The sequence below is a fragment of the Scyliorhinus torazame genome, chromosome 8 (assembly GCF_047496885.1).
Source record: "Scyliorhinus torazame isolate Kashiwa2021f chromosome 8, sScyTor2.1, whole genome shotgun sequence".
Lineage (NCBI taxonomy): Eukaryota > Metazoa > Chordata > Chondrichthyes > Carcharhiniformes > Scyliorhinidae > Scyliorhinus > Scyliorhinus torazame.
The window spans coordinates 108,582,967-108,826,759 of record NC_092714.1 but is presented as its reverse complement, the minus strand read 5'-3'; the positions used below and the strand labels follow the sequence as shown (position 1 = coordinate 108,826,759).

At 48.2% G+C, this 243,793-nt stretch overlaps 1 protein-coding gene and 1 pseudogene across 1 annotated transcript; both read left to right on the top strand.

Annotated features, from left to right (window-relative positions):
• The first annotated feature begins 572 nt into the window (after positions 1–572).
• LOC140428030 (superoxide dismutase [Cu-Zn]-like) lies at positions 573–218,712 on the top strand. Its single transcript, XM_072514001.1, has 5 exons — positions 573–697; positions 3,468–3,564; positions 112,350–112,419; positions 165,929–166,046; positions 217,908–218,712. The coding sequence occupies exons 1-5, from the start codon at positions 623–625 to the stop codon at positions 218,022–218,024; spliced, it is 477 nt and encodes a 158-aa protein (XP_072370102.1). The 5' UTR covers positions 573–622; the 3' UTR covers positions 218,025–218,712.
• Positions 218,713–226,731: 8,019 nt separating this feature from the next.
• On the top strand, positions 226,732–231,876 carry LOC140428870 (small ribosomal subunit protein eS12 pseudogene; annotated as a pseudogene).
• The last annotated feature ends 11,917 nt before the right edge of the window (positions 231,877–243,793 follow it).

Genomic DNA, 243,793 nt, shown 5'->3' with positions numbered 1-243,793 from the left:
TATGAGGAGATTTGACAAATGTTCAAAATCATGACAAGTCTGGACAGAGTAGTTAGGGAGAAATGCATCTGTTATGTTGGCAAAAGGATCGAGAACCTATTTAAGGTGATTGGCAAAAATGCAACAGCAGCAAGAGAAATAGCGTAGGATTTGGAATGTCCTGCCTGAATCTGGTGGAGGCAGATTCAACTGTGGCTTTTAAAAGAAAATTGACCATTATCTGGAGAAATCCTTTGTACGGCTGTAGAAAAAAAACGGGACGTGGGACTTGGGGGAGTTGGCGTTGCAGACAGTCGGCACAGATGGATCGAAAGGGCTCCTGCACGGTTTTACAATAGTTTCTTTTTATTATTTCCCATTTTCATTGCCTTTGCTTTGACTTGTGCTCTTTTTAACAGTTGTCCACGCCGGACTATCTTCGCTCAACAATATATGATTCCAGTTGCCTACAGAGCGCTACACTTTAACAACTTAATGGGATCTCAGCAATTGGAACTGAAATAGAAACTTCGGTCAGGCATTAAACTGCGCGTGCGTGCCGACAGGAGCGCTGCAATGCGGCTGCGCAGCAAGTTCACTGGCATCTCCTGACCGTTATACGCAGAGACGAAATCGACACATTATGGAGGTTACGAAGGCCATTAGCGTCCTGAAGGGCCCTGGTTCCGCAACTGGAACAATTAGTTTGAAAGCAGGAGTGAGTGATATTTATTTCAAACCTGATCCAATAATAACTTTGGTTTTCGAGGCCAGGTGACGGTTGGATGAAGCAAGCACGTGCTCTGTTTTTGAATGAAGCGCCTGTTGATGGCGCAACAAATGTCAATTTTTCATCAATAAATCCGCGTGTCCGGCTGTCAATAAAAATACTGATTTTCCTCCTGGGTCCGCTCCTTGAGTAAATGGCGCCGAATGTTGACCGCGAACAAACAGCAAATCATTGCACCACATGCTGCCCCAATGTGTGCGGGAGCGGAGCGCTGACTGAATGCGGTGGCACCAAATTCCCCCCCCCCCCCCCCCCGGTCTGGAATAGGGCACTTTCCATCGAGACAGAAAAGTGGGGCGCTGGGGTGAGTGAAGGAAACCATTCAAAAGTTTTGAAGTGCCTGGTATCGGGGATGGTGGCAGCGTTGTGTGTGTACTTTATTCATTCATGGGAGGTGGGTGTTGCTGACTGGGACAGCATTTATTCTCCATCCCTAATTGCCTTTCAACTGAGTGACTTGCTAGGCCATAAAGAGTGCGCTGCCATGCTTGTGTGCATGTGTTTGGAGTGTGTGTGGGTCTGGTGTGTATGTGGGTCGGTTTGGCATGAGTGGGTCTGCTTTTTTTTTGGGGGGGGGGGGGGGGGGGTTGGTGTATATGTGTACTTGCCTGAGTGTCCTTTTGGACTGTGTTTACATGCCCACGTGTCCGTTTGGAGTGTGTGTGATGCAACTTTTTAAAATGCTGTTAAGCCACTGCTGGAGTACTGTGCAGTTCTGGTTGTCACACTATAGGAAGTGATTGCATTAAAAAGAGTGCGTGCAGAGGACATTCACCAGGATGTTGCCTGGGCTAGAGAGTTTCAACTCTCCAGAGAGATGGGTTGTTTTCCTTGGAGCAGAGAAGGCTAAGGGGGACTTAAGTGAGGTGTATAATATTGTGAGGGGCACAGATAGCCTGGATAGGAAGGAACTTTTAGCCTTAACAGAGGGGAAATAACTAGAGGGGCATAGATTTAAGGTAAGGGGCAGGAGGGTTATAGCGGATGTGAGGAATAGCATTTTCACCCTGAGGGTGGTTGGAATCTGGAATTCATTGCATGAAAGGGTGGTAGAGGTGTGAACCCTCAACATTTAAGAAGTATTTAGATGAGCATTTGAAATGACATCGCATGCAAGGTCATGGGTCAACACGGACATGATGGCTAGCGTGGACACGATGGCATCCTCTCTTTCCATACTGTAACAATTCTATGACTGTGTTCATTTGGAGCGTGTGTATCTGTGCAGAGTGGGTGTGAGCCTGCCTGTTTTAGAAGTTTCTAAGTAAGGTCGGCACAGTAGTTAGCACTGCTGCCTCACGGTGCCGAGGATCTGGGTTCGGTTCTGGCTCCCGGTCACTGACCGTGTGGAGTTTGTACATTCTCCCCATGTCTGCGTGGATCTCATCCCCACAACCCAAAGACCTGCAGGGTATGTGGATTGGCCACTCTAAATTGCCCCTTAATTGGTGATGGGATAATTGGGTACTCTAAATTTATTTTTAAAATTCTAAGTTTGTAAATTTTATTTTCGTTTTGCCAGCATGTCTGTAGTCATTTTGATGGGATTGTTACAATTATCTTTGCTGAAATAGAACATAGAACATGCAGTGTTCAGCCCATGGAGTCTGCACCGACCCACTTAAGCCCTCACTTCCACCCTATCTCCAACACCCCATCTAACCTTTTTGGTCATTAAGGGCAATTTATAATGGCCAATCCACCTAACCTGCACGTCTTTGGACTGGGAGGAAACCGGAGCACCTGGAGGAAACCCACGCAGACACTGGGAGAACGTGCAGACTCTGCACAGACAGTGACCCAGCGGGGAATCGAACCTGGGACCCTGGCACTGTGAAGCCACTGTGCTATCTTGTGCTACCGTACTGCCCATAATTTTGAACCCAGGTACCCAGAGCATTACCCTGGGTTTCTGGTTTACCAGTCCACTGACAATACCACTACCCCACAGTCTCTCTATTCCAGGCTGGGGGGAGGGGGGTAGATTTGGTGCCACCACACTCAGTTTGATGCCTCTCACTCTCAGGGTCTAATTATGGAAATTTTTTGTAAAATGTTTTACTTTTTTTAATACATAGAGCAGTTTCTTGGAATAGATCAGCCAGTACAAAAAAATGTCAGTTCATGGCATCCAGTAACACCACCCTTGTCAATATTTTTTCTAACCCGAGCCCTGGTCACCATGGCAAGCAGCTTTGATGATGTGGATGAAGCCGCTGAGTAATGTGTTTTGGGTGTAATAATATCTTTATTGTCACAAGTAGGCTTACATTAACACTGCAATTAAGTTACTGTGAAAATCCTTCACAGTACATCCATCATCAGAACTAATGTGCTGATTAGAAAATCACATCTCAAATGTCTTCATTTGCTTCACCTCCCTGTGAATACTGCTGTGCAAAGTGTTCTAAATGTTTGGGGGCCAGTTTAGCTCACTTGGCTAGACACAGGTTTGTGATGCAGAGTGAGGCCAGCAACGTGGGTTCAATTCCTGTACTGGCTGAGGTTATTCATGAAGCCCCTGCCTTATCAACCTAAATCACCACCGGTCAGCTCTCCCTGTCAATTTGGTCATGTGGTCACCTGAGACTATGGTGACTTTACCGTTTAATTTTCATTTCAGTCTTTTATTAATATTTGTTAATCCTGGAGCTGGAGGAAATATACTTAACAATTTATGTATGTACTTATCTTGTAGGAAGGTGGACATACAACTTCTGTAACAGGAGAAATTTCTGGATTGACTCCTGGAAAACATGGGTTTCATGTTCATACATTTGGAGACATTTCTAAAGGTATGGATACTTGTCTTGTTGATATTTTTTCCCATGTTCCTTTAAATATTGGGCCAGAAGTTGCAGGGAAAGCATTTGTAAAATATCCAGCGGTGCAGAATGAAAATGTCATCCGATCCTCTGCAGATTGTGCCATTTCTCCATTAGCCTTATCAAAGTTGTTAAAAGTGTGTTTTCATGTGAGGTTCCCCAGTGACCTTAATGGTGATCTTGAAATTGGTGGGTTTACAACATCATGAATTTTTCCTGCAGCAGTCATTTAGAATTCATAATGTTGTAAATTAATTGAGCGGACATGATACTCAATATTTGGAGGCCAATACAGAGTTGGATGAAGCTATGTAGTCTTATTTCAGCAGGTAGTGAATTGTATCTAAAGGTTTTCTATTCTATTGTTGCTCTTTTTAACCTTAGTCTATTTGCTCTGTTTACGTCACCTTTGCTCATGAGTCGCCAGGTATCTTTATGATACCGCCACGTGGTTCAAGTTCAGGTTATGATTAATAATACAGCACACCGCTTAGTAAGGATTAAAACAACGGTCATTTATTATATACAACAAGCAATATTAATACCCTAATATTACTATTTATATAATAAACCTATCACTACTGGCCAATACTTAACTTGGGAAGAGCCCACCAGGTCAGGGAAACGAATGGCTTGTCCAATCAAATCTGGCCCGCGGGATTCAAAAGGCTGCTACGGGTCAGTGGCTAGGTGTCTCTACTGGGTAGCGATCGCTGGATTCAAACTTACTATTGCCGGTGGCTGGTCTTGCGAAGGTCTCAAGCAGGCGAAGAGGAGAGAGAGAGAGAGAGAGATCTGAACTTGGACCTTCACTTTTATAGGGCCCAGGGGCTTCCCGCCTCCCGGGGCGGCCCTTGACCCTGAGTCCCAAGTGATTGGATTCTGTCCCCAATCTCTGGGGTCGATGTGTCCAATGGTGAGGCGATTCCTCGATCGGGGGGGGGGGGTCGCTCACCTGTCTTTGTTTCGGCCACTGCAGGCGCCGACAGGTCTGGCCCGGTATTCAATTGCTAATATGTTGCAATTGTTCCTGGGGATAGCCGATTTAACTGTGGATGTCTGAATAGATTGGCTGCAAACAGTCCTGAATGCAACTGCGAATACCTGGGTTGATGGGCTGTTGATAGCCCTGAGTATCGATCTGGGCTACCTTCCCAGAGCCGAATGTGCAAAACTGTCTGCAGCTGCCTGCTTGTGTCTTCTTGGCTGCTTTTCCCAGCAGTCTTTCGGGTTAGCCGTTTTAAACTGGGTTTTGGCCAGATTAATCGGAACGCAGCCATTTTACATGGCTACACTCTTTATCTGTCTCAGCCTTTTTGTGCCAGTTGCAATTCCTGTTTCTAAGGCAGTAATGTTCAGGATGGGAAAGCTCCATGATTTTCTGAAGATGGTCTTACAATCAAATGTAAATTAAATAGATTTATGGCAGAAAATAACAACTGATCAATCATTATACAACTCCAAGCCCAATTTTCTTTGTTGAACATGCCTGGTAGACATCTTGGTTTAAATAGAGTTCTTATATTTTATTCTTGTCCATTACACTTAACAATATGCTTTTCTCAAAGCCTTCATACAAGATGATTTAGTATTGGTTTCTTTAGGATTTCCACCATGCTATCCTATTCCTTTATTGTAAATACAGACACGAAGTAATTAATCAATGTCTCCCACCATTTCTTTAATTTCATTAATTATATTACTATTAATTTTCACAGTACCCCCAATACTCCTGATCAGCCTCTTTTTCCAAACATAATTGTAAAACATTTTGGGTTGATTTTGATATTCCTGAATGTTTCTTCTCATATTCCCTTTCTGTAGCCCTTACTATTTATTTTGTCTTTTTTTTTAATGTTCTATGTCTCCCCCATTTGTCAGCAATGTTTTGCATTTTGTTTTCCCTTTAGTTTGATTTTGTCTCGTCCATCCATAGCTGTTTATTGCTGAGTAGGGCTATTGTCTAAATCAATTTTATGACTTCCTTCTTGTTAGGACATTATTGCAAAGAATATCCTGAAGCCACTCAGGAAATTTGGTACCTTTCTGACATGAGCTAGTCTGCTTATCCAAACCTAGATGAAAAATTGAATCCCCCATTAAGACCACTCTGCCTTTACTAAATGCATGTTTGATATCTGCATTTATGTATTTTGCCATTTCACAGGTGCTACCAGGTCATTCATAGCTGAAAATGACCTGCAATGACTCTCAACCACTCTGCCCACCATTCCCCCACATTACCTCAGGCGTTCACAGTAATCTCTCACTTGCCCCATCATTTTTCTTACCTGCTTGTAGCTCCTAGGCAATATCATCTGCCAAACAATCACTGCAGTCCATGAGGTTAAGGTACACTCATGTCCTAACATTCACCAAGTCACCCACCATCTGTTCTTGCTGACCTACAATTTTTTTCATCTGCGGGACATGAGCAATGTCAGTATTTATTGCGCACCCTTAATTGCCGTTGAACAGTTGGTGAATTGTCTTCTTGAATCACTGCAGTCCATGTGATTAAGGTACACTCACAGTGCTGTGTGGGAGTTCCAGGATTTTAACCTAGCAACAGTAAAGGAACGACAATAGAATTCTAAGTCTGGATAGAATGCCATTTAGAGGGAAACCTGTAAGTGGTGGTGTTCCTGTGCATTTGATGCCCTTGTTCTTGTAGGTAGTAGAGATCATGGCTTTAACAGGTGCTGTTGAAGGAGGCTTGGTTAATCATTGTCTCTGGTACATGCTGCTATCACAATGTGCTGCTGGTAGAGGGAGGAATGTTTAATATGTTGGATGGGGTGATAATCAAGCAGGATATTTGGTCCTGGATGGTGTTGAGCTTCTTGAATTTTGTTGGAGCTGCACTCAGCTAGGTAAGAGAGGAATCTTCTATCACACTCCTTACTTGGTGTAGAATTCCCAGTCTCTGGCCTGCTCTTATAAGAACATAGGAACAGGGAGGAGGAGTAGGCCATCTGGACCTTGGAGCCTGCTCCGCCATTCAATAAGATCATAGCTGATCTTTTTGTGGTCTCCACTCCACTTATCGCCAGCTCATCATAGCCCTTAATTCCATTACTGTTCAAAAATCTATCTATATTTGCATTAAAAACATTCAACTAGGTAGCCTCATCTACTTCACTGGGCAGGAACTTCGACAGATTTACAACCCTTTGGGTGAAGAAGTTCCTCCTCGACTCAGTCCTAAATCTGCTCCTCCTTATTTTGAGGCTATGTCCCCTTCTAGTTTCACCCACAAATGGAAACACCTCCCTGCTTCTATCTTAACTATTCCCTTCATAATTTTATATGTTTCTATAAGATCCCCCCTCATTCTTCTAAATTCCAATGAGCATAGACCCACTCTACTCGGTCTCTTTTCATAAACCAATCCTCTCAATTCTGGAATCAACCTAGTGAATCTCCTCTGCACCCCACCCCCTCCAGTGCCAGTACATCCTTTCTCAAGTAAGGAGACCAAAACTGTACTCCGTATTCCAGGTGTGGCCTCACCAGCACCCTATAAAGCTGCAACATAACCTCCCTGTTTTTAAACTCCTTCCCATCAGCAATGAAGGACAAAATTCCATTTGCTTTCCTAATTACCTGCTGCACCTGCAAACCAACTTTTTGCGATTCATGCACAAGGACACTGTTATGGGCCAGGGTTAGAGAACCCCAAAGTGTATCATGGAGTTCACCTGACCCATAACTTTTACTAGATTGTGGTATGGAGAGCACACGGCCCACTCTACAGGGTGGTCCAGCAGAAATGGAAAAGTTTTTTTTTAAAGCAAAACAATGTTTATTCTATGAACTCAAGTTAACCTTTTTAAAACATAACATCTTAGCAACCATTAATTCAAATACAACCCCCAAAGAATACAACACTAAGTAATCCTTAAGCTGTCCTTTTAACATCCATAAGACCGAAAACAAAATCTTTCAACAGAAGCACATTAGGTTAAAGTCACTACTGAGAGCAGTTATTAGTTTTAAATCACCAAAGGATCGATTTACATTATCTAGATTATAGAGACTCTAATAATTTCTGATAATTGCACTTCAACTTCATCTTCACTCTTTGATTTCTCCTCTTGACTTAACCTGTGACTTTGCGACCTTGTTACTACACAATCCGGAAAAATCCCAGGATATTCATCCTTCAACACTTCAGTTGTCTGATTTTCCACTGGCTTATCAATCACAGTAGGCATCACTCCCACCTGCGATCCAGCTATATCATTACCCAAGATAACCTGTATTCCTGGACAATAGATAGTTTCTCTATTATTCCTACTACCACTTCACCACTCTTCACTGGACTTTCCAACCTTGCCTTATATAATGGAACACTACTCCTCTCACCCTGAATTCCACATATTACTACCTTTTCTGGCAATATTCTTCCCAAACAACATAACTCCTCATCTCTTACCATTAAAGATTTACTAGCTCCCGTATCTCTTAAAATTGTGACTTCTGGAGTGGGTGGAGCGACAGAGTCGAGCGGTGAGTATTTAAACTAGCTACTTCGCGGATTTGAGTCTTTTTGGTGGGAATTCAGCTGTTGGAGTGGGTGGAGCTACAGAGTCGAGCGGTGAGTATTTAAACTAGCTGGCTGCTTCGCTGCTTAAACAGCGGCCACAGGGTCTTTGGGGATAAATTTGAAGAGTGACTTCACAGCAAAGCAGTGACCTGATTTGCTGGTGAGGAAAGTGCTCCAATTAGCAGTAGCTGGGAGAAATTTAACTCTTCGTGTGGTGGTAAGTATTGTGATTTGTAAGTAAAATCTTTATTCCTTTCACTTATTCATTATTTGATATTATATTTGTAATCAGTTAAGGTAAAGTGTAAAAGTGACAGGAGACCCAGACCCGTGTTATGCTCCTCGTGCTCAATGTGGGAGTTCAGGTACGCGGCCGATGCCCCTGACTCCTTCATGTGCGGGAAGTGTGTCCAGCTGCAGCTCCTGCTAGACCGCACGACGGCTCTGGAGCTGCGGATGGACTCATTTTGGAGCATCCGCGATGCTGAGGAGGTCGTGGATAGCACACTCAGTGAGTTGGTCACACCGCAGATTAGGATTGGTGAGGGAGACCGGGAATAGATGACCAAAAGGCAGAGAAAGAGCAGGAAGGCAGTGCAGGTGGCCCCTGCGGTCATCTCCCTCCAAAACTGGTATACCGTTTTGGATACTTTTGTGGGAGATGACTCACCAGGGGAAGGCAGTAGTAGCCAGGTTCATTGCACCGTGGCTGGCTCTGCACAGAAGGGTGGGAAAAAGACTGGCAGGGCCATAGTCATAGGGGATTCAATCGTAAGGGGAGTAGACAGGCGTTTCTGTGGTCGGAAACGAGACTCCCGAATGGTATGTTGCCTCCCGGGTGCACGGGTCAGGGATGTTTCAGATCGACTGCAGGACATGCTGAAGGGGGAGGGTGACCAGCCAGTTGTCGTGGTGCATATAGCAACGATATAGGTAAAAAACAGGATGAGGGCCTACAATCAAAATTTAGGGAGTTAGGAGATAAGTTTAAAAAGTAGGACCTCAAAGGTAGCAATCTCAGAATTGCTACCAGTGCCACGAGACAGTCAGAGTAGAAATTCAAGAATAGTCAGAATGAATAAGTGGCTTGAGAGATGGTGCAGGAGGGAGGGGTTCAGATTTTTGGGACATTGGAACCGGTTCTGGGGGCGGTGGGACCATTACAAATCGGATGGTCTACACCTGGGCAGGAGTGGAACCAATGCCCTTTTGCTAACACTGTTGGGGAGGTTTTAAACTAATGTGGCAGGGGGATGGGAACCAGATGAGGAAGTTAGAGGTCAGTAAAGAGGCAGCAACTAAAGTCAGTACGGTACTAGATAATAAACTCATTGTGACTAAGGGGAAGAGTAGACAGGGAAGCGATGATGAACGCAAAGGGACAGGTGGTCTGAGGTACATTTGTTTTAATGCGAGAAGTGTAGCAGGTAAGGCAGATGAACTTAGGGCTTGGATTAGTACCTGGGAATATGATGTTATTGGTATTACGGAGACTTGGTTGAGGGAAGGGCAAGATTTGCAAGTAAATATCCCAGGGTATATATGCTTCAGGAGGGAGTTGCATTACTGGTCAGAGATGATATCGCAGCTGTGATTAAGGAGGGAACTATGGAGGATACGAGCACTGAAGCAATATGGGTAGAGCTAAGAAATAGGAAGGGTGCAGTAACATTGTTGGGACTTTACTACAGGCCTCCCAAAAGCAAGCGTGAAGTAGAGGTACAAATATGTAGACAGATTATAGAAAAATGTAGGAGCAATAGGGTGGTCGTGATGGGAGATTTTAACTTCCCCACCATTGAATGGGACTCGTGTAGTGTTGGAGGTGTAGATGGAGTAGAATTTGTAAAGAGCATCCAGGAGAGTTTTTTTAGAGCAGTATGTAAATAGTCCAACTCGGGAAGGGGCCATACTGAACCTGGTATTGGGGAATGATCCCGGCCAGGTGGTTGAAGTTTCAGTCGGTGATTACTTTGGGAATAGCGATCACAATTCAGTAAATTTTAGAATACTCATGGACAAAGACGAGAGTGGTCCGAAAGGAAGAGTGCTAAATTGGGGAAAGGCCAAGTATAACAAAATTCGGCAGGAGCTAGGGAATGTGGATTGGGAGCAGCTGTTTCAAGGTAAATCCACATTTTAAAATGTGGGAGTCTTTTCAGGAAAGGTTGATTAGAGTGCAGGACAGACATGTCCCTGAGAAAATGAGGGATAGAAATGGCAAGCTTAGGGAACCATGGATGATGGGTGGAATTGTGAGACTAGCTAAGCTGAAAAAGGAAGCATACATAAGATCTAAGCAACTTAAAACTGATGAAGCTTTGGAGGAATATCGGGGAAGTAGGACAAATCTCAAACGCGCAATAAAGAGGGCTAAAAGGGGTCATGAAATATCTTTGGCTAACAGGGTTAAGGAAAATCCCAAAGCCTTTTATTCGTATATAAGGAGCAAGAGGGTAACTAGAGAAAGGATTGGTCCACTCAAAGACAAAAGAGGGAATTTATGCGTGGAGTCCGAGGAAATGGGTGAGATTCTTAATAAGTACTTTGCATCGTATTCACCAAGGAGAGGGACATGACGGATGTTGAGGCTAGGGATGGATGTTTAAATACTCTAGCTCAAGTCGGCATAAGGAAGGGGGAAGTTTTGGGTATTCTAAAAGGCATTAAGGTGGACAAGTCCCCAGGTCCGGATGGGATCTATCCCACGTTACTGAAGGAAACGAGGGACGAAATAGCTGGGGCCTTAACAAATATCTTTGCAGCATCCTTGAGCACGTGTGAGGTCCCGGAGGACTGGAGAATTGCTAATGTTGTCCCTTTGTTTAAGAAGGGTAGCAGGGATAATCCAGGGAATTATAGCCCTGGAGCTTGACGTCAGTGGGCAAACTGTTGGAGAAGATACTGAGGGATAGGATCTATTCACATTTGGAAGAAAATAGACTTATCAGTGATAGGCAGCATGGTTTTGTGCAGGGAAGGTTATGTCTTTAATTGATGAGGGAAGGGCTGTAGATGTCATATACATGGACTTCAGTAAAGCATTTGATAAAGTTTCCCATGGCAGGTTGATGGAAGAAGTGAAGTTGCATGGGGTTCAGGGTGTACTAGCTAGATGGATAAAGAACTGGCTGGGCAACAGGAGACAGAGAGTAGTGGTGGAAGGGAGTGTCTCAAAATGGTGAAAGGTGACTAGTGGTGTTCCACAGGGATCCGTGCTCGGATCACTGTTGTTTGTGATATACATAAATAATCTGGACAACGGTATAAGTGGTCTGATTAGCAAGTTTGCAGATGATACTAAGATTTGTGGAGTTGTAGATAGCGAGGGGGACTGTAAGAATACAGCAAAATATAGGTAGATTGGAGAGTTGGGCAGAGAAATGGCAGATGGAGTTCAATCCAGGCAAATGCGAGGTGATGCATTTTGGAAGATCCAATTCAAGAGTGGACTATATGGTCAATGGATGAGTCCTGGGGAAAATTGATGTACAGAGAGATCTGGGAGTTCCGGTCCATTGTACCATGAAGGTGGCAATGCAGGTCAATAGAGTGGTCAAGAAGGCATACAGCATGCTTGCCTTCATCGGACGGGGTATTGTGTACAAGAGTCGGCAGTTCATGTTACAGTTGTATAGGACTTTGATTCGGCCACATTTGGAATACTGCGTGCAGTTCTGGTCGCCACATTACCAGAAGGATGTTGGAGCTTTAGAGAGGGTGCAGAGGAGGTTCACGAGGTTGTTGCCTGGTATGGAGGGTGCTAGCTATGAAGAAAGGTTGAGTAGTTTAGGATTGTTTTCATTGGAAAGACTGAGGTTGAGGGGGGACCTGATTGAGGTCTACAAAATTATGAGGTATGGACAGGGTGGATAGCAACAAGCTTTTTCCAAGAGTGGGGTGTCAATTACAAGGGGTCACGATTTCAAGGTGAGAGGGGGAAAGTTTAAGGGAGATGTGTGTGGAAAGATTTTTACGCAGAGGGTGGTGGGTGCCTGGAACTCTTTGCCAGCGGAGGTGGTAGAGGCGGGCATGATAGCATCATTTAAGATTCATCTAGACAGATATATGAACGGGCGGGGAACAGAGGGAAGTAGATCCTTGGAAAATAGGCGACAGGTTTAGATAAAGGATCTGGATCGGCGCAGGCTGTGAGGGCCTAAGGGCCTGTTCCTGTGCTGTAATTTTCTTTGTTCTTTGTTCTTTACCTGCTCCTCCTGATACACATGAGTAAACTTTACCCACACAAGTAAATTCTGTGAAGAGATCTGGCACCTTCTTATCAATCACCTCTTGATCAGGCTGTACAATCTTTTGCATCTCCTTCGCTTCACTTGGGCTTTCCTTTATCACTTTAACAAACCCCACTGTCTTATCCTGTTTTACCACATCAGCCTTCCCAGTGCTTTTCGTCAACCACCAACACTGACTTTACATGGCCTAGTTTATTACAGTGAAAACATTTTAAATGTTTCATTTCTTTTCCATCGTCCTGGATTTCTTTTTTAGCCTGAGGTACACTCTCCTCATTATCTCCCATCAGATCACCTTTACCTCTACCACTTGAGTATTTCTCATGTCCCCAATTTCTATCCCTCACAGGCTGAAACTGATGTCAGAAACCAAACTTTGATTTATGAACTGATTCATCATCGTCTGCCATTTCTGCTGCTAACCTCGCAGTTTTAACCCTCTGCTCTTCCATGTGAGTTCTCACTACATCAGGAATTGAACTTTTAAACTCATCCAAAAGTATAATTTCACTGAGAGCTTCATACGTTTGGTCTATTTTCAAAGCCCTTCTCCACCTATCAAAATTATTCTGTTAGATCCTTTCAAACTCAATATATGTTTGACCAAATTCTTTCCTTAAATTTCCAAACCTTTGTCTGTAGGCTTCAGGCACTAGTTCATATGCACCCAAGATGGATTTTCTCACCTCCTCATACGTCCCAGATACCTCCTCCAGTAGTGATGCAAACACTTCACTAGCCCTACCTACCAGCTTTGTTTGAATCAGTAATACCCACATGTCCTGTGGCCATTTCATTTGTTTAACCACCTTCTCAAATGAAATGAAAAAGGCTTCTACCCCCTTCTCATCAAATTTTGGCAATGCTTTAACATAATTAAATAGATCGCCACCAAGCCTTTGACTTTGACGCTCTTTCTCACTATCCTCATCACTATCAACCAACTGTACGTTTCCCTTTACGTCTGCCAATTTTAACTGACTCATGGCTATTTTCTGAAGTTCAAACTCTCTCTTTATTTTTCCCCCTGATCTGTATCTCCCTTTCTCTTTCTTTTTGTTCTGCTAGGGCTATTCTTTCTGTTTTCCTTTCTTCTCTCTCTTTATCCTCTCTCTCTCGTTCTCTCTCTCTTTCTTTTTCCTCTCTCTCTCTTTCGTATTCGATCTGCTTTAATTCTTTCTCATGTGCCATTTGTTTCATTTGTAACTGAAGTTTTGCCATTTCCAATGAGTCAAACTGTATCTCAGGCAACTTTAAATGCTTAGCCACCGCCATGATTACCTCACCTTTTCGCATTTTGTCAGGCATTGTTAACTGCAATGTTTTTGCCAAATCTAACAGTCTGCTTTTAGTCTCTGTCCGTAAGGTACTGCCTGTAACCGTCTCCACCCCCAAAAACTTCAGAGCCTCTGAAAGAGCCATTGTCCACAACACATTCCCTACTTAAACTGAAATACCACACCTGAAAAGCACCCACAATATGCTCACCCCGCACAGTCTTTAAGTTCACTAAGCCAATCCAATAGATAGACTTTTATCCCCCTCGAACCCCCAATTTGTTATGGGCCAGGGTTTAGAGAACCCCAAAGTGTATCATGGAGTTCACCTGACCCACAATTTTTACCAGATTGTGTTATGGGGAGCACACAGCCCATTGTGGTACAGCAGAAATGGAAAAGTGATTTTTTATATTAAAGCAAAACAATGTTTATTCTACGAACTCAAGTTAACCTTTTTAAAACCTAACATCTTAGCAACCATTAATTCAAATACAACCCCCAAAGAATACAACACTAAGTAATCCTTATGCTGTCCTTTTAACATCCATAAGACTTACAACAAAACCTTTCAACAGAAGCACATCAGGTTAAAGTCGCTACTGAGAGCAGTTATTAGTTTTAAATCACCAAAGGATCGATTTATATTCTTTAGATTACAGAGAGAGACTCTAATACACCTTCTGGCTGTGACTGCAGCTATCCAGCTCTGAAAACAAAACTAAAACACACCCTGCAGCAAACATCCTAAAACGAAATTAAAAAGCTGACAGACAGCCCAGCTCCACCCACTGTCTCACATCACTGCAGTAATAAACACCCATTTCTTAAAGGTACTCTCACTACAGATACTTATTTTCACACCCATTTATAAACACCCATTTCTTAAAGGTACTCTCACATGGCAACACCCAGGCTCCTCTCCACAGCAAGATGCTGCAATTTGTAACCATTTAAATAATAATCCATTTTGCTGTTATTACTACCAAAATTGATGACCGCGCATTCACCAACATTGTACTCTATCTGCTAGACCATTCACTTAAACTATCTATATCCCTCTGCAAACTTTCAGGACGCATTCTCTGACCTTGTTACGCTCTCGCTCAAGCGAACCGAGGCCATTGAATAGCGGGAGGGGCCAAAAATGAAAACCATGTCAGGTGCCAAGCAGTTCGCAATGCAACCAGCCTGCTCTCTTAGGTGAAATCGAGATCTTGCCGTCGCGTGGCAAGAAACCAATTATTACCACTTAAGCCCCACTTCCATACAATTAATGAGAACCAGCCCATATCTAACGGCCTCCTGTCATTCAGTGACCTCCCCAGCAAGTGGTCACGCTGGTGCCAATTAGTACTCCTTTTGAAAAACATGGAACATGGTGGAAGGCTTTCTATGGGGAACTGAGGAGGTGAGTAACTATCTTGCTCACAGGCAATGAGCTCGGGTGTGTTGGGTTTGCCATCCTTGTGCTAGGTGGGGGGTGGAGAACTTCAGCTGGGGCTGAGGGACCCTTTGCTGGGGTGGGCCACCATGGGAGGGTGGGGTTACACTGGGGGGGCAACCATGCCAACCCCTGCATCGTGTTTACCATTCTAGGGGTAACTCTTGTCCATGCCCGTCTGCCCTATTGACCACCCAAAACCCCCATCAACTGCCGAGGCCTCTGGCTGCGTGGCTGAAGGCTACTGCTAATAGGGAAGTGGCAATCGTGGTTAAGTGAGCACTTCGCATAGCCCAAGTGGATTCCCGTGGGTGGATGGGCCATGTAGCATGTGGGAGTCATTGCCTGTTTATTGTGTTTAACAATTCCCCACTCTCCCGATGGTGCTGCCCCCTCCCTCCCCTCCTACCTACCACCCCCTCTCCCACGGTATCCTCAGTAATCCTCGATGTGCTTTGCACTCCTAGCTCCACCACTACGTCTAGGTGTGTCCCCAGGATGCACATCAGAGATGGAGGCAACCAGCTGCTTACCTTCGATGCCCCTGGCGGGCGTCCTCTGGGAGCCCTGAGGCCGGAGGGCACCCGGCCCCAGGTACTGGTGTGAGATGCATCCTTATCAAAGGGGTGGAACTCTAGCAGCTGGTGGTCACCATTGCCACTCCATGGGATGAGTCCGGGTTGGCACTCAACGCCCCATCTTCCCACTCGGTGCACATAGGGCCCTGGGTTCACCTTGGGTCGGATGGGCAGCTGGTTCAAGCCCCAGCTGCCCCTACATCATTTGGCTCTGTCAGCCCTGGTGGTTCCCCATGGTCTGCACCATTGTGTCGACATGCTCGGCAATGTTCCTCAGTGATTGGAACATGCTCTGCAGTACCTTGGCAATGCCCACCTGTGACTGGGACGTCTCCGCAACTCCTCGGCCATGCCCATCTGAGTGCGTGACATGTCCCGCAGAGCCTCAAGGACAGCCTGGTACTGGGTCACATCCCCCAGCGAGTCAGACATTCTGTCGAGACCCTCAGCCATGGCCATCACCGACTGCGTGACGCCTTGGACACCTTCACTAATGGTGCCGATGTCGTGCACCAGGCTCTCCATTGTGGCCACCACTCTACCAGTGTTGGCCTCGATGCCACGCATTGTTGCCGACATCTCCGGTGCCCACAGCCTCTGGGACTCCTCCAAGTGGCTACGAACCTGCTGGAGTGTTGTTAACATGTCCCGGGTGCTCCCTAAAGTCTCCATCAACTCTAGGTAACCCTATTCCACAGGCTCAGTATCAGGTTGGGACCCAGATGGGTCCTGGGATCCAGCAGACCTCCGATTGCTGTATTGCCTGGGGGTTCCTGCCTCCGCCCGTTTTACACCAGCAGCAGTGTGGCCCTCACCAGATTGTGCCCCAGAAGCCTGACATTTCCCACTGAGGTGTGTGTATCTGCGCTGGTGGAGGGTGGGGATGACAGCTGTGCCACGTCTATTACGGTGGCCTCCTCGGAGCTCTTCTCCGAGGTGCTGTACTGGGACGCTAGAGAGGGTGCTGACACAGATGGGCTGCCGCCGTCGGCTGGAGTACCTGCCGGAGCATGGACATGTCGTCAGTGGGAGGGATGGGTCAGTCATTAAGGCATTAACAATTCACATTTGACAGGTCCTCCAGGTGGAGCCCGGTGTTTCCTCACCTCTGCGATGTCCGACAGCCTCGGCGTTGGTGACCGTTCTGTCCTCTGCTATATTGGTCACCTCCAGGGCTTGCTCCTCGAAGGTGGTAAGGATTCTTGTGTCCAGCACGTCACTACCAGCCTGGGCCCTTTTCCCGACAGTTCTGGGAGACTTTTTCCTGAGGAAATACGGAGCATAATTTGCCACACGCATGGTTCACAGTGGTGGGAGCGGTTTGGGGGGTTGAAGGAGGAAGGGGTGGAGGAAAGATTGGGGGAGATTGAAGGGGAGGGATAGACACTCCCGTTGGGAGTTGGGGAGATGGAAAAGAGGTATCGGGTGGGGGATCTATGATGTCTACTCACTTGTGCTGCCCGGCTTAGGTCATTGACCTTCTTCCTGCACTGGAGGCCAGTCCTCCTGGTCACACTGCTGGTGCTCAGCCGATGCCACCTCATCCCAGGCAGCACTGCCTGCTCTATGGCCATCCCTCCTGGACCCTCAGGGGAACGGGACATTAATCCTGGCCTCCACTGCGTCTGGCTGTCTCCCCAGGTCAGCGTCCCCGAATCTTGGGGCTGGTCTCCTTGGCACCATTGTTGTGAGCTGGCTGAGGTTGACTAAGTGCTGCTCGACCTGGTTTGCAGGGGGCTGACGAATGCGGTCCCAACAAATCAGCTGCCAAGCCTTTATTTGCGGCAAGAGGCCCTTGGGACCTCATTACGTGGACCAATTAACGTTGAATAGCGCTGCTGGCCGCGCTCGGAAGCTCGTGGCAATTCCCGCTCGCTACCATATTTAGAAATCTTTCTGGAGAATCGCGCTCTCAGTGTCCTCTGCACACTTTACTCTGCCACTCAACTTAGTGCCATCTGCGAACTTTGACACATTGAATTTGGTGCCCAACTCCAGATCATCTATGTAGATTTTAAACGATTATGGTCCCAAAACTGATCCCTGAGACACACCACTAGCCACTCATAGCCAACCAGAAAAACACCCATTTATCCCCACTGTTTGCTTTCTGTTAGTTAACCAATCCTCTATCCATGCTAATACATTACCCATAATGTCATGCACCCTTATCTTGTGCAACAACGTTTCGTGCGGCACCTTGTCGAATGCCTTCTAGAAATCCAGGTACACCACATCCACTGGTTTTCCATTATTCACCGCGCTCGTAATGTCCTCCAAAGAATTGCAATAAATTAGTTAAACATGACCTACCTTTCATGAACCCATGCTGCATCTGCCCATTGGGACAATTTCATCCAGATGTCTCCGTATTTCTTCCTTGATGATAGATTCAAGCATTTCCCCACTACAGAAGTGAAGCTAACTGGCCTCTAGTTACCCGCCTTTTGTCTACCTCCTTTTTTAAACAGTGGCATCACATTTGCTGTTTCCAATCTGCTAGAATTGCCCCAGAGCCCAGTGAATTTTGGTAAATTACCACAAGGGCATTTGCTATTTCCCCACCATCTCTTTTATACTTGGGATGCATTCCATCAAAGTCAGGAGAGTTGTCTCCCTTTCGTCCCATTAGCTTGCCCAACACTACCTCTTGAGTGATAATAGTTTTTAGATCCTCACCTGCCATAGCCCCCTTGTCATCAATTATTGGCAGCTTATTTGTGTCTTCCAATGTGAAGACCGACACACAATACCTGTTCAATGCCTCGGCCATTTCCTGTTAGTAAATCCCCCTTCTCATCCTCTAGACCAATGTTTACCTCAGCCACTCTTTCATTTTATATATTTGTAGAAACCTTTGTTATCAGTTTTTAGACTCTGAGCTAGTTTACTCTCATAATCTTTAGATTCTGAGATAGTTTACTCTCATAATCTACTTATTTTCTTCCGAGCTTTTTTCGTGGCTTTCTTTTGACCTTTAAAGATTTTTCAATCCTCTAGTTTCCCATTAATCTTTGCCACTTTGAATGCCTTTTCACAGTAACTTCATTGTGGTGTTAATGTAAGCCTACTTGTGACACTAAAAAAGATGATAATATTTATTTTCTTTCAACTTGATACCCTCCTTTATTTCCTTCGATATCCATGGCTGATTAGCTGTTTTCCTACAGTCCTTTTCGCTGGTATAATTTTGCTGAGCACTGTTCTTCAATTGCCCCACCATAAGGTCTTTGCTCCCAGTCTACCTAAGCTAATTCCTCCCTCATCCCATTGTAGTCTCCTTTGTTTAAGCTCAAGACACTAGTATTGGGTTTTACCGTCTCATACTCCATCTGTATTTTAAATTCAACCATACGGTGATCGCTCCTTCCGAGAGGATCCCTAACTATGAGATCATTAATTATTCCTGTCTCATTATACAGGGCCAGATCTAGGATAGCTTTCTCCCTCGTAGGTTCCATTACATACTGTTCGAGGAAACTCGTGGATACATTCTATGAACACCTTCTCATGGCTGCCTTGACCCGACCTGGTTTGACCAATCGACATGTAGATTAAAATTCCCATGAGAACTGCTTTTAAATTTTTACATACATCAGTTATTTCTTTGTTTATTGCCCGTCCGACCGTGATATTATCTGATGGCCTATAGAATACGCCTGTCAGCGACGTTTTCGCATTATTTCTAATTTCCACCCAAATGGATTCAACCTTTTTCTCCATGGATCCTATATCATCTCTCACTACTGCCCTAATGTCATCTTTACATATCAGAGCCACACCACCTCCCATACCTTCCCGCCTGTCCTTCCGAATAGTCTGATACCCTTGGATATTTAACTCCCAGTCGTGACCACCCTGCAACCATGTCTCTATTGGCCACTAAATCATACTCAGTCGTGATGATTTGTGCCGTCAACTCATTTATCTTGTTGCGAAAGCTATGTGCATTCAAGTTAAGTGGCCTTATGCTATTTTGTTTTACCTTTCTGAATCCTAATGTCTCAGTTCTTCCCTTTAACTTTTTTCTTCATTTTCTCTGTAGTTGAACCCTCCTCACATGCTCACCTAATGCTTTGCTTCTCATTAACCGTTATTGTTCCCGCAGTTTAAAGTCCTTATGACATCCTATTTATACTTTCTGCTAGAAGACTGGTCCCAGATCGGTTTGGGTGAAGACCGTCCCAACCATACAGATCCCTCCTGTTCAACTACTGTTGCCAATACCCCATGAAAAGGAACCCCTCTTTCGTGCAACATTCCTTTAGACATGTGTTTGCTGGCCTAATTTTCTCATCCCTATGCCAATTCGCACGTGGCTCGGATAGTAATCCTGAGATTATAACCATTCAGGCCCTGTTCTTTAATTTAGATTCCAGAACATAGAACAGCACAGTACAGGCCCTTCAGCCCACGATGTTGTGCCGACCATTTATCCTAATCTAAGATCAACCTACCTACACCCCTTCAATTTACTGCTGTCCATGTGCCTGTCCAAGAGTCGCTTAAATGTCCCTAATGACTCTGACGTCACCACCTCGGCTGGAAGTGCATTCCACGCACCCACCAAAAGAACCTACCTCTGACATCTCCCCTGTACCTTCCTCCAATCACCTTAAAATTATGTCTCCTCGTGACAGTCATTTCCACCCTGGGGAAAAGTCTCTGGCCATCCACTCTATCCATGCCTCTCATCGCCTTGTACATCTCTATCAAGTCACCTCTCTGCCTTCTTCGCTCCAGTAAGAAAAGCCCCTAGCTCCCTCAACCTTTCTTCATAAGATAGGCCCTCCAGTCCAGGCAGCATTCTGGTAAATCTCCTCTATACCCTCTCCAAAGCATCTACATCCTTCCATCCACGACCAGAACTAGACACAATATTCCAAGTGTGGTCTAACTAGGGCTTTATAAAGCTGCAGCAAAACCTCGCGGCTCTTAAACTCAATCCCCCTGTCAATGAAAGCCAACACACCATACACCTTCTTAACAACCCTATCAACCTGGGTGGCAACTTTGAGGGATCTATGTACATGGACCCCAAGATCCCTCTGTTCCTCCACACTTCCAAGAATCCTGCCTTTAACCCTGTATTCAGCATTCAAATTCAACCTTCCAAAATGACTCGCTTCACATTTATCACGGTTGAACTCCATCTGCCACTTCTCAGCCCAGCTCTGCATCCTGTCAATGTCCTGCTGCAACCTGCAACAACCCTCAACACTATCTACAACTCCTCCAACCTGGATGTCATCTGCAAACTTACTAACCCACCCTTCCACTTACTCATCCAAGTCATTTATAAAAACCACAAAGAGCAGAGGTCCCAGAACAGATCCTTGCGGGACACCACTGGTCACCGACCTCCAGGCGGAATACTTTCCATCCACTACCACTCGCTGTCTTCTTTCGGCCAGCCAATTCTGTATCCAGACCGCCAAATTTCCCTGTATCCCATGCCCCCTAACTTTCTGAATGAGCCTACCATGGGGAACCTTATCAAATGCCTTACTGAAATCCATATACACCACATCTACTGCCCGACCTTCATTAATGTGTCTCGTCACATCCTCAAAGAATTCAATGAGGCTTGTGAGGCATGACCTGCCCCTCAGAAAGCCATGCTGACTATCTTTAATCAAACTATGTTTTTCTAAATAATCATAAATCCTTTCTCTCAGAATCCTTTCCAATATTTTGCTCACCACAGATGTAAGACTGACTGGTCTGTAATTCCCAGGGATTTCCCTATTCCCTTTCTTGAACAGGGGAACAACATTCGCCTCCCTCCAATCATCCGGTACTACTCCAATGGAGAGTGAAGATGCAAAGATCATCGCCAACGGCGCAGCAATCTCCTCCCTCGCTTCCTGTATATCCCATCAGGCCCAGGGACTTATCTATCCTGATGCTTTTCAAAATTTCAAGCACATCCTCCTCCTTAATATCAACCTGTTCGAGTCTATTAACCTGGTTCACACAGTTCTCATGAGCAACAAGGTCCCTCTCTCTAGTGAATACTGAAGCAAAGTATTCATTTAGGGCCTCCCCCATCTCCTCAGACTCTAGGCACAAGTTCCCTCCACTATCCCTGATTGGCCCTACTCTCACTCTGATCATCTTATTTCTCACATAAGTGTAGAACTAGAACGCCTTGGGGTTTTCCGAATCCTTCCTCCCAGGGCTTTTTCATGCCCCTTCTAGCTCTCCTCAGTCCATTTTTGAGTTCCTTCCTGGCAACCTTGTAACCCTCTAGAGCCGAGTCAGATCCTTGCTTCCTCAACCTTACATAAGCTTCCTCCTCCTTCTTGACTAGAAGCTCCATTTCTCTTGTCATCCAAGGCTCCATCACCTGACCATTCCTTCCTCGTCTCAGTGGGACAAAACTATCCAGCACTCGCAGCAAGTGCTCCTTAAACAATCCCCACATTACTGTTGTGCATTTCCCCAAGAACAATTGTTACCACTTTATGCTCCTCAGCTCCTATCTAATAGCAGTATAATTTCCCCTCCCTCAATTAAATACCTTCCCACACTGTGTTCCCATCCCTCTCCAAGACTATGGTAAAGGTCAAGGAGTTGTGGTCACTGTCACCGAAATGCTCTCATCGAGACATCTGACACCTGGCCTGGTTCGTTGCCGAGCACCAAGCCCAATATGGCCTCTCCCCTAGTTGGCCTATCTACATATTGAGTCAGGAATCCTTCCTGTACACAGCTGACAAAATCTGCTCCCATCCAAACCATTTGCAGTAAGGAGGTTCCAGTCAATATTAGGGAAGTTGAAGTCACCCATGACAACAACTTTGTTAATTCTGCACTTTTTCAAGATCTGCCGCCCAATCTGTTCCTCTATCTCTCTGCTGCTATTGGGGAGTCTTTAGAAAACTCCCAATAAAGTGACTGCTCCTTTCTTGTTTCTGATTTCCACCCATACTGACTCCGAAGACAAACCCTCCTCAACTTCCTCCTTTTCTGCAGCTGTGGTGCACTCCCTAATTAACAGTGCCGCTCCCCCTCCTCTTTTACCTCCCTCCCTATTCTTCTGAAAACATCTAAACCCCTGAAATTCTAACAACCATTCCAGCCCCTGTGAAATCCATGTCTCCGTAATGGCCACAACATCGTAGTTCCAAGTACTGATCCATGATCTAAGTTCATCTCCCTTATTCCTGACACTCCTTGCATTGAAACAGACACACTTTAACCCATTCCACTGAGTGCAACTTTGCCCTATCAACTGTCTATCCTTCCTCACAGACTTGCTGCATACTATTTCTGCCTGTTCAACAGCTACCATATCCTCTGATCCATAGCTCTGGTTCCCATTCCCCTGCCAAATTAGTTTAAACCCTCCCGAAGAGCTCTAGCAAACCTCCCACCCAGGATATTGGTGCCCCTCCAGTTTAGGTGCAATCCGACCTTCACATACAGGTCCCCAGAAGATATCCCAATGATCCACATATCTGAAGCCTACCCTCCTGCACCAGCCCTGTAGCCACGTGTTCAGCTACAGTCACCCTCTGTTCCTTGCCTCACTTGCACGTGGCACCGGTAGCAATCCTGAGATCACTACTCTGCTTGTTTTAGTGCCTGATAATCCCCAACAGGTCCATTTTCCTAGTATTGCCTATGTTGTTTGTCCCAACGTGGACCACAACAACTGGATCCTTCCCCACCCTCTCCAATAGCCTTTCAAGGTGGTCAGAGATGTCCTCACCCTGGCACCGGGCAGGCAACATACCATGTGGGACTCTCGATTGTGCTTACAAAGGATGCTATCAATCCCCCTAATTATAGAATCCCCTACAACTACCATTTGTCTTTTTGCAGCCCCCTGCTTGAATAGCCTCCTGTACCACGGTGCAGTGGTTGGCTAGCTCATCCTCCTGACAGCCCTTTTCCTCATCCACGTAGGGAGCAAGTATCTCATACTGGTTGGACATGGTCAAGAGCTGAGGCTCCTCCATTCCTGAATTCAGGATCCTTCTACCTGCTTCACTTGCAGTCATCACACCCTGCTGGTATGTTTTCTAAAATTTAGAATAGCCAATTTTTTTTTCCAATTGAGGGGCAAGTTGCATGGCCAATCCACCTAACCTGCACATCTTTGGGTCGTGGGGGTGAAACCCACGCAGACACGGGGAGAATATGCGAACTCCACACACAGTGATCCGAGGCCGGGATCGAACCAGAGTCCGCAGTGACGTAGGCAGCAGTGCTAAACTCCACCACCGTGCCTCCCACCCTGCTGGGACATTTCAGTTTCTAGTCAATAGTAACCCCCCCCCCCCCCCCGCCACTTCCCAGGATGGTGACAATGGGGGATTAGGTGATGGCAGCGCTGTTGAACATCTAGGCGAGTTGGTTAGATTCTGTTGTGTTGGATATGTCCATTGCTTGGCACCTGTGTGATGTGAATATTATTTCCCAGTTAACTGCCCAAGCTTGAATGTTGTCCATGGCTTCCTGGACACTGGCTACTTCAATATCTGTGTAGTTGCAAATGTTACTGAATACTCTTCCATCATACACTTCTGACCTTCTGTTGGATGCAAGATCATTGATGTAGCAATTGTAGATGTTTGGGCTTAGTGCACTGCCCTGAGGAACTTCTGCAAATGTCCTTCGGGGGAGATGATTGAGCTCCAACAACCAAGATTGTTTGTCCAGATTTCCACTGACTTCAATTTTGCTGAGGTTTATTTGTGCCACACGTGATCAAATGTTACCTACCATATTGTCAAAGACAGTCACTTGTGTTTAGCTTCTTGAATTCAACTTTTTGATCCATATTTGGTTGGAACTGAGTGCTCGTGGTGGTACCCAAACTTAGTATTGATGAGCAGGTTATTGCTGAGTAAGTGTTGCTGGATAGTGAGGATGTCAATGAAACCTTGTATTGTTTTGCTGATGAGGGAGGTCTGATGGGATGGTAATTTGTCCTGTCCTTAGTGAGCAGCATACATCTGTGAAATTTTTCAGTGTTGGGTAGATGCCAGTGTTGTAACTGCACTGGAAAAACTTTCCAGGGGTATGGCTAGTTCTGGAGCATAAGTCCTCTGTACCACAGCCAGGATGTTATTGGGGCCCCGTAACCGGTTCATTCTCTTCAGCTGTTTATTCATGTCAAGTGATGTGAATTGAACAGACTAAAGATTAGTATCTATTATGTTGGGGACTTCAGCAGGAAGCCAAACTGAACCATCCACTTAACACTGACTGAAGGTGGTTGCCAACGTTTCAGCCTTTGCACTGACATGTCTAGTCCCAAACAAGGACCTTAAACTTAAACAAATTGATTACATAAGTTTGGAGAGCTAAGGCTGATTTAGATAAATAGACTAAAAGTTTGTGATAAATGAACAGTAGGCAATATTTTTTTAATATAAATTTAAGTACCCAATTCATTTTTTCCAATTAAGGGGCAATTTAGCATGGCCAATCCACCTAGCTTGCACATTTTTGGGTTGTGGAGGCAAAACCACGCAAACACGGGGAGAATGTGCAAACTCCACACGGACAGTGACCCAGAGCCGGGATCGAACCTGGGACCTCGGTGCTGTGAGGCCGCAGTGCTAACCCACTGCGCCACCGTGCTGCCCCAGTATTTTAAAGAAACAATTCCAAATGTTCAACAAAAATACACAGTTTTTAAAAAATACTCAAGAAAAAATGTTCCACCCCAGTTTACTTGGAAAGTTAAGGATAGTTTTGGACTAAAAGAAGCAGATTTAAAATGTTGCCAAAAACAGTGGTAAGTAGGTGTTTTCAAAATCAGCAAAGGCCACCAAAATTGTTCCAGAACTAGCCATGACAATTAAAATGTTGATATCAACGACAAAGGAGGAGAGCAGCTAATGTAAATGTTGGTTCCTTAGAGGTAGAGAAAGGAGAAATTATCATGGGCATCGAGAAAATGGCAGAATCACTAAACAAATATTTTGTATCTGTCTTCATAGTGTGATACAGAAAATACATATACCAGAAATAGAGGTAACCATGGGGCTAATAAGAATGAGTAAACTGACTTCCGGGTGCGGCGATGACCAGCTAAGTCGCACATTTCGGCACCTCCCGTTTTAACGGACTTTTGGGCTCATATCGGGAGCCTCAACGGCAATTTTCGAAGGATAAACCCACTGTGAGGCGACATAGAAGGGAGTCCCCCCCGGATGTGAATGGACAGAAGAGATAATAGTGGCCAGATTGCGGAGGATCCTCTAGAGCAGCGGCAAAGAAGGGAAGTGAGAAGCAAGATGACGGTGGAGGGAGGCCAGTTGGTATGGGGCCTGGAACAGCAGGAGTTCCTCCGGCGATGTGTGGAGGAGCTCAAGAAGGAGGCGCTGGTGCTGCAGGCGATTGAGGGGTTAAAGGAGGCGCAGAAGACCCAAGAGATGGAGCTCCGTGGAGTGAAGGCAAAAGCTGCCGAGAATGAGGACGAGATACAGGGCTTGGTGGTGAAGACGGAGACGCACGAGGCACTACATAAGAGGTGTATGGAGAGACTGGAAGCCCTGGAAAATAGCTCGAGGAGGAAGAACTTAAGAATCTTGGGTCTTCCCGAAGGGGCAGAGGGAGCCGACGTTGGGGCGTATGTGAGCACAATGCTTCATACCTTAATGGGAGCTGAGGCCCCGACGGGCCCCCTGGAAGTGGAGGGAGCGTATCGAGTCCTCGTGAGAAGACCAAAGGCAGGAGAAATACCTCGAGCAATAGTGGTGAGGTTCCACCGCTACAAGGACAGGGAGATGGTCCTGAGATGGGCGAAAAAGACACTGAGCAGCAGGTGGGAGAACGCGGTGATCCGCGTGTATCAGGATTGGAGTGCGGAGGTGGCGAGAAGGAGGGCGAGTTTCAATCGGGCCAAGGCGGTGCTCCACAAGAGGAAAGTGATGTTCGGAATGTTGCAGCCGGCAAGACTGTGGGTTACGTACCAGGGTAAACACCACTACTTCGAGACGGCAGAAGAGACGTGGACATTTATTGAAGAGGAGAAGTTGGACTAGATTGGAGAAAGAGTGTTTGAAATGAAGTAGTGAGGTAGTAAGGGACTGTGAATCAGATGGGGGAAAATTTTCTTTCCCCTCGAAGGGGGACACACACGAAGAAATGTGGGCGCCGGTGGGGAAGGGGAGGGGGAAGGAGAGAGGGAGCTGCGCCATCGGGGCGGGGCCGATAGGGAAGCGCGGGCTTTGTTCCCGCGCTATGGAAATTGTGGTGGGAAAGGGGGGCGCAGGAAGGAGGGGGCCTCACATAATGGGAGGCTAAGGATAAACGGGGGGAAGCCGAGGTCAGTCAGAGTTTGCTGACTTCCGGAAGCAATATAGGGGGAACAACTAAGCTAGAGAGGGATCTAGCAGGGGGTGGGGGGTTAACTGGGTTGCTGCTGCTAAGGGGAAGGGGGAGCTGTTACGGGATGGGATGGGAGGGCGCCGTCGGGGAGATAAGCAGGTGCGTGGGAACCAGGTGAGGAGCTGGTCTAAAAAAGGGGGTGGCTAGTCGACGAGGGGGGGGAGGGTAAACAGCCCCCCAACCCGGTTGATCACGTGGAACGTGAGAGGGTTGAATGGGCCGATTAAGAGGGCAAGGGTACTTGCGCACCTAAAGAAGCTAAAGGCAGACGTGGTATGCTTCAGGAGACGCACCTGAAACTGGCGGATAAGGTCAGATTAAGAAAAGGATGGGTGGGACAGGTATTCCACTCTGGCTTGGACGCGAAAAATAGAGGGGTGGCAATACTGGTGGGGAAACGGGTATTGTTTGAGGCGAAGACCATAGTGGCGGACAGTGGGGGTAGATACGTGATGGTGAGTGGCAGATTGCAAGGTGAGGCGGTGGTGCTGGTGAATGTATATGCCCCGAACTGGGATGACGTGAACTTTATGAAGCGTATTTTGGGGCGCATCCCAGACCAGGAGATGGGAAAGTTGGTAATGGAGGGGGACTTCAACACGGTGCTGGACCCAGGGCTGGACCGGTCCAGATCTAGGACCGGGAGGAGGCTGGCAGCGGCCAAGGTGCTTAAGGGCTTTATGGAGCAGATGGGAGGAGTGGATCCCTGGAGATTTACTAGGCCAAGGAGTAAAGAGTTTTCCTTCTTCTCCCATGTCCACAAAGTGTACTCCCGGATAGACTTCTTTGTCCTGGGAAGGGCGCTGATCCCGAAGGTGGCAGGAACGGAGTATTCGGCTATAGCCATTTCAGATCATGCCCCACATTGTGTAGATCTGGAAGTAGGAGAGGAAAAGGAACAGCGTCCACTCTGGAGATTAGATGTGGGACTGTTGGCGGACGAGGGGGTATGTGCAAGGGTGAGGGGATGTATTGAAAGGTACCGAGAGATTAATGATGACGGAGAGGTCCAGGTGGGAGTGGTCTGGGAGGCGCTGAAGGCGGTGGTTAGAGGGGAGCTGATCTCCAGAAGGGCCCATAAGGGGAAACAAGAGGGTAAAGAAAGGGAGAGATTGTTGAGGGAGATTTTGAGGGTGGATAGGCAATATGCGGAGGCTCCAGATGAAGGGCTATACAGGGAAAGACTGAGATTGCACAAGGACTTTGACTGGTTGACCACGGGTAAGGCGGAGGCACAATGGAGGAAGGCACAGGGAGTGCAGTATGAATATGGAGAGAAGGCGAGCCGGCTGCTGGCCCAACAACTTAGGAAGAGGGGGCGGCGAGAGAGATCGGAGGGTTTAGAGACGAGGAGGGAAAGATGGAACGGGGAGCGGAGAGGGTGAACGGGGTGTTTAAGGTATTTTACGAGAGGCTATACAAGGCTCAACCCCCGGAAGGGAAAGAGGGAATGATGCGTTTCCTAGACCAGCTGGAGTTCCCGAAGGTTGAGGAACAGGAGATGACAGGACTGGGAGCGCATATTGAGGTGGAGGAGGTGGTAAAAGGAATTGGGAACATGCAGGCAGGGAAGGCCCCGGGACCGGATGGGTTCCCGGTGGAGTACTATAGGAAATACGTGGACCTGCTGGCCCCACTTCTGACGAGAACCTTTAATGAGGCTAGGGAAAGGGGGACACTACGCCCGACGATGTCGGAGGCGACGATATCGCTGATCCTGAAAAGAGACAAGGACCCGCTGCAGTGCGGGTCATAAAGGCCTATTTCCCTCTTGAACGTAGATGCCAAGCTTTTGGCCAAGGTGATGGCGACGAGGATAGAGGACTGTGTCCCTGGGGTGGTGCATGATGATCAAACGGGGTTTGTTAAAGGGAGGCAATTGAATGCTAACATACGGAGGCTGTTGGGGGTGATGATGATGCCCCCACCGGAGGGGGAGGCGGAGATACTGGTGGCGATGGATGCAGAGAAAGCATTTGATAGAGTGGAGTGGGACTACCTGTGGGAAGTACTGAGGAGATTTGGATTTGGAGAGGGGTTCATTAGATGGGTTCAGCTCCTGTACAGGGCCCCGGTGGCAAGTGTGATTACAAATAGGCAACGATCTGACCACTTCCGACTATATAGGGGTACAAGACAGGGATGTCCCCTGTCCCCTTTACTGTTTGCGTTGGCAATTGAACCACTGGCCATAGCGCTGAGGTGCTCTAGGAAGTGGAGGGAGGTACTTAGAGGAGGAGAAGAGCATCGGGTGTCATTATACGCGGATGATTTGTTGTTGTATGTCGCGGACCCAGTGGAGGGGATGCCTGAGATAATGCAGACACTCAGGGAGTTTGGAGAATTTTCAGGATATAAATTGAATATGGGGAAGAGTACACTGTTTGTGATGCACCCTGGGGAACAGGGCAGGGGAATAGACGATTTACCGTTGAGGAGGGTAACAAGGGATTTCCGGTATTTAGGGATCCAGGTGGCCAGGAACTGGGGAACCTTGCATAAGCTTAACTTGGCACGACTGGTAGAGCAGATGGAAGAGGACTTTAGGAGGTGGGACATGGCGCCCCTGTCTTGGCGGGCAGGGTGCAGGCGGTTAAAATGGTGGTCCTTCCGAGGTTTCTTTTTGTGTTCCAGTGCCTCCCCATACTGATTACAAAGGCCTTTTTTAAGAAGGTGGACAAGAGTATTATGAGCTTTGTGTGGGCTGGAAAGACCCCAAGATTAAAGAGGGGGTTCCTGCAGCGCAGTAGGGATAGAGGGGGACTGGCACTGCCAAGTCTAAGTGATTATTATTGGGCCGCCAACGTGTCAATGATATGTCAGTGGATGAGGGAAGGGGAAGGAGCGGCGTGGAAAAGATTGGAGATGGCGTCCTGTAGGGGAACTAGTCTGAAAGCACTGGCGACGGCGCCGTTACCGTTCTCCCTGAAATAATACACCACAAACCCAGTGGTGGTGGCAACTCTGAAAATTTGGGGGCAGTGGAGATGACATAAGGGAGTGACGGGTGCCTCAGTGTGGTCCCCGATAAGGAACAACCATAGGTTCGTCCCGGGAAGGATAGATGGGGGATTTAACTCTTGGCAGCGAGTAGGAATTGCAAAATTGAAGGACTTGTTCTTAGATGGGACGTTCGCGAGTCTGGGAGCACTGACAGAAAAATATGGGTTGCCACCTGGGAATGCATTTCGCTATATGCAAGTGAGGGCATTTGTGAGGCAACAGGTGAGGGAATTTCCGCAGCTCCCGGCGCAAGAGATCCAGGACAGAGTGATTTCGGGGGCATGGGTGGGTGATGGTAGGGTGTCAGATATATATAGGGGAATGAGAGACAAGGGGGAGACGATGGTAGAGGAGCTGAAGGGAAAATGGGAGGAGGAGCTGGGGGAAGAGATTGAGGAGGGGCTGTGGGCAGATGCCCTAAGTAGGGTAAACTCTTTGTCCTCGTGTGCCAGGCTCAGCCTGATACAATTCAAGGTTCTACACAGGGCGCATATGACTGGAGCAAGGCTGAGTAGATTTTATGGAGTGGAAGATAGGTGCGGGAGATGCGCGGGAAGCCCGGCGAACCACACCCACATGTTTTGGTCATGTCCGGTATTGCATGGGTTCTGGGTGGGTGTGGCAAAAGTGATTTCGAAGGTGGTGGGGGTCCGGGTCGAACCAGGCTGGGGGTTGGCTATATTTGGGGTTGCAGATGAGCCGGGAGTGCAGGAGGCGAGAGAGGCCGATGTTTTGGCCTTTGCGTCCCTAGTAGCCCGGCGAAGGATTCTACTTATGTGGAAAGAAGCTAAGCCCCCGGGTGTGGAGGCCTGGATCAATGACATGGCAGGGTTCATAAAATTGGAGCGGATAAAGTACGCACTCAGAGGTTCGGCTCTAGGGTTCACCAGGCGGTGGCAACCGTTCCTCGACTATCTCGCAGAGCGATAAGGGAAAATAGGAAAGGTAGCAGCAGCAACCCAGGGGGGGGGGGGGGGGGAGGGCTCATTTGGGTCCTCAGGGGTTTTATGTGTGTGTTTATATATTAGTTATTTATATTAGATGTTACAAAGTTACTATTTTAGTTACTATTTCTGTTGTTTCTTATTTCGTTGTTGGCAGTTGCCGTTAGTTAGCATATTATTTATTTTTTAAAGCTATCAATGTATATATTATTACAAAGTTGTAAAATGGGAAATTTTTGTTTGATCGAAAAACTTTAATAGAATATATATATTTAAAAAAAAAAAAAAGAATGAGTAAACTAAGATAATTAATAACAGCACGGTAAAAGTATTGGATAAACTGCAGGGACTAAAATCAGACAAAATCTCCTGGGCCTGGTGGCGTTCATCCTAGAGTTTTGAAAGAGATAGCTGCAGAGAAAGTGAATGTGCTGATTTATGATTTTACAACATTCCTAGATTGGAATTTAGCAAGTTTAACACCAGTGTTCAGGAATGGAGGGAGAGAACAGATCAGGAATTACAGACCAGTTAACCAGACAGAAGTCATTGAAAACATATTGCATTCTATTATTTTTTAATAAACATTTTATTGAGGTATTTTTTTGGTTTTACAACAATAACAAAATAAACAATGTACATGAATCTATAAACATAGTGCAAAAGCCGTCTTTCTCCCTAACAGGTTCCACCTTTATTAACCACCTAGTGACAACGGGAGCGCGTCCCACCTCCGAAAATCGTCCTTCATGGTCTACTAGTCGGACCAGATTTAGCTTGTGCAGCCGTTCCCATTCTCGTGCCACTTGGATGCCTAGGTACAAAGCTTCCCCCTACCACTCTAAACGGCAGCTCCCTCCGTTGCCTCGCCTGTCCCCTCGCCTGGACCGCAAACATCTCACTTTTTCCCATATTTAGTTTATACCCCGAAAACCGGCCAAATTCCCCCAGAATCCTCATGATTTCTTCCATCCCCTCTGCTGGGTCCGATACATACAGGAGCAGGTCGTATCCGTAAAGCGAGACTCTGTGCTCCGCTCCACCCCCGTCAGCCCTTGAGGCTCTCCGTGCAATTGCCAGTGCCTCTATGGCTAATGCAAACAACAGCGGGGAAGGGGGCACCCCTGTCTCGTCCCCCGATGCAGCCTAAAATAGTCCGATTCATAGAATTTATAGAATTTACAGTGCAGAAGGAGGCCATTCGGCCCATCGAGTCTGCACCGGCTCTTGGAAAGAGCACCCTTCCCAAGGTCAACACCTCCACCCCATCACCATAACCCAGTAACCCCACCCAACACTAAGGGCAATTTTGGACACTAAGGGCAATTTAGCATGGCCAATCCACCTAACCTGCACATCTTTGGACTGTGGGAGGAAACCGGAGCACCCGGAGGAAACCCACGCACACACGGGGAGGATGTGCAGACTCTGCACAGACAGTGACCCAAGCCAGAATCGAACCTGGGACCCTGGAGCTGTGAAGCAATTGTGCTATCCACAATGCTACCGTGCTGCCCTTGTCGTCCTATTTGTCCGTACGCTCGCCACAGGATCCTGATACAGCAACCTGACCCAGTCAATAAAGCCCTGCCCAAATCTGAACCTCCAGTACCTCCTACAGATATTCCCATTCTACTCGATCAAAGGCCTTCTCTGCGTCCATTGCGACCACTACCTCCAACTCCCTACCTTCCGGGGGCATCGTGATCATGTTTAACAGCTTTCTTACATTGGCCACCAACTGCCTTCCCTTAACAAACCCCGTCTGGTCCTCCCCAATAACGTCCGGAACACAATCCTCAATCCTATAGGACAAACTTTTGGCCAGCAGTTTGGCGTCCACATTCAATAGGGATATCGGCCTGTAGGACCCACACAGCCCCCTTCAGGATCAGCAAAATCGTGGCCTGTAACATCGATGGGGGACGTACCCCTCTCTCCCTTGCCTCATTGAATGTCCTCATCAACAACGGCCCCAATATCCCTGAGAACGTTTTATAGAACAGTGGGTACCCGTCCTGCCACCGGGCTTTACCCGACTGCATGGCCTTCAGCCCCTCTGCTATCTCTTCGATCCCGATCGGGGCCCCCAGCCCTTCTACCAGCACCCCGTCCACCTTCTGGAAATTCAGCTCTCCTAGGAAGCGCCTCATCCCCTTCAGCCCCATTGGGGGTTCCGACCCACACAGCCCACTGTAAAACTCCTTAAATTCCTTATTCACCCCTGCTGAGTCTCCAACCAGGTTCCCATCTCCATCTTTAACTTTCCCTATCTCCCTGGCTGCCTCCCTCTTTCTAAACTGCTGTGCTAGCATTCTGCTGGCCTTCTCTCCATACTCGTATATCGCCCTGCTCGCCTTTCTCAGCTGCTCCACCGCCCTCCCTGTGGTTAACAAGCCAAACTCCGCCTACAGCCTCCGCCGTTCCCTTAAAGTTCTGCCTCTGGGGTCTCCGCATACCTCCTGTCGACCTGTGGTATCTCCTATACCGGTCAGTCCGTCTCTGCCCTGTCTACCTTCTCCCTATGAGCCCGTATCGAGATCAGCTCCCCTCAGACCACTGCCTTCAGTGCTTCCCAGACCACCGTTGCCGAAATTACCCCAGTGTTATTGACTTCCAGGTAGTTCTGAATACATTTCTTTAGCCGCCCGCACATGTTCGTCAGTTAGAAGACCCAAGTCTAACCTCTAGTGCGGACGCTGGTTACTGTCTTTACTAATCTGTAGGTTAACCCAGTGCGGGGCATGGTCTGAGATTGTGGTCGCCGAGTACCCCGTGTCCACCACCCCAGCCAGCAAGGCCCTGCTCAAAATAAAGATATCAACCCGGGAGTACACTTTATGCACGTGTGAGTAGAAGGAGAACTCCTTCACCCTCGGCTGCCCAAATCTCCATGGCGCCACCCCCACATCTGCTCCATGAACCCTTTTAGTTCCTTTGCCATTGGTGGCACCCTGCCTGTTTTTGAGCTTGACCGTTCTAAACCAGGGTCAATAACTGTGTTGAAGTCCCCTCCCATGACCAACTTTTGCGAATCCAGGTCTGGTATCTTCCCCAGCATCCTCTTTATAAACTCCACTTTGTCCCAATTTGGCGCATACATATTTACTAGTGCCACCTGCACCCCCTCCAATTTCCCACTGACCATAATGTACCAGCCTCCCATATCCAAAACTATTCTTCTTGTCTCAAATACCACCCACTTGTTGATCAGGATCGCGACTCCTCTAGTCTTCGTGTCCAGTCCCGAGTGAAAAACCTGTCCGACCCAACCTTTCCTTAATCTAATCTGGTCAGCTACTCTCCGGTGCGTCTCCTGCAGCATTACCATGTCCGCCTTCAGTCCTCTCAAATGCATGAACACGTGTGCACTCTTGACCGGCCCATTTAGCCCTCGTACATTCCAGGTGACCAGCCTAGTTGGGGGGCTCATCGCCGCCCCTCATCGATCAGCCATCACCTTTCTTGCGCCAGTCTCAAGCCGGCGCCCAGCGCCTCCACCGGCCCGCCCCCAGGCAGCCTCCGCCCTCGACCTCCTCTCTGTCCCTCAGCAACAGTCCCTTCCTCGTCAGCAGAACATCCCTCCTTCGTAACAGCGCAATGTAAATCGACCCCTTTGATAAGCCAAACATCTGCTCACTACACTTCCGTGAGCTAGCCCACCCAGCTGGCTTGGTGGCCCCCACCCCTGGCTTCAGACATTCTCCCACCCATTGTTCCCCCCCCCCACCCACTCATACACACATATTCAAATGACAAACAATCCCAACACAATTGCCGACAGAAAAAAAAACACTAAACAAAGAAAAGATCAAGCAGAGATCCAGCATCTGAACAAACACACCTCCATCCCCCAACAGTGCAAAGTAAACTTTAACTCATTCAGCTCTGCAAATGGCCCGAAATCAATACAGAAGGCATTACAAATAGCGTCCACAAAACGAGAAATTTTTTTGAACCTGAACGTTGCAGCAAAGTTCAAAAGTTCTCAGTCCCGCCACCAGTCCTTTCCTTTTTGCGAAGTCCAGCGCTTCCTCAGGTGACTCAAAATAAAAATGTGACCCAGAGACGGGCCAAATACAGCAGTCCGAACTTGACCTTTTTCTTCAAAAGGATCGACCTAATCTGGTTAAACCCCACTCTTCTCCTGGCCACCTCCACACTGAGATCCTGATAGATCCGCAGGATACTGTTCTCCCATTTGCAGCTCCATGTCTGCTTGGCCCACTGTAAAATACGCTCCTTATCTAAATACCTGTGGAATCTCACCACCATTGCCCTCGGGGGGGGGGGGGGGGGGGGGGGTGGTATGTCTCCCATTTGCGGCTTCCCCACGAGTGCTCTGTGAGCCCTATCTACCTCCAAGGGTCGGGAGAATGCCCATCCCCCAGCAGCTTCTCGAACATGTCCGCGATGTATGCCCTAGCGTCCGCTCCTGCGGACCCCTCCGGGAGCCCAACGATTCTCAAGTTCTGCCGGCGAGACCTATTCTCTAGGTCTTCCACTGATATAACTTCAATTCACCGCGAGGCAGAGAGAGCGAGTGAACATTAGGCTTTATTAATCATGAACTTGTCTAGCCAGAGTCGGTTGTACAGATGAATCCCGCCCACAGGCGGCCGGTCTAAATATGGCCCCGGTGAGGGCGGAGCCAGAGGCAGAGCCCACTGGGGTTACAGAACAGGACCTGGAAGCAGCTCTTACCACCACTTCCAGGTCATAGGTCAAAGGTTACAGTATCATACATGCATTAGGTGAATACATTCACCACATTCACCCCCTGTTAAAAAAAAATCAAGTCCAGCGGGGGTGACGTGGGGTCATTACATATTCAGTCTATCTGCAGGCCGGATCGTTCTCTTCAACCTCCTCAGCTCTGGCGGTGCGGCGGGCACGGTTGTTGCAGGTGGTGACTCCAGGGGCGTTGTGTCTGGAGCTTGAGCCCCAGTCCGGCGTGTTGGAGATGGTTGGGGTGTGGGGGTAGGCAGGGGGGTGATGGGTGGCGGCAGTGTCGGCGCGGGACAATACAGAACACCCAGGGGAGCGTACGGGGCACTGGGGGTGGCAGCGGGGAGGGGGGCGTGTTGGCAGGGGAACCAGCTGACGCCAGGTCCCGTAGGGAGACCGTATCTTGCTGTCCGTCCTGGTGCGCGATGTAGGCGTACTGGGGGTTGGCGTCGAGCAGCTGGACCCTCTCGACCAGGGGGTTGGTCTTGAGGCGCCTCATGTGCCTCCGGAGAAGGACTGGTCCCGGAGTTGTCAGCCAAGACGGAAGCGAGACCCTGGGGATGGACTTCCTGGTGAAGATAAACAAATGATCGTGAGGGGTCTCGTTTGTGGCTGTGCAGAGGAGAGATCTGATGGAGTGGAGGGCGTCGGGAAGGACCTCCTGCCAGCGGAGGATCGGGAGACTTCTAGACCTGAGGGCCAGAAGAACGGCCTTCCATACCGTCGCGTTCTCCCCCTCCACCTGCCTGTTTCCCTGCGGGTTATAGCTCGTAGTCCTGCTCGAGACGATGCCTTTGCTGAGCAAGTACTGACGTAGCTCATCGCTCATGAACGATGTGCCCCGGTCACTGAGGACTTAGGCAGGGAAACCGAACAGTGTGAAGATGATGTGCAGTGCCTTTATTACAGTGGCCGAAGTCCTGTCGGGGCAGGGGTCAGCGAAGGGGAAGCGGGAGTAGTTATCGATGATGGTGAGAAAGTATATATTACGGTTGGTGAAGGGGAGGGGCCCTTTGAATTAAATGCTTCGGCGCTCAAAGGGCCGGGAGGCCTTTACCAGACGGGCCTTGTCTGGCCGGTGGAAGTGCGGTTTGCATTCCCTGCAGACTTGGCAGTCCCTGGTCATTGCCTTGACCTCCTCGGTGGAGAAGGGCAGATTGCGGGCCTTAATGAAGTGGGTAAGCCGGGTGACAGAGGTCATTGTGGATCGCCCAAAGTCGGTCATCTTGCCCGCCGGCACATGTGCCGCGAGACAGGGCATCTGGGGGCTCGTTGAGCTTCCAGGACGATACTTGATATCGTAATTGTAGGTGGAGAGTTCGATCCTCCACCTCAAGATTTTGTCATCTTTTATTTTGCCCCGTTGTGCGTTGTCGCACATGAAGGCGACCGACCGCTGGTCGGTGAAGAGGGTGAACCTCCTACCGGCTAGGTAGTGCCTCCAGTGCCGCATGGCTTCCACTATGACTTGTGCTTCTGTGGTAAACCACTGTTGTACTTATATTAGAGGATGTACGGCAGAATCTGCACTACAGGTTCGCCTGTGGCCCCTGCCAGCTGGCTCCGCCCAGGAGGCGGGGTATAAATATGCGTGTCCTCCAGCTCGCAGCCATTTCGCCAGCTGCTGCGGAAGGCCACACATCTGATACCAATAAAGCCTCAGTTTGGATTCAACTTTCGTCTTTAGTGAAATTGACCGTGCCTCAATTTATTGGTATCAGTTTCGAAGGATGGACCTCCGTATTAAACCAGATCGCCTGCAGCTTGATCCGCACTCGAACGACTCCAGAAAGGACTTCCAGCGCTGGGTAGCTTGCTTTGAAGCGTATATCAACGTGGTGCTGACCCCTGTTCCGGAGGCTCAGAAGATCCAGATTTTATATTCCAGGCTGAGCTCCAAAGTCTTCCCGCTGATCCAGGATGCACCAAACTACGCCAAAGCCATGACTCGACTCGAGGACAATTACGAGCAAAAGACAAACACGCTCTTCGCCAGGCACGCGCTGGCAACTTGTTCTCAACTACCGGGTGAGTCCATAGAAGATTTCTGGAGGGCCCTAATCCCACTAGTCCGGGACTGTGACTGCCAGGACGTTACAGCTAAGGAACACTCAGACCTCCTTATGAGGGACGCCTTTGTGACTGGAATTGGGTCAGATATCATACGTCAGCAGCTCCTAGAAGGGGCCACGCGTGACCTCACAGATACTAAGACGCTAGCGCTCTCCATGACGGTCGCCCTGCGCAACGTCCAGTCTTACGCCCCCAACCGCGTAGCCCACCCCTCCTACGCTTCATGGACTTCACAGGCAGCCGCCCCAGCGTGGGCACTGCCCACCCGATACGCCTGCACTATACGCCAGCCAGCAAACCCCGGGGGGCCCCGATGCTACTTTTGCGGCCAGCAAAAGCACCCCCGCCAATGCTGCCCGGCCCGTGCTGCCCTTTGTAAAGCCTGCGGGAAGAAGGGCCACTTTGCCGCGGTGTGCCAGGCCCACTCAGTGGCCGCGACTGCCCCCAACACCCCCCCAGTCACGGACAATGGGCGCCGCCATCTTCCCCTCTTTCCCCCCCCCCCCCCCCAAGACCATGTGCGATCAGTGGGCGCCGCCATCTTCCCCTCCGCGCAACACGTGCGTTTCATGGGCGCCGCCATCTTGCTCCACCCCCGCAATGTGCGTTCCATGGGCGCTGCCATTTTGTAACCCCCCAAGATCTCCGGGCGCCGCCATCTTCTCTACCCCTCAGCACATGGACACCACCAGCGTTCCAAGATCTGAACTCAACGGCCACCCCATTACCCGACGACCAACCAAGGCTCGCCTCCATGTCACTCGACCAGTCTCGCCCGCATAACCTGACCAATGCATCCACCAGTGTGAAAGTCGACGGCCATGTGACCTCTTGCTTGCTGGTCTCCAGGAGCACCAAGAGCTTTATACACCCGGATACGGTAAGGCGCTGCTCCCTCACGATACACCCCGTCAATCAAAAAATCTCCCTGGCCTCCGGATCCCTTTGCGTAGCGATCCGGGGGTACTGTACGGTCACGCTCACGGTCCAGGGCGTAGAATTCCACGGCTTCCGCCTCTACGTTCTCCCTAACCTCTGCGCTGCACTTATCCTCGGCCTGGATTTCCAGTGCAACCTCCAGAGCCTCACCCTAAATTCGGCGGACCCTTACCACCCCTTACTGTGTGCGGTCTTGCGACCCTAAAGGACGACCCACCTTCCCTCTTTGCTAATCTAACTCCAGATTGCAAATCCGTTGCCACCAGGAGTAGACGGTAAAGCGGCCAGGATAAGACCTTCATCAGGTCCGAAGTCCAGCGGTTGCTTCGGGAAGGCATCATCGAGGCCAGCAACGGCCCCTGGAGAGCTCAAGTGGTAGTGGTTAAATCTGGGGAGAAACACCGAATGGTCGTGGAGCCAGACCATCAACAGGCCCACGCATATCTGACATGGTTAACCAGATTGCACAGTACCGGGTCTTCTCAACGGTGGACCTGAAATCTGCCTACCACCAGCTCCCCATCTGTAAATTGGACCGTCCATACACTGCCTTCGAGGCAGACGGCCGTCTATATCACTTCCTTTGGGTCCCCTTCGGCGTCACTAACAGGGTCTCGGTCTTCCAAAGGGAGATGGACCGAATGGTCGACCGGTACGGTTTGCGGGCCACGTTTCCGTACCTAGACAATGTCACCATCTGCGGCCATGATCAGCAGGACCACGACGCCAACTGTGCTAAATTTCTCCGCCCTAAACATACGTGTCCTCCAGCTCGCTGCCATTTCGCCAGCTGCTGTGGATGGCCACACATTTGATACCAATAAAGCCTCAGTTTGGATTCAATTTTTGTCTTTAGTCAAATTCATCGTGCCTCAGCTTCCTTCTCGACCGAGGGGTGTCAAATTTCAGAAGCGTGGAGGATCCTAGAGAAGAATGATACTGGCCTGCTCGCCTGTTTGAGTGTGGCGGCCAGTGCGACGTCTGACGCATCGCTCTCTACCTGAAAGGGGATGGACTCGTCCACCGCGTGCATTGCGGCCTTGGTGATGTCGGCCTTGATGCGGCTGAAGGTCGAGCGGGCGTCATCCGTCGGGAAAACTGGTGGTTTGAATAAGTGGGCGGGCTTTGTCTGCATAGTTGGGGACCCACTGGGCGTAGTATGAGAACAGCCTAGGAATAGTTTTAGGGCCTTCAGGCTGTGGGGAGGGGGGAGTTCTGTGAGAGGGCGCATACAGTCGGGGTTGGGCCCGAGGACTCTGTTCTCCACGACGTAGCCGATGATGGTTAGTCGGGTAGTACGGAAGACGCACTTTTCTTTGTTGTATGTGAGGTTGAGGGATTGGGCGGCCTGGAGGAACCTCTGAAGGTTGGCGTCATGGTCCTGCTGGTCATGGCCGCAGATGGTCACATTATCCAAGTACGGATATGTAGCCCGCAAACCATACTGGTCCACCGTTCGGTCCATTGTTCTCTGAAAGACCGAGACCCCGTTAGTGACGCCGAAGGGGACTCTGAGGAAGTGGAAGAGTCGGCCGGCTGCTTCAAAGGCAGTGTAGTGGCGCTCTTCCGGGCGGATTGGGAGCTGGTGGTAGGCCGACTTCAGATCGACCGCTGAGAACACACGGTATTGCGCGATCTGATTGACCATCTCCGCTATGCGGGGGAGGGGGTACGCATCCAGTTGCGTGAACCGGTTAATTGTCTGGCTGCAGTTCACAACCATCCGATTCTTTTCCCCGGTCCGGACGACCACCACTTGCGCTCTCCAGGGGCTGTAGCTGGCTTCGATGATCCCTTCACTCAACAGCCGCTGGACCTCCGACTTGATAAACGTCATGTCTAGCGAACTATACCGCCTGCTCCTGGTGGCGATGGGCTTACAGTCAGGAGTGAGGTTCACAAAGAGTGAAGGGGGGGGAGACCGCGAAGCTGCACACCGTGAGGGGGGGGGGCAAGGGTCCGCCAAACTGTAAGGTTTGGCTTCGGTGGTTACATTGAAAGTCCAATCCGAGCAGTAGGGGGGGCGGGCGCAAGAGGTGGGGGAGGACGTAGAGCTTAACATGAGCATACTCTGCATCCTGCATCGCGAGATTGATGATACAGTACCCCCGGATCTGAACCGAATGGGACCCGGAGGCAAGGGAGATTGTTTGGGAGGCTGGGTAGGTGTGGAGGGAGCTGCGCTTTAACGTGTCGGGGTGGACAAAGCTCACCGTGCTCTCGGAGTCGAAAAGACAGGGGGTCTCATGCCTGTTGACCCGGACGACCATCATGGAGTTCTTCAGCTGTTTCGGCTGCGACTGGCCGAGAGTGACTGCGTCCAGCTGTGGGTAGCCTGTGTGGTCGGTGGAATCACAAGATGGCGGCCCCCATGAGTCGCACGTGTCGGGCTGGGGCGAAGATGGCGACCAAGATGGCCGTCCCCATCGGTCGCACGTGTAGGTTGGTGCCGGAGCCAGTGGCCAAGATGGCTGCCCCCATGAGTCGCACGTGTCGGTCGGTGTTGGGGCCGGTGGCCAAGATGGCGGCCCCCACGAGTCGCTCAATGCTGATGACAATTCTGACGGGGGCGTTCTGGGCAGGCACGCAGCCACATTGCGGGTCTGTGGGGCTGCAAGTCCATGGGTTGGGCCTGGTGCGTTTTCGATTTCTGAGCCTTTGGTCGGCCCAGACAGACTCTAGCGAAGTGCCCCTTTTTCCCACAGTCTCTGTGCGGGCTGGGCAACGCTGCCGGGGAAGTAGCACTGTGGTTCCCCGGGCTGGGCTGGCAGACACCCGGTGCAGGCCTGCGACGTAGTCCGGTCCGACGGGGGCCGCGACGAGGGTGTCCACGAGGGGTTCGCCATGCCCGCGGGGTATGCGCTGAGGTTCTGGTAGGCCACCTCTAGTGAGGTAGCTAGCTTTAGCGTGTCCCGCAGGTCGGAGGTCCCGTTTTCCAGCAGGCGCTGCCTGATGTAGTTCGAGTGGACCCCTGCCACGTAGGTGTCCCGGATCTGTGAGTTCATGTGTTCCTCCGCCGTCACATCTCGATAGCTGCAGTTCCTCGCGAGTAGAGTCAGGGTTTCCAGATACTCATCCAGCGATTCTCCGGCGTGTTCATGGCGAGTAGTGAGGAGGTGTCTAGCGAACACCTCGTTTACGGGCTTCACGAAGTATGCCTGGAGGGTTGCGACCACCGCCTCGTACGTGGCCGCTTTCTCGATCATTACTGAGATTCAATGGCTCACCCGAGCATGGAGGAGTTGCAGCTTGAGGGTCTACATGGGAGGCGTTGTGGAGGAGTCGAGGTAGGCCTTGAAGCCAATGTTCGAATATCTCCTTGGCTTCGGACGTGCGGGTGTCGAGTTCGAGCCTGTCTGGCTTTAGAGCGGCTTCCATAGTGCTGTCTATGATTAATAAATTGATATACCTTCAGTTCACCGAGAGGCAGAGAGAGCGAGTGAACACTAGGCTTTATTAATCATGAACTTGCCTTGCCAGAGTCGGTTGTACAGATGAATGCAGCCCAGAGGCGGCCGGTCTATATATGGCCCCGTTGAGGGCGGAGCCAGAGCCCACCGGGGTTACAGTACAGTACCTGGAAGCAGCTCGTATCACCACTTCCAGGTCATAGGTTACAGTATCATACATGCATTGGGTGAATACATTCACCACATCCACCTTCTCCAGGAGCCTTTTCTGCTGGTCTCTCAGCATTCCCACCCCCAGCTCCACCGCAGTTTGCTGTTCCTCCTGGTCAGCCAGCGCCTTCTCTACTTTCTGGATCGCCCGATCTTGGGCATCCAATCTAAGCTCCAGCCGCACAATTGACTCTTTAATCGGGTCCAAGCAGTCCCGCTTCTGCTTGACGAAGCCCTCCTGGTTAAATTGCATCAGCTGCTCCGTTGACCGCTGGGTCGACAAGCCAGAGGTCCGGTCATCTGCCATGCTTTCTCCCCCTGCAGCTTCAGCCCAAGCCTTCTCTGTCTGTCTGTTTCTGCCTTTGCGAGCACTTCTAGTCCTCCTCTCCATGCACCGATGTGGTAATCCAGTACCCAATTGCCTCATTGAGTTTTCGAATCAAGTCTGGTAAAAAAATCGGGGGAAAAGGTCCAAAAGCCTGACCCGAGTGGGAGCCACCAACTGTGCGACCTACTCCTTCATAGCCACCACCGGAAGTCATTGCATTCTATTATTAAGGGAGTCCTAAAATTGCACTGAGAAAATCATAGTATTGGTTCGACGTCCAGCACAGTCAGGACTGAAACCCTGATAGATATCGGGCTTTCCCGAATTTTGGATCATGTAATCTATAAAATCAGGCAAGACACCATTTTTACCGGCAAAGACTGTTCCACAAATTTTACACGTCCAAACTGATGGATTCCGACTTCTCCTGGAAGTCAGGCGTAGTTGCTTCAGTCACCATTGGACACCCCTCAGTCTGCTATGCCTAAAAGTAGGACAGAACAGGTTGGTCGTGGAATTGTAAGCCAAAAGTCAGTTTCCAGTTTTCAGACCTCTCTCAGCTGGACCAGGGGCTAGCTGGTGGACACTATTATTGTCCTCCACAGCTTCCTGAGTGCTTTCAATCCCATTGAATGCAAGCTCATCTAATCTGTCTCGGAATATCAACCAGATGACCGAGTGGTGTCCAGGGCTACATGTTCAGGGTGTGGTTTCACAAATGTCTCCTGTTTGTTTGGGGTTATTACGCTAATACAGTACACCGGAGTCCCAGCTCTTTTGAATGCGTCATCTTCGGCCTGAATCGGATGCATAACACTGGTGCAAGAGACATCTGACTGCAGGCCCATCATTGTATTGTTGAGAGGCAATGTAAAATCGTAATCTTACCCACAGAGTCCAGCACTTACTTCCATTTTCTAAAATGTCACGTTTTCGGACAATTCTGTTTTTCAGATAGCCAGACTTTCGGCATTGTGCCTATATGATTAGACAAAATCAAAATTGTTTTACGAAAGGGAAATAGTAGTTGAAAATTGTTTGGAAGTAGGGTAGACAAAGGGGAGACAGTATATGTGGTATACTTTAAAAAAGCTTTTGTTAAATTAATATACAATGCAAATGAATGTACAATGTAAGGGCTTATTAAATTGGGATTAGTATATTAGTATATTAGCATTGATGGGAAATGTTTTATGGACCGGATGTAAAGAATAGGGATAGGGCGATCTTTTCAAGTTGGCATGCTGTTATTAGTGGGGTGTCACAAGAATCACTGCTAGAGCCTCTGCTAGAGGCCAAAAGTAATGTATCTAAGTTTGCTGACAATGCAAAGTTCATTGAGAATGTTAAGTTGTGAGGAAGATGCAAAGAGATTGCAAAGATATTTAGACTGGTTAAGTGAATGGGCAACAAGCTGTCAGATGGACTACAATGTCAGAAAGAATGAGGTTATCCACTTTACTAGTAAGAATAGAAAATCAGAATATTTTTAAAAGGTGAATTTGTAAATATTGACGTTCAGAAGGACTTTAATATAATTATACAAGGAACACACAAAGTTAGCATGCATGTACAACAAGTAACTGGATCGGCAAGTGACATTTCAGGCTTAATTGCAAAGATACTGGAGAACAAGAAAAGGAAGTGTTCCTATTGTAATGGGCTCTCCATATCTAAGGAAGGATGTATTTATGTTGGAGGCGGTATTGCAAAGGTTCACTAGATTGGTTCCTGGGGTAAAAGGATTGTTCTGAGATAGGCTGGGTAAATTACCCTGTGGCTTTAGAAGAATTAAGTGATTTAATTGAAACTTGCAAGATTCTGGAAAGATTTGCCAAGGTAGAGCCCAAGTGGTTGTTTGCTCTGGTTGGGGAATCTCTAAAGGGGGCACAATTTCAGGATAAGGTGTCAGTAATTTAGGACTGAGATGAGGAAACATTTCTGCATTCAAAGGGTTGTGAATCTTAGGAATTTGGAGGTTTGTGGATGCCCCATTGTTGAACATATTTAAGACTGAGATAGACAGCTGTTTGATCTGCCAGGGAATCAAAGCAGGTAGGAAAGTTGCAGTTGAGACAATAGGCCATGATATTGAATAATAAGAGGGGTCATATGGTTGATTCCTCCTCTTATTTATGTGTTGGATTCATTGAGAATGTGGATAATTGTGGCGCTTCCTCCACCAGCATTCATTTTTTTTTATTAAATATTTTATTGAAAATTTTTGGTCAACCAACACAGTACATTGTGCATCCTTTACACAATATTATAACAACACAAATAACAATGACCTATTTTATAAACAAAAAATGAATAAATAATAAATAACAAAAATGAAAACTAGCCCTAATTGGCAACTGCCTTGTCACAAGTAACACTCTCCAAAAATATAATTTAACAGTCCAATATATAATTATCTGTAGCAACGACCTATACATACTATACAGTATATATTAACAAGCCTGAGAGTCCTTCTGGTTCCTCCCCCCCGATCCTGGGCTGCTGCTGCTGCCTTCTTTTTCCCATTCCGTCTATCTTTCTGCGAGGTATTCGACGAACGGTTGCCACCGCCTGGTGAACCCTTGAGCCGACCCCCTCAGGACGAACTTAATCCGCTCTAGCTTTATAAACCCCCGCCATGTCATTTATCCAGGTCTCCACCCCCGGGGGCTTGGCTTCTTTCCACATTAGCAATATCCTGCGCCGGGCTACTAGGGACGCAAAGGCCAAAACATCGGCCTCTCTCGCCTCCTGCACTCCCGGCTCTTGTGCAACCCCAAATATAGCCAACCCCCAGCTTGGTTCGACCCGGGCTCCTACTACTTTTGAAAGCACCTTGGTCACCCCCATCCAAAACCCCTGTAGTGCCGGGCATGACCAAAACATATGGGTATGATTCGCTGGGCTTCTCGAGCACCTCGCACACCTATCCTCCACCCCAAAAAATTTACTGAGCCGTGCTCCAGTCATATGTGCCCTGTGTAATACCTTAAACTGAATCAGGCTTAGCCTGGCACACGAGGACGACGAGTTTACCCTGCTTAGGGCATCTGCCCACAGCCCCTCCTCGATCTCCTCCCCCAGCTCTTCTTCCCATTTCCCTTTTAGTTCATCTACCATAGTCTCCCCTTCGTCCCTCATTTCCCTATATATATCTGACACCTTACCATCCCCCACCCATGTCTTTGAGATCACTCTGTCCTGCACCTCTTGTGTCGGGAGCTGCGGGAATTCCCTCACCTGTTGCCTCGCAAAAGCCCTCAGTTGCATATACCTGAATGCATTCCCTTGGGGCAACCCATATTTCTCGGTCAGCGCTCCCAGACTCGCGAACTTCCCATCCACAAACAGATCTTTCAGTTGCGTTATTCCTGCTCTTTGCCACATTCCATATCCCCCATCCATTCCCCCCGGGGCAAACCTATGGTTGTTTCTTATCGGGGACCCCCCCAAGGCTCCAGTCTTTCCCCTATGCCGTCTCCACTGTCCCCAAATCTTCAGTGTAGCCACCACCACCGGGCTTGTGGTGTAGTTCCTCGGTGAGAACGGCAATGGGGCTGTCACCATAGCCTGTAGGCTAGTCCCCCTACAGGACGCCCTCTCTAATCTCTTCCACGCCGCTCCCTCCTCCTCTCCCATCCACTTACTCACCATTGAAATATTAGCGGCCCAATAATACTCACTTCGGCTCGGTAGTGCCAGCCCCCCCCTATCCCTGCTACGCTGTAAGAATCCCTTCCTCACTCTCGGGGTCTTCCCGGCCCACACAAAACCCATGATGCTCTTTTCAATCCTTTTAAAAAAAGCCTTCGTGATCACCACCAGGAGGCACTGAAACACAAAGAGGAATCTCGGGAGGACCACCATCTTAAGCGCCTGCACCCTCCCTGCCATTGACAGGGATACCATATCCCATCTCTTGAAATCCTCCTCCATCTGTTCCACCAACCGCGTTAAATTTAACCTATGCAATGTGCCCCAATTCTTAGCTATCTGGATCCCCACGTAACGAAAGTCCCTTGTTACCTTCCTCAACGGTAGGTCCTCTATTTCTCTACTCTGCTCCCCTGGATGCACCACAAACAACTCACTTTTCCCCATGTTCAATTTATACCCTGAAAAATCCCCAAACTCCCCAAGTATCCGCATTATTTCTGGCATCCCCTCCGCCGGGTCCGCCACGTATAGTAGCAAATCGTCCGCATACAAAGATACCCGGTGCTCTTCTCCTCCCCTAAGTACTCCCCTCCACTTCTTGGAACCCCTCAACGCTATCGCCAGGGGCTCAATCGCCAGTGCAAACAATAATGGGGACAGAGGGCATCCCTGCCTTGTCCCTCCTATGGAGCCGTAAATATGCAGATCCCCGTCCATTCGTGACCACGCTCGCCACTGGGGCCCTATACAACAGCTGCACCCATCTAACATACCCCTCTCCAAAACCAAATCTCCTCAACACCTCCCACAAATAATCCCACTCCACTCTATCAAATGCTTTCTCGGCATCCATCGCCACTACTATCTCCGTTTCTCCCTCTGGTGGGGCCATCATTGTGGTAGTATGTATTGGGGGTCATGTGGGACTGGAAGCCCTAATGTCATTGGCTGACAGATCCCGGGTCCTGGTTGGCCGTTGACCTCATACTCCGCCCTGAAGGCGAAGTATAAGAAGCCGGTGCCTTCCCCCGCATGCCAGTTTACTATCGGGCTGCTGGGGAACACACACGCTTAATAAAGCCTCATCGACTTCACTCTGTTTGTCTCACGGAGTCTTTGTGCGCCACAATTTATTAAGCGTGCCTAAAAAGGACTATGGAGCTCAGGATCATTCCAGAATGCCTGAGGATCAGCCCCCACGCAGTGAATGCAGCAGCAGCCTTCAAACACTGGCAGACTTGCTTTGAGGCCTACATCACATCGACCACAGGCCGAGTCTCAGATGAACAAAAACTGCAGGTCCTGCACTCGAGGGTGAGCACGGAGATTTTCACCCTCATTGAAGACACCCGCGATTTCCAGACGGCGTTCGCAGCACTGAGAAGTCTCTACGTTCGCCCAGTTAACCAAATCTACGCTCGCTACCAGCTCGCGACGAGACGGCAAGCTCCCGGAGAATCGATGGACGAGTTCTACGCCGCGCTGCTGATTTTGGGACGAGCCTGCAGCTGCCCGTCGGTGAATGCAAACGAACATACGGACATGTTAATGCGCGATGCTTTTGTTGCAGGTATACAATCCTCCCAAATCCGCCAAAGACTTCTAGAAAAAGAGTCACTAGGACTCTCAGAGGCACGGGCCCTGGCAGCCTTGCTGGACGTAGCCGCGCGTAATACCCGCGCCTACGGCCCCGACCGCGCGGCAGGCCATTGGGCCCCGTACGTACCCGCCGCGGCAAACCCCCTACCCCCCCCCCCCGGACACCCCACAGGCTTGCGCAGTCCAAACGCCGAGTCGCACCGGGGGCGCCCGCTGTTATTTCTGCGGCCAGGCGAAGCACGCCCGACAACGCTGTCCGGCCCGCGCAGCCATCTGCAAAAGCTGCGGGAAAAAGGGCCACTATGCGGTGGTGTGCCGGTCCCGCGTGGTCGCCGCCGTCCCGGGAGAACAGGGAGCCCTACAGGCAGTCTATGCCTCCCAACCCCCCCAGCACGCCATGTGCGACCCCCAGGCGCCGCCATTTTGGGTCCCGACCACCGCGGCCCCGGGAGAACTGGGAGCCCTGCACGCCGCCTACGCTCCCCAACCCCCCTCCCCGCAGCCCATGTACGACCCGCCGCCGGCGCTCCCGATTTGGGTGCCAGCCAACACTCTCCACGGAGAGGAAGGGGTTTTCCGTATCCCGAACGCCACCCTCACCCCCGTCCCGCGCCCCACGCCTGACCCGCCGGCGCCACCTACCTTGACCCCGACCACCGCTGTCCCCGGCGAGGGAGCTCCGCGCGGTGCCAGCGCTCGCGGCCCCACGACTGACCCGCCGGAGCCGCCGACCTGGGCCCTCGCCCCCGTCCCGCGCCCCACGCCTGACCCGCCGGCGCCACCTACCTTGACCCCGACCACCGCTGTCCCCGGCGAGGGAGCTCCGCGCGGTGCCAGCGCTCGCGGCCCCACGCCTGACCCGCCGGAGCCGCCGACCTGGGCCCTCGCCCCCGTCCCGCGCCCCACGCCTGACCCGCCGGAGCCGCCGACCTGGGCCCTCGCCCCCGTCCCGCGCCCCACGCCTGACCCGCCGACCTGGGCCCTCGCCCCCGTCCCGCGCCCCACGCCTGACCCGCCGGAGCCGCCGACCTGGGCCCTCGCCCCCGTCCCGCGCCCCACGCCTGACCCGCCGGAGCCGCCGACCTGGGCCCTCGCCCCCGTCCCGCGCCCCACGCCTGACCCGCCGACCTGGGCCCTCGCCCCCGTCCCGCGCCCCACGCCTGACCCGCCAACGCCGCCGACCTGGTCCCTCACCCCCGTCCCGCGCCCCACGCCTGACCCGCCGGCAATACAACTCACCTGGACCCCGACCTCCGTCCCCGGCGAGGGACCTCCTCACTGTCCCAGCGCTCGCACTGACCTGCCGGTCCCCAGCGAGGGAGCTCCGCGCGGTCCTAGCGCCCGCGGCCCTGGAGCTCGCACCAAAGGAACTCCGCGCGGTCCTAGCGCCCGCGGCCCGGGAACTCCGCGCGGTCCTAGCGCCCCCCAGACCCCCCAGCACTCAATGTGCGACCCGCAGACGCCGCCATTTTGGGTCCCGACCACCACGAGGGGAGGAGGGGACCCGCCATCTTGGACCGCCCCCGACCTGTACGACGCATGGGGGCGGACATTTTGTCCACCCCCGGCGCCATCTTGTGACCCCTCATCTACGGGCGAGGTATGGGGGCGGCCATTTTATCCATCCCCGACGTCCTCTTGGACGGCAACAACGGACCCCACCCCACTACTACAACCACGGCTCGCTTCGGTTACGCTCGATCAGGCTCGGCCCCGGACTGTCCAGACGACGACGACAACAGTCCTAATTAACGGCCACGAGACGCCATGCCTAGTCGACTCCGGGAGCACGGAAAGTTTTATACATCCCGACACGGTAAGACGCTGTTCCTTAACTACCTACCCCAGCGCACAAAAGATTTGCCTAGCCGCAGGATCCCACTCCGTACAGATCCAGGGATTCTGCATAGTTACCCTAACGGTACAGGGGAGGGAATTCAAAAACTACAAACTTAACGTCCTTCCCCAACTCTGTGCCCCCACCTTGCTGGGCTTAGATTTTCAATGTAACCTACAGAGCCTTACGTTTAAATTCGGCGGCCCCATACCCCCACTCACTATCTGCGGCCTCGCCACCCTCAAGGTGCAACCCCCGTCCTTGTTTGCGAACCTCACCCCGGATTGCAAACCCGTCGCCACTAGGAGCAGACGGTACAGCGCCCAGGACCGGACCTTCATTCGCTCCGAAGTCCAGCGGCTACTAAAGGAGGGCATAATCCAGGCCAGCAATAGTCCCTGGAGAGCGCAGGTGGTAGTAGTGAAGACAGGGGAGAAACAAAGGATGGTCATTGACTATAGCCAGACCATCAACAGGTACACACAACTAGACGCGTACCCTCTCCCCCGCATATCCGACATGGTCAATCGGATTGCCCAGTATAAAGTCTTCTCCACCGTGGACCTCAAGTCCGCCTACCATCAGCTCCCCATCCGCCCAAGTGACCGCAAGTACACAGCCTTCAAGGCAGACGGGCGATTATACCACTTCCTAAGGGTCCCTTTTGGCGTCACAAACGGCGTCTCGTTCTTCCAACGGGAAATGGACCGAATGGTTGATCAACATGGGTTACGGGCCACGTTCCCGTACCTCGACAATGTAACCATCTGCGGCCACGATCAGCAGGACCACGACGCCAACCTCCAAAAATTCCTCCAGACTGCCAAAGCCTTGAACCTCAATACAATGAGGACAAGTGCGTTTTTAGCACCGATCGGCTAGCCATTCTGGGCTACATAGTGCGCAATGGGATAATAGGCCCCGACCCCGAACGTATGCGCGCACTCATGGAATTTCCCCTCCCGCACTGCCCAAAAGCCCTGAAACGCTGCCTGGGGTTCTTTTCATACTACGCCCAGTGGGTCCCCCAGTACGCAGACAAGGCCCGCCCCCTAATACAGACCACGGCTTTCCCGCTGTCGACAGAGGCTTGCCAGGCTTTCAGCCGCATCAAAGCGGACATCGCAAAGGCCACGATGCGCGCCATCGACGAGTCCCTCCCCTTCCAGGTCGAGAGCGACGCCTCTGACGTAGCTCTCGCGGCTACCCTTAACCAAGCGGGCAGACCCGTGGCCTTTTTCTCCCGAACCCTCCACGCCTCAGAAATCCGCCACTCCTCAGTGGAAAAGGAAGCCCAAGCCATAGTGGAGGCTGTGCGACATTGGAGGCATTACCTGGCCGGCAGGAGATTCACTCTCCTCACTGACCAACGGTCGGTTGCCTTCATGTTCGATAATGCACAGCGGGGCAAGATCAAGAACGACAAGATCTTGCGGTGGAGGATCGAACTCTCCACCTTCAACTATGAGATCTTGTACCGGCCCGGAAAGCTGAACGAGCCGTCTGATGCCCTATCCCGCGGGACATGTGCCAACGCACAAATTGACCGCCTCCAAGCCCTCCACGAGGACCTCTGCCACCCGGGGGTCACTCGGTTTTACCACTTCATCAAGTCCCGCAATCTCCCCTACTCCTTAGAGGAGGTCCGTACAGTCACAAGAGACTGCCACATCTGCGCAGAATGCAAACCGCATTTTTTCAGGCCAGATGGAGCGCACCTGATTAAGGCTTCCCGTCCCTTTGAACGCCTCAGTCTCGATTTCAAAGGGCCCCTCCCCTCCACCGACCGCAACGCGTATTTCCTTAATGTAGTGGACGAATACTCCCGCTTCCCTTTTGCCATTCCCTGCTCCGACATGACCGCGGCCACAGTCATTAAAGCCCTGAACAGCATATTCACACTGTTCGGTTACCCCGCATACGTCCACAGCGACAGGGGGTCCTCTTTCATGAGTGACGAGCTGCGCCAGTTCCTGCTCAGCAAGGGTATAGCTTCAAGCAGGACGACCAGCTACAACCCCCGGGGGAACGGGCAAGTAGAAAGGGAGAACGGCACGGTCTGGAAGGCCGTCCTACTGGCTCTACGGTCCAGGGATCTCCCAGTTTCACGGTGGCAGGAGGTCCTCCCGGACGCTCTCCATTCCATCCGGTCGTTATTATGTACGAGCACTAATCAAACGCCTCACGAGCGTCTCCTTGTCTTCCCTAGGAGGTCCTCCTCTGGAACGTCGCTGCCGACCTGGCTGCCGGCCCCAGGACCCATCCTGCTCCGAAAGCACGTGCGGGCACATAAGGCGGACCCGTTGGTCGAAAGGGTTCACCTCCTCCACGCAAACCCCCAGTACGCCTACGTGGAGTACCCCGACGGCCGACAGGACATGGTCTCCCTGCGGGATCTGGCGCCCGCCGGCACCACGCACACACCCCCGGCACCATCAACCCAACCGCCCCCCTTCCTGCCACCGCCGCACCCCGCGACCGCCCCCTTCCCAGGAGGATCAGCCCCCCTCCCCTTTGCACCGACAGCTAAAACCGTGCGGTTCCCGGAGGCGACAACGCTGGTACAAGCACTACCACCACCGCCGGGGCCGAGGCGATCGACACGGACGACCAGACCGCCCGACCGACTCGTGGCGTCGATGTAAAACAAAGATGGACTGTCCAATGAACATTTTGTTTTCACATATCCTCTGTAAATAGTTGTAACAGGACGATACTGTCCAATACGGTCCTACCATGTAACTGTTCTCTCCTCCCAGGACCAGTACTGTAAACCCTTACCACCATACGAAGCATCACCCCGCCGGGTTCATTTTTGACAAGGGGTGAATGTGGTAGTATGTATTGGGGGTCATGTGGGACTGGAAGCCCTAATGTCATTGGCTGACAGATCCCGGGTCCTGGTTGGCCGTTGACCTCATACTCCGCCCTGAAGGCGAAGTATAAGAAGCCGGTGCCTTCCCCCGCATGCCAGTTTACTATCGGGCTGCTGGGGAACAGACACGCTTAATAAAGCCTCATCGACTTCACTCTGTTTGTCTCACGGAGTCTTTGTGCGCCACAATCATCATTACCCCTAACAACCTCCGTATATTCGTGTTCAGCTGTCTCCCCTTCACAAACCCAGTTTGGTCCTCGTGGACCACCCCCGGGACACATTCCTCTATTCTCATTGCCATTACCTTGGCCAGGACCTTGGCATCTACATTTAGGAGGGAAATAGGTCTATAGGACCCGCATTGTAGCGGGTCCTTTTCCTTCTTTAAGAGAAGCGATATCGTTGCTTCAGACATAGTCGGGGGCAGTTATCCCCTTTCCTTTGCCTCATTAAAGGTCCTCGTCAGTACCGGGGCGAGCAAGTCCACATATTTTCTATAGAAATCGACTCGGAATCCATCCGGTCCCGGGGCCTTTCCCGCCTGCATGCTCCTAATTCCTTTCACCACTTCTTCTACCTCGATCTGTGCTCCCAGTCCCACCCTTTCCTGCTCTTCCACCTTGGGAAATTCCAGCCGATCCAAGAAGCCCATCATTCTCTCCCTCCCATCCGGGGGTTGAGCTTCATATAATTTTTTATAAAATGTCTTGAACACTCCATTCACTCTCTCCGCTCCCTGCTCCATCTCTCCTTCCCCATCCCTCCCTATTTCCCTCGCTGCTCCCCTTTTCCTCAATTGGTGTGCCAGCAACCTGCTCGCCTTCTCCCCATATTCGTACTGTACACCCTGTGCCTTCCTCCATTGTGCCTCTGCAGTGCCTGTAGTCAGCAAGTCAAATTCTACATGTAGCCTTTGCCTTTCCCTGTACAGTCCCTCCTCCGGTGCTTCCGCATATTGTCTGTCCACCCTCAAAGGTTCTTGCAGCAACCGCTCCCGTTCCTTACTCTCCTGCTTCCCTTTATGTGCCCTTATTGATATCAGCTCCCCTCTAACCACCGCCTTCAACGCCTCCCAGACCACTCCCACCTGGACCTCCCCATTATCATTGAGTTCCAAGTACTTTTCAATGCACCCCCTCACCCTTAGACACACCCCCTCATCTGCCATTAGTCCCATGTCCATTCTCCAGGGTGGGCGCCCTCCTGTTTCCTCCCCTATCTCCAAGTCCACCCAGTGTGGAGCGTGATCCGAAATGGCTATAGCCGTATACTCCGTTCCCCTCACCTTCGGGATCAATGCCCTACCCAGCACAAAAAAGTCTATTCGCGAGTAGACTTTATGGACATAGGAGAAAAACGAGAACTCCTTACTCCTAGGTCTGCTAAATCTCCACGGGTCTACACCTCCCATCTGCTCCATAAAATCTTTAAGTACCTTGGCTGCTGCCGGCCTCCTTCCAGTCCTGGACTTCGACCTATCCAGCCCTGGTTCCAACACCGTATTAAAATCTCCCCCCATTATCAGCTTTCCCATCTCTAGGTCCGGAATGCGTCCTAGCATCCGCCTCATAAAATTGGCATCATCCCAGTTCGGGGCATATACGTTTACCAAAACCACCGTCTCCCCCTGTAGTTTGCCACTCACCATCACGTATCTGCCCCCGTTATCCGCCACTATAGTCTTTGCCTCGAACATTACCCGCTTCCCCACTAATATAGCCAACCCCCTGTTTTTCGCATCTAGCCCCGAATGGAACACCTGCCCCACCCATCCTTTGCGTAGCCTAACCTGGTCTATCAGTTTCAGGTGCGTTTCCTGTAACATAACCACATCTGCCTTAAGTTTCTTAAGGTGTGCGAGTACCCGTGCCCTCTTTATCGGCCCGTTCAGCCCTCTCACGTTCCACGTGATCAGCCGAGTTGGGGGGCTTCCTACCCCCCCCCCCCCTTGTCGATTAGCCATCACCTTTTTCCAGCTCCTCACCCGGTTCCCACGCAGCTGTATCTCCCCCAGGCGGTGCCCCCCCGCCCATCCTCTCCCATACCAGCTCCCCCCTCTCCCCAGCAGCAGCAACCCAGTAATTCCCCCCTCCCACCCCCCCCCCGCTAGATCCCCCGCTAGCGTAATTACTCCCCCCATGTTGCTCCCAGAAGTCAGCAAACTCTGGCTGACCTCGGCTTCCCCCCGTGACCTCGGCTCGGACCGTGCGACGCCCCCTCCTTCCTGCTTCTCTATTCCCGCCATGATTATCATAGCGCGGGAACCAAGCCCGCGCTTCTCCCTTGGCCCCGCCCCAATGGCCAACGCCCCATCTCCTCCACCTCCCCTCCTCCCCCCATCACCACCTGTGGGAGAGAGAAAAGTTACCACATCGCAGGATTAGTACATAAAACCCCTCTTTGCCCCCCACATTCGCCCCACCACTTTGTTCGAACGTTCTTTTTAATAACCTGCTCATTCCAGTTTTTCTTCCACAATAAAAGTCCACGCTTCATCCGCCGTCTCAAAGTAGTGGTGCCTCCCTCGATATGTGACCCACAGTCTTGCCGGTTGCAGCATTCCAAATTTTATCTTCTTTTTATGAAGCACCGCCTTGGCCCGCTTAAAGCTCGCCCTCCTTCTCGCCACCTCCGCCCTCCAGTCTTGATAAACGCGGATCACCGCGTTCTCCCATTTACTGCTCCGAGTTTTCTTCGCCCATCTAAGGACCATTTCTCTATCCTTAAAACGGAGGAATCTCACCACTATGGCTCTGGGAATTTCTCCTGCTCTCGGTCCTCGCGCCATCACTCGGTATGCTCCCTCCACCTCCAACGGACCCGCCGGGGCCTCCGCTCCCATTAACGAGTGCAGCATCGTGCTCACATATGCCCCGACGTCCGCTCCCTCCACACCTTCAGGAAGACCAAGAATCCTCAGGTTGTTCCTCCTTGCTTTTTTTTCCAGTGCCTCCAACCTTTCCACACATCGTTTCTGATGTGCCTCCTGCGTCTCCGTCTTCACCACCAGGCCCTGTATATCGTCCTCATTCTCGGCTGCCTTTGCCTTCACGACCCGAAGCTCCCGCTCCTGGGTCTTTTGTTCCTCCTTTAGCCCTTCGATCGCCTGTAGTATCGGGGCCAACAGCTCTTTCTTCATTTCCTTTTTGATCTCTTCCACACAGCATTTCAAGAACTCTTGTTGTTCAGGGCCCCATGTTAAACTGCCACCTTCCGACGCCATCTTGGTTTTTGCTTGCCTTCCTTGCCGCTGTTCTAAAGGATCCACTGCAATCTGGCCACTCTCTCCTCCATTTTCCATCCGTATCCAGGGGGGATTCCCTTCTGGTTTACCGCACAGTGTTTTTAGCCGTCAAAATTGCCGTTGGGGCTCCTATCAAGAGCCCAAAAATCCGTTTCACAGGGAGCTGCCGAAACGTGCGACTCAGCTGGTCATCGCCGCACCCGGAAGTCCCTCCACCAGCATTCATGATAGGATGTGGTAGGACTACAAAAAAAATATTAAAATTAAAAACAGGAATATGGTATGGAGGGAAAATCTTATGAGGAAAGGCTGATGGACTTGAGGTTGTTTTCGTTAGGGAGAAGAAGGTTAAGAGGAGACCTGCAACAGTAGTGAACTCGCCAACATTGAGTGCATTTAAAAGTTTATTGGATAAGCATATGGATGATAATGGCATAGTGTAGGTTAGATGGCTTTTGTTTTTGACTTCCCATGTCAGTGCAACATCGTGGGCCGAAGGGCCTGTACTGCACTGTATCGTTCTATGTTGCTTTATTCCCTGCGGCTTTCCTGTAGAAACATAAATTTAATTTTACCAATATATAATGCAGCTTAGATCTGATCTGTCGGTTATGGGTTCTGTCTGGCATTCTGCTTCCTCTGTTTAACATGCAGATAGTGCTATGTTGTAGATTCATCAGTTCGGTACGTCATATTTAGGTTTACTTGGCCCTTCTCCAACTTTGTTTTTCCTCGGTCCCCAGCAAATGATAGCTTGAGAGACAGCTTGATTGTGGTTCAATACAGTGCTGTTGCTGATGGCCGAAAACACCACATTGCTGAGTTTTGCGCTGTTAAATGTATTGATCTATTCCACTTTAACACGTTGGCAGTACCAAAAAACACAACGGAGGGTGGAAGAAGGCAGTACTTTATCTCCACAGGGACTTAGTAGTCATTCCTACCAACACTGACATGGACAGAGACATCTGTGACAGATAGACCCATAGAAGATGTGTTTGTAGGAATTTACCTCTTGGTCTTCTCACCATCTGGCAAAGGTCCAGTTTTATTCCTTGTATGGCTTTGTCAGATTCTGCCCCATAATACTTCTCTGGAGCACCTTGAATCATTTTATTAAGTTCTAGGTTCTATATAAATAAAAGTTAATGTTGTCTCTAACCTCATCAAACCCGACTACTCGCTGAGAACAATGGGCTCCTCCAATTCTTGATTTTTGAGATTTTAATCATACCACCACTTCCAGGTGCCTGAGTCATAGACCCTGGAGTTCCCTCCCAAAGTATACTTTAAACCTACTTTTTGCCAAGCTCTTGGTCACCTGTTCATGTATCTTGTTATGTGGCTCAGTGTGAAAATGTGTCTGATACTGTGAAGCTTTTTGGGATGATTTACCAAGTTAAAGGGGTGACAAGGTGGTACAGTAGTTGGCACTGCTGCCTCACTGCGCCAGGGACCCGGGTTCAATTTCAGCCTTGGGTGACTGTCTGTGTGGCGTTTGCACAAACTCCCCATGTCTGTGTGGGTTTCCTCCTTGTGCCCTGCTTTCCTCCCAAGATGAGCAGATTAGGTGGATTGGCAGTGCTAAATTGCCCCTTAGTGTCCGAAGATGTGCACGTTAGGTGGGGTTACAGGGATAGGATGGGGGAGTGGGACTAAGTGGGGTGCTCTTTCAGAGGGTCGATACAGACTCGATGGGCCGAATGACCTCCTGCACTGTAGGAATTCTATAAAATAGATGTTCTTCAAAATATGTGAAAAACAAGGGTCAGGATTCTCTGTCCCGGTAGCCCCAATTTCCGGGGTGGCATGTCCCCACCGGCAGCGGGATCCTCCGTTCCGGCAGCCAGCCAGCCAATGGGGTTTCCCATTATGGCTATCCTTGTCTTTAAACCCCGCAGGATCAAATGAAGGGAGATCAAGGAGGCCAAAGAGGTGAGCCATTTGACCCGTCCTCAGGACAGATAATTTAATAGTGGTTATTGCACGACTGAAGATGTGTGATGTTTTACAGTTGTCACACAGTTGAGGTACCTCAAGGACCTTTTAAAATGCTAGTAGATCTTAAGGAGAGGGGAGATGGGGACGTGGGAGTGGGAGAGTAAGAGGAAAATAAATAGCGAGTTGAGGTACCTCATGGACCTTTAAAATGCTAGTACATCTCAAGAAGGAGAGGGAAGGAGTGGGGTGCAGGAGAAGAAGGGAAAATAAAATACGAAGAGTTGTTCCAAACTCACTTGGAAGCGATATGAATATTGTCAAGATCCAGGAGATGTGAAACTGATTAAACTAGTGCCTCTGGGCACATCATGTTAGTAGTAGACAACAATGGAAGCTCTTATTGAGATGTCATTTGGAGGCATAAGATAGATCCAAATAAGGAGTATGTAGCATACATTGGAAATGTAATGCTATTTTGGATTTCTATACATAATTTATTGATATGCAGAATATATCAAAAAAACTGCCTCTAAACACACTTTCGCTCACTGCCTGATGAGATCCTGTTGTCAAATTTTCCCATACTTTTCGGCAACAATGTCATGTGTCATGAAGATGTGCTTTATGCCAAATAGTGATTTTTAATCCACTGGTTGGAAACGTGGATTGAACTTTTTAAAAATACAGACTAAAGTGATTTGAACTCGCAGCAAAGATAACTACCTAATTTGTATTATTATACATTCCACATCCCAACCCCATTGAGATGCCGATGGATTTTTGCAGATATGCCATCGAAGACCATGACCTCCATTTCCTATTCCATCAGCACAATGCCCATATACTGAGATAAACCATCAAATGTAATTGCTTGAACAATGGGATCTTGGCTAAGTGGGGGGATTCCCAGCCTTGACTCCTGTTGCAATAGAATGCACAAGCATGTTTGAATTACTGGTCGGACTTCCGGGTGCGGCGATGACCAGCTAAGTCGCACGTTTCGGCAGCTCCCGGTGGAACGAACTTTTGGGCTCTGAATAGGAACCCCATCGGCAATTTTAACGGCAAATAACACTGTGCGGTAATCCAGAAGGGAATCCCTCCTGGACACGGATGGAAAAAAGAGAGGAAAGTAGCCGGATTGCGGTGGATCCTCCAGAGCAGCGGCCAGGAAAGCAGGCACAAAGCAAGATGGCGTCGGAAGGAGGCAGTTTAATATGGGGCCCTGACCAACAAGAGTTCCTGCGGCGTTGCGTAGATGAACTCAAAAAGGAGATGAAGAAGGAGCTGTTGGCCCCGATAATACAAGCGATTGAGGGGCTAAAGGAGGAGCAAAAGACCCAGGAACAGGAGCTTCGGGTCGTGAAGGCAAAGGCTGCTGAGAATGAGGACGACATACAGGGCCTGGTGGTGAAAACGGAGATCCACGAGGCACAAAAAAGATGTGTGGAAAGGCTGGAGGTGTTGGAGAATAATGCGAGGAGGAAGAACTTAAGGATTCTTGGTCTTCCCGAAGGTGCAGAAGGGGCGGACGTCGGGGCATATGTGAGCACGATGCTGCATTCGTTAATGGGATCGGAGGCCCCGACGGGTCCGCTGGAGGTGGAGGGAGCCTATCGGGTTATGGCGCGAAGACCGAGGGCTGGAGAAATTCCTCGAGCAATAGTTATGAGATTTCTCCGATACAAGGACAGAGAGATGGTCCTCAGATGGGCAAAGAAAACTCGGAACAGTAGGTGGGAGAATGCGATGATCCGCATATATCAAGATTGGAGTGCAGAGGTGGCGAGAAGGAGGGCAAGCTTTCTCGGGCCAAGGCGGTGTTGCATAAAAGGAAGGTCAAATTCGGAATGCTGCAACCGGCAAGACTGTGAGTCACACATCTAGGGAAAGACCACTATTTCGAAACGGCAGACGAGGCGTGGACATTTATTGTCGAGGAGAAGCTGGAGTGAGCGGGCCAGAAAAAGAACGTTTGGGACAAAAGTGGGGGGGTGAATTTGTGGGATGAAGGGGGGGAAAGGGGGAAGAGAGGACTTCCCAAGTTGTTAAACTTGCGACCCTGTAACTTCTCTCTCTTCCCCATGTCGTGGGGGAGGGGGTGAGGGAGGATGAGGAGCTGAGGGCACCGGCCATTGGGGGCGGGGCCAAAAGGGGAAGCGCGGGCTTTGTTCCCGCGCTATGGTAATCATGGCGGGAACAGGGAAGCAGGAAGGAGGGGGCCTCGCACAGTGTGAGCCGAGGTCACGGGGGGAAGCCGAGGTCGGCCAGAGTTTGCTGACTTCTGGGAGCAACATGGGGAGTGCAATTACGCTAGCTTGGGATCTAGCGGGGGGGGGGGGTTAACTGGGTTGCTGCTGCTGGGGAGAAGGGGGAGCTGGTATGGGAGGGGGGGGTCGGGGCGGGGGGGCGCCGCCTGGGGGGGTTACAGCTACGTGGGAACCGGGTGAGGAGTTGGATTGAAAAAGGAGATTGCTAGTCGTCAAGGTGGGGGGGGTAAAGAGCCCCCCAACCCGGTTGATCACGTGGAATGTGAGAGGGCTGAACGGGCCGATTAAGAGGGCACGGGTACTCGCACACCTAAAGAAACTTAAGGCAAATGTGGTTATGCTTCAGGAGATGCATCTGAAGCTGATAGACCAGGTTAGACTTCGCAAAGGATGGGTGGGGCAGGTGTTTCATTCGGGGCGAGATGCAAAAAACAGGGGGGTGGCCATACTAGTGGGGAAGCGGGTAATGTTTGAGGCAAAGACTATAGTGGGGGCAGATACGTGATGGTGAGTGGCAAACTGCAAGGGGAGGCGGTGGTATTGGTGAACGTGTATGCCCCGAACTGGGATGATGCCAATTTTATGAGGCGTATGTTAGGACGAATCCCGGACCTAGAAGTGGGGAAGTTGGTAATGGGTGGAGACTTCAATACGGTGCTGGACCCAGGGCTGGACAGATCGAGGTCCAGGACCGGAAGGAGGCCGGCTGCAGCTAGGGTGCTTAAGGATTTTATGGTGCAGATGGGAGGAGTAGATCCCTGGAGATTTAGTAGACCTAGGAGTAAGGAATTTTCGTTTTTCTCCTATGTACATAAAGTATTTCCACGAATAGATTTTTTTTGTTTTGGGAAGGGCACTGATCCCAAAGGTGACGGGGACGGAGTACACGGCTATAGCCATCTCGGATCATGCTCCACACCGGGTGGACCTGGAGATAGGGGAAGAAAAACAACAGCTTCCACCCTGGAGAATGGACATGGGATTATTGGCAGATGAGGGTGTGTGTTTAAGGGTGAGGGGGTGTATTGAAAGGTACTTGGAACTTAATGATAATGGGGAGGTACAGGTGGGAGTGGTCTGGGAGGCACTGAAGGCAGTGGTTAGAGGGGAGCTGATAGCTATTAGGGCACATAAAGGAAAGCAGGAGGGTAGGGAAAGGGAGCGGTTGTTGAAAGAACTTCTGAGGGTGGACAGACAATACGCGTAGGCACCGGAGGAGGGACTATACAGGGAAAGGCAAAGGCTACATGTAGAATTTGACTTGTTGACTACGGGTAAGGCAGAGGCACAATGGAGGAAGGCACAGGGTGTACAGTACGAATATGGGGAGAAGGCGAGTAGGTTGTTGGCCCACCAACTGAGGAAAAGGGGAGCAGCGAGGGAGATAGGGGGTGTGAGAGACGAGGAGGGAGAGATGGAGCGGGCAGCGGAGAGAGTGAATGGAGTGTTCAAGGCATTTTATGAAAGATTATATGAAGCGCAGCCCCCGGACGGGAAGGAGAGAATGATGTGCTTTCTGGATCAGCTGGAATTTCCTAAGGTGGAGGAGCAGGAGAGAGTGGGGCTGGGAGCACAGATTGAGACAGAGGAAGTAGTGAAAGGGATTGGAAGAATGCAGGCGGGGAAGGCCCCGGGACCAGACGGATTCCCAGTTGAATTCTATAAGAAATATTTGGACTTGCTGGCCCCGCTACTGATGAGAACCTTTAATGAGGCGAGGGAAAGGGGGCAACTGCCCCCGACTATGTCAGAGGCAACGAAATCGCTCCTCCTAAAGAAGGAAAAAGACCCGCTGCAATGCGGGTCATACAGGCCCATTTCCCTCCTGAATGTGGATGCTAAGATTCTGGCCAAGGTAATGGCAATGAGGATAGAGGATTGTGTCCCGGGGGTGGTCCATGAGGATCAAACTGGGTTTGTGAAGGGGAGACAGCTAAATACAAATATACGGAGGCTGCTAGGGGTAATGATGATGCCCCCACCAGAGGGGGAAGCGGAGATAGTGGTGGCGATGGATGCCGAGAAAGCATTTGATAGAGTGGAGTGGGATTATTTGTGGGAGGTGTTGAGGAGATTTGGCTTTGGAGACGGGTATATCAGGTGGGTACAGTTGCTGTATAGGGCACCGATGGCGAGCGTGGTCACGAATGGACGGGGGTCTGACTATTTTCGGCTCCATAGAGGGACGAGGCAGGGATGTCCTCTGTCCCCGTTATTGTTTGCATTGGCGATTGAACCCCTGGCCATAGCACTGAGGGGTTCCAGGAAGTGGAGGGGAGTACTTAGGGGGGGAGAAGAACACCGGGTATCTCTGTATGCGGATGATTTGTTGCTATATGTGGCGGACCCGGCGGAGGGGATGCCAGAGATAATGCGGATACTTGGGGAGTTTGGGGATTTTTCAGGGTATAAACTGAACATGGGGAAAAGTGAGTTATATATGGTGCATCCGGGGGAGCAGAGCAGAGAGATAGAGGATTTACCGTTGAGGAAGGTAACAAGGGACTTCCGGTACCTGGGGATCCAGATAGCCAAGAATTGGGGTACATTACATAGGCTTAATTTAAAACGGTTGGTGGAACAGATGGAGGAGGACTTCAAGAGATGGGACATGGTGTCCCTGTCATTGGCAGGTAGGGTGCAGGCGGTTAAAATGGTGGTCCTCCCGAGATTCCTTTTTGTGTTCCAGTGCCTCCCGGTGGTGATCACGAAGGCTTTTTTCAAAAGAATTGAGAAGAGCATTATGAGTTTTGTGTGGGCTGGGAAGACCCTGAGAGTGAGGCGGGGATTCTTGCAGCGTAGTAGGGACAGCGGGGCTGGCACTACCGAGCCTAAGTGAGTACTACTGGGCCGCCAATGTTTCAATTGTGTGTAAGTGGATGGGAGAAGGGGAGGGAGCGGCGTGGAAGAGATTGGAGAGGGCATCCTGCAGGGGGACTAGCCTGCAAGCAATGGTGACGGCGCCGTTGCCATTCTCACCAAAGAAATACACCACAAGCCCGGTGGTGGTGGCTACATTGAAAATTTGGGGGCAGTGGAGACGGCATAGGGGAGGGACGGGAGCTTCGGTGCGGTCCCCGATAAGAAACAATCATAGGTTCGTTCCAGGGAGAATGGATGGGGGATTTGGAGCATGGCAAAGAGCTGGGGTAGTACAATTAAGAGATCTATTTGTAGATGGGACGTTTGCGAGTCTGGGAGCGCTGACGGAGAAATATGGGTTGCCCTTAGGGAATGCATTTCGGTATATGCAATTGAGGGCTTTTGCGAGGCAACAGGTGAGGGAATTCCCGCAGCTCCCGACGCAGGAAGTGCAGGATAGAGTGATCTCAGAGACATGGGTGGGGGACGATAAGGTGGCGGACATATACAGGGAGATGAGGGACGAGGAGGAGATCATGGTAGATGAGCTGAAAGGGAAATGGGAAGAAGAGCTGGGGGAGGAGATTGAGGAGGGGCTGTGGGCTGATGCCCTACGTAGGGTAAACTCATCGTCCTCGTGTGCCAGGCTAAGCCTGATACAATTTAAGGTGCTACACAGGGCGCATATGACTGGAGCACGGCTTAGTAAATTTTTGGGGGTAGAGGATAGGTGTGCGAGATGCTCGAGAGGCCCAGCGAATCACACCCACATGTTCTGGTCATGCCCGGCACTACAGGGGTTCTGGGTGGGGGTGGGAAAGGTGCTTTCGAAGGTGGTGGGGGTCCGGGTCAAACCAAGCTGGGGGTTGGCTATATTTGGGGTTGCAGAAGAGCCGGGAGTGCAGGAGGCGAGAGAGGCTGACGTGTTGGCCTTTGCGTCCCTTGTAGCCCGGCGCAGCATATTGTTAATGTGGAAGGAAGCCACACCCCCGGGTGTGGAGACCTGGATAAACGATATGGCAAGGTTCATAAGGTTAGAACGGATTAAGTTTGTGTTAAGGGGTTCGGCTCAGGGGTTCACCTGGCGGTGGCAACCGTTCGTCGACTACCTCACAGAAAGATAGAGGGAATGGAAAAGAAGTAGATAACAGCAGCAACCCAGGGGGGAGGGGGGGGAGGAATCGGACGGACTCTCAGGGATGTTATTGTATATGTATAGGTATTTGGTATATGTAATTGTATATTGGATTGTTGGATTGTATTTTTGGAGAGTATTCATTTTGGACAAGGCAGTTGCCATTTAGTTTTGTTTTTTGTTTTTGTTTATATATTACTTATTTATTTGTTTAAAACTGGCCACGGTTATTTATATTGCTTTATTGTTGTGTAAAAGAAACACTACGTATTGTTATGTTTGGCCAAAAAACTTGAATAAAATATATTTTTTTTAAAAAGAATTACTGGTCAGGTGGAGAAGGTGGTCACATGACAAGCCAACATGTTTTTCAGCAGCATTGATTGTAATGATCTCAGTATGTGTATGTACATAAGGGGTTAATGTGCAATCAGTAGCATCAGATGATCACTTGAGGGCAGTACCAACAGGGGTATAAAAGCAACTGCATTGTGCCTCTCTCTTTTGGGTGTACTGTGACGAGAGCAGGAGTATAGATTAGCTCAGAGTGATTAGTGTAGTTAAACATAGTTACTGTATTTAGATCTTGTTAACCTTATTAGGACTCACAAAATTATTGTTTTAGTTACTCAAATCTCTTGTTACTACTGGACGACTTTGAGTCTTTTTCATCAAGATTCAGAAAACCTCATCAGCAACAGCATTGAGTATCCTATATTACATTCAGTAGTATATCAAAACATACAACAGAAGAGGAATAAAACATTGAGGACATGCAGCTGAGAAGCTGAGATCTTTCCCATCTGTCTCCACCCAACTTACAAGTGTTTAGGCCTTGCTGCTATTGTTTGATTCTCACTTAAATGCAGCAGACAGATTTTTAAAGAATGATCCACTCCAAAAGAACAGATAGATCATCCATCTCCAGTTTTAACCACTCAGCGTTGAAAGCAAAGACCACCAAGTGAAAGCAGCAAGACCACTGAATTCAGCCTGAAGCCAGCAAATCACCAAGCTATGGACTGAATTCTTTTCATCCTCTTTAATTTACCCTTCACTACTCAGTAATCTGTACTCAGTAATTTGTACTCGTGTGTGTGCGTGTAAAATTTGATGTGTTTATATTTTGCCACATCAGTTTAAGTATAATAAAGCTAATATCTTTGTTGAACTCAACAAAAGCTGTCCTATGGGTTATTTTATGATCATAGTGCGTAAACAATTAAGTACTCCTTTTTCAAAATTAAACCTTGATGCAGTCGGGGATCAACGACGAAAGCCATGAAACCCCTCCTCACCTGGTCATAACATGTGTGAAACTGCATAAAACTTCACCCATTCAGAATTTTCTGAAAAATCACTGTCTGCAACCCTACAAAGTGTCAATCAAATAGACCATTGAAGTATCAATATCAGAAGTTAAGCACTTCATCCTTCTCAGTCTTGTGCAAATAAACATTGAGACATTGGTGAAAGCGATCACAGAAAATAACTTATTGTATTTCCATTTCCAGTTCCACCTTTTACACAGAGTCATCCAGACTCGAAACGTTAACTTCCTTTTCTCTCCACAGATGTTGTCAAACCTGCTGAGATTATCCAGTATTTTCTGTTTTTGTTTCAGATTCCAGCATCTGCAGTAATTTTCTTTTATCATATTGTAACCTCATAAAGATGTCAGTCAAGGGTGGCACAGTGGTTTGCACTGCTGCCTCAAGGCACCAAGGACTCAATCCCGGCCCTGGGCCACTGTCTGTGTGGACTTTGCACATTCTCCCCGTGTCTGCATGGGTCTTACAGCCACAACCCAAAAAGATGTGTAGAGTAGGTGAATTGGCCACTCTAAATTGCCCCTTAATTGGAAAAATAGAATTGGTTACTCTAAATTTTAAAAAAAGATGTCAGTCAAGCAAAATCAACATTTCTCTGCAGCCGTGTGAACAAAATTACGATCCTTTTGGATCTAAACTCTCAGCTAAGCATGCACAACGAGGCTTGGGTTTGCGTAAATTAGCATGGGGATAATCTTTTATTAGTGTCACAAGCAAGTTTACATTAACACTGCAATGAAGTTACTGTGAAAAGCACGAACTCGCCTGTTCGGGTACACTAAGGGAGAATTCAGAATGTCCAATCCACCTAACAAGCACGTCTTTCGGACTTTGGGAGGAAACCGGAACACCCAGAGGAAACCTGTGCAGACTCCGCAGACAGTGACCCGAGTCGGGAATTGACCCCGGGTCCCTGGCGCTGTAAAGCAACATTGCTAACCACTGTGCTGGGTAAGACCAATGAACATACTTTTCAACAGGTTTTAGAACCCAGACTATGGTTCATGACTTCTATGAGATCTGTAAGCCACCAGTCATGGAGAAACTGGCCTGACCCCATGAAAACTGCTGGGGACTAAGAGCCAGCAAGGTTGGGAGTGCAGGGTATGTGCTCCTACCTGCAACCTAATACACCATAAAAAATTAGGAGCACTGGGAATGGGAACAGCAATTCTAGAATTGAGTCCCACACTGCCATTTATAAATGGCTGAGGAGTCCTTCCAACTCTAAAATCAGGGCTGTGGTCTCTGCTGCAGACTGAGCCTGATTTAATCTATTTACAGTTGGGAAGTGTTCTGAGCTGAATTTGGGTTGTGTTGCAAATATAGTGTACGTGTTGGAATATAATTTTTAGTTCTATGAATTGAAGTTTATAATTAGAAAATGGGATGAATTCAATTAAATCAAACTTGGAGTTGCCATAAAAAGTTAACAGGTAGAAAGGTAAGGTAATTAAAGGCTGGACTTCAGAGATTCCCAGAATACCTCAAGAATTGACAGTTCAAAAGGTGAGCTATGTTAGAACATGGAACATTACAGCGCAGTACAGGCCCTTCGGCCCTCGATGTTGCGCCGACCTGTGAAACCACTCTAAAGCCCATCTACACTATTCCCTTATCTTCCATATGTCTATCCAATAACCATTTGAATGCCCTTCGTGTTGGCGAGTCCACTGCTGTTGCAGGCAGGGCATTCCACGCCCTCACTACTCTGAGTAAAGAACCTACCTCTGACATCTGTCATATCTATCTCCCCTCAATTTAAAGCTATGTTCCTTCGTGCTAGACATCACCATCCGAGGAAAAAGGCTCTCACTGTCCACCCTATCCAATCCTCTGATCATCTTGTATGCCTCAATCAAGTCACCTCTTAACCTTCTCTCGAACGAAAACAGCCTCAAGTCCTCAGCCTTTCCTCATAAGATCTTCCCTCCATACCAGGCAACATTTCCAATGCTTCCACATCCTTCCTATAATGCGGCGACCAGAATTGCACGCAATATTCCAAATGCGGCCACAGCAGAGTTTTGTACAGCTGCAACATGACCTCATGGCTCCAAAACTCAATCCCCCTACCAATAAAAGCTAACACACCGTATGCCTTCTTAACAACCCTCTCAACCTGGGTGGCAACTTTCAGGAATCTATGTACATGGACACCGAGATCTCTCTGCTCATCCACACTGCCAAGAATCTTACCATTAGCCCAGTACTCGGTCTTCCTGTTATTCCTTCCAAAATGAATCACCTCAAACTTTTCTGCATTAAACTCTATTTGCCACATCTCAGCCCAGCGCTGCAGCTTATCTATGTCCCTCTGTAACTTGTAATATCCTTCTGCACTGTCCACAACTCCACTGACTTTAGTATCATTTGCAAATTTACTCATCCATCCTTCTACGCCCTCCTCCAGGTCATTTATAAAAATGACAAACAGCAGTGGCCCCAAAACAGATCCTTGTGGTACACCACTAGTAACTGGACTCCAGTCTGAACATTTCCCATCAACCACCACCCTTTGTCTTCTTCCAGCTAACCAATTTCTGATCCAAACTGCTAAATCACCCTGAATCCCATGCCTCCATATTTTCTGTAGTAGCCTACCGTGGGGAACCTTCTCAAACACTTTACTGAAATCCATATGCACCACATCAACTGCTTTACCCTCATCCACCTGTTTGGTCACCTTCTCAAAGAACTCAATAAGGTTTGTGAGGCATGACCTACCCTTCACAAAACCGTGTTGACTATCTCTAATCAAATTATTCCTTTCCAGATGATTATACATCCTATCTCTTATAAACCTTTCCAAGACGTAAGGCTCACTGGTCTATAGTTACCGGGGTTGTCTCTACTCCCCTTCTTGAACAAGGGGACAACATTTGCTATCCTCCAGTCTTCTGGCACTATTCCTGTAGACAAAGATGACTTAAAGATCAAAGCCAAAGGCTCAGCAATCTCCTCCCTAGCTTCCCAGAGAATCCTAGGATAAATCCCATCTGGCCCAGGGGACCTATCTATTTTCACACTTTCCAGAATTGCTAACACCTCCTCCTTGTGAACCTCAAGTCCTTCTAGTCTAGTAGTCTGAATCTCAGTATTCTCCTCGACAACATTGTCTTTTTCCTGTGTGAATACTGACGAAAAATATTCATTTAGCACCTCTCCTATCTCCTTGGACTCCAAGCAAACTTCCCACTACTGTCCTTGACTGGCCCTACTCTTTCCCTAGTCATTTGTTTATTCCTGACATATCTATAGAAAGCTCTAGGGTTATCCTTGATCCTACCTGCCAAAGACTTCTCATGTACCCTCCTGGCTCTTCTTAGCTCTCTCTTTAGGTCCTTCCTAGCTAACTTGTAACTCTCGAGTGCCTTAACTGAACCTTCGTGTCTCATCTTTACATAAGCTTCCTTCTTCCTCTTGACAAGTGGTTCGACTGCTTTAGTAAAGCACTGTTCCCTTGCTCGGCCACTTCCTCGCTGCCTGACAGGTACATACTTATCAAGGACACGCAGTAGCTGTTCCTTGAACAAGCTTCACATTTCCATTGTGCCCATCCCCTGCAGTTTCCCTCTCCATCCGTTGCATCCTAAGTCATGCCTCATCGCATCATAATTGCCTTTCCCCCAGATATAACTCTTGCCCTGCGGCATATACCTATCCCTTTCCATCACTAAAGTAAACTTAATCGAATTGTGGTCACTATCACCAAAGTGCTCACCTACCTCCAAATCTAACACCTGTCCTGGTTCATTACCCAGTACCAAATCCAATATGGCTTCGCCTCTCGTTGGCCTATCTACATACTGTGTATTTAAGTTGGAAGAGTTAGAGCTATAAAACAACAGGTGGGCTTACTTTGCTGAAGTGCTGGAGACGCGATGCTCGCAAAGCTTGTAGTAAAGACAGTTGAGGGATATTTTTCTAGGAAGTCAACCTAAATTAGTTTAAAAGCATTATAAACCCTGAAAAGTTGAAAAACCCGTTTCCTTCATTGGATCAAAGAAGAAATTGAAGGAGGAGTAATAAATCTGAAGGTCCGTTTGAGGACAACCTACAGCTTAATACTATCATGGAGATTTGTGGAGCTCAAGGTTCATTGGTTTCAATTTATCTGGTATTTCTGCTGAGAGTTTTGCGTTGTATTTTGGACTGAACACAGTTTACAATTCACTGAGGGGCGTTAGCCATTGTAAGAACCTAGGGCGGCATGATTAGCACTGCTGCTTCACGGCACTAAGAACCGGGTTCGATCACTGCTTCTGGCCACTATCCATGTAGAGTTTGCACATTCTTCCTGGTCTGTGTGGGTCTTCCCTCACAACCCAAAAAGATGTGCAGGGTGGTGAATTGGCCATGCTAAATGTCCCCTGAATTGGAAAAGAAGAATTGGATACTCTTAAATTTAGGGGGAAAAAAAGTAAAACCTAATTTCTTTATTAACCATGTGGAATGCAGATGAGGCTTAATCACGGTTTGAAGCTTGTAGAGCTGGAAAATTGCCTTGTTTGAAAATAGTGGGAAAATCCCCAGTGACCCGACAGAGTCTTGTGGAAAAGAAATTAGCAAACAGATTAGCTTGGAAGTCATGAACAATAACAAGAAAGAGGGTCTGGGCCAAAAGTTGTTACTACGGTAAATTTCAGATGAGTATTTACAAAAGAAGCATGGATGAGATAGGAGAATGACTTCAGTTTATTCATGTTGTGCTTTTTTTGTTTGTATTCTACCAACTTTAGATTAAAGAAAAGTAAACAAATAAATAGAGGTCAGTGAGGAGCCAAGAAGGGACACTGGGTTTGAAAAAACATGCAAGAGAGAAAGAAGTGAGGACAGTGTATGTTGGGGGATTAAATGTGCAGCAAAAGAAAACCGGCTGTTGGCCATGAAAAAATTAAACCATTGTTTGTGCTCCACTCAAACCTCGTTCCATCTTCCCTTATCTATCAGCAAAACTGTCTATTTCTGTTGATGCACTATCAATTGCGACGAGACGAGAGTAGAATGTAATCGAGACTTTATTACACAGATGTGTGGCCTCCTACAGCAGCTTACGAAATGGCTGCTGTTCGGAGAGCGCACACATTTATACTCCGCCTCCTGGGCGGAGCCAGCAGGCAGGGACCTACCCCCGTACCTGTAGTACAGGGGCCTTACCGTAATACCCATGTATACAATATAATACAACAGTGGTGACTACCACATTCACCCCTGTTTAAAAAGTCCAGCGGGGGTGATGGAAAACTATATACATACAGATTTGGTTTTAAAATTACAGAGAAGGTTACACATTTAGACGATCGGGCGCCTTGATCTGTCGTTGAGAGCGCTGCAGTGCTGGTGGCGACTCAGGGGTCAGCTTGGTCTTCGGTGACTCTGGGAGCGTGTCAAAATCCTCTTCATCCCCGGGTGGGAGCAAGGGGAGGACAGATTGTCCTGGAGTGGGGGCAGCGGTGGGGTGCGCCGGGGGAGGGGAGGGTGGCGCGGGGCAGGGGGGAGGGGAGGGTGGGGGGGTTGTGGGGACCCAGCAGGTGCCAGATCCCTGAAGGAGACTGTGTCTTGGGGGCCGTCGGGGTACGCTACGTAGGCGTCCTGCGGGTTTGCATGGAGTAGCTGTACTCTCTCAACCAACGGGTCTGCCTTGTGGAGCCGCACGTGCTTGCGGAGGAGAACGGGTCCTGGAGCTGCCAGCCACGTTGGGAGCGAAACCCCGGAGGTGGATTTCCTAGGGAAGGCAAAGAGACTTTCATGGGGGGATTTCGTTGGTCCCGGTGCACAGGAGCGACCGAATGGAGTGATGTACGTCGGGGAGAACCTCCTACCAGCGGGAGGCCGGTAGATTTCTGGACCGTAGGGCCAGCTGGACGGCCCTCCAGACCATCCCATTCTCCCGCTCCACCAGTCCGTTTTACCTGGTGTTGTAGCTGGTGGTCCTGCTCGAGGCAATACCCCTGTTGAGCAGGTACTGGCGCAGCTCCTCGCTCATAAATGAGGATCCCCGGTCACTGTGGACATAGGCGGGGAAACCGAACAGAGTGAAGATGGTGTTGAGGGCTTTGATGACGGTGGCAGACGTCATATTGTGGCATGGGACGGCGAAGGGGAATCGGGAATACTCGTCGACCACATTAAGAAAGTACGTGTTGCGGTTGGTGGAGGGGAGGGGCCCTTTGAAGTCCACGCTGAGGCGTTCAAAGGGGCGGGAGGCCTTCACCAGGCGCGCATGGTCTGGCCGGTAGAGGTGCGATTTACACTCCGCGCAGACCTGACAGTCTCTGGTGATAACACTGACTTCCTCGAAGGAGTAGGGCAGATTGCGGGCCTTAATGAAATGGTAAAAGCGGGTGACTCCCGGGTGACAGAGATCGTCGTGCAGGGTCCGGAGTTGGTCCACTTGTGCGCTGGCACATGTACCTCGGGACAGGGCATCGGGGGGGCTCGTTGAGCTTACCGGGACGATACAAAATCTCGTAATTATAGGTGGAGAGCTCGATCCTCCACCTCAAGATTTTATCAATTTTGATCTTGCCCCGCTGTGTGTTAAACATAAAGGCAACCGACCGTTGGTCAGTGAGGAGAGTGTATCTCCTGCCGGCCAGATAATGCCTCCAATGTCGCAACGATGGCTTGGGCCTCCTTTTCGACGGAGGAGTGCCGAATTTTGGAGGCATGGAGGGTGCGGGAAAAGAATGCCACGGGCCTGCCTGCCTGGTTGAGGGTGACGGCCAGAGCGACGTATGATGCATGGCTCTTGACTTGGAAGGGGAGCGTCTCGTCGACCGCGTGCATCGCGGCCTTGGCGATGTCGACCTTGATACGGTTGAAGGCCTGGCGAGCCTCGGCCGTCAGTGGGAAAGCGGTGGATTGAATAAGTGGGCGGGCCTTGTCCGCATAGTTTGGGACCCACTGGGTGTAATACGAAAAGAACCCCAGGCATCGTTTGAGGGCCTTGGGGGAGTTCCATGAGGGTGTGCATACGATCGGGGTCGGGCCCTAGAACTCCGAGGATGGCTAATCGGTTCGTGTTGAACACACACTTCTCCTTGTGTAAGTGTGGAGAAATTTGGAAAGGTTAGCGTCGTGGTCCTGCTGGTTGTGGCCGCAGATGGTGACATTGTCCAGGTACGGGAAAGAGGCCCGCAGCCCATACCGGTCAACCATTCGGTCCATCTCCCATTGGAAGACCGAGACCCCATTGGTGACGCCGAAGGGAACCCTAAGGAAATGGTAAAGGCGGCCGTCTGCTTCACACGCAGTGTATGGGCGGTCCGCCTTACGGATGGGGAGCTGGTGGTAGGCAGATTTCAGGTCCACTGTCAAGAAGACCCGGTACTGTGCAATCTGATTGACCATATCAGATATGTGTGGGAGGGGGTACACGTTGAACCACTTCTAGAGTCAGACTTGCTGTGTTCAAATGAGTGTAGTTTTATTGTTACACGAAGCTTCGGGAGAAAGCGTACGTACCCAGCCTTTCTCCCGGTTTGAATGGCAGTCATTCATTTTATACTTTGGGTTCACAATGAGCCCAGATACAAAACAATTATCACCTTGTTATCTTTAAACAGCCACTTTGGGTTCACAATGAGCCCAGATGCAAAACAATTATCACCTTGTTATCTTTAAACATTTTATAGATTGTACATCGCTATTTGTAAGCGTTTTGCCATTTACACATGGCCACAGTCAAAGAGGTTTTACAGGTTACAGGTAGCTGCAGGAAAGTAGTATCGATTGTCCCTTTGTTTTAGGAAATGGCCCAAGACATTCGTATTAGCATATCATTGTGTACACCTTGGCTGAAGTCAGCTTTATTCAAGTGGTGTCCCGCATTTATGTATTTCTTAATCTTCCTGTCTGGCTCCCTTTGTCCTGGATCAGTTCCTATCTGTCCTACTGGCACCCTGCTGGACTCCAGGCATCAGTTATGTCTGCTTTATTCTCTGTGTCTCCATCTTGTGTGTCAGGCAGCCATCTTCTGTGGCAAGTGCCCTTCTGAACCATTTCCCACTTCAACACCTCCTTTTGGTCTGGGCTGTTGTCGCCCCAACAGCCCCGTAGACCAACACCACGGTACCTCTCATAGGTATAGGTCCACAACTTCCCATCTTTCTCTGCATCTCCTGGAGTCTTCGGGGAATATCGTGGTTTCGTTAAGGGTGACACTGGCTCCTGACACAACCTTTGTTACGGTACTACAGCAGAGTTTTAGACACCCAAAGCTAAGGCAGCACACCAGTGTGACCGATATGAACATGACCAGTCTGTGTATTAAATAGGGTCCCCAGATATTTCCCACTGGCCACTCTAGCCAGCTACTTCCTTTTGTAGGTCCCTGTCTGAAGTTATCCAGTTGTTCCCTGATATTGTGCATGGCCTCTGTAATATTATAGGATTCATCTATGACATGGGTTATACATTTATTTCCTATGATTGTACACACTCCCCCTTGTTGGGCTAACTGGTAGTCTACTGCATACCGTGTCTGTTGTGCATATAATCTGAGTTCAGCCATTTCTTGGTTGACAGCCTCTAGCGCTTTTGAGGTACTGTTTCCCAAGATTGTTAATCCACAAACAATTACATTTCTGTTCTTCGCACTAATCACTCCTGCTGCTCCCCCCCCCACCCCAGAGATAGAGTCCCGAGGAACCCGTACCCCAGGGATGATCCTAATGTGCCCGGGGTTTCCCAATCAGCGCAGAATTCCTTGCTGATAGCCCGGGTCACTATTCTTCTCTGAATATGTCCCTTCTGAGGGCATGGTACGGTGAGTGGTCCTATGGTTCCCACTGCAAAAAGGCCTGGGAGATGTAGTGTTTCTGTCACGTATGTTCCATTGAAGAGTAAGACGTATCCTTCCTTTGCCTGATAGCATGTAGTGTCCTGATTATGAGTCTGCCTGTATTCCCAATTTTTTGGTTCCCCTGACTCCCCGTTGGATTCCACCACCTGGTAAGTATCAAACGGGTATGTCCATGTGGCTGAGCTTACGTGAGTCCCATTGCACTGCCCACACATGAGCTGTCTTCCTGCGATTATGTTCAGGCATTTTATTTCATTGCAGGTGCAAGTAAACTGTCCTTTATTAACCCGACAATGCTGGCGAATGCACTGCGTCTGTATGCAGGAATTATTTGTGGGGACCAGGGCATGGGCACATCCCCATCCCTGCCCTGTGAAACAAAATGGATAGCTTGCTGTATCTTGACCAGCTTTCCCTCCCTCCTTTTGGAGCTCCCGCCCCCAGAGATGGTGGGATTTACAAGTTTCACACATCTCCCCTGTATCCCCTTTTTATACTTTCCGATTTCTCCCTTCCAGGGTGCACCTGATGTATCGACTATATATAAATTGCTCGGGATCCACCCAGGGGTGGCTACAAATAGGGCTTCTACCGACTGTGCTAATGGGTAGCAGACAGTTCGATTCCCGTGTAAGTTTATGTGGGCTTTGTAAAATAGATTATCCTCTAGCCCAGTCAAATTTACAGTCGCGACAACGCAAAGTATCATCACACCCGTGGTTACACACATTTTTACAACGAGTAAGTATCAATTCTAACACTATAGTTTATAATCTGTCTATGCTTGGTTGCAGAACTGTTCTACACTTTCCGAGTACACTGGTCATTCGCTCGCGGTCTCCTCCTGATTTGGGGGGAAAGCAATCGGATTAGTTCATTCATGTTCAGGTTTATACAATTTAGCTGGGTCCAGTGTTTCCATGTTCCCTTCCCTCTTCTGTCAATACAGGCATAGGTGTCTCCACTAATTATGACTTCATATGGCCCATTCCATTTTGGGGCAAATCCTGGCTTAACAGGTCGTGTTTTTATTAGGACGCGACTCCCCGCTGCTGGGACATCAGGGAATATTTCAAGCTCCCTTTGTGCGTCTTTTTGTTCCTGATTGTCTTTTACGAATTTGCTGGGTGCTCAGTTCCGAAACATATCTCCTGATTCTGTCTTTTAGCGGACCTACATCGGTCCCACCTGTTATGATGCTTTCTGGTAATTGCATCGCCAGTCCTGTCATTAGCTCATAAGGGGTTAATCCGGTTGTCCGGTTGGTGGTAGCTCTTAGTCTCATTAGTATAGTGGGCAACACCTCTGTCCACATTTTTCCCGATGTTTGCATGGCTTTAGCTAATGTATTCTTGAGTGTTCTATTCATACGTTCCACCATCCCAGAACTCTGTGGATGATAGGGGATATGGAATTTGTGTTTTATTCCCATCAGCTTACATACTGTTCTCATCACTTTCCCAGTGAAGTGTGTCCCCTGGTCCGAATCAATTTGTAGGGGCACTCCCCATCTAGGGATTACTTCCTCTGCCAATATTCTGGCTACCGTGGTAGCAGTACAATTTCTGGTAGCGAATGCTTCTACCCACCGGGTGAATTGGTCTATGATGACCAGACAATAAGTTTTTCCATGGGATTGTGGTAGTGGCCCTGTGAAATCCATTTGCAGGTGTTCCCAGGGCCCCTTGGGTCTGGGTTGGTGTCCCATTTTAATTTTTATGGGTTTACCATGGTTGTGTTGTGCACATATCACGCATCGGTGGCAGTGTCGGGCTACGTCTCTTCCCATCCCTTTCCACCACCATTCTCGTCCTAAGCTGGTTATCATGGCCTCTCTACCCACATGAGGGAGCCCATGGTGTAATTCCAATAGGATGTTCTGTATGCATTCCGGTGCTATCACCTTATCCTCTCGTCTCCAAACATTATCAGCCCCTTTGGCTGCACCCTGCGCTTCCCATCTCTCTCTCTCCTCACTTGGGGTGTTCTGTAATTCCCTAATATCTATATCTTCTTCTATTGGTTCTGTAGCTGCTATTGGTAGCTTGCTAATCGTTTTTTGTTCTAGAGCCAGTTGTGCTGCTGCATCAGCTGCTTGGTTTCTTTTGAAATTCAACCAATCCAGGTTGTCTCTTCCTGGCTCCTTCGGGTGCGCTTTAATTTTGATTACTGCGGCTTCTCGGTTTCTCACTGGCTTTTAATAGCGCCTTAATTCTTTGCTGATGTTTGATAGGGGTTCCACCAGTGGTTATGAACCCTCTCCTTCCCCATGTTGTCATGTAATCATGTATAATTCCAAATGCATATCGGCTATCCGTGTATATGTTCATGGTTTTTCCCTCAGATAACTCTAGTGCCTGTGTGAGCGCCACTAGTTCAGCTACTTGCCCGGATTGACCTCCGTCAATCCTTCCTGACCTTATGGTTTCTAACTTATCATTCACTACTGCCCACCTTGTCCGGGGTGATCCCTCCGCATGTTTTCGTGACCCATCTACAAAGAGGGTCTCCTCAGCTGTTAATGATGTGTCTTTTATTCTACCTTCTCCTTCATCTCTGTCTACATCTCCACAGGTGTGTGGCTCTCCTGCATCTAAAATCCCTTCTGCTGGATTCTCCCCTATATCTCTTACTATTACTACGGACTTGCTTGGGGGTAGGAGGACAGCTTCCCACTTGGCCGTCCTTATGTTCGAGACTGACCTCAATTTCCTCATATTTAACATTTCCACCAATGTGTGCTTGGTGTGGAGGATTATGTTCCCTGCCATCACTACTGGTTCGCTAATTTTTACGGCCCAGGCGGCACAATCTAAAGCGGCTATGCATCTTGGCAACCCGGTGACTGTCGGTCCCTTTGCAGTCAAATAGTACCCAATGGGTCTCCTCTAGTCGCCATGGTCCTGTGTTACTACTGCGGAATAGAATCCTCCCTCATTGCTACAATGGATATGAAAGTCTTTATTCGAATCTGGTAACCCTAGTCCAGGGGCTGATATTAGTTCTGTTTTTAGTTTACTGTAAGCCTCTTCCTGCTCCGGTCCCCATTTTACGGGCTCTAACGTTGGTTTTCCCCCTTTGACTAGCCCCTGTATTGGTTCGGCCAATTTTGCGAACCCCGGGATAAAACTTCGGCTAAAGATGAATAACCCTAACACCTTCCTGACCCCTCTTATGGTGACGGGTCGTGGCATTTGTCGAATTGCCTGCTTCCGATCTGCTGGTATTTCTTTAAGTCCTTGGGATATAAGGTGTCCTAGATATAGGACCTGTGCCTTCCCGATTTGTGCCTTCTTGGGGCTTACCTTTAACCCTGAAGTTTCTAACTCGTGTAGGATTAGGTACAGTGCTTCCTGGTGTCCCAACTTGGACCCTGAAGCTATTGGGATATCGTCTACATATTGTAGGGCCGTGCTGCCCTCTGGTAGTTATACCCTACTCAGGATGTCACTCATTACCCGATGGAAGATAGCGGGGCTGTTGTGGAATCCCTGTGGTAAGCGAGTCCACGTGTATTGTCTGTCCCTACTGTAAAGGCAAATTTGTCCTGGGATTCTGGATCCAATGGTAGGGACTAGAATCCATTGGCTATGTCCAATACTGTGAATATTTTATGTTCCTGTGACAGTCCGTTCAGGATTGTCGAGGGGCTTGCTACAATGGGGTGTAATTTGGGCGTGACTTTATTAAGTCCGGTATAGTCTATCGTGAGCCTATAGCTCCCATCAGGCTTGATTACTGGCCAGGTTGGGGAGTTAGTGGTGCTTGTGGTCTCCCTTAGGATTCCCCTCTCCACTAACCCTTTGACTATTTCTACTACGGCCTTTTCTGCCTCTGGCTTAATTGGATACTGTCGGTGGGGCTTATGCTCTGGTCCTGGTACCCTTATCGGGTCCGTTTTAGTCAGTCGAGTATCTAATTTTGTCTCCGCCCACACTCTGGGGATGGAAGCACAGATGGCTCCGAACCCCCCTGTCTCTAATTCCCAATTTCTGGCGGTGACTGTGGCCACCTTAATGGTTTCCAAGTGATTTCTAAGTTTCCCTATTTTAGTTTTCCGACCATCCTGTCTTGGCAAAATCAATTCTCCCTTTCCATAATCTATTAAAACTTTATATTCCTTCATTAAATCATTTCCCATTATTGTACCCTCATTATTTTGGCATACATAGAATCTCATGGGTATATACAAATTATTTATTTCTACTAACGTGGTTTCGCTCAGGTAGGCGGGTGTTTTGTTCCCTCCTATCCCGGTTAGGTGAATAATTTTATTTGTATGGGGTAAGGGTAGGTTGGTAACCGATATGGACGCTCCTGTGCCTACTAGCATCTCACATTGTCTGCCCCCTACTAGTGCAGACACATAAATTCTTCCCTCGTTTTTACCCTTGTGAGTGGGGGCTGCAGACAGTCAGCCCTGCTGACCTCGGAGGTTCCGTGATCCCTCCGGTTCTGTGATGGCCCTGGATCGGGTCGGGGGTCTCCCATGCTTCTCCCAACACACTGCCTCTGAGTGTCCATACTTATTACAGTGGCTGCAATGCTTCCCACTGTCTCCTCGTCTGTCTCCTTTCTGTGGGGCCCCGCAATCCCTCGCATAGTGCCCTTGCCGGCCACAATTGTGGCAGGTCAGTTTCGGCTTGGCCCAGTTCCCGTTACTGGGGGTTGCTACTCTTTCTGGTCTTGCTCTGACCTGGGATGTCTCCTCTACCTGTACACCGCTAGCCCACTCTACCAACTCGTTGTAATCCTGGGACATAATCACTCCCATTTTTAGGATAGCCTGGTGGGCACTAGAGAGTCCATCTTTAAAAGCTTGGATGAACGCCCGATCCCCACGGCATGGGTTCCCTTGCCCTGAGCACTCTTGGTACACGTGGAACAATCGTTCCCCGTATTCAGAAGCTCCTTCCCCTTTCTGCTGTCTTGTGGTAGTGATCTTGCTCCAGTTAGTGGGAGCATCCCCTAACACTCTCTGGATTTCCATTTTAAATTGGGCGAAGGGATCCTGCTGATCATCTATCTCTGCTGTTAAAGCGACGGCATGTGTCCCCCGTCCCCCGTTATAATCCTGGGCTGCAGGAGTGGCGGGTCCGCCAGCTACCTGCCTCCACTTATCTGCTGGACAGGCTGCCCTGACCAGCTGGTGTACGTCTCTTAGGTGTAACTGGTGTCCTACCCAGATTGTGTCTAATTCGTCCCAGAATTTGGTGTTTGCGCTTTTAGGTTGCAATTTGCCCAGGGAAGCCATTATCTGCTGTCTCTCACCTGGGGTAAAGGGTTTATAATTCGCTTTTGGCTGCGCATCTGTTCCCCCTCGGGTTACTGGCGCTAAATTGTATTCTAACGCAGCCCACCCTGCCGGAGGGGCGGTTGGCCCCTGCTGTGTGGGCTCGTAAGGGGGTAGGGGATCAGTTTCCCCCCTCCCTTGTTCTCTCAACATGTGGTTGTGTTTCTCCAGTTCCCTTACTCTAGATTCTAATTCCCTGATCTTCTCTTTGCTGTCCTTCCACTTTTCAGTAGAGGTGCCTACTTGTTCAATTAGCCCTGCTAACTGATGTACTAACATTATCCCTATCTTTTTAGTCTTGTTTCTCTTCTCTTTGTCTATCCAACCCCTCTGTTGTTCTAAGGTCTGGGAAGTGTCCTAGCCGTCCTTCTTCATCTTTTTTATCAACACTTGTCTGTCTGTCATATATGTCTCGATAAGAGGACCTGCAGATCCCCTTTTTATATCATTGCCTGCCATCTCGCAGACTTCAATACCCCCGGTTACTATGAGTAAAGTGTGCTCTCTACTGGAGGGAGTTCACTACCCCCCAGCCACTATTACGACCCTAGCACCGTCTGTACTGCCGCAGCTGCCTCCTAGCAAAGTGTGCTCTCTACTGAAGGGACTTCACTACCCCCCCCAGCCACTATTACTATTCCAGCACCGCGCTATCGCTACCGTCTCTCAAGGTTTGATTTATACTCACGGTGTCCACTATTCCCACCGCGGCAACGTGCTTCTCCAATGGAGTTCGGCTCTAGGTCAGAGTTGATCAGCTCCTTTTTCGCACCGCTAATAAGACATTGGACAGCCCAGTACCCAACTTATGCTCTACCTTCATACAAGAACTCTGCATTTGTTCACCACTATAGAGTTCGGGGTTAGCCGATTTCTGCCACTTGTGCTTCACAATCCTTGGTGCCTTTGGTGCCTCAATACCCACTTCAAATCCTGACCTTCGCGTGGGAGATTCCTCCTCTTGACAGCCAGTCTAAGGCTGGGCGTTTGGGGCAGCATTACCTTGTCCGTTTGTTGATCAGCACAAGCCACAAATCCTTAATACTATCAGCAGTTAATACCAAATCTGATCTATTATCATGTCACTATACAGTAAAGTCTTATATCACTATGGGTACGTTATTTTGAACTGCACCTTTTGACCTGTCTGACTCCTGCAGATTCGAAACGATCTTTACCCCGGCTTTCCGATCGAGACCTTCGATCGGAACTCACCAGAAGTAAGACCCTGCCAGACTACGCCAATATGTTGTGGGAAAAATCAACCACTTCAAGAGTCAGACTTGTTGTGTTCAAATAAGTGCAGTTTTATTGTTACACGAAGCTTCGGGAGAAAGCGTACGTGCCCCGCGGTACAGTAGCCAGCCTTTCTCCCGGTTTAAATGGCAGTCATTCATTTTATACTTTGGGTTCACAATGAGCCCAGATACAAAACAATTCTCACCTTGTTATCTTTAAACAGCCACTTCAGGTTTACAATGAGCCCAGATACAAAACAATTATCACCTCACCTTGTTATCTTTAAACAGCCACTTCGGGTTCACAATGAGCCCAGATACAAAACAATTCCGGTCAAGGACAGTAGCGGGAGATTGTGTATTGAGTCTGAAGAGATAGGAGAAGTCTTGAACGAGTACTTTTCTTCAATATTTACGAATGAGAGGGTCCATATTGTTGGAGAGGACAGTGTGAAACATACTGGTAAGCTCGAGTAGATACTTGTTAAGAAGGAAGATGTGTTAGGCATCTTGAAAAACTTGAGGATAGACAAGTCCCCCGGGCCTCACAGGATATATCCAAGGATTCTGTGGGAAGCAAGAGATGAAATTGGAGAGCCGTTGGCAATGATCTTTTCGTCCTCACTGTCAACAGGGGTGGTACCAGGGGATTGGAGAGTGGCGAATGTCATGCCCCTTGTTCAAAAAGGGGAATAGGGATAACCCTGGGAATTACAGGCCAGTTAGTCTTGCTTCGGTGGTAGGCAAAGTAATGGAAAGGGTACTGAGGGATAGGATTTCTGAGCATCTGGAAAGACACTGCTTGATTAGGGATAGTCAGCACGGATTTGTGAGGGGTAGGTCTTGCCTCACAAGTCTTATTGAATTCTTTGAGGAGGTGACCAAGCATGTGGATGAAGGTAAAGCAGTGGATGTACCGTACATGGATTTTAGTAAGGCATTTGATAAGATTCCCCATGGTAGATTTATGCAGAAAGTAAGGAGGTTTGTGATTTTCATTAATGACTTGGATGAGGGAGTTGAAGGGTGGGTCAGTAAATTTGCAGACGATACGAAGATTGGTGGAGTTGTGGATAGTGAGGAGGGCTGTTGTCGGCTGTGGTGTGCTAGCGTTCATTAGCAGAGGGATTGAATTTAAGAGCCGTGAGGTGATGATGCAGCTGTACAAAACTTTGGTAAGGCCACATTTGGAGTACTGTGTACAGTTCTGGTCGCCTCATTTTAGGAAGGATGTGGAAGCTCTGGAAAAGGTGCAAAGGAGATTTACCAGGATGTTGCCTGGAATGGAGAGTAGGTCTTACGAGGAAAGGTCGAGGGTGCTAGGCCTTTTCTCATTAGAACGGAGAAGGATGAGGGGCGACTTGATAGAGGTTTATAAGATGATCAGGGGAATAGATAGAGTAGACAGTCAGAGACTTTTTCCCCAGGTGGAACAAACCATTACAAGGGGACATAAATTTAAGGTGAAAGGTGGAAGATATAGGAGGGATGTCAGAGGTAGGTTCTTTACCCAGAGAGTAGTGGGGGCATGGAATGCACTGCCTGTGGAAGTAGTTGAGTCGGAAACATTAGGGGCCTTCAAGCGGATATTGGATAGGTACATGGATTACGGGAAAATGCTGGGGTGGAGATTGATTTGTTCTTAATCTAGGACAAAAGTTCGGCACAACATCGTGGGCCGAAGGGCCTGTTCTGTGCTGTATTTTCTATGTTCTATGTTCTTGTTATCTTTAAACATTTTATAGATTGTACATCGCTATTTGTAAGCGTTTTGCTATTTACACATGGCCACAGTCAAAGAGGTTTAACAGGTTACAGGCAGCAGCAGGAAAGTAGTATCGATTGTCCCTTTTGATATGTATTAGCATATCATTGTGTACACCTTGGCTGAAGTCAGCTTTATTCAAGTGGTGTCCCGCATTTATGTATTTCTTAATCTTCCTGTCTGGCTCCCTTTAGACAGTCATAGAATGTACAGTGCAGAAGGAGGCCATTCGGCCCATCGAGTCTGCACCGGCTCTTGGAAAGAGCACCCCACCCAAGGTCCACACCTCCACCCTATCCCCATAACCCAGTAACCCCACCCAACACTAAGGGCAATTTTGGACACTAAGGGCAAATTAGCATGGCCAATCCACCTAACCGGCACATCTTTGGACTGTGGGAGGAAACCGGAGAACCCGGAGGAAACCCACGCACACACGGGGAGGATGTGCAGACTCCGCACAGACAGTGACCCAAGCCAGGAATCGAAGCTCGGACCCTGGAGCTGTGAAGCAATTGTGCTAACCACAATGCCACCGTGCTGCCCTGGATCTGTTCCTATCTGTCCTACTGGCACCCCGCTGGACTCCAGGCATCAGTTATGTCTGCTTTATTCTCTGTGTCTCCATCTTGTGTGTCAGGCAGCCATCTTCAGTGCCAAGTGCCCTTCTGAACCATTTCCCACTTCACCCGTCGACCTTCACCTTTGTCGAAGCGGTTGCGAGGTTTTGCAGTCGAGACTGGTCGATCGTGACCGAGGCGAGACGCGGCTGGTCGTCGGCGGTTGCAGGCGATGAGTGGCCCGGTGAGGTGCTCGACGGGCAGGGGTCCTGAGGCGGGTAAGATGGCGACGCCCACAGGCTGCTGGTGTCCTGGGGCAGGCAAGATGGCGGCGCCCTCGGGCCACACGTGTCCTGGGGCAGGCAAGATGGCAGTGCCCATTGGTTCTGAGGCAAGCAAGATGGCGGCGCCCATGGGCTGCACGTGGTCTGAGGAGAGGAAGATGGCGGCGCACACTGCAGCAAAATGTCCCTTCTTGCCACAGGCCTTGCAGAACGCGCTCCGCGCCGGGCAGCGCTGCCGGGGGTGTTTTGTCTTTCCGCAGAAGTAGCACTTGGATCCCCCGGGGTTGGTTGGCTGCCGCACAGCGCAGACATAGAGCTGAGGGCAGTCGCTGATGGGGTCCATGTTGGGGTGGCCGCTGGCTGGGTACACGATGCACAGAGGGGGGTGGGCCGTGCGGTTGGGGGCATAAGCCTGTATGTTGCGTGAGGTGACTGTGAGCGAGAGCACTAGTTTCTTGGTCGCCGTGAGGTCAAGCGTGGCCCCTTCTAAGAGGCGCTGGCGGATGTAGTCAGACCTTATCCACGTAACGAACGCGTCTCTCATTGCCTGGTTCGAATGTTCAGTGGCCGAAATGGCCTGGCAGTCACAGTATCTCACCAGGGCGAGCAGGGCACCCCAGAAATCTTCCACAGACTCACCGGGACATTGGTGCCGTGTGGTTAGGAGGTGCCTGGCGTAATCTTGTTGGTCTGCTGAGCGTAATTCTCCTTCAGTAGCGCCATGGCCTCTGCGTAGGTAGGCGCGTCCTGGACGAGGGGAAAAATGTAGGAGCTCAGCCGCGTGTACAGAATCTGGAGCTTCTGTGCTTCTGAGATTGGGTCTGGTGCAGACCTGATGTATGCTTCAAAGCAAGCTAGCCAATGTTGGAAGTCCATTTTGGCGTTGTCTGCTTGAGGATGCAGCAGCAGGCGATCCGGCTTGATGCGGAGGTACATCTCTGAAAAATCTCTGTGTAATAAATTAATACACTATCAATTACGACGAGACGAGAGTAGAATGTAATCGAGGCTTTATTACACAGAGCTATGTGGACTCCTACAGCAGCTTATGAAATGGCTGCTGTTCGGAGAGCACACACATTTATACTCCGCCTCCTGGGTGGAGCCAGCAGGCAGGGATCTACCCCCGTACCTGTAGTACAGGGGCCTTACCGTAATACCCATATATACAATATAATACAACAGTGGTGACTACCACACTGTGTGTCATATTTATCTAGCCTCCACTTAATTGCATCTGTACTATTCACTTCCACTTTTCGTGGTTGGCAGTTCCACAATCTCATCACTCTTTGGGTAAAAAGGATTCTTCTGAATTCACTATTTAATGCCTTGATTAATTTTTTTGGCTGGATTCCCGTTTGGGAGGCTATGGGCTGGATTCTCTGACTGCCGCTGCCAAAATAACATTTGGTTATTGGCCGGAGAATCCCTTTTGATGCCGAAATCGGGGGCGGCGCCATTTTACAGATGGTCTGCCCCCTCCAAAATGGCACGCCGTTGGGACAGCCACAGGAGGTCACCTGAAAGCTCTCCTTCGATGGGGCGGCTTCCCAGTGGCATGGATCACTTGTGGTCTGAGGTTTCGTCAACCTCGCGTGGCAGCTGCGGACTGTCTAGCGCCATCAGTCTGGGGGGGGGGGGGGGGGAAGAGAGCCGTTCTGCTGGCCGCGGGAGCTTTGGCGGAGACTGGTGGGGGGAGTGATCCTGGGGTGGCGTGGGGGGTTACAGGGGGGTACTATCTGGCAGTCCGGGTCCACGGCGGCCGGCACCATGTTGTACTGCACGACCGCTGCAGGTCATCGCCGTGCGCATGTGCAGCCACGCACCCGGCAAACCTGAGGTTTTGAGTGACGTGGCTGCTCGCCCCCCACTGGGCGGAGCATCGGTGCAGGGGCAGCGCCGATTTTTGGTCATAATGCTAGACACATGCTCCGGAAATAGCCTCAAAATCGGAGAATTCAGCCTTATGTTCTCACGCTGGAGCTGAAATGAACCTGGAGCGCAAATCAGGAAGCGATTCCCAATCCTTAGCCATGCAATTTTATTTTTTTTAGAAAATGTTTTATTGAGGCATTTGTAATTTTCACAGTTTAACACATTAACATCTCTTAAACACCCACGCGGGCTGACACACACAAAGAAAGGGAAAAATAACAACCTAAAGAAAAGCACCCCTACTCCCCCAGCTCTATTCCCTAGCTACGCGTAAACTATATTCTCTGTCCAGTTGTAACATTGCTGTGCCTCCTGTTCCGCCACCCCCTGCCTCCTTACTGCTGACGTTCAGTTCTCCTTGAAGTAGTCTATGAACGGCTGCCATCTCGGGGCGATACCTTGAATTGATCCTCTCAAAGCAAATGTAATTTTCTCCAGACTGAGAAGCCTTGCCATATCGCTGACCCACACTCCTGACTTTGGGGGCACCAAGTCCCTCCGGTGAGGGGGATGGCCGGAATCATGGAGGTACTGGGAGCAAAATCTGTCTCCGGGCCACCAGGGAGGAGAAGGCCAGAACATCAGCCTCCTCCCCTCCTTGGCCCCCGGTTCCTCTGATACACCAAATATTGCCAATTCTGGACTCTGAGTTACCCTTCCTTCCAGGACCTCTGACATAACGTCTGCGAATCCCTGCCAGAACCCCCTCAATTTCAGACGAGCCCAAAACATATGCACATGGTTTGCCAGGCTACCCCCACACCACCCACATCTGTCCTCCACCTTGTCAAAGAACCTGCTCATCCAGGCTACCGTCATGTGGGTCCTGTGGACCATCTTGAATTGGACCAAGCTAAGTCTGGCAGACAATGAGGATGAATTGACTCTCCTCAGGGCTTTTTCCCACAGCTCGACTTCTATCTCCCCACCGAGCTCCTCTTCCCACTTCCTCTTCAGCTCCCTGATAGGGGCCCCTTCATAGTCTATCAGCTCCTTGTATATCTCCGAGACCCTCCCCTCTCCAACCTCTGTTTTTGACATCACCTTATCTTATAACCCCCTCAGGGGGAGGCGAGGGAAGCCAGGAACCTGCCTCCAGACAAAATCCCGTACCTGAAGGTACCAAACCCCGTTCCCACCCGGCAACTGAAACTCCTCCTCTAATGCCTTCAAGGTCGAGAAACCCTCCTGAATTAATAGGTCCCCAAATCTCTCAATCCCTGCCCGCCGCCATCCCCTGTATCCCCCATCCAGCATCCCCGGGGCAAACCGGTGATTGTTACAAATCGGTGACCACATTGACACCCCCTCCAATCTCTTGTGTTGCCTCCATTGCCCCCACACCCTGAGGGCCGCCACCATCACTGGGCTCGTAGAGTACTGAGCCGGCAAAAACGGCTGGGGCACCGTCAGTAAGGCCTTTCAAACTCGTCCCCGTACAGGATGCCGCTCCTATTTGCCCCCACAGCGACCCCTCCTCCACTACCCACTTCCTGACCATCGATATGTTGGCCGCCCAGTAATAATTAATAAAGCTCGGGAGAGCCAAGCCCCCCACTCCGCGACCCCGTTCCAGGAATGCCTTCTTCACTCTCAGAGCTTTACCCGCCCACACAAAACCCGATATTGCCGCGTTCATTTTCCTGAAAAAAGCCTTTGGGATAAAAATCGGAAGATATTGAAAAAAGAAGAGCAGTCTCGGAAGGACTGTTATCTTTACCGTCTGGACCCTCCCCGCCAGTGTCAGGGGGAGCATGTCCCACCTGCGAAAATCCCTTTTCATTTGATCCACCGCTTTGCCCAGATTTAACTTAATAAGCTGCCCCCAATCCTAAGCCATTTGATCCCCAGATATCTAAAACTCTTCTCAACCACTCTGAACGGCAACTCCCTCAGTCTCTTTTCCTGCCCCCGTGCCTGGATCACGAACATCTCGCTCTTTCCCACATTTAACTTGGAACCTGAAAATCGCCCAAATTCTCCCAGTATCTCCATGATTTCGGCCATCCCCCTCACCGGGTCTGTGACAGAGCAGTAAATCGTCCGCATATAGAGAGACTCTGTGCTCCAGCCCCCTCACTATCCCCCGCCAGGCATTTGATGATCTAAGGGCCATTGTCAAGGCTCTATGGGCAGGGCAAACAGTAATTGGGAGAGCGGACACCCCTGTCTTGTCCCCCTGCAGAGACTAAAATACTCTGATCGGACTCGGTTGGTTCTTACATTTGCCACCGGAGCCTGATATAACAGCCGGACCCAATCCACAAATCCCGGTCCGAACCCAATCCACAAATCCCTGTCCGAACCCAAACCTACCCAAAATGTCCCATAGGTACTTCCACTCCACCCTGTCGAAAGCCTTCTCCGCGTCCATGGCTACTACTACCTCAACATCGCACCCCTCCGCTGGTATAACATTAAGAAGCCGTCTAATATTGGACGTCAGGTGTTTGCCCTTCACAAATCCCGTCTGACCTTCCCCGATTACCTCCGGGACGCAATCCTCTATTCGAGTGGCCAAGATCTTTGCCAGCAATTTAACATCAACGTTCAGTAGGGAAATTGACCTGCATGATCCGCAGTTCTCTGGGTCCTTGTCTCGCTTCAGGATGAGAGAAATTGATGCCTGTGATAGCATTGGGGGGAGTACTCCCAGCTCCCGAGACTCGTTAAAAGCCTTCACCAGGAGCGGCCCCAGCAGCCCAGAGAACTTTTTATAGAATTCCACTGGGAATCTGTCAAGTCCCGAGGCCTTACCCAATTGCATCGCTCCCAACCCATCTATCATTTCCCCGAGCCAAATTGAGCCCCCCCAGGTCTTCCACCAGCTCCTCATCTACCTTCGGGAACTCTAGCCTCTCTAGGAATTGATTCATACCCTCCTCCCCGGCTGGGGGTTCCGACTCGTATAACAGATTATAATATTCACGGAACACGTCGTTAACCACTCCCGGGTCTATCACTACCTTCCCTCTCGTATCCTTTATTTTCCCTATTTCTCTTGCGACCTCCTGCTTCCTCAGCAGATGTGCCATCATCCTGCTAGCTTTCTCCCCATATTCATATATTGGCCCCCTCAGCTGTCCCTCCGCCTTACCCGTGGAAAGGAGCCCAAATTCCATTTGGAATCTCTGACGCTCCCTCTGGAGCTCCTCATTCGGAGACTCCGCATACCTCCTGTCCACCTATAAGATTTCTCCTACCAATCTGTCCAGCTGCGCCCGCTCAGTTTTCTTCCCATGGGCGCAAATCAAAATATATTCCCCTCTGATAACTGCCTTCAATGCCTCCCACACCACTCCTGCTGCAGTCTCTCCCGTATCATTGTTTTTTATGTACCCCCGGATGGCCTCCCTCACTCGCTCACAGATCTTATCGTCCGCTCGCAGCCCGGCATCTATTCTTCACTATGGGCGCTGAGACTTTCCCGTGCTTGCACGTAGGTCTACCCAATATGGCGCATGGTCTGACACCACAATTGCTGAGTACTCTGTGTCCTCCACCCCCGCTAACAGTGTTTTATCCAGTACAAAGAAATCTATCCTGGAGTATACCTTGTGCCCATGGGAGTAAAATGAATATTCCTTGCTCCTTGACCTCCAAAATCTCCACGGCCCCTCCCATGTGCTCAATGAACCCCCGCAATTCCTTCGCCATTGAAATGAAATGAAATGAAAATCGCTTATTGTCACAAGTAGGCTTCAAATGAAGTTACTGTGAAAAGCCCCTAGTCGCCACATGCTGATTCTTTCCCTGACCTAGAACTCGACCGGTCCAATCTTGGATCCAGGACTGTGTTGAAATCGCCCCCCATAACCAGCCGGTGCGAGTCCAGGCCAGGGATCTTTCCCAGCACCTTCCTAACAAACACAACCTCATCCCAATTTGGGGTGTTATATTTACCAGCACGACTGCCATTCCCTCCAGCATCCCACTGACCATAATAAATCTAACCCCCGGGTCTGCTTCTATCCCCCCCACCTCAAATGCCACCCTCTTGTTAATCAGGATGGCCACCCCCTTGTTTTAAAGTCCAGTCCCAAATGAAACACCTGTCCGACCCATCCCTTCTTCAATCTGAATTAGTCTCCCAGCTTCAAGTGTGTCTCCTGCAGCATGGCTACATCCTTGTGCAAACACCTGGGCCCTTTTGACCAGCCTATTCAGTGCACGAACATTCCACATAACCAATGGACGATGGACCAGTTGGTCGAATACTTGGATGGGAAGTTCACCCAGCATCGAACCCCCTTCCCAGGCCAGCCCTTGGCCCATGCCCTGCACCTCCCTTGGTCCGCCCCTTGGCAGCTACTGCCCTCTGCTCTCCATCCCCAATCCCCCCTACTCCACCTCGCCTCAGCTCTCCCCCCACTTTGCTCCCGTTAACTAGCTATCCAGCTAACCTAGCAGCCCCCCTCCCCCCGGCGCCAAGCATTCGACCACTTGCCGGATCTCTTCTCTCCTCCCCCCCCACCCTTAACATAAGTCAGCAACACAATGACATCAAACACAGAAAGCCAACAAACAATCGCCTAGGCGCAGAGGCCCGCCCCCCTCCCTTAACAGAATCTTCTCTATCCCATCACCTTCAAACAGAACCAAAGCAATAGAAGAGACATGAAACTGGGTAGGAAAAAAAAATTATACATGCAGAAACTCAACCATCTTTTTCCAACAGAAGAGAAAAAAAACATCGCAACTCAAAGCCCTTTTCACTGCAATTCAGCACATGCAACAACGAATCAAACAGAAAAAGCCCTTCTCCTCCCGAAAGTAGCAACTTAAATTACGGAATTGAAAGGTTGAGATTTTTCCAGACCGAGAAAGAAAGAACCGCACAAAACTTTGCCCCCCCCCCCCTTATAAAAAAACTCAGTCGACTACAGTTTAGATTTTAAAGTCTTTATGCATCCACTAAGTTATTGTCCTTCATAAAGACCTCCACCTCTTCCGGCGAGCTAAAGGATAGCTCACAGTTCTCATAGGTCACCCATAGACGGGTCGGGTAGAGCAGTCCAAGTTTTATGTCTTTCGCATACAGGGCCTCCTTGACTTTATTAAAACTCGCCCTCCTATTTGCAAGCTCTGCTCCCCAATCCTGATACACCCAGATCTCTGACTCTTCCCAGGTGCACCGTTTTGTCTGCCTAGCCCACTTCATAATACATTCCTTATCCAGGAACCGATGCAGCTGTACCACAATTGCCCTTGGGGGTTCACGACCCTGGGGCTTACGCAAAAGAAGGCCTGGACCACCTTCCAACGGCTTTGGGAACGAACCTTCCCCCATCAGCTTCGCCAGCATCTTCCCCACATACTTACCAACATCTGATCTCTCCTTTCTCTCTGTCAGACCGACAATTCGGATGTTCTGCCTGCGAGAACGATTCTCCAGGTCTTCCACCTTCTCCAACAACCGCTTCTGCCGCTCCTGTAGAATGCCAATTTCCGTTGGCGTCGCCATGGACTCTCCTCTCGTTACGTCGCCTGCTCCTGCAGCTTTTGGATCTCCTGTCCCTGAGTCTTCACTTCCCCCTCCACCCAGTTGACCACCCCCTCAATCGAGGCCACCGCCTGGATCAGGTCCTCAGCACACTCCTTGCGATGCTGGGTGAACTTCCCATCCAAGTATTCGACCAACTGGTCCATCGTCCATTGGGCAGGCGCGGCCGAACTTTGCCTCGTTGTCACTGGACCCGCTGTTTTCGGAGTTTTGTTTCCATCCATCTTTTGATTTCTTCTTTTCCGACTATTTTTTGGGCACGGTTCCATAAATTGGGGATCGTCTCCTTCTCCTCTCACTTTTATCAACTTATGTTGAGAAATTCCCGCGAAAATCCAGCTTAAAAGCTGTTAAAAGAACAGTAGAGGCGAGAGCTGCTAAATGTGTGACCGTTCACTCCATGGCCACCACCGGAAGTGCCATGCAATTTTATGCATGGCAAGGATTGCGAGGAATTCGCAAGGGAAGATTCCGAAGGGAATCCCGCTATCGAGCCGCCAATTTGACCTGAAGGCAGCACATAGGTTAAGCATCTCTCTACTCTCCCTCTGGCGATTTAACAGGCTTCCAGCTAGCCCGTGGAAGTTGCACTGGAAGGTAATGCAGATATCTCCACTCACTGCATGGTGATTTAAAAGGCTGAGCCTTTAAAAGTAATTTCAAAAAAAAAAAAAGGCTGCAGTCTCCAGCCAGATCTGTAAAAGCCTAACCTCTGTTTGGAAGACTGGGGAAGGTACAATGCTGGTAGCTCTCCAAACAGATCATTAGAGGTCTGGAAAGGGGGCATTTACTTTCTCTTCACAGCAGTCAATCTCGATCTGCAGAAACGGCAGACAAGTACTCAATAGGTTGAGTGGAGGAATAGCCTTGTAGAGAATTCTGATATTATCACAGTATGTCTGAGAGCCAGTCTGGTGGAGGCCTGTACAACTGAAAGTGACGCCCCAGAGAGAATTCTACTGTCTGCATGTTCTAATTGAAGGCGGATTCTAAAAGGTACAAACCAACCGATGATTTCAAGATTGTCGACTACAAAGACTACCACATCAGCAGAAAGGATTCATCCCAGCCCTCTTACCCCTTGTTATTTTTGAACCTTTACTCCCTGCGCACCGTGTGTCTGTCTTGTGTGGTGGGTGAGATGGGGTTTGGGAAATAGTTAAACTAGTAGACCATTGTTCTGTTTCCATTTGCCGGTTTGCAGAGTCAGAGGTTTTCAGCATGGAAACAGGCCCTTCGGCTCAACTTGTCCATGCCGCCCAGTTTTTAACCACAAAGCTAGTCCCAATCGCCTGCATTTGGCCCATATCCCTCTATACCCATATAACTGTCTAAATGCTTTTTAAAAGACCAAATTGTACCTGCCTCTACTACTGTCTCTGGCATCTCGTTCCAGACACTCACCACCTTCTATGTGGAAAAAACTGCCCCTCTGGACCCTTTTATATCTCTCCCCTCTCACCGTCAACCTATGTTTTCTAGTTTTAGACTCCCCTGCCTTTGACAAAAGATTTTGACTATCTACCTTATCTATGCCCCTCATTATTTTACAGACCTCTAGAAGATCACCCCGAAGCCTCCTACGCACCAGGGAAAATGTCCGTGTATCCAGCCTCTCCTTATAACTCAAATCACCAAGTCCCGGTACTATCCTAGTAAATCTTTTCTGCACTCTTTCGAGTTTAATAATATCCTTTCTATAAAGCGTGACCAGAACTGTACACAGTATCTCAAGTGTGACCTTATTAATGTCTTGTATAACCTCAAGATATCCCAACTCCTGTATTCAATGTTCTGACCAGTGAAACCAAGCATGTAGAATGGCCTTCTTCACCACCCTGTCCACCTGTGACTCCATTTTCAAGGAGCTACGAACCTGTACTCTTAGATCTTTGTTCTATTAATCTCGCCAACACCCTACCATTAACTGAGTAGCTCCTGCCCCAATTTGATCTACCAAAATGCATCACCTCACATTTATCTAAATTAAACTCCATCTGACATTCATTGGCTCACTGGCCCTGGCCCAATTGATCAAGATCTGTTGCAATCCTAGATATAGATAACCTTCTTCACTGTCCACTGTGCCACCAATCTTGGTGTCATTTGCAAATTTACTAACCATGCATCCTAAATTCTCATCCAAATCGTTAATATAAACCACAAATAACAGTGGACCCTGTTATCCCTGAGGCACACCGCTGATCACAGGCCTCCAGTTTGAAAAACAACCCTCTACAACCACACTTTGCCTTCTGTCATCAAGCCAATTTTATATCCAATTGGCTACCTTAACCTGGAGTCTGTGAGATGTAACCTTATGCAACAACGTACCATGCGGTGCCTTGTCAAAGGCCTTGCTAAAGTCCATGTGGACAACGTCGACTGCACTGCCCTCATCTACCTTCTTGGCTACCCCTTCAAAAAAACTCAATCAAATTCTTGAGACATGATTTTCCATTCACAAGCCATGCTCATTGTCCATAATCAGTCCTTGCCTCTCTAAATGCCTGTAGATCCTGTCTCTCAGAATACCTTCTAACAACCTACCCACCACAGACTTTAGGCTCACCGGCCTGTAGTGCCCAGGCTTTTCCCTGCGGCTCTTCTTAAACAAAGGCACAACATTTTGCTACTCTCCAATCTTCAGGCACCTCACCTGTGGCTGTCGACTCTGCTAGGGGACCTGTAATTTCCTCCCTAGTCTCCCACCATGTCCTGGGATACATTTCATCAGGTCCCGGGGATTTATCTACCTTGATGCGCTTTAAGACTTTCAGCACCTCCTCTGTAATATGTACACTCCTCAAGACATCATTATTTTATTTCACCGTGCCTTTCTCAACAGTAAATACCGATGCGAAATATTCAATAGGATCTCACCCATCTCTTGTGGATCACACATAGATGACCTTGTAGATCCACAAGAGGCCCTACTCTCTCCCTAGTTACAATTTTGCTCTTTCTGTATTTGTGGAAGCTCTTTGGATTCTCCTATGCCTTACATGCCAAAGCAATCTCATGTCCTCTTTTTGCCCTCCTGATTTCTCTCTCTCTTCTCTGACAACCTATATACTCTTCAAGGAATCCACTTGATGCCAGTTACCTATTCATGTCATATGCCTCCTTTTTGACCAGGGCCTCAAAATCCCGAGTCATCCAGGGTTCCCTACTTCCACCAGCCTTGCCCTTCATTCTAAAAGGAATGTGCTAATCCTGAACCCTGGTTAACACTTTTGAAAGCCTCCCACTTACCAGCCGTCCCTTTGTCTGCCAACAGACATCCCCAATCAACTTTTGAAAGTTCATGTCTAATACCATCAAAATTGGCCTTGCCCCAATTTAGAATTTTAACTTTTGGCCAGATCTATCATTCTCCATAGCTGTCTTAAAGCAAATTGAATTATGGTTACTGGTCCCAAAGTGATCCCTCACTAGCACTTCTGTCACCTGCCCTTATTTCCCAAGAGGAGGTCATGTTTTGCCCCCTCTCTAGTCGGACTATCCACATACTGAATGAGAAATTTCTCTTGAATACACTCAACAAATTTCTCTCCATCTGAGCTCCTAATGCTATGGCTGTCCCAGTCAATGTTGGGAAAGTTAAAGTCCCCAACTATTACCACCCTATTTTTCTTGCAGCTATCTGTAATCTCCTTGCATATATGCTCCTCAATTTCCCGCTGACTATTTGGGGGCCTGCAGTACAATCCTATCAAAGTGATCTCTCGTTCTTATTTTTCAGTTCTACCCATATAGACTTTGTGCGCGAACCCTCGGATATATCCCCTCTCAGTACTGCCGTGATATTCTCCCTAATCAAAAACTCAGCTCCCTTTCTCGCTTACCTCTTGTTCTATCTTTCCTGTGATGTGGAGATGCCGGCAGTTGCCTTTTTTTACCTGCTATAAATATGGCAATCAATAAGGTTGCCCTTCTTTCTTTTGATATCGATATTATATTGCTCAGAGTCGCCAAGTATCAAATGATACCACCACAAGGTTCACCGAATACCGATCAAAGAGCCAAACACCAGTTAGTTAGTTCAAGATCAATGGTACTTTATTTACACACACAATTATCATGCAACATAAACACTACTAGTTAAACTACACCTATTAACTATGACAACCTGTACTTAACTTCAGGCACCCTGCTTAGGTCAGAGGAAGAGTGGCCTTTGTTCGGACCTGGATCTACTGGGTCTGGAGAAGTAACTGTTGCTCAGCTGGGCTCATCCATATGGTAGTGGGCGTTGAACTTGAAATTGCTTCTGGTGGTGCTGTAATTGGAGGTGGACAGTGACCGGAGCACCAGGTCCAAGAGAGAACAAACGCATGGCGGCTTCTCTCTTTATCCTTGCGGAGTTTCGCACTCTTTTGGGCGGTCCTTCGGTATGGACCCCATTAAGTGGGTAGTTCTTGATCACTGTATTCGATTTGAGTCAATAAAGGGGCGGGTGCCTTGATGGCCGGGCATGTCCTAAGCGGTCATCGACCCGGTTGTTGATGCTTCCTGAGGACAGGGAGTGGCACCGAAATGTCTGGGATTGTATCAGTTACTCCAGTATCAGTCTTTTGTCTAACGAAGATGGGCCATCAAAATGGTAATCGGTTGGGGGTTTCGATGCTGTCTGGATTCTTCGCTCACAAATATACATTCAGGCTTTGAGACTGCCTGAACCTTACATTGTCCATTTTTCCTATTATGCTTTGCGATCGTCCAGGTTTCTTATTGTAAGTGGCCATCCCAGATGGCTACACGGCATTGGACTGGGGTGGGCACAGTAAGAAGTCTTACAACACCAGGTTCAAGTCCAACAGGTTTGTTTCAAATCACACAGAGGCACACACCTCTGCCTTGTGCCTCTGTGTGATTCGAAACAAATCTGCTGGAATAACCTGGTGGTGTAAGACTTCTTACTATCTTTCATGTAGCATCTGTATCTTGGAACATTGAGCGCCAGACCTGCGCCTCCCTTAACCATGTTTCAGTAATAGCTTATAATATCCCAGTCCAATGTACCCATCCATGCCCTGAGTTCATCTGCCTTGAAATAAATGCAGTTTAATCTAGACTTCCCTTGCTCTTTGCCCTGCTTTCTCAGATCATTCGTCGGTCATGTTTTGTACACTCTCCCTGGGCGGGATTCTCAGAAATGGAGACAGAGTGTTCGCGCCGTCGTGAACGCCGTTGATGTTCAAGGCGGCGCGAAACGGCCCCTATCCCGACCGATTCAGGGCCCGAAAATGGGCTAGGAGCGGGGCCACGTCATTTACGCGTGCCAGGTGGCGCCGCATACATGACGCGGCCAGCGCCGCATAACTGGCATCACCCACGCATGCGTGGTTGCCGTCCGCCCCGCAAGAAGATGTCAGACGGATCTTGCGGGGCTGCGGAAGAAAGGAGGTCTGCCTTCAGAGAGGCCAGCCCGACGATCGGTGGGCACCGATCGCGGGCCAGACCGCATTTGAGGCCCCCCGCGGTGCAGGATCACTTCCCCCCCCCCCCCCTCCCCCCCCTCCCCTTTGCAGGCCGCCCCCAGCGTTCCCGCGTTGTTCCCGCCGGTAGCGACCAGGTGTGGACGGCGCCGGGGGGAGCCCGCCGTTTTGGGCAGGCCGCTCGGCCCATCCGGCACTGAGAATCGCGGGGGTACCGGTGAATCGCCATTTTGGCTGTCTCGGGCGATTCACTGGACCGCGCCACGCAAAACGCGATTGTGCCGATCTGTCCGCGTCCGTGAATCGCGGGAGGGTGTCGGACCGGCGTGGCGGGAAAATTTGGCGACCCAGGCGATTCTCCCAACCAGCGCGGGAGCGGAGAATCGCGCCCCCTGTGTCTTATTTTTGTTCTTAGCCTTACTGGATCCATTCACTGAGTTCTCCACAGTCTCTGTACTGTGGCCAGTTTTGATTTTTGTCTTTGGTTTCTCTGTCTTTCACTTTTCCCCTTACTGCCTTTGTTTCTGTCCCCACTTTACTTCCCTCTGACTTCCTGCATCAGTTCCCATCCCCCTGCCACATTAGTTTAAACACTCCCCAACAACACTAGCAAACACTCCCCTTAGGACATTGGTTCCAGTCCTGCCCAGGTGCAGACCCCATACGGTTTGACTGGTCCCACCACCCCCAAAACCGATCCCAGTGTCCCAGGAATTTGAATCCCTCCATCTCTCAAGCCACGTATTCATCTTATCTATCCTACTCTGAATAGCACATGGCACTGGTAGCAATCCTGCGATAACTACCTTTGAGGTCCTACTTTTTAGTTTAACTCCTAATTCTCTGAATTCAGCATGTAGGACCTCATCACGCTTTTTACCTATATCGTTGGTGCCGAAATGTACCACAACAGTTGGCTGTTCACCCTACCTATCCAGAATGTCCTGCAGTCGCTCCGAGACATCCTTGACCCTTGCACTAGGGAGACAACATACCATCCTGGAATTTCATTTGGGTCCTCCAAAACGCCTGTCTATTCCCCTTACCATTGAGTCCCCTTTCAATATAACTTTGCCACTCTTTTTCCTGTCCTCCCGTGTAGCAGAGCCAGCCACAGTGCCATGAACCTGGCTGTTGCCACCTTCCCCTGGTGAGTCATCTCCCCAACAGTATCCAAAAGGGTATAAGTGTTTTGGAAGGAGATAACCACAGGGGACCCCTGCACTGCCTTCCTACTGTTCCTGTCTGGTGGTCACCCATTTCCTATCTCCCTCAGTAATTTTTAACTGGTATGACCAACTCGCTGAACGTGCTATCCATGACTTCCTCAGCATTGTGGATGCTCCAAAGTGAATCCATCCACACCTCCAGAGTCATCAAGCGGTCTAACAGGAGCTGCTGTTGGACACACCTTTTGCACGTGAAGGAGCCAGGTACACCGGAAGGGTCCCTGATTTCCCACGTCACACAAGAGGGCCATGACACGGGTCTGGGATCTCCTGCCATGACTTAACCCTTAAGTTAACCTACAACAACACGACAAAGCCAAGAGAAAGAAAGAAAGAAAAACTACTTACCCATCACCAACCAATGACTTACCTGCTGGCTGTGATGTCACGGTTCGATATCTTCCTACCTCTGACTTGCCCTTGAGTCTCCCTCGTAGGTCCGCCTCTCCACTCCTCCCGATGATGAGCACCTCTTTCCCCTCAGCACAAAATTCCCACTCAGCTCCAAATTCTTAATACCCTCACTCTGGCTGAAATCTCACTCCGGCTGACTGGTTGTGGGCAACCTCTCTGGTAGTGTGTTCACTTAACCTACTGCATTACCTACAGCTGAGGTGAGCTGGGATGACTCTCTCGCAAGTTTTAAATTCCTAAGTAATCACCCCTATTGAGGCTCTAATTAGGCTTCAATTGATTGACAGATAACTGCCTCTTATCTAACTGGGTCAGTTGCCTATTGCCCTTTAAACCAGACTACTTATTATAAATAGTTTTTTAAATGTTTTACTTAAAAATCTGGTGACTGTGAGTCATTAGAGAAGTCGAGAGTCAAACGTCTCAGGAAAATACACATTATTGGTTAATTCACACTTGTGTTGGGACTCCAGAGTCTGGGGCTGGAATTGACCGCGCACTCACCCAGGATGTCGTAACACCACCCTTTGCTACTTTCCTAGTTACCTTTTGCACTCGGACACAGGTACATTCCTGGTTCAGGTGGAGCTCCCCCCATGTCCCGACCTACCTATGTTGTCTGCATCAACATGAACCATAGAACATAGAATGATACAGCGCAGTACAGGCCCTTCAGCCCACGATGTTGCACCAAAACAAAAGCCATCTAACCTACACTATGCCATTATCATCCATATGCTTATCCAATAAACTTTTAAATGCCCTCAATGTTGGTGAGTTCACTACTGTTGCAGGTAGGGCATTCCACGGCCTCGCCACTCTTTGCGTAAAGAACCTATCTCTGACCTCTGTCCTATATCTATTACCCCTCAGTTTAAAGCTATGTCCCCTCGTGCCAGCCATTTCCATCCGCGGGAGAACTGTCCACCCTATCTAACCCCCTGATCATTTTGTATGCCTCTATTAAGTCTCCTCTTAACCTTCTTCTCTCCAACGAAAACAACCTCAAGTCCATCAGCCTTTCCTCATAAGATTTTCCCTCCATACCAGGCAACATCCTGGTAAATCTCCTCTGCTCCCGCTCAAAAGCCTCCACGTCCTTCCTATAATGCGGTGACCAGAACTGTACGCAATACTCCAAATGCGGCCGTACCAGAGTTTTGTACAGCTGCAACATGACCTCATGACTCCGGAACTCAATCCCTTTATCAATAAAGGCCAACACTCCATAGGCCTTCTTCACAACCCTATCAACCTGGGTGGCAACTTTCAGGGATCTATGTACATGGACACCTAGATCCCTCTGCTCATCCACACTTCCAAGAACTTTACCATTAGCCAAATATTCCGCATTCCTGTTATTCCTTCCAAAGTGAATCACCTCACACTTCTCTACATTAAACTCCATTTGCCACCTCTCGGCCCAGCTCTGCAGCTTATCTATATCCCTCTGTAACCTGCTACATCCTTCCACACTGTCGACAACACCACCGACTTTAGTGTCGTCTGCAAATTTACTCACCCACCCTTCTGCGCCCTCCTCTAGGTCATTGATAAAAATGACAAACAGCAACGGCCCCAGAACAGATCCTTGTGGTACGCCACTTGTAACTGAACTCCATTCTGAACATTTCCCATCAACCACCACCCTCTGTCTTCTTTCAGCTAGCCAATTTCTGATCCACATCTCTAAATCACCCTCAATCCCCAGCCTCCGTATTTTCTGCAATAGCCTACCGTGGGGAACCTTATCAAACGCTTTACTGAAATCCATATACACCACATCAACTGCTCTACCCTTGTCTACCTGTTCAGTCACCTTCTCAAAGAACTCGATAAGGTTTGTGAGGCATGACCTACCCTTCACAAAGCCATGCTGACTATCCCTGATCATATTATTCCTATCTAGATGATTATAAATCTTGTCTCTTATAATCCCCTCCAAGACTTTACCCACTACAGACGTGAGGCTCACCGGTCTATAGTTGCCGGGGTTGTCTCTACTCCCCTTTTTGAACAAAGGGACCACATTTCCTATCCTCCAGTCCTCTGGCACTATTCCTGTAGCCAATGATGACATAAAAATCAAAGCCAAAGGCCCAGCAATCTCTTCCCTGGCCTCCCAGAGAATCCTAGGATAAATCCCATCAGGCCCCGGGGACTTATCTATTTTCAGCCTGTCCAGAATTGCCAACACCTCTTCCCCACGTACCTCAATGCCATCTATTCTAATAGCCTGGGTCTCAGCATTCTCCTCCACAACATTATCTTTTTCCTGAGTGAATACTGACGAAAAATATTCATTTAGTATCTCGCCTATCTCTTCGGACTCCACACACAACTTCCCATCCCTGTCCTTGACTGGCCTTACTCTTACCCTAGTCATTCGCTTATTCCTGACATACCTATAGAAAGCCTTTGAGTTTTCCTTGATCCTACCTGCCAAATACTTCTCATGTCCCCTCCTTGCTCGTCTTAGCTCTCTCTTTAGATCCTTCCTCGCTACCTTGTAACTATCCATTGCCCCAACTGAAACTTCACACCTCATCTTCACATAGGCCTCCTTCTTCCTCTTAACAAGAAATTCCACTTCTTTGGTAAACCACGGTTCCCTCGCTCTACTCCTTCCTCCCTGCCCGACCGGTACGTACTTATCAAGAACACGCAGTAGCTGTTCCTTGAACAAGCTCCACTTATCCAGTGTGCCCAACACTTGCAGCCTACTTCTCCAACCTATCCCCCCCAAGTCACGTCTAATGGCATCATAATTGCCCTTCCCCCAGCTATAACTCTTGCCCTGCGGTGTATACTTATCCCTTTCCATCACTAACATAAACGTCACCGAATTGTGGTCACTGTCCCCAAAGTGCTCTCCTACCTCCAAATCCAACACCTGGCTTGGTTCATTACCCAAAACCAAATCCAACGTGGCCTCTCCTCTTGTTGGCCTGTCAACATATTGTGTCAGGAAACCCTTCTGCACACATTGTACAAAAAACGACCCATCTAATGTACTCGAACTATATCTTTTCCAGTCAATATTTGGAAAGTTAAAGTCTCCCATAATAACTACCCTGTTACTTTCGCTCTTATCCAGGATCATCCTCGCCATCCTTTCCTCTACATCCCTAGAACTATTTGGAGGCCTATAGAAAACTCCCAACAGGGTGACCTCTCCTTTCCTGTTTCTAACCTCAGCCCATACTACCTCGGAAGATGAGTCCTCATCTAGCATCCTCTCCGCCACCGTAATACTGCTCTTGACTAGCAGCGCCACACCTCCCCCTCTTTTGCCTCCTTCTCTGAGCTTACTAAAACACCTAAACCCCGGAACCTGCAACATCCATTCCTGTCCCTGCTCTATCCATGTCTCCGAAATGGCCACAACATCGAAGTCCCAGGTACCAACCCATGCTGCCAGTTCCCCTACCTTATTTCGTATACTCCTGGCATTGAAGTAGACACACTTCAAACCACCTACCTGAACACTGGCCCCCTCCTGTGACGTCAAATCTGTGCTCCTGACCTCTATACTCATTCTCCCATACCCTAAAACTACAATCCAGGTTCCCATGCCCCTGCTGCATTAGTTTAAACCCCCCCAAAGAGCACTAACAAATCTCCCACCCAGGATATTTGTGCCCCTCAGGTTCAGATGTAGACCATCCTGTCTGTAGAGGTCCCACCTTCCCCAGAAAGAGCCCCAGTTATCCAGAAATCTGAATCCCTCCCGCCTGCACCATCCCTGTAGCGACGTGTTTAATTGCTCTCTCTCCCTATTCCTCATCTCATTATCGCGTGGCACGGGCAACAACCCAGAGATAACAACTCTGTTTGTTCTAGTTCTGAGCTTCCATCCTAGCTCCCTGAAAGCCTGCCTGACATCCTTGTCCCCTTTCCTATCTATGTCGTTAGTGCCAATGTGGACCACGACTTAGGGCTACTCCCCCTCCCCCTTAAGGACCCGGAAAACACGATCCGAGACATCACGTACCCTTGCACCTGGGAGGCAACATACCAAACGTGAGTCTCTCTCGCTCCCTCAAAATCTCCTATCTGTGCCCCTGACTATCGAGTCCCCAATTACTAATGCTCTGCTCCTCTCCCCCCTTCCCTTCTGAGCAACAGGGACAGACTCCGTGCCAGAGGCCCGTACCCCATGGCTTACCCCTGGTAAGTCGTCCCCCCCACAAGTATCCAAAGCGGTATACTTGTTTCTCAGGGGAACGACCGCAGGGGATCCCTGCACTGACTGCTTCTTCCCAGTCCCTCTTACAGTTACCCATCTATCTCCAATCTTTGGTGTAACTAATTCCCTGAAGCTGCTATCTATGACCCCCTCTGCCTCCCGAATGATCCGAAGTTCTTCCAACTCCAGCTCCAGTTCCCTAACTCGGTCTTGGAGGAGCTGGAGATGGCTGCACTTCCTGCAGGTAAAATCAGCAGGGACACTAACGGCATCCCTCACCTTAAACGTCCTGCAGGAGGAACATTGCACTCCCTTCCCTGCCATCCCTCTAACTTTCAACCAAAATCAGGCTAACAAATAAAAAAATGTTTTAAATAATAATAATATAATATGGTACTTACCTCACACCAATGGGTTTTATTATTAGGTTAGGGGAGGAAGGCGGGTGGGAGACACTACACGTGTAGTGTCTCGGGTTTCCTCTCCACCAGAATTTATTGGTGAGGGGAGGGGGGTGAAACCTTCCCAGAAGTCTGCGGGTCGAACTTCCGGTTCCCGCCTTAAAAAAAAAAATTTTTTTTTAAATACAACAGCAAAGAGGAACAGAAACGGGACCAGGTAAGTGTTTCAAACCTAAATACTCACCCACCGGCAGCCCCTGCACTCTGCTCCTGCCGAAACTCCAAGTGCTGCTCCTGCAAGGTAAGTTATTTTAAACCTAAATACTCACCTACCGGCAGACTCTGCACTCCACTCCCGCCGAAACTCCAAGTGCTGCTCCTGCAAGGTAAGTTATTTTAAACTTAAATACTCACCCACCGGCAGCCTCTGCACTCCGCTCCCGCCGAAACTCCAAGTGCTGCTCCTGCAAGGTAAGTTATTTTAAACTGAAATACTCACCCACCGGCAGCCTCTGCACTCCGCTCCCGCCGAAACTCCAAGTGAACCATGTTACCATGTCGACTAGATTATCCTCCTTCCTTTCCAATTCCTCTCCAGCTGTAAATAAGATATCCCTTACACTGGTGACAACACACTTATAGCATACTTGTTCTCGGCTGCAGGAGGTGCTGTCTGTCCACCAAAGTGTAGAATCCTCTCCTTTTTCTCCCTCACTACTGCCCACTGCCAACCTTGGACAGCCTGCTGATCTACACTGCCTTGTTCTGTATTATGGCTGACCTACCCACAGTCTTTCTCCTTGTCCACAAGTAGCCAGGGCAATATATCTGTTTAGCAGGATCAGAGTCTGAGGGTACTCCTTTTTAATCTCGCCTAAGTCCTGCTCCCCATCAGTAATATGCTCCCTTTTCTGAACATCAATTTCTTCTGCGGTGTATGTTCTGAATAAAATTATCCAGAAATTCCCCCCCTTCCCCATATGTTTTGGAGTGTCGCTAACTATTACTCCAACTCAAGGACTCTGAACTGGAGGGAGAACAAGCATATTTCTTTGATTTACTAAATTTTAATGACATCTGTTTTTCTTGGCTATGTTTTGTTGACGTTTTTAAAAGGATCAACTTTAATGGCTTACACCTGTGTGACACAGATTTGGACTTCTAACACCAATGAGACAGATGAAAAGAAAGACCCAAATAGACAGAAAAGGTGGATAGTTTCATTCTTTATTACAATTTGATTTTTTAATATTTTAAAGAAAGCCTATTCAAGGTAGGAACAGATAGGAAAGCAAGTAACAGGTGAAGGGAAAGTATTTGCGGGTCCAGGGGACTCTGCAACTAGCCCATGGCTTATGAGGCAATGGTGATTGGAAGATTGAGGTTAGGAGCAAGGAGGACGGGATGGTAGTAGCAGTCGAAAGGGTAGTTCAGAGGAGTAGGTGGGATAGTGAGAGAAATAAGGCATTGTTGGAAGGAAAAAGGAACCTGAAGAGATGTGATGAGAAAATGAGGCAGTTGGGTTGAAACCATGAGTATTGAAGAAGGGCACAGGAAGGAAGCAAATGATGGTCATATTTCCGTGCAAACTTCACCTGAAATGTAATCAGCAGCTGTTGGTGGCTCTTTTGGCTACCAGAGTGCAGCACATTGCCACCCCTCCTAAAGAAAAAAACGAGTAACAGACAAAGAAACTGCAGAAAAAGCCAGAGATAATAGAATTGTGAAATCAATAGGGATATGTGAGGTAATGGTCATGTTCTTCAGTTGCTGTTTAATGCCACAGGATATCAACTAGTGACATTTTAATATTGTACATCTGTGTGGCTCCTTGCCTTGTTTTTGTCATTTTTGTGTCAACCCTCTTCCATCATAAATTTGTGTGTCTGCTGGTGAAGGGTGCTGTTGGAGATGGGATGGAGGGAGGGGATTTTAATACTCAAATGGGTGGCTTTGGTTTGGTAGGATATTAAAATGTTGAATCTGAATCTAGATCACAACCTGTTTTCTTTTGGTTCAAACAAGGGCAGGCAACCAACCCCTTCCCAGCAGGCAAGTTGGCAATTTAAATATTATAATTAGTCTGCTCGCCTCACATTTAACCACAATTTTGAACTGAAACCCTGGTTAGCTCAGATTTCAGGTCCCAGGTAGCTAAAAGTTCCTGAGGATTGTTGCATTCAGTAGATAAGTGTCTACCCAATTACCTGCTGGATCCAGTTTATCTGCCTCACCAACCCCTTGACAATTGGCATCTCCTCACCATCACCTCTTCAGCTTGTTTCTACCATGTGGCCTTCAAACCCCTCCACTGCCTGATCCAACTTTCCTCTTCATTACATAAGTCTCTTGATCCACCCTCAGTACCTTGCCTCTTCTCGGTTCCTTGTGAGGATTCCGATTACACCTCTGCCTCAACCCTTCTGATCACCCTGAAGACTTGTCTCCAATCTCCCCTACCTTTCCAGTCATTTTTTCTCTGCTCCCCAGTTATGGCCTAGTCTTAAAGGCTTACTTCCTCACCTGACAGCCAATAAGTCTAGTTGGCCGAGATACTAAAAAATGTAAATCATTCTCTGCCATGAAATTCAGCCCTTGTGTCACAGAGCTGATATGCAGCCACATATTTCTAATGAAACTGTCCACATAAGTTTCTCAGAATGTAAATACAAGTCCCTGCCAGTAGTATTATAATAACGGCTCAGATTTTCATGGAGTAGTGGAGGTTCTGTGTTTCATCCAAAATAGCATCATACCCTGCATCCAGGAGTCCTGTTTCCATTTGCAATATCCTACCTTCATTGGTGGGGAAAGGGGACAGCTGGCATCGGGGCTATAAGGAACCATGGGTCTGAGTGGGGGTTGGGTCGTGTATTGGCATAAATTGACATTAATTTGTCATGGGGACCAGTAGCATGGAAATAAGTGGAATATAGGTTGACATGGTGAGTATGAATCCATTTGGGTGGGTTCAGGGCACCATGAGTTGGCATGAATGGGGCACGAAGTAGGTGAGGGGATTGAAGGCTCAAGGACTTAATATGCAGCCACACAACTGGGACTAAGTCCCAGGTCACCAAGGCGGGCCTTTTAACGGACCTGATACAGTAAACGCCTCCCTTCCCCCATCCTTCCAGAATGAAGATCCAATTATTCAAGATCCTTTTTCCAAACAGGTATAGCAAGACAGGAAATTTCCCCATTTCTACATGTAAGTTTCGAGAGAGAAATTCCAGGCGAATGTATAAGTTTTGCATTTTCTACTTGGTACTGCAGAGAAAGGCCCTTTTCCAACTGACGTGACCTTGCTTCCACTACCATAAGTTATGATATCGAACTATAAATATTAAATCAAATTACAATTGAAAATAAGAACAGAATGGTTAACTTAAAATGGTTACTGAATTGCATTTGTGCACCCTTGTCCGATTATTCGGACAAGGGGCTGGTTTAGCACACTGGGCTAAATCGCTGGCTTTGAAAGCAGACCAAGGCATGCCAGCAGCACAGTTCAATTCCCGTACCAGCCTCCCCGAACAGGCGCGGAAAATGGCGACTAGGGGCTTTTCACAGTAACTTCATTTGAAGCCTACTTGTGACAATAAGCAGTTTTCATTTTCATTTTTCATTATTCTTCACACGCAATCCTGCTTCACCAAAAAGTTATTTTCGTTTGACTGTATACAATACCATAGGAGATCGTCCAGTTATATCAAAATAAAGTAAGATTGCATGACTCTCAAATGGGGACTGAAATGTATCTGGTTCAGTTACATCTCACCCTCCAATCTTGTTTCGCCGGAAGACTGGTGATTTAGACTTTCCTCTGTGTGCCATTTTATGACATTTATGTGTTTAATATATTCCCAAAGAATGTGACATTGCTCCTTTCAAGTTTAAGTTGACTGCTTTAGAAATGTGTATCTCTATTGGCAGGAAAATAAAATGTCAGTTACTGATTACATACCTCTTTTTAACTTTCATTACCGGCCTCACCGGACTGTGCCATACAACCTGAAGGCTTCTCAATTCACCGGGCGGACCCCACGGCATCATCAGGCAAAGCGTAGGGTGGAGGGGTTTGCCTCCTCATCAACTCCTGGTGCTTGGATGTGGCGACTCTGGCGACCTACTGCTCCCCAGACCTGGAATACTTGACCGTGAAGTGCCACCCATATTATCTTCCACGTGAGTTCACTTCAGCCATTATCACAGCGGTCTACATCCCACCCCAGGCAGCAGTGAGGAAGGCGCTGGACGAACTATACACAGTAATAAACAACTACGAAACAGAACACCCGGAGGCCTTGTTCATCGTGGCCGGAGACTTCAACAATGCCAACCTCAAGAGTGTACTGCCAAAATTCCACCAGCACATCTCCTGTCCCACCAGGGGCGACAACACTCTTGACCACTGCTACTCAAAAATCAAGGGCGCCTACCGTTCCATCCCCCGACCGCACTTTGGTAAATCAGACCATAAGACGGTGCTCCTTCTCCCGGCGTACAAGCAGAAACTCAAGCGGGAGAATCCAGCTAAGAAGGTTGTGCAGTGCTGGTCCGAGGAGACAGAAGAGCTCTTACGTGACTGCTTAGAGACAGTGGACTGGTCCATATTTAAGAACTCAGCGACCAACTTAAATGAGTATGCCACCACCGTCACAGACTTCATCAGCAAATGTGTGGACGACTGCGTGCCAAAGAAAGCAGTACGTGCGCACCCCAACCGGAAACCATGGCTCAATCGCGAGATTGACTCCCTACTGAAGGACAGATCTGAGGCGTTCAAGGCAGACGACCCTGACCTATACAAGAAATCCAGGTACGACCTCCGCAAAGCCATCCGGAATGCCAAGAGAGAATATCAAACCAAGCTAGAGTCACAGACAGACTCTCGGCGGTTGTGGCAAGGACTAAACAACATAACGGGCTACAAAGCAAAGCCAAACAGTATCTCTGGCAGCAGCGCACCCCTCCCCGATGAACTCAATGCATTCTATGCTCGGTTCGAGCAGGTAACCAACAATCCGCTGTTGAGTGCCCCAGCAGCCCATAATTCACCCATACCCACCATCACAGCTTCCGAAGTCAGATTGGCCTTCCTGAAAGTGAACCCTCGGAAGGCGACGGGCCCAGCCGGGATCCCTGGTCGTGCACTCAGAGCCTGCGCGGACCAGCTGGCAGAGGTATTCACGGACATCTTTAACCCGTCCCTACTCCACTCCGAGGTCCCCACCTGCTTCAAGAAGACCACCATCATACCGGTGCCAAAGAAGAACCAGGCAACGTGCCCCAATGACTACCGACCAGTGGCCCTGACTTCAGTCGTAAGGAAGTGCTTCGAGAGGTTGATCGTGAAGCGCATCACCTCCATCAGAACGCCTTGATCCACTGCAATTCGCATACTGCTGCAACCGGTCCACATCAGACACCAGTTCCCTGGCCCTACACTCATCCCTAGAGCATCTCGAAAACAAGGACTCCTACATTAGACTCCTATTTATTGACTACAGCTCCTCCTTCAACACCATAATCCCAGCCAAGCTCATATCAAAGCTCCAAAACCTAGGACTTGGCTCCCAACTCTGCAACTGGATCCTCGATTTTCTGACCAACAGACCACAATCAGTAAGAATGAACAACAACACCTCCTCCACAATAGTCCTCAACACCGGCGCCCCGCAAGGCTGCGTACTTATCCCCCTACTCTACTCGCTGTACACACACGACTGCGTGGCAAAACTTGGTTCCAACTCCATCTACAAGTTTGCTGACGATACGACCATAGTGGGCCGGATCTTGAATAACGATGAATCCGAATACAGGAGTGAGATAGAGAACCTAGTGGAGTGGTGTAGTGACAACAATCTCTCCCTCAATGCCAGCAAAACTAAAGAGCTGGTAATTGACTTCAGGAAGCAAAGTACTGTACACACCCCTGTCAGCATCAACGGGGTCGAGGTGGAGATGGTTAGCAGTTTAAAATTCCTAGGGGTGCACATCTCCAAAAATCTGTCCTGGTCCACCCACGTCGACGCTACCACCAAGAAAGCACAACAGCGCCTATACTTCCTCAGGAAACTAAGGAAATTCGGCATGTCCACATTGACTCTTACCAACTTTTACAGATGCACCATAGAAAGCATCCTATCAGGCTGCATCACAGCCTGGTATGGCAACTGCTCGGCCCAGGACCGCAAGAAACTTCAGAGAGTCGTGAACACCGCCCAGTCCATCACACGAACCTGCCTCCCATCCATTGACTCCATCTACACCTCCCGCTGCCTGGGGAAAGCGGGCAGTATAATCAAAGATCCCTCCCACCCGGCCTACTCACTCTTCCAACTTCTTCCATCGGGCAGGAGATACAGAAGTCTGAGAACACGCACGAACAGACTCAAAAACAGCTTCCTCCCCACTGTCACCAGAGTCCTAAATGACCCTCTTATGGACTGATTTCATTAACACTACACCCTGTATGCTTCATCCGATGCCAGTGCTTTTGTAGTTACATTGTATATGTTGTGTTGCCCTATTATGTATTTTCTTTTATTCCCTTTTCTTCTCATGTACTTAATGATCTGTTGAGCTGCTCGCAGAAAAATACTTTTCACTGTACCTCGGTACGCGTGACAATAAACAAATCCAATCCAATCCAATCCATTATATTCTAAACTTTAGAAAGTGGCTTAAGCTGATGAAGACCCTGAGGTAGATTTTGCATTTGTGCAGTAAAATAAAATGGATGATAGTGGGTCAACCATTTTACTTTTCTCCTGATTTTTATTTTGATGGAGTTCACTATCACATTGTTTCATGTGTAAGAACAGCAGACTTCATCGGTGTCTTGTTTCAGGAAGAAGCTTTATAGAACTGACCTCAGATGTCTGCCTCCAGAGGCAGCCTCATGACGTAATCACATAATTATGGAAAGCCACATGTGTCAATCAGACTGGTTACATTTCAAAAATTGAACATCCCCTTTTTCATATTGAACAAATTACACAAACATCTCCCATTTCCTAGCGCCAAAAGACACATTTGCATGCACAATTTTGTGTTATCCAATTTACCCACTCTACACCTACTGTTCTCATGCAGTATCAATTTTTCTTCCTACTAGTCAGTTAGTATACATGATGGTATTTAAATTATGCTGGTTTCCTAATGATGCCTGTGTGCAGTAACGTTGGGTGCACATACGGCTAGATGATGTTTCTTGTCCAGAGAGTGTCATTCCCATAGCACTTGTTGCCTTGGGTGACTGTTGCTTTTGCTACATATCAGTTGTTAGAGGCATGTGGACCTCTGGATTGATGGCAGTTTTGTACTCCATATAGCTGGTGAGATCCCATCTCCCTGACCAGCCAATTTCCGTGAAAGGGCAGCTTTGCTAGTTGAGTATATATGCTTACGGTTGTATGTCTGATTGAGTTTTTTTCAACTCCGGCTTTGAGTTGCTAGCTGTGGAATTGTGGGTCATTCTTTCCTCCTGGTACCTTTTGTGTTGTCTACGAAATTGATTTGTTCCGATCTTACACCGATTCAGTTATTGTGCTTTTTCACCGGTATATACTCAGCTGGAATCCTGTCCTTCAAGTCGTCCAGTTCAACTCTGATATGAACATTTTCCAGTTATTTACCTTCACCTTATGCATTTAATTTTAGTGACGTGGTCTGCAACCATTTGTGGTTTACTTGAATATTGTCCCCCTTCTCTCTGAGATCTGCTATCTCCCTCATTGTGCATTCTTTTGTTTCTCTCTTTAGTTTTTTTTCATAGAATCCCTACAGTGCAAAAGGAGGCCACTCGGCCCATTGAGTCTGTAATGACACTCTGAAAGATTACGCTACCTCAGCCTACTCCCCTGTCCTATCCCCATAACCCCATTTAATCTGCACACCTTTGGACGGTGGGAGGACCAGAGCACCTGGAGGAAACCCATGCAGACACGGGGAGAATGTGCAAGCTTCACACAGACAGTCACTTAAGGCTGGAATTGAACCTGGGTCCCTGGCGCTGTGAGGCAGAAGTGCTAGCCACTGTGCCACCCTTTCTTTGGGGCCTTTTATTGCCCTTTCTCTGTTGGCATGTTCAGAGTTACGAGGCCAAGCTTTAGACTTGCTCCAGCTGAAATGAGCAGCTGTTGGGTCACATCCATGAACTGGAACTTGAGACCCTCTTTCTACCTATTGCATTGGGCTGTTAGACTAATTTGTCCTCTCGTTATGAGCGCATCATGCCATCATGTAGCTTCAATCTTACATTTGAGTACTTAAATTTTCGACCTCCATGTTGAGCCATTTCACACAGATCTGTGAAAGTCATTATGTTGCATGACGCATCTGTCTCTATCTGAAACCTCTTCTTTGTTTAATACTCTCCCTCTGGTCACCATTTGAACAGTCACAAACCTTTTGCTTCATATAGACTTGACTGAACTATCTGTTGTATTGTGTATAATTCATCTCCGAGTCATCTGCTGATATTTCTCCCATGGCCATGTGTATTAGTTTGTTTTGCTCCTTTCTAGCCAAACCCTTGTGCATGAAATGATCCTGTTTCTTGCAGTTACAACAGTGCTTTCCCCATGTTGCCCTCAGCAGCATTTGCAGCCTGCCCGTTGCAATTGCTCCACTCTTTTGGCTTGGATTGTGCCATACATACGCTCTAGTTGAAGTTTTACAACATCTGCATTTTGACACAGGTCTATCGCTTTTTTCAGTCTCCGTTTCTCATCTTTCAGAAGACTTGGTCTCATCGTGGGGTTTCACACCAAAGACTAATCTATCTTTAATCAGATAATCTTTAAGCTGCCTGAATTTACATGATTCTGTCAACTGTGTTACTGCAGTCACATACTGTTCATTGGTCTCATTTTTCACTCTGAACTCTGGTGTTGAATGCATATCATTCATATGTAACATTCACTCCGGTTTCAATATGTGCATTCAAGACGTTCAAAATCTCTGCTGTCTGTTTTCTCTGCTCATCAGATTTAGTGTGGCAGTCCCTCCCCAGCAATGTTAAAAATGTAGCTACTCATTATCTTTTTAGACTTGTTAATTAAGCCTGTTGCAATCTGTTATCCCATTGTAAATGAAAATCTGTCAGTTTTTCCACATATCACCATTTATTTCGACTGAGATGTGAGCGGAGAATATACTGAAGCATTTTTATTCACTCAGTAATTTTCTTGCAATATTTGTTTTCATTCCTTTTGACCTTTCAAGTCGGCTTTTCCTTAGTCCTTTTGTAGTAGTTGTCTGCAGATTATAACATACCTGTGTGCCTTTCCTGGCTGTGTTTTCTCTCTGCAACATTTCATTAGTCTTTTTGATTATTTTATCTACCATGGCATTTTAATGATTTATGGAGCTGGATCCCCATGTCCCTTTGAACCGCCACTCTTTCTAGCTTTTCATTATTTAGAAAATGATCTATCCTTTTTTGGTTCAATTTTGACCTGTATTGAACTTCATTTGCCACTGATTTGGTTATTCACTTAATCGGACAATATTTCTGCAACTTTTTGCTTCCATCTAAAACTTATTAAATGCAATACAGTGGAAAATCTGTTTATGTATCTGGGTTCATGCATAAAAAGCAACTATAATTCAACATACATTTGTGCCCTTTGAAGCCTAATGAAAGACTCAAAATGCATCCATCTGTATCTGAAACTCTAATCCTTGTACCTCTGGGACCACAATCCATTAAAAACAACATGGAAAGTGCTGATGTTCATGGAATTCTGATTTGTTGCAAATATTTCTGACATTACTAGTCCAATAAATAACGTGAACTAGTTTTCCAATGATCTAAAACCAGTTAACTATTTATTTTAGGCTGTGGCAGTACTGGACCTCATTACAACCCTTGTAATGAAACTCATGGAGCACCACAAGACAAAAAGAGGTGAGTTTTACCGAAACAGTAATGTTTCAAATGCTGAATTTTTTTTACTTTGTATTACTCTAATTAATTTGACTACGTTCAACTGGTACTGCTGGTTTAATCTTAAAATGTAGTAATCAATTCAGGAAATTATCTACAAATACCATAAGAAATAGGCATGATGTGGAGATGCCGACGTTGGACTGGGGTGAACACAGGAAGAAGTCTTAGAACACCAGGTTAAAGTCCAACAGGTTTGTTTCGAACCACTAGCTTTCGGAGCACTGCTCCTTCCTCAGGTGAATGAAGAGATAGGTTCCAGAAACATATATATCGACCAAGTCAAAGATGCAAGACTAGCCTTTGCAGATAATTAAGTCTTTTTAGGTCCAGACAGAGCAACTGGCGAGAGGGATAATCACAGATTAAAGAGGTGTTAATTGTCTCAAGCCAGGTCAGTTGGTAGGATTTTGCAAGCCCAGGCCAGATGGTGGGGGGTGAATGTAATCTGACATGAATCCAAGGTCCCGGTTGAGACCGGACTCATGTGTGCGGAACTTGGCTATAAGTTTCTGCTCGGCGATTCTGCGTTGTCGCGTGTCCTGAAGGACGCATACACAAAGAGAAATAGGAGTAGGGGTAGATGATATGGCTGTTTGTGCCTCTTCTGCTATTCTATGTGATGGGTGTGAATTAATCAGAAATTGATTACTTGTAAGACTTAACTGAAAGAGAGATTTTTCAGCCTTCAGATAAACAACATTGCAAGTGATTGTTTGTGTTAAACCTGGATTTAGTAGGTTATAGTCTTAATTTATAGGTGGTTAAGTATGCTACTTTAGGTGTTCTTTAAATCACATTACATTCCACTGTAGGTTTAAAAAAAGCAAATGATTACACTTGGTAAGCTAAATGTGCCTGTTAAGTGATTTGTTCGGAGTTTAAGTGCATTCAGCCAAACAAGCCCCAACACTAGACCTTATTGTTCGCCTATATTTTAATACCAGCAAACCAAATGCAGTATTTCAAAAACTACAAAGTATTACTTGGTGCTAAAATTGTGCTGTCTGAGGAGAGGTAATTAAAATGAAATGCTGGCAGTTAGAAAGAGGGCAGCAAAAACATTGTTCTCGTATAAATGAAGTATTTCCCCAGCAACAATGAATTACTATCGTCATTGATAGATTATTGATTTATTTATTGATGTTTTTAGGTACTGATTGAGTGCATAGCTAAATAGTGAAATTATTCAAAATGCCATAATTGTGAAAAGATAGTCAAATACATTGTTTCAGATAGTGAATCAACCATTGAACTTTAGGATCTTGCCTGGAGAAATTCAGACATTGTTTCAACGAATGTTTCATATAATGAATGGACCATTGTATTTAGTAATAAGAATGTATCAGATAATTAGCTACAGCAAGGTCTATGGCCAGCAGTGGCTGAGAAACCGATTCTCATGAGGTGGCACGCGTAGACACTGAATTATTCCTGCTGAATATCAGTAAATCTTAAGTAATGGCCAATGTTTGATTAATAAAGCATCCTCCAAGTAACAAACATCTATTTGAACAAATCAGGAAGTCTCAGCTGAGAATTAGAAACCAATGAGAGTAAATGAGGGATTAGACTATCGATAAGGATTCCCTTAAAAGTAGGACCTCGTGGTCTAAGTTTCATTGCTGAATTCCTGCCTTCCTGAATTCTCGAATCATCTATTTGTTTGTGATTTCTTTATGCTTTTATGTTTAGTGCTTTTTTTCGCCATGTGTTTGACTCTTGTTTGTATTTTGTTTCTACGTTTTGATTCAGTTCTTATTCAAGTGTATAATTAGCAATAAAGTTGTCTTTTGAACATCTCCAATCAACCGGACAATCAATAAGAGATCTTACGGTAATTAGGCTCAACAAGAAGATAACTAATTGCTGGTGCCTCATTTTGAGAGTTCCTCAGCGACTCCATACTTTCAACTAACGCAGTACCTTTCTAGACTGTCGGAGGAAATTAGTGGTCAAGATTTGATCCACTCTTGTGCTTCGAAGTAGAAAACATTTTTTGCTTTTCAGAAATATGAAAACTTTATTATTGAAAGAATATAAGTTACATAATAGGAGCATTCCATTTGGTCGAACTCAATGTATGGTTTATCCTCCTTGCAAGCTCTGCTTTTTATCCCATGTCCAGCACTTATTGTTACTGCCGATCTCTGAATGCTTGGTACGTTTGACAGCCATGTGGAATACAGGCCTTGTCCAACTATTCACTATGTGGAGATGCCGGCGTTGGACTGGGGTGAGCACAATAAGAAGTCTTACAACACCAGGTTAAAGTCCAACAGGTTTGTTTCGATGTCACTAGCTTTCGGAGCGCTGCTCCTTCCTCAGGTGAATGAAGAGGTCTGTTCCAGAAACACATATATAGACAAATTCAAAGATGCCAAACAATGCTTGGAATGCGAGCATTAGCAGGTGATTAAATCTTTACAGATCCAGAGATGGGGTAACCCCAGGTTAAAGAGGTGTGAATTGTACCAAGCCAGGACAGTTGGTAGGATTTCGCAGGCCCAATGGTGGGGGATGAATGTAATGCAACATGAATCCCAGGCCCTGGTTGAGGCCGCACTCATGTGTGCGGAACTTGGCTATAAGTTTCTGCTCGGCGATTCTGCGTTGTCGCGGGAATAGCAACTATTCACTGACACCTATCAAATGTAAGGAATTTTGTTTCATCGTTGTGGCAATGGACAGAAATGCCCAGACAATAATATACCTAGACTTTCAGATTTCCAGGTAAATATATGATTTGGTTTGTAATTTGTCTTGTGCATCTTAGCCTGAATTGGACACGTAGCTGGCAAAACTGGTTATTATGAGACATTGCCTTTGACCTACATACTGGGTCATAAGGCTTAATTTATTGACACAACTGCTTCCACCAGAAATTCTGGTCCAGTACTGCCTAAGTAAAACCAGATGCGGTAGCACAGTGGTTAGCACTGTTGCTTCACAGCGCCAGGTATAGCCAGTTAAAATGGCTATCTCCCGAGTTAAAATGGCTAACTCTCGATTTAGAATAGCTAACCCCGATTTAAAATGGCGAATGGAAAAGGCTGATGGGAAAATCATCCAACAGGACTAAAACAAGCAGCTACAGGTAAACTATGTATTCACCTCTGGGAAGGTCAGACAAGATCGATACCTGTAGCCATCAGCACAACAAAACACCAGCCATCTGAATACTAATTAGCAATCCCCGGGAACAATGTGCAACAATTTAGACACACAAAGCCAACCCAGACTCTTCGATGCCAACAGGAGCCTACACAAAAGGAGGTGAACGATCACCCCAAGACCGCCCATCGATCAAGGAATCGCTCCAGCATTGGAGAATATCGAACCAAAGTCCAATCACTTGGAACCAGGTACAGGGCCCGCCCCGAAAGGCGGGAAGCCCTTGGGGACTATAAGAATAGAGTCCAAGTTCAAATCGACCCTTCTGCTACCCCTTTTGCACCCTCCTGTGACCCTTCTGCTAGCCTTCTGCAACAGCCGCTCAAATCGTAAGTCTTACTTCAACGCTCGCTACGAGATAGGCGCTCCCAGCTATCGATCTGTACCAGCTTTGAATCCCGCAGGCTCAGAACCCAAACGAAAAGCCATTTGTTTCCCTGACCTGGTGGGCCATTTCCAAGTTACGTATTGGCCTGTTAGTTGTAGGAAGTAGCTTAGACATAGAATTTATGCATGAGTATTGATTACTGTATATAATAAATGTGCGTTGATTTAACTCTGACTAAACGGTGTGTTGGATTATTGATCATTATCGGACTTGAACCACGTGGCGGTATCAGAAAGATACCTGGCGACTCAAGAGCAAAGGTGATAGAACAGAGCAATTAAACTAAGGCTAAAGTTAGCAGCAACATTTGGCGACTCCGCCGGGACCCGATCTAGAAGTGGAAAACCACTCCGGGAGAACCCAAGAATTTGAATTAGAGATCCAATTGGAAACAGAAAACCACAAGTGTTCAAGCAGTTCTGATCAATAGTCATAATTCGGAAGTGTGTGTATGCATGCGTAACTAACAGGGCTATAAGGTAAAACTGATAGATTTTTGTTGCGTCAAAACTGTCGGAAGTTTGTATATCGGAATGTAGCGAAAGCCGTTCCCGTATTTACAGCACCGCCTTAGCTCCCCTGTTCCAAATTTAAAAGAAGCATTTGGATAGGAAAGATGGCAATGCAGGCAATTGCAGCGCCTAATGAACCCTGAGGAATTTGTGGTCGCAGCGACCAGCAGCAGTAGAGTGGGACAATGTCCCATTTGGGAGGAAGAGATCAGGAAATATCTCAAAGGGAAAGGATGGCCCCTTTGGAATGATTTCTGTGATAACGAGGAATCAGGTCCCGGGAGTATAGGACATACTTGGTGGGAGACCCTGAGCGAGATCCACAAAAAGAGCTTAGGGAAAGCTCGCAAGCCGATGGCAATCGTGTCCTGCTTGGCACAATTGCGAGGCACAGAGGAGGTCGTTGGGACTCTCCGGAAAGATGTTGAAGGCATACATCGGATGAGTAAGGTCAATGTAAGCGAGATAGAAAAGGAGAATTTAGACTTGAGAAGGAAATTGGCAGCAAATGATGTAGAGGTGGATGACGCCAAAAGGGCTCACCAGTCTTGTCTGGCGCATTTAAGCAACTTCCAGTCTCAATACGAAAAGGCCTATCAGGACACGCAACGTGCAGTCCTGGTACGAGAGGAGACAGAAAAACAGGTAGAGACATTACAGAGACGGTGTAGTGACCTAAAGGCAGCATTAAGAGCACTCCATACTGCCACCACAGAACAAAGACAAAGGACGTTAGACCACGCAAAGTGCCGGAAGCAAATTGCAGAGCTGCAATCGCTGCTTTCTGTTCAAAAAGGTTTTCAGGAAACCTTTGGGGAAAGTTTAGATCAGGAAGACGGCCCTGATTGGGAAGAGTTAAACGAAACAGCGCAGAGATATGTTCAGGGAACATGTGCGCAGGGAAAGCCACAAAAGAGAAAAGCGCCCCAACCCCCCACACAGCAGATAGTTCAAGCTCCAGTGAACCCTGTAACCACCCACCGCACAGCCACATCGGACGATGCGGAATATCTATATTCCACCCCCTTAACAGTGACCCAATTACGGGACGCGTGCGAGAAGATCACACTGTTCCTCCCCACCTCAGACCCCCACCATTTCTTTGCCACAGTTAGACATCAGGCGACCATGAACGGCCTGGATGAGCGAGAGCATGTAAAGCTCACAGTTTTAAGTTTAGATCCGTCGGTAGCAGCAGCCCTTCCCGACCCACAGAATGTAGGAGGAGGCACCCTTGCAGAAATGCATACCGCGATCTTGGATACGATCAGGTGTAACCGGGGTGACTCCGTAGGTGGCCTCAACAAATGTAGGCAGAAGAAATCTGAGCACCCCACAGCGTTTGCTGGATGCCTGTGGATCCACTTTGCAGCAGTCTTTGGAGACTTAGACCGTGCCCATTTGTCCCCAGACAACATGGCCAAATAGACCCGCACCCTTATCTCCCATGGCACAGAAACAGGATAGAAAGCTTGTACGAGTTATGATCCCTCAGAGGAGGCCCATAACGAGAAGTGGGTAGTGAAAAGATTGTCCTGTGCTTGGGAGCAATCTGTTCAAAGTAAACCCACAGTTAAGGATAGCAAGGAAAAGCAGGCCGCCGCAGAAATGCAGGCAGTAAAGACAACACACCAGAACCCCGCATGGGTGAATGAGGGAAAGAACAGCCCCCACCCAAGTCACAGGAGTGTTACAACTACGGACAGTTGGGACACTTCGCAAAAGAGTGCAATGCCCCTTAAAAGCCACAGAGAGCTCAGCAGACGGGCACTCTGATTAAGAAAAAGACAGAGCCCATTCATAGCGTTAGTGCCCGTTCGGATCAGACGGACTTGACAGGAACGGACTGACGGTGTACGGGCTCCCCCAGTTGGGTCTGTGACACCCTTTGGGATAGGTCAGGACGGCCGGTAATTGCAGCAAAAATTTGGGGACAACCCATCGAATTTCTCTGGGACACAGGAGGGTCCCGCACCACAATAAATTCCTCCACCATGTTCCAAAAAGACACGTGGCCCACTACAGCCACTATCGCCCTCAGCGGCTTTACTGGCCACTCACAGCAGGGATACATCACAGCCCCTGTACCCATTCAAATTGGTAACATTACCACCAAGCACCCCGTGGTTTTAGTTGACCTGCCCTACACAGCAGAACACATTCTGGGAATTGATTTCATGAATTCCCACAATTTATAATTTGATCCAGTCAACCAGTGTGTCTGGAAGATGGCAAAATCCGCAAGAGCCCCCGCAACGCTCGACATAGGAGAATACATGAACAAAGTTAGCGTCGTAGGCAAATTTTGGTTCAACCCGACCATGCTTAGTACGGACAAGCAGATTAGGGCAGTTCTGCAAAAGAACAGGGCAGCATTCGCGACCCACAAGCACGACTGTGGACGGATGACTGTCTCCGTACAAATAACAGCACCTGACCCTAGACCCCCAAAACAGTACGGATTTCCCCAAGAGGCAGAGGGAGAAATCTCAAAAGTAATAGAGAGCTTATTAGAGCAGGGCGTACTTAGATCAGTAGCCTCCACTAATAATGCCCCGATTTGGCCAATGAGAAAGCCCGATGGATCATGGCGACTGACCATCGATTACCGGGAACTCAACAAAGTCACCCCCGCAGCAGCCCCAACCATAGCAACAAGCCCCGAGACCATGCTCAAGCAGGGACTCAATTCCCGATTCTTTACGGTTTTGGACGTCAGTAATGGATTCTGGTCCATTCCATTGGCAAAGGCGTGCCAGTACAAATTTGCCTTCACCTTTAAAGCACAGCAGTACACGTGGACATGCCTGCCAGAAGGATTCCACAACTCCCCCCTCCATTTTCCACCGACAGCTGGCAAATGGTTTAGCCAAATTATCTCGCCCCGAATGTCTGGTACAGTATGTAGATGACCTTCTACTGCAGACAGACACCAAGGAAGAGCACATTGAGCTTCTGCCCGAACTCCTGGAACTATTACATTCAATTGGTTGTGAAGTCAACCCCAAAAAGGCCCAGATTTTGGAAGAAAAAGTGATATATTTGGGAACAATTATCACGCACGGTAAACATGAGATTGAGCACAAAAGGATTCACTCGATTGCTAAATTGTCCCTTCCCCAGAACGTTTCAGCCCTCCGGTCATTTTTAGGACTGGTTGGCTACAGCCGAAACCACATTGACGGTTTCGCCAGCAAGGCAGCACCTCTCTCAGACCTCCTAAAGAAAGGAGCCCCCTGGGAATGGCTTCCACAGCATACGGATGCTGTGGACTCTTTAAAACGGGCACTCATAGCAGCCCCTGCACTACAAGTTCCAGACCCGCTTTCCCCTTACGCAATCGAGGTAGCGACCACAGACCGCACCCTTTCAGCCGTGCTCCTCCAGGAACGGCACGACCAGTTAAGGCCCGTAGCTTACGCCTCCAGACTCTTAGATGCTGTGGAGCAGGGATTTTCAGCCTGTGAGAGGCACCTGCTCGCAGTTTTCTGGGCAGTCCAGTACCTTTCGTATATTACCGGACTGAATTCCATCACAATTCTCACAGAACACACCCCCACCCAACTTTTACTGGACGGATGACTCCAGGACGGTACCGTCAGTCAAATAAGAGCAGCTAGATGGACCCTTCTTTTGCAGGGATGGGACATCACTGAAAAGGACAAAGACACACACCTATTTAGCCGACAATTTACAGTACCCCGGAACCCCCCCATGCATGTGAGATTATCTCTCCACACCACAACACAGGCCCGTTTATCTCTAAAACACCCCCCAGAAAGATAGATAGTTCAACTCCGAGCCCCCAGCACACGGACACGTGTGAACCCATAAAGATCTATGTGAATGGATCTTCCACACTCTTGGATGGGCAGCGCATAACAGGTTGCGGTATATATGTCAGGGACGCGCCCTCGAGGAAATATCGTTAAAACTACCCGGACACTTAGGCGCGCAGGCAGCAGAGCTTGCGGCCATCGCATATATAGTTGAACACCCAGATTCCTTCCCCAGCCCAGCAGACATATACTTGGACAGCCTCTATGTCTGTAACAGCCGTACGGAATTTCTGCCCCTGTGGGAAGCAAGAGAATTTGTTTCCGCAGATGGAAAACCCCTCTCCTCAGCCCCATTGCTCCGTCATATTTTAGAAAAATCCCAGAACAGGACTTTTGGGATCATCAAAGTCCGCATCGTTCCCCCCCCCCCCCCGGAAATGTAAAAGCCGACGCACTGGCTAAAGCAGGTTCCAGACATGGGTATTTTTGGACACCTCCCGAAAGCGTCCCAGTGAATGCAGTTCAGGTCTCGCAGACAAAGATCGAGGATCTAGTGGAGGCCCAGAAGCAGGACACCAATCTCAAGGAGATTTGAAAGGGAAACTATCCAGCTCCCTATGAGAGATTTCGAAATACACTGACCACACATGACGGTGTGGTGTTAAAAGACACCCTTTATGTTGTTCCTGAACAGGACAGGAATCAATTGATTTGTTTGTTCCATGACGGTCATGGACATCAGGGAATCGATCCCACTACAGCCCATCTCAAGCAGCTTTGTTGGTGGCCGAATTTAAAGGAAGATGTAAACAATTACATAGAGAATTGTCTTATCTGTGCGCAGAATAATCCGGACAGATATGCCAAAAAGGCCCAACTCAGCCACACCCGACCCGTTAAAGGCCCCTGGACTAACCTCCAGATTGATTTTATAGGTCCATTGCCCCCTTGCAGGAATGGCTATAAATATGTACTTGTGGTCATAGACACATTTACAAAATGGGTGGAAGCATTCCCAGCCCGCACAAACACTGCAAAAACCACAGCCAAGGTTTTGACCCACCACATCTTTACAAGATGGGGACTCCCCCGCAGCATTGAATCAGACCAAGGTTCCCATTTTACGGGACGTGTCATGCACAACGTCCTCACGATATTTGGCATCACTCAAAAATTCCACATAGCATACCACCCACAGTCGAGTGGTATCGTGGAGCGCATGAATCGGACCCTAAAATCCACCCTCAGAAAAATGGCCCAGCAGAACAACACCACTTGGGACTCAGTCCTCCCTTTTGCACTGATGTTTTTGCGTAATACTATTTCTACTTCCACAGGTTACACCCCACACACTCTCATGACCGGATGCCCCATGAAAGGCACAGAATATTTGTTAGGTTTGGACTTGATCAGCCCCGAAGTGAAGGCCCTCACACACGAGAAAGCCGTGGAGCAATTAGTTGACAATGTTAAAACAGCTCCGCTAGCAGCCGCAGTAAAATTGGGCACCAGAAAGAAACAGAGCAAGGCTTGTTTCGACAAAACAGTGCATGCGACTGAGTATAGTATCGAACAGCAAGTGGTGCTGTCTGTATATAACCCCAGCACATTCCTGTCACCAAAACACTCGGGTCTGTATTCCATTGCGGATAAAGTAAGCCCTTCCGTTTATAAAATCAAGTACCCCAATGGTAAGACTGCGTGGTTTCATATAAACCAGCTGAAGGCATATGGGACACAGTCGAACCACGCACACCACGTCATGCACGACGCAGCACACCACACCCCGCCCACAGCCAACGTAACCCTACCAACCCCCACCACGTCCAGCCCGGCCACGGACTCGACCTCGACTCCACCCCCGAAATATACACTCCGCCCCGGAACGCCCACAGACTGCAGCAGCAGAGACAGCGACTGTGACTCGGACGATAGCCACAGCACGCCTCCCTACTATACCCATGCAACAGGACCCACACCCAGCGACTCCGACTACGATCCAAGTGATCCCTTCATGATCACTTTCCTGAACAAACCCCACCACCGGCCACCGAATCACACTGACGACCCCGATATTGTCCCCACACAACTAGACACCAATTACTGGCACCGTGACAACTCATACCGACTCGTCTGCAACGACGAGAGCAACCCCAACTCACACCATGCAGCCCTTTCAGCCCTAATCCACTCCAGAGTTTGGACCCGGGAGAAGAGGGCGACCTTGGGTCTGACTCCCAAACCGAGAACCCCTTTGCGACCCTGTTCGCAACCGAGAACGGAGGTGTCCAGATGATGTTTTAAAAGGAACCGCTTGTGAGAAGTGTTGTCCTTTCTGATGGAACCTGTAGAATGTTTTATGTTGTTTGTTAAATGTTGTATGTCCGACAGGAGAATTTTTTTTTTCTCACTGCCCCACGCCAATTCGGCCGAAACCTCTGAGGACTTGCCTACAGAGACTCACCAGTTCAGCAGGAACCTCTGAGAGCTTGTCTGCAGAGACTGGTTACGGAACCAGACGCCCGTTCGTAACTGCCCTTCTGGTTCGAAGGATAGAACCACTACGGCAGCCCCACCACGATGACTACATTTTTGCCCGTTCTTGTCGGTTGCTCAGGTAGTGGAGAAACGGCTTGTGACCCGCCCTGCCTGGGAACCCCCCCGCTGGTCAACTACGCTCGGGTAGGAGAGACACGGCATTGGTAGCCGTTCTACCCGGGGACTCCATCCTACTCTTACCTGTCGCGGCCCATACGCACCTCATTTTGGCATTTTTTTCAGTTCAAAAAGTTTTGTTTGTTTAGGTAACCTTTAGGTTGCCGGCCATCTGCTATTTACATCCTGGAACATTTGGATGCTACATGAGCACTGGTTCATTATTGGGAAGTGTGCCGTGTCGTAAAATTTGTTTTCGAAGAAAAGAAATGAGGGAGTCACACACAGTGACCGATTATAAAGGGAGTAATTGGCACTACAGGACAGGCACACTAGCGTACAAGATATTAAACAAAGATAGTTACAGACTCTATGCTTGTTTCTACAGAACTCCAGATGCTCCTGGACCGGAGAAGACAACAAAAGAAAAGGAAAGAGAACAGCCATGAGGACTTCCTTCAAGTGGATCACTCTTGTGCTATTGGACATTTGGTTGCACGTGACCGCGAACCCCATGACTTCAAGACCCCCAGCCATTAATATTTCACTTTCCCGCAGTACCCAGAGCCCAGTCACCAGCGACACTACATCATCTTGGTGTGCCAGGTTCATAACCTGGTACTCCCTGTCCTATGTGATCGAAACACTACTAGCGTTGGCGATACTCTGCTGCATCGTGCAGACTATGCGTCTACGGAAATGGAGAAGGAGAGCCTACCGCGCTCGAACCCCGGTGTATAGGATCAGATCCCCTATGTTCGGTTATGACCAGACCCCCGACCCCCGCGATCTATAATAAAGTGCATTCACTTGTGTTACTGGTATTGTAAATACAGAGATGTACAGAGCTTTTCATGAGCAACCTGTATGATCCTGAGCTTGACTGCCAAGCCAGGAAAGACTGTATGAAATGCTATGATTTTGTTGTATGATTGAGGAAGGTAAGATAATGGAATGTTTAAGTGAGTGTCGTATATTAAGAATAAGTTAGAGGTTCCCAGTTTATTGTGTTGTAATGCATGTCCCTGTCTCACATAGCGCCCTTAGAATTGTTAGTTAAAAATTAAAAATTGCATAGCTATGGTCAGTGCAGAGGCCATGATGGAAGTGTCCCCCCCCAGGTCAGGGAATGGAAAGCCACATAGTGATGTGATCCTTCACGCTTCACGTTAGGATCACAAGGAGGGAATGTAGCCAGTTAAAATGGCTAACTCCCGAGTTAAAATGGCTAACTCCCGATTTAGAATGGCTAACCCCGATTTAAAATGGCGAATGGAAAAGGCTGATGGGAAAATCAGCCAACAGGACTAAAACAAGCAGCTACAGGTAAACTGCGTATTCACCTCTGGGAAGGCCAGACAAGATCGATACCTGTAGCCATCAGCACAACAAAACACCAGCCATCTGAATACTAATGAGCAATCCCCGGGAACATAGTGCAACAATTTAGACACACAAAGCCAACCCAGACTCTTCGGCGCCAACAGGAGCCTACACAAAGGGAGATGAACGATCACCCCAAGACCGCCCATCGATCAAGGAATCGCTCCAGCATTGGAGAATATCGAACCAAGTGATTGGGACAAAGTCCAATCACTTGGAACCAGGTACAGCCTCCGCCCCGAAAGGCGGGAAGCCCTTGGGGAATATAAGAATAGAGTCCAAGTTCAAATCGACCCTTCGGCTACCACTTCTGCACCCTCCTGCGACCCTTCTGCTCGCCTTCTGCAACAGCCGCTCAAATCGTAAGTCTTACTTCAACACTCGCTACGAGATAGGCGCTCCCAGCTATCGATCTGTACCAGCTTCGAATCCCGCAGGCTCAGAACCCAAACGAAAGGCCATTAGTTTCCCTGACCTGGTGGGCCATTTCCAAGTTAAGTATTGGCCTGTTAGTTGTAGGAAGTAGCTTAGACGTAGAAATTATGCATGAGTATTGATTACTGTATATAATAAATGTGCGTTGATTTAACTCTTACTCAGCGGTGTGTTGGATTATTGATCATTACTCGGACATGAACCACGTGGCGTTATCAGAAAAATACCTGGCGACTCAAGAGCAACGGTGAAAGTACTTTGCGTCAGTCTTCTCAGTGGAAGACATGAGTAATATCCCAACAATTCAGGAGAGTCAGGGGGCAGAGTTGAATATGGTAGCCATCACAAAGGAGAAAGTGCTGGAGAAACTAAGAGGTCTAAAAATTGATAAATCTCTGGGCCCAGGTGGGCTACATCCTAGAGTTCTAAAGGAGATAGCTGAAGGCGTTAGTTATGATCTTTCAAAAGTCACTGGAGTCAGGGAAAGTCCCAGAGGATTGGAAAATCGCTGTTGTAACCCCCCTGTTCAAGAAGGGAACAAGGAAAAAGATGGAAAATTATAGGCCAATTAGCCTAACCTCGGTTGTTGGCAAGATTCTAGAATCCATTGTTAAGGATGAGATTTCTAAATTCTTGGAAGTGCAGGGTCGGATTAGGACAAGTCAGCATGGATTTAGTAAGGGGAGGTCGTGCCTGACAAACCTGTTAGAGTTCTTTGAAGAGATAACATCCATTGGCTCTCCTTGGTAAACCTATTTGTTATCTATCTTGACTTCCAAAAGGCCTTTGATAAGGTGCCTCACGGGAGACTGCTGAGTAAAATAAGGGCCCATGGTATTCGAGGCAAGGTACTAACATGGATTGACGATTGGCTATCAGGCAGAAGGTAGAGAGTTGGGATAAAAGGTTCTTTTTCGGAATGGCAACCGGTGACGAGTGGTGTCCCGCAGGGTTCAATGTTGGGGCCACAGCTGTTCTCTTTATATATTAACGATCTAGATGACAGGAGTGGGGGCACTCTGGCTAAGTTTGCCGATGATTCAAAGATAGGTGGAGGGGCAGGTAGTATGGAGGAGGTGGGGAGGCTGCAGAAAGATTTAGACAGTTTAGGAGAGTGGTCCAAGAAATGGCTGATGAAATTCAACGTGGGCAAGTGCGAGGTCTTGCACTTTGGAAAAAAGAATAGAGGCATGGACTATTTTCTAAACGGTGACAACATTCATAATGCTGAAGTGCAAAGGGACTTGGGAGTCCTAGTCCAGGATTCTCTAAAGGTAAACTTGCAGGTTGAGTCCGTAATTAAGAAAGCAAATGCAATGTTGTCATTTATCTCAAGAGGCTTGGAATATAAAAGCAGGGATGTTCTTCTGAAGCTTTATAAAGCATTAGTTAGGCCCCATTTAGAATACTGCGATCAATTTTGGCCCCCACACCTCAGGAAGGACATACTGGTACTGGAGCGGGTCCAGCGGAGATTCACACGGATGATCGCAGGAATGGTAGGCCTAACATACGATGAACGTCTGAGGGTCCTGGGATTATATTCATTGGAGTTTAGGAGGTTGAGGGGAGATCTAATAGAAACTTACAAGATAATGAATGGCTTAGACAGGGTGGACGTAGGGAAGTTGTTTCCATTAGATGGGGAGACTAGGACCACGGGGGCACAGCCTTAGAATAAAAGGGAGTCACTTTAGAAGAGATGAGGAGAAATTTCTTCAGCCAGAGAGTGGTGGGTCTGTGGAATTCATTGCCACAGAGGGCGGTGGAGGCTGGGACGTTGAGTGTCTTTAAGACAGAAGTTGATAAATTCTTGATTTCTCGAGGAATTAAGGGCTATGGAGAGAGAGCGGGTAAATGGAGTTGAAATCAACCATGATTGAATGGTGGAGTGGACTCGATGGGCCGAATGGCCTTACTTCCGCTCCTATGTCTTATGGTCTTAACAGAGCAATTAAACTAAGGCTAAAGTTAGCAGCAACACAGGGTCCCAGGTTCGATTCCTGCATGGGTTACTGTCTATGCGGAGCCTGCATGGGTTTCTTCCAGGTGCTCTGGTTTCTTCCAAAAGTCCCGAAAAACGTGCTGTTACGTGAATTGGACATTCTGAATTCTCCCTCTGTGTACCCTGTGTGGCAACTAAGGGATTTTCACAGTAACTTCATTGTGGTATTAATGTAAGCCTACTTGTGACCATAATAAAGATTAGTATTATTATTAAGTAGTGAGTTCATCGTCCCAGACGTCCTCCAGTTGGAGGGTTGCCATTTTCTATGCCAGTATATTCATTATTATGGAAAGACACAGCCAGAAGTTTCACTGTGGCATGCTTGCCCCTTGAAGGGTGGCAGGGCGCAACATTGCCTGCTCACTGCACCAGTGCTGGTCTTGAGATTTTCAGAATATTTTGAGCAAACCCATGATAGTGTCATTGGACACGACCTAATGAATGGGAACACAGTCCCATAATGAGCCCGTTTAGCCGGGTGTTTCCCAGTGCTCACAGTGCTGAGAACACCATGGTATCTACTGGGACTCTGGTTATATTCGGGGCCTCAGCGGGGAACTCCCCTATGAGACAGTACTTAGTCCCATTTCCTGCACTGAAGAGCTTCGCTCACCAAAACGTCTCAGTGCAGAAGAAGATCTGGCTGCCATTTTTAAAACATGTTTGGGATTGGGCACTGAAATACTGAAGTCCAGTGGAAAGGCAATGATCAAAGCGGGCAATATCAGCTCAATGCCTAACAGCTCAGTGCCAGGAAAGGTTTTGCGATCTTATCAGATCAGGCAAAGCAAGACTAGTAAGTCAGATCTTCCAAGAATGTACTACGCTTAGCCTATCTACCACTTACAACTATCTCCTCATTGTGTTAAATTTACTATTAGCCTATATGCAACCCAGCTGTAACCTGCATCTATTCTTTCACTTGGATGAACCCCACAGAAAGCCACATTTTTTGTTCATGTATCTTTTCTGACATTGAGTTGTTAGGCATTGAGCTGATATTGTTCATGCACTAGTCATCACCACATATCTCCATTAGTGTCCGCCTACTGAAACCTGTCTTCAACTTCATCTCATGGCAGGCAGAGAACATTTTCATGTCTTGAATTCCTAAAGACCCCCCCCCCCCCCCTCACACGGTCAAGAGGGTTATGTTGAAATATTGTAGCCATTCATCTTGCATGCTTCTGTCACAGAGCTAACACCTGGGAGGAGTACAAGATTCAATTTAAGCGATTAAATATTATGTCTTCGCACCATGAGAAAAAAAGTTTGGAATTGTGGCGGCTTTCATTAAACATTTGGTTGCCGTAACGTGTGTGCATATGTTGATTTTGGTGAGGTTTGGCTGTGAGGTGGTGTGAATGTACACCGGGTAGAAGTGTGTCTGATGGGATGCAGAAAATGTAGAAAATAAGCGCTGGACAAATGTGGGGGTCAAGAGATGGCTTTCTGTAACAAATTAGCACAAATGTCTCTTGCAGTTGGCACTGAGTTATCTACCACGCCCTTTTCAGACTATTGCTGCTTCTCTTGACTGTTCTCCCTGCAGCACTTAAATGCCATCATCTTGTGGGATTTTATAATGAGACTTTTTAGTAAGTCAGCAGGATCTACAGTACCAAATCCTCAAGACCTTAATAGAACTATTTTGCCGAGCGCACCTTAATCTATATTCCGAAGTATGCCTTTAATTGTGCACTCCATGACAATGTTGCTCAAAGAATGTACTCTATTATAGTGTTGCGTAGCTGATATCATGGGGAGCTGCACAGATGTCAATAGCTCAGTATTTAAAAGTGTTTTCTTCGTCTCCCAGAAGCTACTCAGACATATGCCTTTCTAGATCAGAGTGTGAGCATGCTTGATGATTTAAAATAAAGGGTCTCATGGTAGCTACCCGAGAAACCAGAATTTGCTTTCATAGTGTGGTGCAACTTGTTGCATACAAGCTGGACATGAGAGTGAATTAATTTCCTGGTGACATGTGATAAAATTGATTAATGAAGTTCTAGAAAAGGAAGGTACTGTATCATAATTATACCGTAGCATTTCACGGCCTATGGAGGTGGGGGTTAGAGAGAAACATTCTAGATGTTTTCTTCCCTATTGGTCTTGCTACTTAACTAATGTGTCACCCTTCTTATCAAATTACATGGCTTTCCGATAGAATTGTTGAGTGTATGTAGTGAAGAACTAATATCATCTTTGTAGGGCAGCACGGTGGTGCTAGGTTCGCACTGCTGCCTCACGCGCCGAGGTCCCAGGTTCGATCCTGGCCCTTTTTCACTGTCTGTGTGGAGTTTGCACATTCTCCCCGTGTTTGCGTGGGTTTCGCCCCCACAACCCAAAGATGTGCAGGGAAGGTGGATTGGCCACATTAAATTGCCCCTTGGAAAAAATCAATTGGGTACTTTAAATTTATTTTTTAAAAATCTTTGTATCGAGCAGGCTTGTTGGACCAGTGAATTTTTTCCTGTCTGTCATTGTAAGGTTGCACCCATGTGGACACCTAATATCACCCAAAGACTGTACCCTGCTTTAATTAAATAATTGAGAGAATGTAATGAAGTCCTTCCCAATAATAGGTTTGAGCATTGCTTATGAGATATTCCCTTCTTTTTGCCCTAAATAAGATAAAGAACAATAGTAGGTTTATAAATTATATGGCTAGCTTTGAAGCTTTTGCACACCAAGAATGAGTCTTTGATACAACCCAAATAATGATTCACTGTTTTGAGCAACTGATCAACAGGAGTGAGAACATCATGAGGGGTGACATTTTAACATGGATGGTGGTTTTCTAAGTAGGCAACAGGTTAAACCACCTGGAAGTATAGAAGCTGGCAGGTATCAAACAGTTTCTACCTTTACCTTGAGTGAGATCTGCAACATGCTGGAAATCCATGTGAGACAGGTGGATCAATTGCTCTTCCTGCTTTTGATCTTTGATGTGTGCACATTCTACCCAGGTTTACTGGAACTTGGCAGAACTGAGATGGCAGTGGGGCTTGACAGGACTGAACAGTTGACATAGAATACATGCTTTGAATATCAAGATATGACGGTTGCTTCCTTGTCAAACTGAAAAGCTTTTTTTCACAGTCCCTTCACTGCTTTGAAGTTGATGTTCAATACTTTGGAGGAGTTTTTTTTACTTTGTTCTACAATTCTCAACCTTTAGATCAGCATAACAGCTGCTTATACACCTCTACCCTGACCCTCAGATGAAGAAGAGGAACAATAGCAGCAGGAACAGCTTTCTTCTCATCACCTGTAGATTCACAAGTGTGTGTGTGTGGGGGGGGGGGGGGGGGGGGGGGGGAGGTGAGATGAAGCAGTGTAGCCATCTTGCACAGTACAAAGCAGCCCCACAATCAACAATTTATCCTGTTATGATCTCAGCTGATGTTAATGCTGGCAAAGCCTGACCCAAGAGTGAAACCTGTCTTGATAGATCCTAACTTTTATGTTTTAGAAACCATGGAGATAGGTTACCGAACAAATTTACAGGAGTGTGCTGAAGAACATTTAACTCAAATAATGAAATATATATTAAACAAGAAAAATTAACTGTTACACAAGATAAAAAGGTTGGTAATATCGCAATACAAACCCAAGAAAATAACTCAAATATTCACTATTCCTTCACCACAGCTATATCTTTATAGACATATACTACTACTAATAATAATAATCTTTATTATTGTCACAAGTAGGCTTAATGAAATTACTGTGAAAATCCCATAGTCGCCACACTCCGACGCATGTTCAGCACGTCTTGCGGGAGGAAACGGGAACACCCAGAGGAAACCCACGCAGACACGGGGAGAATGTGCAGACTCCGCACAGACAGTGACCCAAGCCGGAATCGAACCTGGAGCTGTGCTAGCCACTGTGCTAGCCACTGTGACCCATAGAACATTACAGCGCAGTACAGGCCCTTCGGCCCTCGATGTTGCGCCGACCTGTGAAACCACTCTAAAGCCCATCTACACTATTTCCTTATTATCCATATGTCTATCCAATGACCATTTGAACGTCCTTAGTGTTGGCGAGTCCACTACTGTTGCAGGCAGGGCATTTCACGCCCTTACTATCTGAGTAAAGAACCTACCTCTGACATCTGTCTTATATCTATCTCCCCTCAATTTAAAGGTAAGTCCCCTCGTGCTAGACATCACCATCTGAGGAAAAAGGCTCTGTGTCCACCCTATCCAATCCTCTGATCATCTTGTATGCCTCAATTAAGTCACCTCTTGACCTTCTCTCTAACGAAAACAGCCTCAAGTCCCTCAGCCTTTCCTCCTAAGATCTTCCCTCCATACCAGGCAACATTCTGGTAAATCTCCTCTGCACCCTTTCCAATGCTTCCACATCCTTCCTATAATGCGGCGACCAGGATTGCACGCAATACTCCAAATGTGGCCGCACCAGAGTGTTGTACAGCTGCAACATGACCTCATGGCTCCGAAACTCAATCCCTCTACCAGTAAAAGCTAACACACCGTACGCCTTCTTAACAACCCTCTCAACCTGGGTGGCAACTTTCAGGGATCTATGTACATGGACACCGAGATCTCTCTGCTCATCCACACTGCCAAGAATCTTACCATTAGCCCAGTACTCAGTCTTCCTGTTATTCCTTCCAAAATGAATCACCTCACACTTTTCTGCATTAAACTCTACATTTGCCACCTCTCAGCCCAGCGCTGCAGCTTATCTATGTCCCTCTGTAACTTGTAACATCCTTCCGCACTGTCCATAACTCCACCGACTTTAGTGTCATCTGCAAATTTACTCACCCATCCTTCTTCGCCCTCCTCCAGGTCATTTATAAAAATGACAAACAGCAGTGGCCCCAAAACAGATCCTTGTGGTACGCCACTAGTAACTGGACTCCAGTCTGAACATTTCCCATCAACCACCACCCTTTGTCTTCTTCCAGCTAGCCAATTTCTGATCCAAACTGATAAATCACCCTGAATCCCATGCCTCCGTGTTTTCTGCAGTAGCCTACCATGGGGAACCTTATCAAACGCTTTACTGAAATCCATATACACCACATCAACTGCTTTACCCTCATCCACCTGTTTGGTCACCTTCTCAAAGAACTCTATAAGGTTTGTGAGGCATGACCTACACTTCACAAAACCGTGTTGACTATCTCTGATCAAATTATTCCTTTCCAGATGATTATACATCCTATCTCTTATAAACCTTTCCAAGATTTTTCCCACAACAGAAGTAAGGCTCACTGGTCTATAGTTACCGGGGTTATCTTTACTCCCCTTCTTGAACAAGGGGACAACATTTGCTATCCTCCAGTCTTCTGGCACTATTCCTGTAGACAAAGATGACCTAAAGATCAAGGCCAAAGGCTCAGCAATCTCCTCCCTAGCTTCCCAGAGAATCCTAGGATAAATCAGATCCGGCCCAGGTGACTTATTTATTTTCACACTTTCCAGAATTGCTAACACCTCCTCCTTTTGAACCTCAAGCCCTTCTAGTCTAGTAGCCTGAATCTCAGTATTCTCCTCGACAACATTGTCTTTTTCCTGTGTGAATACTGACGAAAAATATTCATTTAGCACCTCTCCTGTCTCCTCGGACTCCAAACACAACTTCCCACTACTGTCCTTGACTGGCCCTACTCTTACCCTAGTCATTCTTTTATCCCTTAGGTCGAATGCAGATTGCTTCCGTCGTTCAAACTTGATACATGTTTGGTGAGCTGAGGGAAACTGAAATATCTTTCTAAAAATCTAATGTTCTTTGTTTTTCATTTTTAACTGCAAAGTACAGATTGTGTATCCCTTATTTGAAATGCTCGGGACTGAGAGTGTCTCAGATTTCAGAATTTTTCGAATTTTGGAATACCAAACTGCAAGGATCCACGGACGCTGCTCAGAGTTGCCGGTCGGAGCGGTGTCTGACGGAGGGTACGTGATTTCCCTCCCAACAGGGAATCAGGTACTGGGATCCATTCTTTCGGTGCAACAAATCCGTGCTGTCAATTGGCAGCATGTGTGTTCGGCCACAGAAACAGAACACAGTACTAGGAACAGCCAACACTGAAAAAGTGTGGATTTCTGAGATCTTTTAATTTTGGAATTTTAAATAAGGGATGCCCAACCTGTACTGTATTCTTCAAAAGAAATGCGAAGAGCAACATCGACCACTACATAGCCTTCATCGATCTGACCAAGCCCTTTGACTCAGTCAATCGAGAAGAGCTATGGAAAACCCTGTCAAAGACCGGGTGTCCAGACATCCTCAGACTCTTTCAGGAAAATATGATGGCAAATGTCCTCACTGACGGAAATGAGCCCAAGCCTTTGAGGTCAAGACTGAAGTCAAGCAGGGATGTGTCATCGCCCCCACCCTTTTCTCCATCTTCATTGCTACCATCCTTCATCTTTTCAAGAACAAGCTTCCCAGTGAAGTGGACATCATCTACAGAATGGAAAAAATGTCAACCTCATCGGTCCAAGAAGAAAACGACACATCGCTCGTGGAACTTCGGTATGCACATGACAACGCCCTCTCCTCTCTCAGAAGAGAATTTCCAAGTCATGCCTGATGGCTTTGCGGAAGCATACCGAAGAATTGGTCTCCGCCTCAACCTCAAAAAGACTCGAGTACATTACGAACCTACCACAGGGCAAGATCTAGTCTGTCCCTCCATCAAGATCAACGAATAAACCCCACCAAATGGGGAATATTTCCCCTACCTGGGGAGTCACCTCTCATTTAAGGCTGACATTGATGCGGAGATGCAACATCGTATCCAATCCGCAAGGCCTGCCTTTGGACGCCTAAGGATGAGAGTTTTCAGCGACATTTGTGCTGATACCAGAGTTCCTCATGCACAAGGCAGTCATCCTCCCAACACTTCTATGTGGCTCAGAAACCTGTACTACATACAGACTCCACCTCAAGGCCCTGGAGAGTCGACTCTGTCCAAGGTACATACTCCGCATCAGCTGGGAGAACATGTGTAACTAACATCTGCGTTCTCGAAGGAGACGAGAAAACCAACATTAAGGTCATGATCATCGGAAACCTCCTCCACTGGATCGACCACGTGCTTAGGATGCCAGAGTCCCAACTGCTAGAGCAAATCTTCACCCAGCCAAAGGAAGGTTCTCGAACAAGAGGAGCAAAATGGAAGTACTTCAAAGACACCCTGAAGGTTTACCTCAAGAAATGCACATAGACGTCAACCCCTGGGATACTCTTGCTCAGAAGAGACTGATTTACAGGAACCTCTTGATTGAAGGGACACAATTCTTTGAGAACACCCGATGGCAAGAGGAGGCGTGGAAAAGGAGCCTGAGAAAGGGATACCAGCGATCTAGAGTCCAAGGACCAATTCCACCTGCAGGAACACCTGGAAAGTATGAGGTCAGAGATGTGGTTTTAGGAGTGGGCTCATCTACCATGCAAGGACCCACAGAGCCCATGACCAGTGTCATACAATTTCTTAGGTGGCCAATCATACTCGTTAACGAGTGATCGTGGAACATAGAACATAGAACATAGAACAATACAGCGCAGTACAGGCCCTTCGGCCCACGGAAGAAGACAGCAACTATGTAACATATCATTCAGAGGCCTAAGCAGGGAGATAGAAACTACCCACTGGCAGCAGCTAAAATAGTTAATTAAGAAAACGAGATTGAACTGGTCTTTGCTATACCTGGGCTCTGTTGGCCCTTTTGTTTAGAATGTCTAAATTTAGACATTTTCAGTGCGACCAGCCTTGGAGTTCGAGCTCAGCAGAGTGTAAGCTGAGGGAGTTCAGTAAGGAGGGGAGGAGGTACCCCTTTGTTTTTCAAACTTTTTCACTCTGTAGTGATTCTTGCTCTATTTCAGGGGAAGAAGCTGACTGGTAAGTATCCGGTAAATGGTCAAGGCCTATTCTATTCTGAAAGTTTAAAATAGTATTGGAATTTGAGATAAGATTAATAAATATATAAAAGAAAATAAACAATTAAATAAAACACTTAAGAAATTCATTAAAGTATGTAAGTATGACAGCACAACTAATATGGATGGATGCTACATGTGGGAACTCCGGTGTTATGCAGGGAAAGCGCGTCTGCAGTATCTGTGGCCTGAGGAGCTTTGGCTCAGTCATTGTGCAGGAGGCTGAGCTGCAGGCACTGTGGCACATCAGGAAGGGCGAGATTTATTTGGATAATTTGTACCAAGAGGCAGTCAGACCCCTTAGGATAGAGTCTTTGGATTTGGCAGTGGTCGGGCAGGAGGGTGCGACTGCAGCTGAGGCAGTTAAGGTGACCCAGAGTGCAGGAGTGTCAGTCTCTACAATTGTTCAACAGGTTAAAGGTTCTTTCAGCTTGTTCGGATGAGAATGGGGGCTGCAGGGCAAATGAGCTGACTGGCCATGACACTGTGGCACAGGAAACTATTCATTTGCAGGGAACACAGAGGAATTTAGTTATGGCAAGGGACAATATAGTGAGGGGGGGTTAACAAAGTTCTCTGTAGCAAGAAGCAAGAGTCCAGACAGCTGTGTTGCCTACCTAGTGCCAGGATTTGCGACATTTGCTGGGCTAGAGAGGAGCTTGCAGTGGGAGGGGGAGGATCCATTCCATGTCAGTACCAATGACATAGGCTGGATGAGGAAGAATGTTGTGCATAGTCAGTATGAGGAGCTAGGCACCAAATTAAGAAGCAGAACCTCAAAGGTAATAACTTCTGGACTGCTACCTGAGCCACGTGCAAATTGGCACAGGACAAAGAAGATTAGATAAATAAATACATGGCTCAAAGCCTGGTGTGGGAGAAGTGCGATCCAGTTTGTGTGGCATTGACACCACTAGGAAAAGGTTCTGTACTGTTGGGAAGGTCTACAACTGGACCATGCTGGGGCTGGTGTCCTTGATTTACGGGCCAGGGTTTAGAGAACCCCAAAGTGTATCATGGCGTTCACCTGACCCACCACTTTTAATAGATTTTCGTTATGGGGAGCACAAGGGGCCACTCTACAGGTGTGATGTTGCAGTTAACATTTTATAAACACACAGTAAATACCTTGGCAACTATCAACTCAAAATACTTCCCCCAAAGAATACAGTATTCTGTAAGTAACCCTTGATCTTTCCTAGCAACATCCATAAGACAAATACCCTCTTTAACAAAGACAGCAGATTTAAATTCTCTACTGAGAGCAGTTATCACTTTTAAATTAGCAAGTGATCTGAAGACATTATTTTCATGCAGAGATCAAAATTACACATTGTTTGGCTGGGTGCGGCTCCAATTCTGAAAATGAAACCAAACACACACTGCAGCTGCCAGCTTAAAAACTAAAGTAAAAACAGACAGACAGCCCAGCTCCACCCACACTCTGGCATCACTGCAGTTATTTGATAAACACACATTTCTTAAAGGTACATCCACTACAGCTATTTGATAAACACCCATTTCTTAAAGGTACTCTCATGACACTTTTGAGTCATATAGCTCAGGAAGTAGAGAGGGTTTTAAATTGAAAAGTGGGAGCTGTGGATCAAATTTGATAAGATGTCGTAAACAAAGGAGTAGAGACAAGGCAAGAGAACAAAGTACTAATATGGGAAATGATAAACACACGTGATGGGAAGGTACAGAGAGTTCAAATCTAAGTGTAAATCAGCAGATAAGGCTAGATGCTACATAAATGGTAAAAGGACAAAACTAAAGGTTCGCGGCCTGGGAGAGGTAGGTACTGTTTAAAAACCTCCTTACCTTGCAGGTCAGCTGTTAGTTTCGGGAGATCAGTTCCGGGAGCAGGCCTATTGGCTGACTGTAAATCAGGAAGGATACAAAAGGTGTGGCTGAAGAGCCTTTAGAAATGGAGTGCTGGAAGCAAACAGAGTGTATCTGAGTTTGGGTAAGGCTGAGTTCGGGTAAGAGGTGAGTAAGGGCTGTGTTTTTTGGAGTTTGGTGTTTGGGGTTGAGTTTCCAAGAGAAAAAAAAAAATCCAATTAATTAAGTAAATTAATTAACTAGTTAAGGGAATTTGGTGCTCATCTTAAGGAGGTGCAGAGAAGCAGACCTGTGAGGGAGTCTCGGGAGCAATTACATCACAGCCAGCAGGTAAGTGATTGGCTTGTGACTGGTAAGTGATTTTTCTCTCTTTGACTTTCTCTTAGCTGTGTAGTGTAGTTCAAATTTAACTTCAGGTTTAAGTCATGGCAGGAGAGCTCAGACCCGTGTCATGCTCCTCTTGTGAGATGTGGCAAGTCAGGGACCCTTCTGGTGTCCCTGACTCCTTCATCTGCAAGAAGTGTGTCCAACTGCAGCTCCTGTTAGACCGCTTGACGGCTCTGGAGCTGCGGATGGATTCACTTCGGAGCATCCGCGATGCTGAGGAAGTTGTGGATAGCACATTCAGTGAGTTGGTCACACCGCAGATTAAAATTACTGAGGCAGATAGGGAATGGGTGACCAACAGACAGAGGAAGAGTAGGAAGGCAGTGCAGGGATCCCCTGCGGTCATCTCCCTCCAAAACAGATTTACCGTTTTGGAAACTGTTGGGGGAGATGGCTCACCAGGGGAAGGTGGCAGCAGCCAGGTTCATGGCACCGTGGCTGGCTCTGCTGCACAGAAGGGCGGGAAAAAGAGTGGCAGAGCTATAGTGATAGGGGATTCAATTGTAAGGGGAATAGACAGGCGTTTCTGCGGACGCAAACGAGAATCCAGGTTGGTATGTTGCCTCCCTGGTGCAAGGGTCAAGGATGTCTCGGAGCGGCTGCAGGGCATTCTGGAGGGGGAGGGTGAACAGCCAGCTGTCGTGCATATAGGCACCAACGATATAGGTAAAAAAACAGGATGAGGTCCTACAAACTGAATTTAGGGAGTTAGGAGTTAAACTAAAAAGTAGGACCTCAAAGGTAGTAATCTCAGGATTGCTACCAGTGCCACGTGATAGTCAGAGTAGGAATGACAGGATAGCTAGGATGAATACGTGGCTTGAGAGATGGTGCAAGAGGGAGGGTTTCAAATTCCTGGGACATTGGGACCGGTTCTGGGGGAGGTGGGACCTGTACAAATCGGACGGTCTGCATCTGGGTGGGACCGGAACCAATGTTCTCAGGGGGGTGTTTGCTAGTGCAGTTGGGGAGGGTTTAAACTAATGTGGCAGGGGGGTGGGAACCGATGTAGGAAGTCAGTGGGGACGGAAACAAAAGGCAGGAAGGGAGAGTGTGTAAAGCATGACCAGAGAAAGCAGGGAAGAGAGCAAGGAAAGTCTACATTAAACTGCATTTATTTCAATGCAAGGGGCCTGACGGGCAAAGCGGATGAACTCAGGGCATGGATGGGCACATGGGACTGGGATATTATAGCTATGACTGAAACATGGCTAAGGGAGGGGCAGGACTGGCAGCTCAATGTTCCGGGGTACAGATGCTATAGAAAGGATAGAACAGGAGGTAAGAGAGGAGGGGGAGTGGCGTTTTTGATTAGGGAGAACATCACGGCAGTACTTAGAGGGGATATATCCGAGGGTTCGCCCACTGAGTCTATATGGGTGGAACTGAAAAATAAGAAGGGAGAGATCACCTTGATAGGACTGTACTACAGGCCCCCAAATAGTCAGCGGGAAATTGAGGAGCAAATATGTAAGGAGATTACAGATAGCTGCAAGAATAATAGGGTGGTAATAGTAGGGGACTTTAACTTTCCCAACATTGACTGGGACAGCCATAGCATTAGGGGCTTGGATGGAGGGAAATTTGTTGAGTGTATTCAGGAGGAATTTCTCATTCAGTATGTGGATGAACCGACTAGAGAGGGGGCAAAACTTGACCTCGTCTTGGGAAATAAGGAAGGGCAAGTGACAGAAGTGTTAGTGAGGGATCACTTTGGGACAAGTGACCATAACTCCATTAGTTTTAAGATAGCTATGGAGAATGATAGGTCTGGCCCAAGAGTTAAAATTCTTAATTGGGGCAAGGCCAATTTTGATGGTATCAGACAGGAACTTTCAGAGGTAGATTGGGGGAGACTGTTGGCAGGCAAAGGGACGGCTGGTAAATGGGAGGCTTTTAAAAATGTGTTAACCAGGGTTCAGGGTAAGCACATTCCCTTCAGAGTGAAGGGCAAGGCTGGTAGAAGTAGGGAACCCTGGATGACTCGAGATATTGAGACTCTGGTCAAAAAGAAGAAGGAGGCATATGACGTACATAAACAACTGGGATCAAGTGGATCCCTTGAAGAGTATAGAGATTGTCGAAATAGAGTTAAGAGGGAAATCAGGAGGGCAAAAAGGGGACATGAAATTGCTTTGGCAAATAATGCAAAGGAGAATCCAAAGAGCTTCTACAGATACATAAAGGGAAAAAGAGTAACTAGGGACAGAGTAGGGCCTCTTAAGGATCAACAAGGGCATCTATGTGCAGAGCCACAAGAGCTGGGTGAGATCCTGAATGAATATTTCTCATCGGTATTCACGGTGGAGAAAGGCATGGATGTTAGGAAACTAAGGGAAATAAATAGTGATGTCTTGAGAAGTGTGCATATTACAGAGGAGGAGGTGCTGGAAATCTTAAAGCGCATCAAGGTAGATAAATCCCCGGGACCTGATGAAATGTATCCCAGGATGTTGAGGGAGGCTAGGGAGGAAATTGCGGGTCCCCTAACAGAGATATTTGAATCATCGGCAGCCACAGGTGAGGTGCCTGAAGATTGGAGAGTGGCGAATGTTGTGCCCTTGTTTAAGAAGGGCAGCAGGGAAAAGCCTGGGAACTACAGACCGGTGAGCCTAACGTCTGTAGTAGGTAGGTAAGTTGCTAGAAGGTATTCTGAGAGACAGGATCTATAAGCATTTAGAGAGGCAAGGACTGATTCGGGGCAGTCAGCATGGCTTTGTGCGTGGAAAATCATGTCTCACAAATTTGATTTTTGAGGGGGTGACCAAGAAGGTAGATGAGGGCAGTGCAGTAGACGTTGTCTACATGGACTTTAGCAAAGCCTTTGACAAGGTACCGCATGGTAGGTTGTTGCAGAAGGTTAAAGCTCACGGGATCCAGGGTGAGGTTGCCAATTGGATTCAAAATTGGCTGGACGACAGAAGACAGAGGGTGGTTGTAGAGGGTTGTTTTTCAAACTGGAAGCCTGTGACCAGTGGTGTGCCTCAGGGATCGGTGCTGGGTCCACTGTTATTTGTGATTTATATTAATGATTTGGATGAGAATTTAGGAGGCATGGTTAGTAAGTTTGCAGATGACACCAAGATTGGTGGCACAGTGGATAGTGAAGAAGGTTATCTAGGATTGCAACGGGATCTGGATCAATTAGGCCAGTTGGCCGACAAATGGCAGATGGAGTTTAATTTAGATAAATGTGAGGTGATGCATTTTGGCAGATCGAATCAGGCCAGGACCTACTCAGTTAATGGTATGGCGTTGGGGAGAGTTATAAAACAAAGAGATCTAGGAGTACAGGTTCATAGCTCCTTGAAGGTGGAGTCGCAGGTGGACAGGGTGGTGAAGAAGGCATTCGGCATGCTTGGTTTCATTGGTCAGAACATTGAATACAGGAGTTAGGACGTCTTGTTGAAGTTGTACAAGACATTGGTACGGCCACACTTGGAATACTGTGTGCAGTTCTGGTCACCCTATTATAGAAAGGATATTATTAAACTAGAAAGAGTGCAGAAAAGATTTACTAGGATGTTACCGGGACTTGATGGTTCGAGTTATAAGGAGAGGCTGGATAGACTGGGACTTTTTTCCCTGGAGCATAGGAGGCTTAGGGGTGATCTTATAGCGGTCTATAAAATAATGAGGGGCATAGATAAAGTAGATAGTCAACATCTTTTCCCAAAGGTAGGGGAGTCTAAAACTAGAGGGCATAGGTTTAAGGTGAGAGGGGAGAGATTCAGAAAGGTCCAGAGGGGCAATTTCTTCACTCAGAGGGTAGTGAGTGTCTGGAATGTGCTACCAGAGGTAGTAGTAGAGGCAGGTACAATTGTGTCTTTTAAAAAGCATTTAGATAGTTACATGGGTAAGATGGGTATAGAGGGTTATGGGCCAAGTGCGGGCAACTGGGACTAGCATAATGGTAAAAACTGGGCGGCATGGACTGGTTGGGCCGAAGGGCCTGTTTCCATGCTGTAAACTTCTATGATTCTATCTCAACGCACATAGTATTTGAAACAAAACCGATGAATTGATAAAGCAAATAGAAATGAATAAGCTTGACCTGATGGCTATTAAGAAACGTGGATACGAGACTTCCGGGTGCGGCGATGACCAGCTAGGTCGCACGTTTCGGCAGCTCCCGGTGGAACTCTTAATAGGAGCCCCATCGGCAATTTTAACGGCAAACAACACTGTGCGGTAATCCAGAAGGGAATCCCCCCTGGACACGGATGGAAAAAAGAGAGGAAAGTAGCCGGATTGCGGTGGATCCTCAAGAGCAGCGGCCAGGAAGGCAGGCACAAAGCAAGATGGCGTCGGAAGGAGGCAGTTTAATATGGGGCCCTGACCAACAAGAGTTCCTGCGGCGTTGCGTAGATGAACTCAAAAAGGAGATGAAGAAGGAGCTGTTGGCCCCGATATTACAAGCGATTGAGGGGCTAAAGGAGGAGCAAAAGACCCAGGAACAGGAGCGTCGGGTCGTGAAGGCAAAGGCTGCTGAGAATGAGGACAACATAGGGCCTGGTGGTGAAAACGGAGATCCACGAGGCACAACACAAAAGATGTGTGGAAAGGCTGGAGGTGCTGGAGAACAATGCGAGGAGGAAGAACTTAAGGATTCTTGGTCTTCCCGAAGGTGCAGAAGGGGCGGGCGTCGGGGCATATGTGAGCACGATGCTGCATTCGTTAATGGGATCGGAGGCCCCGACGGGTCCGCTGGAGGTGGAGGGAGCCTATCGGGTTATGGCGCGAAGACTGAGGGCTGGAGAAATTCCTCGAGCAATAGTTGTGAGATTTCTCCGATACAAGGACAGAGAGATTGTCCTCAGATGGGCCAAGAAAACTCGGAACAGTAGGTGGGAGAATGCGGTGATCCGCATGTATCAAGATTGGAGTGCGGAAGTGGCGAGAAGGAGGGCAAGCTTTAATCGGGCCAAGGCGATGTTGCATAAAAGGAAGGTCAAATTCGGAATGTTGCAACCGGCAAGACTGTGGGTCACACATCTAGGGAAACACCACTATTTCGAAACGGCAGACGAGACGTGGACATTTATTGTCGAGGAGAAGCTGGAGTGAGCGGGCCAGAAAAAGAACGTTTGGGACAAAAGTGGGGGGGTGAATTTGTGGGATGAAGGGGGGAAAAGGGGGAAGAGAGGACTTCCCAGATTGTTAAACCTGCGACCCTGTAACTTCTCTCTCTTCCCCAAGACGTGGGGGAGGGGGGGAGGGAGGATGAGGAGCTGTGGGCGCCGGCCATTGGGGGCGGGGCCAAAAAGGGAAGCGCGGGCTTTGTTCCCGCGCTATGGTAATCATGGCGGGAACAGGGAAGCAGGAAGGAGGGGGCCTCGCACAGTGTGAGCCGAGGTCACGGGGGGAAGCCGAGGTCAGCCAGAGTTTGCTGACTTCTGGGAGCAACATGGGGGGTGCAATTACGCTAGCTTGGGATCTAGCTGGGGGGGGGGGGGGGGTTAACTGGGTTGCTGCTGCTGGGGAGAAGGGGGAGCTGGTATGGGAGGGGGGGTTCGGGGCGGGGGGTGCCGCCTGGGGGGGATACAACTACGTGGGAACCGGGTGAGGATCTGGATTGAAAAAGGAAATGGCTAGTCGTCAAGTGGGGGGGGGGGGAGAGCCCCCCACCCCGGTTGATCACGTGGAATGTGAGAGGGCTGAATGGGCCGATTAAGAGGGCACGGGTACTCGCACACCTAAAGAAACTTAAGGCAGATGTAGTTATGCTTCAGGAGACGCATCTGAAGCTGACAGACGAGGTTAGACTTCGCAAAGGATGGGTGGGGTAGGTGTTTCATTCGGGGCGAGATGCAAAAAACAGGGGGGTGGCCATACTAGTGGGGAAGCGGGTAATGTTTGAGGCAAAGACTATAGTGGCGGATAGTGGGGGCAGATACGTGATGGTGAGTGGCAAACTGCAAGGGTCGGCGGTGGTATTAGTGAACGTGTATGCCCCGAACTGGGATGATGCCAATTTTATGAGGCGTATGTTAGGACGAATCCCGGACCTAGAAGTGGGGAAGTTGGTAATGGGTAGAGACTTTAATACGGTGCTGGACCCAGGGCTGGACAGATCGAGGTCCAGGACCGGAAGGAGGCCGGCTGCAGCTTAGTGTGCTTAAGGATTTTATGGTGCAGATGGGAGGAGTAGATCCCTGGAGATTTAGTAGATCTAGGAGTAAGGAGTTTTCGTTTTTCTCCTATATACATAAAGTATTTCCACAAATAGATTTTTTTGTTTTGGGAAGGGCACTGATCCCAAAGGTGACGGGGACGGAGTACACGGCTATAGCCATCTCAGATCATGCTCCACACTGGGTGGACCTGGAGATAGGGGAAGAAAAACAACAGCTTCCACCCTGGAGAATGGACATGGGATTATTGGCAGATGAGGGGGTGTGTTTAAGGGTGAGGGGGTGTATTGAAAGGTACTTGGAACTCAATGATAATGGGGAGGTACAGGTGGGAGTGGTCTGAAGGCAGTGGTTAGAGGGGAGCTGATATCGATAAGGGCACATAAAGGAAAACAGGAGGGTAGGGAAAGGGAGCGGTTGTTGAAAGAACTTCTGAGGGTGGACAGACAATACGCGGAGGCACCGGAGGAGGGACTGTACAGGGAAAGGCAAAGGCTACATGTAGAATTTGACTTGTTGACTACGGGTAAGGCAGAGGCACAATGGAGGAAGGCACAGGGTGTACAGTACAAATATGGGGAGAAGGCGAGTAGGTTATTGGCCCACCAACTGAGGAAAAGGGGAGCAGCGAGGGAGATGGGGGTGAGAGATGAGGAGGGAGAGATGGAGCGGGGAGCGGAGAGAGTGAATGGAGTGTTCAAGGCATTTTATGAAAGATATGAAGCGCAGCCCCTGGACGGGAAGGAGAGAATGATGTGCTTTCTGGATCAGCTGGAATTTCCTAAGGTGGAGGAGCAGGAGAGAGTGGGGCTGGGAGCACAGATTGAGACGGAAGAAGTAGTGAAAGGGATTGGAAGCATGCAGGCGGGGAAGGCCCCGGGACCAGACGGATTCCCAGTTGAATTCTATAAGAAATATTTGGACTTGCTGGCCCCGCTACTGATGAGAACCTTTAATGAGGCAAGGGAAAGGGGGCAGCTGTCCCCGACTATGTCAGAGGCAACAATATCGCTCCTCCTAAAGAAGGAAAAAGACCCGCTGCAATGCGGGTCATACAGGCCCATTTCCCTCCTGAATGTGGATGCTAAGAATCTGGCCAAGGTAATGGCAATGAGGATAGAGGATTGTGTCCCGGGGGTGGTCCATGAGGATCAAACTAGGTTTGTGAAGGGGAGACAGTTAAATACAAATATACGGAGGCTGCTAGGGGTAATGATGATGCCCCCACCAGAGGGGGAAGCGGAGATAGTGGTGGCGATGGATGCCGAGAAAGCATTTGATAGAGTGGAGTGGGATTATTTGTGGGAGGTGTTGAGGAGATTTGCCTTTGGAGACGGGTATATCAGGTGGGTACAGTTGCTGTATAGGGCCCCGATGGCGAGCGTGGTCACGAATGGACGGGGGTCTGAATATTTTCGGCTCCATAGAGGGACGAGGCAGGGATGTCCTCTGTCCCCGTTATTGTTTGCATTGGCGATTGAACCCCTGGCCATGGCACTGAGGGGTTCCAGGAAGTGGAGGGGAGTACATAGGGGGGGAGAAGAACACCGGGCATCTCTGTATGCGGATGATTTGTTGCTATATGTGGCGGACCCGGCGGAGGGGATGCCAGAGATAATGCGGATACTTGGGGAGTTTGGGGATTTTTCAGGGTATAACCTGAACATGGGGAAAAGTGAGTTATTTGTGGTGCATCCGGGGGAGCAGAGCAGAGAGATAGAGGATTTACCGTTGAGGAAGGTAACAAGGGACTTCCGGTACCTGGGGATCCAGATAGCCAAGAATTGGGGTACATTACATAGGCTTAATTTAAAACGGTTGGTGGAACAGATGGAGGAGGATTTCAAGAGATGGGACATGGTGTCCCTGTCATTGGCAGGTAGGGTGCAGGCGGTTAAAATGGTGGTCCTCCCGAGATTCCTTTTTGTGTTCCAGTGCCTCCCGGTGGTGATCACGAAGGCTTTTTTCAAAAGAATTGAGAAGAGCATTATGAGTTTTGTGTGGGCTGGGAAGATCCCGAGAGTGAGGCGGGGATTCTTGCAGCGTAGTAGGGACAGGGGGGGGCTGGCACTACCGAGTCTAAGTGAGTACTACTGGGCCGCCAATGTTTCAATGGTGTGTAAGTGGATGGGAGAAGGGGAGGGAGCGGCGTGGAAGAGATTGGAGAGGGCGTCCTGCAGGGGGACTAGCCTGCAAGCAATGGTGACGGCGCCGTTGCCGTTCTCACCAAAGAAATACACCACAAGCCCGGTGGTGGTGGCTACATTGAAAATTTGGGGGCAGTGGAGACGGCATAGGGGAGGGACGGGAGCTTCGGTGCGGTCCCCGATAAGAAACAATCATAGGTTCGTTCCGGGGAGAATGGATGGGGGATTTGGAGCATGGCAAAGAGCTGGGGTAGTACAATTAAGAGATCTATTTGTAGATGGGACGTTTGCGAGTCTGGGAGCGCTGACGGAGAAATATGGGTTGCCCCAAGGAAATGCATTTCGGTATATGCAATTGAGGGCTTTTGCGAGGCAACAGGTCAGGGAATTCCCGCAGCTCCCGACGCAGGAAGTGCAGGATAGAGTGATCTCAGAGACATGGGTGGGGGACGGTAAGGTGGCGGACATATACAGGGAGATGAGGGACGAGGAGGAGATCATGGTAGATGAGCTGAAAGGGAAATGGGAAGAAGAGCTGGGGGAGGAGATTGAGGAGGGGCTGTGGGCTGATGCCCTACGTAGGGTAAACTCATCGTCCTCGTGTGCCAGGCTAAGCCTGATACAATTTAAGGTGCTACACAGGGCGCATATGACTGGAGCACGGCTTAATAAATTTTTGGGGGTAGAGGGTAGGTGTGCGAGATGCTCGAGAGGCCCAGCGAATCACACCCACATGTTCTGGTCATGCCCGGCACTACAGGGGTTCTGGGTGGGGGTGGCAAAGGTGCTTTCGAAGGTGGTGGGGGTCTGGGTCGAACTAAGCTGGGGGTTGGCTATATTTGGGGTTGCAGAAGAGCCGGGAGTGCAGGAGGCGAGAAAGGCTGACGTGTTGGCCTTTGCGTCCCTTGTAGCCCGGCGCAGGATATTGTTAATGTGGAAGGAAGCCAAACCCCCGGGGGTGGAGACCTGGATAAACGATATGGCAGGGTTCATAAAGTTAGAACGGATTAAGGTCGTGTTAAGGGGTTCGGCTCAGGGGTTCACCAGGCGGTGGCAACCGTTCGTCGACTACCTCACAGAAAGATAGAGGGAATGGAAAAGAAGTAGATAACAGCAGCAACCCAGGGGGGAGGGGGGGTGGTGGAATTGGACGGACTCTCAGGGATGTTATTGTATATGTATAGGTATTTGGTATATGTAATTGTATATTGGATTGCTGGATTGTATTTTTGGAGAGTATTTACTTTGGACAAGGCAGTCCTTTTGTTTTGTTTTTTGTTTTTGTTTATATATTACTCATTTATTTGTTTAAAGCTGACCACGGTTATTTATATTGCTTTATTGTTGTGTAAAAGAAACACTATGTATTGTTATGTTTGGCCAAAAAAACTTGAATAAAATATATTTTTTTAAAAAAAGAAACGTGGATACAGGATAAAATAGATTGGGAATTGAAATTGAAGGAGATATTAGAGTTTGAGTGAAATCTAGCTAGTAATATGAAGATTGATAAGAGTTTCTGTAGATATTTAGGTAAAAGGCTTCACAAAGTGAGCATTGGTCCCGTAGAAAGTGTATCTGGGGAATTGACAACGGAAAGTAGGAGATGACGGATGAACTAAACAGCTTTTTTTGCATCAATGTTCGCAAGGGGCTTTTCCCAGTAACTTCATTGCATGTTAATGTAAGCCTACTTTTGACAAAGATTATTAAATTATAAAGGACACCGGTAACATCCCAGAGATTGCTGTAAATCAGGAAATGAAAGGGAGCAAGAAACACAGGAAAATTACAGTCTCTGGGAAAGTGACATTAAGCAGATTGTTGGGCCAGCAGGCTGACAAATTTGGATGGACTTCACCCTACGGCCTTGAAAGAAGTGGCTAGTGAGATAGTTGATGCATTGGTTTTAATATTCCAAAGTTCTCTAGATTCAGGGAAGGTTCCACTTGATTGGAAAATATTCAATGTAACTCCTATATTTAAAGAGTGAGGAAGAGGGAAACTACAGACCAGTTAGCCTAACATCTGTTATAGATGTTATTGTAGAATCCGATGAAGTGATCACACGGGGATACACAGTTGGATACAGAATGAACACAGATTGATTTCTCATATAGCAATCTCTCCAATACCTGAAGGATCTCCCTCTTCTCCCTGCACCCAGGTTGGGGTTTTTATACTCCCCTTGTTAAGGTGGAAGTTCTGCCCCGTTTATCGGGGAAGTTTGTATTCAGAGGTGGTCACGGTGAAACAGATAGTGCACACCACATGACCTCCGAGGGGTTCATAACTTTCCAAAGTCCAGCGAAATGACCGTGTTCACCGGCTGTAGCGAGGAACCCGTGATCCACTTAGCTTTACTGTGGAGCTGGGGGGGGGGGGGACACCGCACTGGGGACCAGTGTTTCCGCGCGGAGCATCTGGACTGCGTCAATGTGGCTGACGTGGGCGGCAGTGTGTTGACATCTGCTTGTTTGCTGGCTGTCCATTTCAGAATCAAGATCAGAATCTTACAGGCCAGCATCAGGCATCTCGACTTGTAAATAATAATAATCTTTATTGTCACAAGTAGGCTTACATTAACACTGCAATGAAGTTACTGTGAAAAGCCCCGAGTCGCCACATTCTGGCACTTGTTCGGGTATGGGGAGAGAAAATTGAAAATGTCTAAATTACCTAACAACACGTTTTCAGGACTTGTGGGAGGAAACCGGAGCACCTGGAGGAAACCCATGCAGACATGGGGGAACATACAGACTCCGCACAGACAGTGACCCAAGCCAGGAATCATATGGGCAGCTGGCGGAGCTGGTGGTCGAGACGACAATGGTGGCCTTGGGATAAATGGGGCTGAGCTGTCTGGGATAAGCTCCGGCGGCTCCTGTCTGCGCCGGCAAATGTGGTCCACCTGGTGATGTGACTCTTTGCCTTGAGCCCGCACGGAACAAGAGACCGACCCCATCTGGTGCAATACCATGCTTGGAATCCAGTGGTGTCTTCGTGGAAATTGCGGATGTAAACTACAGCAGCATGCACTACCTGTGTCCGATTTGGATTCATCTTAACCGTGGCAGTCTTTCTCCCCAATTTCCGGGATGACCAGAATGAAACGCGTCGAAGACGTCTGCCCATGAGTAGCTCAGCTAGCCTGACCCCTGAGGCACGGTCCGGTAACAAAACAAAAACCGGGATAATCAGGTCTCCCAAGACCCAGTGGTAAATTTCTTCATCCACCACTTGAATGTCTGGACCACCCGTTCAGCCAACCCATTAGAGGCTGGGTGATATGCGGCCGTCTGCACGTGAGAACTGCTGTTTGTGGTCATGAAAGCCCCGAACACCACACTGGCAAAAGCTGCCCCGCTCTCGGAGACCAGCACCTCTGGAATGCCGTGCATGCTGAACGTGCGCCGCAAACGTTCCATAGTTGCCCTTGCAGTGGTTGCCCGCATCTTGTGGACATCCAACCACATAGTGGGCTTCCACTATGATCAGGAACATTTCCCCCTGAAAAGAACCGGCAAAATCGATGTGGAGGTGACACCATGGTCAGCCCGGCCGTTCCCACAGGTGCAGTGATGCCACTGGCGGAGCCTTCTGGTTTTCTTGGCCTGGTCCGCAACGCTGAGCCAGCTTCTCGATGTCCGCGTCGATTCCAGGTCATCAGAATTAGCTGCAGGCCAGCATCTTCGTCTTGGACAGCACCGGGTGGAGGTCTTGGAAAATGGAGGCATGCCCGCGCTCCAGGAAACCACCCGAGTCCCCTCCGGGATGACGTCATCCCCAACAAGAACTTTGAGGTATAAGCCTTGAGGTCTTCAGGCAAATCCCAGTGCTGGGTCCTACAGAACAATGTGGCGGTCCGGGACAACTACGGGGTCCATTTGGGTGCAACCCCGTATATGAGCCGTCGTGATCAGCAGATGTCCATAAAATGGAGGGCAGCGACAACTTCCTTGGCCGATGCAGGTGCAGGCGGTCTTGTGGAGAGGGAGAGACGGCTTAATGTATTCGCATGGGGAATCTTTGTACCAGGTCGGTGCTCCAAATTAGTACGCTACCAACAGCAGGGCCCAAGGCTGGATCTCAGCTAAACTGCCCGATCCTCTTGGATTAGACCCATCAACAGTTTGTGGTTGGTTATAGGCAGTAAATGCATGCCCCATAGACATGATTGGTGAAATTTCTTGGCACGAAAAATTTGTGAGTAATTGCCCTCCGCGTCGGCAAGCGTTCTGGACACGAATGCTTTGGGCCATTCTGAGCCGTTGCTCATACAGTGGGCGAAGACGACTCCCACCCCATAGGGCAATGCATTGCAAGTCAAGAGGAGTCGTTTGGAGAGATCAAAATGGATGAGCTGTTTGTAGGAGGATAACAAGTTACATCGCAGAGAATGCCTCCTGTTGTGGCTGGGCCCATTCCCAAGGGTGTCCCTTTTTCAACACTTGGTGGAGAAGGCTGACTAGCTTCGCCAGGTTGGGGATGAACTTCCCATAATAGTTAATTAGACCCATGAAAGAATGTAACTCCATTTGCCCTCCAGGGACGGGGGCCTGTTTGATAGCTCGTACCTTGTCTTCTACAGTGTGTAAGCCCTGTCGGTCCACCCTAAACCCAAGTGTGTGACCTAGTATGTCTCCCAACAGAGATGGATGCCAGCCTTCTCGAAGTGCTGGAAGACTTCGGCCAGGTACTCCAAATGTTCTTGGTCGGACGATCCGGTAATGAGAACATCGCCAGGGTAGACGGCAACTCTGGGAAAACCCCATAGAATGTTCTCCATCACTCTTGGAAAAATGCGCGTGTTGAGAAAACCCCATACGGCAGCTGGGTATACTCGTATAACCCAGTCTGGGTGTTGCAGTGACGAGCTTCCAGGAGGCGGGGTTCAAACTGTAGGTATGCATAGCTCATGTTGAGCTTCATGAAAGTCCTGCTGCAGCTGAGCCTGGCATAGAAGTCCTCAATTCAGGGGACTGGGTAACAGATGGGAGACGCGGTTTGCCGTCAAATTGTAGTTGCCACACAGGCGCACGGTACCATCAGGCCTCAGTACGGGCACCACAGGGGCAGCTCAGTCGGCAAACTGAACTGGGTAGAAAATGCCCAATCGCTCTAAACGGCCCAACTCGGGGTCCAATTTTGGTTGTAAGGCATAAGGGACCGGTCGAGCTTAGAAATAGAAGGACGTGCTAACGGGTCCATGCTGATCCTGGCCACCTCCCCTTTGATTGGTCCCAATTCTTCCACAAAGACCCTGTGGAATTTTACCAGAATGCCGTCGGGGCTATTCAGATACATACAGCAGACTCTGCCAGTCCAGTTTCAGGTGTCGTAGCCAATGACCCCCGAATAAACATGGTCCTGCAATGCGGTCCACCACCGACGGGAAACATGTCAATTGTTAGCCATAAGACATCAGAACCAAAGAGGTGGCTGCAATGGCCAATATATCCCCCCCCCCCCCCCCCCCCCGGTGTTTGTGGCCAATCTGGCGACGGTATCGTGCCGGCCGGTCTGGATTTTATTGAACGTACGGTGGCTAACAACCGAGACTGCTGCTCAGTTGTCAAGTTCCATATTGATAGGGTGTTCATTGACCCACAGCATCATCTGGATAGGGGCCATCCGTGGCATGCTTACGCAGTGTAGCTGCTGTTAGGAGTCATCGTCATTGTCCACATAGTATGCCCGATCACAAGGGGGCCGGTCGCACCAGGAGGGTTTCTCATGGGGCTATCTGGAGCCTTGGTCCCGGCTTCTGCCTGCTGCCTGTGGCCGCTGCCCAGGTTTCCTTGTTCAGGAGAGCTTTCTTGGTGGCCCATTGGCACCCTGCGGTGGCGACCTCTGTGTCTGCGGCGTGCACCCCACTGCTGGGGGCCCTGTTCCTTGGGCTTTGGGAAATTTGGTCAGTGCTCAGTTTGGCGTCCCTGATTTAGGACCGTCATCCCCTGGAGTTCTTATACCCCTATCTCAGCAATTTTGACCGCCTGCTGTAGAGCGAGATGAATTTCTGTCAAAAGTTTCAGCTGTGTGGCTGCATCGCAGATGCCGCAGACGAACCAGTCTTCCAGGGATTCGAGGCCCAAATTCACAAGTTTCGGCGAACTTACGCAATCGCACCAAAAAGTCGCAGTTGGGCACCCCTTGGGCCTGGGTGGCCGTATGAAAGTGGAACCTGCGGACGATAATCGAGGGTTTTTGGGCTATGGTGTTCCCCAACCGGCAAGGACCATCAATCCAGCACATCTGGTTCGGGTAAACTCTTGATAAGTGCATGGGTCAGCCCACTAACAGCCGTCAGTAAGACCATGGTTTGTCATTCGTCCCTCACAATTGCATTTATCCTGTAAAAATATTACATTTGCTCAATATACTGAACCCAGTCATCGGTACCTGCTTCATATGGCTCCAACTTCCCAATGTGGGGCATCTCAGTCGGCTGAAGAGAGGCCTCCTGAGGCCTAGACCAAGTGGTCCAGGTATGCAATACGTGGTGCTGATGGCAGCTCCCCTTCAACTTCATCGCCAGTGTAGAATCCGACGAAGTGACCACACAGGAACCGACATTTAGATACAAAATGAACACCGATTTATTTTTCATACAGCAATCTCTCCACTCTTCGAAAAGTCTTCCTCCTTGACCTGCACCCAGGTCATATACCCAGGTTTATATACAGAGAGGCTCCCCTTAATAAGGGGGAAGCTTCGCTCCGTTATCGGGGAAGTTAGTATTCTGAGGCAGTCACAGGAAAGCAGATGGCGCACACCTCATGACCTCCGAGGGGGTCATACCAGTTATAGCACAAAGCTTAGAATCAGATAGAATTTTGGGAAAGGGATGTCATGTTTAACTAATTTATTAGAGTTCTTTGAAGGCATCACGTGCTGTCGATAAAGGGAACTAGTAGATGTACTGTACTTGGAAGGCATTTGATAAGATGTCATGTTAAAGGTTATTGTGGAAAAGCAAAGCTCATGGTATAAGGGTAACATTGGCATGGACAGAAGATTGGTGAGCTAATAGGAAACATTTGGCAGAAATGGGTCTTTTACTGGTTGGCAGTGTGTGATGAGTGGTGTGCCACAGCGATCAATGCTGGACCTCAACCTTTTACAATTTATGAAAGGACCGATGATATGGTGGCTTAATTTGCTGACAACACAAAGATAGGTAGAAAAGTCAATTGTGAAGAGGACGTCAGGAGACTACACAGTAACGTAAGGTTAAGTGAGTGGGCAAAACTCTGACAAATGGAGTATAATGTGGGCAAATGTGAATTTCTACATTTCAGCATATGAGAGATTGGAAAAGTCTAACATTCAGAGGGCAATTGGAGTTCTTGTGTTAGTATGCAGGTACAACAAGTAAATAGGAAAACTAATAGACTGTTATTTATTGTAAAGGAAATTAATTACACAAGTGGGATATAATGTTTCAGTTGTACAGGGCACTGGTGAGACCACAACTGGAGTACTGTGTAGTATTGGTCACCTTATTTAAGGTTTTTAAGAAATCATTTGAAGGAACTGGGTGTCACTGGCTCAGCCAGTGTGTACCATCACCCAGCATTTATTGCCCATCCTTAATTCCATTAAGAAGGTGGTGATGAGCTGCCTTCTTGAACCGCTTCAGTCTTTGAGGTGTAGTTACACCCACAGTGCTGTTAGGGATTGATTTCAGGATTTTGATCCAGTGACAATAAAGGAACTGTGATATACTTCCAAGTTCGGATGTTGAGTGACTTGGAGGGGATGGTGTTCCCAACTATCTGCTGCCCTTGTCCTGCATGGTAGCAATGGTTGCTTTGGAAGGTGCTGTCTTAGGAATCTTGGTGAGTTCCTGCAGTTCATCGTGTAGATGGTACACACACTGCCACTATTCGTCAGTGGAGGAGGGATTGGATATTTGTGAAAGGGGTAGCAGTAAAGCAGGCTGCTTTGTCTTGGATGGTGTCAAACTTCTTCAATGTTGTTGGAGCTGCACTCATTGAGGCAAAGGGAGAAAGTACCATCACACTTGTGCCTTGTAGTTTATAGACCAGCTTTGGGGAGTCAGGAGATGAGTTACTCGCCGCTAGGATTCCTAGCCTCTGACCTGCTCTTGCAGTCGCAGTATGGCAAGTCCAGTTTGGTTTCTGGTCAGTGGTCACGCCCAGGATGTTGATAGTGGGGGATTCAGCAATGGTAATGCTAGTGAATGTTAAGGGATGATGGTTAGATCTTCTCTTGTTGGAGATTATCATTGCCTGGTACTGAGTGGCACAAATGTTTCTTTCCACGTGTTGGCCCAAGCCTGGATATTGTCCAGACCTTTCTGCAAGTAGATATGAACTGCCTCAGTATCTGAGGAGTTGCGAATGGTGCTGCACCTTGGGCAGTCATCAGCAAACATCCCACTTCTAAACATACAATGGAAAGAAGGTCCTTGATGAAGCAGCTGAAGATGTTTTGGCATAGGATACTACCCTGAGAAATTCCTGCATGATGTCCTGGGGCTGAGATGATTGGCCTCCAACCACCACAACTGTCTTCCTTTTTGCCAGGTATGACTTAAACCAGCAGAGGATTTTCACCCTTATTCCATTTTCTAGTGATCCTTGATGCCATACTCTGTCAAATGCTGCCTCAATGTCAAGGGCAGTCACACTCACCTCACCTGTGGAGTGCAACCCTTTTGTCCATATTTGTCCATATCAAGAGTATTGAAAGTCAGAGAGATCTAGGAGTACAGGTCCACAGGTCACTGAAAGGGGCAACACAGGTGGAGAAGGTAGTCAAGAAGGCATACGGCATGCTTACCTTCATTGGCCGGGGCATTGAGTATAAGAATTGGCAAGTCATGTTGCAGCTGTATAGAACCTTAGTTAGGCCACACTTGGAGTATGACAAATCCCAAATTTCTTTACCCGTCAGTCTGGCCTCAATAAAAGTTGAGATCGATTTGCAGGTACAGCATTAGTTATTTTATTTGACTTGCAAGTCTTTCTCAATTCTCAGCGGTACAAAGCACATCTTGCTTTGTACACCTCCGGAATCAAGTGAGTCTGTAGGACAAAGGGATCTCTACTAATAACACAAATGGCATCAAGTTTCACATACACTATTCCCATAGGTCATCCTATACCCCTCCTGACCTGGCCATACATTCTAATTGGCTCACTTCCAATCCCTTCCTCTGGTCCCCTATTACCCAGCATCATTTTCCCCTCCGTAGCTGGACACACCTCTTACTTGCTTTGCCATGCAGTCTGAAATCCTTTGTCTGTGAACTCACCAGGATGAGACTGGCCTATCTCTACATTACAGTAACTAATATCTCTAAAGTAACTATTTTATATCACATTCGTCATTCCCTCCTTTTATCATTCCATGATAACCAAACTATCCAATCCATAGCTACGGTCCCTCATCTAAAAAGATCCGTCGCTGCATTTCCAATTCCTGGCGTAGCCCCCCTTCATCTGCTGCACCCTCATGGATTTTGACAGCCAAGATTTTAGGGGCGTTGATCTGTTCCAGTGCACCCCGCATTCTACCCATCACACATTTAAGGATGGCTAGGCCCACAAAGATGCAGCCAATAGCCACCACTAAATACATGGCCATATTTATCAACCAGTCCTTCCAACCTCCAAATCCCCAGTTATCCCAAGAGCCAGGATCCCGCATTCCGTCCAGGTGATCCCGTATGTGATCCATAAATTTAGTGATGTCAGCGGTCAAGTCCTGAACTCCCATGATACACTTGCCCTGTACTATGGCGCATACCCCACCCTCACGGGCCAGAAGATAGTCAAGAGCATACCGGTTCTGCATTGCAAACAACCGCAGCTGAGACAATTCCTTGGTTATTGCCCCGAGGGCTCCCAAGGTTTCATTTCCCAAGATGGTAAGGCCACAAATAAAATAATTCCTATCGCTGACAGCCAAGGAACCCCCCACACCTCCCAGTGTCAAGACACTCAGAATCCCCCATCCGGCTGAGTGGCCCCGGTTGGGTGCGAGAACCTGAGGTTTTTTCCAGTTCTCGCAGAATTCAGCTGAGATTGCCCGGCGTGCTAACTGATTATGCAGCATCCACGCCGAGGGGCAGGGGACTGTGGTAGGGACTAGAGTCCCAATAGCAATTTGGCGGGGAAATGGGGGTGACAAAACATTGGTCGCTGTGCCATTAAATAAAAAGTAGTATCCTTGCTCCGTGTGCAGGCTAGCATCACAATCAGTATATCGGTTGCGTAGGGATCCCCCAGTAGCCCAGTTTATCCAACTCGGGCCGCCTAGCAATGCGGAAAGCCCTAGTCCCAAAAGTGATATGAGAGACATTCGCCCAGCCACAAAGGAGCTGGAGGCCGGCGTTCAATGGAACGCAAGTGGTGTTGTAACAAACGCATTGGCCAGATGCCTGGGTGATATGACACCTCCTGTCCGTACAGGTGGGGAACAGACATGTTATATTCGTTTCCACCTCTACCAGCAAACAGCCGTATCCTTCACTGCTGAAACAATTCTCGTACGACCGGGAATCCCTATTGGGAGTGAAGTGGCTAGGTATATACGCCCTCCACCGTTGCAGCCTATCATACTGTGAGTGGGAATTATCCCGAGGAAGGGGAAGGCAAATAGCCGGTGGTGCTGAACCCGGATCGTAAGGAAGAGTGACTTGCTCGGGCGGTGGCTCGGAACGCTGACAATGAACCACCGTTTGGGGAGTGCCCCAAAGCGGTGAAACAGAAAATAACCTATACACCGCTGCGGGGTTCGGGTAGCAGACAACCCGTCCGTGGCCATACAAGCGGTGGTAAATCTGGTAGAAGAGATTCATACTACCCGGATTTTCCTCAGTTTGGCCTTTAACTAAATTAAGTGTATCTCCTGATAACCTACGTTCTAGCTGTACTTCCCTTCTCACACGCCCCGTCCTCTCTCTAGTCCCCCTCTCTCTCTCTCACAGCCTCTTCCTACGCTCTCCTGACGGTCTGATGTTACCTTTATCGCACCAATCTTAACACATCCAAAATCAAATTTACATGTACTCCAAAAACAAGGCAATGTCCAGATAATGTTCCCTTCCCATCGCCGGGACCGGTGTAATTGCTTCATGAGTCCTGCATTCTCCTTAACTGTGACGACCTTCCATGAGTCGATACCATGTCCTCGTATATGGGGGCAGCGAAGAACATCACCTTTGCATAAATGAAATGTCCTTGTAGATTGGTTGGGGTTACAAATGTAGATAATATTCCCCTTTTCCATGTCCGTCGCCAATAACACTCCAAGCGAGGTGAGGCCGTAGCTCACACAGGTGATGCGTAGCCACCACATCATATTCCACACCTGTAAAATAGCACTGGAGAAGGGAGGCAGGTTAGTAACCGACCTTTTACAGGAGTGGAGATGGACCCAATTTACAGTGATGGAGGTGGACCCAAGCACTTCGCCCCTCCACTTTAACTGCTGTGGGGGTGGTAAGGAGAGCTTGGAAGGGCCCGTCCCATCGCGGCTCCGACCCCATTCTAGTCCAATTTTTGACCATGACATAACTGCCGGGCTGGACTGAAAGTGAGCTAGGTACTGGGGGCGATGGCTGGTGAGCCGCGCGGACCTGGCCATGGAGCTCCTTGAGCACCTGCGTGAGGGCTAGAACATAGGTGGTCATCTCTTCAGACATAGAATAATAGAATTTACAGTGCAGAAGGAGGCCATTCGGGCCATCGAGTCTGCACCGGCTCTTGGAAAGAGCACCCTACCCAATGTCCACACCTCCACCCTATCCCCATAACCCAGTAACCCCACCCAACACTAAGGGCAATTTTACATAGAACATACAGTGCAGAAGGAGGCCATTCGGCCCATCGAGTCTGCACCGACCCACATTAATCCCTCACTTCCACCCAATAACCCCTCCCAACCCTTATGGACACTACGGGTAATTTAGCATGGCCAATCCACCTAACCTGCACGTCTTTGGACTGTGGGAGGAAACCGGAGCACCCGGAGGAAACCCACGCGGACACGGGGAGAACGTGCAAACTCCGCACAGACAGTGACCCAGCGGGGAATCGAACCTGGGACCCTGGCGCTGTGAAGCCACAGTGCTAATCACTTGTGCTACCGTGCTGCCCCTGTCATATGGTGAAACTGAACCAGTCTGGAAGCATGCAGGCCCCAGGGAGTTCTAAGAGGCCTGCCATAAAGAATCTCGGCAGGAGAGAGCCGGGCCGGTCCCGCAGGTGTAACCCGCAGCTGGAAGAGGGCAACGGGGAGCAACTTAAGCCATGTCAGTCCCGTGTCTGCTCTTAATTTAGCCAATTTAGTTTTGAGGGTCTGATTGTGTCTCTCAACCAACCCAGCCGCCTGCGGTCTGTAAGCACGGTGTAACTGCTGGCGTATGCCCAACTGGGAGCAAAACTCCTTGTTAATTTGTCCAATAAAATGAGGCCCATTATCAGAACTTAACTGAACTGGTATACCGTATCGGGGAATGATTTCCCGCATCAAAACTTTAACCACGGTAGCAGCTTTATTATCGATAGTCGGATACGCCTCGACCCATCTGCTGAACACATCCACAATGACCAAAACATATTTATAACATTGACACCTTTCCAACTCAATGTAATCCATTTGGAGCGTCTCAAAGGGACCACTGGGCAACGGGGTTTGCCCCATCCCACAAGGGATACCTTTGCCGGTGTTATATTGCTGACAAATCAAACACCGATTACTGATACTCTGGGCCAACCCCTGTATTTTAGGGTGCCACCAAGTGTCCAGCAACAAATCACTAGTCCCCCGAGCCCCACAATGAGTTGCAAAGTGTACACATTCGATGACCCATAAAGCCAGTACATCAGACATACAAGTCTGATGTGCTGGCGTGGTCCATAAAGAGGAAACAGAATCATATGTACAACCTAACCGTTTCCACATTTGTTTATCATTCTCAGGAGCGTCCTCCTGTAACCTTATGACGTCTTGGATGGTTGGCATTGACTTGTCAGAAGCAGACATATTTATAGTAGATCGTTTAGTCTGACTTAACATTTTAGGCACCATCACTTGCTGAATTTGCGCGGCTGTCCGCGCTGCACAATCTGCTTGTTCATTACCAACGTCAACTGGGGTCTTACCATTTGTGTGGGCAGCGCATTTAATGACGGAAATCTGCCCGGTGGGATATTTCCGTGCCTGCCAAGGTAAGGAATCCCCTATTCTTCCAGAGTTGTCCGAAGTCATGAACTACCCCGAAAGCGTATCGGGAGTCAGTATAAATATGTACCCAACGATCTACCCCAAGTATACATGCACGGGTGAGGGCAAAAAGTTTGGCTTGTTGGGCTGAATAAGGGGTCTGGAAAGCTGCCGCTTCTAGAATCAGACCATCCTGTTCTACGATTGCATAACCGGACATTCTCCGGCCAGTGGGACTTACTAATGCACTGCCATCAACATACATAATCATGTCAGGTTGTTCTAACAGAATATCACTCAGATCGTCCCTTATTGTGGTAGTTTCCTGAATCAAGGCTAAACGGTCGTGACCAGGTGCGTCCTCATGGACAGGGGGACCGCTAAGAAAACAGGCTGGATTGATAGTGGTACGGTATTTAAATGTCAGACGTGGATTGTTCAAAAGGTATATCTCATACCTATTCTGATGAGCTGCGGTAAGATGTTGAGTTTGAAGTTGCCCCAATAGTGCGATTACCGAGTGGGAGCTATATACCGTAATATCCTGTTGGAGAGTGATATTGGCAGCAGCTTGCAAACTATTGTATATCGCTGCCAAGATCTGGGTGCAAACAGGGTGGCCCAACGCCACTGGGTCGAGTTTGGAAGAGTAATATGCTACGGGCCGGTGCTTGTCCCCATGTTGCTGGATGAGTACCACTGTTGAACATCCTTCCAGAACAGTACAGTATATCTGGAATGGTCGGTCGTACAAGGGCCTCCCGAGGGCCGGTGCTTGTAACAAGGCCTGCTTCAGGCAACGGAAGGCCTCGAGTGCCTCGGTGGTGAGAGTAAAGTTCCCCCCTTCACTAGTGTAAGGCGTCAGCAGCTTTGTATAGACAGCGATGTTTGGTATCCACTGCCGACAATAATTTACCATACCCAGCCAATGACGGACCTCCTTGGCTATTGTAGGGGCGGGGAATTGGCATATTGGTTCAATCCTACTGGGTTCGAGACTTCTTTCTGTGGCTGTAAGTAAAACTCCTAAGAACTTAACCTTTCTCTGAGCCACCAAGACCTTTGATTGTGAGACAACATAACCCAACGAGGATAGGTGGTTTAATAACTGGATCACATCATCCCTATTACTGGGCTCGTCAGGACTTGCTACCAATATGTCATCTACATACTGCACTAGAGTGGAACCATGCTCCAATGTCAAGGCCTGGAGTTGGGTCTGCAGACATCTGGAGAAGAGTGTAGGTGAGTTGACGAACCCCTGTGGCAGTCGGGTCCAGGTATACTGCTGTCCATTGTAAGTGAAGGCAAACAAATATTGGCTTTCAGTTGCAAGTGGGAGGGCAAAGAAGGCGTGCTGAAGGTCAATTATGGCGAAGACCCGGGCTTGAGCTGGAATTTGAGCCAGTATGTGGGCAGGGTTAGGGACGAGAGCATGTAACGGCTGTACAATGGCATTGATTGAACGTAAATCCTGCACCAATTGGTACTGGTCTGGTTTGGCTGGTTTAGGCACAGCAAGTATGGGGGTGTTACATTCTGATTGGCAAGGGACCAAAATACCCTGTTGCAACAGCTCTTGAATTAATTTGTCTATAGACGGAGCAGCTTGGGATTTCAGGGGGTATTGCCGAATGGAAGGTAGCTTTACATGGTCCTTAATCGTTACCTTAATAGGTGTAACATTTGTCTTTCCCACTTGTGACGGGTATTCCGCCCAGACCTGTGGATTGACATATTCCAAAACATCATGTCCCCAGTGATGCTGCAGTTGAGTGTTAATCGTTTCAGGGACCTCAAAATATTTTATGGCAGAGCCGTCCGGCGTAACTTGAAGTGTGTACTCTGTTGGATCCGAATGATCCACTGCCCTCCTTACCATAGGCCCCAGATCCCTGGCATGGTACTGGTCGTGGACATGACGTGTAATATGAGTGCTTACCGAAGCTGACTGTGGCCATAAATGTGGTTGTATTGTAACAAAATCGGCTGTACCTTCTTTTCCCGTGACTGTGGCTGTAACCTTGACTGGCCATTCGGTCCCAATTAATGGCCGGTATTTGTCCTCCAACTCCTTGTTTTGTCCAGTTCTGTCATAGGCCAGGGTAACGTGATGCAGTGAATGTTCAATGTCTAACGTCCACCACTGGGGGGTGATAGAAATATAGCACTGTTGTCTCATCCTCCATGATTTAACCGTTACCCCCTCGTCTCCGCACTCTAGCTGTAGCTGGAAGATACACAGTAAATCTCGGGCCAACAAGTTACAGTCCAATCCAGTAGTCACTACAAACTGATGATCTGCAGACTTATTCTCGTAAGTGACTGTCACAGGTTCAGAAATAGAATACTCACACACCTGTCCTTGGAACCCCGACAATTGCTGCGTGTGGTCGGATAGTGGTAGTCGAAGTTCTGATTGCACAGAAGACATGGCTGCTCCAGGGTCGATTACAAATGAGTGATGTTGATCTCCTATCTGCAGAGAGATAATAGGTTCCCTGTCCGATTGGAGAGTCCTTATGACTAAATTAGCTAGTCAATCCTGTGTTGGGAAAGGGTTTGCCTGGGAGAAGTCAGTGTATCTCGTCTGTCCTCCCCTTGGTGGGTACCCCCTCCTTTGGGTCGGGTAGTCTCCTTCTGCTGCCTATCTTTTAATGGGGCATTCCTGTTGCCGGTGATCTGCACGGCCGCAATTAAAACATGCATTGCTCCCTCTATATCTGCCCCGCCCTCTTCTCCCAGTAGACCAATGGCCCCTCAGAGGGGGCGGCAGTTGTAAAGCTGTTGGTGCATACGGCGGGCCATAAAAAGGAGCTGAGGGTCCCTTTGGGTGGGTTTGATATCCTCCCCCTCGCTGATCCACCCACCCAAAGTCACAATATTGGGGCTCCAGCTGGTAAGCTACCATTTCTGCTGCTTGTTGGGGTCGCAGATCATCCTTTTTCATTACATACTCAGTCTTAACCTTTGTAACTGAGCCTCCTTCCTGGCCTACACCCTCCTTCCAATAAAATCTGACTGCCCTTGCCATCTGGGAAGGGTCGTTCTCTGTCCAATTCATGTTATTACATTCCACAGCAGTAGCCACGGAAGGTGGTAGGCAATGCATTGAGGGGAATTCTGACTATTTTGATATGGCAAGTCGTCTGACTGCCCACGGTAGATTTCATTAAATCTTTCCAGAAATTCCTCTGGCTCTTCAATCTTCTTAGGTTTTAGGTCTAAGATAGCAGAAATATTTATGGGCTTTTGAAATGTGCTATTCAACGCATTCAGGATTTGTGTCCGTCTATCGTCATCTAACGCATGGGCTTGCTGAAGTGCGGCGTGGCTAGCATAATTCAAGTGATTAAGATAATTGCGGTACTCTGCTGGGGTTAGAACCTGCTGGACTAGGGCCCAGAGGTCCCTAGAATCAGCGTGATAAATTGAGATGGTAGTTCTCAGGGAATCCACGAAAGCAGCGGGAGATTTTTTTCTATCTGGGATTGTAGCCATAATAGCCATCATCTCACTGGGTGTCCATGGGAAATAAACGTCTATCGTGGGCTGGGCCCCGGCAGTCACCGCGTCAGGGTTTGGTATCTTCCTAATCGGCAACTGTCTCCGAGTCTCACCAGGGGGCACTCTAGCTATTTCCTCTGGTTCTTCCAAGACTTCGACGTCCCTCCCTGTCACTAGAGGGAGTTCTTTCTCTTCAGAATCATCCCTGGCATCTCCCTTTGTTCTCGAAATTTGCGGTTTCCCCTTGGTCTGAAGGGATTTAGGTGGTATGCTTAATTGTTTCTGGTTAGGATCAAGCCCTTCTCTCGCTGTCCGAGATCGGGTCCTAGAGCTAACTGGGCTTGTGGAACAGAGCTCCTCTTCCCCTACTGATCGTGAAGATGGTAAATCGGGACCCACGCTATCAACCAAAAGGGCTGGAGTGACTGGCATGATTGGAATCTGGGGAGCAGTGACTGGATATAAATTATTATACTCTGGTGGTTCTGGAATTAGTGCAGACAATGCTACAGGTGCAGTCGGAACCTTTGCTGACATTTTCAAATCATCGAATTGGTCATTTTCTGTCAATTCAAGGCCAGCCATTGAACTACGTAGCCCATCTTTTGTTTGACCCGAACCTTTCCTGTCTTTACTTGCGCGTTTTTTGAATGCACATTCCTTTTTCAAGACCTGTAATGTTTTTTGGTTACCCTGTTCACTAATTGGAATTCCCATTTTAAGGGCATTATCCTGCCAACTTGATAACATGATCTTATCTATTTCCTCTTGACAATATTGTCTCCATAATCCAATTAATTCTTTTGCTTTCATACTTTGACTCTTTTTCCAGATGTGTCCCTGAATTTTCTTAATAATCTCTAGGTCTTTGGTGCCCCCTAGTGGCCATTCATCACCCATTTTACTCCTTAACGTTGCTGACATTTTCCTGAAATCTTTTGCTTTATCCGGATACATATCGCATAATATTTGCAGTGGCATGCCTGGATCATTTGTGCTATCCAAGGAATTCCCCATAATCTCGACTAGTCCTCAGAACTGCGTTTTTCACCACTACAGTCCAAGGGTACAATTTTAGCTTAATCAACTATAGATTTAAAACACTCACACATGGAATTGAATCATCTTCAGATTTAAAAACACTCATTGAACTGAACCTTCATCTGCTGAAGTCACATCAGTTTTTAAAACACTTACTTAACTGAACCTTCATCTGCTGAAGTCACATCAGTCTTTAAAACACTTACTTAACTGAACCTTCATCTGCTGAAGTCACATCAGTCTTTAAAACACTTACTTAACTGAACCTTCATCTGCTGAAGTCACATCAGTCTTTAAAACACTTATACATGGAATTGAATCATTGTTTTAGATGTTACATCAACCCAAAACCTAACCCAAGCCGAATCAACAAAATGAAATCCCATCAATTAAATTTCTAATCCCCAGACTGACCTTTGATTTCGTCGAGACGATCTTTCCGTACCAACCGCGAGTGACCAGACTAATCAGACGAAAAGAAGAGGGGAAAAATCAATGCGTGGTTATTTTCCAGCTGTACATTGTGGGCCCTTTTTTCTAATCCTCCTGTTCATAATCAGTCTAATTCTGATTTCGCAGTTGGCCAGAACCGTCTTGAGAAATCCCGGGTTTCCGGCACCAAATGACAAATCCCAAATTTCTTTACCCGTCAGTCTGGCCTCAATAAAAGTCGAGATGGATTTGCAGGTACAGCATTAGTTATTTTATTTGACTTGCAAGTCTTTCTCAATTCTCAGCGGTACAAAGCACATCTTGCTTTGTACACCTCTGGAATCAAGTGAGTCTGTAGGACAAAGGGATCTCTACTAATAACACAAATGGCATCAAGTTTCACATACACTATTCCCATAGGTCATCCTACACCCCTCCTGACCTGGCCATACATTCTAATTGGCTCACTTCCAATCCCTTCCTCTGGCCCCCTATTACCCAGCATCCTTTTCCCCTCCGTAGCTGGACACACCTCTTCCTTGCTTTGCCATGCGATCTGAAATCCTTTGTCTGTGACCTCACCAGGATGAGACTGGCCTATCTCTACATTACAGTAACAAATATCTCTAAAGTAACTATTTTATATCACATTCGTCAAGTATAGTGTTCAATTCTGGTCGCCACACTGCCAGAAGGATGTGGAGGCTTTAGAGAGGGTGCAAAAGAGATTTACCAGAATGTTGCCTGGTATGGAGGGCATTAGCTATGAGGAGCGGTTGAATAAACTCGGTTTGTTCTCACTGGAACGAAGGAGGTTGAGGGGCGACCTGATAGAGGTCTACAAAATTATATGGGGCATAGACAGAGTGGATAATCAGAGGCTTTTCCCCGGGGTAGAGGGGTCAATTACTAGGGGGCATAGTTTAAGATGAGAGGGGCAAGGTTTAGAGTAGATGTACGAGGCAAGTTTTTTTACACAGAGGGTAGTGGGTGCCTGGAACTCGCTACCGGAGGAGGTGGTGGAAGCAGGGACGATAGTGACATTTAAGGGGCATCTTGACAAATACATGAATAGGATGGGAATAGAGGGATACGGACCCAGGAAGTGTAGAAGATTGTAGTTTAGTCGGGCAACATGGTCGGCACGGGCTTGGAGGGCCGAAGGGCCTGTTCCTGTGCTGTACATTTCTTTGTTCTTTGTTCTTGAACCAAGGCTGTAACAAGATCAGGAGTCGAGTGACCCTGACGGAACCCAAATTAGAGCGTCAATACGCTGGCTATTGCTGGGTGCCACTTAAAAGCACTGTTGATGACTCTGTCCATCACTTTGCTGATGATAGAGATGTGAGACAGTAATTGGCATGGTTGGAATTGTTCTTCTTGTGTGTAGAATAGAGCTGGGCAATTTTCCACATTGCTGGGTAGATGCCAGTGTTGTAACTGTACTGGAACAACTTGGCTCGAGGCGCAGCAGATTCTGGAGCACAAATCTTCAGTACTGTTGTCGGAATATTGTCAGGGCCTATAACCGTTGTGGTATCCAGTGCCCTCAGCCATTTCTTGACAGCACATCGAATGAATGGAATTCGCTGAAGACTGACATCTGTGATGCTGGAGACTTCTGGAGGAGACCGAGATGGATCATCCATTTGGTACTTCTGGCTGAAGATTATTGCGAATGCTTCAACATTGTCTTTTGCACAGAAGTCCTCCTCTTCCAGTGAGTTGTCTAATTGTCCACCACCACTAGATGTGACGACTGCAGAGCTTACATCTGATCCTTTGGTTGTCAAATTGCCGAGATCCATTACTTGGTGCTTATGCTATTTGGAACACAAGTAACCCTGTCTTGTAGCTTCACTTGTTTGACACTTCATTTTTTGGTATGCCTGGTGTTGCACCTGGCTTCCCCTCTTGCACTCTTAATTGAACCAGTTGATCCCTTGGCTTGGTGATAATGCTGGAGTGGAGGATATGCCGGGCCATGAGTTGACAGAATGTGGTTTGAGTATAATTTTGCTGCTGCTGGTGGCCCAGAGCGTGTTATGGATGCCGAGTCTTGAGTTGCTAGATCTGTACAAAAACGATCACATTTATCACAGTGTTAGTGCCACACATGACGGAGGGTATTCTTAATGTGAAGATGGGACTTTGTCTCCACAAGGACAATACAGTGGTCATGCTTACCAATATTGTCCTGCAGACAGGTTAATGAGGATGAGGTCAAGTATGTTTTTTTCTCTTGTTGGATCCCTCACCACCTGCTGCAGCCCTAGTGGAAATGTAGGCAGGAATGTGGGATTGCAGTTACAATTAGATCAGGCATGATATCATTGAATGGTGGAGCGGGCTGAGTGGCCTACTCCTTCTAATTGGTATATTTGTAGTAGTCTTGGTGCCTGGATTAATTTTAATAACAGTCATGGCTGGTATAGGACTTTACTAAAAATGCATAAATAATGTATGAAAATGTTTCTTTATGTTTAAATCCCTATGGTTCAATTCATTTAGACATGTAGGCGACCTGGGCAACATAGAAGCTGATGAAAATGGTACAGCCCGTGTTGACATGGTGGACCGACTTCTTCGCCTGGCAGGAAAGTATTCAGTTATTGGACGTACACTGGTGGTAAGCATCAAAATTATACTGTGAAGCAGAGCAATACACAGACTGTAGAGTGGTTGGAAAAATATTCCCTTCTTTGCTTTCTGTTGCAAAGATAGGAAGGAAAGTTGGTTGAGGCATTTTGGACGGGAAATGGGAGATTGCATTGTTCCCTGATACCATTGAAAGATCAGACAAAAATTACATGGATTTCTAAAACGTTCATATTTTTAAATATATTTTTATTTTTATTGCCATTGTCTACTTTAACAGTATAACAGTTTGACGTGCAAGGCACATGGTATTTGCAAAGCAGCAGCTCAAGTGTGTCTGATATTTACAAGCCAGCACCACTCAAACCTGCAGACTGGCTGGCAGACCTGGCGTGTCTTATGCACAACAGTTTTTACAAGCGGTCTCCCTCCCCCTTCCCCTGTTGGAGGTATGTTCCGTTTCCCCCTGCTGGGGGATGTTATTCTTTGTTGTTTGGTGTTGGGGCGGGGGGGACCTGCATGGTCCTGCCCTTCCTCCCTTCGCCCCCTCTGCTTCATTTTGTGCCTTCTTGGGGATCCCTTCCCTCCCCTCTGCCCCTGTCTCATGTGCGTGCCCTCCCTTGTCTTTCTCCTCCCCCCACCCCCGCTCTTCCGAGTCGCTGATTGCCTCAAACAGGTCTTGGAACAGACTGCTGAATGGCCCTCACGCTTTGTGGAAGCCCTCGTCCGCCCCTCGGATGATGTATTTGATCTTCTCCAGGCGGAGAAATTCCGCCAGGTCAGCCAGGGGTGGTGCTGCGAATCGCCAGCCGAGCAAGGTTGTCCAGCGTGCGATTAGTGATGCAAAAGCCAGGGCGTCGGGCCTTTTCCCCATATGAAAGACTGGCTGTTCCGAAACTCAGAAGACTGCCACTCTCGGGCACAGCTCCTCCCTCACTCCCACAACCTTGGACATTGCCTTGAAGAAGGCTGTCCAGAACCCGACAAGTCTGGGGCAGGCCGTAACATGTGGGCGTGGTTGGCCGGGCCTCCCCGGCACCGTTCACATTTGTCCTCCACCTCTGGGCCGAACCTACTCATTCGGGTTCTAGTCCAGGTGAGCATTGTGCACCACTTTAAACTGCAAAAGACTTAGCCTAGCGTAAGAGGATGTGAAATTGGCCCTGCTCAGTGCTTCATTCCAGAGTCTCCATCCCACTCCTGTCCCCAGTTCATCCTCCCATTTCCGTCCAGTTTCGTCCAGTGGTAGTCTTGCCCTGTCTAGTAACCGTCCGTATATGTTACCACAGTCCCCCCCCCCCCCCCCCCCCCAAACCCCTATTGTCCGTGTTGATTAGCTCCTCTAGGAGCGTGTCTCTCGGTGCCCTGGGGTACCTTTCTGCCTCCTTATGGAGAAGTTGTTTAATTTGGAGGTGCCTCAGTTCCTGTCCCATCAGTAGGTCCAGGTCCTCTGCCAGTTCGTCTAAGGTTGCGAGTCTGTAGAGGTCCCTAACTTAACATCATCCACCCCCCCACCCTCCCATCCTGTCTCCACTTTTTAAAGGTAGCGTCAGGAGGACATCTCGGTTAGGCGGAAATGCTGCCTCATTTGATTTCACGTCTTTAATGTGGCTACCGCCATTGGGCTGGATGTTTGTTTGTTTGTTTATTGTCACGTGTACTGAGGTACAGTGAAAGTATTTTTCTGCGTGCAGCTCAAACAGATAATTTGTTACATGAAAAGAAAATACATAGGGCAGCACCAGGTATACAATGTAACTACCGAGACACAGGCATCTGGTGGAACATACAGGAGTGTAATATTAATCAGGTCAGTCCACAAGAGGGTCGTTTCGGAGTCTGGTAACAGCGGGGAAGAAGCTGTTTTTGAGTCTGTTCATGCGTGTTCTCAGATTTCTGTATCTCCTGCCCGATGGAAGAAGTTGGAAGAGTGAGTAAGCTGGGTGGGAGGAGCCTTTGATTATGCTGCCTGTTTTCCCAAGGCAGCGGGAAGTGTAGATAGAGCCAATGGATGGGAGGCGGGTTTGTGTGATTGACTCTCTGAAGTTTCTTGCGGTCTTGGCCGAGTAGTTGCCATACCAAGCTGTGATGCAGCCAGATAGGAAGCTTTCGATGGTAAAAGTTGGTAAGAGTCAGTGTGGGCATGCCGAATTTCCTTGGTTTCCTGATGTGTGCTTTGATCGGGGGTGGGGGGGCACTATCGTGGTATACAACAAAGAACAAAGAAATGTACAGCACAGGAACAGGCCCTTCGGCCCTCCAAGCCCGTGCCGACCACGCTGCCCGACTAAACTACAATCTTCTACACTTCCTGGGTCCGTATCCCTCTATTCCCAGCCTATTCATGTATTTGTCAAGATGCCCCTTAAATGTCACTATCGTCCCTGCTTCCACCACCTCCTCCGGTAGCGAGTTCCAGGCACCCACTACCCTCTGCGTAAAAAACTTGCCTCGTACATCTACTCTAAACCTTGCCCCTCTCACCTTAAACCTATGCCCCCTAGTAATTGACCCCTCTACCCTGGGGAAAAGCCTCTGACTATCCACTCTGTCTATGCCCCTCATAATTTTGTATACCTCTATCAGGTCTCCCCTCAACCTCCTTCGTTCCAGTGAGAACAAACCAAGTTTATTCAACCGCTCCTCATAGCTAATGCCCTCCATACCAGGCAACATTCTGGTAAATCTCTTCTGCACCCTCTCTAAAGCCTCCACATCCTTCTGGTAGTGTGGCGACCAGAATTGAACACTATAGTCCAAGTGTGGCCTAACTAAGGTTCTATACAGCTGCAACATGACTTGCCAATTCTTATACTCAATGCCCCGGCCAATGAAGGCAAGCATGCCGTATGCCTTCTTGACTACCTTCTCCACCTGTGTTGCCCCTTTCAGTGACCTGTGGACCTGTACTCCTAGATCTCTTTGACTTTCAATACTCTTGAGGGTTCTACCATTCACTGTATATTCCCTACCTGCATTAGACCTTCCAAAATGCATTACCTCACATTTGTCCGGATTAAACTCCATCTGCCATCTCTCCGCCCAAGTCTCCAAACAATCTAAATCCTGCTGTATCCTCCGACAGTCCTCATCGCTATCCGCAATTCCACCAACCTTTGTGTCGTCTGCAAACTTACTAATCAGACCAGTTACATTTTCCTCCAAATCATTTATATATACTACAAAAAGCAAAGGTCCCAGCACTGATCCCTGTGGAACACCACTGGTCACAGCCCTCCAATTAGAAAAGCATCCTTCCATTGCTACTCTCTGCCTTCTATGGCCTAGCCAGTTCTGTATCCACCTTGCCAGCTCACCCCTGATTCCGTGTGACTTCACCTTTTGTACTAGTAAACCATGAGGGACCTTGTCAAAGGCCTTACTGAAGTCCATATAGACAACATCCACTGCCCTACCTGCATCAATCATCTTAGTGACCTCCTCGAAAAACTCGATCAAGTTAGTGAGACACGACCTTCCCTTCACAAAACCGTGCTGCCTCTCACTAATACGTCCATTTGCTTCCAAATGGGAGTAGATCCTGTCTCAAAGAATTCTCTCCAGTAATTTCCCTACCACTGAAGTAAGGCTCACCGGCCTGTAGTTCCCGGGATTATCCTTGCTACTCTTCTTAAACAGAGGAACAACATTGGCTATTCTCCAGTCCTCTGGGACATCCCCTGAAGACAGCGAGGATCCAAAGATTTCTGTCAAGGCCTCAGCAATTTCCTCTCCAGCCTCCTTCGGTATTCTGGGGTAGATCCCATCAGGCCCTGGGGACTTGTCTACCTTAATATTTTTTAAGACACCCAACACCTCGTCTTTTTGGATCTCAATGTGACCCAGGCTATCTACACACCCTTCTCCAGACTCAACATCTACCAATTTCTTCTCTTTGGTGAATACTGATGCAAAGTATTCATTTAGTACCTCGCCCATTTCCTCTGGCTCCACACATAGATTCCCTTGCCTATCCTTCAGTGGGCCAACCCTTTCCCTGGCTACCCTCTTGCTTTTTATGTACGTGTAAAAAGCCTTGGGATTTTCCTTAACCCTATTTGCCAATGACTTTTCGTGACCCCTTCTAGCCCTCCTGACTCCTTGCTTAAGTTCCTTCCTATATTCCACGCAGACTTCGTCTGTTCCCAGCCTTTTAGCCCTGACAAATGCCTCCTTTTCCTTTTTGACGAGGCCTACAATATCTCTCGTCATCCAAGGTTCCCGAAAATTTCCGTATTTATCCTTCTTCCTCACAGGAACATGCCGGTCCGGAATTCCTTTCAACTGCCACTTGAAAGCCTCCCACATGTCAGTTGTTGATTTGCCCTCAAACATCCGCCCCCAATCTATGTTCTTCAGTTCCCGCCTAATATTGTTATAATTAGCCTTCCCCCAATTTAGCACATTCATCCTAGGACCACTCTTATCCTTGTCCACCAGTACTTTAAAACTTACTGAATTGTGGTCACTGTTACCGAAATGCACCCCTACTGAAACATTTACCACCTGGCCGGGCTCATTCCCCAATACCAGGTCCAGTACCGCCCCTTCCCTAGTTGGACTGTCTACATATTGTTTTAAGAAGCCCTCCTGGATGCTCCTTACAAACTCCGCCCCGTCTAAGCCCCTGGCACTAAGTGAGTCCCAGTCAATATTGGGGAAGTTGAAGTCTCCCATCACCACAACCCTGTTGTTTTTACTCTTTTCCAAAATTTGTCTACCTATCTGCTCCTCTATCTCCCGCTGGCAGTTGGGAGGCCTGTAGTAAACCCCCAACATTGTGACTGCACCCTTCTTATTCCTGATCTCTACCCATATAGCCTCACTGCCCTCTGAGGTGTCCTCCCGCAGTACAGGTGTGATATTCTCCCGAACCAGTAGCGCAACTCCGCCTCCCCTTTTACATCCCCCTCTATCCCGCCTGAAACATCTAAATCCTGGAACGTTTAGCTGCCAATCCTGCCCTTCCCTCAACCAGGTCTCTGTAATGGCAACAACATCATAGTTCCAAGTTCTAATCCAAGCTCTAAGTTCATCTGCCTTACCCGTAATACTTCTTGCATTAAAACATATGCACTTCAGGCCACCAGACCCGCTGTGTTCAGCAACTTCTCCCTGTCTGCTCTGCCTCAGAGCCACACTGTCCCTATTCCCTAGTTCTCCCTCAATGCTCTCACCTTCTGACCTATTGCTCCCGTGCCCACCCCCCTGCCATACTAGTTTAAACCCTCCCGTGTGACACTAGCAAACCTCGCGGCCAGGATATTTATGCCTCTCCGGTTTAGATGCAACCCATCCTTCTTATACAGGTCACACCTGCCCCGGAAGAGCTCCCAGTGGTCCAGATAATGGAAACCCTCCCTCCTACACCAGCTGTTTAGCCACGTGTTTAGCTGCTCTATCTTCCTACATCCCCACACTCTCTCGGCTGCGGCCGCCTAGTGGTAGTACTGTCGGTTCGGTGAGGCTAAACGCACCATAGTTTTTCCTCCTTACCCCACCGCCCCCTGCCCCCCTCACACTCACTCACACACACACACACACGCCATTTTCCCGACTTTGTAGAAATAGGCCTTAGAGATGAAGATCGGTATGGATCTCAACAGGAAGAGGAACCTCGGCAGTACTTGGCTTTTTCCTCTCCATCAGCAACTCTACGGCCGGTGACCTCGGTGTATTTTCTGTCGACCTCCAGAATGGAGTCAATCAGCTGTTGCATGGCCACCCTCTCTTCCCTATCTCTTCATGCCTTGTAGGCTATAATTTCTCCCCTAAACACTGTCTTTAGAACAGTGTTCCCCAGAACAGGTTCCCCTAAGCCGCCACCAACCTTTGTACCTTGGTCCATAACTGTCCTTGTCACCCACCCCATCCTCTTAATAATCAATATGGCCACACCCTTAGCCCTCGTCCCATAACATGAGTGATACGTCTGTCCCACACAACCCTTTCTTCTTTTTTTTAAAATAATTTTTATTAAGGTTTTCATAAAATATCAATAACAAAATGAAAAAAGAACCCAACAGGGGTAAGTACAAAACACAGTCTAGAAAAGCAATCCTCCATACCCCCCTCCCCCCTGTACATAAATAATAAATTATCATTAACACCCCGACTTAACACAACAGGTATTTACACTCCCTCAGATCCTTCAGTGCAATTAACAAAAACAAAATTAAAGTAACCCCCCCCCCCCGAGTTGCTGCTGCCATTGACCAATGTCTACCGTTCTGCCAGGAAGTCTAACAACGGTTGCCACCGCCTAAAGAACCCTTGTACCGACCCTCTCAAGGCGAATTTCACCCTCCAATTTAACGAACCCTGCCATATCGCTGATCCAGGATTCCACGCTTGGGGGCCTCGCATCCTTCCACTGAAGAAGAATCCTTCGCCGGGCTACCAGGGACGCAAAGGCCAGAATTCCGGCCTCTTTCGCCTCCTGCACTCCCGGCTCCTCTGCCACCCCAAATATTGCGAGCCCCCAGCCCGGTTTGACCTTGGATCCTACCACCCTCGACACCGTCCTCGCTACACCCTTCCAAAATTCTTCCAGCGCTGGGCATGTCCAGAACATATGGGTGTGATTTGCTGGGCTCCCTGAGCACCTAACACACCTGTCCTCACACCCAAAGAACCGGCTGATCCTTGTCCCGGTCATGTGTGCCCTGTACAGCACCTTAAACTGTATGAGGCTGAGCCTCGCGCACGATGTGGAAGAGTTCACCCTCCCTAGGGCATCTGCCCACGTCCCTTCCTCAATCTCCTCTCCCAACTCCTCCTCCCACTTATCTTTCACCTCCACCACCGAGGCCTCCTCCTCCTCCTGCATCACCTGGTAAGTTTCCGAGATCTTCCCCACTCCCACCCACCCCCCCCGAGAGCACTCTGTCCTGTACTGTGTGTGGCAGTACCCGCGGGAATTCCACCACCTGCCGCCTGGCAAACGCCCTTACCTGTAAGTACCTGAAAGTGTTCCCCAGGGGGAGCCTGTACCTCTTCTCCAGCTCACCCAGGCTCGCGAACTTCCCGTCCACAAACAGGTCCCCCACCTTTCGTATCCCTGCCCTGTGCCACATCGAAAACCCTCCACCTGTTCTCCCTGGGGCGAACCGGTGGTTCCCCCGTATTGGGGTCCACGCCGAGGCTCCAACTTCCCCCCTATGCCGCCTCCACTGCCCCCAAATTTTGAGGGCATCCGCCACCACCGGGCTCGTGGTATACGTCCCTGGAGGGAGCGGCAGCGGCGCCGTTGCCAGTACCCCCAGACTCGTACCCACACAAGACACAGTTTCCAGCCTCTTCCATGCAGCCCCCTCCATCACCCACTTGCGCACCATCGTCGCATTGGCGGCCCAGTAGTACCCACAGAGGTTGGGCAGCGCCAGTCCCCCCCTATCTCTACTCCGCTCCAGGAACACCCATCTCACCCTCGGAGTCCCTCGCGCCCACACAAACCCCATTATACACCTGTTAACCTGCCTAAAAAAAGCCTTCGGGATAAACACAGGGAGGCACTGGAACAGGAACAAAAACCTTGGGAGCACCGTCATTTTGATTGACTGAACCCTACCCGCCAAGGACAGTGGCAGCGAGTCCCACCTCTTGAACCCCTCCTCCATTTGCTCCACCAGCCCTGTAAAATTCAGCCTATGCAGGGCCCCCCAGCTCCTGGCCACCTGAACCCCCAAATACCTGAAGCTCCTCTCCGCCCTTTTTAGTGGGAGCTCGCCAATCCCCCTCTCTTGGTCCCCTGGGTGAACCACGACCAGCTCGCTCTTCCCCATGTTGAGCTTGTACCCCGAAAAGTCCCCGAATTCCCTAAGAATCCTCATTACCTCCGGCATTCCCCCCACCGGGTCCGCCACATACAGCAGCAGGTCATCCGCATAGAGCGACACCCTATGCTCCTCCCCACCCCGCACCAACCCCCTCCAGTTCCTTGACTCCCTCAGTGCCATAGCCAGGGGTTCAATCGCCAGTGCGAAGAGCAGGGTGGACAGGGGACACCCCTGCCTCGTCCCTCGGTGCAACCGAAAGTATTCGGACCTCCTCCTGTTTGTGGCCACACTCACCATCGGGACCTCATACAACAGCCTAACCCACCTGACAAACCCCTCCCCAAACCCGAACGTCTCCAGCACCTCCCACAGGTACCCCCATTCTACCCTATCGAAGGCTTTCTCAGCGTCCATTGCCACCACTATCTCCGCCTCCCCCTCCCTCGCCGGCATCATGATAACGTTCAAATGCCTCCGCACATTTGCGTTCAACTGCCTCCCCTTCACAAACCCCGTCTGGTCTTCATGGATGATCTGCGGCACACAATCCTCGTGGCTAAGACCTTCGCCAGCATCTTGGCATCTACATTTAGCAAGGAAATTGGTCTGTAAGGCCCACACTGCAGAGGATCCTTGTCCCGCTTCAGGATCAAGGAGATCAGTGCCCGGGACATTGTCTATGCCCTTCTCAGGTGTTTGCTTTGGTCTGCTGTGCCACCGCAGGACCCTCTCACGGTCCTGGTATCGATGAAGCTTTGCGATAATCACCGTGGCTGCTCCCCGGCCTTGGATTTTGGCCAGAGCGACCTGTACACCCTGTCGAGCTCTGGGGGTTTGGGGAAGCTGTCTCTCCCAACTAGGTTATCCTTCATTCGAGCAGCGTAGTCCGTCGGGTCTTTGCCGTCGATGACTTAACCACGATCCTGATGTTTTGTCGTTGGGACCTTTTCTACTGGTCCTCGACTTTTCCTCTCAGCTTACTCTAGGCCGCCACCAACCTTTTTACTTCGACCTCCAGGGCATCGATTCTGTCGCTCTGGTCTGTCGAGGCCCTTTTCAGGTCGAGGATCGTCCTCTCCTGGGTTGTCATTTTTTCCCCAGCCGGTCAATTGCCTTCTGCATGGTGGCCGTCGCCTCCGGTACCGACACCTTGACCAACAGCTGGATCTTTATCCTGATCGCCTCCTCCATGGCGGTCAGTTCCTTCATCAGGAAATTCTTCCATTCGTCTACAGATGGTGGGGGCAGGGGGAGGCTGATGCTCAGGTTGTTGGCTGCCCTCTCTACTGGGTGGCTGGGTCTCTTTGCCTCGTGGGTCTGCTATCTCATCCGCATACTAGTCGTGGCACTTTCCGCCCCTTCTGCCGGCTCTTCGGCCCCTCGAGCTCCCATTCGCTGGCATCCTTCCTCAGTTACCCTCCTTTAGTTGTGGAGGGATTTTTTTTCCTTGAAATTTGGGCACAATTCAGCCAGAAGTGCCTTTTTTTGTCCCGGTTCAAAGAAGAGCCACCTCCATGTGCGTCCTCTCAGCACATCAGCGTCACCGGAAGTCAAACATTCATATTAACCATACCCACTTACTTAATTTTTTGAAAAACAGTGTAGATTAGTGCAATGTATTATAGAATTGCAGTGCTGAAGGAGGCCCTTCGGCCCATTGGGTCTGCACCGGCCCTTGTCAAGAGCACACCACTTAAGCCCACACCTCCAACTTATCCCCATAACCCAGTGAACCCAATCCTTTATTGGACACAAACAGCAATTTATCATGGCCAATCCACCTAACCGACACATCTTTGGACTGTGGGAGGAAACCGGAGCCTCCGGAGGAAACCTCTGCAGACACTGGGAGAACGTGCAGACTCCGCACAGACAGTGACCCAAGCCATGAATCGAACCTGGGACCACGGAGCTGTGAAGCAACTGTGCTAACTGATGGGCATGCTGAATTATGTAACAAGTAGCAGAATGATATGAAAGTCGGCTGTCTAGCAGAAAACCGAGATTAAGAGTTAAAGGAAGTTTCTCTGATTTGCAAAAAGCGGATGTGGTGTCCCGAATGTTCTGGAACAATTGTTGTCTTAAAATTCCCTACTAAACTAGTGGGTATAGCGAATAATATGGAGTACTGCACCAAAATAGAAAGACATAAATGTGCTTGCAGAGTGCAATTAATTTCAACATAAACTGAGGTGATTTAGTTTGGTGGGAAGAATGAGGAGGCCTCTTAATTAAGAAAATAAAAGGAGTAGCAGAACAAAGAGATCATGGAGTGCATACTTAAGTACATAAAACTAGCTTCACAAGTTGATAAGACTATAAGGCTTGTAAACAAGGATTGCCTTTAGTTCTATGGAAATACAAAAATGGTGGTAATGTTAAATTTACATTGAAGCTTGGTTACGACACACCAGAAGTTTTTGGCCTAGATTTCTGCCACTTTGGTTGTCTGTGACAAGCTCCGCTCAAGTGACTGAGGCACCAGACCATTGTTTCAGGATGCCATTGGATTCTCCACAAGGTTCCTGGTCACAGAGTAGCAAGTTGAATAGCCCAGAATAGCTACCGTGGAGATGGTTAGCAGTTTCAAATTCCATGGGGTACACATCTCCAAAAATCTGTCCTGGTCCACCCACGTCGACGCTACCACCAAGAAAGCACAACAGCGCCTATACTTCCTCAGGAAATGAAGGAAATTCGGCATGTCCACATTAATTCTTACCAACTTTTACAGAAGCTCCATAGAAAGCATTCTATCTGGCTGCATCACAGCCTGGTATGGCAACTGCTCGGCCCAGGACCACAAAAAACTTCAGAGAGTCGTGAACACAGCCCAGTCCATCACACGAACCTGCCTCCCATCCATTGTCTCCATCTACACCTCCCGCTGCCTGGGGAAAGCGGGTAGCATAATCAAAAAACCCTCCCACCCAGCTTACTCACTCTTCCAACTTCTTCCATCAGGCAGGAGATACAGAAGTCTGAGAACACGCACGAACAGACTCAAAAACAGCTTCTTCTCCAGTGTTACCAGACTCCTAAATGACCCTCTTATGAACTGACCTCATTAACACTGCACCCCTGTATTCTTCATCCGATGCCAGTGCTCATGTAGTTACATTCTGTACCTTGTGCTGCCCTATTATGTATTTTCTTTTATTTCCTTTTCTTTTCATGTACTTAATGATCTGTTGAGCTGTTCGCAGAAAAATACTTTTCACTGTACCTCGGTAGATGGTGGGTACAGCTGACACTCAAAGATGGTGGGTACAGCTGACTTGCCAGTACGAATGTGTGTAACTGCTGCCAGGATAATGAGCATTCACCAAGAGGGTCTTGGGCATGGTGGCATACCAGCCAAGCATTCATGAAGTTGAGGTACACTTCCGTGTTGATATTTAGGGCCCAGTGAGCCACATAAGACATAGGAGCAGAATTAGGCCACTCGGCCTATCGAGTCTGCTCCACCATTCAATCATGGCTAATATTTTTCTCATCCCCATTCTCCTGCCTTCTTTCCTTAACCCCTGATCCCCTTATGAATCAAGAACCTCTATCGCTGTCTTAAAATCGCTCAGTGATGTGAACACTCGATGGCATCCTGCTTCATTGGAAATCCTGCTTGCCTGACAAGGCAGTATGCCAGTTCCTACTGTGTGACTCTGGTTAGAGAGAAAACTATTAAGTCCTCTCTTCTGTCCAGAGCCTTTGTTACCTCCCTGATGTAGCATGCATTGCAAACTATTAAATGTTGGAAATATCACCAGAACCTGTCTGGAAGGATCTGCTGGCCTTGCCATCCTCGCCCTGCTGTGAAGCTGAAGACGGATTGCAGAAGGCGCTACAGTTCAGTCACTACAATCTCGATGAACTGTAGCCGTCTCAGACACTGCTCTTGGCTGAGCTGGAAGTAGGAGAAATGTTTTCTGAAGATCTTTAGTGGATGGAGCCTCCTCCTATCTCTGCATACATGTCTTCTTCTCTTGTCTGTGTTCCACTTCCAAATCAGGTTACAGCCCAAGAGTTTCTATAGCTATAGCCCTCATCGCTGAGTGCCGGTTTTCTCCTGACAAGCCTTTTACGCCTCCGACTGCCGCCTTCGTGTCCGGCACTAGTCCCTTGTGAATCCAAGACTTCAATTCCTCTAATAACAATTAACACAGTATTTCCACCAACTCTGCAGCAGCAAAGGAAAGTCAAAAAGCACCTCACCTTAAAGTTGGATGATAATCCCTTTGAATCGGACCAGTGGGAGGTTCCTCATGTAACAGAACACACATTCAGCTGGGAGGATTAAGGGAAGGTCATGGTCATAGAGTTTTACAGCGCCAGCCATCAAGCACTTATCTATTCCAATCCCATTTTTCAGCACTTGGTTGGTAGCCTTGTATGCTAAGGCGTTTCAAGTGCTCATCTAAATGCTTCTTTAATGTTGTGAGGGTTCGTGCCTATACCATCTTTTCAGGCAGTAAGTTCCAAATTCCCACCACCCTCTGGGTGAAAATATTTTTCCTCAAATCCCCTCAAAATCTCTACTCCTTAGCTTAAATCTATGCGCCCTCTACTAAGGGGGAAAATGTTCTTCCTATTTACGCAACTCATAGCTGAAATGCACCACCCCCATGCAACATTCTGGTCAATCTCCTTTGCACCCTTTCTATTCACTTGCGTTGTTAGGCCTCCCAAAATGTATTGTGTCTCACTTTTCAGGGTAGTCTGGAAAGCCATAGCTGAGGTAGATCAGCATGATCTTAATGGAGGAGCCTGCCTGAGGATCCAAATGGCCTACTCCTTCTATCAGTCCTGAAAGCAATGCCAATTCCAGGCGCTGGATAAACATCCCTTCTGAAGTCATTGTGGTGGAGAAAGGTCACATGAGCCAAAATTCTGGCCTATCAATCAGTTTAATGTTACTATTCTGGGTTGCAGACCCAGTTTGCTGTTGCAACATCCAACTGTCATGCCACAAAGAAGGGGAGCTCCATCCAGGCAGGACAACCGCCCCGTCTAACCTGACTGCTGAGAGATGTTGTATTGTCGACAGAGCCGACTCAATCTGTACATGCCTACTTCATCTTGTGACATCAACACCATCTGACACTATCCGAAAAGCAAATCTTTCAACACCAAGTTTCCAGATAGCTGACTTTGAACCGTGAAATAATTTCTCATTGGACTCTGATTCTGGACTCTGGAACTCATGTGAACCAATATTCATTTTTCTCTGTGGTCCTTGTACTGTAAAACCACTTTTTTCTATCTCTACCTTTCCCTTTTCTGTGTGAATGTGGAGTGGGAAGTTGTGAACACACTTCGTGGGTTTTGAATGAAAATAAACGGAGTTTCTGAGTTACTTCTAATTCGGGTTTGCTGTGGATTATTAGTAATATTGGAACGTACAAAACTGAGGGTTGGGAAACTACACCACTGCTTATTTGAAAAATAAACTAATTCAAAATACTTTGTAGACAGGTGGTAAGAACCATCAAATTCCTACAGTGCAGAAGGAGGCCATTCGCCCCATCAAGTCTGCACTGACCCTCTGAAAGAGCACTCAACCTCGGCCTACTCCCCCACATGATCCCCGCAACCCCATAACCTAACCTGCACATCTTTAGCCGCCACAGGGTAATTTAATGTGGCCAATCCATCTAACCTATACATCTTTCGACTGTGGGAGGAAACCCACGCAGACATGGGAAGAACATGCAAACTTCGCACAGTCAACCGAGTTCGGAATCGGACCTAGGTCCCTGGCACTGTTGTGGCGCACTGCTAACCACTGTGCCACGTACCGCCCCAACCACGAGGAAACCCCCTCCCATGCCCAACAGAAATTAGGATCGTGGGCCCAGGAAGACCCATTCAAGTTTACCCAGAGTCCTCATTTTAAAAAAATATAAATTTAGAGTACCCAATTATTTATTTATTTTTCCAATTGAGGGGTAATTTGGCATGGCCAATCCACCTAGCCTGCACATCTTTGGGTTGTGGGGGTGAGACCCACACAAACACGGGGAAAATGTGCAAACTCCACACGGACAGTGACCGGGATCGAACCTGAGGGTCCTCAGCGCCGTGAGACAGCAGTGCTGTCCACTGCGTCACCATGCCGCCCCTCTGAGAGCCCTAATCTTAAGACACAAGACAAATATGATATAAAAGTGATGAAATTGAGTTCTTTCTGTCCAGTCTGATCTCAATCAAAAGGCTGAGTTCGGATTTGTAGGTATTGTTTTATTTTATTTCGAATAGCTTGCAAGCCAGACTCACTCTGTAACAGCAGGACCAACACTGTTCCTGAGATCCCCAGAGCAAGTGAACAAAGGGAGCACAGAATCTGGTTTCATACATATGGATTCAGCCTCAGGTTTTACATACCCACGACCAAATAAGGTAACGGTGACAAATACTAGATTCTTATAGGTCCTTTTCACACATTCCTTGACCTGGCCATGTAACCTGAACTCCACAACCACTGATCCTGATAGGCACATTCTTCTCCTTGGGCCTCTTTCTCCCAGCATCCTTTGCAGTATCCTTTGTGCAAAGAACCGATCCTAATAGCTACCCATCCCCCTCTCGCCATGCTTTACTCAATCTCCCTGTTCACTCCCTGCAACCCGAATTAATGTCTGTAATGCACTATTCTAACTGGTCATCCCAGGCTAATGCTCTTTTCTTTCGTTCAATTCCTCATTCTCTCCTTTTATCATTCTATGATAACTACTATGCCGCCTCCTAACCAACATTCCCTTTCGCTACCCGCTGACAATGGGACACCATTGTCGTTGTGGCAGGCGCATTGGCCTGACGTTTGGGTTACGCTACATCTCCGTTCCATGCAGGTGGAGAACAGACGTGTTATATTTTCTTTCACCTCTGCCACAAGGGTCTCTATTGCTAGAGAAATGTTTGGGTAGGTATTCCCCCTAATGGTCAAAAAGTGTGCTAACAATTCGCCAGACCAACAATAGTCCTGTTGCTGTCTCGGTCCAAATTCGGATTTTGGTTAGGCATACAACTCCCAGTGTCCATTATAAACATCCCCGGTTAATAACCTGTATCAATGTCTGGTCTGAAAGACCGTCCTGATATTCATTACATTCCGTACATAAACACCTCATCACATTTTTACAGCCACTGGCTCTCCGATTGGGTTCCTTCTCGTTGGATGGTCGCCAGTAACGGGATGTCATCTTGGTGAGTGGTGATGGGCCGAGTCTATCAGCACATCTGAGCCATAGTCATCTTACAACACATACTAAGGCATCCAATGATTATACAATATATAATTATAATAACAAAGATTGTCAATCCATGTATCAGGTAAAATCCCATGACCGAGCTCTGAGAGCTGACTCGGAGCTGAATCCTGCTGTAGGGTTTACATCCCCCTTCTAGTTGTACTGACTAGCAGCTATCCCCGACCCTTGTCATGTGTGTGTACATGGCGTGATTTGTAAACTGTGCACGGAAATCAACTGTAAATTCGTCCATCCCGCACACCAGTGTCGATAGACTCTTTGTATTGTTCTTGCCTCAAGTCCAATCACCGTGAACCATAGCTGTCGCTACTCAGGAAGGTAACACAATAGCTATATCCATGTGTTCCACTACCTACAAGGCATCTGATTACCTTGGGGTAGCAGCACCATAGAAGCTTCCTCGTGTCCCTGAGAAACAGCACACAACTCAGTCCATCAGCTATGAAAAATATTTTTACCCCTCACTGGTATTTGTTTTTGGAAGTGCTTTTTGTTTCGCTTTGGAATGATAAATTATGATATCATGTACTATCCACTGATTATCTTGCTTTATGAATTGCAGAAGCTTCAATCAATCCTGTTTTTATTCCTGACTTCCTCACACTAACGTCTATCATTATACTGAACCATGTAGTCTGCCAGCCCTGGCTTACATGAGACATTTGGAGTACTGTGTACAGTTCTGGTCGCCTCATTTTAGGAAGGATGTTGAAGCTTTGGAAAAGGTGCAAAGGAGATTTACCAGGATGTTGCCTGGAATGGAGAATAGGTCTTACGAGGAAAGGTTGAGGGTGCTAGGCCTTTTCTCATTAGAACGGAGAAGGATGAGGGGCGACTTGATAGAGGTTTATAAGATGATCAGGGGAATAGATAGAGTAGACAGTCAAGAGACTTTTTCCCCGGGTGGAACAAACCATTACAAGGGGACATAAATTTAAGGTGAATGGTGGAAGATATAGGGGGGATGTCAGAGGTAGGTTCTTTACCCAGAGAGTAGTGGGGGCATGGAATGCACTGCCTGTGGAAGTAGTTGAGTCGGAAACATTAGGGACCTTCAAGCAGCTATTGGATAGGTACATGGATTACGGTAAAATGATATAGTGTAGATTTATTTGTTCTTAAGGGCAGCACGGTAGCATTGTGAATAGCACAATTGCTTCACAGCTCCAGGGTCCCAGGTTCGATTCCGGCTTGGGTCACTGTCTGTGCGGAGTCTGCACATCCTCCCCGTGTCTGCGTGGGTTTCCTCCGGGTGCTCCGGTTTCCTCCCACAGTCCAAAGATGTGCAGGTTAGGTGGATTGGCCATGATAAATTGCCCTTAGTGTCCAAAATTGTCCTTAGTGTGGGGTGGAGGTGTTGACTTTGGGTAGGGTGCGCTTTCCAAGAGCCGGTGCAGACTCAATGGGCCGAATGGCCCCCTTCTGCCCTGTAAATTCAATGATAATCTATGATTAATCTAGGACAAAGGTTTGGCACAACATCGTGGGCCGAAGGGCCTGTTCTGTGCTGTATTTTTCTATGTTCTAATACTCAGTTTTCTTCAAATCCCTTTTGTCCGTTATCATTTTCCTCACTTGCCATTATTTGTTTGTTTGTTTTTTTACTTTGCAATAACACCACTTGCACATTTAATACAGTCAACTTTTGGGGTTACAACCCAATTGAATCCATACATAACAGTCCCTAACAACTTACAGGACATTTTGTCCGTAATAACTATTACATTCTCCAATGCAATATTGTTTGCTGCATTGGTTACAAATTTCCCACCGTGGCATCAAGCTGCCAAAATTCTTAAACTATTGGCATTTAAAATGCGGGGGTTCCTCGTCAGTTGCTGCCATCTGCCGAGACCCTGAATAACTGCACCGCGTAGTACATACCCCGTGGAGACCACAGATCATCCATCAGCCAACATTCAGTTTGAGATGTCTGACCGGAGGTTTCACTATTCAGGAATAATTTGATTTGTTTCTAACCGGTAATGCTTTTCTTCTTCAGGCTCTGTCATTTAATTCCCTCAAATATGTAGCCAATTGTATCATTAGTTACCCCCCCCCCCCCCCCCCCCCCCATGCAGTCTAAAACATTCTTCTCTGGAGTGTCTTTCTTGTTCTTCGTCTGTGTTATTTTTGCTTCATCTGAAAACCAAATGAACAGCCGAAGGCGGAGAGGGCCCTATTTCTTAACTTGTATCTTTCTATTCTTGTTTGGATATTCCAGAAGTGCCCTCTCCAGGACTTATGGATTTCCATTTAATTCCCTTTTTTTTTGAGCAGCCAAGACTATGCTGAGTTCAGCTAATCATTTACAAATCCCAATTTATACATTTTGATTTTGCTTTTTGTTTACTTCCCGAGACTTGTGTTCTAAATAACTTCCACAATGTTAATCATTATTACTGATTTTCTAAAGAATTTTCAAATACTTACCCCGTTTTAAATCTCACTGCCGTGTATACCTCCTAATTGATGTGCAACTTCGTTTTGCAAAACACAACATTTTAAAAACTAGGTCTACTAGAGGAAGTTCCCAACTTCTTATTAAACACACACACTCATTCATCCACCAAGATCTCCACTCAACCGAAAGGAATTCTAATCATTACAATCCTGAAATTTCCTAATCATTTCCAAGTCTTTGGTTCCCCCTAGTGGCGATTCATCTCCCAACTTTTTCACTCAAAAGACATATCTCCCCCTAACAAAATCCAACTTTAATCAATTCTAATTGTACGGCATTGAATTGTCTCCAGAAGATTCCCTCAGTGGTCTTAACTGAATTGTCTGTGACATTCCCTCTACCCGTTAAAGAACTTAACCAAATTGAAGTGTAATTCAATACAACCAATTTTAATTTTCAACCCACATGCACGGACTTGAATTATTGTTCGATATTCCCTCAATTCCCGTTACCTCAGCCGTATACCTACATCGACTGAAATTAAGTTTTCTAATCTGCCAGACTGACCTTTGATTTCGTCGAACGATCTTACCCGACCATAGGCGAGTGACCAAACCCACTTTGGACCATGAGGCAGGGGGAAACCGACGTGGTCCTTTATAATTTACTCACACCGTGGGCCAATTTCCCCTCTCCGTCCAAGGTTGGTTTAATTCTGATTTTGCGGATAGTCGGGAATTCGTCCGAGAAATCCCACCGCTGCCACCAAATGATGAAATTGAGTTCTTTCTGTCCAGTCTGGTCTCAGTCAAAAGGCTGAGTTCGGATTTGTAGGTATTGTTTTATCATATTTCAAATAGCTTGCAAGCCAGACTCACTCTGATAACAGCAGGACCACACTGTTCCTGAGATCCCCAGAGCAAGTGAACAAAGGGAGCACAGAATCTGGCTTCATACATATGGATTCAGCCTCAAGTTTTACAAAGCCACGACCAAATAAGGTAACGGTGACAAATACAAGATTCTTTTGGGCCTTTTCCACATTCCTTGACATGGCCATGTAACCTGACCTCCACAACCACTGATCCTGATCAGCCCATTAAACATTCCTCCCCTTGTGCCTCTTTCTCCCAGCATCCTTTGCAGTATCCTTTGTGCAAAGAACCGGTCCTAATAGCTACCCATCCCCCTCTCGCCATGCTTTACCCAATCTCCCTGTTCACTCCCTGCAACCCGAATTAATGTCTATAATGCACTATTCTAACTGGTCATCCCAGTCTAATGCTCTTTTCTTTAGTTTAATTCCTCAAAAGAATCAGTTGGAAGCTAAGAGGAAAGATTCAGTGGCTGGAATGATTTTTAAAACACAGGAAATTTTCCCTGACACTAACCCTGACTCAAAATCCCTTCCCCTTGCCAAATTAGAGCTGGAAAAGCTCAAGATACAGCTAGAGTTTCAGGAAAGAGAAAAGAGAGAGAAAGTAAACAGAAGAGGGAAAGAGAAAGGGAGAGAGAAGAATTCCAGCTCAAAAAATTGGAAATGGAGCTAGCAGCTCAAATAGAGAGAGACCAGACAGCTGGAAACTGAGAGGGAAATCTTCTCTACCCAGTAGTCTCTCTCTGCACGTTCACCCCGTGTCTGCGTGGGTTTCCTCCGGAGGCTCCGTTTTCTTCCCACAGTCCAAAGATGTGCAGGTTAGGTGAATTGGCCATGCTAAATTGCCCTTCGTGTCCAAAAAGATTAGGTGCGGTTACGGGGATAGGGGTGGAGGCATGAGCTTAAGTAGGGTGCTCTTTCCAAGGGCCGGTGCAGGTGCAGACTCGATGGGTCGAATGGCCACCTTCTGCACTGTAAGTTCTATGATTCTATGCCTTACGAGGGATTGTGTGACTTGGCATTGCTGGAGAAATTCAAAAAGCACTTACTCTCCAATCTACCAATGTTCTTAGAACAGCAGAGAATCCTCACGACCAGAGATGTAGCAATCACAGCAGATAGTACGATCTCACCCATAGGCCCTAACACTCAAGCAAACCCTTTCCAAACCATCCCATGACCATTGGAAAGATAAGCTGGACGACGAAGATAGGAAAGGCACTCCACTTAGAAGGGACAATACAAATGGGGATGTGAAAAGTCCCACTGCAAACCTAAAGGAGAACACCCAGAGGCCAGTGTATTTGCACTTTAATAAAATAGGCCACACCAGACCTGAGTGCTGGAATTCGCAAGGGACGTACATGGTTCCGGCAGGAGTGGTACTCTGAAGGATGCCTCAATGGATCGTGATGCAGAGACCCTTGTTGCAGAAGCTGATCCTTGTGAGGGCATGGCACTATGTGTGTCGGAGCCGAACACAGACCAAGAGAGTCTCCAGAATGTTGGCGTTTCAGGAACAAATGTCCCCATGCCCATCCCAGGATGCGAGCAAGTAATGGGGACACGGGGCCACTCAGTCCTTAATGTTGGAGAGAAACATAAGTCTATCCACTGAGTTCGCCTTGGAACTGTTCAGTGAAGTGGGAAGCGATCTGTGTTACCCCCCTTTCTAGGTGTGGTATTATCAGGTATTGCGGTACCTAAGAGGCTGATGACCATTGGTTAAACCTAGGAGTTTACCATTGGCTGTTGATACGTAGCTCCGCCCTGACAGGCGGAGTATAAGAACCGGTGCTGTCCCAGCAGCCTTCACTTTCTGTACCGAAGCTGCTGGGGAACAAGTTCTAGTCGATTAAAGCCTTCAGTTATGAAATCACTTCGTCTGGAGTGTAATTGATCGTGCATCAATTTAATCGACTAGACTTAAGCTGGAAGGATGGATCTCCAAATCAAACCGGAGTGCCTACAACTCAGCCCCCACGCGGAGAACTCGGCTGCAATATTTAAACACTGGCTGGCATGCTTTAAAGGCTACCTCGAGACGGCCGGCGGCACCCCCTCAGAAGGACAGAAAATGCATCTCGTGCGCTCAAGGGTTAGCCCTGAGGATCTACACCCTTATCGAGGAGGCGGAGGACTTTGATGCCGCAGTCGAACTGTTAAAAGGACATTATATCCGCCCTGTAAATCAGGTCTACCCACGTCACCTGCTTGCAACTAGCCGGGGAATTGTTGGAGGATTTCTACCGGGCGCTACTGGTGCTGGGCCGAAACTGTGGCAAGTTTCGGGAGGCGCGCACACGGAACTTTTAATCATGGATGCCTTCGTAGCAGGTATGAGCTCCTCAGAGATCCGCCAAAGACTCCTAGAAAAGGACACCCTGGTACTTAGAGAGGCACGGGCCCTGGCAGGGTCCATGGACGTAGCCTCCCAAAACGTGCAGTCCTATGCGCACGACCGCGCGGCGGCCCCCTGGACTGCGTGGCACCCCGCAGCGGCAGCCCCACAGACCTTCCCCCTGAACCCGCAGGCCTGCGCTGCAAGACTGCCCGCTAACGTCGCCGGGCCCCGCTGTTTCTTGTGCGGGCAGGCGAATCATCCCCGCCCGCGCTGCCTGGCCCGCACCGCAACCTGCAAAAGGTGCGGCAAGAAGGGCCATTTTGTGGGGGTCTGCCTGGCCCGCGCCGTGGCCGCGGTCTCCAGCGACTCCGGACCGCCGCGGCAACCCCCCCTTCAGGCCCCGACCGGCCAGCGCTCACCGCCACCCCCCCTATCCTAGGGCCACGTGCGACCCACAGGCGCGGCCATCATGCCCCTCGGACACCACGCTGGACGGGTGGGCGCCGCCATTTTGTCCATCCCCGCCGCCATCTTGTCCATCCCCGGCCACCATGTGCAACCCATGGGAGACACCATCTTGGATGGTGCCCCAGACCCTAGGCACGGCCGACTACACGCTGCCCAATCAGAACTCGCAACTGCTTCATCTGGCCTCGGTGACACTGGACCAAAGTCGACCTCGGACACTCGCAACAGCAACAACGACGGTCTTCATCAACGGCCACGAGACGTCTTGCCTGATTGACTCTGGGAGCACGGAAAGCTTTGTTCACCCCGACACGATAAGGCACTGTTCACTTGTTACCCACCCTATAAACCAAAGGATCTCCCTGGCCTCCGGGTCACACTTGGTGGAGATAAAAGGGTTCTGCCTAGCGAACCTCACTGTCCAAGGCAGGAGATTCAAAAATTTCCGCCTCTATGTCCTGCCGCACCTCTGCGTGGCTACCCTCCTGGTGTTGGACTTACAATGTAACTTGCAGAGCCTGACCTTTAAATTTGGCGGCCCTTACTGTCTGCGGCCTCGCGACCCTTAAGGTCGACCCGCCTTCCCTGTTTGCGAACCTCACCCCGGATTGCAAAACCGTCGCCACCAGGAGCAGACGGTACAGTGCCCAGGACCGGACCTTCATCAGGTCAGAGGTCCAAAGGCTGCTGAGGGAAGGGGTGATCGAAGCGAGCAACAGTCCCTGGAGAGCTCAAGTAGTGGTGGTAACGACCGGGGAGAAACATAGGATGGTCATTGACTACAGTCAGACCATCAACAGGTTTACGCAGCTGGACTCGGACCCTCTCCCCCGTATAGCCGACCTGGTAAACAGGATCGCGCAATACAAGGTCTTCTCCACGGTGGATCTCAAGTCCGCCTACCACCACTACCCCTCCGTAACAGTGACCGTAAGTACACTGCCTTCGAAGGAGATGGGCTGCTCTATCAATTTTTACGAGTTCCCTTTGGTGTCACTAATGGGGTCTCGGTCTTCCAGCGAGAGATGGACCGAATGGTTGACCGGTACGGCTTACGCGCAACGTTCCGGTACCTGGATAACGTCACCATCTGCGGCCATGACCTGCAGGACCACGACACCAACTTCAGCAAATTTCTCCAGACCGCGAAAATCCTTAACTTAACGGACAATAAGGATAAATGCGTATTTAGCACCGACCGTCTAGCCATTCTAGGCTACATAGTGCGAAATGGAGTTATAGGCCCCGACCCTGAGCGCATGCGCCCTCTTATGGAGTTCCCCCTCCCTCACTGCCCCAAGGCCCTCAAGCGCTGCCTAGGGTTTTTCAGTTACTACGCCCAGTGGGTCCCTAACTACGCGGATAAAGCCCGGCCCCTAATCCAGTCCACAACCTTCCCCCTGTCGAGGGAGGCCCGCCAGGCCTTCAGCCGCATCAAAGCAGACATTGCAAAGGCCACGATGCGCGCCATCGATGAGTCCCTCCCCTTCCAGATCGAGAGCGATGCATCCGAAGTAGCTCTGGCGGCCACCCTCAACCAAGCGGGCAGGCCCGTGGCCTTCTTCTCCCGTACCCTCCATGCTTCCGAAATTCGCTACTCCTCAGTCGAAAAGAGGCACAAGCCATAGTTGAAGCTGTGAGACATTAGAGGCATTACCTGGCCGGCAGGAGATTCACTCTCCTCACGGACCGATGGTCGGTTGCTTTCATGTTCGATAATGCACAGCGGGGCAAGATTAAAAACAACAAGATCTTGCGGTGGAGGATAGAACTCTCCACCTTCAACTACGAGATCTTGTACCGTCCGGGGAAGCTAAACGAGCCTCCTGATGCCCTGTCCCGTGGCACTTGTGCCACTGCACAAGTGGACCGCCTCCGAGCCCTCCATGAGGACCTCTGCCACCCGGGGGTCACTCGTTTCTTCCACTTCATCAAGACCCGCAACCTGCCCTACTCCATCGAGGAGGTCAGGACAGTCACCAGGAACTGCCAAATCTGCGCAGAGTGCAAACCACACTTCTACCGGCCAGAGAGGGCGCACCTGATAAAGGCTTCCCGTCCCTTTGAACGCCTCAGCATGGATTTCAAAGGCCCCCTCCCCTCCACTGACCGCAACACGTACTTCCTGAATGTGATTGACGAGTACTCCCGGTTCCCATTCGCCATCCCCTGCCCAGACATGACCGCAACCACCGTCATCAAGGCCCTCCAGGGGATGTTTACACTGTTCGGTTTCCCCGCGTACATACAAAGTGATAGGGGGTCCTCCTTTATGAGCGACGAACTGCGTCAATTCCTGCTCAGCAGGGGCATTGCCTCAAGCAGGACAACCAGTTACAACCCCCGGGGAAACGGACAGGTGGAGAGGGAGAACGGAACGGTCTAGAAGACTGGTCTACTGGTGCTACGGTCCAGGAAGCTCACAATCTCCCGCTGGCAAGAAGTCCTCCCAGTGGCCCTCCATGCCATCCGGTCGCTGCTCTGTACAACTGCCAATCAGACACCTCATGAAAGTCTCCTTGTTTTCCCCAGGACGTCCTCCTCCGGGACCTCGCTCCCAACCTGGCTAGCGACACCCGGACCCATCCTGCTTCGGAAGCACGTGCGGGCGCACAAGTCGGACCCATTGGTCGAGAGGGTCCACCTGCTGCACGCTAACCCCCAGTGCGCCTACGTGGCGTTCCCTGACGGCCGGCAAGATACGGTCTCCCTACGGGACCTGGCGCCCGCTGGAACCCCACGCGCACCCGAACCATTACCCCCACCCCCCCCACCCCCACAGCACCTCACTGGAGGGTCAGTACTCCCGCCGCTCCTGCCTAGGCCCGCCCACCCACAGGCGCGCCCCCCCCCCCCCCCCCCCCCCCCCAATGTCAACCGTTTGCCCCAACAGCGCCGCCTAGGGGTGACGAAGCTGCCAGGGAGGCCGAAACCATGCTTCCGGAGTCGCAACCACCTGGACCCCCACCAGAATCACCACCGAAGCCCAGACGATCAGAAGGACGACCAGGCCACCCGATAGACTGATTGCTTCGCTGTGACTTTAACCGTGAACGAACACTTTGTAAATATTCTCGACAACCCTGTAAGGAGGTTTCATGGTACCTCCATATCTGATCATACCATGTTAAAGGCGACTGCTACCACTGGCCACCACCCCCGCCGGACTCTTTTTTTTTTAACAGGGGGTGAATGTGGTATTATCAGGTATCGCGGTACCTAAGAGGTATTATCAGGTATCGCGGTACCTAAGAAGCTACTGGGGAACAAGTTCTAGTCGATTAAAGCCTTCAGTTATGAAATCACTTCGTCTTGAGTGTAATTGATCTTGCATCACTAGGGTCCACCTAGAGTGACCTAGTTCCAAGCTCTGTAACAGTAAGAATTTTCCACGACCTATCAGGAACAGAAATAGATTTCCTCCTCGGAAACTATTTGGCTGGCTAGCGAAAGAAAAGGGACCAATTTCAGCCACAGAAATCTATAGGAGTACAGAGAGCCGAATTGTCTGAGGCCCTAAAGGGGTGAAATAGAACCCATAACAATTGAGCGAGTGCTGCTTGAATTCAACATGGCTGAAGTTCGGCCAGTTGTGTTAAAAGAGGCCCATGAAGGGCCAATAGAATTTAAAATGGACCTACAGAATATCCCAGAATGAAACTGGGCCTAGAGAAGTCCCACAGCTGGAAAAGAGCTCACCATATGCCCCACATATTCAAAAAGCCTGATGGAAGGCAAATTATTAATACAGGGAAGGTAAAGGTTAAAGAATTGCCTGAAGACAGGCTGGTAGAAACCTTCTTTCCAAATTTCAACAGAGACAACAAAGGGTGTTTCCAAACAGACCAGCAGATAGCGGAAGGGATGCCTTGCCCAGCTGAAGAGCAACAAGGAAGTATAGCAGGAGGTGAACCTCCACTCAAGGGCAGGTGTGTTCCAGGGGACATGGAACAAGGGGAGCACCTCCTTCCAACCAAATGCATGTGCTAAGGCGCCAATGATCGGTTCAGCCGATTGCTTTATGACAGTTTAGATGGCTAGTTTAGCACACTGGGCTAAACAGCTGGCTTGTAATGCAGAACAAGGCAATAGCACAGGTTCAATTCCCGTACTGGCCTCCCCAAACAGGCGCCGAAATGTGGCGACTAGGGGCTTTTCACAGTAACTTAATTGAAGCCTACTTGTGACATTAAGCAATTATTATATTATTATTTTGGGGACCAGGGAAATGCCCGCATGGACCCAGAAAGAGTGACAGTTTGATGCCTCACATAATTGAAAAGTAACAGGGAAGTACAGTGGGGACTGACTATCCGCCAGAGGGCAGTAGTGTTCCAGAAGGCATGGAACAGCTTAGAGGAAAATCCATTCCAAAAGCAAAAGAAATGTGAGGAACAGTAAGGATGAATTACAGGGAGACACAGATGAAGCTCACATTGAACCCCCTACTATCCGACTGACCAGAGAAATTCCAACAAGATTAGACTCTGTACTAGCAAAATTGCAAAACACTCTGGCAGCCAACTGCACTCAAAATGACCCGAGACTTCCGGTGCAGTGGCATGAAGTAGCAGCCGCATCTCGGATGGCTCCTGTGCAGGCTCCAGCACTTTGGGCTTATCTGTTCGAAAGGAGGAATTCTTTTAAAAACTGACTTTCCCAGACCTGAAACTGACCACAAAGAGTGCAGAGGTTTAAAATTGCAGGCGTAAAGCCTGAACAAAGAGACATCAAATGGCAGAAAAAGCGCCCATGCCTATCGCCCTCGACATGATGGCAGGGGTGGTAGCCAGAGAATTAAAGAAATTTGGTGAAGAAATGGATGAGCGCTTCAAGAAACACGGTTAGGAATTGAAGACTTAATTTAAAGCCACGGCGGAGGAAGCTTTGGGCCCAGTAAGGGAGTAGCTGAACAAAACAATTAAAGTGGTAGGCACGCAGGCGGAGAAATTGAAAAATGTGGAGGAGGCCTTATCCTTTGTGGGCAGCACAGTAGCAAATTTGCTAGCTTGGGTCACTGTCAGTGCAGAATCTGCATGTTCTCCCCATGTCTCCGTTAGGTTCCTCCGGGTTCCCCAGTTTCCTCCCACAAGTCCTGAAAGATGTGTTATTAGGTAATTTGGACATTCTGAAGTCTCCCTCTGTATACCCGAAAGGCTAGTAGGAGCTTTTCACAGTAACTTCATTGCAACGTTAATGTAAGCCTACTTATGACAATAAAGATTATTATGATTATCCCAGCATGAAAACAGACATGCGTCCTTGTAGGCTGAAATTACGATTGTCGGAGATAGGAACAAGGGCTTTGAGGCGATGCTGGATGATTTAGCAAATAGGTCCAAGCACATGAACCTGAGGCTGGTGAGTCTACCCGAAGGGGCTGAGGGCGCAGGGTTGACTGAATGCTACGAAGTTTTCCCAATTGATGTGCAGTGATTAGGTATTTGCTGTACCGGAGCTCAACGGGGCACACAGGACGTTGAGGTGTTATGTTGTTTTTTAAAAATAAATTTAAAGAACCCAATTCATTTTTTAATTTAAAAAAAATAATTTTTATTAAAGGTTTTCATAAAATATCAATAACAAAATGAGAACGAAAAAAGAACCCAACAGGGTTAAGTACAAAACACAATCTAAATAAGCAACCCCCCAAACCCCTCTCTCCCCCTCCCCCCCCCCGTACATAATTAATAAATTAACATTAACACCCCGACTTAATACAACAGGTGTATACACACCCTCCAGTGTAAATAACATAAACAAAAATAAAGTAAACCTCCCCCCCCCCCCCCCCCCCCGAGCTGCTGCTGCCATTGACCAATGTCTATTGTTCTGCCAGAAAGTCTAAGAACGGTTGCCACCACCTAAAGAACCCTTGTACCGACCCTCTCAAGGCGAATTTCACCCCCTCCAATTTAATGAACCCTGCCATATCGCCGATCCAGGATTTCACGCTTGGGGGCCTCGCATCTTTCCACTGAAGGAGAATCTTTTGCCGGGCTACCAGGGACGCAAAGGCCAGAATTCCGGCCTCTTTCGCCTCCTGCACTCCCGGCTCCTCTGCCACCCCAAATATTGCGAGCCCCCAGCCCGGTCTGACCCTGGATCCTACCACCCTCGACACCGTCCTCGCTACGCCCTTCCAAAATTCCTCCAGCGCTGGGCATGCCCAGAACATATGGGTGTGATTTGCTGGGCTCCCTGAGCACCTAACACACCTGTCCTCACACCCAAAGAACCGGCTCATCCTTGTCCCGGTCATGTGTGCCCTGTGCAGCACCTTAAACTGTATGAGGCTGAGACTCGTGCACGAAGAGGAAGAGTTCACCCTCCCCAGGGCATCTGCCCACGTCCCTTCCTCAATCTCCTCTCCCAACTCCTCCTCCCACTTACCTTTCAACTCCACCACCGAGGCCTCCTCCTCCTCCTGCATCACCTGGTAAGTTTCCGAGATCTTCCCCACTCCCACCCACCCCCCCGAGAGCACCCTGTCCTGTACCGTGTGTGGCAGTAGCCGCGGGAATTCCACCACCTGCCGTCTGGCAAACGCCCTTACCTGTAAGTACCTGAAGGTGTTCCCCGGGGGGAGCCCGTACTTCTCCAGCTCACCCAAGCTCGCGAACTTCCCGTCCACAAACAGGTCCCCCAACTTTCGTATCCCTGCCCTGTGCCACCCCGAAAACCCTCCACCTGTTCTTCCTGGGGCAAACCGGTGGTTTCCCTGTAATGGGGTCCACGCCGAGGCCCCAACCTCCCCCCTATGCCGCCTCCACTGCCCCCAGATTTTGAGGGCCGCCACCACCACCGGGCTCGTGGTACACCTCCTTGGAGGGAGCGGCAGCGGCACCGTTGCCAGCGCTCCCAGACTCGTACCCACACAGGGCGCCGTCTCCAGCCTCTTCCATGCAGCCCCCTCCTCCTCCATCACCCACCTGCACACCATCGTCGCATTGGCGGCCCAGTAATACCCACAGAGGTTGGGCAGCGCCAGCCCCCCCCATCTCTACTCCGCTCCAGGAACACCCTTCTCACCCTCGGAGTCCCTCGCGCCCACACAAACCCCATTATACTCCTGTTAACCCGCCTGAAAAAAGCCTTCGGGATAAACACGGGGAGGCACTGGAACAGGAACAAAAACCTTGGGAGCACCGTCATTTTGATTGACTGCACCCTACCCGCCAAGGACAGCAGCAACGCGTCCCACCTCTTAAACTCCTCCTCCAATTGCTCCACCAGCCTTGTAAAGTTAAGCCTATGCAGGGCCCCCCCCAGCACCTGTCCACCTGGACCCCCAAATATCTGAAGCTCCTCTCCGCCCTTTTTAGTGGGAGCTCGCCAATCCCCCTCACCTGGTCCCCCTCTCCTAGCTGAACTACGAACAGCTCGCTCTTCCCCATATTGAGCTTGTATCCCGAAAAGTCCCCGAATTCCCTAAGGATCCTCATTACCTCTGGCATTCCTCCCACCGGGTCCGCCACATACAGCAGCAGGTCGTCCGCATAAAGCGACACCCTATGCTCCTCCCCACCCGGCACCATCCCCCTACAGTTCCTCGACTCTCTCAGTGCCATAGCCAGGGGTTCAATCGCCAGTGCGAAGAGCAGAGGGGACCCCTGTCTCGTCCCTCGGTGCAACCGAAAGTACTCGGACCTCCTCCTATTTGTGGCCACACTCGCCACCCGGACCTCATACAACAGCCTAACCCACCTGACAAACCCCTCCCCAAACCTGAACCTCTTCAGCACCTCCCACAGGTACCCCCACTCTACCCTATCGAAGGCCTTCTCAGCCTCCATCGCCACCACTATCTCCGCCTCCCCCTCCCTCGCCGGCATCATGATAATGTTCAAAAGCCTCCACACATTCGCGTTCAACTGTCTCCCCTTCACAAACCCCATCTGGTCTTCATGGATGATCTGCGGCACACAATCCTCAATCCTCGTGGCTAAGACCTTCGCCAGCACCTTGGCATCTACATTTAGCAGGGAAATCGGTCTGTAAGACCCACATTGCAGGGGATCCTTGTCCCGCTTCAGGATCAAGGAGATCAGTGCCCGGGACATCGTCGGGTGTAAAGCCCCCCCCCCCTCCCTCGCCTCATTAAAGGTCCTAACTAACAGTGGGCCCAACAGGTCCATATATTTTTTATAAAACTCGACCGGGAAACCGTCCGGCCCCAGTGCCTTCCCCGCCTGCATGCTTCCTATCCCTTTGATCAGCTCCTCCATCCTAATTGGGGCCCCCAGTCCCGCCACCAGTCCCTCTTCCACCTTTGGAAACCTCAATTGGTCCAGGAAACGGCCCATCCCTCCCTCCTCCCGTGGGGGCTCAGATCGGTACAATTCCTCGTAGAAGTCCCTGGAGACCCCATTGATGCCAACCCCACTCCGGACCAGGCTCCCTCCCCTGTCCTTAACTCCCCCGATCTCCCTAGCTGCGTCCCACTTCCGAAGCTGATGCGCCAGCATCCGGCTTGCCTTTTCCCCATACTCGTAGATCGCCCCCTGAGCCTTCCTCCACTGCACCTCTGCCTTCCTGGTGGTCACCAGGTCGAATTCGGCCTGGAGGCTGCGCCTCTTCCTCAACAATCCTTCCTCAGGCTCTTCCGCATACCTCCTGTCTACCCTCACCATCTCCCCCACCAGCCTCTCCCTCTCCCCCCGCTCCTTGTGGGCCCTAATGGAGGTCTGCTCTCCCCTCACCACCGCCTTCAGTGCCCTCCCATACCATCCCCACTCGGACCTCCCCGTTGTCGTTGGTCTCCAAGTACCTCTCTATACTTACTCGGACCCACTCACTCACCTCCTCGTCCGCCAACAGCCCCACCTCCAAGCGCCACAGCAGGCGCTGGTCCCTCTCCTCCCCCATCGCCAAGTCCACCCAATGCGAGGCTTGGTCCGAAATGGCTATTGCCGAATACCCGGTATCCTCTATTCTCGCTATCAGCGCCCTACTCAAAATGAAAAAGTCGATTCGACAATAAGCCTTTTGGACATGTGAGAAGAATGAAAATTCCCTAGCCCCCGACCTTGCAAATCTCCAAGGGTCCACCCCTCCCATTTGGTCCATAAATGCCCTCAATACTCTAGCCGCCGCCGGCTTCCTACCCGTCCTAGATCTGGAGCGATCCAGTGCCGGATCCAGCACTGTGTTAAAGTCTCCCCCCATTATCAGGCCCCCCACTTCCAAGTCTGGGATCCGACCCAACATATGCCGCATAAAACCCACATCGTCCCAGTTCGGAGCATACACATTGACCAGTACCACCCTCTCTCCCTGCAACTTACCACTTACCATTATGTACCTACCGCTATTATCTGCCACAATGCTCGACGCCTCGAATGACACCCTCTTTCCCACCAAGATCGCCACCCCTTGATTTTTGGCATCTAGCCCCGAGTGAAACACTTTCCTCAGTTTTACCTGGTCTGCCACCTTCAGGTGAGTATCCTGGAGCATAACCACATCCGCCTTGAGCCCCTTCAGGTGCGCGAACACGCGGGCCCGCTTAACCGGCCCATTCAGTCCCCTTACATTCCAGGTTATCAGCCAGATCAGGGGGCTACCCGCCCCCCCCCCCCCCCCCCCCCCCCCCCCCCCCCCCCCCCCCCCGCCGACTAGCCATGACCCCTCCTCGGCCAGCCACGCGCCCGCACCCCACATCCGGCCCGTTCCCCACGGCGGCATACCCCCGTCTCGACCCCCCCCCCCCCCCCCCCGCCCCACTTGCTCCAGCTCCTCCTTGACCTTAGCAGCAGCAACTCGATTTCTCCCCCACCACCCCCGGCTAGGACCCATCCTAGCTGGTTTACTCCCCCCATTGCACTTCCGCAAGTCAGCTGACTCCTGCTGACCCCGACCACTCCCGCCTTCCCTTCGACCCCTCCCATTGTGTGGCACACACCCTCCTCTCCCGCTCGCAATCCACAGGCTCTTCCCCTCCCCCCTCTGTTCTAAGCGCGGGAAACAATCCTCGCTTCCCCGCCCCCCCCAGTCTTCGGCGCGGGAAAAAAGCCCGCGCTCTCCACCTACCAGGCCCCACCACCAACCAAAACAGTGCCCAACCCGCCCCATCCACCCTCCCCAACTCGAAAGAGAAAAACACAGAGAAAAAGAAACCCAAAACAATGCAAAGGCCCCCCCCCCCGAACCAAAAATAGGCATAACATATCCACCGCAGTCCCCAATCACCCATCCCGACCCTCAGTCTGTGTCCAGCTTCTCGGCCTGAACAAAGGCCCACGCCTCCTCCGGAGACTCAAAATAATGGTGCCGGCCCTTGTAGGTAACCCACAGTCACGCCGGCTGCAACATGCCAAACTTCACCCCCCTTCCTGTGCAGCACCGCCTTCGCTCGATTGTACCCGGCCCTCCTCTTCGCCACCCTCCACACTCCAGTCCTGATATATCCGAACCTCCGTGTTCTCCCACCTGCTGCTCCTCCTTCTTGGCCCACCTGAGCACACACTCCCGATCGACGAACCGATGGAACCACACCAGCACCGCCTGCGGAGGCTCGTTAGCCTTGGGCCTCCTCGCCAGCACTCTATGGGCCCCTTCCAGCTCCAGGGGCCCCTGGAAGGACCCCGCTCCCATCAGCGAGCTCAACACGGTGACCACATAGGCCCCCACGTCCGGCCCCTCCGGGAGGCCCAGAATCCGAAGATTCTTCCGCCTCGACCGATTCCCCATCTCCTCGAACCGCTCCTGACGTTTCTTGTGGAGCGCCTCGTGCGCCTCCACCTTTACAGCCAGGCCTAAGATCTCGTCCTCATTGTCAGAGATCTTTTGTCGAGCCTCTCGGATCGCCACCCCCTGGGCCGTCTGTGTCTCCAGCAGCTTATCAATAGAAGCCTTCATCGGCTCTAGCAGGTCCGTTTTAATCTCTCTGAGGCAGCACTGAATACCCTCCTGTTGCTTCTCCGCCCACTGCCTCCACGCTGCCTGGTCTCCGCCCGCCGCCATTTTGTCCTTCTTCCCTCCCTTCTCTGGTCCACCACCACCTTTTTTTGTCGCCCCGCTCCTAGTTACAGCCATATACTGACGGGGAGCTATTATTAACTCCTTCCCACACCGGGAAACGTCGAAAAAGTGCCCTTGGGGGCCCTGAAAAGAGCCCAAAAGTCGGTTTTTGCGGGAGCCGCCGAATGTGCGACTTCGCTCCGCATAGCCGCAACCAGAATTCTCGAGAGGGAATCCTTTTGGCAGTGTTCGCTTCACCAATCTGCCCCAAAAGTCTGTGGTAACTCCTGAAAAAGGTCCGAGAGTCCGTTCCAGACGGGAGCTGCTGAGTGCGCGACCTACTCCTCCATGGCCGCCACCGGAAGCCTCGTCCCCGCTTCTTCAAAGGCCTTGGTGAGATCTTTTAACAGTTGTTCCCTCTGCTGCTAGAATTCACCTTTCATAAAGGCCCTCAAGTCAGCTTGCAGCTTTAAGCTTACCCTTCCCCCGCCTGCATGCTGGAACAGGCCCCTCTCTCCCCTGCAGTTACAGCCAAATCTTTTACTGTTTCTGCCGGATCTGGTAACCAATAGACATACCATTCCTGGGGGAGACTGTCAGGGGAATGTTGCAGTCTTCTTCCCACACCGGGAAATGTCAAACCAATGCCGTGGGGGCTCTGTAAAGAGACCAAAAGTCCGTTCCAAGCGGGAGCTACCGAATATGCGACCTAGCTCTGCATAGCCGCACCCGGAAGTCCCCAATTCATTTTTAAAATCCCAATTAAGGGGCAATTTAGCGTGGCCAATTTGCCTACCCTGCACATCATTTTGGGTTTGTGGGGGTGAGACCCACGCAGACACGGGGAGAAGATCCAAACTCCCCACAGAGTCGAACCCAGGTCCTCAGTGCCGTGAGGCAGCAGTGCTAATCACTGCGCCACCACGCCGCCTTGTGTTGAGTGAGTTAATGGTGGAAATGTTTGGATGGGGTCATTTCCTCTGTTCTGTGGTTTTTTAAAGATTTTCTTTCTTTATGGGCTTAGCAGTTTCTGGAACATGGGAGGGATGGGAGTATCTTTCCTCAGATAAAGACCTCTTTATTATGGGTGTTCAAGAGGATCGGGGAGAGAAACCTGCTTGGGGCAGAAATGAAGCCGATGTATAAGGAATAGCACCTGGGGTGGGGTGGTCACCTTACAAGCACTAGAAAGTTAGCTAGTTAACGGAAATCAAGTGGGGGATGGGGCTGCGACATATTGGGCTAGTTTGGTTAAGCTTGATGGGTCTAGAAGGTAGGGGGAAAGGGGAGGGATTTAGAAGAGTCGATAGACTATCTGGGGTGGGAGGAACTGACAGTGACCAGTTATCTTTTTCTGCTCCACCCTTTAGGTGGGATGGGTCGCCACCTTAGGTAGGCTTGCGAATCATTGGTGAAGCTATGTCATTTTTCGATGGTAAAGACTGGGGGAGGGAGGATAGGTAGGTGATGCCTTACAAGGTACTAGGGTGGTCACCTGGAATGTGCAGGGCCTGAGGGACCCAGTCAAAAGAGCACGGGCTTTTGCTCATCTAATCAACTTGGGAGCCGATATGACATTCCTCCAGGAGACCCACATGCGCGAGCGAGATCAGGCACCGCTTCGGAAAACTTGGGTGAGCCAAGTGAAACGTTTGAGCACTATATGTTCCGTATGCGTACCCAAAGACCTGGTGAATTATTTGACAGTTTTGGCATGGACTTGAGGCTGAAGGCCCAGTCACAGTGACTACCACTGTGGCTTCACAGCACCAAGGTCCCAGGTTGATTCCCCGCTGGATCACTGTCTGCGGAATCTGCACGTCCTCCCTGTGTCTGCGTGGGTTTCCTCCAGGTGCTCCGGTTTCCACCCACAGTCCAAAGACATGCAGGTTATTGGATGCATGCATGGATTGGCCATGCTAAATTGCCCTTAGTGGCCAAAAATGTTAGGAGGAGTTATTGGGTTACGGGAATAGGGTGAAAGTGAGGGCTTAAGTGGGTCGGTGCAGGGACTTCCGGTGACGGCGGGCGGGAGGCGGCCGCACAATGGAGGGCTCCCGTTCGGCAACGCCATTTTCGGGGCTTTAAGCCCAGTCCCAGGGTCCGCGGAGGCGGCAAAAGCAGGGAGAAGGCACGAATGAGGCACAGTGAAGACACAGGAGGAAAAAAAACAAAGAAAAATGTCGAGGGTGAGCAAGAAAACGGCCGGAAAAAAAACAGCTGGAGGTCCGTCGGGGAGTGGAAAGGTCACCGCGGGGTCACCAGGGAAAATGGAGGCTGGAGCACCAGGGAAGGCCGCACTGTTTACGGCTGAAGAAATAACTAAGGTGATGGCTGCGGAATTTGAAAAGCAGTTGGCGCAGATTGCGAAATGCATGGAGACGGTGAGGAAGGAGATGAGGGAGGTTTTGAGTGTGCTGGTGGAGGAGGCGGTTTCCCCGGTGAGTACGGAGGTGGCGAGCGCAGTGGCGGAGGTGCGAGAGCAAGGGGAGGCGCTGAAGGAAGTGGAGGAGACGTTATTGCAGCACGGTGATCAACTTGCCTCGATGGGGAAAGAGATGCGGAAGGTTATGGATACTAACAAGGATCTGCGAGGAAAAATGGAAGACCTGGAAAACAGATCCAGGCGACAGAATTTGAGGATTGTGGGGCTGCCCGAAGGAGTTGAAGGACCGAAGCCAACTCAGTGTTTTGCCGTGATGCTGGCAAAACTATTGGGGGAGGGGGAGGATCCCTCCTGATATGAACTGGATCGGGCTCATCGGTCGTGGAGGCCTGTACCAAAGGCGAGTGAGCCGCCAAGGGCAGTGACTTTGTGCTTCTGTAGGTACAGTGTGAAGGAGAAGGTCCTGAGCTGGGCCAAGCAGAAGCGGGTGGTGCAGTGGGCTAGAGCTGGTATACGTGTATACCAGGACTTTACGGTGGAGCTGGCAAGGAGGCGGGCTGCCTTCAACCGGGTGAAGAGGGCACTGTACATTAGCAAGGTGCGGTGCGGCATTGTATATCCAGCGAAGCTGAGGGTGACTTTCAAGCTCAGGGACTTTTATTTTGGAACGGCGGAAGCAGCGGAGGAGTTTGCGAAAGCAGAAGGACTGTGGCAGAACTGACAAATTGGGGAATGGCCATGTGCCGATGTAACCTCATGAATGTATTTTCTTCTTTTTTGTATCACTGCGCGCGGGTGTAGAGATTAAAGGAGCCAATGTGGTATATATTTGGACAAGGGAAGGGATGAGACTTTCACTCGAAATGAGAGTTCTTTGGGGTGTAGGTGGATATGCGGGGTTTGTGTGCTAAAAGGGGATCTTTGGGCTTTCCTAGGGCCGGGCAAGTGGGAAAGGGACCCGGGCGGGGGCCTCCACGCTGGCCAGGTTTAAGCCGGCCAGTGAACGGGAGTGAGGTGGGGGGAGGGGCTGTGGCCATCGGAGCCTGGCAGAACAGGGTCCGAGTGGTCTAGCCGGGGTGGAAAGTTGGGGGGAAGGAACCGAGGTTGGGAGGAGGAGCTTTACAAGAGGCAGTGGACGGGAGGAGCTGGAGACCTGCGGGGAGGGGGGGGAGCTGTGTAAGATTAAGGGTGACTACGGGTAATCCCTGATTCCTTTTTGTCATTTGTTTATGTAAACATGCGGATTGAGGTTCGGGGGTTGGTGGGTAGATGGGATTGTTGTTATTATGGGGACTGACATATCTTGCTGATTATTGTTTATTGTTGATGGATGTAAATGTGGGAGAAAATGTGAAAAATAATTTTTTTTTTTTTTTTAAATTTTAATAAAAGAAAAGTGGGTCGGTGCAGACTCGATGGGCCGAAAGGCCTCCTGCTGCACTGCATGTTCTATGAGCCACTGCCATCATCTTATACCAAAAATGTGTCACTCAACTTGCCCCACGGCAATGTCTGGCGTTTGGAAATGTTTGTTCCACGTGCGACCGTGTTGGTCGTTTTGCAAACTATGTTTTGCGCATTCTACCATGGACCATTTACAAGCGGTGCATGCAATTGATGAAATAAATACTGAAGAACAATTTTTCAGCGATCTTATCGCAGCGAGGAGCCAAAAGAGTCCCAACAACAAAGATAACGGTAGCATTGTGGATAGCACAATTGCTTCACAGCTCCAGGGTTCCAGGTTCGATTCCGGCTTGGGTCACTGTCTGTGCGGAGTCTGCACATCCTCCCCGTGTCTGCGTGTGTTTCCTCCGGGTGCTCCGGTTTCCTCCCACAGTCCAAAGATGTGCAGGTTAGGTGGATTGGCCATGATAAATTGCCCTTAGTGTCCAAAATTGCCCTTAGTGTTGGGTGGGGTTACTGGGTTATGGGGATAGGGTGTAGGTGTTGACCTTGGGTGGGATGCTCTTTCCAAGAGCCGGTGCAGACTCGATGGGCCGAATGGCCTCCTTGTGCACTGTAAATTCTGTGATAAAAACAGAATCCTTTGAAAAACTGAAGATAATAAGAACGCTCTGTCATGTGCGAGTACCTTTAAGAAATGGGTGTTTATCGAATAGCTGTAGTGGATGTACCTTTAAGAAATGGGTGTTTGTCAGATACCTTTAGTGATGTCAGAAAGTGAGTGGAGCTGTGCTGTCTTGTCTTTCACTTTTGATTTTGAGCAGGCAGCTACAGTGTGTTTTAGTTTCGTTTTGAGAGCTGGATAGCTGCAGGCAAAGCAAGCAGCTGTATAAGGATCTCTGCAATCTAAAAATGTCTGCAGATCATTTGGGTGATTTGAAAGTGATAACTGCTCAGTCGAGAATTTAAACCTGATCTCGGTGTTAAGAAGGGTCTTTTGTCTTATGGATGTTGCAAGGAAAGATTGAGTGTTACTTATAGAATATTGTATCTGTGGGGATGATTGATGTTGATAGTTGTTAAGATGTTTACTGTGGTTTTATAAAGTGTTAACTGGTTTAATAAATAAACATTGTTTTAATTTAAAAGTACTTTTAGTCTGTTGCATCACACCTGTAAAGAAGGCCTGTGTGCTCCCATAACCACAATCTAGTAAAAGTTGTGGGTCAGGTGAACTCCATGATACACTTTGGGGTTCTCTAAACCCTGGCCCATAACAAATTGGGGGCTCGTCTGGGATAAAAGTCTATCTATTGGGTTGGCTTTGTGAACTTTGTGAGGGATGAGCATATTGTGGTTGCTTCTCAGGTGTGGTATTTCAGTTTAAGTAGGGAGTGTTTTGGACAATGGCTCTTTCAGAGGCTCGGAGGTTTTTGGGGGTGGATAAGATCACACGCAGTACTTTATGAACAGATACTTAAAAAAGGCTTTTAGATTTGGCAAAAACATTGCAGTTAACATTACCTCACAGAATACGAAAAGAAGAGGTACTTACGGTGCTAGCTGAGCATTTAAAATTGCCTGAGATACAGTCTGACTCATTAGAAATGGCAAAAATTTGGTTACAAATCAAGCAACTTGAACATGAAAAAGAATTAAAGCAGCTTGAATACGCAATGAGAGTAAAAGAAAGAGAAAGGGAGATACAGATTAGGGAAAGAGCGAAGAAAGCGAAAAAGAGAGAGAGTTTTAACTTCAGAAAATGACTAGAAAACATGACAGTCAGTTAAAACTGGCAGATGTAAAGGGAAACGTACAGTTGGAGGATAGTGATGAGGATAAAGAGAAAGAGCGTCATAGTCGAAGGCTTGGTGGGATCTATTTAAATATGTCCAAGCATTGCCAAGGTTTGATGAGAAGGAGGTAGAAGCCTTTTTCATTTCATTTGAAAAGGTAGCTAAACAAACGAAATGGCCACTGGACATGTGGGTATTACTGATTCAAACAAAGCCGGTAGGTAGGGCTAGTGAAGTGTTTGCGTCATTACCGGAGGAGGTATCTAGGACGTATCAGGAGGTGAAAAAATCCATCTCAAGTGCATATGAACTAGTGCCTGAAGCCGACAGACAAAGGTTTAGAAATTTAAGAAAAGAACCTGTTCAAACATACATGGAGTTTGAAAGGATCAAACAGTAATTTTGATAGGTGGATAGGGGTGGAAAGGGCTTTCTGGTGAAAAATCAGACAACTGAAGTGTTGAAGGAAGAATATCCTGGGATTTTTCCGAATTGTGTAGTAACAAGGTCGCAAAGTCACAGGTTAAGACAAGAGGAGAAATCAAAGAGTGAAGTTGAAGTGCAATGATCAGAAATGATTTTTGATCAGATGGTTGAAAAAGAGCAAGAACAGGTGGAGGATGAGGCGGATACTTTTAGTTCAGAAAAATTGGCGGAGTTACAACAGAAAGATATAGAAATAAAACGGATATATCAGAAAGCATACACGGAAGAAGAATTTGAGTGTATACCAGAGTGTTATTTACGTAAAAATGATGTCTTGATGGGAAAATGGAGACTTTTACATATGCAGGCGGATGAAAAGTGGGCAGATGTTCATCAAGTGGTACTGCCGGTAGGGCATAGAAAGGAGGTGTTGCGAGTCGCACATGAGGTACCAGTGGGAGGTCATTTGGGAGTAAGGGAAACTCGAGCTAAAATCCAAAAAGACTTTTATTGGCCTGGACTACATAAAGATGTTGTTAAATTTTGTCAATCATGTCACACATGTCAAGTGATAGGGAAACCTCAAGCAGTGATAAAACCAGCACCTTTAATACCCATTCCAGCATTTGAGGAACCTTTTTCAAGGGTCTTAATGGATTGCATAGGACCACTTCCGAAAACGAAAAGTGAGAATCAATATCTTTTGACTATAATGGATGTGACTACTAGGTTTCCAGAGGCCATTCCAGTACGCAATAATACAGCTAAAAAGATTGTGGAGGAGTTACTTAAATTCTTAATTAAGTAGATATGGACTACCCACAGAAATGCAATCGGATCAAGGATCAAATTTTACCTCAAGGTTATTCAAAGAAGTTATGGATCGCTTAGGAATAAAACAATTTAAATCAACTGCGTACCATCCAGAATCGCAGGGAGCGTTAGAAAAGTGGCATCAGCCATTAAAGACAAAGTTGAGGGCTTATTGTCAAGATTATCCAGAGGATTGGGATAAAGGACTTCCATTCGTACTGTTTGCAATTAGGGATGCACCTAATGAGACAACTAAATTCAGTCCTTTTTGAACTAATTTTTGGTCATGCGGTAAGACAACCATTTAAATTGATTAAGGAAAAATTGGTGAGTGAGAAATCGGAACTTACATTATTGGATTACGTGTCATATTTTAGGGAACGATTGAATAGAGCAGGTGAATTGGCTAGACAGCATTTAAAAATTGCACAACATGTGATGAAGCGGGTAGTGGACAAGAAATCCAAAGTTCGTAGTTTTGCCAATGGAGATGAAGTTTTAGTATTGTTACCAGTGGTAGGTGAACCTTTAAAAGCAAGGTTTTGTGGACCTTATCAGATTGAAAGGAAATTAAGTGAGGTGAATTATGTGGTACGAATGCCGGATAGAAGGAAAACACACAGAGTGTGTCATATGCTTAAAAGGTACTTTGAAAGGGAAAGAGAGCAAAAGGAGGATGTTTTAATGATTCTAACTCAAAGTGATGAACCAAATCCGGTGACTTTGAATTTGACATACCTCAAATTAATTTGGAAAACGAGGATGTTCGTAAAAATTGGGATGAATTGTTAAGTTACCTTCCAGAGGAAAAACAAACTGACCTGCCAAGTTATTGATATCACATGGGCCAGTTTGTGCAGATAAATTGGGAAGTGCTAAAATGGCTATACATGATGTAGATGTGGGAAATGCTGTTCCAATTAAACAACATCCATATGGACTTAACCCTTTGAAATTGGCACAGGTTAACAAAGAGATTTAAAGTATGCTTAAAAATGGCAAATTGAAGTGGGTTGCAGCCAATGGAGCTCACCCATTGTGATTGCACTAAAACCAGACGGTATTCAACGATTGTGTGTGGACTATAGAAAAGGTAATGCAGTTACAAGAACGGATTCTTATCCTATCTCACATTTTGAGGATTGCATTGAGAAAGTGGGACAATCAACTTTTATTTCCAAACTGGATATACTTAAAGGTTACTGGCAGGTACCTTTATCCAACTCCAGATGGTACATACCAATTCAAAGTTATGCCATTTGGCATGAAAAATGCCCCAGCCACATTTCAAAGGTTGACTAACAAAGTCGTTTCAGGATTACCCAATTGTGCAGTACACATTGACGATCTGGTAATTTTCAGTCAGACATGGAAAAAACATTTAAAACATCTGATGGAGTTATTCGATCGACTTCAGGAAGTGGGTTTTGTGGTAATCCTAGCCATAAAGTGAATTTGGAAAAGTCGAAGTCACTTTCCTGGGCCATACAATCGGACAGGGTCGAATGGTCCCAAGGGATGTGATAACAAAAGTTATTGGGGAGTTTCCAATACCCTCAACACGAAGGGAAATAATGCCATTTCTTGGCATGAGTGGATTCTACCGGAAGTTTGTGCCGAACTTTAGCAGTGTGGTTGCTCCACTGAGGGTCCTGCTAAAGAAGTGTAGCAAATTTAAGTGGACAGCAGAGTGTCAACAGGCATTTGACGGCCTGAAAGCTGTGTTAACCACTGCTCCTGTGTTAGCCATCCCAAATTATACCAAACCATTCAAAGTGGCTGTTGATACGAGTGATGTGGGCGCAGGTGTGGTGCTTCTACAAGACGACGATGAAGGACTAGAGCGGCCTATTGGTTATTTTTCAAAGAAATTGAATTCTCACCAGAAGAAGTATTCAACGATTCAGAAGGAGACTTTGAGCTTGGTGCTGGCTTTGCAACATTTTGACATTTATGTGACCAGCAATCTGTCTGACACAATTATATATACTGCTCATAATCCATTGACATTTTGGAGCGATTCCGGAATAACAATGCAATACTGTTTTCTTGGAGTTTATTGTTACAGCCATTTCATTAAAAAATAATACATGTGGCAGGACGAGAAAACGTGATAGCCGATGCTTTGTCACGAATGTGATGAAAAGAAGCAAGTCCAGTTGGAGGAAGAAGAACTAAAATAGACTATTATTATTAAATGTTTGCGTGTTTTGTTAAAAAAAATGTATATTCACGGTCCATATTTCTTAAAGAAAAGTGAAAAGGTGAAAAATAAAACCATCTTGAAGTTGATGGCTAATTATTTTTTTTGGGGGGGGGGGGTGTCATGTGCGAGTACCTTCAGGAAATGGGCGTTTATCGAATAGCTGTAGTGGGTGTACCTTTAAGAAATGGGTGTTTGTCAGATAGCTGCAGTGATGTCAGAGAGTGGGTGATGCTGGGCTGTCTGTCTTTCACTTTCAAAGAACAAACAAAGAAATGTACAGCACAGGAACAGGCCCTTCGGCCCTCCAAGCCCGTGCCCGTTCGTTTTTGAGCAGGTAGCTACAGTGAGTTAGTTTTGTTTTGAGAGCTGGATAGCTGCAGGCAAAGCAAGCAGCTGTATAAGGATCTCTCTGCAATCTAAAGACTGTCTCCAGATCATTTGGGTGATTTCAAAGTGATAACTGCTCAGTAGAGAATTTAAACCTGATCTCGGTGTTAAGAAGGGTCTTTTGTCTTATGGATGTTGCAAGGAAAGATTAAGGGTTACTTATAGAATATTGTATCTATGGGGATGATTGGTATTGATAGTTGTTAAGATGTTTACTGTGGTTTTATAAAGTGTTAACTGGTTTCATAAATAAACATTGTTTTAATTTAAAAGTACTTTTACTCTGTTGCATCACACCTGTAAAATAGGCCTGTGTGCTCCCTATAACCACAATCTATTAAAAGTTGTGGGTCAGGTGAACTCCATGATACACTTTGGGGTTCTCTAAACCCTGGCCCATAACAGCTCCGAAAACCTTTACGTCCGTATTAAAATTGACAGTGATACTGAATAATGCGTTCATACGTTGTGACTTTAACCCTAAAGCGAAAGCCAACCTCGTGAATCGATCTGCTATGCAAAAGCTAAACGTGCACAGAGACTTCGCTGATCAGCTAGTGCTGATGATAGACTTCGGAACAAGAACTATGGAGACCTTCAATGGTTGTGAAGGAGTGCTCTCAGTGACAGGCATGAAGCATACAATACTCTTTCACATTGTGGACATGGATGTGGACTCAGTACTTGGGATAAAATCATGTGAATCCCTGGAACTCCTCGAGCAACTATGTGTCCTAGAAGATGGCTAGTCACCTGAGCATAGTGGATCCCTGCAAGACATTACAGTGTGCACAGTGTATGAAGATTCCGAATAAATCCTAGTGGAGGACAACAAATCAGATGAGGGGATGGAACTGCCGGTGAGCATTCCGTAATTCTGGAAACAGTCTTCAAGAACGTGCATAGGCTCAATGGCATGATACGAGATCATGATGAACCTGTATTAAAGTACCTGAAAGATGCGAGTGTTAAATGGACAGAGCATGGGAAGCCGTGGAGCTTCACTCTGGAGTTTACATTTGGGCCTAATGAGTATTTCACAAATGAGGTGATCACTAAAGCGTATCAGTTAGACTCACGGCTGCTGAAATTGTTCTTTGCTGAACCACAAATCTTCTGCTGCACAATCGACTGGAGGGAGGGCAAAAACAATGAGAATAATCCGAACAAAACCGAAGTACAAAGGTCGGAGCACTCCAAGAACAGCGACAAGAACTGTACCAAATGAATCGTTCTTCAATTTCTTCAGTCCCACTAAAGTTACACAGCGTGGAATTTTAAGCCAAGCTTCGGCGGCAAAACAAAAGGCTGATTTTGAACTTGGCGCTATATTTCGTGAACAAATAATTCGGTATGCGATGTTATATTTTTCAGGTGGAATCTTTGCAGATGATGCTGAATCTGAGGGCGATTACTACAAATATCTGCTCTAAGTTGTCGATGGTGCAGAAAGTGATGACATGGAAGGTGAGACAGATGACGAACACTATGAGCTGCTTGCACATCTCTTTTCCAGTAGTACAGATGAGACTGCAGAGGCTCGGCTCCGGTGGTCTGCAAGAAATAACGAGGTGGTTATGGGAGGCGCCCAGACCGGGCTGGACTCTGTGGAGAGTGGGAGTTTGGAGATGGTGCACTTAGAAATTGAAGCTGCTGATACAACAGAAGATTGGCCATTGATTGAACCAGAGACCCACAAAGTCGTCCCAGTATTGGAAAAACTGGCCTTGGAGGTATGTGGTGACCCGTTCCAAATCTTTGAAATGGCTCGTAATGTACTCCCAAGTCATCGATGACACCGATGATGAATGGGAGGACATAGGTGACGATGCTGAGCAATGTGCAGCTGGAATAGTAGGCAACTCTGAGACTGACCTTGAGGAAGAGCTGATGACAATTTCATTATGCAGCTCCACAGACCACTTGCAGATTTGGAGTTTGATTAAGATGATCCAGTGCCTAGATCAGCTCAACCACAGAGCATTGTTACCTCAGGTGATAAAGAGCAAGTCAGCGATTCTCCAGGAAGCCAAGAGGAGGTGAGACCGGCAACCCCAGTCCCAACCTCCACGCAGGCACCAGAAACCAAGGTATTCCAGCGTGTCGGTGAGGCCGCAGACGTGGGCGTGGACATACCACCCAAAGATGATGCGATGCCTAAATACCTCAACACACAGCAACAACCAGCACCACGCCAGAGGCAGCTACGGACAAAAACAAAACCAAGAAACGCAGAAAAATCCATCACTATGTTCTCAAAGTTAAGAGGAAAAAGAGAAGACTGGGAGAGTTGGCTCATCCACCAATAAACCAGCAATGATATCTGTAGCAAACAGCATCATGCAAGGAAACGAAAGAGAAAGCGACTAGTAACAAGTATGGCAGTCATGGGCACAGGCCTTCCAAAGACACAGACCAAAGAGCACGAGAAACAAGAGGCCGGTACGTAAACCAGTCTTTGAAGAGGCTGGCAACAGCTCGAAGGATCACAGAGGTGTTCCCGTGAGGGAAGCACAATGAGATCTGTGCAAATGAAATGGACACTTGTCAGGCACAGCATGTTTATGGACATCTTAGTAAAACTCGATCACTTTATTAGCCACAACTTTAACGTTCAATGTTGCCTGTAAAATTATCTTAATGTCTTGTGAGGAAGGAGGATGTGGTGATATGCCTATGGGCTACATCATAGATGGATGGTGTGCATCATCCAACCAGCAGGTGGCGGTGCAGACACACCATGCGGTCTCTAGACCAAGGCCAGCTGACCAATGACTCCCATATAACGGGAAACACATCCGGCATCTTCAGAGGAAGATTGAGAGGGTAATAAGACATACAAGTGAATGGTCAGTGCTAGGAGCAGATTCCAGAGGAGTAATAAGGAGACTCCATGATATCGTGCTCTGTATCAGATTGCTGTCTTACCACACGAGACTCAATGAAGATTCTGGTTTGGACAAGTCGAAGTGTTTGGTGGAATCCATCGTAAGGTATCAAGGACCAAACACAACGACCTGCAAAGATGGGACGGTCTTCTACTATCCCTGACAGGCCGAGTGCAATTGGTTAAGATGAACATCTTGCTGAGATTTTTATTCTTATTCCAGTGACTTCCGATATGTGGAGAGATTGACCATCTGGTGACTGGGTTTTTTGGGCAGGTAAGAGCGCAAGGATCATGAGGACATTGCACCAGAGGGAGACATAATTTAGGGGCTTGGCCTTACCAAACTTTCAATACTATTATCGGGCAGCTAATGCTGGAAAGGTGCTAGAGTGGTTTGGAGATTCAGATGAGCTTTGGATCCGGGTCTGTGAGGGGATCAAGCCTAGCAACGCTGGTATCATCTCCGTTACCGGTGGTACCAAAGAAATACTCACCTAACGTGGTAATGGTAGCCACGTAAAAAATTCGGAAGCAACTTCGCCATCATTTTAACTTGAAGGCTGATCCCTAACTGTGCAAATCAGTTATTCGAACCTGCGAGGTCAGATGTGAAATTTAGGGAATGGAAGGATAAAGGTTTAAAAAGTGGGAGACTTATGTTTAGACGGTCGGTTCACTAGCTTGGGGGAAATGAAAGAAAAATATTGGCTCACAGATGCTGATGGGTTCAGGTGCGCAGCTGGGTCAATAAATACTTTCCAGCCTTTCCGATGAAGAAGCCTTCTGCCTTCTCGAGATGATCTTATCCTGCTCTGGTTCAGAGGTGGCCAGCACGTTGAGTATATATATGCCAGTGGATGATGGGGAAGGAGATGGACTTTGTTGAGGGTGTGAAGGCAAAGTGGACACAGAAGCTGGGACCGCTCTTGGAGAAGGAAGTTTGGAGTGAGGCATTGAGGAGGGTGAACTCAACCTCGTTCTGTGCAAGGCTGAGTCTCATTCAGCTGAAAATGGTGTTTCGAGCACACCATATGAAGGCTAGAATGAGTTGATTTTTTGAAGGGGTGGATGACTTGTTGGAGCTTTTACATCTCGAGAAGATTATGTTTACAGAGAGAGGGTCAGTGGAAGGGTTTTACCGCAGAATGTGCGCGTTTATATTGTACTTTAAAGAGCTGGTCACTGTTCGCTGTTGGGGGTGGGATGGGGAGCCTTATCATAGAATCCACAATGCAGAAGGAGACCACCTGGCCCATCATGTCTGCACCAGCCCCTGAAAGAACACCCTACCCAAGCCCACACATTTACCCTATCCCTGTAACCTCAGCTAATCCTTTTGGACACTAAGGGCAATATAGAATGGCCAATCCACCCAGCCTGCACATCTTTGGACTGTGGGAGGAAACCGGAGCCTCCGGAGGAAACCAACACAGACACAGGAGAAGGTGCAGACTCTGCACAGACAGTTACCCAAGCCGGTAATCGAACCTGGAGCTGTGAAGCAACTGTGCTAATCACTGTGCTACCGTACCGCCCTAGTAACACGTTTTACTATTGGATGGGAAGAGGGGGAGGGGCTCTTGCTGTTTAATTGTTATTGTGTTTTTGCAGGTTTTGTATTACAATTGTTCAAAAGTTTTAATAAAAATATTTCCAAAACAAAATGACGCGTAAAAACACTCTGGACTGCATCACCGTAGCTGTATTTGGTATGGATGAGGGAGAGACCCCATCCAAAACATAACTTCCCTATCATCCTGGCCCTGAAAGGCTGTCCTAGGTTTGGGAGAGGATTAAAAACCTGTTGTTGTGCCAACCCATTGCAACGAGCAACAGTAACTGGAATATCCCAGTTGGGTCCATGTCCAAGCTGAATCCAGAAATCCTAAAAGAGGCCAAAATAGCATTAAAAACCCCAATCCCCTGGGCAGCATGGTGGCACAGTGCACAGCACTGCTGCATCACAGTGCCAAGGACCTGGTGTTCAGTTCTGGCCTTGGGTGACTGTGTGGAGTTTGCATTCTCCCCATGTCTACATTTCCTCCCACAGTCCAAAGATGTGAAAGTTAGGTGGATTGGCTGTGCTAAAATTATCCCATAGAGTCCAAGGATGTGCAGGTTAGGTTACAGGGATAGCGCAGGGTGGACGGAGGAATGGACCCAAGTAGAATGCTCTTTTAGATGGTCGGTACAGACTTGATGGACCAAATGGCCTCCTGCGCTGCAGTGATTCTATGAATTAGCTTGACTACAGTGCTTGAGTTTGAACAGTGGGCAGCACGGTAGCACAAGTGGACAGCACTGTGGCTTCACAGCGCCAGTGTCCCAGATTCGATTGGCTGCTGGGTCACTGTCTGTGTGGAGTCTGCACGTTCTCCCCGTGTCTGCGTGGGTTTCCTCCGGGTGCTCCGGTTTCCTCCCACTGTCCAAAGACGTGCAGGTTAGGTGGATTGGCCGTGATAAATTGCCTTAGTGATCAAAAAAGTTAGGCGGGGTTATTGGGTTACGGGGATAGGGTGGAAGTGAGGGCTTAAGTGGGTCGGTGCAGACTCGATGGGCCGAATGGCCTCATTCTGCACTGTATGTTCTGTGTTCATTGAATCCATCAATGACCACAGTGGACAAGAGCTGCTCAGCCCTGTGATCAAAAGACCTTGCAATCACCAATTGACAAACCTAGAATTCTCCAACACGTAGCCCAGAGCAGCTTGACCGTTATTAACCACCTGGACACTAATCCCCATGTCAACCCCCCCACCCAGATTATTTCGAAGACACATAATCAGGATTTGGACAGGCACTGTCCTGAAAAAAATGGCTTTGCTTATGCCTGGTCTCCAAATTAGAAAAATTCAGAACTCTAACCTTCAAATAAAATTTCACAATAAAGACAGATTTTGAATGTCCCAGGTCAACCAAAATGCTACCCACATCATAGGAGAGGATAATGTCGTCAACGAGAATGAGCAGCACGGCAGCACAGTGGTTAGAACTGTTGTTTCACAGCGCCATGGTCCCTGGTTCGATTCACGCTTGGGTCACTGTCTGTGCGGAGTCTACATGTTCTCCTTGCGTCTACGTGGGTTTACTCCTGATGCTCCGGTTTCCTCCCACAAGTCCCGAAAGACGTGTTAGGTGAATTGGACATTTTGAATTCTCCCTCTGTGTACCCGAACAGGCGCCGGAATGTGGCAACTTGGAGCTTTTCACAGTAACTTCATTGCAGTGTTAATGTAACCTACTTGTGACAATAAAGATTATTATTAACTCCAGCAATGCAGCAGGGAACTGACATTGCTCCTGCTAGCTGTGTTTTTGACCTTTCTGTGTGAATAAGAGAATGTCTCTACTTCCTGGATTTCGTTCATGACCAGATGAAAAAACTGGTGTAGAATTCATTTTTGTCTTCGAGGGAGAAATGACTTGGATTCCTCCACCAATGAAAAGAAACTCAACACTGTATACACTTAAAAGCTTTATCCTTATGGCTATTCTTTGTTTTTAAACTGGACTTTTTGTCGAAAACAAAGGAATTATCTTCTCAGTTTCTGGAATGTCACACCTTGTTATATCTGGGGAACTATTAAGACAACCTGAGACTTGAGACCAATTTCAAAGGGAGCTACAGGAATGCTATTTGCATTGATAAACAAGCTTTGCTCATGGAGTCTGGGTCTGCTGAGACGACTTCCCTCAACATAAATCTTCAACCCATAATGGCCAAGACATTATCAGACCTGAAAATAACACCAATTTTGACACTGGATAAAAATCTCTTTTGAAGTAATTGTGGAGGAGGACAGTCATCTGACTACAGGGACAAGACAGCAGCACATGGTGAATTTGTCATTCAGAAAATCAGCGCACACATGGACCAAATATTGTTCTATGATATGCCATTCTAATTGACTTCTGGAAATCCATGTAACTATGCCTATAGATATTCCTATGTATACTATTTTAGTTCCTCAAAAAAAATTAATAGGCCTCATTAGGCATTGCAAATCTACGTTAGGAGAAAATCAAGTTCGCCTTGAGAGGGTCACTGTTAGGGTTCGCCCGGAGGTGACAACCGTTCGTCGACTTCTTCGCGGAAAATTAATCGTCAGCAGAAGGGGGGGGGGGGTTAGTTTAGCTTAGAGTAGGGGGTTAATAAAGGTGGGACCTGTAAGGGAGGGAGACGGCTTTTGCACTATGCTTATAGTTTCATGTACATTGTTTATTGTATTGTTATAATACCAAAAAATACCTCAATAAAAAATTTTTTAAAAAGAAAAGGGATTTCTGGTTTTACTTAGACTTTGTTATTGAATTGGAACAGTTAAGGGGAATTCATTAAGGGTTATACATAGATTACTGAAGCTGTGTGGCGTCTTTGTGTTTGTAATTGATAAAAATTCTTGCTGTGTGTTTATACAAATATTAACTAAGTTCTTAGAATAAAGCTTGTTTTTTTGATTAAAAGCGCTCAAGAAGTCTGTTGACTAACACTTGAAAGGAAGGAAAAGTTATAGGTCAGGTGAACTCCATAATATGCTTTGGAGTTTCTTAAACCCTGGCCCATAACATCTTCAATCAGTTCAAATTTAAGTGATCAATCTGTTCTTAATTATAGATTGCAATACTTTTCTCACAAAACATATTGGACTAACGGATTCTAATTTCTTGGTTTCTCTTTGTCGGCTTCTTAAATAGCGTGTGTCATGAAGCATACTGATGTTGTCTGCAAGGGTGTCCCAACTTGGAACACCAATTTGTGGAGATGTATCATTTTGTTGTGAGGAGCCAAGTGAAACACCAATGATAATAAATAGCCCAAGCGTCACGCAATAATTATTAAAGGCTATTTATTAAAGAAAAGATACACACAAACAGGACGACTCTACTCTCACACAATTAAGATGTATGAATTGCCAAACACAGTTTCTATATAACCGTTGTTACAAAAATATCTACAATACCTGAACTCTAAGACCCTGTTCCCCAAACAATATCCAAATTGAATATCCAGCTATCGTTGCCACACAATGCAGGGGTGATACTCAAATCTGGGAACCGTCTTTTTCCTGGTCCAGTGAAGATATTTTAAAACTGTTGTGACAAAGGTTTAATGCACTGCCTTGACTCGAAGCCTTGTTTTCTGTAAACTTGGCCTTCAGGCTTGGTACCTAGAAACTGGCCTGTCCTTATGCTGAGACTGCTAGGTGGTAACTGCCTCTCCTAGTTTTCAGGGACTGCTAGGTGGTAACTGCCTCTCCTAGTTTTCAGGGTCTGGGCAATTTCTTGGATTTGCCTTCTGTGTTTTCAGCTCTCTGCTCCATCAACTTCCTTGACTGTACATTAACATATGTATATCTCGGGGATCTTCCAATTTCTATTCCATAAGCTATTCACATTTGATTATTCTCTGAACCTCCATTCTAACCTTGTTACCAGCAGAGTCCATACCAATTGAGGCCTCATTGAATACTGTCTGCTGCTGTCTCCAGGCAGGTTTATGACACATGACAGTTGTAATTTGCCAATCCACTGGTTGAAGCCACAACTAGCACAAAGCCAGATGGTTGTGTTTGTTGGAGGTCAATTGCCTCAGTCCAGAGACATTACTGTAGGAAACCCTTCGGTTAGTAGTCTAGGCTCAACCATTTGTAGCTGTAATCTATGACCTTCCCTCCATTATAAGATTAGAAGTGGGGATGTTTGCAGATGACTACACAATACATGCTTCACAACTCCTGATACTCTATCCGTATGCAGCAAGACGTGGACAAAGTCTAGGTTTGGCTGATACGTGACCAGTAATAGCGCGCCACAAAAGTGCCAGGCAATCGCCATAATAGCCTGCAAGAGAGAATCTAGTCACCTCTCCTCGATATTCAATAGTATTCCCTTCACTGGATCCCCTCACTCCCAACATCCTGGGGGCTATCACATATCAGAAACTGAGTGAACTAGCCATGCCACAAGAGATCAGAGGCTGGGGATTCTACAGTGAGTAATTCACTGCCTGGCTTCTGAAAGCCTGTGCGCCATCTACAAGGGACAAGTCAGGGGTGTGATGGAATTCTTCCACTTGCCTGGATACGTGCAGTTCCAGCTCAACACCACACAGGACATAGCAGCTTGCTTGACTGGCATGACATCCATCACCTTCACTCCCTCCACCACCGATGCTCAGTAGCAGCAGTGTGTATTATCTACAAGATGCACTGCAGCAACTCACCAATGCACCTGTAACTGCAGCTTCCAACCCCGCAAATACCACCACCTAGGTGGAAAAGGGCAGCAGACGCATGGGATTCCTTACACCTGCAAGTTCCACTCCAAGCCACACACCATCCTGGCATGGAAATATATCACCGTCCCTTTACTGTCGCTAGGTCAACGTCTTGGAACTCCTTTCTTAATGGCACTCTGGGTATTCCAATGTAGACTGCAACAGTTTAAGAAGGCAGCCCACTACCAACTTCTCCAGGACAATTAGGGATAGACAATAAATGCTGCCCAGCCTGCGATGCCCACATTCCATGAATGAATTAAAAAATTCAAAGGAACAGTTCCTGAATTGTGTTTTGGATGACGATGACTAAATCTCATGTAATTTCCTCACCTTGAGGTGGAATTGTCATGTCTTGGGAACTTGTTAGTCTTTAGTGCCATTATTTATTCTGGCCTTGTTTGCAGCTTTGAAAGCCACCTCCAGTGCTTTATTTGTTTAGCATACATTCGCATTACATGTTCATGTTAAGTTGATGGTAGGTTTGTTCCATTAGGTAAACTCTTGCATGTCATTCAACATGCAATCTTCCTTCGTGTTTTGTCTACCTTTATGTGTCAAATCTGGATATTTGGAATGTGAAGTTTAATACTATTTGGAAAACAAAATCTTTAATATTGAACATCTTGCATTTTATGGCCTTCATTTTACTTCATGCATATTTGTTGATTTTCAAATTGTTACTCGTTAGTTAATCTTGTGTGATTGAAATTTGACTGGAATATGTTTTGGTGCTGCTACTAGATTTAAGAAGTCAATTCTATAGACAAACAACAAATAAGATGCAGCCAACAGAGCTAAGAAAAGATCATCTAATTTTCAAAGTTTAATCAAGTGGTTCGTTCCTTTTATGATTTACTTTCCAACCCAATCATTTTGTTCTTTGATGAGAGGTTAGATTTATTTCAAAGGTATGTAATATAATCCCTCTCTTAAATGTCCATTCATAATTCTAAATATTGAGATTTACTCATATATGTCACTCACTTTCATAAACATTACTTCAAATTATTTTACATTGTAATCAAAATTGTATTTTTGCAATTGAATGTTTTAACTAAGAACTAGAATATTAGAAAACTCTTCAAATATCTAGGGCTAGGAAAGCAATTAAATCTTACAATTCTAACCTACTTGAATTTTATGTCTTCTGCATTTACTACTGTAATAAGCTGATAATGATGTTTCTTTCCCTTAATAAAGGTTAATGAAAAGGAAGATGACCTGGGAAAAGCTGGTACGAAGGAGAGTACTGAATCAGGAACCCATGGAGCAGGTGCAGCTTGGGGTATAATTGGAATAGATGAAGACCCCAAGTAAATATATAACACAAATTCTGATAAGAGACACTCTACTGGTTTCATAGGCCTAAATCTACAGTCCTTGTTGTCAAACAGCAATTGATTCAAAATTACATGGTGAATTTTGTATTGTTTATAGCAACATACATGCACTTATACACTGTATGTCAAGGCCTGTTTTGAATGTCAGTAAGTTTTTAAAAATTGAGGCGTACTTCAACATCCTTTTCATTTTCTCGAGCATGTTTTATTTTCATTCTTTAAATATTGACTATTGACATCAAAGAATGACTTGGATGAGTTATTGAGCCTAGCAGTGCAAGAGATCTGAATTGATATAAAGGCTAAAACTGAAGCGACCTCAATTAATAATGGTAGTAATTTAATTTCTTTATACAGTCAGAATAAGTGACTTCCAAGCCAGTAACTCAATATCCTGAGGATGTACTGGATCATAAAAGCAAAAAGTCAAATTAATCATAATTATTTTATGATTAATCACCCTTATGATGAAATTCCCTATTAAATCTATTTGGAAAAGCCATGTGCAGTTCACTTTAATTTCTTAAAACATATTGGTTTTTACCAAGAATTTAATTGTAATGTATTTGAAAGTGTAGACATTTTTCATGTGTGTAAGTTTAACACCAACAGAGCCTGTTATTTCCCCATGTCAGTCAAAATAAAAGTTAATTTTGGTACACTGAGCTATATGATTGTAGTTTAGATGTGTGAATTGTGACTTCATTCTTTAAATTAATAGCAATCTCCACATACTTTTGAAGTGTTCCCTGGAGAGTGAACACAAGAAACAAGTAACTTTTTGGTTTTGATGGGCTTTGTCGCCTTTACCTCTTTCCTTCTTCCCTTAACATAAGTAAAGTGAATCAACAAAGCAGTATGCAATTGTTTCTACATTCTTACTCCCAAGATCCACAAACTGTTGGGGAACATCCACCAAGGTGAAGACTTGAACTGGAATTCGAACCTGATTAAGCTACGACTCCATGTATTCAAAATTATGCTTGGATTTTCGGTAGGGTGGCTGTTTTTTTACATCTGGAGCTCATTAATGAAGGTAAGACTGGTGAAATGGCGTCATCCATTAGAATTCCTGCTATAGCTGGTCATTTATTTCATTGCTATTTGTCGGAATGTGTTCAAATTAGCTGTTGCATTTGTCTACAGAACAAATGACTACACTGCAAAAACTAATTCATTGACTGTTAAGTCCTTTGAGAAATCCCGTGTGTGTGAAAAGATAAATAAAATTTCTTCTTTTCTGAGGTTAAGTTTCAGTACCTTCAGCATACTCTATTCCACCAAGAGGCACATGTACTATTAATGTAAGTGGAGCCAGTGAAGCATGTCTCAGGCCAATGTCATGACCCAGTTTTTCCAAAATAAGACCCAGAATTTGTCACAGTGAAAACAGCCTTCCAGAAAGGGGCCATTTACAAGTTTATATGAAAGTCTTCAGTTGACCGTGCCAACTTTATCCATAACTGGCTGACCAGTGATACCCGTACCTGATCTCACCCCTCACTGAATTGGTTCCCAAACTATGAACGTCTACCAAGAATACGCAACTTCCCTGAATTTGGGAAATCTCTTAGGGTACAGATAGGGCAAGATAGAACTGAATCTCTGATCTAGGTAAACGAAGGACGGACAAATCAACTGGATTTGATGGCCTGCATCCTAGGATCTTAAAAGAAATGGCTGTAACTCTAGTGGATGTATTGGTGTAATCTTCTAAAATTTCATGGATTCTAGTAAGGTGCCACAGGATTGGAAAACTTCAAATGTAACACCACCATTCAAGAAAGGAGGGTGACAGAAAGCAGTAAACTATAGGCTAATTAGCATGACATCTGTCGTTGGGAAAATGCTGGAATCCATTATAAAGAAAGTAGTGGCAAGACATTTAGAAAATCATATTACAGTTAATCAGAGCCAACATGGTGTGATGAAAGGGAAACTGATAAATTTAGTAGAGCTCTTGGATGAAGTAACAAGTAGTTGAATCAAGAACCATTTAATGTAGGCATTCAATAAGGTGCCACGAAAAGGTTACTACACAAGATGCTTGGGCTTATATACTAGCATGGATAGAAGACTGGTTAATCAACAGGAAACAGAATTGGGATAAATAGGACATTTTCAGGTTGGCAAACCGTAACTCTTCTCGTGGGGTGCCCCAGAGATCAAGGTTGGAGCCTCAATCATTTATAATCTATAAATGGCTAGGCTGAAGGGACCAAGTGTATTGTAGCCAAATTTGCTGTTGATACGAAAGGAAAGAAAGTTGTGAGCAGGATAGGAAGAGTCTGCAAAGGGATATAAATAGTTATCTACAGATAAGACAGATGGAGCTTGTCCACGTAATTGCATCTTCAACTGAACAAAAGCTTGGGAATCAGCCATTCCCTGGTTCAGTCTTCCTGGCAATACCTTGACCAGAATCAACCTGCCTGGTCTGAATTTGAACAAAGGTTTGACAGTTAACCGTTTCCTGCTGCATTATCCATGGCAACATCTCTAACAAGATGAAGGAAGTAGAAAAATGCAAGATGAAAAGCTTAGACAGCATGTCTCTATTTCAGCAATAAAGGATATAAATAGCATAAGCGAGTGGGTGGGGCAGCATGGTGGCACAGAAGTTAGCACAACTGCCTCACAGCATGGAGGTCCTAGGTTCTATCCTGGCCCCAGGTTACTGTCCATGGGGAGTTTGCACATTCTTCCCATGTCTGCGTGGGTCTCATCCCCACAACCCAAAGATGTGCAGGGTAGGTGAATCGGCCACACTAAATTGCTCCATAAGTGGGGGGGGGGAAATTGGTACTCTAAATTTATTTTTTTAAAAGGATAAGCGAGTGGGAAAAATTTGGGCAGATGGAGTATAATATGGGAAAATCTAAGGTCAACTTTGACCGGAACAATAGAAATGTAGAATATTATTTAAATGGAGGGAATGCAGAAAGCATACAGAGAGCTAGGTATTCTCATGAATCATAAAGTTAACAAGCAGGTACAAGTAATTTTTTAAAATATAAATTTAAAGTACCCAACTCATTTTTTTCCAATTAAGGGGCAATTTAACGTGTTAAATCCACCTACCCTGCACATCTTTGGGTTGTGGGGGTGAGACCCACGCAGACATGGGGAGAATGTGCAAACTCAACGCGAACAGTGATCCGAGGTTGGGATTGAACCCAAATCCCCGGTGCTGTGAGGCAGCAGTGCTAACAATTGTGCTACCCTAGTACAGCAAGTAATTAAGGCAAATTAATGTGATAACTTTTACGAGTAGGGAAATATATAAATCCATGTTACTAGAGTATTGGAGCACTGCAAATGGTGGGTCTTCAGGAATTAGATGGATGCATTAACTTTTAGTATATTTATTCTGGATCAGATCTGGATAGGGGATGTTCTTTAGGGGGTTTACAGCCCTGCAACAGCTGTCCATCCATTCGGTTTGTTCTCTTAAGTAGTGGAACACTGTGGGCTGTATCAAGATGAAACCATTATAGTTGGAGGTGGGCAGCAGGTGGCAGATAAATCATTACTATAAGAGGTTGGGGTCTTTCTTTACTTTGTGCGGATCCCCAGTTGCTGGATGTCCTTACTGAGGATTCATATATGGTTCGATGGTTAGGTAACGTCTCCATAGTCCCAGATGACCATATGCTGCTTTCCCCCTTGAGGGGGAAGAGCTGACTGGTGGTGATTAAACCAGAGGATCACATCTCAGATGACGTGCAAGGTTGAGAAAGCGGGCCTTCATGAATAACCTCAGCCGGTACGGGAATTCAACCCATGCTCCTGGCCTTGCTCTGTATCACAAACCAGCTGTCTAGCCAAGTGAGCTAAACCGGTCCCCCTCGACAGTAAAGAGCACTGAGCATGACATTTAAGGTACATTAAAAACTAGAATCGAGTGTCTCCTTTAAACTGAAGCTAGACAGTGTGGGAGACTAAAACTGCATCAGCTTTTCTGGGTGGGTTGCCAAAAACATTGAAGTGGGTACTTGCTGACTACTTTTCTTAAGATTCCCAGAGAATGTTCATGCATGGTTTTTGCCATTTCATGGGTTGAACTGTGAAGATTCTTAAAAGAACTGCATGATGAGATTCTGCACTATGAATTCTATGTAGCCCATGCTCAGTTTCAGTCTGTGCATTCGGCAGCAACTGCCTGTCTGACCCTAATCCTTTTTTTCTTTGTTACTAATACTCTGCAACCACGTTCATTTTCACTTCTCTGTGGTATTTGTTTCTTCACTTGATGTTCCTTCTGAGTCCTCTAAGGTGGATGCATCATTGGTAGTGCTTACGGTACCGTAAGTGGTTGACAGGTCAGAGATGATGGCACAGCATCTTCCTGCCTCAGCTACTGCCCTAGGCAAGAAACAGGAACAAACAAGCATAGGATATCCAACCAGTAGTCGTGCAAACAGTAACATGCCCAGATGACTCCTTCCAGAGGAGCAATGCAACAGCCATAGTTACTGAATGATTGCAAAATATTAGCAAGAAGAGAGTTGAAAGGTAGGGAGGATTTAATTTTGCTGATACAAAGCCATTATATATTGTATTTCCCACCATGGACTGTAAACAAGTTATTTTGAAGGGCTTGTTCTTGTCTTGAGGTGACACATTAGTTGCCAGCCCCCAATGCAGATCTCCCCAAAATGTTTTTATCATATACCAAAACTGTGCAAATAGAATTTCTGCAGTCAGTAGCATTAAAGATTAGACCCAATTCTTATTGCTCTGATGTGAAAGAAGTAAAAGGAATAGAAATAATTCAAGAGCCAAAGTGAGTGGGTGGACAAAACACTACAGGGACTGAAAGAAAACGTTGGCCTTCCCCAACATCTTCACAGAGATGGTAGAGAGGATTTTAGATGTGGGGATTTGTATCACTGATTTGCAGGTTCTTACTCATGTTTTATGGTCTGATGCTTGGTACAATGCATTGTACAGTCATTCTTTTGCTTTCTGTGAAAATGAATTCCAGTGTTCCTTGGGTTTTGAAAACATGTTGAATCTGATGTAGACCCCCACATGGAGACTGTTCACTACATGACGTGACAGTTGTACAGCTTCTGCATGAGGAATGCTCTCCTCTATTAAAAAATATGCCTGTCAATCCCTCCAGCAGGATCAGGCTCCATTCAATGGGTAGTTCTCAGTGTTCTATCATTTCAGTACCAGAAGTCAGTCTACAGCAAAACCAAGATTTTCTTTGTTTCAATGCAGCAACCCTTATTGGTGCCCAAACCCCACAGCATTCAGCAGAGTTAACCAACTGGCCAGGCTATTTTGTGGGATGTAGACATTGCTGGCAAGGGCAGGATTTGTTGCCTATCACTATTTGCAATTGATTTGAGTGACTTGCTCGGCCATTTATGAGTCAATCATATTGCTGTGAGTCTGGGTGGCATGGAGGTTAGTACTGCTGCCTACAGCGCTGAGGACCCAGGTTCAATCCCGGCCCTGGGTCACTGTCTGTGTGGAGTTTACACATTCTCCCCATGTCTGCGTGGGTTTGACTCCTACAACTGAAAGATGTGCAGGTTAGGTGGATTGGCCACACAAAATTGCCCCTTAATTGGAAAAAAAATGTGGGTTTTCTAAGTTTATGTAAAATAACATTGTTGTGGGTCTGGAGTCATATGTATGTCAGACTAGGTAAGAACAGCAGAATTCCTTCCCAAAAGGACATTAGTGAACCAGGTGGGTTTTTATGATAATCAACATTGGTTTCATGGTCACTATTACTGAGACTAGTTTTCAATTCCAGATTTTATTGAGTGATTTTAAATTTCACCAGCTGCATGGTGGAATTTTTAATCATATCCATAAAGCCACAGCCCCCTTTTGAGCGAGCTGATGGGTGGTGAATTAATCTGAGGGTTACCACAACTCGGTTGAGGGTCACGGTTGAGAAGGTCGGCCCTTTATGGATAACCTCAGCTGATACGGGAATAGAAACTGCGCTGTTGGCGTCACTGCATCACAAACCAGCTGTCTAGTCAACTGAGCAAACTTGTTTTTTTACTAATAAAAAACAAGTGCTGGAAAAACTCAGCACGTCTGGCAGTATCTGTCAAGAGATTGGGTTGACGTTTCAAGTCTAGTATGACACAGGAAATGTTCCGGAGAAAGACTTTGGATCACAGTAGTTAAAAGCCAGAGTGATTTTTGTTGCTACTGCAGTGCAGAGAGTGGATTGTACATGCAAGTTTCATTTTAAGTGTGTGGCGATGGATCACTGACAGTCTCTTCCCTGATCTAAAATATCCTTAGGCCCAACTATCAAACTCTGGTGTGACATATAATTTACGTAGAATAATGCCAGTTCCTATTTGTCAGTTTATGTTGTGACCTTTTCATCTACGATATATAGCAGTGCTGGAGTATACGGTCACACAAAAAAAAATACATCTGCTATCTGTCACTATATAGCTGCTGAAAACGTTTTTATTAGGCACAATTACCCGCAGCATAAGAAAGGATTATAGCTATAAGGTTTAGTAATGGTCCTTTCTTAACCTTTAAGAAAAGTTGTTTCCCTAGAATATCTATGACTATTTCAAAGCTCATTACATAGGTTTAGATAAATGAGGGATTTTAGGTGAAACAGTGGAAATGGAATAGCTCCACAATAATACATGGTGCATGTTTGGCACATGGTTTTACCAGAGCACACCAAACTACTTTCCTTAACTACCGTGTGTAGCAAATAGAGGATGTTTGCCATACCTGGGGCAGGATCTTCTGGTCCTGCCAATAGCACACCCCCACCACCGGTTTCCCAGTTATTTACTAAAAGAATGAAGCCATAATATACCATGGTTTAAAGTAAAAGAATGTTTTACTATACAAAAGTCAAATATTATTTGGGTGCCTATTATTTAAAAAATCAACATAAATGAAACATGAATTAACAGGAAAAATGCAGTTACACATTAAATTGGCAGGTATAATAACCAACACAGATTTTCCAATTTGGCTCAGCAGTCCACTGAGCATATAGGTCATCAAACTCCATGACAAAACCCATCAAAACTATCTTCCTCACAAAATATTTCAACTCCTAGGAGCTAGCCTGATCCCCAACTAACAGAACAAAAGCAACCCAAAATCCATGGACACGAGTTTCACTAATAACACACATCCACAGAATCTCAACTCGTCTAGAAGTCATAGACCAACCAGTGTTATTTTCAAGTGACTGACACGCTGCAGCAACTATCCCTTCGTTTATTCTCAACTTCTGGATCTTGCCTCTAGCTTCAACTTGCCTGTGCTGCACGAGTGGGGATCAGTTCGCTCAGTTGACTAGACAGCTGGTTCGTGATGCAACGACACCAACAACGCAGTTTCTATTCCCGTATCAGCTGAGGTTATCCATAAAGGGCCGACCTTCTCAACTGTGAACCTCAACCAAGTTCTGGTAACCCTCAGATTAATTCACTACCCATCAGCTCGCTCAAAAGGGGGCTGTGGTAACTTTCATTTCACTTCACTGCACCAGTGGACTTGATCACATTCTGAGCATGCAGATCTATCATTTTATATGTTTCAGTCTTGCTAGTTTGAGTTTTCTTAGGAACCCGGGGAGAATCAGATTCCTTCCTTGATTTTTCATTTGCGCTAGTCATCTTAATGATATAAGCTTTGAAAGCACAAATTCCAATACATCTGCTCAATGCACTGCACTTGTATTTATTTTGAAGAGCTCAGCATTCTCTTCGCTTTACTTATTTAGAAGATATGTACAATTATAATAATAATTGCTTATTGTCACAAGTAGGCTTCAATAAAGTTACTGTGAAAAGCCCCTACTCGCCTCCGGCGCCTGTTCGGGAAGGCCGGTACGGGAATTGAACCCAATTAGGTCTATTCATTAATTCGCTGTGTTAATGGTATTTACTAATATAGAACAGGTTATCACTTATGTGCATTTTATTTACTTAGTTAGAAAATAGTGGTAGAAGTAATTTATTTAGATGGTGCCATTCATAACCTTGGAATGTCCCAAAGTTGTTTACAACTATTGAAATGCTTCTGAATTTCAGTCACTCTTGCAATGTGGGAAATGCAGCAGCCAATTTGGACATGGTAAGGCTCCACAAATAACAATGTGATAACTAAGGTCATCTGTTTTTGCAATGTTGGTTTATGGATAAATATTGGCCAGAACACAGAATTCCCCTGCTTGTCTTGAAACTACTGCTTTGGGATCTGTTACATCCACTTGAGGTCAAGATTTTGACTTAACATCTCTAAAAGAAAGCCCCTAGGACCATTTCCTTAGTTGTACATTGGAGATCAGCCGATTTTGTGTTCCTCCCTAATGGACAGCTAAACCACAACCTTGCATTTCAAGTAACGTTTATGCAAGTTTTTTTTAAACTAAAATTAGTGTACATGACTAAAACAATGTCACTGTAGCCACAGCGGTAGGTAGTCAGCAATTTCTACTGGACAAACTAAACTAGGTCCATTATGTTGCCATCCTTTTTATTCATTCATAGGATGTAGGCATCACAACCTAGGCTAGCATTTTGTTGCCCATTCCTAATTATGCTAGGTGTTGGAGAGCTGCCTTCTTTAATTGCTGCAGTGTAGGTACACTCAGTGCTAGTAGGGAGTTCCAGGATTTTGACCCAGTAACAGTGAAATAGTGATTATAGTTTCAAGTCAGAATGGTGTACGACATTGAGGGGAACATGCAGACAGGTGGTGTTCCCATGAATCTGCTGCTGCCCTTATCTTTCACCGAGGTAAGGGTCACTAGCTTGGAAGGTGCTGCTGTGCAGCTGGTTGATGATACACAAATGTTACTGTACATTAACGATAGATGGTATGCCAAACACCCTGGCTGCTTTCTCCTAGATGGCGTTGAGCTTCTTCAGTGTTGTCGGAGTTGCACTTACGCAGTCAATTACAGCCCTGGGATGTTTATATGGAGGGGGGGGGGGAGAAGAGAGAGGATCAGCAATGGTAATGCCATTGAATGTCATGGGGAGATGGTTGGACTCTTGTTTTCTGAAAATGGTCATTGCCTGACACTTATGTGGTGAAAATGTTATTTGTCACAGTGACATACTACACCATATTGCACTGCTAATGGAAAATCAATGTAGTCCTTAGTAAGCTATAGTTCTACAGTTCAAAATTTTTCACAGCCATTTGAAGTTCCTTGGAATGAGTGATCAGGGCTAATTTTGAAAAACAATGTAAGTAAGCTGATTTGGCATGTGTGTTTTGCAGGGTTTTCACGAGTTAAGAATTTTTGTGTCCATAGGTTTCACTGTTAATGTACATAGTAATTAAGAAAACAAAGCACTAATTTCAGAATTTATGTAAAGCAATGTAGAACATTGTGATTGATGCAGTGTATTGTACCATTTAGGATAATGACATGCTGCCTCCTTTCTTCAAATGTTCTATTGTTGCACTCGTGTTTAATTTTGGACAAGAGCCAGGGAAATATTTGGCAGATCTGATTGCCAATAGGGGTCAGAGTGCCCTTTCAGACCTCACTTCTTTGATAGCTTAATCGCCCATTGTGCCCGAAATGCTTAAATTAAGAAAATAAAATTAGATACCTTTGTGTCTTCATTTTCCTTACTGGCCATCCCTACATCTGTATATTTGTTCTGTATTGAACTTTTCAATTCAATAGGTGGCATTAGTTTAAAAATGATTGTGTGCAAGATCTGAGCACACAGGAGGCGACAGGACACCTATACAGAAAAGTGTTCCCTCAAGTAGGAATTGGAGAAGTTACTACAATGTGAAAAATAAGTGCTGTCATTTGAAGAATGATGACCCATATTTTGCACTCTCTCTCACAGAACAGAAATAAATCAGAAGCTCTACCAAGCCTCTTTCAATGCCATTTCCACATATTTAGTAGCAACATTTTTTTAAAATAAAAGGTTCCTGCTAAACCCCAAGTCAGTCAAGATGTTCAACTCTGGAAAGGATTATAGTTCAATCCCTAGTCTGCTGAGCGTGGCATTACAGCAACTGGCCTTACTGAATCTGCATTGGGAAGTATCAGCCATAATTCTTGCTTCCAGTTATTGCAAAGAACTTTTTGTAAGGGCAGGATCATAGAACATACAGTGCAGAAAGAGGCCATCGAGTCAGCACCGACTCACTTAAGCCCTCACTTCCACCCTATCCCCGTAACCCAATAACCCCTCCTAACCTTTTTTTTTGTGTCACTAAGGTCAATTTATCATGGGCAATCAACCTATCCTGCACGTCTTTGGACTGTGGGAACAAACTGGAGCACCCGGAGGAAACCCACGCAGACACGGGGAGAACGTGCAAACTCCACAGTCACCCAGTGGGGAATCGAACCTGGGACCCTAGCGCTGTGAAGCCACAGTGCTATCCACTTGTGCTACCGTGCTGCCCCAAACTAAAGCTCAAAGGTGCAGAATTATCAATTGGATGAGAGGAGCTCCCAAAAAAAAAAAAAGTATTCTCTTCAAGGCATAAAATTCATCTCACAAACTTGGAATAAAAATCAAGCTCCTATGGCTTAAAAAAAGAGACCTTCAATTTATTAAATTGTTATTCCTATAAACAAAGAGATAAGTCCAGGTAACGTAAATCAAAATACTGCAGATGCTGGAAATATTAAATAGAAACTGAAAGTGCTAGGAAAAATCTCAGGGGAGGAAACAGTTAACAACTTTCAGGTTGGCGTTCTGATCAACTTTGTGGAGAGGAAACATGTTGCATGGTCTTCTACAACATTTTATGTATTTATTCCAGGAAGCAATAGACCAGTTAGCTTATCAGTGGTAGGAATGATAATGGAATTTTTACTCTGAATTTTATGGAAATAAAAAATAAGATAGTCAACATAGATTCAAAAGAGATCATGTTTGATCAGCCTTATTAAAATCTTAGTAGTAGTAAGACCTATGGAGCTGGAAAAATGGAAAGCAAGTTGGGTACAAAAGAGGTTACTGGCAGCTACTGAAACAGGCACAAGGTAGAAAGTGGTGTCCCAAAGTGATTGATGCTTGTGACCTACATTTACAATTGCGGATAATAATTTTGACTTGGTGATTGTAAATACAATTTAAAAATTTGCGATCACACTGAATTGAGGGGTCTAGTTAATAAAAAGGAAGTATATGACAAAATAGAGGAAGACATTAAAACTTGTAGAATGGGTGAATAATTGGCAAATAAAGACAAATGTGAGGTGGTGCATTTTTCTAGGAAGAATAAGGAGGCAACATATTGCTTGGATAATAAAAGCCTGGCTTGGGTAAAAGAGAAAAGGTTAATAAGCCCATGTGAAAAATAAGCCCAGCACTGGGGTTCATAGCTACAGCAAGATAATAGAAAAGCAGAGATGTTAAATTTGCCGAGTCCTGTACATGGTTCTGGTCTCTATATTACAAAAAAAGTGTTGAGGTATTGGAGAAGGTGCAAAATTGGGTTCACAAGAATGATACCAAATCTGAGGGCATGATTAATCAAGAAATAGAAGATGAAGGGCAAACCTAAAGGCCTTTGAAGGGCTAACCTACTAGAGGGTCTTTATGATCATGAAAGGGTTTAAGAGCGTGTAAACATAGAGAAAGTGTTTTCATATGTGGTTAAGTCCAAAACTGCCACCTGATCTTCAGAAACTTCAAACGCAGCTCAAGGGAAAGCAGTTGAGTTCAGTGGCATGATGCTGATATACAGTCCCAAGTTTTGCATGCTAACACCAGAGCGGGCAGGACTGCTCCATAGACTTTCAGTATGGTTGGCAGACTTAGGCACCGGTAGCTACTGCACACTGACCTGTAAACAAACTCGTAAAGCATGTTTTAGGAAAAGCTGGTCTTTGCCTGGTATAGTCTCAATTGAGAAGCTGCCCATTCATGCAATATCTGATTTCTATACCAAGATCACCAGCACAGAAGGTACCAGAGAGCATGTTGGTGAGAAACATGAAGAAGAGATATTGCGCTCGCATGCAGCCCTTAAACAACATAAGTGACTAGGAACACCATCATCTTGAACACGAGTATACCATCATGTAACTCAAAACGTGTGAATTTGACAGGGCAACTGAATTTCTCAATTGCATACTGAAGGCCCTCATAGCTAACTGTCCACGGTCTTGACAAGGTCAACAAATTTGGCATTGAGGTCTCTCTAACTGCAGAAACCGGATCCTCAATTGTTTCTGAAGCCACACACTCTGGCAGCCAATCCTGTTCGAAATGTTATACAAGGCGGTTCAGAGGATTCAGGCAAAGATTTTGCTGGTGATGAAGAAGAGATAAATTCCTCAGTGTTTTCACAAGATTGGTAAGCTCCTTTCCATTGTACAACTGGAAAGTTGAGGTATCTTTGTATTCTTCCAGACGTCTCCTTACTCCCATATAGACAACATCGGCTTGCAGCATTGTAGACCTCAGCTGGGATAGCTGCAGTTCGTGGAGCTTTAACAGACACTGTGGTGAAAACCCCAAGCTGGCATGCCAAGCATTGACACCATGTTTTTTTTAATATAAATTTAGACTACCCAATTCATTTTTTCCCCCCCAATCAAGGAGTAATTTGGCATGGCCAATCCACCTACCCTGCATATCTTTTTAGGTTGTGGAGGTGACACCCATGCAGACAAGGAAAGAATGTGCAAACTCCACACAGTGACCCAAGGCCGGGATCGAACCCGGTTCCTCGGCACCGTGCGGCAGCTGGACAAATAACCACTGCGCAACCATGCAGCTTGTATTGACACCATATTGAGATAGTTACAACTGAACTGGGTTGGTCAAGTAGCCCGAATGCCTGAGACTTGCTTACAATGCAAATCTATGGACAGCTTGAGTATGAGGTAGTCTCACTGCAGTCAAAGGAATGCTTCACTTTGGAGTCAAGATATTAAATCCTGGGAGACGCTCACCCAGGATCACTGCACCTGGTGCAACCAAATAAAGTTTGGTCTCCTTCGAAAGCAAGCGCACATCAGAAGCTGAGAAAAAACAAAAGGAGAGAAAAATCTCGAGCCAAAAACTTGCTCACAGCTTAGTTGTGTGTGTTATCCTGCCTTAGTTACAGCAGAATCTTTTGGGCACAAGATCAGCCTTAGCACTTGCCTACATATCCACTGACACCTTGTCAAACATAACGGACGAAGAACCTGGTCACCTTTGATTCAAAGGATGAACAAGACAAGTTCAAAACTAGCGATTATAGATTTACGAAAAGCACTAATAAATCCAGTACGGAATTCAGAAGAAACGCATTAATCCAGAGAATCGTAAGGATTTGACAAGAAAAGGAATAAAGTATATTGATAGGATTAGATGGAGAAGTGTGCCAGAACTCCTGTTAAGTCTAAGTACAGGCATGGATCATATCGTTGGCAGCTCGGCTCCTTCAGCTTGCACAGGAAACCACCCTGATCTGGGACAATAAGCAGCACAAAGGCCGAGGAATGCATTACTGCAGGCAGTGTCATGGATGCTAACACTGTACTTCAGGAAGTGTTTAAAACTGCATCCATCAACGATGGCTTGTGTTGTGGGCTCCGGAGGCTGTCAAGGTGCTGGATAAACAACAAGCTCACTTGTGTGTCCTGGCAGGTGATTGTGAGAGGCACAGTATGTTAAGTTGGTAAAGGCACTTTGCGCAGAGCGTCAGATCAACCTGATTACGGTTGATAACAAAAATTTGGTGAACTGGTAGACCTGTGCAAAATAGGCCGGGAAGAAAAACCTTGCAAGGATGACGGCTGCAGCTGTATTGTTGTCAAGGATTATGGCAAAGACTCACAAGCCAAGAATGTCATTGGCAACTATTTCAGAGGAATGTGATGTGTTTCATAAATAAAAACAAAAACTAAAAAATTAAATATCAATTGCTGTGCTGCAGATGCAATGTTGCACTTTCCATAACCTATGTCACAAAGTGAATTAACAAAGGATATACTTTTGAAATGTAGTCACTATTTATTATAATCTTTATTGTCACAAGTTGGCTTACATTAATACTGCAATGAAGTTACTGTGAAAAGCCCCTAGTCACCACATTTGGGCGCCTGTTTGGGTACACAGAGGGAGAATTCAGAATGTCCAAATCACCTAACAGGCACGTCTTTCGGGACTTGTGGGAGGAAACTGGAGCACCCGGAGGAAACCCACGCAGACTAGGGGAGAACGTGCAGACTCCACACAGGCAGTGACCCAAGCGGGAATCAAACCCGGGACCCTGTGAAGCCAGTGCTAACCACTTTGAGCGGCACAGTGGCATAGTAGTTAGCACTGCTGCCTCACAGCTCCAGGGATCCGCGTTAAATTCCATCCTTGGGTGACTGTGGAGTTTGCACTTTCTCCCTTGTCTGCGTGGGTTTCCTTCGGAGGCTCTGGTTTCCGCCCACAGTCCAAAGATGTGCAATGTAGTCAGTATATTTCATGACTTCAAAACATCCAAAATTGTTTTATAGCTAATAAATTACTTTTGAAGTATAGTCATTGTTGGAATGTCGGAAAACGCGACACCAATTTATATGCAAGGTCCTACAAATAACCAAATCATCTGTTTTAAGGATAAACGTTGGCCAGAACTCCTTTACTCTTCTTTGAATAGTATTATGGTTATATGAATCCATCTGAGTGTGCACCTAGGTCTTGGCTGAGCATCTCATTCAAAAGATGGCTACAGCAACAATGCAGCAGTTCAAAAACTACACTGGTGCCAGTTTAATTTTGAGTTCAAGTCTTTGGAGTATGGATTGAGCCAACGATTTTCTGACTTGGAGGCAAGAGAACTATTACCGAGCCAGGAAAGACTGACCTGTGATAGAGTCTCATCTGGGCAATGACAAATATTAAAGAAACTGGTTCACTGCTGGGACAGAGGTAAAAGACAATTTTTCTAAGGGCATGCAGTCCTCGATGTTAGATCTTTTGAAGTCAAAGTGTTTGTATCACAAACAGAATTCACTTTGCCTTGCTTTAAGGGCATATATCTTGCAGTGAATGTGGCCTTGTTAACTGCTTTGAAAAACAGCTGTTGGTTTCAAATTCTCCTACATCTGTCATATCCATATTCCTCATGGATTATTGTAAAGAGGAATAATGAATAACTAATGAAATCCTGTGTGGGACCACATACTCAGATTGTTGAAAATGTCATAGGTTATCTACATTTGCAAAAGGGCGGCAAAGTGGCGTAGTGGTTAGCACTGCTGCCTCACAGCTCTGAGGACCCAATTTCGATCTAGCCCGGGTCACTGGCTGTGTGGAGTTTGCACATTCGCCCCCATGCCTGCGTGGATCTCATTCCCACAACCCAAAGATGTGCGGGATAGGGTGAATTGACCACGCTAAATTACCCCTTGATTGGGTCCTGGCGAGGAGACCCAAGGCTGATGAGCCGCCAAGGGCAATAGTGGCAAGGTTCCATCGCTTCGCGGACAAAGAAAGTGTGCTGAGATGGGCCAAGAAGGTGCGGAGCAGTAGATGGGAGAACGCGGTGATCCGAGTTTACCAGGATTGGAGCGCAAAGGGGGCAAGGAGAGCTGGCTTCACCCGGGCCAAGGCGGTGCGGCATAAAAAGTCAGGTTTGGCATGCTGCAGCCTGCGCGACTGTGGGTCACTTATCAGGACCGACACCATTATTTTGAAACGCCAGAAGAGGCTGGGACCTTTATTCAATCGGAAAAACTGGACTCGAACTGAGGGGATGTGGTTGCGGGGGAGATGTAGTTTGTATATGGGGTTGTATATATGGGCGGGGAGTGTTTCGTGGGTGGGATGGTGGACGGGGATGTGGGTAGAGTTCTGATTAAAATTCCTAAAATTTCCCTTTTCTCTTTTCTGTAGACGAGATGATGGTGATGCGGAATGTGGGCGTCGGTGCTGGAGGGAGGTGAGACTCGGGGATGAGGGAACTGGGATAAGGGCCGCAACAGGAGCTGCGCCAAAGGGGGCGGGGCTGGTTCAGGAAAGAGCAGGCTTTTTCCCGTGCCAAAAAAGGGGGGGGGGGGGGGGGGGGTGGAGGAAGGTAAGGAGGAGAGACTCCCACACGGGGGAGATCAACGGGAAGGCGGGGGAAGCCGGGGTCAGCAGAAGTCAGCTGACTCACGGAAGTAATATGGGGGGAGCAAAAGAGGGTTGCTGCTGCATTGTCCGAGGGGGAACTGTAAATGGAAGAGGTGGTCGGGACGGGGGTTCCCCGCCTGGGGGACTGGAGGGTGCGGGAGGCGCGAGCACAGGACTGGATAGGAGATGGCTAGTGGGTGGGGGAGGGGGGTAACCCCCCAATCCGGCTGATCACGTGGAATGTGAGAGGCCTAAATGGGCCGGTTAAGAGGGCCCGAGTGTTCGCGCACCTAAAGGGACTGAAGGCAGACGTGGCCATGCTTCAGGAGACACATCTGAAGGTATCAGGTCAGGTTAAGGAAGGGATGGGTAGGACAGGTGTTCCATTCGGGGCTGGATGCGAAGAGGGGTGGCAATACTGGTGGGAAAGCGGGTGTCGTTTGAGGCCAAGAACATAGTAGCGGATAAGAGAGCGGTAGGTTGCAGGGGATGGAGGTGGTACTGGTGAATGTATATGCCCCGAACTGGGACGATGCTGGATTCATGAAACGGATGTTGCGGCGTATTGCAGACCTGGAGGTAGAGAGCTTGATAATGGGGGGGGGGGGGGGGGGGGGATTTTAATACGGTGCTGGACCCAGCATTAGATCGCTCTAGATCTAGGACGGGGAAGAGGCCGGCTGCGACCAAGGTGCTTAGGGGGTTTATGGACCAGATAGGGGGAGTAGATCGGTGGAGATTTGCCAAGCCTTTGGCCAGAGAATCTTCTTTTTTCTCCCACGTCCATAAGGCCTACTCCCGGATAGATTTTTTTGTTCTGGGCAGGGCATTGATCCCGAAAGTGGAGGGAACGGAGTATTCGGCCATAGCCATTTCAGACCATGCACCGCATTGGGTGGGGCTAGAGCTGGGGGAGAGGGACCAATGCCCGTTGTGGAGGTTGGATGTGGGACTGCTGGCAGACGAGGAAGTGTGCGGGGGTGTATCGAAAGGTATCTGGAGACCAACGACAACGGGGAGGTGCAGGTGGGAGTAGTATGGGAGGCACTGAAGGCGGTGGTCAAGGGAGAGTTAATCTCCATCAGGGCTCATAGGGTGAAGAGAGAGGGCAGGGAAAGGGAGAGGTTAGTGGGGGAGGTTCTAAGGGTGGACAGGAGCTATGCAGAGGCTCCAGATGAGGGACTACTCGGGGAGAGACGAAGTCTCCAGACAGAGTTCGACCTGTTGACCACAGGGAAGGCAGAGGCACAGTGGAGGAAGGCACAGGGGGCGATATATGAATATGGGGAGAAGGTGAGTCGGATGCTGGCACATCAGCTCCGTAAGAGGATGGCAGCAAGGGAAATAGGCGGAATCAAAGATGGCAGGGGAACTACAGTGCGGAGTGCGGGGAAAGTGAATGAGGTTTTTAAGGCCTTTTACCAGGAGCTGTATAGGTCCCAGCCCCCAGGGGAAAAAGAGATGCGGCGATTCTTGGACCAATTGAGGTTCCCAAGGGTGGAGGAGCAGGAGGTGGCTGGTTTGGGGGCGCCAATTGAGGTGGAGGAGCTGGTCAAAGGACAGGGGAACATGCAGGCAGGGAAGACCCCGGGGCCGGATGGGTTCCTGGTGGAGTTTTATAGGAAGTACCTGTTAGCCCCGTTGCTGGTAAGGACCTTCAAAGAAGCAAGGCAGGGGGGACCCTGCCCCCGACAATGTCGGAGGTGACGATCTCTTTGATCCTGAAGTGGGATAAGGACCCACTGCAACGTGGGTCGTATAGACCGATCTCGCTCCTTAATGTAGATTCTAAGTTGCTGGCAAAACTGATGGCCATGAGGATTGAGGACTGTGTCCCGGGGGTGATTCACGAGGACCAGACGGGATTCGTAAAGGGTCGGCAGCTAAATGCTAATGTGTGAAGGCTCCTAAATGTGATAATGATGCCATCGGTGGAGGGAGAAGCGGAGATAGTGACAGCCATGGACGTGGAGAAGGCCTTTGATCGGGTAGAGTGGGCGTATCTCTGGGAAGCGTTGAGGAGGTTTGGGTTCGGGGGAGGGTTTATTTGTTGGGTTAAGCTATATAAAGCCCCGGTGGCGAGTGTGGTCACGAACCGTCGGAGGTCGGAGTATTTCCGGCTGTATCGAGGGACGAGGCAGGGGTGCCCCCTGTCCCCTTTGCTGTTCGCATTAGCAATTGAACCTTTGGCCATGGCGTTAAGGGAGTCGAGGAAATGGAAGGGGGTGGTTCGAGGGGGGGAGGAACATCGAGTGTCGCTGTACGCAGACGGATCAAGTGGAGGGGATGGTTGAGGTAATGCAGATCTTACGGGAGATTGGAGACTTTTCGGGATATAAGCTCAATGTGTGAAAGAGTGAGCTCTTTGTGATCCAGCCGGGGGACCAGGGAAGAGGGATAGACGACCTACCGCTGAGGAGGGCGGAAAGGAGCTTTTGATACTTGGGGATTCAGGTAGCATGGGGCTGGGGGGCACTGCACAAACTTAATTTGACGCGGCTGGTGGAACAGATGGAGGAGGATTTTAAAAGGTGGGACATGTTGCCACTCTCGCTGGCGGGTAGGGTACAGTCGGTTAAAGTGGTGGTCCTCCAGAGGTTTCTTTTTGTATTCCAATGCCTCCCAATTGTGATTACTAAGGCCTTCTTTAAGAGGGTAAGCAGGAGCATCATGGGATTTGTGTGGGCGAGCAAGACCCCGAGGGTAAGGAGGGGGTTCCTGGAGCGTAGCAGAGATAGAAGGTTGGCGCTGCCGAATTTGGGTGGTTACTATTGGGCAGCCAACGTGGCAATAGTAAGTTGGTGATGGAGGGAGAGGGGGCGGCGTGGAAGAGGTTGGAGATGGCGTCCTGCAAAGGAACGAGCCTGGGGGCGCTGGTGACGGCACCGCTGCCGCTCTCGCCGACAAGGTACACCACGAGCCCGGTGGTAGCAGCAACGCTAAAGATCTGGGGGCAGTGGAGACGACACGGGTGCGACGGGAGCCTCGGTGTGGTCCCCGATCAGAGACAACCATCGGTTTGTCCCAGGAAGGTAGGACGGGGGGTTTCAGAGCTGGCATCGGGCAGGGATTAGAAGAATGGGGGACCTGTTCATTGACGGACGTTTGCGAGCTTAGGGGCGCTGGAGAAGTTTGGGCTACCCCCGGGAAACGCTTTCAGGTACATGCAAGTGAGGGCGTTTGCGAGGCGGCAAGTGAGGGAATTTCCGCTACTCCCGGCACAGGGGATTCAAGATAGGGTGATTTTGGGTGTGTGGGTCAGAGAGGGCAAGGTGTCGGCGATATACCAGGAGATGAAAAAAGAGGGCGAGGCTTTGGTAGAGGAGCTGAAGGGTAAATGGGAGGAGGAGATGGGGGAGGAGATTGAGGAGGGACTATGGGCTGATGCCCTAAGTAGGGTTAATTCCTCTTCCTCGTGTGCCAGGCTTAGCCGGTTACAATTTAAGGTGGTTCATAGAACGCATATGACAGGGGCGAGGCTGAGTAGGTTCTTTGGGGTGGAGGACAGATGTGGGAGGTGCTCAGGAAGTCCGGCGAACCATGTCCATATGGTTTGGTCATGCCCGGCACTGGAGGGGTTCTGGAGGGGAGTTGCGGGAACAGTATCTAAGGTGGTGAAAGTCCGGGTCAAGCCAAGCTGGGGGCTAGCACTATTTGGAGTAGTGGACGAGCCGGGAGTGCAGGAGGCGAAAGAGGCCGGTATGCTGGCCTTTGCGTCCCTAGTAGCCCGGCGAAGGATCTTGCTAATGTGGAAGGAGGCGAAGCCCCCCAGCGGGGAGGCCTGGATAAACGATATGGCAGGGTTTATCAAGTTGGAACGGACAAAGTTTGCCTTGAGAGGGTCTGCGCAGGGGTTCTACAGGCGGTGGCAACCGTTCCTAGACCATCTCGCGGAGCGTTAGATGAAGGTCGGACAGCAGCAGCAGCAACTCGGGGGGGGGGCGCGGGACGGACATCGTTCGTGGGGGGGGGGTTCTTTGGGGGGCATCTGAGCAAGAAAACACATGAATGATCCGGAAACTGACATGTACGGGAGGAATCCAATGCACAAAGTTCTGTATCGTATTGACTTGCCATGTTCATGTCTTGCCACGCGAGTTCTTTTTCTTTTCTTTGTTACGGGGGGGGGGGGGGGGGGGGGGTTGTTTGTAGGGTGGAAAATATTGTTGAAAAATTCTTAATAAAAACATTTTTTTTAAAAAAGGAATTTGCTGCCAATTTATGCACAACTCCCACAAAAATCAATGGCCAAATTTTCAATGTACGACTGAAATGTGTGTGGGACCCTGTGGAAGTCCTGACACACGGACCTGCATGGGAATTTCCCAGGAAGTTTCAACTTCCCAGGACCCTTGGCAAATGCCTAAAACTGTAAACTAGTCGGAGATTTGACAGTTCTATGGTACTTAACTGGCTGGTTACCCAGGAAATGTTAGACCACAACTGAATTCCCCTCATCCCCACTTCCTGATTCCCCGATGTGACTACCATTCTGACCCGTCTACCAACGTACCTATCTACCACCTCATTGTTACCCATTCATTAACATACAGACTGGACATTTAAACTTACAGCGGCTAGTGCCATAAAAAGGAGCATGTTCTATCTTCCCCCAACTTTACTCTGCTTCAAGGGAGTTCTTTGAATGATACTACACATTTATTTGGCAGCTGGGCCTGGAAGATCAGAAGAGATGCACAGCATTGTCAAGTCAGGAATGTTCAAGCACAACGGCAATCCAACCACCATTTCTGCTGCTCAAAAGATCCAGGCCAATGTGATAATGACCAGATAATATACTAGTGATCTATTAATGATGTTGACCGAGGAATAAATAATTGACAAGATCCAAAAGTAAATTTTAGACTACATTTCTGAATTCTGACCCTAGAGTCTTATCCACACTCCAACAAACCATATCACAGCTCCACAGCACGTGAACATAAAGAACAATGAAGACAGAAACTTAAGCAGCACGATGCTTAGCATTTAAAATCATACATCATCCATAAGCTGCACAAATTCTCAACAGTCAATCGTAATCAGAGAAAAGCTCTCCTAAAGGCACTCACCAACAATTTATAATCATATAGTACCCGAACAAAATGTCTACGAGTTAGTTTTAAGAAATGTCTTAAAAGGAGCAAAGTGAAATAGAGAAGCAGAGAGATAAAGGGAGGGGATTCCAGAGCTTAGGGCGTAAGCAACTAAAGGCACAGGCACCAATGCTGAATCAATTATAATTGGAAGTGCAAGTGATCAGAACTAGAGAATTGCACGTATGTTAAGAGAGCTGTGGGGCTGGAGGAGATTACAGAGATAGTGGAGGGGACTGCCATAGAGGCATCGAAAACAAGGCTGAGGATTTTAAAGTCAATTGCTCGACTGGGAGTCAATATATGTCCACACGGGGATCATGGGAAATGTCTCTTGCTGTGAGTTAAGATACAGACAGCTGAGTTTGGATAACCTCAAGAATATGAGGGAGTTGAGTCGAAAGGTAAAAAGGTAAAGTCGCCATAGTCCCAGATGACCATAAGTTGCTTTCCCCTTGCAAGGGGAATGGTGGTGGTGATTTAACCTGAGGATCACCACACCTCAGGCGAGGGGCAAGGTTGTGAAATCAGGGCCTGCATGAATGACCTCATCTAGTCCGGGAATTGAACCCGTGCTGTAAGCCTTGTTCTGAATCACAAACCAGCTGTCTAACCAATTAAGCTACCAGCTCTTGGTTTGTTAAAGATAACAAAGGTATAAATGTATGTTTCAGCAGTGGATGCGCTAAGACAGGGGCAAAGTGAGGTCATGTTATATCGATAGAAATAGGTAGTCTTAATGATAGCATAATATTCCAGATATTCCTCCATATTTAGCCATTCTCAACAACCAATTCATTGGCAACTGAGTTGACAATTTTTCAACTTGAGGGCACTATGCAGACTTAACATAATATTCACTTTCAGCTGTAAAATGGTACAACACTCGTCAAGATAAATGGGTTAAAAGATTTTCAAAATATTTTGAGAATAAGTGGTGACTCCATTTCATTTTACATTATAAAGTATTCGGACCAGAATTCTCCGGCCCCGCTGGCAAGCACCCCCGTCTGCGGGTTCCCTGCATTTTGAAGTGGCTTCAATGGGAAATCCCATTGACAGCGGCGAGAATAGAGAATCCCACCACCAGCGTGCTGCCTCCTGCTGCCAAGGTTGGGGGGCTGGAGGATCCCGCCCTGAGCTCATTCAATCCCAATCCCTGCACCTCCACCCACTCCTTTCCCACAGTAGGAATGCACATCAACAGGATAAGACAACACCAGAAACCCATATAAAACCAGGTAAGGGCTATAATTAACAGGACTTGTATGTACCCTGCCCAAATGGAGACCAAGAACTATGACTACATTTTGCATCAACTGCAACAAGCATCAGTTCTGGCAATGCAGCATTCATGCCAAACATTCTACCATGCATACTAACAAGATCAAATCACTAAAAATAGACAAGCGTTTCAGAAAATGACTGGTGAGAGCAGGATGGAGAATTTCTAAGAATTCTCCTTTTTCTCCTCGCTCTGATCCAGAATCAGGGGCGGGATTCTCCAAAAACTGGCGCGATGTCCGGGACCCGGTGGCACAAACGGCGTGGATCACCCCAGCGTCGGGCCCCCCCAAACAACAGAAATTCTCCGGCCCCGAATGGGCTAGCAGGGCGTGACGCCATTCGCAATGGCGTCACCCGACGTGGACGGTGACGCCGCATGGCGTGACGGCTCTAAAGACGCACCCCCCACCCCGGAAGACCCGACAGGATGGCCGCCCGCCGCGCAGCCCCAAGGTTCCAGGACCGCGACATCAAGGCGCTCCTGGACGCAGTGGAGGAGAAGAGGGAGTCCCTGTACCCGGGGCATGGCCGCAGGGTCGCCCCACGCCTCAGCCCACGTCTGTGGAGGGAGGTGGCAGAGGCCATCAGCGCTGTGGCTCTGACACCACAGACAGGCACCCAGTGCCACAAGAAGGTGAACGACCTTGTCAGGGCAGCCAGGGTGAGTTCCTCCCCTCCCTGCCCGATGTGCGGCACACCCCAGGTGAAACCAACCCTACCCTAACCTCTGCACTATACGCGCAACCGATGGCGTGCATTCATATACCTAACACTGTTGCCCTTTACCCTGCCATCCACCCGCCCCCCCCACAGGAGAAGCGCGCACACAACAATAGGGAGCATGAGAGGACTGGAGGAGGCCCAGCTAATGAGAGGCCACTCACCGTACATGAGGAAAGGGCCCTGGAACTGGCTGGCGGACCTGAGGACCGGGAGGTTGCCGATGCAGAGGTCGGGGGCCCACCAGCAAGTGAGCCACCGACAGCCCGTCCCCATATCCCCCCACCCCAATATCCTCCCTCCCCCATATCACCTGATCACCGCCTGCGTGTCAAACCATGGATGCTTCATTGTGTATCGCAGGAGCAAACGTCGAGGCATCCATCCCCGCAGATGCCCACCGCCTGCAGGATGCCCCAGGGCGACCACGGGATACGGAGAGACCCGGACCCTCTGGCACGTGACGCCCGCAGGATGCCCCAGAGTGACCACGGGATACGGAGGGACCCGGACCCTCTGGCACGCGACGCCCGCAGGATTCCCCAGGGCAACCACGGGAGACGGAGAGGCCTGGAGCAATAGGGAGACATGCCCCCGTCTCGTGCGGGTGCGGCGACGCAGGCGTGTGCCACCCAGCGACGAGGGGGGCAGCCACAGGCCCCCATCACAGCCGAGCCACGAAACCATTACCCAGGACAGCCCTACCCAGGACAGCCCTACCCATGACACCCTTACCCAGGAGATCCCTACCCAGGACACCGAAATACAGGACAGCGACACAGAGTGGATGGGTGGAGACGAACCGCCACCCCAACGTACCATGGACTCAGAGTCGGACGATGCGCACGACAACGCCACTGCTATCTCCAACACCCTCCACCATCGCAGAGACACTCACCTCGGTTGGGCACTTTAGTGATGAGGCGTCTGGTACACTCACTGGTGCGCACAACACAGCCGTACAGTGCAGAGGGGCCGGGAGGTCGGAGGGCAGCCCAGCCCAAGGGAACATCTGCCGCCCAGATGGATCCTGGGTTCCTGGAGTTACCACATCCACCCATAGCCCCGATGCAACCACCGAACCTGGAACGGGCGAAGAGGGTGACAGCAGGCTTGCAGCGGCTGCAGTCGCAGGTGGAGGAGTGCACCCACGTCCAGGAGCTGGGAGTGGTGCCAGTCATGCGTGCCACCCAGACCGACACCGCACGGGTGGCGTCTGCGGTGGAGGCAATGGGTGCGACGGTGTCAGACATGGGGAGCAGTATGCGAGGCCTGGGGCTTTCCGTGCAGGCGGCGTCTGTGGCCCAGGACATGGCTGCCCTCTCACAGGAGGCCATGAGCCAGCGGCAGATGGCAGAGGCGCTCAACGCCATGGCCCTGTCTCAGCAGGCAATGGCCCAAGCCCTGCAGGCCATGGCCCAGACTCAGCAGGCCATCGCTGAGGGCATCGGTGCCATTGCCCATGTGCTAGCCGGCGTCGCACTGTCACAGATAGGGATGGCCAACTCCCTGAGCCCCATGGCTGCAAACCTGCAGACCCTTGTCGATACCAGCACGGGCCTCCAGGACTGGCAGCGCCAGGTGTTGGAGGGGCGTCGGATGGCCGGTCCGTTCGCACCCCCGACCCATGTAGAGGCCTGGGGGCCATTGGGCACCCCGAAGGAGGAGTTGCTGGCGCCCTCCCTGGTCCCCCTACAGGGGAGGTCCACGAACACTGCAGCACCTCGGACCCCCCCCCCTTCCGTCCCAGGTGCAACAGGCTGGCAGCTTGCCATCCCAGTTGCCCAGGCCGCAGCCTGGCCCATCTAGGCCAGGACGCCCCAGGAAACGGCCGCCAAAGGGATCCCGCGTCAGGTGGCAGGAATCGCAGGAGTCCACCTCCAGTTCTGCTGTACCGTCTGGGGAACCACCGAGGCGTAGTCAAAGGGCCCGTAAGGCCAAAACAATTAGACACTGAGTAAGTTGTCACGGGTGCAGGGCACAGATTAGTTATAGGGGCTAGGGCACATGTATGCACGGTTTGTTATTAAAATCACTTTAACACCTACAGAAGCTGCCTTTGTGCTCTGTCCGAAGCGTGCGGGGGGGGGGGGGGTGTCATGTACGTTGAGCGCCAGTGTGTGTGTGTGAGGGGTGGTCTTACGTCGGCCTCAGGTGAGCCTGCCCCCTTCTCCCTGGGCCGCCCTCACCATCCCCCCTGGCAGAGGACGGGACCGTCCGCTGCAGTGTCACAGCCGCGTGCAGGGATGGTCCGGGTGGAGGGTGGCACTGTGGCCATGGGTCAAACATCGTCCAACGATGTGGGGCCAGGAGCTCATTGCAGAGCGGGTTGTCATCATCCTCCATGGCCTGCAATACACGCTTCCACCAGCGCCCGTGAAAGCCCGGCCGTCGTGCCGCAGGTGGATCTGCAATGGAGGGGTGGTGTGCATGCGGGTGGGGTGGGTGAGGGGGGGGTGGGGGGGGGGGGGGGGGGAGGGGAGGAGGGGGGGGGGGGGGCGGGGGGGGGGGTGAGGCTGTTGCCATGGTGGGCGGTATGTGGCCATACTCGCCGATTCCCACGCCCCCTAGTCAGTGAAGCGGGC

Coding starts and splice junctions, on each gene's coding strand:
- LOC140428030 (XM_072514001.1), top strand. CDS start 623: ATGGAGGTTACGAAGGCCATTAGCGTCCTGAAGGGCCCTGGTTCCGCA. Junction 698..3,467: donor CAATTAGTTTGAAAGCAGGA/GTGAGTGATATT, acceptor CTTATCTTGTAG/GAAGGTGGACATACAACTTC. Junction 112,420..165,928: donor GCACCACAAGACAAAAAGAG/GTGAGTTTTACC, acceptor CAATTCATTTAG/ACATGTAGGCGACCTGGGCA.